The 213,494-nt window shown below is 43.7% G+C and overlaps 5 protein-coding genes across 9 annotated transcripts; 1 reads left to right on the top strand and 4 right to left on the bottom strand.

Annotated features, from left to right (window-relative positions):
- Positions 1-31,753: 31,753 nt before the first annotated feature.
- Positions 31,754-43,026, bottom strand: LOC132883439 (uncharacterized). Of its 2 annotated transcripts, none has more exons than XM_060917082.1 (6): positions 42,861-43,026; positions 36,827-36,942; positions 36,402-36,695; positions 36,037-36,318; positions 33,865-34,007; positions 31,754-33,200 (listed from the first exon to the last, which is right to left on the bottom strand). In XM_060917082.1, the coding sequence occupies exons 2-6, from the start codon at positions 36,873-36,875 to the stop codon at positions 32,913-32,915; spliced, it is 1,056 nt and encodes a 351-aa protein (XP_060773065.1). In that variant the 5' UTR covers positions 36,876-36,942; positions 42,861-43,026; the 3' UTR covers positions 31,754-32,912. The 2 variants fall into 2 exon arrangements, with proteins under 2 accessions (XP_060773065.1, XP_060773073.1); XM_060917090.1 differs by having other exon boundaries at positions 36,827-36,928.
- Positions 43,027-53,756: 10,730 nt separating this feature from the next.
- On the bottom strand, positions 53,757-105,625 carry dis3l2 (DIS3 like 3'-5' exoribonuclease 2). Its single transcript, XM_060916960.1, has 21 exons — positions 105,542-105,625; positions 103,604-104,121; positions 101,569-101,714; positions 99,936-99,989; positions 99,734-99,835; positions 99,454-99,604; positions 90,572-90,630; positions 83,698-83,927; positions 78,097-78,270; positions 77,904-77,983; positions 77,587-77,699; positions 77,377-77,484; positions 74,937-75,170; positions 74,238-74,317; positions 73,947-74,130; positions 61,790-61,876; positions 61,462-61,609; positions 56,457-56,587; positions 56,249-56,353; positions 55,970-56,074; positions 53,757-54,288 (listed from the first exon to the last, which is right to left on the bottom strand). The coding sequence occupies exons 2-21, from the start codon at positions 104,115-104,117 to the stop codon at positions 54,187-54,189; spliced, it is 2,907 nt and encodes a 968-aa protein (XP_060772943.1). The 5' UTR covers positions 104,118-104,121; positions 105,542-105,625; the 3' UTR covers positions 53,757-54,186.
- Positions 105,626-122,093: 16,468 nt separating this feature from the next.
- mier1b (mesoderm induction early response 1b, transcriptional regulator) lies at positions 122,094-158,198 on the top strand. Of its 3 annotated transcripts, none has more exons than XM_060916935.1 (13): positions 122,094-122,148; positions 147,328-147,352; positions 147,541-147,680; positions 147,768-147,953; positions 149,230-149,341; positions 155,661-155,725; positions 155,810-155,882; positions 155,963-156,114; positions 156,197-156,278; positions 156,388-156,479; positions 156,556-156,683; positions 157,039-157,151; positions 157,228-158,198. In XM_060916935.1, exons 1-13 carry the CDS (start codon positions 122,095-122,097, stop codon positions 157,458-157,460), a joined length of 1,455 nt encoding a protein of 484 aa, XP_060772918.1. In that variant the 5' UTR covers position 122,094; the 3' UTR covers positions 157,461-158,198. The 3 variants fall into 3 exon arrangements, with proteins under 3 accessions (XP_060772918.1, XP_060772929.1, XP_060772908.1); XM_060916946.1 differs by having other exon boundaries at positions 156,385-156,479; positions 157,261-158,198; XM_060916925.1 differs by having other exon boundaries at positions 156,385-156,479.
- Positions 158,199-174,134: 15,936 nt separating this feature from the next.
- LOC132883367 (nucleotide sugar transporter SLC35D2-like) lies at positions 174,135-180,009 on the bottom strand. The gene is made up of 13 exons (XM_060916912.1): positions 179,785-180,009; positions 176,834-176,867; positions 176,648-176,734; positions 176,352-176,419; positions 176,054-176,125; positions 175,906-175,974; positions 175,689-175,791; positions 175,436-175,528; positions 175,284-175,351; positions 175,089-175,167; positions 174,928-175,010; positions 174,801-174,853; positions 174,135-174,509 (listed from the first exon to the last, which is right to left on the bottom strand). Exons 1-13 carry the CDS (start codon positions 179,994-179,996, stop codon positions 174,499-174,501), a joined length of 1,032 nt encoding a protein of 343 aa, XP_060772895.1. The 5' UTR covers positions 179,997-180,009; the 3' UTR covers positions 174,135-174,498.
- Positions 180,010-183,772: 3,763 nt separating this feature from the next.
- On the bottom strand, positions 183,773-195,908 carry LOC132883362 (SERPINE1 mRNA-binding protein 1-like). Of its 2 annotated transcripts, XR_009654308.1 has the most exons (10): positions 195,507-195,908; positions 191,310-191,475; positions 191,064-191,204; positions 190,911-190,982; positions 190,756-190,833; positions 190,415-190,598; positions 188,814-188,870; positions 185,955-186,140; positions 184,094-185,817; positions 183,773-183,979 (listed from the first exon to the last, which is right to left on the bottom strand). XR_009654308.1 is itself a non-coding variant. In XM_060916895.1 (9 exons), the coding sequence occupies exons 1-9, from the start codon at positions 195,784-195,786 to the stop codon at positions 185,758-185,760; spliced, it is 1,224 nt and encodes a 407-aa protein (XP_060772878.1). In that variant the 5' UTR covers positions 195,787-195,908; the 3' UTR covers positions 183,773-185,757. The 2 variants fall into 2 exon arrangements, 1 of the variants encoding a protein (XP_060772878.1); XM_060916895.1 differs by having other exon boundaries at positions 183,773-185,817.
- Positions 195,909-213,494: the final 17,586 nt, after the last annotated feature.

The raw sequence follows: 213,494 nt of genomic DNA, 5'->3' as shown, positions 1-213,494 counted from the left end.
CAGTGCACAGGGAAAAGTTCATCCTCCCATCAGTGGACCAGACCTTGGGCATGCCATCAGGTGCAAAGAGCTTCACAAAGTTAGATGCCAACATGGGGTTTTGGCAGATCCCATTGACAAAAGACTGTGCCCACTACACTACCTTTATTACTCCATTCGGACGCTACTTCTTCAACTGCCTACCATTTGGCATAGCCTCCGCCCTGGAACACTTTCAGAACCGGATGGTGAAAGTAATGGAGGGGTTAGAAGGAGTCGTCTGTCACATGGATGACATCCTCATATGGGGTTCTACGCAGGCAGAGCACGATGCCCGGATGCATGCAGTTCTGCAGAGGGTGCAGGCGGCTGGCATCACACTGAACACAGCTAAGTGTGAGTTTAGCAAAACAACAGTGAAATTTCTTGGATACGTCTGTGGCAGCGGGGGCGTGGTCAAGCGCCGGTCTGTGACAGGAGGGTGGAGCCAGGGAAGGTGAGTGGCAGAATCGCTTCACCTGACTGTAATTAACCTGTGTTTGTGTGTGTTTTCCCAGTAACCGCTCCCTATTTAAGGAGGCAGAGAGAGAGGAGAAGGAGCGCAACCCGGGATCAGACGAGTGTGTGTGTGTGTGTGTGTGTGTGTGTGTGTGTGAATGACTGAGAGTATACTTACACTGAAAAGTTGTAAAAATAAATCACCTTGTCTGCCTCCAAACGTTGTCCTGCCATCCTCTGTGCTCCACCCACACTCGATACGCGCTACAGTGGTGCCGAAACCTGGGAATTAAGGTGGAGCACCAACACAGCAGCCCCATGGAATCCTCCCCATTCGCGGACTTGGTCCACGCCCTTTCCACAGCTCAGCAGAGCCAGCACCAGGCACTTGTCACGCTCCGAAAGGAGCAGGAGCGCCGCTTTGAAGCCCTGGTGCTGGCCCAGCAGGAAGATCGAGAGGCGTTCCGGCGTCTCCTCGCGTCGGCGGGGTCCACCAGCGCCCCGGCCGCGGGCCCATCTCCCCTCACCTTGACCAAGATGGGCCCGCAGGACGACCCCGAGGCTTTCATCACATTGTTTGAGCAGGTTGCCGACGCCTCGGGGTGGCCGATGGAGCAGCGCGCGGCGCGCCTCCTCCCCCTCCTGACGGGAGAGGCGCAGCTGGCCACGCTACAGCTCCCCGCCGACCGCAGGCTGGCCTATGCCGACCTTCGCAGGGCTGTCCTCCAGCGCGTGGGGCGCACGCCGGAGCAGCAGCGCACGCCGGAGCAGCAGCGCCAGCGCTTCCGCGCGCTGCGGATGGAGGAATTCGGCAGCCCGTTCGCATTCGGCCAGCAGCTCCGGGACACCTGCTGGCGGTGGCTGAGGGCCGAAGATCGTGACGCCGAGGGAATCATCGACCAGGTGGCGCTGGAACAGTTTATCACCCGCTTACCAGCTGGAACCGCGGAGTGGGTCCAGTGCCACCGCCCGGCGTCGCTGGATCAGGCCGTGGGACTGGCGGAGGATCATCTGGCGGCTGTTCCGGTGGCAGGACAGCGGACGACATCATCTTCTTTCTCCTCTTCTCTCTCTCTTTCTCCCCCCCTCCTCCCGTGTCCCGTCCTCGCCTCATTCCCCCACCGCGGAGGCGGGGGCCGGCTCCACCCCAGCTGGCCCGCCGCACCCGTGGTGCCCTCCCATTTCTTCCTTCTGTGTCTGTCTCTCCCCCCCCTCAGGTGAGTGAGCCCCAGAACACAGCTGCAGAGGGAAGGCCCGGGCCGGTTTGCTGGCGCTGCGGGGAACCGGGCCACCTGCAGCAACAGTGTGCAGCGATGGAAGTGGGGGCGGTGGTGCGGATCCACGACGTGCCAGAGGCTGCCCTCGATTGGGCCAGAGCGTATCGCATACCGGTAAGTGTACAAGGGGCTACATATCAGGCGTTGGTGGATTCAGGTTGCAATCAGACCTTGATCCGCCAAAGCCTGGTGCAAGATGAGGCATTGGGGGGAGCACAAGGGGTGAAGGTGTTGTGTGTGCACGGGGATATTCACAGCTACCCGTTGGTGTCGGTCCACATACATTTCAGAGGGGAAAAATCGATAGTGAAGGCGGCGGTTAATCCTCGCCTTACCCACTCTTTGATCTTGGGGACTGATTGGCTGGGATTTCGGGGTTTAATGGCACGCCTAGGAAAGAGTGGGTCCTGCCGGTTAACAGGGGAAGGTCCCGGTGTCGCTTTGGCTGGAGCTGCGGTCGCAGAGCCGTCTACGTCATCTCCGCGACAGAGTGAGGAGCCACCGGCCCCTCCTCTTTCTATTGGGGAATCCCTCGCGGATTTCCCACTGGAACAATCGCGAGACGAGACTCTGCGACACGCGTTTGACCAAGTGAGAGTAATCGATGGTCAGACGCTCCAGCCGGGCGCCACCCCGTCCTTCCCCTATTTTTCCATTTTGAAGGATAGGTTATACCAAGTGACACTCAGACGAAAGAGCGAGTCACCCAATTGTTAATTCCAAAGAGCCGCCAGGAATTGGTATTTCAGGCGGTTCACTTTAATCCCATGGCTGGACACCTCGGGCAGGATAAGACACTCGCCCGGATAATGGCCCGATTCTATTGGCCGGGGATTCGCGGCGACGTCCGTAAGTGGTGTACGGCGTGCCACGAATGCCAGTTAGTAAATCCAGCGGCCATTCCAAAAGCGTCCTTGCGCCCCCTACCATTAATCGAGACCCCGTTCGAAAGAATTGGGATGGATCTCGTCGGGCCATTAGATCGGTCAACACGAGGGTACCGCTTTATATTGGTTCTGGTGGACTATGCAACGCGATACCCGGAAGCGGTGCCTCTTCGCAATATCTCAGCACGCAGTATTGCGGAGGCCCTCTTCCACGTCATCTCCCGGGTTGGAATCCCCAAAGAGATTCTGACTGACCAAGGCACCTCGTTTATGTCACGAACACTGAGCGAACTGTATGGGCTACTGGGTATTAAGCCGATCCGCACCAGCATTTATCACCCACAGACGGACGGTTTAGTTGAACGGTTCAATCGCACCCTCAAGAATATTATCAAAAAATTCGTGAGGACGCACGTAACTGTGATAAGTGGCTCAAACCCTTGTTGTTTGCAGTGCGAGAGGTCCCCCAAGCCTCCATGGGGTTCTCCCCGTTTGAATTATTATATGGGCGTAAGCCGCGCGGCATCTTAGATGTACTGCGGGAAAATTGGGAGGAGGGACCTTCCCCAAGCAAAAACGAAATTCAGTACGTTATGGATCTGCACGCAAAACTCCACACGCTCACCCACCTAACTCAGGAGAATTTGCAGCAGGCCCAGGAACGGCAAGCCCGCCTGTACAACAAGGGCACGCGCCTTAGAGAGTTCACTCCGGGAGATAAGGTACTCGTCCTGTTGCCCACGTCGAGCTCCAAATTAATCGCCAGGTGGCAAGGACCCTTTGAGGTCACACGGCGAGTCGGGGACGTCGACTATGAGGTTAGGCGAACGGACAGGGAGGGGGCACTACAGATCTACCACCTCAATCTGCTGAAACTCTGGAACGAGGAGGTCCCCGTGGCATTGGTGTCGGTAGTTCCGGAGAAGGCGGAGCTGGGGCTGGAGGTCCAAAAAGGGTCATTGGCATCATGTACCTCTCCGGTCCCCTGTGGAGACCACCTCTCCCCGACCCAACTCACGGAGGTTGCCCAGTTGCAGGCCGAGTTTTCGGATGTGTTCTCGCCCCTGCCCGGTCGCACTAACCTCATAGAACACCACATAGAGACGCCCCCGGGGGTGGTAGTGCGTAGCCGCCCTTATAGACTACCCGAACACAAAAAAAAAAGGTGGGTCGGGAAGAACTTCAGGCCATGCTCGAAATGGGCATCGTCGAGGAGTCCCACAGTGACTGGAGCAGCCCGGTGGTCTTGGTTCCCAAGGCCGACGGCTCGGTCCAGTTCTGTGTGGACTATAGAAAAGTCAATGTGGTGTCTAAATTCGATGCGTACCCAATGCCTCGTATTGATGAGCTGCTCGATCGACTAGGCAAGGCTCGCTTTTACTCGACACTGGATTTGACGAAGGGATATTGGCAGATCCCCTTGACTCCATTGTCCCGGGAAAAAATGGCCTTTTCCACACCGTTCGGCTTACACCAGTTCGTCACACTTCCGTTTGGGCTGTTTGGGGCGCCCGCTACATTTCAGCGGCTGATGGACCGGGTCCTCCGGCCCCACGCCACCTATGCGGCCGCTTACCTAGACGATATCATCATTTATAGTAATGATTGGCAGCGGCACCTACAACACCTGAGGGCCGTCCTTAGGCCACTGAGGTGGGCGGGACTCACTGCCAACCCGAAGAAGTGTGCGATTGGGTGGGTGGAAGTACGGAATCTGGGCTTCCACTTGGGCAATGGGCAGGTGCGTCCCCAAATTAATAAGACAGCAGCGATTGCAGCCTGCCCGAGGCCCAAGACCAAAAAGGGGGTGAGACAGTTCCTGGGGCTGGCTGGCTACTATCGTAGGTTTATACCTAATTATTCGGACGTCACCAGCCCGCTGACTGACCTCACTAAAAAGGGGGCGCCAGATCCGGTCCAGTGGACGGAGCAGTGCCAGCGGGCTTTCTCTGAGGTAAAGGCTGCACTGTGTGGGGGGCCACTTTTACACTCCCCTGACTTCTCTCTCCCTTTTTTATTGCAGACCGATGCGTCGGACAGAGGGCTGGGGGCCGTTTTGTCCCAGCAGGTGGGGGGGGAGGACCGCCCAGTCTTATACATCAGCCAGAAGCTGTCAGTGCGTGAGGGGCGATACAGCACAATTGAGAAGGAGTGCCTGGCGATCAAGTGGGCGGTCCTCGCCCTCCGTTACTACCTGCTGGGGCGCTCTTTCACCCTCTGTTCGGACCACGCGCCCCTCCAGTGGCTCCACCGCATGAAGGATGCCAACGAGCGGATCACCCGTTGGTATCTGGCACTCCAACCCTTCAACTTCAAGGTGGTCCACAGGCCGGGGGCGCAGATGGTCGTGGCGGACTTCCTCTCCCATCAAGGGGGGGGGAGTCGGCTGCGGGCCGGACGGGCGCCCGGCCTGAGTCGGGCGGTGGGGGTATGTGGCAGCGGGGGCGTGGTCAAGCGCCGGTCTGTGACAGGAGGGTGGAGCCAGGGAAGGTGAGTGGCAGAATCGCTTCACCTGACTGTAATTAACCTGTGTTTGTGTGTGTTTTCCCAGTAACCGCTCCCTATTTAAGGAGGCAGAGAGACAGGAGAAGGAGCGCAACCCGGGATCAGACGAGTGTGTGTGTGTGAATGACTGAGAGTATACTTACACTGAAAAGTTGTAAAAATAAATCGCCTTGTCTGCCTCCAAACGTTGTCCTGCCGTCCTCTGTGCTCCACTCACACTCGATACGCGCTACAACGTCATATCAGCAGATGGGGTAAGCCCAGACCCAGAAGAGACACGTGCTGTGCTGGAGATGGATCCGCCACAGAACATCAGCGAGCTCAGGTGTTTTCTGGGCATGGTGAATCAACTAGGCAAGTTTGTGCCCAATCTAGCTGAAAAAGATAACGCTCTCAGGGACTTGTTGTCAAAGAAGAACCAGTGGTACTGGGGGCCAGATCAATGGAAATCACTCACCAGTCTCAAGCAGGAGTTGTCGTCCACGCCAGTGTTGCAGTTGTATGATCCAAACAAAAATCTGAAAATCTCTGCTGATGCCTCATCGTATGGGCTAGACGGGGTACTTCTGCAAGAACACCAGGGCATCTGGGCACGAGTGGCGTATGCGTCCAGAGCACTCACAAGCATAGAGCAGCGCTATGCTCAAGTGGAAAAAGAAGCGCTGGCCCTGACTTGGGCATGTGAAAGATTCAGTGACTTCATCATAGGTCTTCACTTCGAGCTAGAGACTGATCACAAACCCCTTGTGAGCCTGCTGGGTGGACAAGCGCTGGACACATTCCCACCTAGAATACAAAGATTCAGGATGAGACTCATGAGATACAGGTACACCATTACACACATGTCCCAGGGAAAAGCCTCACTACTGCAGACACTCTCACAGGCTCTGCTGAAGATCAGTGGAGTCACGGATGGTGACGGCTTGATGGAGGCGACAAACATATATGTGGACTCTGTGATGGCAAACCTGCCAGCAAGTGAGGCTTACCTGTCAGAGCTGCGAAAACAGCTGAGTGCAGATAGCATATGTGCTGAGGTCATGATGTACTGCACAGAGGGCTGGCCAGATCACAGCAGACTAGACGCGCTCATCAGACCCTACTGGGCCGAAAGGGCCATTCTTAGCACACATTTGCTGCTATTGCGAGGTAATAGACTAGTAATTCCACCTGTAATGAGGAATAGTGTGCTAGAGAAGATTCATGAGGGGCATCAGGGGATAGTTAAATGTCGTGAAAGAGCCAAGCAATCTGTGTGGTGGCCGGGGCTAAGTAGCCAAATTGGAGAGCTAGTGTTAAAATGCACTGCGTGTGTCAAAGAACGAACAAATGCGTTTGAGCCTCTTATGCCCATCAAGCTACCAGACAGGCCATGGCAGAAGCTAGGGGCCGATCTCTTTACACTGAAGAACACTAACTATCTGCTTGTTGTGGACTATTTCTCTAGGTACATTGAGATTGCACAGCTGAGCCTGACTAGGTGTGCAGATGTTATTGTGCACCTCAAGTCTATTTTTGCAAGGCACGGCATACCTGAGACTTTAGTCACCAATAATGGGCCACAGTTCTCAGGTGCCCAAATGTCAGCGTTTGCTGCCGAGTACGAGTTTGAACACATAACAAGCAGCCCGAGATACCCTCAAAGCAACAGTGAGGCCGAGCATGCTGTCCAAACCATTAAAAACCTCTTGAAGAAAGCAGCAGACCCCTACCGTGCGCTGCTGGCTTACAGGAGCACTCCTTTGAGCAACGGCTTCAGCTCTGCCCAGCTGCTCATGGGGCGCCGATTGCGCACCACAGTGCCAGCTTTTCCCGCAGTGCTTGAGCCAGCCATTCCAGACCTTCGGTCAGTGCAGCGTAAAGAAAGAGAGAGGAGGTGGATGGACGTGAGCAACTACGACCGCAGACACAGAGTGAGAAATCTCTCTGACCTGTGTCCAGGAGACCCTGTGTGGATCACAGATGTTAAGACACCAGGTACTGTGACATCTGCACATGAAACACCAAGATCCTACCTGGTCAGTGGACCCCAGGGCACTCATAGGAGGAATCGTCACCACCTTGTGCCCATGGCAACAGACAACTGCAGTAAGAATCAAGAACAAGCTGCTGGGGCAGACCTGCAGGACACTCCTACAGACACTGGTATGGTGTCCCCAGAGGGGTCGCATGGCTCTCCCCAAACCATTAGAACCAGGTCCAATAGAGCTGTCATCAAGCCAGATCGACTGGATTTGTGATGATTTTGTATGTTTGAGAACAGAACAATGTGAAAAAAAAGAAACAAATTTATGGAGTTATACTGTGTGATATAGTGATGTAATGTTAAATAAGGGTTAAGGGGAAACAGACCCTGTTGTATGTTGACTTCATGTTGTCTAAGGTGGTGTTTCTCAATCTATGGGCCATGGACCGGTACCGGTCTGTGAGAAAATTACCGTTGGTCCGCAAGCCTGCCTCTGCACTAGTAGTCAGTATTATAATTTCAAACTACTGGTCACTGTCAATCAGGTTATGTAGAAGAGCGATTGGCTGGCTCTGCTCTCAGTGCTTTTGTCACTGTGTGCCACGTAGCCTAAGTCCTGCCCCCCCATTCTAGAATGTTAAGCGTTCCCACCCACGTGAGGTTGCACACTTGTACTTATTCATTCATTCTCTCCCAAGTCCAGTCATTCGCGCACACATGCTTTATGAGAGCAATATCATGGCATGTTCAAAGCAAGCTACTCTTGACTCTTTCTTTGGAAAGCGCCCATCTGACAGTGCAGATACACAACATGAGCCAGAGGCAAAAAAATATTGCCCATTCACTCGCAATTACAACCCTTCATACATACAATTTGGCTTTATTTCAAGTGATAGTTGTCCCCTGAAACCAATCTGTGTTATCTGCCAAACCATGCTAAGCAACGAAGCTATGAAGCCATCCAAATTACACCGGCATTTGGAAACTAAACATTCGCATCTCAAGGATAAATCAGAGGATTTTTTTCAGAAGAAAACGTGATGAATTGGCCACCCAAACTAAAGTGTTGAAAAGTAATTTGACCGGGAATGAAAAACTAACAAAGGCATCATATATGATTTCACACCGCATTTCCAAATGTCAGGCACCCTTCACAACTGAGGAGAAGCTAATTATGCCTTCGATTGTTACTGCTTGTAGTGAGGTGTTGGGGCCGGCTGCTGCAGCCAAAGTAAAAGAGATTCCTCTGTCAAATGACACGGTCTGTCATCGAATTGATGATATGGCGGCAGACATCGAAATGCAAATTTTAGAAAGGGCGAAGTCATCTGACTGGTTTGCCATTCAATTGGATGAGCCCATGGATCTCTCTAACTTGGCTATGCTTCTGGTCTACATCAGATATGCTCATGAGGGCTGGTTTCATGAGGATTTTTTGTTTTGTAAGGTGCTTCCAGGGACCACAACCGCTGGAGAAATATTCTGTATGCTTGATGGGTACATCTCTGGGCATGGGTTGATATGGGGGCATTGCGTCAGTGTCTGCACAGATGGGGTAGCGGCTATGACCGGCAGGCACAACAGAGTTGTTGCTCGGGTCAAAGCCGTTTCACCATCAGTGCAGGCAACGCACTGATATTCATCGAGAGGTACTTGCCTCTAAACGCCTGTCCACAGAGCTTCATGAAGTTTTAAATCAAGTGGTCAAAATAGTGAACTTCCTTAAGGCCAATCCGACAAATTCCCGTCTATTTACAGCTCTGTGTGATGAGATGGGTGCAGATCATGTTCATCTGCTTTTGCACTCTGAGGTTCGTTGGCTGTCACGGGGTAAAGTGGTGAACAGAGTGTACAAGTTGAGGCATGAGGTTGAGACATTCTTGACAAATAAACAGTCCAATCTTGCCGTTTTTCTGGAAGAGTTTGGTGAACTGTTGTCAGTCATTTGCTTAGAGTTTGACTGTCTTATTATGTCTGAGGATTTTAACTTGCATGTAGATAATCCTGAAAACATTTATGCCAGAGAACTACTTGCACTTATTGACAACTTCAACCTAGTACAACATGTACAGGGGCCGACCCACTCTCGTGGTCATACCCTTGACCTCGTCATCACAAAGGGTCTTACTGTTTCTACTCCTGTTGTTGACCTGGCCTTATCTGATCATTTCTGTGTTTTCTCTGATGTTTCTATGTCTCCTCACATTCAGAACAGCTCAACGACTATGGGTAGGAGAGTCATAAACGACAACAAGTGTTCTCTTTGAGCAAGCTCTCTCTCTCAGAACTCAACCAAAATGTCAGACTCTGTAGATGATTTACTGGAAATTTTTAATTTAAATATGACCCAAATTATGGATGATATTGCTCCATTCAAAATCAAAAGAGTCAATGACAAGCAGAAAGCACCATGGAAGCAATACCCAGCTGTTAAATTGCTAAAGAGAAAATGTAGAAAGACTGAAAGAAAATGGCGCAAATCTAAACTTCACATCCATAAAGAGATGCTTTGTAAATATAATTATGAAATTCATAAAGCAAGACAGTCTTTCTTCTCCAACATCATCAACAGGAATATGAACAATGCCCGTGTGCTATTTTTAACAGTAGAGAAGCTAACAAATCCCCCACCACAATTAGCACCTGAACTTCTCTCAGTTAATAAATGCAATGAGTTTGCATCCTTCTTCAAAGGTAAAATTGATCAAATACGGCAGAATATTGCTCATAATATATCTCAGTTGCAAATAATTGAAAAACTGCAATCACCAGTGACACAGACAGACAACTTCAACACAATGTCAGAATTTTGTTTAATTGATTATGAGACTCTTGAAAAAACTGTACAAAATATCAGTTCCTCAACATCTGAATTGGACATTCTGCCCACCAACTTTTTTAAGTCTGTTCTTCATCGAGATCCTCCACAACCAGCTCTGATGCGTGTTTGGGTTCATTGCCCTGTTTTTTTTTTCTCCGGTTGTGAGTGAACGCCGGCGCGTTTGGCTGCCGCTACTCCCCGGGTCTGTTTGTGGTTGACCTCTGCCTATCTTCGTCTATTCTGCCTAGTATTTATTGTCATGTCAGTTTAGCCATCCGAATTCAATGAACTTTCTTACTAAACGTACGTCTGGGTCGCTTACCGTTTGATTATTTTATTGGATGCATGTTTGCTGGCCTGTTTACCTGTGCGCTAAGCATCAGGCTACCTGTTTGACCCACACCCCCGGATGTTTCAACTCTGCCTGGGGTTACACGAGTGAACTGTCGGAAGGCATAGGCTACCCCCCGCTATAACCTGTGGATTGAGTTGGCCAACTGGACCAAAACGGTCTCCCTAAACCCAACATTATAACTTGTGGACCCTACCTTCTCCATTGCTGTACGTGTATTACGCCACTGGTGAGCAAACGTTTTCGCTAACCTCAGGGCTACCTGTGATTCTACTCTACTACGAGTGGCCTTAACTGTTTGGATTACCTACGGATTGTATCTGACTTTGGATCATCTGCTGGGTGGAGTGTTGCGGACTACCTGTGGATTGTATTTGACTCCGGATCAACTGTCATCGTGGGATGGTCTGTTGGTGAGTGCCTGTTGTGCCACGTTTCTGTGCCCTCTCGGGGGTACTCTGCTGACATGGTAAGTGTCTTGCTTGCTATTTAGTGAGTAGGTCCTTTCTCCATGCCAGTGGTTACTCTGCCTGGCTAACGTACTAGATTCATGTAGGCTTATCTGTGCGAGCCCTCTCATCGGTAGCCCGGGACAACTTAGTAGGTGTCTTGCTTTCTGTTTCAGTGGGTAAGCCCCCTTACTTATGCTTGTCAGTGGCCGCTCTTGTTGGCTAACGCACTAGATTTCTCTAGGCCACCACTGCAGATTATGCCCCTGCCGTGAACTCGCGGCGATACGAGTCATTACATCTGCTTACCTCTGTCTCCCACTCCTCCCGATGTGACATATGGTGGTGCTGCTCTGGAGCCTTGTCCAGGGGTTCTGGCTGCTGTCACCAGTGCTTTGTCAATTCCCGCATGAACTGTTGCATTCAACGATGGCCTTAAAATATTCAGCGGCATTCCTGCACAGCCTACGCAAGGACTCGTATAAAATCCCTGACGCCCTTAAAATACACCAACACCTTGGCATTCTACGTTGTCGGCCGAAATACATCCATAGAGGCTCTCGTAGGTCGCTTTCCCGTTTCTCCCACTCCAATAACATTGATTCTATCTGGAGTCAGTATCGCAAATACACCGGTATTGCTGAGGAGCGCTCTGTAAATGTGGACAATTTATGTACTGCAAAATTATCTGAGCCATCTCTAAAACATGGATCTACCACACTGTCGTCATTTGTTCTTTTAAACGTGCGATCCCTTAATAACAAAGGGCCATTCATTAACGATTTAATAACAGATGAAGACTTGGACTTTATGTGTTTAACAGAGACTTGGCAACTTCCTAATGAGTATATGTCGCTAAATGAAGCTGCGCCTCCAGGTTATACTTTCCTTGATAAGCCCCGCCTGTCAGGGCATGGGGGGGGGGGGTATACATCGCTCTTGTTTTAAAGTTGTGTCTGTGCCCCTGCAGGTTTTTACATCTTTTGAGTGTCTTGCTTTAGGTTTTACTGGGAGCCTACCATTACTCATTTTACTGATATATATACCTCCAAAGGCATCCTCTGTTTTTTTTAACTGAATTTACTGAAATGCTCTCTTCTCTATGTCCCAAGTATTCCTCCATTCTTGTTCTGGGTGACTTTAACATACATGTTGACTCTTACCATTGTAATTTTGCCCACCAATTTTTAAACGTTTTAAACTGCTATGATTTTACTCAGCACATACATTTCCCTACACACTCAAAAGATCACACTCTTGATCTTGTATGCTCCAGTGGAACATCCCCACATGACATTGTCCCTAAAGACCTTGCTATCTCCGACCATATAGCCATTCTTTTCCATCTTGCTGTCCCTGTGTCTCAGTGCCGCCTCCGCCCCCCTCGCTCCATCACATATCGGAACACCAGAAACATCAACACGGCTGAGTTATCTGACCTACTACAATCTCGACTTTCAGTCCTACCACTCAGTCCGTCCTCTGATGACCTTGTAACATCCTATAACTCCAACCTCTCCTGTACACTCAACAAACTTGCCCCCCTGAAAACACGTACCGTCTCCTTTTCTCACTCAGCTCCGTGGTTTACACCTGAGCTGAGGGCAATGAAGGCAGCTGGCCGTAGGCTTGAGCGGCTCAGTAGAAAGACTGGGCTAACTGTCCACTTACAAGCTTATAAAGACCATGTTCTGGCCTATAAAGAAGCCCTAAACAAGGCTAAGTCCTGTTATTACAGCGCAATCATCAGCAAAGGTCAGAGCAACCCCAGAGCTCTCTTCTTCACTGTGAACAAAATCCTCCAACCTTCAAAACCCTTCCCACTTACACCATCAACAGATCTTTGCTGTGAGTTTCTGAACTATTTTGGAAACAAGATCAGTACCATCTATAACCAGCTACAGTCTCTCTCTTCTCCCACTTTGAATGATGGCCCATCTCTCCCCATAACCCCCCCCTCAACTGCTGTCCTTCTTCTCTGCTATTAGTGAAGAAACTGTCCACGATCTTGCCACCAAGGCCAGGCCTACCACCTGCCTTCTGGACCCCATGCCCACCCCTCTAGTCAAAGCCTGCCTGCCAACTCTCTGTCCCCTCCTTGCCAACATTATCAACACTTCTCTCCAGACAGGCGTTGTTCCTAATTCTTTAAATACTGCAGCCATCACGCCTGTAATAAAAAAATCTGGAGCTGCAGTGGATGATTTTAAAAACTACCGCCCTATTTCAAACCTTCCCTTCATCTCCAAGCTGCTAGAGCGTACTGTGGCCTCACAGCTCCAGGACCACTTGACGGCGTGTAGCCTGTGGGAGGAACTGCAGTCTGGCTTCAGGGCTAAACATAGCACAGAAACGGCCCTTGTGAAGGTTGTCAACGACCTACTGATAGCTGCTGACATAGGACACTTCAGCATCCTCCTGTTGCTCGACCTAACTGCTGCATTTGACACGGTTTGCCACAACACTCTACTTACACAGTTAGAAACTCTTCTGGGCATCACTGGCACTGCACTTTCCTGGTTTAGGTCTTATCTCACGGGTAGGGAGCAGTTTGTCTCCATTGGTGATTTCCGGTCCCCTAGTGCACCCCTCCTCCATGGTGTTCCCCAAGGTTCTGTTCTAGGCCCCCTGCTCTTCATCATCTACATTTTCCCCCTGGGTTACATCCTCCGCCAGCATGGCCTACACTTTCACTGCTATACTGATGACACACAAATTTACATTCACTCTAAACCCTCTCACTCACTTCCCCTTTCACAACTGTCCACCTGTCTCAACGATATAAGCAACTGGATGACACATAATTTTCTAAAACTCAACCATACCAAGACAGAAGCCATAGTCATCGCCACTCCGGCATTGCTGAAAAAGTTAAACACTACACAGTTTTCCATTCCTGGCTACTTCACCACTACCTCATCTGAAGTAAAAAACCTGGGTGTCATTATCGATTCTGTTCTCTCCTTTGACTCACATATAAAACATATCACTAAAACTGCATTTTTTCATCTTAAAACCATCTCCAAACTCCGCCCTTCTCTCAGCCTCACTACTGCAGAGACCCTCGTTCATGCTTTCATCACCTCTAGACTTGATTATTGCAATGCCCTGCTCATTGGTCTTCCGGCTAAATCTATCAACAGATTACAATACATCCAAAACTCTGCAGCTAGACTACTCACACACACCAGACCTTGGCATCACATAACACCCATCCTCCATCAATTACACTGGCTTCCTGTTCAATATCGCATCCAATTCAAAATTCTCCTGCTTGTCTACAAGGCCCAACACAACCTAGCACCCACATACCTCACTAGTCTCCTTAACCCATACCTACCCACTCACACTTTACGCTCCTCTGACACGCTTCTTTTGTCCATCCCCTCCACGAACCGCCGCTCCATGGGTGACAGGGCATTTAGTGTTGCCGGCCCTAAACTCTGGAACAACCTCCCACTTTCACTGAGACAATGCACTTCCCTTTTGTCATTCAAATCCATGCTCAAAACTCACCTCTTCAGCCTTGCTTTCCCTGCACAATGATATCTTATTGATTTTTATTATTTTATCCCATTTATTTTATTTTATTTGCTTCTTTCTCTGATTTTATTTTGTATCATGATACAATGCCTTTTACCATGTACTTATTGATTTTTATTTGTTTCTTTTCCTTTTACATATATTACTGACCTGTATTTTTTATTGTTTTATTACCCATCTTGCTATTTTTTTTAACATTCTAGTATTTTAACATTCTGTACTGTAAAGTGTCCTTGGGTACCTTGAAAGGCGCTACAAATAAAATTTATTATTATTATTATTATTATTATTATCTTATAATTACAGATGTGCTTCAGATCATAAATACATCCCTAGAGACTGGCATTGTTCCTGTGTCCCTGAAAAAAGCCGTTGTAAAGCCCCTACTTAAAAAGAATAATCTGGATGCTTCAGTATTAAACAACTACAGGCCAATATCAAATCTACCATTCATTGGGAAAATCCTTGAAAAAAATTGTCTTCAATCAATTAACTGCCTTCTTGATATCAAACAGCTGTTTTGATAATGTTCTGTCAGGATTTCGTGCCAATCATAGCACTGAAACAGCGCTGATTAAAGTTATAAATGACATACGTCTTAATACTGATGCAGGCAAAACATCGGTCCTGGTGTTACTGGACCTCAGTGCAGCTTTTGATACTGTTGATCACAACATACTGCTATATCAACTTGAACACTGGGTTGGGTTGACTGGTAAAGTTATCAATTGGTTAAAATCATACTTAAAAGATAGAAGCTTCTTTGTTACCATGGGAAATTGTACCTCAACATCAATGTCCTTGACCTGTGGTGTCCCCCAGGGATCGATTGTTGGACCATTACTATTCAACCTTTGTATGCTCCCACTTGGGCAAATTATCAAGAACAACTCAATTTTGTATCACTGCTATGCAGATGACACCCAGATTTATTTTGCTCTATCACCTAATGATTATGCCCCCCCTTGAATGTCTCTACCAGTGTATCGACCAAATCAACAACTGGATGTCACAAAATTTTCTTCAGCTGAACACAGATAAAACAGAAGTAATTCTATTGGGGAAAAAAGATGAAAGACTCAGGATTACCACTATTCTTGACACAAAGGGGATTAAAACAAAAGATATGGTTAAAAATCTTGGTGTTTTCATTGACAGCGAGCTAAACTTTGACAGTCACATGAAAGCAATCACTAAAATGGCATTTTATCACCTAAAAAACATTTCCAAACTAAGAGGACTTATGTCAAAAAATGATCTGGAAAAACTTATACATGCCTTCATCTCTACACTGTAAGCCCGGACTTTGTATTTAATTAAATGTTTTAATACAATGTACGTAAAAATTTAAGTTTGATTGCATTACTAAAAAATATTAAGTATATTCTACTAATTTGTACACATAGTCAAAAGTGTTAATAAGTTTAAGTTGAATGGCCTTAAAATTCTAAGTTTTAGTCATGACCACGCCTCTTTTTTAATCTGCGCAGAGTTGTGAAGCCGCCATTTTAACTTTCACAGATCAGCAGCAGTTCCGTGAGGTTTGGTAAAATTCAGAGTGAGCTTCAGCCAACGTTTCTTCTCTGAACTTAGTATTTTGGATCCTGACTGTCGGTGGGAATGTTTGTTTTAACTTTAAGAGCAGTGGAAATCGCGTGTTTTACAGTTACAGGTGGTATTTTACCAATTTCACGTCATTTTCATCTGTTGGCTAAGTTGCTTTTGTCACTGTGGAGAGCTCTCTGGATTTGGAATGGGACACTTTTGAAAACTTTTCGGATAATGTAAGTATACAGCACAACCATATCATAGGTTTAATCATTATATATTGTACGATTAAGTAGCTAACGTTAGAATTGACGTTCTTCCCCTATTAGCTAAGTGCTCACTAGCTGTTAGCTGCATTGAACACCCGACCGACAGCACAGAAAACGCGGTCTTCCCGCTGCGCAGCACAAGGCAGAAGGAGAGAGACAGGAAGGCGACGGTCCGTTGGTGTATCACTGTTTGGATTTATTTGGACATGTTATTTGGTTAAGTAGGTTTTTGGTGTGTCAGTTCATCACTATTGCTTACCTTTTCCATCCTCTCTCTCTCTGCCCTCCTGTCTCTCTCTCCCTCTCTCTCTCTGAAAGTAAATATTTCTGTCAGTGAAAATCTTATATAGTATATGCATATTTTCTCAGTCCTGCCATTAAGAAAGATGAACACCATGCTGTCAGTCTTGTGAATCCAGGATTTGATTGTTTTTTTTTCTGCTCCTTTTTTTTTTGTAAATGTGCTATCTACAGTAAAAGAGAAAAAGAATGTACATTTGTTTTCTTTTTTTGTTCATTAAAGTTAATATTGCTATTTATATTGCATTAAACCAACTTGGCATTTAGTGTAATGAACTTAATATGTTACATTTAATGATTATACAAAGCAATTGGTTTAGCAAAAGATTTTAAGTTAAATCAACTTGGTATTTAGTGTGTTGTACTTAAAATAGCAATTCCATTCCCATCAAGCATTTAAGTTTAATTCACTCAAGTTTTGATTATACATTACTTAATTTTTTTTAAGGCAACTGGTTTCCTCAAATTTTTTAAGTAAACTCAACTTATCCGGGCTTACAGTGAAGAGGATATTAAGATTTTAAATATTAAAGCAGGCGGCACAGTGGTGTAGTGGTTAGCGCTGTCGCCTCACAGCAAGAAGGTCCTGGGTTCGAGCCCCGGGGCCGGCGAGGGCCTTTCTGTGTGGAGTTTGCATGTTCTCCCCGTGTCCGCGTGGGTTTCCTCCGGGTGCTCCGGTTTCCCCCACAGTCCAAAGACATGCAGGTTAGGTTAACTGGTGACTCTAAATTGAGCGTAGGTGTGAATGTGAGTGTGAGTGGTTGTCTGTGTCTATGTGTCAGCCCTGTGATGACCTGGCGACTTGTCCAGTGTGTACCCCGCCTTTCGCCCGTAGTCAGCTGGGATAGGCTCCAGCTTGCCTGCGACCCTGTAGAAGGATAAAGCGGCTAGAGATAATGAGATGAGATGAGATATTAAAGCAGTTAAGTGAATTAGACTTATCTTATTAAGTTCTGAGCATTCTAGTCTTAAGTAGACTGCACAGTTTTTGTTTAGTTCATTAATTAAGTCGTTCAAGTTGATTGTACTTGACAAATTCATTTTCTCTACTCTTCATAACTTAAACCACTTAAGGCAATCGCTTTACTAAAGTCGTTTAAGTGTACTCAACTTATCCGGCTTTACAGTGTAGTAGGGTTGATTACTGCAATGGCCTTTTCACAGGCCTGCCAAAAAAGACCATCAAACGACTTCAGCTGGTTCAAAATGCAGCGGCGAGGGTTCTCACACGAACAAAAAGAACAGAGCACATTACTCCAATTCTAAGGTCCCTTCACTGGCTTCCAGTAAGCTACAGAATTGACTTTAAAGCATTGCTGCTGGTGTACAAATCTCTAAATGGTACAGGGCCCAATTACCTCTCTGATATGTTGCAGCGGCCTAACCCAATCAGATCTACCAGATCGCAGCAGCAAAATTTACTGGTAAAACCTGTTGTTAAAACAAAGTGTGGTGAAGCAGCTTTTAGCTACTATGCAGTACAGCTATGGAACCAACTGCCAGAGGACATCAAAAATGCTCCTGCTGTTGGCAGCTTCAAATCTAGATTAAAGACCAAGCTGTTCTCAGATGCTTTCTGCTAAATTATTAATATTGCCATCTCTACATGTTTTAAACTTTCTGAACTTTTACAGTCTCTGCATGTTTTAAACTTTACTTAACTTTTATTCTATTTTATTCTGCTGTTTTTTTTACTGAACTTTTACTTCATTTTATTATTTTATTTCTACTATTGTTTAATTCTTATTATTTTTCTTCCCCATTTATTTTATGTAATTTTATTTTCTATTGTTTACTGTTTTGCTTTTACTTCTGTAAAGCACATTGAACTGCCACTGTGTATGAAATGTGCTATATAAATAAACTTACCTTGCCTTGCCTTGCCGATCACCTGCAAGATCAGTCGTGGCTTATAAAGGTAGCTTATCTTTCTGACATCCTGGACCATTTCAGTATGCTAAACCTGTAGATCCAAGGCCAAGCGTGTGACATTTTTCAAGCCAATGATAAAATCATGGCTTTCAAAAAGAAGCTCTCAGTCTGGACCAACAGAGTTAATAGAGGTGTGTTTGACATGTTCGGCTGTCTGTCGTCTCTGGCTGATGAAGGTGTGGATTTGGGGCAGGTGCCAGCAGTGATCGCGCAACACCTTACCGAAACACTGTGTCATTTTGATTCATACTTCCCCTCAAAATCCCATCTCACGGAAAAGCAATGGGTAAGAGATCCGTTCACCAACGCAGAAACAAGTGCTCTGCCACCTGTGGTGCAGGATAAACTTCTGGAGCTTTCGTGCGATGCTGGTCTGCAGTCGAGATTTGGTCGACTTTCTCTGTCTGAATTCTGGCTGTCATGCTGCGATGAAGATCCCCAGCTGAGTGAGATGGCAGTGAAAACACTGACGCCTTTCCATTCAACATACCTCTGCGAGACCGCATTTTCACATTTGACAGCCACAAAGACAAAATACCGAAACAGGCTCAACTCAGAAAACACGCTCCGAGTGGCCTGGTCACCCTGTCTTCCTCGTTTCGACCTGTTAGTGGCGAGAAAGCAGGCACATCCTTCGCATTAGAATGCTGACTTTTCTTTTACCAAATCTCTGTGGGTGACTGGGCCTGTCATTTGAGGTTAAAAGTCAGCACGTAGCCTACGTTCAGTTCACCCTTCTTCATACTGGGACTGTGTAATCAGTCAGTATTAGGGCTACAGTGGGTCTTTAGGTTTCTCGGTTTGAGGTCCCATGTTTCTGGTAGACCTTTTTATAAGTGTGTGTATGTTATTGAGGCACTGTTTGGCAGTGCTTCAAGTTCAAAGGTGTAATTTAAAAAAAAAATCTAAAACACAAAAGTGAAAAAAAAAACCCCTTGGTTTAATGGTTCTTACACAAATGGTAATAATAGGTTAATAATAATAATAATAATAATAATAATAATAAGTCAAATTATTGGGCCTACATATCAGTATATTTATGTAATTTGGTAATAATCTCAAAGCCAAAGCACTTTTGTTAGTTTCCCTTGTTTAATAATCGTTTAGGCCTAAGCAATAATAATAATAATAATAATAATAACTAGACTGCAATTCCGCAGAGAAAATGCAAAGTGTGCTTGCTGAGCTGTAGCAGAACAGCTATCATGCTAGCATGCTAAAAGCTAGCATGCCAACATGCTAATGCCAACATGCTAACAACTAGCATGCTAACAGTTAGCATACTAACATGCTAAAAGCTAGCATGTTAACATGTTAATGATAACATGCTAATAGAGAACGTTAACAGCTAGCATTCTAACATGCTAATGATTAACATGCTATTTGTTAAAATTCTAACACTTTAAGGCTAATATGCTGACAGCTATCATGTTAACAGCTAATAGGCTAACATGCTAATGGCTAGTATGTATGCTAACATGCTGAGGGTGACATGCTAACAGTTAGCATGCTAACATGCTCAGGCGAACTTGCTAACAGCAAACATGCGAACTCTGCATGCTACCATGCTAATCCTAACATGTTAACAGCTCTCATGAGAACATGCTAATGGTGAACATGCTCACAACTCACGAGCTAACAGCAGGTATGATATCATAATGGGTAACATGCTAACAGCTAGCATGGTAACATGTGAATGCTTATATGCTAATTGCTATCATGTGTGTGCGTGTAAGTATTCCTAATAAAGTGGCCATTGAGTTGAAGTTGATTTGCTGTCAAAGTCTCAAGGCCAAGTTATGCTGACAACCCAGTCCTCACAGATGGCGTCGCAGATGGCGTCTGCGAAGCCCCCCCCCCTTCGCAGACGCTCTGCGCGCACCTCCCAAAAATTGTGACCACCGCAGACAGCCTCACAGACAGCGTCGCAGGTAAGAGGGCTCCAATTGGTCCACTCTACATCCGCTGTACACGCACTTCCGCTTCCCTACTTTCCCGGTTTGGTTTGTTTTCACGACCGCCATTTTTAAAAACACGAGCGAAGATGGAGCAGCACGAAGAGCGGTTGATCGAGGAAGTGAGGAAGTACGTACATCTATACGACTCCAGTTCTAGTCATTATAAGGACAGCGAGGATAAACACTCCACTAACCACACCCACCAACTACTCCTAACGATTTTGCGACTTCACGCCCCCTTGCGTTGTGGCAGTGAATAACATCGCACACGCCTATTACTCCCCGCTCAACGATAAATTACAACTGTCTGCGAAAAGCTATCTGCGAAAGCCTTGTCGCAAGAGCATGCAGAGCCCTTAAGATGAGCAGATCCTTGCCAAATGCATCATCACCTATGGGGGAAGGGAGGAATGACTCAGTGAAGCTTCCATTGATTAGCGGCAAAACGGAGAAAAACTGGATGGATGAAAGGCGAGAGAAAGGCGAGTGCAGGTCAGAACCGATATCATGTGTGTGATGGTGATTTTGCCTGAGGTACCGTATGAAGTTTGGTGGATGTGTGGTGAAGTGTTACTGAGCAAAACTCCATTCATTTGAATGGGGCCAAAAATCAATGGAAGCCTATGGAGGTAAAAAGAGATGCGTGAAAACCAAGGAAAAGACGAGTGCAGGTCTCAGATGAGGGGATGGATCTGTGCGGGGACTTGGCCTGAGGCATCAAGTGAAGTTTCTTGAGGTTTGGTCACTTGGTTAAAAAAAATTGATGGAGAGTGAAAGTTTTTCTCCTGAAACACCATTCATTTTCAATGGGGCCAAAAATCAATGCAAACCATTGGAGGAAAAAGGGATGAGCAAAAAGAAAGGAAAAATATGAGTGCGGGTCAGAACCGATTGCATGTATGTGTCGGGGGAGTTGGCCTGAAGTATCACATGAGGTTTGGTGCATCTGCGATGGAGCGTGTCCGAGTAGGACGATTCGATTCATGAGCCCTATTCATTCTCTATGGGAAAAAAACAAAAGAAAAACGACAAGAACAAGAGAACGGGCACGTTGATCCAAAAGCTGTATACAAGCGCACTACATCACTTTGGGCCAGACGTCTCAGAGTTGGAACGGTGTCTCTATCTCGAACGCCCTAGGAGGAGGAGTGGATCCAAAAAATGTGTCAGAATAAGGCAGAATAAGTAAACTTAAGTAGCACACTACTACTACTACTAATAATAATAATAATAATAATAGCATACCTTTGGACAGTTACTGGTCATTTGGCAATTTTCAACTATTCTGCCAATGCACTGCTGTTAGGTCTTATTTAGCCAAAATATTATGCTGGTATAAGTCTGCTACTTGTAACAAGTACTACTAACAAAAAAATAAAATAATAATAAACTATGTATGTATCTATCTGGGGCGGCACGGTGGTGTAGTGGTTAGCGCTGTCGCCTCACAGCAAGAAGGTCCTGGGTTCGAGCCCCGGGGCCGGCGAGGGCCTTTCTGTGTGGAGTTTGCATGTTCTCCCCGTGTCCGCGTGGGTTTCCTCCGGGTGCTCCGGTTTCCCCCCACAGTCCAAAGACATGCAGGTTAGGTTAACTGGTGACTCTAAATTGACCGTAGGTATGAATGTGAGTGTGAATGGTTGTCTGTGTCTATGTGTCAGCCCTGTGATGACCTGGCGACTTGTCCAGGGTGAACCCCGCCTTTCGCCCGTAGTCAGCTGGGATAGGCTCCAGCTTGCCTGCGACCCTGTAGAAGGATAAAGCGGCTAGAGATAATGAGATGAGATGTATCTATCTATCTATCTATCTCTGGAGGCACACACAATGTGTGTGTGTGTGGGGGGGGTTCAGGGGGGCGCACAGAGGAGTAGTCCTATGCAGGGCCTTGCAGCACCAAGGCCGAACATTACTGGGTCCTAGAGTAAAGAAGTTTGAGAAACCCTGGTCTAAGGTGTGTTCTTAGGTAGCCTAAAGAGGCCTAAATGAGTTAATATTCTTTTTGACTTTAAGAAAGGGTCCATATAGAAGTAACAGTGTTATGTAAGCTCTCTCAGGGAATTGTTGAGCAAAGCACAGCATGTGATAACAGTAAGGTTAACAGGTTCATGCAAATGGATTAAGTATAACGTGCTTCACAGTCTATCATTTCTCAGAAGGGGAGATGTGATGTGATCTGGATATGTGTCAACAATAGGCCAGTACACCAGGGGGCAGTCTAATAGGGAGCCTCAGTGTAATAGTGGACCAAGCACTGAGTTAAAGTTTTGTGTGATTTGGGAAGTAAAGCACTCAACGCGAAATCCAGGTCTCAGCATCTTTATTTATTGCTCCACAAAGAACCCAACACAACAACTGCGGCCTTCCTGAGACCTGACTGAATGAGCAGGTGGACAGATATTCCTAATAAATTGGTCAGCGGGTGGATGAATTTTAGTAGACACTGAGAAAGCAGTGCACTTCCTCCATCATCAGCCAAATCTCCTCGATCCACCGATACTGATGGTTTCTACTCTGAGTAATGACTGATGATAAACAGTAGCTGTATCTCCTCAGTGTGGTCCCACTGAATTCATCTCCTCAACTCCAGAAGAAAGAACTCAGCAGCAGGTCAATTACTCAACACTGACCTCTACTGGCTGACTGTGACATTACACACTGCAGGCATCAGGGCCACAGTTCCTGTAGGACTCGGTCATGGTTTCAATCTCTGAGAACCTGCTGGGTTTGGGCTCTTTAGAGGATCTCAGAGCTGTTCTGATGTTTCCCCTGGGCTGGGTGTGTTTTAGAGCCGCAATGCTGGACTGTATCAGTGCATCTACAAACATTACTGTGACAGCCATGAGCTTTTGAGTAATGATTGTTTTTTTTTCTGTTTAGTGCATCTCCCCAATCTGCCTTGAAGCGCAGGTGTGTGCAAGGGGCGGGCCGCTTCTAATGGACTATGGCTTCCACCGGCGCGCAGGCGGAGCCTCTCCTTCAAAACGAGCGTCACCCGCGACCGAGGGGGGCTTTTTTTCTTCTCACCCGCACTCTACAGACACACAGCACATTCCACTCCACTCCTGCATTTGCACACACTACTGATAGCCTACCATCCCTCCTTACACTGTTGACTTTGATCGCAATTTTTGTTGAAACTGAGATTTTGGGACTTTTAAAAAATAAATATGTTGGATTTTTCCCTGCAAACGTTGTGTCGTCTCCCCCATTCTTTTTGGTATTGTGGTGACTCCCCTAGGTCACAACAATATGGGGGCTCGTCTAATTTCTTTTTTTTTGCTGAGTTTTTCCCTCTCGCTTCTCCGCTTTGGTTTGCCACGCGATTATCTGTGTTTGTTTGCACTTCTGACATTTGTTTCGTCCCACTTCACTTCTTTTGTGGGGGGCGGCGTGCGTGCGTTTGCCTATTTTCACTTTTACCTTTCGGTAATTGTTTGATAGTCGCCTAGGTGGCGTTTGTAATCGTTGGGGTATTCCCCACTCGCGTGTTGGCTGTTAAGATAACCCGGTACTGCTGCTCTTTTGGTAGTCTCACCACCGCGTACCTTCCCTGATAGGCTGAGGGTGTGCTCTTGGGCGCACCATTTGTTTTAGTTTGTTTTTTTCACGGTGAAGGTGGGTAGTAGCAGTTGTCTCGGGTGCACCTGCGGGGTGCGCACCTCACGTGCCCACTGGTTTTGTGTGCTTAAAATCCCCCCATCGGTAACCGCAGAAGACCTAGGGTCTACTTAGTTTAGTTTTGAAAGTGTTTTAGTTGGGTAGATGGGGATGTAAGCGTGAGACTGCTGATAACAGTTGTGTGGTTATTTGGTTTTTCGGTACGCCTTGAATAAAGCAGGCTGGGGTTTTTTTGATATGTCGATCGTCGACGATTTCGTTGCCACTCCCTCTGTGGAGACGTTTAATTTATTAACTAAAATCCAGCTCTTGGACATTGCCGAGCGTTATAAGGTTCCTCTAACTAGTGAAGACAAACGTTCCAAGTCGCTCATGCAACTAGTTGTTAAAGCGGCGTTGATCACGGCAGCGGCGGCTGAAGTGACATACAAACAGCAAAAAGAGCTCCTTAGGCTTCAAATGGAGAAAAGTAGACTGGAGTATGATAAAGAAATAGAAGAACGACGCCTCGACCGGGAAGTGGAATTGTCTAAATTGTATGTCGAGCGCCAGCGTTTAGCTTTGATTGAGCGTGGCAAAATGCCTGCTGGTACTCCTGGGGAATTTGATGTGGCACGTAGTTTAAAGCTGGTGCCTAAATTTGATGAAGCCAAAGTGGAAACTTTTTTCACTCTGTTTGAGCGTGTCGCCAATGCGCATCACTGGCCCGATGTCGAGCGCATACTGCTACTGCAGTGCACCTTAACTGGCCGAGCCCAGGAGGCATATTCCGAGCTGGATGGCACCGAAAGCCTGAAATACGACTCTGTTAAACAAGCGGTGCTCAAAGCGTACGAGCTCGTTCCTGAGGCCTATCGCCAAAAGTTCCGTAGCATGCGAAAACGACCTACGCAAACCTATACCGACTTCGCCCGTGAGCTTGCCGTTCAGTTTAATCGTTGGTGTGTAGCGTCTGGCGCTGAAACACAAGCTGGCCTTACAAACCTAATTTTGGTCGAACAGCTAAAAAACACACTACCCGAAGCTATGGCCACTTTCCTTAGTGAACGTGAAGCGATCACATTGACTGCTGTAGCTGCGTTGGCCGATGACTATGCCCTCATTCATAAAAGTAGGTTCTCTGCTCCACCGAGCCGTGACATTCGCTGGTCACGGAACACCCGAACACCCCGCGATGCTGTACTTTCGAATAGGGGCGCTCCTCGCGCTCGTAATCAACCAGATCCAAGCAGCGTTTGTAATTACTGCTTGGGGAAAGGGCACTGGAAGTTTGAATGTCCCGTCTTACGGGGTAAAGAGAAATTTAAAATTCCCGTTAAGGACAATGCCTTGGCTGTGCCAGTTGGTCGTCTCGCTTGCATGGATGAAAGTTTTTCACCCTTTGTGTTTGATGGTTATGGGTCACTGCGTCGTGGCAGCGATAAAATCGCAGTGAAAATCCTGAGGGATACGGGCTCCGTAGAGTCTTTCATTTGTAGGTCCGCCTTGCCCTTTTCAACGTCTTCTGATACCGGCCAGTGTGTTTTTGTTCGTGGCATTAATTTGAATATCCTGACCGTGCCCTTACACAGCGTGTACCTAGAGTCCGTTTTAGTCAGTGGAGATGTTTCACTCGGTGTGCGCCCTATGCTCCCTGTCCGTGGGGTTTCTGTTATTCTTGGGAATGGGTTAGCTGGGGCTTGTGTATGGGCAAATGGGGTGATTGAATGTGGGGGTATCCAAAATTCAAGTAGTGCTCTCCCAGACCGTGAAGTTGCGCCTGTGTCCGTGGTAACGTGCTCGTCCAGTAAACGGACATCTGCGCTGGAGAACGATGATGCTCATTCTTTAACTGGTTTGCCAGCCTCGATCTCTCGCCAGCAGGTGATTGACGCGCAGCGGTCGGATGCTTCCCTGCAGACGCTGTTTCCCAAGGCTCGTGGCTGTGACGATGACGTATCTGAAGGTTACACACTGAAGGACGAGGTCTTGATGCGTAAACGCCCTCCAAGCAGCCCAGCTGACGAACATGCATGGCAGGTAGTGGTGCCAACCACCTTGCGTAGCCTGGTGTTAAAAACTGCCCATGATGACGCCGGGCACATGGGTGTCCGTAAAACCTACGACCGAGTCACACGCTACTGCTACTGGCCTAGGGTAAAACGTGACATTACGGAACATGTGCGAGCCTGCCATGTCTGTCAACAGACTGGCAAGCCTAATCAAATGCCAAAACCGGTTCCTCTGCGACCCATCACCCCTGCGCCAAAACCGTTCGAACACCTCGTCATTGATTGTGTCGGGCCACTTCCTCGGTCCAAAACTGGATGCAATTATTTGCTAACTGTCATCTGTCAAACCACCCGTTATCCTGCGGCGTACCCGCTTCGGTCCATTACAGCCAAACCCGTTGTCAAAGCGCTGTCTCAGTTCATGTCAGTGTTTGGTATCCCAAAAACCATACAGTCAGACCGCGGAACGAACTTTACCTCCAAAACCTTTGGCCAGGTGTTGCGCTTACTGAACATCCGTCACAACAAGGCGTCAGCGTACCACCCCCAAAGCCAAGGGGTCTTAGAACGGTTCCACCAAATGCTCAAGTCCATGTTGAGAGCGTACTGTGTGGAGCTGGGAAGCTCCTGGGATGAAGGACTGCCCTGGTTGCTGTTGGAGGCCAGAGAGGTGACCCAAGAAAGCACTGGCTTTAGCCCAAACGCGCTGGTGTTTGGCCATACAGTGCGAGGTCCGGTAGCAACGTTGATGGGCGATGTTGACTTGTCTAGCGGTCCTCTGCAAACTTTAACTGACTACATCAATGGGTTTCGCCGTAGATTGTATGAGGCGGGGAAAATCGCACGGGAAAAACTGCTCTCCACGCAAACCAAAATGAAAAAAGTATATGACAGAAAGACTGTACGTCGCGTGTTTAAAGTTGGCGATCAAGTAATGGCCCTTCTCCCAGTCGTGCATTCGCCTTTCCAGGCCAAATTCACTGGCCCTTACAGGGTTGTTCACGTAGAGCAAAATGACAATTATGTGGTGGCAACACCGGACCGGAAGACTAAAACCCAACTGTATCACGCCAACTTGCTGAAACAATATTTTGATCAGGCAAAGGTTGAACCTGCTACTGCTTTGGCTACCTCTGTCTGTCCTCTCTCTTGCTTGTCTGTGGCAGGGTCGGCTGGGGAGAACGACAGACGTCCATCCTCGGGTGAGATGACTCCTCCAGCGGTGGTAGCGCTGCAGGAGGTAGAGGTTCGTGAACCTGACGATGCGGTCTTGTTAGGAAGGCTCAAAAATTCTGAGTCATTGGCTAACCTTCCGATGCTGTTTAACCATCTTACCCCACAACAGTTGTCCGAATTGGAAGCTTTGATAAAGGAATTTCCATCCTTGTTCTCCGACACCCCCACCCAAACATCTGTGCTTACTCATGACATTGACATTGGGGACTCTCCCCCCATTAAACAGCGTTTTTACAGGGTTTCCGGGGAAAGACAAAAAATCCTGGAGGGGGAAGTGCAGTATTTGTTGAAACACGACCTGGCTGAGCAGTCGTACTCTAGCTGGGCTTCGCCTTGCATCTTGGTGAACAAACCCGACGGTACCTATCGATTCTGTACGGACTACCGTAAATTAAACGGCGTCACTAAACCTGACTCCTTTCCACTACCACGCGTAGACGACTGCGTTGATCAGGTGGGATCTGCCAAGTTCGTAAGCAAGTTTGACCTGCTCAAGGGATATTGGCAGATTCCCTTGACTGCCCGTGCACGAGAAGTCTCTACGTTTACAAGGTGATGAGTTTTGGATTGCGTAACGCGCCTGCCACCTTCCAGAGATTAATGAATAAAGTTGTCGCACATCTGGAAGGCGTTGCGGTGTTTCTGGATGATGTGGTCCTGTGTAGCGAAACATGGGAATCACATTTGCATCGCATCTGCCAGCTTTTCACACGGTTGGCCCAAGCCAACCTTACGATCAACCTGGCCAAATGCGAGTTCGCTAAAGCAACGGTTATCTATCTTGGTAAAGTGGTGGGGCAAGGTCTCGTGTGCCCTATTCATGCCAAAGTCTTGGCTATTGACGCATTTCCACAACCAACTTCAAAAAAGGAACTTATGAGGTTCCTGGGGATGATTGGCTATTACAGAGGGTTTTGCCAAAACTTTTCGTCTATCGTAACACCCCTCACTGATCTGCTCAAAAAGAGCAAACCGTTCGTTTGGAGTCCTGCTTGTCAAAACGCTTTTGACAAGATCAAAAGCATCCTCACCTCTGCGCCACTGAAATTGTATGAGCCTTTTAAATTGCAAGTTGACGTGAGCAGGGTAGGCGCTGGAGCTGTTCTACTGCAAGAGGATGATGAGGGTATTGAAAAACCAGTGTGTTACTTTTCGCGTAAATTCAACACTTATCAGTTGCACTATTCCACCATCGAAAAAGAAGCGCTCGCCTTGATTTGGGCCCTTCAACATTTCGATGTGTACCTGGGGGGTAGCGTAAGCCCAATTATGGTCTACTGCGACCATAACCCCCTTACCTTTCTCCACTCCCTTCAAAATCCCAACCAAAGACTAATGTGCTGGTGTATTTTCTTGCAACCTTTCCATCTAAACATCAAACACATCCCAGGGAAAGAGAATGTGGTAGCGGACGCGCTGTCACGCTCTCCAGCCCCATAGATCTACCCACTGTGTTTGTAATGGTGTTATATTGTGTCTTCTATTCCAGGGCCCGGAATTTGAAGGCACTGCTGGGTTGTCACCAGGCCAAGTCGGGTTGGTAATGTAGTATGAAAATGGTGAACATGGATTTGTGACTGTTTTGTGTGAATGCCTTTGGTGTATGGTGTTATATCCCCTTGATATTTGCAACTTAGAAACGCTGCTAAATGTGGACTAAAGTGGCTTGAGAAAGCAAGAACCAAATACGCTTGTATTGATTGATAACCATGGTTAGACTGTGAAATGTTTTGAGAATTCAGAAATTGTAAGTGCACTAACTATTTTGTGTTTTTGGAGGGCATTTATTTGCTGGAAACCCATGTGGTTTCTCTTAAAGGGGGAGGTGTGACGGCCATGAGCTTTTGAGTAATGATTGTTTTTTTTTCTGTTTAGTGCATCTCCCCAATCTGTCTTGAAGCGCAGGTGTGTGCAAGGGGCAGGCCGCTTCTAATGGACTATGGCTTCCACCGGCGCGCAGGCGGAGCCTCTCCTTCAAAACGAGCGTCACCCGCAACCGAGGGGGGCTTTTTTTCTTCTCACCCGCACTCTACAGACACACAGCACATTCCACTCCACTCCTGCATTTGCACACACTACTGATAGCCTACCATCCCTCCTTACACTATTGACTTTGATCGCAATTTTTGTTGAAACTGAGATTTTGGGACTTTTAAAAAATAAATAATATGTTGGATTTTTCCTTGCAAACGTCGTGTCGTCTCCCCCATTCTTTTTGGTATTGTGGTGACTCCCCTAGGTCACAACAATTACTAACTGCTGTTTGTTCTTCTTCACCTGATCCTCAACCTGTCCGCCACCTGCAGTTACATTTGTCCCACTCCTATTTCTCTAGAGTATTGTATCTTATAATAATTATTAAAATATATTTAATAAGCATCACTCTCCATCCAGCATCCAGTCACTAAAAGAGGTCATTGTTGAAGAATGGAAAAAGATTGATGTTTAAAAATGTCGCCAACTTGTTCATTCCATGCCTAGAAGACTTGGTGCTGTCATTAAAAATCATGGAGGCCATACAAAGTACTAGATGTAGTAGTTTTTATTGTGGGGTGTATTCATTTTTGCACCACCCTAATTTGAGTAAAACTGAAAAATGTGTAATCCAAGTTATATTATTAACCTTACTCTCACGTTATAAGTTAAGCAGATGTTATATTAAACTGTGTCTTTTCAACATTTTGGAAATTGTGTTCATTGAGATATTGTTAGGATGCAGTGATGCAGCACAGCAACCTATGGGCTCCCCTAGGGGAGCCCATAGGTTGCAGTGCAAAGCACTGCAACTATTGTTCTTCTATGTATTTAGGAAGCAGTGCTGCTGCACAGCAACCTATGGGCTCCCCTAGGGGAGCCCAAAGGTTGCAGTGCAAAGCACTGCAACTATTGTTCTTCTACGCGTTTCTTCTTCTTCTTCCGTATTCTTCTTCCTCCTACGCAAATTTTGATTTCGAATAACTCAATAACCATACGTCGCACACAGACAAACAATATATCAAAACGTGCGGCTCGATTGGACTCGCTATGCTATTACTTTTCTCTACAGAATACGATTTTTTTGCGACATAGTCGCGAAAAAATCGTCGAAAAACCCCCCATTCATTTCTATGGAATTAATTGAAAAAAAAGCACTTTTTCAACGTTTTTCAAACGTCCGCTGCTCTGGCATGCTTTAACCTAGAGATGTGATTCAAACTCTAAAACGTAGGAAAACTTCTCCTCTGTGGATCTGGCATTCAACTTTTCTGCTAGGTTCTACACTTTCGGATCAGTCCCGGCTCAAACGCCATGTGGGTTCTGGGAGAAAATCCGGCTTTTGAATGGGTGTCTATTGCGTTACACACCAGTGAAGCTCGTTAACTTAGAGTGGAGAGAGGTTGAAAAAAAAAGCTCAAACTTTCTCGCTTAAACTGTGTTTTCAGCCACAAATTTCACTCTACAGACATGATTTTCTCAAAAGTAGTAGTAAAACTTGTCCTGATTCACACAATGTGTCTACCTAAACGATAGGATTTAGAGTTTTTGAATGAGAAGCCTCAAACTCAGGAGACTGCAGCTGAAAGGTGTCATTGACACCCATTATAAACGTGAAAGAAAAGTCACTCATTTTTAACTTGTTCTAGTGTCGTCATTTTTAACACTACAGACAAAAAAATACATCATTTTATTCAGGAGACCCTTCTAGCACTCACTGTGAAAGAATTTTGTGAATAGCTGCTTCCGTTGTTGAGTTATTTGTCATTGTTCGAGGCCTGGTCATTCATGAAAAACAGCACAAAACTCCATACCTTGTGTGTCTTAGCTCATTGACACCCATTATAAACGTGACAGAAAAGTCTCTAATTTTTAACACTACAGACAAAAAATTACATCAGTCTATTCAAGAGACCCTTCTAGCGCTCACTGTGAAAGAATTTTGTGAATTTCTTTTTTTTGTGAAAAAAAAAAACAGCCTCGGTCGGCATGACACTTCACCTTAGCCGCCCACTTTATTAGGAACACTTCTGTTCGTACATACAAACACTCTTCTTAGAGTTTATTTTATTTTTAAAAGGGACAGTGCACAAATTAAACATAATCCTTGTGGTAAGGACAGATGTCTGTCCCAGGTTATAGCAGTACATGCTAATTTCCGCCTGTAGTCACTTTGTTCATGCTCTTGAATAGCTCTTCTTCATGACGCCTGCTGTCTCAAGCACACACACAATCATTGCATTGAAACATCATTGCGGGTCACGCATTCACGGCCAGCGAACATGCGTGACCGAATTGCTTCACGCACTGCATCCTCTCACAATTTCCCCCGGGGAATTGTCCGGTCTAGTTTAAAATGTTACTTTTCAAAGGAGGTGTACTGATTTACGCTCAGCACACACACACACACACACATATATATATATATATATATATATATATATATATATATATATATATATATATATATATATATATAAATAAAATATGTAAAATATAATAAATATATAAAATATAATTTATAAAATATAATAAATATATAATATTATAATATATATTATATATATATTAATATAATATATATATATATATAATTATATATTTTTACATATACACACACATATATATATATATGTGTGTGTATATATATACACACACACACACACACACACACACACACATATATATATATACACACATACAGTGGTGCTTGAAAGTTTGTGAACCCTTTAGAATTTTCTATATTTCTGCATAAATATGACCTAAAACATCATCAGATTTTCACACAAGTACTAAAAGTAGATAAAGAGAACCCAGTTAAACAAATGAGAAAAATATTTTACTTGGTCATTTATTTATTGAGGAAAATGATTTAATTACCCCTAAAACACCCCCAGCACAATGGACTGCCCCATAAAGAACCCGGGACACCCCTCTATCCCCCCCAGTGGAACAGTCCATCTGTTTCCCCAAACGAGACCCGGAAGAGCGTTTTGAATGCCTGGTGAGGGAATTGCTCCCGGAGTTGAAATAACAAAAGTTTTAACAGCCAGTGTGAATTATTTTAATTTTTGATACTCGACAAAGATTCAACAGTGCATACGGTGGTGGCAATGAGAACAGCGACAGGACAGCAGAGATTTAAAAATGGCGGCACATGGCTGCCTGCGCATGCGCTCTGTCAGCGTCGCGGCTCAGCCCGTCACACTCTCTCACAGCATTTTGAAGGGAGACGCTTCGCGCAGTGAAATCTCCTCTCCACCCTTTTATATGTTCTTCAATTTAATTCAGAGGTTTTACAGGGTTTAAAACATGGATTCTGGCTGTAAAATCGCAGTTTTAATTTTGTTTTTTCTGCTGCGCGCGCTCTAACGTCTAGAGTGGGGGCGCTCCTTATGACGTCATCACTCCCATTCATTTCAATGGCACGGAATTTTACCGAAAAATGGGAATACCGGACGAACGACAAGGGGTAGTGCAACCATTTTAACAAGCACACCATTCCAGATCGGGCCCTACGTTTCAGCATTGGAACGATGTCTATCTCAAAAGCCCTAGGAGGAGGAGTGGATCCAAAAAACGGGTGAAAATGAATAATAATAAAACTTAAGAACAATAGTGTGCTTTTTCAAGCACACTAATAATACATTTTATTTAAGGCGCCTTTCAGGGCAGAAAATTCTAAAGGGTTCACAAATTTTCAAGCACCACTGTATATACATACACACACACACCTGTTCCACCACTAAAATACTGATGTTGCTGTGCAGAGTTGTTCAGCTCTTTCATACAAGTCATTAGCTGTAGAATCTCTAAACTGTATAATGTACTTCATCTTTCCTATAGTTGCACCGTTTGCACTTAAATGACACTTTCACCCAGTTGTCCACACGCTGAACTGCTGTGGGGCTGTTTGATCTCTGCCCTCTCTCTGCTCTACTGTCCATTTGTGGGACATCAGCCAACTCTGCCAGTCCTATGGTTCCGTTTACAGCTGTAGACGTCTGCCTTCCTTCTACTCCATTATTAGCCTGCTGTATGAAATGATCTTCTAAAGTCCCCGTGTTTAGCCGTTCTGCCTCTGGTGAGCTGTTCGAATCCTATCAGATAACCAAATACACAGAGAACACAGATCAGGAAATACATTTACACAACTTACACAACACAAGAAGCAAACAGGCATGATAGATTGTTTCACTTGAAAATAAATTAAACAAATATCTAGGCCACTCCCATCTCTTTCAGAAGCACAGAAAGCTCGGGGAGAGGGGATAACTGCTCTGCATACTGAGGAATCAAAACCCAAAACTCCTTTCCCTCCAGCCAGAGCTTGTGCTTTAACCAGCAGGCTAGCATTAGCTGGAAAACATGCTTGACTGGCTCTGTGCCACGTTCAACGCTGCAGTAATGTCCACGTTATTCAGGAACAGGCGATAAGGTCAAATATACACACACATTCCTGCAGGTTAAGAACAGAGGTCACACCGCTAACAGAGGGAGCTCACCAGCTAACGCTAGCGAAAAGAAAAGTTATTTTTGAAGGAGAGAAAGGTTTGTCTTTTCCCCAAATCAGTAACCGTGACAGTCTCACTGATCTGCATCGACAAATAAACTGTTCAACACTAACAGACTGAGAAAATGGCAAGAACAGCAGCAGATTATTACACACTCAGACTGACAAACATCTACTGGTTACCCCACACACACTCATCTGAATGATCATCTCATGGGGCCGAATGACTCCGTTACACACACATTACTTACTGCTCTTCGTCGTCGTCGTCTTCGCTTCACATACAGCACAACACCAATCATCATCCCCAACACCATCCACGCCACCACCGCCGCCACCACCGCCACCACCACAAACACCCACACTGGTGTCCCACCACTCTCTGGTCCTGGAGCTGAAACACACAGAAAACATGTCACTAGAGTTCGTATCAGAGCTGCAACAACTAATCCAGTAAGCTGCCCATTTTTAAAGACATCATTCACATCACCAACAAAAATGTGTTAAAAGACACGGCACAGGTATCTGTTTGTGTGTGACATCACTGTGCAGTGATACAAGTGGGTTTTATAAAAACTGTCATTGTTTAGGTCTTCATGGTTCAGCATAAACCTGAAAACGAGAGCGAGTCATGCTTCCTGTGATGAAGTGGCATTGGCCATGTGGTGATGCTCTCCATCCCTGTGGTGGATTTGGGCAGGGCATCATCTTGTTGGGAGCGGCACGGGGCACCAACACAAAATAAATGAATAAAAAAAATCCAAGTATTGAGATTTGCACGGTCGGTTTTCAGTCGATCATTTGCACATCAGTGATATCCTGTCACCGTGTAGATCAATGAACCTTCCAGAGTGGCACCATGATTCTAGTTTGATCTGGGCAGCCAGAATACTTCCTGGTCTCCCACTCAGAAGTACGAGATGGGGAGGGGAGTTAGGTTGACCTTTGACCTCCGGTCTCCCCAATGGAAGCCCGAGGTAGGGGGACTGGGGGAATCTATTAAATAGTGCACAGTGTACTAATGCGGAGTAAAATCAGGTCACACTATGAAGTGCTACCAAAGAAACCACAAGTCATTCACTGTGACTTTATAGTTTCACTGACGGTGTTGCATTTTTTTTCCTGGTTTGTGTGAAATCGTTAAGAACAATATAAATCCAGTCTGTCCAGCACCAGGGTGAACTGGTTTAGTCCTGACTCAGTGTTGGGGGAGGGGCAACGTAGCGATGCTCGAGTGTGAAATCAACACAAATGGATAAGAACAGAATCAGGTGCCCAGTTTAGGAGAAAGAGGAAAGAAGAAGAGGAGAAACGTGTAAAAGTTTAAAAGGTATGCAGCGGTCATCACTTTATAAGTATAATATTATGCGTGTAATTAAATAGTCTAACACTTAGGCTTGTTAGCCTCAGTTGCTTACTGTGAGATGACAATATTCTGTTTTCTGTCCAGCTCGCTTACAGAAACATTTAATACAAGAAGACAGACTCCTCTATATCCCTCGCCCGATAGACCAACGATATGCCAAGTTTCAAGATATTATTTATCACATTTTTCAAGTTGTGCTGCAGGAAACCAACCCGACCTCTTTACACTGACCTCAGCAGCCCATGGCATAAACCCACCGCACCTTTGGTCCAGGGGAGCTAAAAATTAACATCTCTCACATTTCTTAGTCTCAAAAGACACACATACATTACTGAATCAACACATTCGTTCTGCTCTGCACTACTTGGTGTACGGTCTGAATAACAAAGTTGACTTTGATTTGAGTGGAGTGAGCCGGATTCCTCGCTTCCCAACTACAGTCAGGAAGACGAAACAGAAGGTGACGTACTGTAGTGGATTTTGCTGAGGGAGATTTCTCCAGGCTGGAAAAGTTCCCTTGAAAAGGAAGTCGGCTGTCTGCCCCAACAGAGCCAGCTATTTCATCACGTCTTTACTCGCTGTTCTATCGTAATCGTGGTGCTGAGCTCAACCCTGTGGTAGCCCTCCTATACTGCGGTACTGCAGTTATTGTTGCAGTCTACACCGTCAAGTGAGCGCCCACAACATGCCAAGAAGAAAGGACTGTGAGTGAGCAAAGGAGCTTCTTAGGGATGGTAGATCAGTTGGGGAAGTTCATCATGATGGTGTCTGAATCCATCAAACAAAGCTGAGCTGATTGAGTTTTTGTACCAGGAGTGGCATAAAGTCACTCAAGAGCAACGTGAAAGACTGGCGGGGAGCATGTTAACACACATGAAAGCAGTGATTAAATGTCAGGGTTATTCCATCAAATATTGATTTCTCAACTCATCCCATGTTCAAACATATAATGCCTCTGCTCTGTGCTCAGTGAGAGAGACTGATGGTAATAAAAATATCATTTAAAGGAAGACAGTATATTAACTATATGTTATAGACAGGACAGTAATCCCCCTACCTTCAACACTGACTGCGTAAATATGAAGGTCTTCCTCCTTCTCCGGATCTCGGACGATGTAAACTCCCCCATCAGTCGACCGGACTCCTCTCAGTGTGAGAACCGTGTTAGTGAGTGATGTTCTCGAGGTGTATTCAGCTGTACAGTGGAGTGAGCGTCTGTCCACACTGCAGATCTGTTCATCTGAATCTCTGTGGTAATAGATCACCTCCACTCGCTCTGATACGTGCAAATCCAGCAGCAGATCTTCACCAGGCTTCAGCTGAACTAATGAGCTCTGTCCTGAGAAGAATAAATTAATTGTATGTAAATGTGATCATTTCCATCAGCAGCAGTTGGTCTGTAGAGCAGGTAAAGACACTTACTGTCGATGCTGAGTCGCACATCATTAACGGCTTTTCCATCACACCGACACGTGTACAGTTTCCTCTGACTGAAATCAGCTGCAGGGATGGTGAGGGTGAGATTTCCCTTCAGGTACTCATCATGGGACATTTTAAATCCCTCCTCTGACCGGCAGGATGTCTGATTGCACTGAGCCACTACCTGATTGTTACTGAGCGAAGTCCATGTGGCCTCATAAGAACAGGTCCGTTCACATGGCAGAGCAGCAGCCTGATTAAACTTCACCCGTACTGTAGGAACAGCTGATACAGGTGCTGAAACAGAGAGAAAATACTTCACACTTAGTGTTTTTAACCCCACAACACGTACAGGTGAGAGACAACAGTGTAATACAGGAAGCTCACATCCAAATATTACTGTGATATACCGGAGTAAAGTCACTTACTAGTGATGGACGTGATCGTGATTACGAAGAGGACACAGGAGGACGTCATGTGTGAGACGGCACCACCAGCACTTCTTAAGGTTTAGTCAGCAGGGCAGTACTCTGCATATATCACACTGTACGGGTCAGAAACCAACCAGACATTCAGACTCAGCTTCTGCCCAGTCCACACTGGCATTTTTAGCCGTATGGCTAACAAAAATCAGAATAATTGTGTTATAAGGGCATGTATGTCACTAGAGGCACTCTCAGGCTATCACAGTTTCACTGATTAATCAGTTTTACAATTTACTAAATATCAGCTGATTTACAGTGGTGCTTGAAAGTTTGTGAACCCTTTAGAATTTTCTCTATTTCTGCATAAATATGACCGAAAACATCATCAGATTTTCACACAAGTCCTAAAAGTAGATAAAGAGAACCCAGTTAAATAAATGAGACAAAAATATTATACTTGGTCATTTATTTATTGAGGAAAATGATCCAATATTACATATCTGTCAATGGCAAAAGTATGTGACCCTTTGCTTTCAGTATCTGGTGTGACCCCCTTGTGCAGCAATAACTGCAACTAAATGTTTGCGGTAACTGTTGATCAGTCCTGCACACCGGCTTGGAGGAATTTTAGCCCGTTCCTCTGTACAGAACAGCTTCAACTCTGGGATGTTGGTGGGTTTCCTCACATGAACTGCTCGCTTCAGGTCCTTCCACAACATTTCCATTGGATTAAGGTCAGGACTTTGACTTGGCCATTCCAAAACATTCACTTTATTCTTCTTTAACCATTCTTTGACAGAATGGTCATTTCTTTTTCAGCTAGCGATCTTTTTAAAGTTTTTTTTTTTTCACATGACACAACCGTACCACAGTGGGTAAAAACATTGGATGATAACTCCGACTGGTTTTATTAAAGCCTTTTAGTCAGCAACAGCTTCACATGAGCTAATCTCAACAGGCTAATCCAGAGGTCTAGCATCTTAGAATCTTAACATGTAGCTCTGCGCTTACCAGAGTCCAACAGAGGGCTTACACGGTCGTAGCGGCTCCTCTCTCTTTTCCTCAACATTCACAAACTCTCTCCTAATAAACCAAAGGTTTATCAACACACTATGAAGATTAATTGTGAATTTATGAGTTTTACGTCACGTTTCATACCCAAGGTCCGTCAGCTCACTCAACAGGTGTGCTGCTCTCAGATCGGTGTGTGGGCGTGAGCAGGACGTGCTCAGCGACAGTTAAAAGGAATACAGGGCCGATTCGCCAACAACTGGTGGGACACGGGAACTACACTCAAATAACATATGGGTTTAGTAACCATATGGGTTACATTTATACTGAACGATGTTCATTATAAATCAGTCTGTGATACTTTTTAGTGGAAAACGCAGCAGTATCTCGCTGGTATGATTATGTCCTCCATCAGTCTGTTTCCTGCTCTGTTCGGATGGAACTGATGAGGACTTGTACAGACAAACTCCTGCTAGAATCCTGTGTGTTGATGGAGAAAATCCTCGGCTGAACCCGTCCAGAGCTGGGATCATCTCGGAAGGCAGGGTGGTGATGGATGAACTGACCGACCTGCCTCAGGCCTTCCGTCTCCTTTATGGAGTGATTTATTCCCGGCACCTGCACCACCCCAAGGGTATGAAAAACACTTTGACCTTTGTTCAGCGGGTAATGCTCGACCTCGGTAAAGTGAGCTGGCACCCAAAAATTTACTTTGTTAGGGGAGGGGACCCCACAATCAGTTTGCAATGTAAAATGGGGTTCCAAATAGTCACACAACTGCTCCAGATTATCAAGTGCTTTTGTTTTATGTTGGCAGGGCTCGACATTAACGGTTGTCCGCTTATCCGGGACAAGTGATCCTTTATGTCGGACAAGTTCATCGTCTCAGTTACTTGTCCGATGTGGTTCTCACATGTGGTCGTGGCGATTGAAATTGATCCTTGTAAACACATCGGCGGCATTAATGTATATCTTTATAAGTCTTTATAAATGTAACCCATATGGTTACTAAACCCATATGTTATTGACATCATTTTCAAAACTGTTGACTGTGCGAGACATTTTTTACCACTACCATAGTGAACACGGTAAAGGGGAAATCTTTCAAAGCAAGGCCTCCACAGATCCGGACATAAACTCGTCAACGAAATATTTTGATGTGGATCCTGGTCTTATAATTGGTGACCTTGTGGCCAATTTTGGCGTAAAAAAGTTAAAGTATACTTGTATCCCAGTGGACAACCCTTTGGAAACGGCTGCCAACGAAGCTACAGCGAAGACTATCGACGCTTTTCAGATTCTCATGGCAAGAGGACGTGAGTTTCCACCGAAGAAGACCAGTAGGTGCGTATAGATAAATCTGAAAATCGCTGAACATGTGTCCAAGTCAAAACGATGTGTCCAAGTCAAAACGAAGCATGATCTTGCAAGGGATTAGCCATGAAGCTATCCCCTAGATCTCCCAACCCACAAATATTTAACAAATTAAAGAAGAACCCTGAAATTATAAACAAATTTGTATTTGTAAAATCACATTTTAAAAAGTGCATGAACATTAAAAGCATTACATTAAATATATATCAAATATATCTGTACAATTATAAAAAGGGGATTGGTGAATTCGTAGACAAAGTGAATTCGTAGATAGAAATTCGTAGACACCTTTTTTTAAATGGTGCAATATCAGAAAGGAGGTGCATTGAATCAATAAATTATGAACATGACAATAATTATAAATATATGGCCAAAAGATCAAATTTCCAAATACTGTCCTAGTTTCATAGCAAAACTGTATGTAAAAGTATTTATCATGTTGCTATCAAAAGTGGATTCCTGTATATACTATTCTGTGAATCAATTTTGTGTAATTTGTTAAGAATGTTAAATAAATTAATTCTAAATATATTTAGGCATAGTTTCTTTTCTACTTCCAAATGTGTTGACTATTTTCAAATTTAAACCTCATTTTATTAATTTATAAATGAACATTTGATACTTTGAATATAGCCACTCGGACCATATTCCAAAAGCTATCTCAAATTTTCTTGTTTTTAAATATAGCATATGTATTAAATATCTGTAAATTTCAAGAGATTTAAAAAGGAGCATGATTTCCTATGCTCTCAAAATGGGTATCTGAACATATTTTTGTTGTATGGTTGGGAAAAGGTATCCCAAGAAATTCAATTAAAAATATATTAATCCATTTCAATGAAATTTACATCTAACCCATTTATACAGCTGGGTGGACTGAGTGCAATGTGGATGAGGCGTCTTGCCCAGGGACACTACACAGTTTGAGAAACCAGGTTACAAATTTTTGGTGTCTCCACTAGGATTCGAACCCAGGTCTCCACGGTGACAGGCCAGCATGCTAACCATTACACCACTGTGAATGCAGTAAGCTGTTGTTCTTCATCTTTATAACCATAGACCCTGAACTGAAACAAACATGGTGTATTGAGCTGTTATATTTACAGAAAAAGTCATGTTAAAAGGTGTCTCATGCTGCATCAGAAGGTGGTAACTCAGGTGACCTGCAAAGAAATTCATTATATTTTGTGAAATTATTCCTGTTTAAATATAGGTTATGGCAGCCATCTTGAAAAAAAAATTCAAAAAAATGCCTGCCTACCTACCCTAGTTTTGAAATCTACATAACCGGAAACACACTTTTTTTTTTGGCCTTACATATCAAATTTATCAGTTTATTCACATGATTTCCGAAGCATCTCACTCGACATGTTTTGATGAATCGCCGGATGTTTCTCTTTGGAAAGAGCGATGTGCGCATGTGCAATATTCCACTTGCGAAACCGGCCAATACCGCTTCGTGCATTTGAGCTGAAAAGTAAACGGTTGTTTACCAGACCCTCCAGGATTTCGCGATGTTGCGATTTGCAACTTCAACGCAAATTCAACCGGGCGGTGCTGCAATTATATCCAATCACCGCAACTTTCCCACAAATTTGACCAATCGTTGGTGTCGTCTTGAGGTGACATCGACAAACTACCTTCCGCGTCTACGTTCAAGAGAAGCAGCATGTGCGCAGTGTTGCCAGATTGGGTGGTTTTAAGTGCATTTTGGCAGGTTTTGAACATATTTTGGGCTGGAAAACGTCAGCAGTATCTGGCAACACTGCATGTGCGAGTCAGTGTTTATTGTAGGCTTAAATTCTGTTACTGAAAGTGTTATGTTTACAGTGAAGGACTGCTCACTTTACATTATTTACTTAATACAAGAAATTAATGGATGCCAACATTTTTGCCAAAATGGTATTTTATTTTCCATTGTTTAGGCAGCTTCAGCATCATACTGTGAGATTCTGTTCAAATTGTTTTTTTCTTCTCTGAAGCCTGAGCCATTTATTTTATTAGTTTATAATTATTGATTAATTTAGTCTTCAGGAGAGACTGCCTGCACACAGTACTAGTATTAATAATTTTTTTTTCTTACATGAAAGCTGAGGCATTTATATTATATTTTAAGGTAACTTCATGTTGTGCTGTGAGGTTCTCTGCACTTTAACTTTTGAACCAACAGGTGCATTTGGATAAGTAAAGCCTATTTTTCTGCATTTTTGTAGTCCTGGTAATCTTTTATATTGGTAAAGTTGTTTATAGGACCATTTCTCAGTGTCTGTTCTTTTAATCAATAGTTTTCCAGTAATAACTTAATATTTAACATATCACTCAATTTTAATCACAAAAAGAAAATCGCAACAATTTCTCGCAACTTTAACTTCCTCCCGCAATGTAATTGCAACAAAAACCTAAAAAACACCGCAACTTCAATTGCAACCATTAAATACCATACAGGAGCCACAATGAATGAATAATCAGTGGAGGATATATATTCAATGTTAATAATTTAAAAATGAAAATATACTGTATAATTTTAATTTTCTGGTTTTCAATTTCTCATTATAAATCTTAAATAAATGATTGATGGAGTCCATTTTTTTTCTGCAGTGAATAGATTGTGTTAAAATAATTCTGGTGAAATTAGTTTATTACAAATAGTTTCTGTGGTTTTTTTTCTCTCAAATTTTTCTTCGGACAAGTCAACTTCACATTCGGACAAGTAAATTTCCTTTCAACTTGCCTGACAGGACAAGCGGTTTCAAAAGTTAATGTAGAGCCCTGATATATAAAAACACATACACTTTATATATAAACAAACTGGACTCGAACCCAGAACCTTCTTGCTGTAGGGGACAGTGCTGACTACTACACCTATTTTCTTGTCTTCACACTTAAAACTCTTCGAGCGACTCACTGGAAGCTCAGATACAAATATTACTGTGATACACTCGGACCTGAATAAAATCACTTCCGAGTTATGGAGATGATCATGAAGATGACACCACGAAGACCACAGGAGAAGGTCATGTCAAACACCATCATCAGCCCTGTACAGGTGAGAAATCAACCAGACATTCAGACTCAGATTCTCACCGTGTTTTCATCACTGACTTCTAGAAGAGGAAGTAAAGCTGAAGCTAAAGAAAGCGGCCGCCACTTTTTCTTCAGTCCCGAGTCCACTGGATCACAACACAAACAGCCAAACCCCACCTGAGTAAAAAGTATTCTTGATATTTAACAGTAATTTACACCCGGGTGTGGTGTTTCTGCACCGCTTTCAGGCTTCAGGTGATTGTTCTTCTGGAGTTTGTGTAGAAAGTTCTGCTGAAGTTAGTTTCCGTTTTGTTTAAAACACAAAGCCGAAAATCTCAATCTAAAACCGACTTAAAACCCACCATCAGTTCCTGCTTAAAACCAATAACATTACGGTATTACTAAAATAATAAGATAATGTTTTAAAATAACTCTTCACACAGCTTCCTCAGGCAGAGATTCATCTCCACAGCGCCATTTCACACAACTATTTCCCCTCAGCGTTTTTACCACAGGGCCATTTTACACAACCATTTCCTCTCAGTGTTTTTACCACAGGGCCGTTTTACAGAACCTCTTTCTGAGGAGTTTATTAAAAGTGCAGCTCTGTATTAACACACAAACTCACCTCAGTCCTTTAATCTGCCTTATTATTATAATCACACTCAGCGGGAGAAGAAGTTTAATCTGCGCCGGAACATCTGCCTTATTATTATAATCACACTCAGCGGGAGAAGTTGTTTAATCTGCGCCGCCACTCGCTGCTGCAAAAACTCCCCAACATTCACTTTCCTCCCTGAACAGGGCGGGGCTTCAGCAAACTCTTACAGAGCTCGCGATCTATAATGACGTCATTCTGTCACGGGTGTTTAAGGTTGGGCGTTTCCCCCAGTCAGTTTAACTCTTGTTCCTCTCAGCTGTTCATATTTTATTCAGCTAAACACAAATTACATGAATTACAAATAGAGCGAACACATTTATTCACTTCCTGTTGTGCATAAATATTCGCACCCTTTAGAAATGCTGCTGCACTGAGACATGATAAGCAATCTGTGATATGAAACAGAGGCGGCCAGTAAAACAGGGCAGTTTAACATTTTAAGCTTTTGACCCAAAGGAGATTGTCAGTATTTCAGCATGAAGAGAGTTTGAGTTCCTGTTGGAGTTTTTGATTGATTGATTGATTGATTGATTGATTACTTTATTCTGAACAATAAAGAAGAAAGATATAAAAATAAAAATTTAAATAAAAAATACAATAATCAAAACATCATCATAAACAAACAGAATAGTGTAGCCACAAGGCAATAACAATGTTCAGAAAGGATTAGGAAGAAGTAGAGTTCATGATCTTATTTGTGTTGTTGTGGCTTCTGGAGGCTGCAGGACTCATGGTCTGGCTTAAATAGAAAAGGAATCAAGATTAAAGTTATAAAACAGGAGTTACTATTAGAACTGCAAACAAAGAATAAAAGGTATCACTCATAATAATAATAATAATAATAATAATAATAATAATAATAATCTTTTGAGATGCATTCACAAACCAAATTCTAAAACTGTGTTCTGGATGCTTTTCTGCTCACTACAGTTGTAAACATTATTTTATTAGAAATATTACACAATTCTTATTGCCATAATTTTACTACTTCTGTGCAACAGTTGTCCAGCATCTTGTGGGGTGTTCCCAGTATGCAGTGGGTAGTACCTACCAGAAGTGGTCCAAGGAAGGACAGCCAGTGAACTGGTGACAGGGTCATGGGTGTCGAAGGCTCATTGACTGACACAGGGCACGAAGGCTAGCCCATATGGTCCAATCCCACAGAAGAGCTACTGAAGCACAAACTGCTGAAAAAGTTAATGTTGGCTACAACAGAAAGGGGTCAGATCCTTACGCTCGCCCATTTTTCCTGCTTCCAATAGGGGTGGGCGATATGGGCAAAAAATAATATCTCGATATTTTTTAGGATTTTAACGATAACGATATTTTGACAATATTTAAAAAAAAAACACTTGCTTAAAGATTACAATAATTACAATGACTAAAAGAATAATTGCAGTGACAAGTATTTAAGGAAAAGCTACAGTTCATTCATTATTATCCGTGAGTACAGAAACACGAGTAATAATTTCTGGATCATTGCTATAAACGTGGACTAATATTTCTTGGGAACCAATGGGTTAATGTCATGGAATGAACCAACCGACCAATCGCATTTTTTCTTCAGATGGTATCTGGGTAAATCAGCAGCTGTCTCAGCCAATCATATTTTATTGCCGGACGGGATCATATCACGACATCTTCCGGTAGATACCCGAAATCAGCTTTGTGCGTTGTGAGGCCAGCGGAGCAAAAAAAAAAAAACTTTTAATATGCTGAGCAATGTTTGATACATTTTGGAAAGTTGTTTTGGTTGCTTTATAGGTTTCTTAGAATATTTAACTCGTCACGTCTGTGCTGCTCTCCTGGGTTGCTAGAAACAGTTGTGTTGCCCTGGCTTGGCGTATAAAATGTGTGCCCCCCAAAGCAATTCAAGGCCCGTCCGTCAGTCCGTGTCTGGCGCCGGGTCTGCTCCGCTCTGTATTGATTTTTGGCGGCTTAATTAAAAAAAACTCGATAATGCAAAATTACACATCGTCAAAACAACATTCACGATGACATCGCAGACGATACATATCGCCCACCCCTAGCTTCCAACACATCAACTTCAAGAACTGACTGTTCTCTCACTGCCTAATATATCCCACCCCTCGACAGGTGCCCCTGGAATGAGATAATCAGTGATATTCACTTCACCTCTCAGTGGGTTTAATGTTATGGCTGATCAGTGTATGCACTACATTGTTCTCTCTCTCCTCAAGCGAGTAGGACGCTTCTTTGCTTTGCTCCTGCTTTCTTAATCTTTATTTCTATACTTTACTTTCTCATTGAATTTCCACTTTTTTTTTCTCTTCTCTTTTCTTCATCTTTATAAGCTTTTAAATTTAATTTTAATTTCCACTTTTTTTTTTTAAATGCCAGGAAGCAAAAAATCCTGCAGAAAATGCATGGAATTAGAACAGAGGATTTCTATTCTGGAATCAAAGATTAATGCTCTGCCAAAAACGGACAAATTAAAAGCGATATCTCAGGAAAGGAGTACAGAAACAGTGGCTGAGAATGCAGAGATTGCGCTCCGACAGACTGAGGACATTGCAGACCAAGTGGAAGAATTCATAACTCCAGCTGTACAAAATGTGAGTACTGAAAACTGGCAAATGATGGGTGCTAAGCCTAAAAACAAAAACAGAAGAGTAATTACTTCAACACCAGCTCGTTCTACAAATTACAATAGGATCTACAATCCTATGGAAAATCCACAGCCCATAAAGCTTCAGAACAAATTTGAATGCCTCAGGGATGTGGAAGAGGATTTGTCAAGCGGACAAACACATAGTAAAAAGAGATCGCACCAAGATCGAAGAGCTGTGAGAAGAGGCAAAAAGCAGCTCGTAACACCACCTGATCCCACAACCCTTGTTCTTGGTGATTCCACTGTAAGACAATTAAAAGGTTATGAGATGATTATTTGTTGTCTTCCAAATGCATCCATCTCTGACACCAAAGACAGCATTTTGAAACTCATGTCCGAGCATAAAACGATTAAGCGTATCGTTGTACATGTGGGAGCAAACGATGTTTTCAGAGAACAGCTGTTTGTCCAAGATGATTTCAGAAAACTTTTTTCTGAGCTCTACAAGACTGGAATTCAATCTTTTATCAGTGGCCCACTCCCAGCGAGAGGAAGTTTTGCTTTTTCTCGACTCTTCAGTCTTAACACCTGGCTTGGAAAAACTTGTTCTTCATTTGGTATGAATTTCATAGACAATTTTAATCTTTTTTGGAATCGCAAAGAATTCTACAAGCCAAATAGCACTGAACTCAGCTGGATTGGAGCCAAAGTCTTAGCAGACCACTACAAACTTGCAATCTTTTCTCAGCCAGCACCGAGGAAAACAGTTGATAAGATGTCGCAGACTGACATAGTTACAAAGCCTAAACAATCATCTTTGCAAGTCGTCATCAAGGACACACAAACATCTGACTTGCAGGCCTCCCAACATTCAAGGACAGACGACTCCACTTCTCCTCGGATGGATTTCCCAAATAGCATGAAAAAACTGCTTCCTATGGCTACGCTCTCTTTTTCTAGTCCAAATTTGTCGCGACAAGCAGTGTACCCAGTTCATCAAAATTGTGTTCGTCCAGGACTTTCAGCTGGCTACAAATCTTTTTCACCATCCAAAAGATACATGTCATCTCCAGTCCTTTCACCCTCAAACCAAATGGAACATTTAGAAAGTCTTGTTTGATGTACTCTGGGTCCCTGCAAATGGATGTAGAAAAAAGCAGGGATCCGATGTTGACACTATTCCTGTGTTGATAAGTAACAGAAAACACAGAGCACATTTAACCCTGGGGGTGAACCAATCTAATCTCCTTCCTGTTTTAAAACAGCATCAGAGTGCACAACCAAATATTACTGTAAAACTAGCCCTTCTGAACATTAGATCACTTTTAAACAAGTCATTTTTAATTAATGATCTTATTTGTAAACACAATCTTGATTTTTTGCTTCTAACTGAAACCTGGCTGGATCAAGCAAATAGTGCTACCACCCTTATCGAAGCAGCTCCCCCAAATTTTAATTTTTTGAATGTTACCCGACAAGGGAAAGGTGGAGGGATCGCAAATATATTCAAAGTCTCTTTTCAATGTAGACAATCCTCACTTGGTGATTTTATGTCCTTTGAACACTTATGTGCACTTGTTACATGCTCTCCTAACATATTATTATTAACTATTTACAGGCCTCCGAGACATTCAGCCAAAGTCTTTCTTGAACAGTTTGGTGAATTGTTATCAGTCATTTGCTTAGAGTTTGATTGTCTTATTATATCTGGGGATTTTAACTTGCATGTAGATAATACTGATAACATTTATGCCAAAGAACTATTTGCAATTATTGATAACTTTAACCTAGTACAACATGTACCGACCCACTCTCGTGGTCATACTCTTGACCTCGTCATCACAAAGGGTCTTACTGTTTCTTATACTGTTGTTGACCTGGCCTTATCTGATCATTTCTGTGTTTTCTTTGAAGTTTCTATGTCTCCTCACATTCAGAATAGCTCAACGACTATAGGTAGGAGAGTCATAAACGACAACACGTGCTCTTTTTAAGCAAGCTCTCTCTCAGAACTCAACCAAAATGTCAGACTCCGTAGATGATTTACTGGAATTTTTTAATTTAAATATGACCCAAATTATGGATGATATTGCTCCATTCAAAATCAAAAGAATCAATGATAAGCAGAAAGCACCATGGAAGCAATACCCAGCTGTTAAACTGCTAAAGAGAGAATGTAGAAAGACTGAAAGAAAATGGCGCAAATCTAAACTTCACATCCATTATCAAATCCATAAAGAGATGCTTTGTAATTATAATTATGAAATTCGTAAAGCAAGACAGTCTTTCTTCTCCAATATCATCAGCAGGAATATGAACAATGCCCGTGTGCTATTTTCAACAGTAGAGAAGCTAACTAATCCCCCACCACAATTAGCACCTGAACTTCTCTCAGTTAATAAATGCAATGAGTTTGCATCCTTCTTCAAAGGTAAAATTGATAAAATACGGCAGAATATTTCTCATAATATATCTCAGTTGCAAAAAATTGAAAAACTGCAATCACCAATGACACAGATAGATAACTTTAACACAATGTCAGAATTTTGTTTAATTGATTATGAGACTCTTGAAAAAACTGTACAAAATCTCAGTTCCTCAACATCTGAACTGGACATTCTGCCCACCAACTTTTTTAAGTCTGTTCTTCATCTTATAATTACAGATGTGCTTCAAATTATAAATACATCCTTGGAGACTGGTGTTGTTCCTGTGTCCCTAAAAAAAGCTGTTGTAAAGCCCCTTCTTAAAAAAAATAATCTGGATCCTTCAGTGTTAAATAATTACAGGCCAATATCAAATCTACCATTCATCGGGAAAATCCTGGAAAAAATTGTCTTCAATCAATTAACTGCCTTCTTGATATCAAACAGCCGTTTTGATAATTTTCAGTCAGGATTTCGTGCCAATCATAGCACTGAAACAGCGCTGATTAAAGTTATAAATGACATACGTCTTAATACTGATGCAGGCAAAACATCGGTCCTGGTATTACTGGACCTCAGTGCAGCTTTTGATACTGTTGATCACAACATACTGCTATATCGACTTGAACACTGGGTTGGATTGACTGGTAAAGTTATCAATTGGTTAAAATCATACTTAAAAGATAGAAGCTTCTTTGTTACCCTGGGAAATTGTTCCTCAACGTCAATGCCCTTGACCTGTGGTGTCCCCCAGGGGTCGATTCTTGGACCATTACTTTTCAACCTTTATATGCTCCCACTTGGGCAAATTATCAATAAAAATTCAATTTTGTATCACTGCTATGCAGATGATACCCAAATTTATTTTGCTCTATCACCAAATGATTATGCCCCCCTTGAATGTCTCTACCAGTGTATCGATCAAATCAATAGCTGGATGTCACAAAATTTTCTTCAGCTGAACACAGATAAAACAGAAATAATTCTATTTGGAAAAAAAGATGAAAGACTCAGGATTACCACTATTCTTGACACAAAAGGGATTAAAACTAAAGATATGGTTAAAAATCTTGGTGTCTTCATTGACAGCGAGCTAAACTTTGACAGTCACATGAAAGCAATCACTAAAACGGCATTTTATCACCTAAAAAACATTTCCAAACTAAGAGGACTTATGTCAAAACATGATCTGGAAAAACTAATACATGCCTTCATCTCTAGTAGGGTTGATTACTGCAATGGCCTTTTCACAGGCCTGCCAAAAAAGACCATCAAACGACTTCAGCTGGTTCAAAATGCAGCGGCGAGGGTTCTCACACGAACAAAAAGAACAGAGCACATTACTCCAATTCTAAGGTCCCTTCACTGGCTTCCAGTAAGCTACAGAATTGACTTTAAAGCATTGCTGCTGGTGTACAAATCTCTAAATGGTACAGGGCCCAGTTACCTCTCTGATATGTTGCAGCGGCCTAACCCAATCAGATCTACCAGATCGCAACAGAAAAATTTACTATTAAAACCTGTTGTTAAAACAAAGTATGGTGAAGCAGCTTTTAGCTACTATGCAGTGCAGCTATGGAACCAACTGCCAGAGGACATCAAAAATGCTCCTGCTGTTGGCAGCTTCAAATCTAGGTTAAAGACCAAGCTGTTTTCAGATGCTTTCTGTTAAATAATTAATATTTTTTTTGTAATCTTTTTCTCTGCATGTTTTAAATTTATTTTAACTTTATTCTATTTTATTCTGCTAGGTTTTTTTTTCTCTTTCTCTTTCTTTTTCTCCTTTTTCTTTTTGGCATTTTAATATTTTATTTCTACTATTGTTTAATTCTTATTATTTTCTTTTAATTCTTTTAATTATTTTAATTAATTATTTTAGAATAAAGATAAAATTATTTTATGTAATTTTATTTCTCTATTGTTTACTGTTTTTGTTTTTACTTCTGTAAAGCACATTGAACTGCCATTGTGTATGAAATGTGCTATATAAATAAACTTGCCTTGCCTTACATTACTGTTTGAGAGAATTGTGTACGCAGGTCAAAACAGTGGTTATTTGAGTGACTGCGGCCTTCCTGAGACCTGAATGAATGAGCAGGTGGACAGATATTCCTAATAAATTGGTCAGTGGGTGGATGAATTTTAGTAGACACTGAGAAAGCAGTGCACTTCCTCCATCATCAGCCAAATCTCCTCGATCCACCGATACTGATGGTTTCTACTCTGAGTAATGACTGATGATAAACAGTAGCTGTATCTCCTCAGTGTGGTCCCACTGAATTCATCTCCTCAACTCCAGAAGAAAGAACTCAGCAGCAGGTAAATTACTCAACACTGACCTCTACTGGCTGACTGTGACATTACACACTGCAGGCATCAGGGCCACAGTTCCTGTAGGACTCGGTCATGGTTTCAATCTCTGAGAACCTGCTGGGTTTGGACTCTTTAGAGGATCTCAGAGCTGTTCTGATGTTTCCCCTGGGCTGGGTGTGTTTTAGAGCCGCAATTCTGGACTGTATCAGTGCATCTACAAACATTACTAACTGCTGTTTGTTCTTCTTCACCTGATCCTCAACCTATCCACCACCTGCAGTTACGTTTGTCCCACTCCTATTTCTCTAGAGTATTGTATCTTATAATAATTATTAAAATATATTTCTCTACATTTGTAAAAACCGACGGTAGGCTACGACCAGACACAGAATTAATACACTTTTTAGGAAATAAACTCAGAACAGCACCAATGTTTTCCTGAATGGAAATAATTTAATTCTCCTCAGTGACAGTGTGAGAATTCATCATCAAAACAAATTAAAACTTTTTTTAAACACCAAACCCATTTCCCTGAACCATGGAGTTAAAATGAAAAGGCACAGCGACAGTGAGGTTGGAATGAACACAGCAGAGACGCCACATGCAGGGAAAATAATCAACACACAAACCGCTTTTAAACAGTAAAAATAACCTCCTCCCACTGGGAGAACTGGATCAGGTCTCACACACACACTCAGGCTGGGATGCGGAGTGTGTGTTGCGATGATGTGCAGCTTTAGAATTTATTTTAAAAACTTAAAACTGTAGCTGAGGTTTATAATAGAAATGAAACATGCAGTGGGATTTGAAATAGAGTTAAATAAAATCACAGGTGATTAAAGTAAACAAACTGCACTGGGGGGTTGTGGGTAATCACCTGGGTAAAGTCCAATAATGAGGACTAACTTTTTTTTTTTAGTAAAAAAAAAAAAACACATACAGTGGATATAAAAAGTTTACACACCCCGTTAAAATGATCAGTTTTTCTGATATAAAAACATGAGACCACAAAAAATAATTTCAAAACTTTTCTCACCTTTAATGTGACCTATAACTTGTACAATTCAATTGGAAACAAACAAATCTGTTGAGGGGGAAATAAAAAATAAAAAGTACAATAAGCTGGTTGCATAAGTATACACACCCTTAAACTCTCTCCGTGCTTTCACGGAAGGCGGTCGCATTTTTCTCTGCTCTCCCTCCTTTTTTTCCCTGCTTGTGCTCCTTTGTCTCATCTGTCTATACTTTTGAGAGACTCTCCGCATTGCTCTCTAAACTAAAAAAAAAAAAATATATATATGGAATTGATAAACTGGTCTCCTAACGAAATTGACACAGTTTTCTTGACGAGAAGTTCTGGGTTCAGGCCTGTCCTGCCGGAACGTTCGCGGCTGGTTACACGATGGACTCGTGGGAGTGGTGGCGGGTCGTGTGCCTGGCGATACTTTCTGTGGAGGACACTGAAGACATCTACCTATTCAGAACCATGATTACAGGACTTTTGCTGATTGGATTAGGCATTGCCCTGGTTTATCGAGGAAGTCAGAAAACGGTGACAGCTGTTCAAAGCCCCACAAAGCTGCCCGATATGATTGAAGCAGTGGGTAGAGCTGTCGGCACTCAGACTATGGCTATTCAGAACTTGAACCACAACATGGATGTCATCATGGAGAAGCTTTCAGCTTTGCAAAGAAAAAGTATTTCGGAGACCAAATTGGACAAAATGGACAGATATGGACAAACAGAGTGGACATGCAAAAAATGCGTCTGCTCGCCCCAAGCCCAAACAATCCCAATCTTATCTACTTTCGGCTCCCTGAGACAGCACTGGCCTTGGCCGAGGCCGTTGCTGGGACAACATCTCCCCCTGAAGGTCACTGCTGTGAGACGCTCTCGCATTCCTTCCCCCACTTCCCACGGTCGCCACTTTCACCCCCAGTGTGACAAGCGGGTGCGTGACCAGCGCCCTCATGGCTGCAGGAGCGGACGGCTGCTTGTTTGCGCTGGGTTACGTTTACCTCCTCCCCTCCCCCCCTTACCCCCCACCCCTGATCACCCCCCTTTTCCCCCCTCAAGTCCTGTGTTTTCATGTTGTAAAGTGTACTTGTGTTTTTTGTGCTTATGTGCTGAGTTTTTTTTTTTTAATGTTCCCACACTGTACTCCTTGCAGGAGCATAGAGTAGGGGTTGCTTTTTTACTCCTCCTCTCTTTTCCTCATGTTCTCTGTAATTTCTTTTTTCCTCTGTCTTCCTGTCCTGTCTACTCCCCCTCTGTTAATTATGTGTATGTATGTATGTAAGGACAGGTTGATGGTCAATTTCACTGGTACAGTGACAATAAAGGGTTCATTCATTCAAACTAATACTTTGTTGAAGCACCTTTTGATTTAGTTACAGCATTCAGTCTTTTTGGGTTCACACCTGCCATCAATTAAAATGAGACTGATTAACCCCAAATAAAGTTCAGACATTTACTCAGTTCCATCCTCCAGCAAAAGCCAGGGTTCACAGAGAGCTTACAAAGCATCAGCGGGATCTCATTGTTGAAAGGTATCAGTCAGGAGAAGGGGACAAAAACATTTCCACAGCATTAGATATACCATGGAGCACAGCGAAGAGTCATCAAGAAGTGGAGAAAATATGGGACAACAGTGACATTACTGAGAACTGGACGTCCCTCCAAAACTGATGAAAAGACAAGACGAAAACTGGTCAGGGAGGCTGCCGAGAGGCCTACAGCAACACTGAAGGAGCTGCAGGAATTTCTGGCAAGTACTGGTTGTGTACGACATGTGACAACAATCTCCCGTATTCTCCATAGGTCTGGACTATGGGGTAGGGTCAAAGAAAAACATCCAGGCCCGGCTAAATTTTCTGCAAAATCAACTCTCCCAAAAGCTTGTGGGAAAACGTGTTCTGGTCTGATGAAACCAAGGTTGAACTTTTTGGCCACAATTCCAAAAGGTTGTTTGGCACAAAAACAACACTGCACATCACCAAAAGAACCCCATACCCACGGTGAAGCATGGTGGTGGCAGCATCATATTTTGGGGTTGTTTTTCTTCAGCTGGAACAGGGGCTTTAGTCAAGGTGGAGGGAATTATCAACAGTTCTAAATACCAGTCAATTTTGGCCCAAAAACTTCAGGTGTCTGCTAGAAAGCTGAAGATGAATTTCATCTTTCAGCATGACAACAACCCAGCCAGAGCCCAGACCTAAATCCAATTGAAAATCTGTGGGGTGACCTGAAGAGGGCTGTGCACAAGAGATGCTTTTACAAGGAAGAGTGGGCAAATATTGCCAAGTCTAGATGTGGCAGGCTGATAGACTCCGACCCAAAAAGACTGAATGCTGTAATTAAATCAAAAGGTGCTTCAACAAAGCATTAGTTTAAGGGTGTGCACACTTACGCAACCAGCTTATTTTACTTTTATTTTTTTTTTAATTCCCCCCCTAACAGATTTGTTTTTCAATTGAAATGTACAGGTTATAGGTCACATTAAAGGTGGGAAAAGTTTTGAAATTATTTATCGTGGTCTCGTGTTTTTTTTTTTTTACATCAGACAAACTAATTATTTTAATGGGGTGTGTAAACTTTTTATATCTACTGTATGTTTAAAAAAATGACGTGGTTAGCACTGGTTTAGGCTCAAACATGCAGTAAAAATCATTAGCAGCACTGCGTCACATGGCACACTTCAGAGTTTCCCAAATTTAACCCATATAATTATTTTAAAAATGTGTTTAAAGTAAAAATTAAATCATTAATGATGTATTAAATCACACTGCTAATTAGAGATATTATTAACCTCATGTTTACATGTTAAACACACACAATATATGTACTATAATAATCAGTAATGAGGTGTGTGTGAAGTATTTCCAGTTAAAATCTGACACAGCATTGTTACACTGACCTCAGAATGTCTGATCAACAGAACCACAGGAATATGAAATAAAATACAACCAAATAAAATGTGTGTTCAAGACTGGGTGTGTGTGGGACTCATCAGTACTGCAGTGTATCTGAGAGGACCTTCACCAGCAATCAGCTGCACATCCACCACGGAGAACAGGGAGATCTCCTACACACACACACACACACACACACACACACATACATACACATATATATATATATATATATATATATATATATATATATATATATTAAAACAGTGATAGACGGGGTCCAAGCACCGCACTGTATTCCTGCTCCAGGCCACAGCTTTAACTCTCGAGCTGCAGGAACAAGTTGCTCCCACTTTCCTTCGTGTTTCTACGCTCACTCTCTACTGGTGACAAACTGGAGATTAGACACGTAAACACAAATGTGCACATGCACTAATCAGTGATCAGAAGCTTGTTTCTAACTTGCTTTATTGTCCTCTCACTGCTCGGTTCTGTTTAAACACTGGGTGATTCAGCAGTAAACCCAACCTTCACTTCCAGAAAACTGATTCACTCTGAGTGAGTCGTTCAGGGAACGAATCGACTCTTTTGAGTCGGCTCTTTTAGATGAAGTTTAAATTGAAAAAGCAAGCAATGATCTGCATGTCCTCCAACTGGATGAGGGTAAGAACTTCTCTAGTCCAGTTATCACTGCGATTGGTTTGGGAATCGCTCAACTCCATCGCTTAAAGGTGGAGAAGTTTGACGAGGAAAAGCACTTGAGAAGAACTGACCATTGAATTTGCCGTAAAGCGGTTTTGTGTGGATTATAAATCACCTGTATGAATGCCACTGCGCATGCGTAAGCCCCTCCTACTTTCCACTGATTGTGTTAACAGTAAGCGGGAGCAAGTTGCAGCTTGTAAAGTGGAGTAAGTTTCACCCACTGGTGTCAAACTGCTCCAGAAAAAATCGTGTATCGGCGGGCAGTTGCGCCGGGGCAGCTTGTTCTAGGAAAAACTTGTTCTGGCACAAGTGCCTGTGTAAAAGCAGCTTCAGTGTCTGATTTCCTGTAGAACACATTCACAACGTTCTTCACACTCCAGGGACACTTACTCTGAACACACAGGCCTCATGGAACAAGTCTAATAACAAATACTTATGCTGTGCATTAGTATTCCCCCTCAATGCTTTTTCCATGTTGCCATATTACATCCTGGAACTGAAATAGACTTGATTTGGATTTTATGTTCTGGATCTACACAAAATATCCCTGAATATAATATTATTGGGAAATCAGTAATGTCTGAAAACTGATAAATGAATAAAAACAGTTGGTGCATAAATATTCATGACTGTAAAACCCCTAAACTAGCTTTGGGTGAATTTCTATCAGAAATCTCATAACGAGCTGAATGGAGTCGACCTGTGTGTAATTAAGGTGTGAGATAGAAAGAGTCTCTGTGGAGATGCAACTGTTCCTGGAGTTTGTTAGAGAACCTAAAACACAGATCTGATAAATTAATGGATCAGGTTTTGGTTTAACCCTCCCACTCAATCCCTTCACAGAATCGCTGCAGAGTGATGTTAAATCTGTTATTAAAGAATGTGACACGGCTGTGGCTCGGCCAAGAGGAGACCGTTCACCAAACATCAGTGAGCAGGTAAAGAGGGGATTCTTTCGTCCAAGAAACAACCAAGAGGACAAGGAGAACTCTGAGCATGATGCTACCACCACCGTGCTTCACTGTGAAGACGACGATGTTATTAGTCAGAGAAGTAACCATGAGCCCTGACTGAGACTTTTCCAGAAATCTGTCACAGACCTGTTCTTTTTTAAGTTCCCTGGCGCATGTTCAAAGGGTGATGTCATACCTGTGAAACTGTTTCATCTTCCAGTTCACTTGGAGCCCAAACCAGGGTCATCTCGGGCCGTTTACCGACTTTACGGAAATTAAATGACTGCAGACCCTCAATGCCCTGAAAAACAGAATTTATCATTTTCATCTTTACATAGAAAAACAATACACAAGTTATTATAACATGAAAATACTGAATAAAATATTGTTTAGTCCTGTTTATATTTAGTATTACAATTAAAATACAGGTATATTCCTCTTAGTTTGCAGGTGCGCGTGTGTGTGTGAGACTGACATTACAGTAGATCCTCTTCTGAACTCCGTAGTGCAGCACCAACACATCAAAGGATTTATCCAGCATCCCCATCACCATCGCCTTCGAGTCCAGAGGCCCACACTCCTATACACACACACACGCCAAATACAACAGAAATGCAGCTGAGGAAGTGTCCATATGTGATGTGTGATAACACCGTGTCCTGCTCTGTGTGTGCGTGTTTTACCCTGACAAAGACACTGAAGAACAACTCTGTGCTCATCTCCTGAACCCTCTTGGACGCCATCTTCTTATCGTTACAGTGAGAAGCCTGATTCTGCACTTCATCTTGGGAAAGATGCACACAAGGTCCACACTCTGTCTCACACACACACACACATATATATATATATATATATATATATATATATATATATATATATATAAGTGAATCACTCAATGATTCATTCACAAAAGTAAGTGATTCACTAAATGAGTCAAATCAAAACATATCTGATTCATCCAAGGAGTCAGTCATTTACAGTACAAATTTGAGTAAAATCACTCAGACATCCTTCTCCAAATTTAAGTAAAATCAATCAAGTAGGTTTTGTTGTTTTTTTTTTTTGACAAATCAAAGTGAACGAGTTTAGGAGTCACAGACAAATTGTCAGGAAATCAACAGTCACCAATTCTTGTAGTCAGCAGTCAGGTGTGTGTTATGTGCTAATTTGCTCATTAGTCTGAGCTAACTAGCTGGTTGTCTTACTACACTGGCTCTGTGTTGATCAGCAGTAAAATAACTGCAGCGTTTGGGGACTGAATCACTTGAAACTGTTGGACTGCACGAGTGACTGCTCAGGCTACGACACTCACCCTGGTGCACCAGTCAGAGCACATATGACAGGATCCCATGATTTAACTACTGCAGGTTACGCAAAGTTTCCGTTGAACACAAAGGCACAGTAAATGTGCTATGTGCATTGCTAAGATGCATGAAAGGGCATGATGATTAGGTGTGTGGGTGTATATACAGGAGTACGAGTGATTTTGTTGTAAAAAAAAAAAATGCACACAAATGAAAGGAACCCACACAGGAACACACATTAAATTAGGTCCACAGAGAGGAAAAGAAAGAAGAAACCTTTGTCACATGCACACTTCAAGCACAGTGAAATTCATCCTCTGCATTTAATCCATCTGAAGCAGTGAACACATGCACACACACTCGGAGCAGTGGGCAGCCACACCAGAGCACCCGGGGAGCAGTCAGGGGTTTGGTACCTTGCTCAAGGGCACTTCAGCCCAAGGCCACCCCATGTCAACCTAACTGCATGTCTTTGGATTGTGGGGGAAACCGGAGCACCCGGAGGAAACCCACGCAGACACGGGGAGAACATGCAAACTCCACGCAGAAAGGCCCTTGCCAGCCGCTGGGTTCGAACCCGGAACCTTCTTGCTGTGAGGCAACCGTGCTAACCACTACACCACCGTGCCGCCCAGAGACAGGTGTAACACAATAACTTGTGAAAAGCGTGGCTGATGCAATGTCATCATCTTCACATTTGACAGAACTCCAAGCATCCATTGTAGTTAGTGTCTCGTGTATCCACGCAAGGATGCTGCATAATTCAAAGGACCATTTGTCCAGCTGCCCCAAATATGCAGTGCATATTTGTTCCATAAATAGACCCATCTAACTGTGTCGAGGCTGCTGTGGAGTTGTTGGTTTCACCAGTGTTTGGGATCTCCAGAAGAGCCACCAGATGTGTAGATCTGGTCCTTGATTTCAACTTCAACGATCCTCACTAAGCCATCTGTGCCAGGGAATGTTTTGGCCACCCTACCAACAGGCCAGAGAGCTCTGGGGACTTGAGGATTCATCAACATAATGGCCTGTCATTTTTCAAGAGATAGAGATGACCTGTGACTCTTCAAACGGGGCTGCAAGCTGGGTAAGTAACTCCTTAAGAATCTTTACCAGAAGTGGATAACGATGAACTGGCTACGTCTCTGGTGACATCTTCTCAGTTGCTCACTGGCTGAATAGATGACTTGAAGGAGGGCTCCATCCCACCACCCCATTAACAGGAAGTTTGGGGTCACTGGGTCAGGGTCTGCAATGTTGGAGGACACATATCCTAGCTATTTGGGATTCAGCATGCCCTCAAACTCAATGAGGACTGTTCTGAGTGACTACTTCTTCCATTACATTTTGTTCTCCAATGACTGTAGAGAGAGCAGTTTTGACTGAGTGAATTTCTCCTTCCCATGTTCCTCCGAATTATGGAAATGGAAAATCTTCTGTTTGGCACGTTGCTCTAGAAGGGCTGGATTCCGGTCAGTGAAGGCTCTGCTTAGCTACTCTTCAGGTCCCTTGAAACTTGTGTCCTACTCAGTGTGCAGCTCTGCAGGGGTTCCTTGACAAACAATAAATTGCCTGAGGGCCATAAGTAACGAATTCACATCAGTGCCCACTAGGACCTCTAGGTGCACACTCTTAATTGTAAGGCACTTCAACAGCAGTCCCCTTTTTTAGTTGCTTCTCCCAGTTTTAACATGAAATGGACCCAAGCAGGCCATGCCAGTTGAGTAACATGGAGGTTTAAGGAAAAAAGGCCTGGCAGGTGGTCGATCAGCTCTTTTTGGAACTGCAGGTGAACCTTTCCATCTGCAGCATTCAACACTTGCATATTGGTGTTCCCTAACCACTTCCCTTGTTCATAAAACCCAGACTATTCTGCACATCATTGTGAAAACTCACTTTGGACCAGGGTGGCAGAGTCTGGGATCATGAGCTTGAATCAGGAGCAGTGTTACAGGATGGCTAAAATGTAGAATGACTGGGTGCACAGCAGATTGTTCTAGTTCTTCAGCTCTGTACAGCCAACACCCAACTCTGATTTCACCCTGACAGCCTGTAAGTTGCCAGCCTCTTACAAGGCTGTCTGCATCTATCTTGAGCACAGATCATCTACTGCCGACTTGCTAGACCTGTCGCAGCTAACCAACTATAATGAGCCCGGCAAACTCGTCATACTCAGTGGATAGGGCAAGTATGCAGCTGCCTGCAGGCACAGATTTACTTGAGTTACAGAAGCAGTATTCATTGGGGAAGCTGTCCTGTTTTGATTTCCTGAAAAGAAGCAGATCTGTATCATAAGCTGTAGCAGGCGGACTGCCACCCTGCCCCACCACTCCATGAATGGTCTATGCAGTGCCCTTAACAAGTTCTTCCCAAGTATTAAACTGACTCACATCAGGGACTGATGGGCTGGGGTCAACAGTGGTGATTCCACAGATGGGTTTTCAGGGCTGTGTGGCATCATCAGTGGGGGTGTGTGTGACTGGCTTGATATGCCACTCCTCTGGGGGCTGCAGGAGAGAGGAAGGACCCTGGCTTTTTGTGTTAGACCTGGCCAACTCTGGTAGTGATTTGCCTCTTGTAAGATCACCTGCTGGATTATGGGTAGAGTCCGAAAAGCACCACAGCTGGAGATCAGAGAATTCCTGAATCTCTGTGGCACATGTGCCAAAGACTTTGAAAGCCGCATGATTCAAGTTGAAGCCAGTTGAGTACAGTGGTGGAGTCAGTCCAGCAGATGGTCTGTCTAATCGGTAGTGATAGCTCTTCCATTATCAGCTTAGCAAGCTGTCCTCCAGTGACAGTGGCACAGAGCTTTAGACAGAAGATGGAGTGGGCTTTTGTTTTGTTTTTTTTAAAAGATGCAACCATGGATCTGGCCATGATGGAGATGTGAACAGTGGCATGGCTGGCCTCAGGCTGCAGGTAGGCAACTGAACCATATGCCATTCCAGAGGCATTGCAGAATATATGTAGGTCCTTTATCACATCTGGCTCTAACATGGCACCTGGGGAATATGATCTGAAGGAGACTTTGGATTTCACTTTCCCAAAAGCTCCACTCTTGGAGCAGCTCCTCCAGAAACAGTGGGTCATCCCATTCACACTACTTATTCCATAACAAAGATCTTTACATGGGTAGTGAATGAGAGGATGAATTCAAGAGGGTCGTACTCTGAGGCGAGGACTCCGTATACATTGCAAAGAGTGGGAGTACTATTGTACACACTGTGGTGTTTGTATCCAAGGGTATCAGCTGCACATTGCTATGTGAAACACAGTAGATTCCTGTGACTCAAGATCTTGCCTCCTTGGGTAGGTGTCCGACAACACTTGCTCACTTGCAAATTGTTTGGCCTTCTTTGTAGGTGGTAACCTTTGCAGGCAGTTGTCAATGAAAAAGCATCTCTTGACAGCAAACCTCACATTGTCAGCAGGCTGGCTATGATCAACTTCAGGCCATTAGAAGGCAAAATGTGGTGCAGCAGAGGCTTGCAGGTTATGCAAAATGGGAGAAACTGCCACTCACAGATGTCTGGAGACAGCTATTTTTCTGTTACACCACACAAATCTTAGGAGTGGCTTGTCTTCAGGCATGACACATACCTGATGGAACACCTGGGACAAGATGCTGGTGAGACCAAAAGGGCTCCAGTTCAGGGACCTGCAGGACAGACGGATGACCAATGGCTGGTGAGGTAGGACTATGTGGTAGCCTGGGTGCTGCTGGTTCCTGAAATCGGATGTAAAGGCTGAAGGACCATGGGCAGGAATGCAACATTGAGTGCAGCACCATGGGGAACATGATTGCTTTGGCTTGGCTGCACTGGATATTCACTTCAGCGGCTAGCCATCAGTGTTAGCTGGTGGAAATGTGGGAAATAGTTTTCAGGCACCTTGGTAGCTCTAGACTGATGTCTATTATTCTCATATAGGGGGGAGTCTCAGGCTGGTAATGACTATGTGGTGGAATGTATGGCTGTCAGGGGATATGAGCTGTGGTGCTGCTGGCAAAGCACCTGCTTCTTCAGTCATCAGTTGTAATTCACCCATCATTATTTCTAACAAGTCCATCGTTTTTTGCTGACGAATCGAAGAGTCTCGAGTGACCTGCAAGCCTAGGTTATGAGAAGACTCCTGAGGTGCTGGTTGGGCCAGTGCATTCTGCATAACAGGGGCAGGTGCAACTCTCAGCTGCTATCTGTAGTCTGACCATGGTGATTGAACTGGGGCTGAAGACTTTCAAAGGGCCTTTTCTACCCCTTTGGGACAGTGAAATTGCTAGCAATGCTAGTGTTATGTTTGTACTTCACTACAAGCACTCTTTAAACATGGAGTCAGGTTTTATATGCAGTGTCAGAAAAATATTGTGTTGTGCGTGTCTCACTGAGTGAGGAGGCCAGCAAGCGATGGACGATGACGTCTGCATAGCGGCGGATGGGAGAGGTGAAATGTGTGTAGAGCGGTACATTCAGAGCATAGTGCTGGAACAACTTCTCATCCTGCAGAACTCCAGTACAGAAATACACTGCCATCTACACACACACACACACACACACACACACACACACACACACACACACACCTTCAGTTAAAAAGCCACCAAAACTTCCCAGTAGCAGATTTGAAGACAATGCATGTACTGTATCATAAATTGGGTATGTGGACTGGGGAAACACCAATATTGAACCAATGAGATAAACATGCTTACGCACCTGCATGGGTCTGGCGCACAGGTGTGTGAGCACTGCCTTCCTAGCTGCGCTGTACTCATCACTTCCAACTGCTTCCTCCAGACTCCTCTGTGAGAAAAGAAGGGTGAAAATAACATTAACAAAAAGTGTTTTCGTATAGTTCTCCCAAAATCATTTCTTCCTGCTCTCTCCATAAATTAATCAGGATTGTGTCACGGTAAAGAGCTTGGTAAGGAAACGATAAAATTTAGCAGTTGTAACAACTGTAAAATTTTGCAACTTTGGGTCCTCTTGAACCCAAAGGTCATCCTGATGGACCTACAGATGTCTTGTGTGAACCACCAGAAGGACTGAAATCTCCATAGCAGGTATTTATCAGAGCGTGACAGGCAGAAACCACTACTCAGTAAGCAAGAGTGCTCTGAGAGCACAATGTCCCCTGCTGGCAACTGTGCCATAACTCTGGTAAATTGCAACTGAATTGAATGAAATTGCAATGTGTATTACCAACATATAACGAAGAATCCAGTCAAGTTTCATAAAATTCCTCCAAAAATTGAGAGAGGAGTTAATTTCGGAAGGTGAGTACCCTTTCCCAGGACAGACGGACGGAAAGATAGACGGAAATAGCCAGGACATAATCCCCCTTCGGGCCTTTCACCCAGCGGGGGATTTAAAAAAAAAAATTATATACATACATACATACATACACACACACACACACGCTGGGGAACATAAGTATTTGAGACACTGCCGATTTTGCAAGTTTTCCCACTTACAAAGAATGGAGAGGTCTGTAATTTTTATCGTAGGTACACTTCAACTGTGAGAGACAGAATCTAAAAAAAATCCAGAAAATCACACTGTATAATTTTTAAATAATTAATTTGCATTTTATTGCATGAAATAAGTATTTGATCACCTACCAACCAGCAAGAATTCTGGCTCTCACAGACCTATTAGTTTTTCTTTAAGAAGCCCTCCTATTCTCCACTCATTACCTGTATTAACTGCACCTGTTTGAACTCATTACCTGTATAAAAGACACCTGTCCACACACTCAGACTCCAACCTCTCCACCATGGGCAAGACCAAAGAGCTATCTAAGGACACCAGGAACAAAACTGTAGACCTGCACAAGGCTGGGATGAGCTACAGGGCAATAGGCAAGCAGCTTGGTGAGAAGGCAACAACTGTTGGCACAATTATTAGAAAATGGAAGAAACTCGAGATGACTGTCAATCTCCCTTGGTCTGGGGCTCCATGCAAGATCTTGCCTCATGGGGTATCAATGATCATGAGAAAGGTGAGGGATCAGCCCAGAACTACACAGGAGGGCCTGGTCAATGACCTGAAGAGAGCTGGGACCACAGTCTCAAAGATGACCATTAGTAACACACTACGCCGTCATGGATTAAAATCCTGCAGCGCGCGCAAGGTCCCCCTGCTCAAGCCAGCACATGTCCAGGCCCATCTGAAGTTTGCCAATGACCATCTGAATGATCCAGAGGAGGCATGGGAGAAGGTCATGTGGTCAGATGAGACCAAAATAGAGCTTTTTGGTATAAACTCCACTCGCCGTGTTTGAAGGAAGAAGAAGGAGTACAACCCCAAGAACACCATCCCAACCGTGAAGCATGGGGGTGGAAACATCATACTTTGGGGGTGCTTTTCTGCAAAGGGGATAGGACGACTGCACCATATTGAGGGGAGGATGGATGGGGCCATGTATCGCGATATTTTGGGCAACAACCCCTTTCCCTCAATAAGAGCGTTGAGGATGGGTCGTGGCTGGGTCTTCCAGAATGACAATGCCCCAAAACACACAGCTAGGGCAACTAAGGAGTGGCTCTGTAAGAAGCATTTCAAGTTCCTGGAGTGGCCTAGCCCGTCTCCAGACCTGAACCCAATAGAAAATCTTTGGAGGGAGCTGAAACTCCGTGTTGCCAGCGACAGCCCTGAAACCTGAAAGATCTGGAGAAGATCTGTATGGAGGAGTGGGCCAAAATCCCTGCTGCAGTGTGCGCAAACCTGGTCAAGAACAACAGGAAACATCTGACCTCTGTAATTGTAAACAAAGGTTTCTGTACCAAATATTAAGTTCTGTTTTTCTATTGTATCAAATACTTATTTCATGCAATAAAATGCAAATTAATTATTTAAAAATCATACAATGTGATTTTCTGGATTTTTTTTTAGATTGTGTCTCTCACAGTTGAAGTGTACCTACGATTAAAGTTACAGACCTCTCCATTCTTTGTAAGTGGGAAAACTTGCAAAATCGGCAGTGTATCAAATACTTATTTTCCCCCACGGTGTGTGTGTTTTATATATATAAAAACCCACATGATATGGTCAAAAGTATGTGGACACCTGACCATCACACTCGTATATGGCTCCTCCCCAAACTGATGCCACAATGTTGGAAGCACACAACTGTATACACACTCTTTGTATGCTCGAGCATTACAATTTCCCTTCACGGGATCCAACAGGCCCAAGCCCGTTTCAGCATAACAATGTGAGCTCAAAGTGAGCTCCATGAAGACAGGGTGTGTTAAAGTTGGAGTGGAAGAAGTCGAGTGTTCTGTACAGAGCCCTGACTGAGCTCAACCCCACTGAACACTTTTGGGATAAATTGAAACACCAACTGCACCCCTGACCTCTTCACTGCCTGATCCTCTTGGAGCTGAATGAACACAAGTCCCCACAGTTACACCCCAAAATCTAGCGGAAAGCCTTCCCAGAAGAGTGGAGCTTTGTATAACAGCAAAGAGAAAATAAATCTGGAATGGGATGTTCAACAAGTACATATGGGTGTGATGGTCAGGGGTCTGCAAACCAGTTCACTTACAAATTCCTTCAAAGCATTCCTGATGTATCGCATTCACAAGAACATCAAGTAACAGTGAACTTGACCTTTGACCACCAAATTCTAATCAGTTCATCTTTGACTCCAAGTGAAAGTTTGTACCAAATTTGCAGAAATTCCCTCAAGGTGTTCTTGAGATATCGTGTTCACAAGAACCGGATGGACGGACAGACAACCTGAAAACATAATGCCTCCAACCACGGCTGTCACTGGCACGGAGGCATAATGATACAGCAATGTTCCCCTTCCAATTTGACCCCTGGTTCTTGCTTAAGAGGTACAGCTGAGGGGAATGGAAGAAGAGCTCCTTGTCCTGGCCGGAGTGCCGAACTTGTGGCATTAAACCCAAGAAGAACGAAGGCTGTAATTCCTGCCAAGGTTTATGAATTGTGTACAAATGTTTCTGTGAATGCTCTCAGTCATCCAGGTCATCGTAAACTGTTGGTGCTAAAGAAGGCAACTGGAGTTGCTTGAAATTCTTTCCCTACATTTCTGGACTATCTGAGAAACTCAGGAGGATCTTCTACAAACACAACATCCCTGGACACTTCAGACCCAGTAACACTCGGAGGCAGAAATTGGTCCACCCTAAACACAAACAGGACAAATGTAGTGTACACAATTCAATGCACTGAGGAATGCACAGACCTGTACATTGGGGAAACGAAACAACCACTTCACAAGCACATGGCTCAACACAGGAGAGCCAGTTCCTCAGACCAGGACTCTGCAGTCTATCTTCATCTCGATAACAAAGGACACTCATTTCAGGACCACAATGTACGCATTTTAGCCAGAGAAAACCAGTGGTTTGAAAGAGGAGTAAAAGAAGCCATTTTCGTCAACCTGGAACGACCATCACTGAACAGAGGAGGTGGTCTGAGACACCACTTATCAGTCACCTACAATCAGTGCTTAATTTGTGAAGTGGGAGGTCCCAGGCTGGAACGCAGGAGGTGGGTGGGTCCGGCGACTCAAAAAAAAAGGCGGGGGGCGGTTTACTATAACTTTACGCACACACGCCTATTGCATGACATGTATTGCAACAGCACCAGTTATCAAATCCTGGACAACAATGGACAACTCTCAGAATGTTCTCCAAACAGGCACTCAAGTTCACTCTCGCTCTCCACACATACGTTAAGGCAGGGGTCGGGAACCTTTTGGCTGACAGAACCATGAAACCACATATTTTCAAATACATTTTCGTGAGAGCCATATATAAAAAGTGACGCTGAATACAACTAAAATGCATTTTTACGAATGACCAACAATTTGAGTGTAATATATTCTTTTTCATAACGAAGAGGCTCGACATGCCGTCTTCCTCCTGTCCCCCGCTGAATATTTTGACGCAAACGTAGCTTGGCGTGTTTCAAAGTGCCTCTTTATTTCATTGTTTCATCAATGCAATCTTGTCACTGTATAGACCAATTGGACACACAGCAGAACCCTCTCACCCCACAAAGGCGAATTCCTCTGTCCATTCCTGTTGAAATGTACGGTAGCCTACCAGTCACCTTTTTTCCCTTTTCGCCATGTTCTTTGTCAAAAGGCTTTGTTTTGCGGACAGCTAACTGACTTTTTGATTAAATGGAGGTGTACTTCTTGGTCTCAATGTGAGCTGATTAATCTGCGAGCCAGATGCAGTCACCAAAAGAGCCACATCTGGCTCCCGAGCCATTGCAGACCCCTGCGTTAAGGCAACAACTGGATCAACAGTTAACAAATCAAACACAGGTTACAATATACTGATGGCCATAATAAAACACAGCAGAGTAAAGATTTAATCTTGCTTGTGTATCTGACTGAGATTATAAAGAAAGTAAATAAATAAAACGGTCCTGGCACTTGCACCCACAACGCAGCCCCATAGACCGTAGAACGCATTTGAGCAATAGACCTACCACGTGTCGACCGACCCGGCAGTGGCCCCGCTTGGCAAAAAAAAAAAAATAATAATATCAGACATTATGATCTTAGAAAACGCTTTAGTGATGAACAGTTACAGACAGTAATATGTCGGAACACCGAATGAAATGAAAATAGCTGCCGGATCCGATGATGGAGGTTCCGGATCTTGTTCCGTCATGTTCCGGCTCAAATTAAGCCCTGCCTACAATGCAGTCATTGGGACACTACCCAGAAAACTGAAAAACACATCCACACCAAGACTCAGCTGACTTCAATGATTCACATGATGGCAGAGAGCACCAACGACCCACAGATCACCCGAACAACCCTCTACACTGCTAACACTGTTCACACCTGGCCTCCAGTGACCCTAACACAGGATGGCTGAGAGGGTCAATGACCCATGTGACCTCAACAACTCTAAGGAGAGTTGCTTTTGGTCCACTAGAGGATAAATACCTGGAACTCCCCACTAGTCATGGGGTGGCGCGTGAGCAACACGAGGCTCAGCGTCTCTCCAGATTCTGCGAATTAGCGGTGTTTTATCTGCTCCTTACTGGACTGTTCATTCAGTACGGCACTGCTTTAACATCTTACAGCAGATAGGAGCTCTTGGACATTGGATCACAAAATTCTGACAGTTTTATCGCCAATCTTCGACTCATCCTGGAGAGCTCCAGAACATCGGAGGCTGCTCATTCTTTCCAGCTAGGCGGAAGTGCTCGCAAACGGTGTCAGGACTGTAAACAAAGGCGGGGTAAGCGAGGGGGGCTACGAGCTAAGCTAAGGCTGACACCACATCGGCTCCCTTTACCCAGCATTTTCCTTGCTAATGTCCGGTCTCTGGCGAACAAAATGGATGAACTACGACTCTGCATCACCAACAATAAATGGGTTATGTACTGAAACGTCATGATCTTTACAGAATCGGCTAAACAGCAGTTTTCCAGACAGTGCTATTGAGTTAGCAGGACACCACACTCACCGTGCAGATAGGACTGTAGATGGCTCTGGCAAAACCAGAGGTGTTGGTTTGTGCATTTATATAAATCGAGCTTGGTGTACAAGCTCTGTTATCACTGAGAGACACTGCTCACCTAACGTGAAGTTTCTCATGTTTAAATGTAGACCTTTTTATCTCCCAAGAGAACTCACATCAGTTATAGTTACTGCTGTATGGAGCACTTGCATGTGACGTCACAGCCGATCCAGATTGTGACAGACGCCATCTTGTCGGTCAAACGCCATATTCTGCCTTCTACTTCTACCTTTTCTTCTGGAAAACCCTACTATATACAATTCTACTACAACGGCTGTGGCTACAAGCTCTCCCTACCTGTGCACGTTTATGTTTTTTGTGTGTATTTTTGCGTGTTGTTCGTCTGTACCGGACTTCAATATCCACTACAACCGTATGGACTTACTGGACATTGGTTTCCAGCAGAAAATGACGGTTTGTAGCGATTTCAATTGCATGCACAACATTCCGGACGAGATAGCGAGACCAGCGGGGTCTCCGTGGATTGTTATCGGAAGCAAAGCGAAGGAGGCGGCGCCGGGAGCGGAAGCAAAACCGAGGCTGCAGAGCTGGCCTGTTGACTAAGCTCAGAAAACAGCCACTCAAACCTCCACTGCTAAGCCTCTACCTCTCCAACGCCAGATCCATGTAAACAAGACGGACGATTTGGAATTACAGCTGGAATTACCTTATTCTATTCTATTATCGGCTGGTCAGTGCTATACTCAATACTTAAGTGACTTACCCGTCCAATGAGGATTCTTGTTTACAAGATGCCACATCTGAGTCGCTGACAAATCCTGAATTTCTGTAAAGATAACTGTCCAGAGATTTATAAGCACGCAGTGCTTCACCACTGAACAGCGAGGGAAAGTTAATGAGGTAATTATACACGTCCGGGTATTCCGCTGGCAGTTCAAAATCCGGTCGTGAAAACTCCGTCCGGTAAGCCATAAGGGTCACTAATCTGTAGATCATTTATTTTAGACATATATCTAGTTATCTGTTCATTAGAAAAATGAGCCGTGTAGTCTGTCGGTTGAAATTGATCCATTCTGTACACGAGTGCAGCAGTATTCAGCGGTGTTTTTGACCGACAAGATGGCGGTTGTGTACTTTCCGGTCACGTGACTGCAAGATCTCGATATACACCATCAGATGCTAATGCTAAGCTTGCAATGGGAGAATTGCATGCAGCCATTAGCAAACAGCAGGAAATGCACCCAGAGGCTGACTTTATTTTTGCGGGTGACTTTAATCACTCCAACTTGAAGACAATACTTCCCAGACTGCATCAACATGTTACCTGCCACACAAGAGGAAATAAAACACTGGACCATGTTTACTCCAACAGAGCTGGAGCTTACAAAATTACACCCCTCCCCCATATAGGACAGTCAGATCACCTTTCTCTGTTTTTCACCCCCAAGTACTCACCACTCATCCAACGTGTGCTGCAGGACCAGTTCAAACACACAGACTAGAATATGTTTGCCATTCAAGCAACCTGTCACTCCCACACAGACATCGAGAGCTACGCTTCTTCTGTACTGGACAACATCTCCACCACCATAGACAGCGTCACCACCCAGAAATTGATCACCTTGTACCCAAATCAGAAACCCTGGATGAACAGAGATGTCTGTCTACTGCTGAAAGCCCGCAACACTGCCTTCAGATCAGGAGCTGTACAAGCCTACAGTACAGCCAGAGCTGACCTGAAGCGTGGTATCAAGAAGGCCAAGCACTGCTACAAACAGAAGGTTGAGGAGCATTTCTCCAACTCCAACCCCCGACGTATGTGGCAAGGCATTCAGGTCATCAGCGACTACAAGTCCAACAACCCTTCCCTCCCATCCTCTGATATCTCCTTTCTCAATGAGCTCAACAATTTCTTTGCTCGGTTTGAGGAGGACAACCAGGAGTCTGCATCCAGGGCAAGGCTGACTGTAGACCACCAACCCCTAACACACTCCCCCACTGATGTCAAAGCAGTGCTGAGCAAGATCAATCTACACAAAGCTGCAGGCCCTGATGGCATCCCCGGACGTGTGCTCAGAACATGTTCTGGGGAGCTGGCAGGGGTCCTGATAGACTTATTCAACATGTCTTTGGCTCATGCTGTTGTTCTGACCTGCTTCAAGACCACCTCCATCGTGCCAGTACAAAAACACTCCATTCCAGCATGTCCCAACGATTACCGCCCAGGAGCACTCACCCCCATCATGACAAAGTGTTCAGAGCAGCTGGGCCTAACATATCTCAAATCCTGTCTTCCCCCCACCAATTTGGCTACCACAAGAACAGGAGCACAGAAGATGCAGTCTCCATAGCACTGCACTCTGTCCTCTCGAACCTGGACAATGGCAACACATACACCAGAATGCTGTTCATAGACTTCAGTTCAGCATTTAACACCGTCATCCCCTCTAAGCTCATCACCAAACTCACTTTTTGTTTCTGCAAAACCTGATGAGAGACACCAGCTTTATAGAATTGAGGAATGTGTGAAGGACATTAGACACTGGATGCTTATTAACTTCCTTCTGCTTAACTCTGACAAGACTGAAGTACTTGTACTCAGACCACATGCAGCTAGAAGTAAGTTTTCTGATTACACAGTAACTCTGGATGGCCTTTCTGTTTCTTCACATGCAGCAGTAAAAGACCTCGGAGTGATTATTGACCCCAGTCTTTCATTCAAAACTCACATTGATAACATTACCCGGATAGCTTTCTTTCATCTCAGAAATACTGCTAAGATAAGAAATTTAATGTTACTACATGATGCAGAAAAAATAGTTCATGCTTTCGTTCCCTCCAGGTTGGATTATTGTAATGCCTTACTGTCTGGATGTTCCAATAAGTGCATAAACAAGCTCCAGTTAGTTCAAAATGCAGTAGCAAGAGTCCTTACTAGAACTAGAAAATATGACCCCATCACCCCTGTCTTATCCACACTGCATTGGCTCCAAATCAAATTTTGTATTGATTATAAAATACTAATATTAACCTTTAAAGCACTGAATGGTCTCGCCCACAGTATCTGAGCGAACTTCTGCTCCTCTATGACCTGCCACGTCTACTTAGATCAAAAAGTGCAGGCTATCTGCTGGTACCTCGTATAGTGAAGGCTACATCAGGGGGCAGAGCCTTTTCTTACAAAGCCCCCCAGTTATGGAACAGCCTTCCAAGTAGTGCTCGGGAATCAGACACAGTCTCAGCGTTTAAGTCTAGGCTGAAAACATATCTGTTTAGTCAAGCCTTTTGTTAATGGTGTTTATGAGGTAAAGGAGTAGATCTGGAGGGTTCTCAGACAGAGTGCTTTGGTAAACTGGGATGTATGGATGCTGTCAGTCCCCACTCGCTTGCTCACTCGAGTTTGTTGACGATGTAGTGGCTGGCTGCTTTATGTCCCAGGGCTCCGTCATGCCTGTGTTACCTTCTGGCTCTCCCCTTTTAGTTATGCTGTCATAGTTAGTTGCCAGAGTCCCTGCTTGTACTCAGTGCAATATGTATACTGTTCCTACTTATTCAGGTGACATTGGGCATACCTGACAACCTGTGTTTTCTCTCTCTTCTCCCCCTCCAAATCTGTCCCTCTGAGTTACATGTCAGTCCTGGGATCGAGATACTGGTCTCTTCTGCTCCTCGGACCTGCCTGGTCCGCCCTGGTGCCCTGTGTCTGGTTGGAGTCTCATTGCATCGCTCCTGTGGAGGGTGGTCCCATGTGGACAGTTGGGGGTCATGCCTGGAGGACGCTCTGGACTCTTGCAGTGGTGCTTTTGTGGCTGGGGACTGCAGTTGACTTGCTGACTTTAGGACTACGGTTGTCGTGAATGGTTTCGCGCTTGGGTTTCCGTCGGTGGGGGGTTTATAGCATCAACGAAGCTGACTTTGTTAAGACTGTTAATGTTATAGTCATGTTGTCTGTTGTTGCCCAGATGGGGATGAGTTCCCTTTTGAGTCTGGTTCCTTTCGAGGTTTCTTCCTCATGTCGTCTGAGGGAGTTTTTCCTTGCCACCATCGCCACAGGCTTGCTCAGTGGGGATAGATTAGGGATAAAATTAGCTCATGTTTTAAGTCATTCAAATTCTGTAAAGCTGCTTTGCGACAATGTTTATTGTTAAAAGCGTTACACAAATAAACTTGACAGATCTGGGCATCAGTGCTCCCATCTGCAACTGGTTGTTGGATTTTCTAACCAACAGGCCCCAACATGTTTGTTTAGACCATCACTGCTCCTCCACCCTCATCCTAAACACCGGCGTACCACAAGCGTGTGTGATGAGCCCATTCCTCTACTCCCTTTTTACTCATGACTGCAGACCTGTACAGTACACTAACACCATCATGAAGTTTGCGGATGACACCACAGTGATAGGCCTCATCAAGGACAACGATGAGTCAGCCTACAGAGAAGAGGTGGACCACCTGGCTGTGTGGTGCAGCGAGAACAACCTGCTGCACAATACCAATAAGACCAAGGAGCTCATCGTGGACTTCAGGAGGAATGCTGACACACACACCCATCCACATCAACAGTGGAGCGTGTGACCAGCTTCAAATTCCTGGGGATCCACATCTCGCAGGACCTCACCTGGACAACCAACTGCTCCAACCTGGTCAAGAAGGCTCACCTTCTTGACCAGGTTGGAGGTCTTTTTCTTGAGGACGCTGAAGAAAAAACATCTCTCTTCAGACATCCTGGTGAACTTCTACCGTTGTACTATTGAGAGCATCCTAACCAACTGTATTACAGTCTGGTATGGGAACTGCTCTGTCTCAGACAGGGAAGCACTGCAGAGGGTGGTGAAAATCACCCAGCGTGTCGTGGGAGCCTCACTTCCTGAGGACATCTACAGGAAGTGATGTCTCAGGAGAGCCATAAACATCAAAGACTCCTGCCACCCAGCACACAAATTGTTCACTCTCTTGCCCTCTGGAAGGCGCTACAGGAGCCTTCGGACCAAAACCACCAAGTTCAGGAACACGTTTTTTTTCCTTCAGCTGTCTCACTGCTGAACTCTGCTGCACCCCCAACACACCAAACCCCCCCAAACAAACTGAATTTACTTCACTGCACTATCACCATTTGCACTACTGTTTATTCGTACTGCGTTTTGTATATACTGCAAATATCTATCATATCATTGCACTATAATACATTCATATTGCACATTTGTACATACTGTAAATATCTATCATATTATACCATTCCATACCCTGTAATTCCTGTACATTTATATTTGCATATTACGCTTATGTTATTTACTGCTATGCACTTCTGGTTCGATTCAATCTGCATTTCGTTGCCTTGTACCTGTGACATGTGCAATGACAAAGTTGAATCTAATCTAACCTAAACTAGTCAGACAGAACTGAAGAAGCCCTTCAGATAAGACGTGAAATGTCTTCAAGAATTTTAAGCAAGTCCAGTTGCTTTCTTTAGCACCTACAGTTTACACGTTTCAGATTTGAATACATATGGCTTTGTTCCTGGCCATGGGTACCCATGATGGTAATGTCCAGGAGCAAGTTCCAGTGAAAAATTTTGCAGTGGTTTACTTTTTTTTTCTCCAACTGCTAAAAACGTGGAATACCATTTCACCTCTCTATCTGCAAGCACTATGACAACAATCAAATTGTATCACGATCATTTTGAGGCTCCAAAAGATAACCTATTAAATGGGCAGTGAGGGTTAGATTCTGTTGACAGTTTTCGGAACTGATGTGGAAGGAGCCCTCATTCATGTTCTGCTCATCTGAGTAGGAGCAGCAGCTAGAATAGGTACCTTGAAGAAAAAACCTGACTGATTTGCAATTCATTAGAAGCTGAAATGTGCAAACTTTCATCAAATCTGACCAGTGGTCAACCAGGAAGACAAACCGCCTTTGTCGTAAAGGACTTTAAGGTTTCAGACATATATGGAAGGCAACTCTATAACCAGACTTGCACATGAACGGCAGTTGATAGAGGACAAATGTATATAGTCTGTATTCTTAAAAGGAAAAACAATAGAGGATACACTGTGTAGGGTACGCCAGTCAACTAGCTTACAGAACTCCTCTGATTATACACCAGTCCAGATGGAATGGTAAACATCTGTCCTAGGAATTTCCATCAAGCACCTGGAGGAAGCCGTTTAGTATGGAACATGGAGCAAGAAGCTTTGAAGAAACTACACATTCTGAAGTCTCCCAAAAGCCAGACCAAAAACCGACCAGCAAGAAAGGCCACCCAGTCCACACCACAAAGAGTATTTATTCATGATAACATTGGCATGGCCTGTTCCTTAGTGCAGGAAGAGCAACAATTTGGAGTGTACAATACATTTCGAATGTGCAGACTTGCAGGTGTTAATGTGGCTTACATGCAGCGCTCCAGCAGAACTCATGTCAATGTTGAGGCCGATGTGATCACACAGCTCCTGAAGCGCCTCCATCAGACGGCTCTGAGGGGCTGCGTGGCGCCGCAGAAGTGCGAGCTCGGGGTTTGAGCGGTAAATCTGATGAGCGACAGCCATGTTAGCCAACAACATGAATTCCTCCACCAACCTGTCAGACAGAAATATACACTGTTCAGGGTTCGAGTGGTCAGTCTGAAACATTCTGGCCACATTAGCAAACAACAAACTCCGCCACCAACCTGTCCACACACTCACTTGTTGCTGTCTCTGTACTGATAGATGTAGCAGCCCTGAGGCATTCCCGACCCAGAGTCCAGAGTAAACGCCAACTTCATCTAAAACAAAACATCCAATAAAAAACACGACAAAGGCCAATTAACAGTGACATCACGGTTCACAGGCCCTGTACAGCATTACTGTCCACAAATCTGCTGACTCATTCACAATGGAGCTGTTATGAGCAACAAAATTAATCAAAACCTCTGTCGCTTGTTCATCCCGATTTTTCCAAGCCTTCAGATTCCTGACCCTTTCTTGTCTAAATCTCATTTTCCAAATTCTTCAATGTCCCGATTCCTCACATTCAGGAAGCCACAGATCAGAGAAGCTCCAACACTGGTAAATTCCCGAGATTAAAGTAACACAGATTTCTGGATTCCCCGTGTTGCCAAACATCTGTAATCCTGAATTCTACATACTGTCACACTGCCACGTTCCTCAATTCCCCATGTTGCTGCTCCCCTATATTCCTTAAGTTTCTGAATTCCCAAAACCTTAATACCCAGAGTTTTTAATCCCTATTCACTCGCCCCGCTCCCCCATTCTTAACTTCCCAGGCTGCTGAATCCCCAAGATTATAGAATCCTGAACAACTAAATTTCATAACTGCCAAGTCTGCTGATTCCCAAGTAAGTGACCTTAGTTTTAGAATTTGGTGCAGCGTTGGTGGTTTACCTGGTCAAGCCGTAAGGCTCCGCCCCTGAAGCGTTGGGCACGCAGGTGAGTGGCGATGGTGTGCAGGTGCAGGACAGCCTGAAGAATGCTCTGCACCGAGTGTTCAGGAGACACTGGGGGGAGTTCATCAGCACCAAACTCTTTCTGGGGGGAGTCAATCATGCTCTGAGCGTGATCATAACTCAGCTTCACACACGAGCGGATCACAGAGCGGCCCATCCACTCACTCAGAATCTACACACACACACACACACACACACACACACACACACACACAAATTAGCATTTATCATTTCATTTATTTAAAACAGACCTGACGCCCTCATTACCAGCACAATACTTTGTCAGCAATTTGAGTGCCTTTTTCCCCCACAATAACCCACTTCAGTTTCAAACTTGGTATAATTTTCATATAACACCACGTTTATTTAAAAATGTATTTGCATTAGGGCATTTCCATTAAAAGGCACAAGAATCTACATGTGAAGGTTTAATAAACTAAATGTTCTACTTTTAGTTATGTCACGCAAATCTATTGATTTCACTTATTTTGGCAAAGTGACTTGTGTTTCCTGATGTACAAAGATAGTGGTGATTATATACTTTTAGCACATATATACACTTATATAATACTTCGTTTTAATTAGGAGTGTGATAATGCTTTGGACATTGGTGTAGAGTAGGGCTTTGACTTCGAACTTCGATATTCGAATACAATTCGAATGTTGTGAAAAAAAGTGATGTTCGAAGGAATATTAGGCAGCTCTAAATATTCGAACCTGTATATGGTATCATTAGGCATAATTCTTTTATTTTTGTGAATGTGGTTGTAAACGTTTTCAGTTCAGGTCGCAGGTTTTTTTTTTTTTTTTTTTAACGTCTGTGGAATTTATGTGAATCGCGAAGGTCATTGTCTTTTGTCTTATCTGGGCACCTGTAGACGTTAGCGTCAAGCTGGCACGCATTGAACAATGGAGTCAGATGCTAGCATGTTGGAGATTTGCACTCCGGAGAATTTAAAAAGTGATGCGTGGTGCTATTTTGGATTCGAAAAAAAAGATGGAGAATGTGATAAAAAAAAGGTTACCTGTAAAATATGTGGAAACAAATTGGCCTATCAATCAACAACTTCAAACTTGAGGGCCCACTTGAAGACATTGCACACGGGAGTGCTAGAAGGTGAGAGGGGGCTGCGAGAGGGGTCTGTGATACGCCGGCAGGTGAAGATAGACACTCTAATTCCTAATATTAACTCTAATATTTTTCATTTCCTCATCAGAAGTCAGTCATTTTTGCGAGACTGGACAGAGTCTGACTTTATTAAGTACAACATAGGCCTACAATAAATGAAGTGTAATGTAACTGCTGATGTGATTAAATGCAATATAAAATGTGACTTTTTCTTCTGAAAATATCGGTGTTTGTTTTTTTCTGCAGATATTTGGTTGGTTTTTGTACACCTGATGTTATAACATAAGAAATGAAATTACTAACGTAGACTATGCGACACTGCGCAGTAATGCTTTCATGTGCTGTTATTTTTGTCAACTTTGGATAGTTGCTAAAAAAAAAAATAAAAAAAAATTATTAGCTTACTTGCGCAAGTAGCCTATAGGCCTAAATTAATTTAGCCTACACATGGTGGAATTTACATACCATGAAGTTCATAAGTTAACGAAGTGAGCACGTAAAACTAATCTGTGATCTTATACCATATCGTGTCCGTGTTTGTTTGAATTGTGAATCAGAGACGCGAGCAGGAAGCAGTGACATGACAGCTGACACCGGTCTCATTCAAAACAAACATTCTCAAAAGCCAACACGAATGGGCTCGGAACGGCAGTGTTATAAACTCACAGATTAGGTGTAGGCCTAGCAGTACCTGCTCATTTTGTAAACGTTCCCCTTTGATTGTCAGTGAGGCTACAGTTTAGAGGCTTTCATCAGTACAAGCAACCAGGAAACCGAAGGAACAGCGTTTCACACAAAAAAGGCAACGGACAAACGACGAAGTTTGTGGATTATGTAACGTTAAAAGTGTCAGCCGGTATAATGCCAATTACTACGACACTGCACGTTTCATTAGTAGTGGTTGTAAAAACACGCCTGAATATTTCATATTTCCTGCACGTAATCTTATTGATATTGACTGAACACTGCCCCCTGGTGGACTGAATATCATATTTAATTTTGATGCCGAGGTGTTAGTGAGGCATTTAAGAATAATATAATTAATAAAAGTTCGAATACTATTCAAATGTCTAGATTAATTTCCAAACGAACTTCGAATATGATTTTTGGGCCAAGGTCAAAGCCCTAGTGTAGAGTCATTTAACGGGTCGAAGAACAAATAATTTTTACCCCACTCACACACAATATCTTCCATTCAGTATAATATGAGGTGTTTACAATCTTGTGCATGTGCAGGTGTGTGCACTACCTTCCCCTCGGGTGATAAGATCCAGATGACGGAGAATGTTAAACGATCAGTTTGAGGATTTAAACTGCACAACTCTTCACACAGGAGACGCGGCAACATCGGAATTACCTACACACACACACACACACTGAAATAATACTGCACTGTAGACAAACTTGCATCCTGCTGATGAGTGATCAGTGTCCCACCACACACACACTGTGAGAGTACCTTCTGGACGAGGTACACACTGGTGGCTCTCCTGCTCGCTGTGTAATCCAGAACACTTCCCTCCTCCACGAAGTAACTCACGTCCGCGATGTGCACGCCCACCTCAAAGTTACCTACACAAAGTATCACACGAATATTCATTAGCATTCATTAAAAATCACACGCTTGCTACATTCACATGGTGTCTATAATCTCGCACCTGCTACATAAATACACACAATAATTACACACAAATTTTTCCATGTTTAGTTTAATAATGTTTTAATCTGAAAGATGTGTGTGTGTTATATAAACAGTGAATAAACAAGTAAACTGACCATCAGGAAGTTGTTTACAGGACAGAGCATCATCCAGGTCTCGGGCTGTGGCTGGATCAATCGTAAATATACACTCCTTCCTAAACAACAACAATAATAAAAATAATAATAAATAACTTCTTATACATCCAACATGCAATAAATAATGAAACATGATGTGAATCTGCTCTTGGCGTGATGGTGGCGCTGATACCTGAGGTCTCGCCTCCTTCTCAGCTCATCAGGTGAGATGGTCCAGGGTCGACCCTGTGGTAGACATGCTAACACTTCGTCCGTAAACTCGGAAAAATCCACATCGTACTCCATCAACATGGCCTCTGTCTCCGGCTCGATGACTCCCGCCTGACCTAAGGACTTCATCAACTGCCTGCAGAGAGGGAAGGAAAATCAGAAGAGCAGACTGTTTAGAGATAAATAAATAAATAAATCTCTGTCTGTCTAAAGTATTAGAATATTATAAGGCATTGTGGAAAAAAAAATTAACACCATAAACTACAGAAATTAAAAATAAACGTGGAATATCTTTTGATGAATCAAGACCTTGTTGTATTGACGGGATTTGTTGTGTACTTTGGTGAAACTCAGGGTTTCATCACCAGGAGTCAAATGCTCCCAGGAGAGCCACCTTTGGTGAACAGATCTCCCAAGTCTAACAAAGAATGGTCCTGAGATACTAAATTCTTTGTCTAATTGAAACGGTTTTATCATGGGGTGTCAAGATGGGTGTTGGACACCATCAAAGGGCATGCTGACTCCACTCCTGTTTGGGGTTTTCATGATCAGGATATCAAGGCACAGCTGAGCAGATGTCTTGGTCTGAGGGTTTAAAGGCAACAGTGATTTTGAGCTCTTGGCTCCATATGAGCAGGACCTCCAACAGACACTGGAACATTTCACTGCCGAGTATGACCTTCTGGGATAAATATCAGCACTTCCAATAGCGAGGCCAAGGTTCTTCCCTGAAAAATGGCAGGATGTCCCTTTAGGTAAGAGGAGAGACATTAGCCCTGGGTTAAATAGGAGATCTTACTCATGAGTGCTAGAAGAACAGAGTGCTAGATTGACAGATCTGGTCAGTGTACCAGTCTGTGGTGGTCATGAGAGAGCTCGGTTTGTGGACTAACGTTAAGCTGTACACTCCACAGAGCAGACTTTATGGAAGAGTGGTCAGGGAAAAAAAAAAAAAGTAATTGCTGAAGAAAATACAGTACCATGCACCTCACCACGCTACTGTATTAAACGTACATTCACGTCAACTACTGCACAGAGCTTTATAAATGATATCCCAGAGTTGTCAACTCTGATTGGGTCACTGTCAGCCCCTGCAGAACTTGATCAGGCAACTGAATGCTTAGAGTCAACGTTCCGCCATACTTTAGATAATGTAGCTCCTCTTAAAAGGAAAATGGTCAGAGACAAAAAATTAGCACCCTGGTATAATGATGACACTCACACATTAAAACAGACCACTCGAAAATTGGAACGTAAATGGTGTCAAACAAAATTGGTAGTGTTCAAATTGGCGTGGAAGGAGAGCTTCCTGAAGTATAGAAAAGCTCTTAGTGCTGCGAGATCAACATATTTCTCCTCCCTAATAGAAGATAACAAAAATAATCCGAGATTCCTATTTAATACTGTAGCAAAATTAACCAGGAATAAGTCCACTATAGACACATGCACACCTGCAGTATGGAGTAGCAACGACTTCATGAATTTTTTTAATGACAAAATTGAGAATATCCGACAAAATATTCAAACTACTAATTTAAGGTCAGACAATGTAAGTGACCCTGTAGTTAACTATATAACTATCAGATCAGCAATTAGAATGTTTTACTCCCCTTAAAGAAACTGAATTACTTTCATTAATCTCAGCATCAAAAGCCTCAACTTGTGTACTAGATCCCTTACCAACACATCTATTCAAAGATAATACCTAAAGTAATTGAACCGCTTCTAAAAATAATAAATTCTTCTCTTACGATTGGCTATGTACCCAAATCCTTTAAACTAGCAGTTATCAAACCCCTGATTAAAAAACCTGACCTTGATCCCTGTCAGCTGTCCAATTATCGGCCAATATCAAACCTCCCCTTTATCTCCAAGATCCTTGAAAAAGCTGTGGCACAGCAGTTATGCTCATATTTACATAGGAATAACATCCATGAAATGTATCAGTCAGGATTTAGACCCCATCATAGCACAGAGACAGCACTGGTTAAAGTAGTAAACGACCTACTGTTGGCGTCTGATCAGGGCTGTGTCTCGCTGCTTGTGTTGCTTGACCTTAGTGCAGCATTTGATACCATTGATCATTCCATTCTTCTGGATAGACTAGAAAATGTTGTGGGAGTTAAGGGAACGGCCCTCTCCTGGCTCAGCTCTTATTTAACTGATCGCTATCAGTATGTTGATATAAATGGTGATATTTCTAGACGTACTGAGGTAAAGTTTGGTGTTCCGCAAGGTTCTGTCTTGGGTCCACTGCTTTTTTCTTTATATATGTTCCCTCTGGGTGATATTATTCGTAAACATTGTATTAGTTTCCACTGTTATGCTGATGACACAGTTGTATGTCTCTGCAAAACCTGATGAGAGACACCAGCTTAATAGAACTGAGGAATGTGTGAAGGACATTAGACACTGGATGCTTATTACGCTACGTTCACACTGCAAGGCTTAATGCTCAATTCCGATTTTTTTGTGAAATCCGATTTTTTTGTGAGGTCGTTCACATTAACAAATATATGCGACTTGTATGTGATCCTCAGTATGAACGAAAAGCAACCTAAAAGTGTTCCGCATGCGCATTGGAGGATACAACGACGTCACACGCAGTGAGCATGGCCAGTGTTTACGGAAGTAAAACCGCCCGGTTGCGGTATGACCCATCCAATCTAGCTTGAATAGCTGTATCCCCCCAAATGGAAATCAGCTCCCTAACCTCTGCGTCCTTCCATTGAGAAGATTCAGAACCTTCACAGCCCGAAGCGTCCCTCGCATTGATGTCATGCGCAGGGGCGCAGATACGTTTTTTGAACTGGGGGGGACAAAAAACTGTGGGGGGGGGACAAAGCTGCCAGCAAACCAACCCCAACCCCGATATGCCTGTCAAACTTGTTAGTAACCATAGCAACCAAGCTCGAGCTCACAACCTGTGCAGTCTGCGCAGCTCAACAAACCGAATATCAGTCTTTGTTTTATGTGAGTTGTTGCAACTATGTATACACTGCTGTGCACCTCAATAAACCGAATGGTAATTAGTCTTTTGATTTTTCTGTGAGGTTTGCCTTATGCAAAGAAAGACAGCATAGACATTTTTTCCTCCCTATAAGTGGGGGGGACCGAACGAGTTGAATTTAAATCCGGGTGGGACGAGTCCCCTCCCCATCTGCGCCCGTGATTATGCGCCATGTTGTTGTAACTTTTTTTGAGAGACCTGCCGCCTACTTCAGCGCAGAATAGTGACGTTTGTGGCTTGTTGATGACGTGTAAGTCGGATGAATGCGACCTGGCGGTTCAGACTGAAGTCGCATATGAAAAGAGCGGATAGGAATCGGAATTAGGACCACATATCCAAACGGCCTGGGTCGGATTTGAAAAAATCGGATCTGTGTCGTTCATATTGTCAATAAAAGATCGGATACAGGTCACATATGGGCGAAAAGATCGGATTTGAGTCACTTCAGCCTGCAGTGTGAACATAGCCTTAATTTCCTTCTGCTTAACTCTGACAAGACTGAAGTACTTGTACTCGGACCACATACAGCTAGAAGTAAGTTTTCTGATTCCACAGTAACTCTGGATGGCCTTTCTTTTTCTTCATGTGCAGCAGTAAAAGACCTCGGGGTGATTATTGACCCCAGTCTTTCATTCGAAACTCACATTGATAACATCACCCGGATAGCTTTCTTTCATCTCAGAAATATTGCAAAGATAAGAAACTTAATGTCATTGCATGATGCAGAAAAACTAGTTCATGCTTTCATTCCCTCCAGGTTGGATTATTGTAATGCCTTACTGTCTGGATGTTCCAATAAGTGCATAAACAAGCTCCAGTTAGTTCAAAATGCCGCAGCAAGAGTCCTTACTAGAACTAGAAAATATGACCACATCACCCCTGTCTTATCCACACTGCATTGGCTCCCAATCACATTTCATATTGATTATAAAATACTACTATTGACCTTTAAAGCACTAAATGATCTCGCACCACAGTACCTGAGTGAACTTCTGCTCCTCTTTGACCCGCCACGCCTACTTAGATCAAAAGGTGCAGGCTATCTGCTGGTACCTCGTATAGTGAAGGCTACATCAGGGGGCGGAGCCTTTTCTTACAAAGCCCCACTGTTATGGAACAGCCTTCCAAGTAATGTTCGGGAATCAGACACAGTCTCAGCGTTTAAGTCTAGGCTGAAAACATATCTGTTTAGTCGAGCCTTGTGTTAATGGTGTTTATGAGGTAAAGGAGTAGATCTGGAGGATCCTCAGACAGAGTGTTTTGGTAAACTGGGATGTATGGATGCTGTCAGTCCCCACTTGCTTGCTCACTCGAGTTTGTTGACGGTGTAGTGGCTGCTGCTTTATGTCCCGGGGCTCCCTCATGCCTGTGTTACCTTCTGTCTCTCCCCTTTTAGTGATGCTGTCATAGTTAGTTGCCGGAGTCCCTGCTTGTACTCAGTGCAATATGTATACTGTTCCTACTTATTCAGGTGACATTGGGCATACCTAACCACCTGTGTTTTCTCTCTCTTCCCCCCCCCCCAATCTGTCCCTCTGAGTTACATGTCGGTCCTGGGATCGAGATGCTGGTGCCCTGTGTCTGTTTGGAGTCTCATCGCATCGCTCCTGTGGAGGACGGCCCCATGTGGACAGTTGGGGGTCGCGCCTAGAGGACGCTCTGGACTCTTGCAGTTGACTTGCTGACTCTGGGACTGCAGTTGACTTGCTGACTTTGGGACTACGGTTGTCGTGGACGGTTTTGCGCTCGGGTTTCCATCGGTGTTTTTTTTTTTTTTTTTAGCATCAGCGAAGTTGATCATGTTAGGACTGTTAATGTTATAGTCATGTTGTCTCTTGTTGCCCAAATGAGGATGAGTTCCCTTTTGAGTCTGGTTCCTCTCGAGGTTTCTTCCTCATGTCGTCTGAGGGAGTTTTTCCTTGCCACCATCGCCACAGGCTTCATCATTGGGGATAGATTAGGGATAAAATTAGCTCATGTTTAAAGTCGTTCAAATTCTGTAAAGCTGCTTTGCGACAATGTTTATTGTTAAAAGCGCGATACAAATAAACTTGACTTGACGTCTGGAGTTTGCCCAACAGCATGTGGCACATTCCCCAAACACATGGAAGAAGATTCTCTGGTCAAATGAGACTAAAACTGATCTTTTGGTCGGCATGTTGTGTAAATCAAATGGCGCTAACCCTCCAAAAATCCATTTTAACTCCAGCTTGTAATGTGACAAAACAGGACAAACACCAAGGGGGATGAATACTTTTGCAAGACACTGTATATCTCAGCTGACCGGAACATCTGAGAATCCTCCAGGAGGGGCTGGAATCAGTGGTTTCATCTAGCCTGAAATATTTACCATCATCCTGAATCTTACTATACACCTAAGTGCTTCCACCACCCTGATGAGTTGATATCCCCACAGAAGCAACTACAGATTAACCATAGCGTGTGTGTGTGTGTGTGTGTGTGTGTGTGTGTGTGTGTGTGTGTGTGTGTGAGAGAGTGAGTGAGTGAGTGAGTGAGTGAGTGAGTGAGAGAGAGAGGAGTGTGAATACGTACCCTTGGGCAAAGGGGCTGTCTGGAGGCCAGTGTGTGATCCTGCAGATGAAGAGCGTGTTGGAATAGTCCACAGGGCGCGAGGTGAAGTCTGCAGGGCAGCCCGAGAGTGGGATGTTGATTCGAGGAACTCGGTGGTCCGATGGTGAGAACAAGGCGAAGGGCTTGTCAGGGATGAGCTTAATAAACCCGGACACTGCCCTCGAGTGTTTCTGCTCCATGATATACACCACCTGAACATTAAAATATAAACACAGACATACACAACACATTCCCAGTACAGACACCTCATCACTGCTCCCTCGGCCAGCAGTACGTTCAGGCACAGATAAAGTTCATCTTATCTGGAAGTAGTAGGGTCTTTTAATTTGAAAATAAACCCAAGTGTGTCCTTCTCAACAAAGGCAATTCCAGAATACTTTTAGCCAAAAATGAAAAACCATGTTTCCAGATGTGAGATTTGATTGACAGATGTCATTGCCATGGTTACATTTAGAGATCAAACATGATTAAAGGATATCCACAGAGCCATGGCCTCACTTTTTGTTCATAAATGCCTTGAGACGTCAAGAATGGCACAGGAATAGTTTTAAGCATTAACAATAAGTCTAATACAGTAATTTTTACGATTAAAGTGATTTATATAGGTAGTGGTCTGAGTGAATGACCTTGAAGTCCGTAACGTCACAGCAGGAAGTCTATCGGTCTCATCGCCATTTCCGCTATACTAAAACAAAGAGCTGACTGCAACGCCGATCCTCCATTTTGAGCTAATTTATCGCCATGCCACGTAGATGTGTTGCTGGCTGGTGCAGCAACACGACAGAAGGTGGATGTACGTTGCATTCACGGCCCAAGAATGTTCAAACTGCAAAGATTTGGATGCGTTTTGTGAGAATTTCACGGGCACATTGGGCGCCTACGAAGTGGTCTCTCCTCTGCTCTGCACATTTTACTGAAGACTCGTACGAGACCTCTGATCTGTTGAGGAGCGTTGGTTATAAGCCCGGATTGAAAGAGGGTGCAGTAACAACAATTAAAGAAAAATAAAACTATACGAAAAGGGAAAGTAAGTTCAGTTGCACCAGTTCTCCCGGAGTGTGAGCCAAGCGTTGTTGGTAAAACCCGGGACGGAACGGGACATATTATCGCTCGGGCAGGGACCTCCTCACGGTTGTTGCCAAAACCGGTGACGTCCCGTCTTTTAGGAATTGCCTGAGCCGAGCAGTCATGGTGGAGTACTCAGTATGGAGAAAATGGAGAATGAGTGGAGCAGCTCTCTGATTTCTCTGCTGGATTTGCTCGCCTCAGCAGCAATATCTCGCCCTTACGTGGAAGAAGCGAATGAACGGAGAACTGAACGAACAACTGAAAGTCAGATTGTTTCAAAACAATCGGCCACAAGGTCGGCCTTCAAGAAGCGAGAACACAGACGGGTAAGCTCCGACTCTCATTTGGATACAAAACAACAAAAACGCCACGTTGTTTACCTGCATTTAGATTAATCCATGTAACTTGTATTGTGTGTTTAAGTTAGCAGTATAAGATTATTTAATTTGCTTCAGAATGTGATTGTCTCAGTTCATCTGATTATTTAATGAGCCTTTTACGTTTTATCAGTGAAAATGCATGCATGTACATGTATGTTGCATAAGTTATAGCACCCATCCTGTTTTAATGAGAGTCAACCCACAATCAGTGAAGTCAAATCAGTCTTAGTTGAGCGAGTCGGTAACGCTATTTCTTACTTTCACCAGAAATTTTTTATTTATATGACTTTGGTCTATAGCTGTAAAAGGCCTCGGCCTTAAAACCGGTTCCCGCTGTGACGTCACGCACTCAGGGCTGGCTGGCTCAGCGGGGCAGCTCCAATCACAACTTTGCGGTCGATTTTAACTCTCAAAAATATATCTTTTTATTCCCATTTATGCAGCATACAAGAGTCAAGGATGGAGATACTATCCACTCAAATTTATTTAAAGGTTCTGCGTATCTCTAACTACCTGGCCATATCAGTTAACGAGCACAGTCAATAATTACCACAATAGAAGAAAAGCTATATTCCCAAGTCGCCATAAAGATATTACATTACAGATATGAAATTATTTATGAAATAAAAATTTAGTTTTTAACATTTAACATTTACCAATACAGTCACATTTTCTGTAATTAAATTTCTGTAATTTGTTTTTTTAATTCCTTTGTAATTCTGTTGAAATTTTTGCAACAATTGTAATTTTGGGGTTTGTAATTCTGTAATTATTTTCTGTAATTATTTTTTAATTAAATAGGAAATAGCTAACTGTGAGCTGATGGGGGGGAAACTAATTTTTTAAATTTGGAACATTACATTTTATTACTTTTAATAAAAACATTAATTAATGTACTGAATTTTATTCATTATTCAAAGAATTATATGTACATTACATTTTTTATTTTATTAATTAACCGAGGGCAGTGCAATCAAAAAGGAATAAATGAAAAAATAAAAGTAAGAGAACACATAATTAATTAATGTATTATATTTTACATATTTATTTATATGCTTAATTAAAGGTAGACTCCCTTTCAGATTTTTCAAATTTAGGCCATAAAAAGAACTTCCCCTGACCCTGTATTGTAAAGGAAAGGAAACACAGGACCAAACTAATAAATAGCGGCGATCGGATATATACACATACATTAAATCTCTGTGTGTGTGTGTAAACTTTAGAGATTTTTTCCTCTCCTCAGGCTCATGTCTGAAACAGGTGGGTTATACAGGAAATTCACGAGGTTATACTCAAGTCAAGTTTAGGAAAGTCTATTAGTGGCATTACAAAGATGGAGGAGGGTTCGTATTCCCAAAACTATTACTTCTGATCACTACGTTTGGCAAAAACATGAGCAAACACAACAATCAAAAAGATGAATGTAACGGTTTCCCTGATATAGTGGACACTGAAACAGGCAGGTGGGACCAAGCTCACTTTCGTTTTTATTTTTTAACGGTCACTTAACACAAAACACGCTTTTCAGTAGTTTCGAAATAAACTGTGTGCCACTGCACCAACGTGATTTCAGCCAGGGGAAGAGATGCTCAATCCCTGCTCCTTCTCACAGCGTGCACACACACACACACACACACACACACAGAGCACCTTCCTCCGCCTCGCTCTCCATTCACAAACCAGCGCTTGGCCACGCCCAGCTGCCACAGTGAAAAAGAACCGTATACTGTCTTGCTCAACGAAATAAACTGCACAGTATGATAGTGAATCGAGAGGTTGTTCACCAGAAGTTGTGCAATAGAAGTGTATAGTCTAATTACACACATTTTCACTCAGCGGTCTTCACCATCGCAATGATAAAAAAAGGACCTTCTACGTAAACTAATGCACAGGAATAATATTTACATTGTAAAATCAATACATTTTCGTTATGACTAAAGAATATTGGCTAGAATACGCTCAATGAAAAACGGACTTCAGTGAGATGAGTGACCCGGCTCAAGTTTGCCTCAAAAAGATCCATATTTGGGCTAATTGCAGCATGTTCTTCACTAATTACAATATTTACGAGAGGGAGAAACAGACTAACCAGCATTTGATGTGTAGGATCCATTGGCTACGTCATATTTTCTGTCACAACCTGAGTACTGAACTTGCAATGCGAATGTTATGATTAGCTCCTCATCTCGCAGCAAAATGGCATAACCGGGTCAGTGCACGCTCACTGAAAACCTGCACATGCACACACCGGACCTCCTCGGTCTGCTTGAAGCGTGCGAGTTCATGCACATTATTTGCTTTAATCCCCTCAAAATAAATAACTTCCCAGCCACAGAATGGCCTGGTTTTTCTCTCTTTTTTTTGAGAGATTACAAATAAACATCTCACAATGGCCAAATTTCAGAGGGAACTAAACTTCACCAATTTTATGAAATCGAAAGGGCGTCTTGCTTTAATAACATAGCATATTTACCAGCTACTAACAGGAGTACTAACGCTAAACAGGTTAAGTTATTAATTTTATTCCTTTTGACTAAACACAGTCTGTTTTTAGAGGGTTTATATGAACCCTCTAAATTATATATTATAACCCTCTAAATTATATTATATATTATGGATTAAAGGAATCTGTAACTGAGTGTGTCAGTATCTAACAGTCTGAAACTCACCACAGCCCCTTTGCTAATCACTCGGTGTAAAATAAGGTTTTACTCAGTGTAAAGTGGTGTTTTGCTCCATGTAAAGGAAGAGTAAAAAGGGGTTTTACTCCATGTAAAGTGGGGTTTTACTCAGTGTAAAGGAAGTGTAAAGTGGGGTTTTACTCAGTGTAAAGGAAGTGTAAAGTGGGGTTTTACTATGTGAAAAGGAAATGTAAAGTGGGGTTGTACTCAGTGTAAAGAAAGTGTAAAGTGTGGGTTTATTCCATGTAAAGGAAGTGTAAAGTGGGGTTTATTGAGTGTAAAGGAAGTGTAAAGTGGGGTTTTATTCCATGTAAAGGGAGTGTAACGTTGGGTTTTAGTCAATGTAAAGGAATTGTAAAGTGGGGTTTTACTCCATGTAAAGGAAGTGTAAAGTGGGGTTTTACTCCGTGTAAAGGAAGAGTAAAAAAGGGTTTTACTCCGTGTAAAGTGGGTTTTTGCTCAGTGTACAGGAAGTGTAAAGTGGAGTTTTACTCAGTATAAAGGAAGAGTAAAAAAGGGTTTTACTCAGTGTAAAGGAAGTGTAAAGTGGGGTTTTACTCAGTGTAAAGGAAGTGTAAAGTGGTGTTTTGCTCCATGTAAAGGAAGAGTAAAAAAGGGTTTTACTCCGTGTAAAGTGGGGTTTTACTCAGTGCAAAGGAAGTGTAACATGGGGTTTTACTCCATGTAAAGGAAGTGTAAAGTGAGGTTTTACTCCGTGTAATGTGGGGTTTTGCTCAGTGTAAAGGAAGTGTAACGTGGGGTTTTACGCTGTGTAAAGGAAGTGTAACGTGGGGTTTTGTTTAGTGTCAAGGAAGTGTAAAGTGGGGGTTTGCTCAGTTTAAAGGAAGTGTAACATGGAGTTTTACTCAGTGTAAAGTGGGGTTTTATTCTGTGTAAAGGAAGTGTAAAGTGGGGTTTTATTCTGTGTAAAGGAAGTGTAAAGTGGGGTTTTATTCAGTGTAAAGAAAATGTAAAGTGGTGTTTTACTCAGTGTAAAGGAAGTGTAAAGTGGGACTTTACTCAGTATAAAGGAAGAGTAAAAAAGGGTTTTACTCAGTGTAAAGGAAGTGTAAAGTGGTGTTTTGCCCCATGTAAAGGAAGAGTAAAAAATGGTTTTACTCAGTGTAAAGTGGGGTTTTACCAGTGCAAAGGAAGTGTAACATGGGGTTTTACTCCATGTAAAGGAAGTGTAAAGTGAGGTTTTACTCCGTGTAACGTGGGGTTTTGCTCAGTGTAAAGGAAGTGTAACGTGGGGTTTTACGCTGTGCAAAGGAAGTGTAACGTGGGGTTTTGCTTAGTGTCAAGGAAGTGTAATGTGCGGTTTTGCTCAGTGTAACATGGGGTTTTGCTCAGTGTAAAGGAAGTGTAAAGTAGGGTTTTACTCATTGTAAAGGAAGTGTAACATGTGGTTTTACGCTGTGTAAAGGAAGTGTAAAGTGGGGGTTTACTCCATGTAAAGAAAGTGTAAAGTGGGGTTTTACTCCATGTAAAGGAAGTGTAAAGTGGGGTTTTACTCCATGTAAAGGAAGTGTAAAGTGGGGTTTTACTCCATGTAAAGAAAGTGTAAAGTGGGGTTTTACTCCATGTAAAGGAAGTGTAAAGTGGGGTTTTACTCCATGTAAAGGAAGTGTAACGTAGGGTTTTGCTCAGTGTAGCATGGGGTTTTGCTCAGCGTAAAGGATTTTTTTTTGTTTGTTTACATTTATTGCCATTTAAGCATCTATGGCTATTTCATGGCCAATACAGGTAATAAATATCACATAAAATTAAAACCAATAATAAAATAAATAAATACATCAAATACGTTTGTACACATCAATGCACTTCAAAAAGTTTAAAACCTTTAACGGTGAAACCTTATTAAAAATATCTAGCATTGTGCTTTCTTTAAAAAACTTCTGCCTTTGTATTCTAAAAGCAGGGCAAGACAAAATGTGCTTAATTGATAAAAGATCACCACAAAGATCGCAAAGTGGAGGTTCACCTCCAGTTCAGCGTAAAGGAAGTGTTAATTGGGGTTTTACTCAGTGTAACGTGGGGTTTTGCTCAGTGTAAAGGAAGTGTCATGTGGGGTTTTGCTCAGTGTCACGTGGGGTTTTGCTCAGTGTCACGTGGGGTTTTGCTCAGTGTAACGTGGGGTTTTGCTCAGTGTAAAGGAAGTGTAACGTGGAGTTTTGCTCAGTGTAACGTGGGGTTTTGCTCAGTGTAAAGGAAGTGTAACGTGGAGTTTTGCTCAGTGTAACATGGGGTTTTGCTCAGTGTAAAGGAAGTGTAACGTGGAGTTTTGCTCAGTGTAACATGGGGTTTTGCTCAGTGTAAAGGAAGTGTAACGTGGAGTTTTGCTCAGTGTAACGTGGGGTTTTGCTCAGTGTAAAGGAAGTGTAACGTGGAGTTTTGCTCAGTGTAACGTGGGGTTTTGCTCAGTGTAAAGGAAGTGTAACGTGGAGTTTTGCTCAGTGTAACGTGGGGTTTTGCTCAGTGTAAAGGAAGTGTAACGTGGGGTTTTGCCCAGTGTAATGTGGGGTTTTGCTCCGTGTAAAGGAACGGTAACGTGGGGTTTTACTCAGTGTAAAGGAAGTGTTAATTGGGGTTTTACTCAGTGTAAAGGAAGTGTAACGTGGGGTTTTACTCAGTGTAAAATAAGTTTTACTCAGTGTAAAGTGGGGTTTTACTCAGTGTAAAGTGGGTTTTATCACAATGTTGTACCTTGGCGGTGCGCTGAAGGTTCCTGTCTGAAGCTCTGTGTGTATCTGCTGTGGGTGGGACTGAGTGAAATAAAAACAGAGAAACAGCTGGGTTTAAAATGCTTAGAAGGTGATGAGGAGTAGACTGAATAATGAAACACAATCACAGTGCTATGTAAACAGAAGCACATGTAATTAATTACTAGTAGATCCTGGAGAACCCCTCCCCCCACGGTGTTTCCCTACTTGTGATATTTAGCACCTTATTTGGCATTGCAGTGCATGGACAAACTGATGCTCCCCAACCTTTGTCTGTCGACATCATCACTGACTGAGTGAACAAAACTAACAGCAGTAATTAAGCCATAAAGTGATGCTAGTAAATGAGAGTCCTGAACTTCAGCACGTCCGATACTGCTGTTCCTGATGGAGGAGACTTTTCTAAAACCTTTGCTCATATGAGTCAGACTGCTGATGAGCTCATGAACAAACGTCTGCACTCTTCTTCCTGTCCTGAAGAAAGGAACATACATCCCATGTTTCCTGTGCTGGGAGAATGGCACCTCCAGCTGGGGAAAGGGGGAAAAAGGAATGGCGCCTCTCCTTTTGGTTGGTTAATTAATATTACCAGCAACACAGTAGTGGACATGGGAAGGGTACACCTGTCCTGGGACAGACTGCTGCTCAAGGACAGAAACAGCCTTTACAAAAGGGCTGCAGGTTAACGTCAGTCCTACTCAGAGGAAGGAAGGAAGTTTAATAGAGTTCGTCATAAATCCATACAGAACTGATTGACAGGCGAAAATTACAGAACGGATAGTCCCAATTGACAATTTTCCTTTGCACAAATACAAAAACAAAAATATAGATTGCTAATAAACTATAAAAATAAACAAACAAATTAAGTATAAATTAAAAAAAAATTTTTTAAGTTTCTAATGTCCTATAATTAATAAAATAGATAACTGACTATGGTTGCTGGTACATGGGTAACTTTACAAAATATACAATATGGAGTCGACTCTTCAATACAGTTAGACTGGTTGCATTCTTAATGTTTGCAGAAAAGCTGTTCCATAGTTTAACAGTTCCTGGGAAATAGGATTCCCCAAAATAGTTCTGTTTATGACTGGAAAGATGATGGTAGTTAGCAACATCAAAGTTCCAGGTGGAATAACAAGATGTAGCAGAAATGAGTAAGCTGGAAAAATTTGCAGTAGTAATGCCAGACCGAATCTTATAAAACAGTATCAAGTCACTAATCTCACACCTAAGTTCCAACGGTAAAAGTTTCAGAGATTTAAGTCTTTCTGTGTAGCAGACATCAGAAGGAGGGTAATTTAGAATAAACTTAGTTGCACGTCTCTGAATGTTCTCTATTAGAGCTTTGTGCTTTACTGTGTATGATGACCATAAATTACATGCATATTCAAGGCAGGGCCTCAGTAAAGTACAGTAGAGGAGCTGCCTTGTCGCAGTATCATGCATGTCCCAGCAGACACGCTTCACAAGCCCTCACAATTTGTTGGCCTTTGCGCACACGTGCTCGATGTGAGTTCCCCATGACAGATCCTTGGTCACAAGTACACCGAGGTCTGTTATCTGAGTTGCAGATTCAAGGACCTGCCCATCCAGGTGATATGTTTGCTTAATGGTCTTTTTCTTCTTAGACATTTGTAAAACTTTGCACTTTGAAGTACTGAATTTCATTCCATGGTCTAGACTCCAATTATGTAACGAGTCTATGTCCGCCTGCAGAGAGAGTGCTGATCTTGTAGAATCAATAGTATGATAAAGTTTAGAATCGTCTGCATAGAGTGCAAGGGTTGATCCATGAAGCACATAACTAGGTATATTGTTGACATAGATGAGGAAGAGCAGAGGCCCCAGAATTGACCCCTGCGGAACACCAGATGTTACAGGTAACCAGGAAGAGAAAGCACCATTAAGTACCACACGTTGCTGCCTATTCGTTAAGTAACTTCGAAACCATTCAAGCAGAGAACCTATAATACCATATTCCCTTAGCCTTGTTAACATGGGACCTTATCAAAGGTCTTTGACAGGTCTAAATAAACTACATCTCTCTCACCACCCCCTGCCATTTTATCCAAGATGTAGTTGTAGTTGGGATACGATGGAAAGTAGTGAAACAGGTCTTTCGTTCTCTGACAAAGATGGGTCACCTCTTTTGAATATTGGTGTCACGTTAGCACGTTTCCACAAAGCAGGAACTGAACCAAATGATAAGGACATGTTGAACAACTGACACAGGGATGGCACTATCTGGCTTGCAGTGTTCTTCAACAAGGCACCAAGGATATCGTCTGGACCGCATGCTTTATCTGGGTCAAGATTTTGAAGAACTTTCTCCACTTCAGCAGCATTGAGGTTAACATAACTCTTCGCCCACTCGGTTGGTAGACTGGACGCTAGGTGGTTGTACAGGTGTTGCCGGATTAAACACAGAATGAAAGAACTGGTTGAGGACATTTCTTCAGTTTTAGTTATGAAAGAGTGACCAAACCGCAGAAAAGTTAGAGATAAATTGTCAGTTGGGCGAGACTTAACATATTGCCAGAAACGTTTAGGGTTTTCCACAATAGAACTTTTAAGATTTTCAGCATACTCTCTTCTTTTGAATTAGTAATTTTTTCATAGAATGCCGGAGGTCATTGTACTTTTTCTGAGCCAAGGGCGAACCAGTTTTAATTGCCTTTTGTCTCTGTGCATCTTTCTTTTTAAGCATTGATCGAAGCTCATTGTCGATCCACGGATGATTGTTTACATTCTTTACTTTCAATTTAGGAAAGTGCTCATCAACAGCAGAAACAAACAAATCATTCCAATTAGCAAGCGATTAGTCAACATCACCAGGAACAAAGCACAAGTCCCATGAGATTCTCTTCAAAGATTCTTTAAGTCCCGTCCAATCAGCTCTTTTGAAATTGTAAACAACGCGTTTGGATTTTGGTCTTTTTGGAACTTTAAGGTCTAACTCCAAGCTTATTAATTTGTGGTCAGTAGAAATAATATCGTCAAAATCCATGAATATACTGAAACTTGGTGGGAATAGTCAGGCCCGCCGACAGGGGGGGACAAATGGGTATGTTGTCCCAGGCCCAGGAATTGGGGGGTGGGGGGTGGGGGGGTGGCAGAACTGGGCTCTCATGAAGTTGCAATTATTTTATTTCATTTCAAAATGTGTCGATTTGGGGGAGAAATGTGCTATATTTGCATACAATAAATGATTTCTAGATCTTTTGCCTTTATTGTCTTTGAAAAAGGCGTCAAGAACCCCCTACCACCCCTAATGCAAAAATGGTTTGGTCTGACTCTTTGATTAAGGGGAAAAATACGACATCGTTCGATCATAGTGCTTCGACAATCAGCGTGCGTGCTATTTGCCAACATGCACAAGTCAGAAGCACAGAAAAGAAAAGAAAAGAGAAAAAGAGAGGAAGAAACCAAGAGACTCAGGGGCTCACTGCATAAATATTTTAAAAAAGATTGGGATGATGCAGCAGGTACTAGCAAAGGCAGTGGGGCAGCTGAGCCAGGTAAGACCAGTGTTGGGCACGTTACTTTCAAAAAGTAATTAGTTATAGTTACTAGTTACTTTTCCCAAAAAGTAACTGAGTTAGTAACGAAGTTACTTTGTCATAAAAGTAACTAATTACCAGGGAAAGTAATTATTCCGTTACATTTTGTTCCCCCTCAAAAAAAATCAAATTCAATTAGTGTAATCATAATAAAAGTGAATGTTAAATGTGTTTAATGACTGAAATGGACACTTAACAGGACCAATTAGTCACGTCATCTACACTATATTAATATTTTTGTGGGACAATGTGAGATAAGACATCTATCAAATGTAATATATTTTTGTAGTTATTAAAATTGTTACTAATTACTGGCCACTGACGAGGACAAACGCTTTGTTCCTCGACATAATGTGCATTGCACGTAAACACTCTTGCCTTTTATTTCAAGTAATGAAAAGTAATGGCTGTATTTCCAGTGTGAAAGCGCAGTGCTGGGCTGACCGCTCGCCATCGCTGGCTCTTCCGATTGAAAGAGCGCGCAGTAGTGCAGTAGGCGTGGCCTACCTACGTATGTTGTCCAAATCTACTCTGATTGGCTTACTGTGCCGTTGTCTCGTGTCTCCCCGCCCCACACTAAAGCAGAGGAAAGAAAGGCTGAACGAGCAGCGTGCCAGATGAGAACAGCTTTAATAAAGTAACGCATAGTATTTTATTGTAAGTAACGGGAACGGCGTTATAACGATGTAAAAAGTAATTAGTTAAATTACTCGTTACTAAAAAAAGTAACGCCGTTAGTAACGCCGTTTATTTCTACCGCCGTTATTCCCATCACTGGGTAAGACACAGCCAACTTTTTCCAGCCCCGTAAAGTAACCCCAACCAAGGCACGCGCGGCACGCAGTTCATGTTACAAACGAGGGGAGAGCAAGTCACACTGAACACCATATCAAACGCACAGGGCATTGAATCATTTCATAACCACAACGGCTTAATAACATTGTGTTTCATATATCTGATTGAAGCTAAGAATATTCACATTAGCCCGCAATCATATCCCGCCGTTTCTCAAGCAGTGTGTTCTTCTCTGCTTTTCACACTGGACAGTACGCACGCACAACAAAAGTCCGGTGCATTGCATTTCGTACGGAAGTACAGAAGCGTATTGCTTTCACTTGGAAAAAAAAAAAGAATCCAAAAAAATAAATTACTCAGAAAAACCGGATTTGTTTTTTTCAAGTGAAAGCAATACGCTTCCGTAATTTCGCACCTGAATAGTTGCAGACTAAGGAAATGTTAAAATGTTAAAACTGTAAAAATGTTGAATGCTAAAATGAAATGGTTGTTGACCGGTTGAATGGTTGTTGAATACCTGTCATTTAAAGGTTGGAGTGAGTAGAGACTGGGATAAGAGAGGTGGGTGTGTGTGTGGGTTTGCCCGGGGGGGGGGGGGGGGGGGGGGGGGGGTGTTTGGGGTTGTTAGGGGGGGGCCCATTCAGAGCATTTTGTCCCGGGCCCAGCCAAAGCTGTCAGCAGCCCTGGGAATAGTAGTCAAAATTAAATCCACTATATTTTGTTCTCTAGTTGGGAAGCCTACTAGCTGCCACAAGTAATTGTCTTTAACAAGCTTGGTGAAATAATTATGCAAAGAATCATTAGATTTCACTGTTCCTGTGTTCCAATCTATTTCCGCCAAGTTGAAATCACCGACTAAAGTAATTTGATCAAACTCAGCTTTTGATGCCATGCACAGGGTTTTCTTGAGTTGTTTTAAAATAGTAAACGTCAGTGTGAGGAGGTCTGTAGAAGGCAATTAATAAACTCTTCCGTCTTGAATCGGGATGGAGTTCGCATACCAAAATTTCTGCATCCGCTTCAAGGTCACTTCGCCAACGGCTCAACATGTTGTTTCTGATGGCCAGAAATACTCCACCTACTTTTCAGTTTCCCCTGTCTCATCTGTGGATTGTGAATTCAGAGCAGGGAAGTAATTCACAGTTCAGATAGTTTGGGTTTAACCACGATTCAACACAGAAGATAAGATCTTTTCCTATCGATAGTGCTTGAAGCTCACTCGTCTTCTTAAGGATACTTCTGGAATTCGTATACAAGCCTTTTATGGTTGAGCAGGAGGAGCTTTTAATTGTAGTCGTAGGTCCGGGTTGGGTTGCGATATCTCCACACAAAAGCAAGAGACCGACTAAATAGAGACCGGGGGTGGCACGGTGGTGTAGTGGTTAGCACTGTTGCCTCACAGCAAGAAGGTTCTGGGTTCGAGCCCAGTGGCCAGCAGGGGCCTTTCTGTGTGGAGTTTTCATGTTCTCCCCGTTTCTGCGTGGGTTTCCTCCACAATCCAAAGACATGCAGTAGGTTAATGTGGGGCGGCCTTGGGCTGAGGTGCCCTTGAGCGAGGTACCGAACTCCTGACTGCTCCCTGGGCGCTGTAGTGTGGCTGCCCACTGCTCTGTGTGTGTGTGCGTGTGTTCACTGCTTCAGATGGGTTAAACGCAGAGGATGAATCTCACTGTGCTTGAAATGTGCATGTGACAAATAAAGGTTTCTTCTCTTCTATCCTCTCGACCTTGTAAAATTACGACATGAACATAAGTGATGATGATCTTGGGGAGTTGAATCAGTAGAAAAAGTCTTATCCACTGGGACTGTCTTGCATAATCTCCATAAATGGAAACGAAACTCATAAGGATTTCTGTATACGAGTTCTACCTTAACAAGAAGTAGCAAGAAATGTATTGCAACTAATAAAACTGAAAAATCTAAAAGAAACTGAATTACTTTCCTTAACCTCGGCATCAAAAGCCTCAACTTGCGTACTAGATCCCTTACCTACAAGTAATTGAACCGGCTCTAAAAATAATAAATTCTTCTCTTACGATTGGCTATGTACCCAAATCCTTAAACTAGCAGTTATCAAACCCCTGATTAAAAAACCTGACCTTGATCCCTGTCAGCTGTCCAATTATCGGCCAATATCAAACCTCCCCTTTATCTCCAAGATCCTTGAAAAAGCTGTGGCACAGCAGTTATGCTCATATTTACATAGGAATAACATCCATGAAATGTATCAGTCAGGATTTAGACCTCATCATAGCACAGAGACAGCACTGGTTAAAGTAGTAAACGACCTACTGTTGGCGTCTGATCAGGGCTGTGTCTCGCTGCTTGTGTTGCTTGACCTTAGTGCAGCATTTGATACCATTGATCATTCCATTCTTCTGGATAGACTAGAAAATGTTGTGGGAGTTAAGGGAACGGCCCTCTCCTGGCTCAGCTCTTATTTAACTGATCGCTATCAGTATATTGATATAAATGGTGATATTTCTAGACATACTGAGGTAAAGTTTGGTGTTCCACAAGGTTCTGTCTTGGGTCCACTGCTTTTTTCTCTATATATGTTACCTCTGGGTGATATTATTCATAAACATTGTATTAGTTTCCACTGTTATGCTGATGACACACAGTTGTATGTTTCTGCAAAACCTGATGAGAGACACCAGCTTAATAGAATTGAGGAATGTGTGAAGGACATTAGACACTGGATGCTTATTAACTTCCTTCTGCTTAACTCTGACAAGACTGAAGTACTTGTACTCGGACCACATGCAGCTAGAAGTAAGTTTTCTGATTCCACAGTAACTCTGGATGGCCTTTCTGTTTCTTCACGTGCAGCAGTAAAAGACCTCGGAGTGATTATTGACCCCAGTCTTTCATTCGAAACTCACATTGATAACATCACCCGGATAGCTTTCTTTCATCTCAGAAATATTGCTAAGATAAGAAATTTAATGTCACTTCGTGACACGGAAAAACTAGTTCATGCTTTTGTTCCCTCCAGGTTGGATTATTGTAATGCCTTACTGTCTGGATGTTCCAATAAGTGCATAAACAAGCTCCAGTTAGTTCAAAATTCAGCAACAAGAGTCCTTACTAGAACTAGAAAATATGACCACATCACCCGTCTTATCCACACTGCATTGGCTCCCAATCAAATTTCGTATTGATTAGAAAATACTACTATTGATCTTTAAAGCACTAAATGGTCTCGCACCACAGTACCTGAGTGAACTTCTGCTCCTCTATGACCCACCACACCTACTTAGATCAAAAGGTGCAGGCTATCTGCTGGTACCTCGTATAGTGAAGGCTACATCAGGGGGCGGAGCCTTTTCTTACAAAGCCCCACTGTTATGGAACAGCCTTCCAAGTAATGTTCGGGAATCAGACACAGTCTCAGTGTTTAAGTCTCGGCTGAAAACAGATCTGTTTAGTCAAGCCTTGTGTTAATGGTGTTTATGAGGTAAAGGAGTAGATCTGGAGGATCCTCAGACAGAGTGTGTTGGTAAACTGGGATGTATGGATGCTGTCAGTCCCCACTCGCTTGCTCACTCGAGTTTGTTGACGGTGTAGTGGCTGCTGCTTTATGTCCCGGGGCCCCTCATGCCTGTGTTACCTTCTGGCTCTCCCCTTTTAGTTATGCTGTCATAGTTAGTTGCCAGAGTCCCTGCTTGTACTCAGTGCAATATGTATACTGTTCCTACTTATTCAGGTGACATTGGGCATACCTAACAACCTGTGTTTTCTCTGTCTTCTCCCCCCCCAATCTATCACTCTGAGTTACATGTCGGTCCTGGGATCGAGATGCTGAACCTCTTCTGCTCCTCGGACCTGCCTGATCCATCCTGGTGCCCTGTGTCTGGCTGGAGTCTCATCGCATTGCTCCTGTGGAGGACGGCCCCATGTGGACAGTTGAAAGTCACACCTGGAGGACGCTCTGGACTCTTACAGTAATGCTTTTATGGCTGACGACTACAGTTGACTTGCTAACTTTAGGACTGCAGTTGTCATGAACAGTTTTGCACTCAAGTTTACATCAATGAAGAGTTTATAACATCAACGAAACTGACTTCATGTTAAAGCTGTTAATGTTATAGTCATGTTGTTGGCCAAATGAGGATGGGTTCCCTTTTGAGTCTGGTTCCTCTCGAGGTTTCTTCCTCATGTCGTCTGAGGGAGTTTTTCCTTGCCACCGTCGCCACAGGCTTCATCATTGGGGATAGATTAGGGATAAAATTAGCTCGTGTTTTAAGTCGTTCAAATTCTGTAAAGCTGCTTTGCGACAATGTTTATTGTTAAAAGTGCTATACAAATAAACTCGACGTGACTAATAAGATGACGGAGCTCAGTTGAGCGCGTCCAGCCGCCATCTTTTTTTTTTTTTTTTTTTTAGCTGTTTTACTAACTTCCTAGAGGAAGGAACAGCCACATCACTGGAATCTCACTGTTCTCACTCACATCAACATTATCATAACCTGCAGACTTACACACCTTCCATACACACACACACCTTTATCTTGCAGAGCAGCTGCCTCCATTTTCTTCCTGAGCTCCTCATTCTCGTCCTCACCATACTGAGCCTCCACTATAACGTCAGGGACGGCCTCGCTCTGTCGCTCCTTCTCCACACTCACCTGTTTGCTCTCGTCCCCGTTCAGCACCTGCAACACAACCAAACACACTCCAGGACTGGTCCACAATCTAATGGTGTTTCATCGTTTCCTTCCACAGCAGTGTGCACCAACACGCCCCGCTCAGTAGAGCAGCGTCCACACCTGCACATTTCTCACCTTCCACTGATCTGGAGGGAGGAGCTTCACCACCACCATGTCTCCGTTCAGAGCTCGGTTCCGTGCCACCACTCCGTCCAGGAAAATGTCCGCTGACCCGTCCTGAACCACAACACCAAAACATCAACCACAACACTGTATGAGGTGGGATACCAGTCGTCATGGCAACCAGGAAACAGCTACTAGCTAACACAGTACTTACAGGAGAAGGGATGAACGCTTCATGATATTTCTTTGGGTTTATCCTCAACACACCCTAATGACAAACAAACAATTATTATAACTACTTCATCCTTTTTGTTCAAAATTAATTTTGTCAAAAATTCAGGTTTTTATAAATGTCAGTGTTGAAAATGCCCTAGCAGAAGTGATGCATATGTTTCTTTAAGGCCTACAGTGTTCAGTATTGCTTTAGGTGATTGGTTTGATGTGTGTTCTGTTGACCAATCAGAGATCAGTACCCTCGAGGAATCATTTGGAGCGGTATTCAGTGAAGGATGGCTACAAGAAGCGGAAGCAGAAGCGGAAGCGAAGAGGGAAGATAGAATTGAGCGCTGCACAGTACACATTCCAAATTCTGGAAACCACCAATAGAAGGTGGTTCAGAACTGGTTAGATGATGACCCAGTATTACTGGATTTGTCGAGATGAAAACAAAAAATAATCACACTCAATGACTAAAGGAGATTAAAGGCTGCAAACAAACTTCTACTGTCTCCTTCATCCTTGACCGGATGCCCATGGTGGCTGTAATTCTCCATTAAAGAACTTCACGAGTTCAAATCTCTGGAATATTTAAATGGTCCTTTGAGCTGGATTTACAGTTGCCATGTTTAAGGATGTCTTGGACCTTCCCTCATATAAAAATGGAGGATGATGAACAGGTTGTGAGGCCTAAGCGTTTCATGCGTCATCCACCTTACTTTGAAGACCCCCCTGCATTTGTTGTTGAAGGTGGGAAGAGGAAAAGCATTCCTATTACTCCAGCAAGGGATAAAGATGAGGTCCTTGATGCAATACAGGAGATAAGAAAACTCCAAATGCGGAAGCAGAAGCGGAAAGGGAAGATATAATTGAGCGCTACACGTTCACAACATTTGGAAACCACCAACAGAATAAGGTTCAAAACTGGTTAGAAGATGCCTTCAGAAGAACGACTCAGTATTATTGGATTTGTCAAAATAAAACAAATAACCACACTCCATCAATGACTAAAGGAGATTAAACTTCTACTGTCTCCTTCATCCTTGACCGGATGGCCATGGTGGCTGTAATTCTGCATGAAAGAACTTTACGAGATCAAACCTTTGGAACGGTCAGACTTTTCGAATAAGATATGTTTCGATAATTAAAGTAAAAGGCGGCAAAAAAGATCACACACATTAAATGAAAACAGACTATTATTTAAAATAATAATAAACAGTTAACCACTAAATTCTTAATTTCCCTGAGGGAACCCGCCCAAAGGGATCAATAAAGTTTTATCTAATCTAAACTCTAATCTAAAATAATGTACAAGGAAAGAAATAAAGATTTAATCTGTCAAACACCCGATTCACATCCTGATGGTTAATTACTATTAAACTATTTAAAAACAAAAACTTTTTTAATCTGTTACACTTTCAGTAGATAGAACTTACATTTCCAAAAAAAATTTTTTTAAAAATCACAAAGACTATCAAATACAACAAACAAAAAAACTGTGATGCAAAAAAAAAAAAAAAATCTACTCGTGTGGGGTTTAACGTAGCACAATGCTGATAATTCTGACATTAGTTAGTGTGTGTGTGTGTGTGTGTGTGTGTGTGTGTGTGTGTGTGTGTGTGTGTGTGTGCCTGTATGAGCTGTCCTCTCTTCAGTCCATCAGACACGTCTTTAACGGACATGTAGTCCTCGTACAGACGTCTCCTCCTCCCTCTGTTCCTCCGACTGGTCTCTTTATCCATCCTGTCTGTCTGTCCTGCTGGGCTCGGGATCATAACTACACACACACACACACACACACACAATCAGTTTTTAATCCTGTATTAAGTATCTGATGCTCCATCTGTTTATAAACTGGAACAAACCATTTCTGAACAGAAGGGTGGATCTGAAACGCCATCTTTGTTTATATCTTGGTTCAAATCCTATCTGTCTGAAAGATTCCACTTCATTGCTATTAACCATCACAAATCCTGCATCACCCCTGTTTCACATGGAGTCCCGCAAGGTTCAGTTCTTGGCCCCATTCTCTTCATCTTATACATGCTTCCACTCGGTTACATTATATGCCGCCATGGACTTCAATTCTACTGCTACGCCGATGACATCCAGCTCTAGATCACCACTAAAACCATCACTCCAGCTATCCTTTCCACCCTCACCAACTGCCTGACAGATATTAAAACCTGGATGAGCCACAACTTTCTCAAACTCAACAACAATAAAATTTAAATTATCATCTTTGGTCCAAAATCCATCCTCCCCACCTCCCAAGATTTCTCACTCTGCATCGATGGTCACTCTGTTACTCCCTCCCCCCTGGTCAGAAATCTTGGAATCTACATGGACCCTGCACTTTCCTTCAAGTCACACATTAACCATGTCACCAAAACATAGCACGTCTACGACCCATTCTCTCCTCCTCAGCTGCAGAAACACTAATCCACACCTTCATCACCTCCAGACTGGACTACTGTAACAGCATCCTGTATGGCCTCCCCTCCTCTGTTCTCCAAAAGCTGCAATATGTTCAAAACTCTGCTGCCCGACTGCTCACTCGATCCCCCTCCAGAGAACACATCACCCCCATCCTCTGTCAACTTCACTGGCTTCCCATTAAACAACGTATACATTTCAAGATCCTCCTCATCACCTATAAAGCTCTTAATAACCTCGCTCCCCCATACCTGACTGATCTCCTCCAACGCTACTCTCCTACTCGCCGACTACGCTCTGCTGACGCAAACCTTCTTACACCCACCACCAGGACCAAACATCGTACAATGGGAGACAGAGCCTTCACCATTGCTGCCCCAACTCTCTGGAACTCTCTCCCACAAGCCATCCAAAACTCTGATACACTGCTGTCCTTCAAAAACCAACTCAAAACTCATCTCTTCAATGCTACTTACAATACCTGACACATCATCTTCCATTATCATCCATCCTTTTCCCTCTGTGTGTGTGCTGTGTGCGTGTTGTCTCATCTCATTATCTGTAGCCGCTTTATCCTGTTCTACAGGGTCGCAGGCGAGCTGGAGCCTATCCCAGCTGACTACGGGCGAAAGGCGGGGTACACCCTGGACAAGTCGCCAGGTCATCACAGGGCTGACACATAGACACAGACAACCATTCACACTCACATTCACACCTACGCTCAATTTAGAGTCACCAGTTAACCTAACCTGCATGTCTTTGGACTGTGGGGGAAACCGGAGCACCCGGAGGAAACCCACGCGGACACGGGGAGAACATGCAAACTCCGCACAGAAAGGCCCTCGCCGGCCCCGGGGCTCGAACCCAGGACCTGCTTGCTGTGAGGCGACAGCGCTAACCACTACACCACCGTGCCGCCTGTGCGTGTTGTGTGTGTAATTTTTGTAAAGCGTCTTTGAGTGTTAAGAAAAGCGCTATATAAAACCAATGTGTTATCATTATTATTATTATTATTATCTGAAATGTGGAAGAAACCATTCTCGAAAAGAAAAGGGGGATCTGACACCAGACTGTACCATTTCTGAACCGAGGGGGATTATTATTTCTCTCCGCTTCTAAAACCAGATCTACATAATTGGACTAAACCGACTACCGTTCACTGATTCTCAGTTACGACCCAAACGAGGTTGATGACGTTACACAGGACGTAGTGAACTCTTGACACTGTACCTTGTGTTTGCGTGTTTTTCTGAAGAGTGCTGGGTTTCTCCACAGCTCCAGACTCACACGGCTTCACCGGTTTATCTTCTGTGTTCCCTCTGGACGATTTCTTCTTCCTCCTCTTCTTCTTCTTCTTCTGCTTCTCTCCTCCATCATCAGGAGCTGTGGAGTCGTCGATGAGCAGCGGCATGGCTGTGCCCGTGTTGCGTTTTTTCTGTTGCTCGTTTGGAGTGGCGTGTGTTCGATAATCAGTTCCCGTCTCCGCTCCTCCAGGAGCCTGCTTGTTCCTGCGGTGTTTATGGCGTTTAGTCGCATCAGCGTGGTGATTTTCCAACTCCGTCGTGTTCTGGTCTCGTCTCCTGGGCTTCACGTCAGGTTCAGGCTGGTTCTCATGTCCCGGTTCTGACCCAGACGGACTGTTCTGATAAGGGGTTCTCTGGGTTCTAGCAGCTTTAGGAGCTCTGGTCTGGTTCTTTTTCTCTGTAGCTTCACTTGGTTTACAGAACTCCATCATCTCATCCATAAGCCTAAAAATAAGATAAAACATTTTTCTTGTCAGATTATATGATGAAGCTCTTTTCACAGAACACGATGAGGTTCTGCTCACGTCATCAATCAGACATTCAGAATAATCCAATCGGACAGATTAATGTCAGACATTGCAGGGGGATAAACATAATTCTGGATTAAATCACACACACATATCGCTCATCTTTATCTTAAACTGTACCAGTAACAATATTAAAGCACAACAACTGTAAGCTCCGCCCCTTCGCAATCACCTGTCCCTGAAAAGCTCACCTGCTGATTTACACCTTCGCCTTTATAAACCACACGAACTCACACAGAAACACAATCGACCATGACATTTCCTACAATCAGAATCCTTTCTAGAGACAGTCATAAAATCATACACATCCTTATTTCGAAAAATATTATAATAAATATATTATAATAGTGGCGGCACGGTGGTGTAGTGGTTAGCGCTGTCGCCTCACAGCAAGAAGGTCCTGGGTTCGAGTCCCGTGGCCGGCGAGGGCCTTTCTGTGTGGAGTTTGCATGTTCTGCCCGTGTCCGCGTGGGTTTCCTCCGGGTGCTCCGGTTTCCCCCACAGTCCAAAGACATGCAGGTTAGGTTAACTGGTGACTCTAAATTGAGCGTAGGTGTGAATGTGAGTGTGAATGGTTGTCTGTGTCTATGTGTCAGCCCTGTGATGACCTGGCGACTTGTCCAGGGTGAACCCCGCCTTTCACCTGTAGTCAAGTATCTATCTATCTATCTATCTATCTATCTATCTGACAGAAAATGTTGGATTTATGCCCAATTTTATACAAAAAAAAGCAGCATGACGTTTTATTGGTGAAACAATATAGAAATTATTTTCCAAGACACTTTTCATTCAACAATTTCATTTTATTTCTAATAAACATCTATAGTTTCAGTTTTATTAAGCATGCAAATATTTAATTACCTCATGGCTCATTATGACTAATTAAACAGATGTAATTTTGAAAATAATTTCAGATCTGTAATTTTTTTTGGGGGAAAATTTCCAATACTAAAAATGATTGTAATAAAATCATGAGCTGGAATTAGCTGATATACTGTATGTGCTGTTGTTGTTGTGTTTAGCTGAGCTGTTTCTCTTGAACCCTTTGCTCTCAGAATTACTTAATCCCGGGTTGAAACAGGTTTAAATCCTCTAATTATAGTTTTTAGTCCCATATTTACAGCCTCATGTCTGAATAAACCCGAACTGCAGTGCTACTGTGATTAATATGTTTAAAAATCCCCCTGAAGCTAACAGTGCTAACAGCACACAGCTAGCACGCAGTTAGCATGAGCCTGCACTCAGGAGGCTGGGATTAAACTCAAGCCCTTCCTGTGCTGAGTAAAACCCTCACACACCCTGCGCCTCTTCCCCTGGACCTGCGCTCACACACTCACCGGGACACTCGCTTTCAAACCTCAGCCTTCTGCTTCAACACGCACTAACAAAACAAATAACACTTTCACTTCCGGGTTTAAAAGTCAACTCGCACAGTTGCATTGTGGGAGTTGAAGTTCTGAGCGCTCGCTCACGTGGTTACCATGGACACGTAGCTGCAACTATGGGTCTTGTTTAGAGTTTTATATGAGACATGTTGCACAGTCTCGTGGTGTAGTGGTTAGCGCTGTCGCCTCACAGCAAGAAGGTCTGGGTTCGAGCCCCGTGGCAGACGAGGGCCTTTCTGTGTGGAGTTTGCATGTTCTCCCCGTGTCCGCGTGGGTTTCCTCCGGGTGCTCCGGTTTCCCCCACAGTCCAAAGACATGCAGGTTAGGTTAACTGGTGACTCTAAATTGAGCGTAGGTGTGAATGTGAATGGTTGTCTGTGTCTATTGCCCCTTTTCCAGGGCTGGTTCAGGGCCAGTGTTTTGTTTGGAACCAGGTTTTCTGTTTCTGAGGCCAGAAAAACCAGTTCCAGGCTAGCACCAGCTCTTTGCTGGGCCAGAGGAAAGAACCGCTTACGTCAGGGGGGCGGAGTTGTTAAGACCAACAACAATAGCAAGACTGCCAAAGCCGACATAACACCGGCTAACGTTAGCTCATAACAAAGGCTAACATAACCATCTAACATTCAATGTAAGTAAGAGTCAAAACGTTATTAGGTTATTACCTGTCTCTGAGAATATAATCGCCGTCCACTCAGAACCTGTCGACCAACACAAACGTATTGGATCTGCCGTATTCTGATCCCAATGAAGCACCGTAAAGCCAGAAGCAGCAGCTGTACAAACGCGTAGTCATCCATTATTGTTGTTGTTGTTGTTGCTTTGATGTTTGTGCCAAGGTTAATGCAAATGCAGCGACGTAACTGATGTATACAGTGACATAATGACATGGCTTCCCTTAGCACCCCGAACTATGGAAAAGCAAACTGGTTCTCAGCTGGCTCGCAAGTTGAACGAGTTGTAAACCAGCACCAGCACTGGCCACCAATAGGCCAGCCCCGAACCAGCCCTGGAACTGATTTGGTGGAAAAGGGGTATATGTGTCGGCCCTGTGATGACCTGGCAACTTGTCCAGGGTGTACCCCACCTTTCGCCCGTAGTCAGCTGGGATAGGCTCCAGGTTGCCTGCGACCCTGTAGAACAGGATAAAGCAGCTAGAGATAATAAGATGAGATGAGATGAATAATTAAACACGGGCGGCACGATAGTGTAGTGGTTAGCACCGTCGCCTCACAGCAAGAAGGTTCTGGGTTCAAGCCCAGCAGCCGGTGAGGGCCTTTCTGTGTGGAGTTTGTATGTCCTGTCTGTGTGGGTTTCGTCCAGGTGCTCCTGTTTCCCCCACAGTCCAAAGACATGCAGGTTAAGCCAGTATCTCACTGGGCTGCGACAGCTTGCGAACATCATTCGCGAGAGAGTTTCAAAAGTGTCTTGAAACATTTGTGGGGCTTCTCAATTTTGTCGCAAAGTGGCACTCCTTCGTTGCTGAAATTTTGAACATGTTCAAAAAATTAATGCGACAAAATTTCTCTCAAAATAGCCGCAAATGCGTCGCTGGTGTCACAAAGCTGTCGCAAACCCTTCTCAAGTCAGTTTCCATGAGGCTTCCTCTACTTCCCTACCTGCTGAGGGAAAGCCGGGCTGCGACAGGCTGCGACTAGTTGGAGACACAACAACTGCGGTAAAATATGCAAATATCAATTCAGTGTGATTCCAAGTGAAAATTGTCGCTAATTTGCATATTTTATCGCAATTGTTGCGTCTCCAACTAGTCACCGGCTGGTGCAGCCCAGTGAGATCCTACCCTTAGGATAATTGGTGGCTCTAAATTGACCGTAGGTGTGAATGTGAGTGTGGATGGTTGTTTGTCTCTGTGTGTCAGCCCTGTGATGACCTGGAGACTTGTCCAGGGTGTACCCTGCCTCTCACCCACAGTCACCTGGGATAGGCTCCAGCTTGCCTGCAACCCTGTAGAACAGGATAAGCGGCTACAGATAATGGATGGATAATTAAACCTAATACAATTTATTAGCAAGTGATAATTTGTTTATGATAGCTTATTGTTTATGGGCAGCACGGTAGTGTAGTGGTTATCACTGTCGCCTCACAGCAAAAAGGTTCTGAGTTTGAACCTCACAGTCAACGGGGGTCTTTCTGTGTGGAGTTTGCTCTTCTCATGTTCTGATGCCTGTGTGGGTTTCCTCCGGGTGCTCCGGTTTCCTCCCACAGTGCAAAGACATGTGGATTAGGACATATAATAGCCCATAGGTGGGTGTCTCTGTGACAGATTGTTGACCTGCCCAGAGTGAACCCTGCCTCTCGCCCAAAGTAAGCTTGGATTGGCTACAGCTTCCACCACAACCCTGATGGATAAGCAGTATGGATGGATATCGTTAGCAAATGCTCTTATCCAGATCAACCAAATACTTTGTAGATACAATCATCAGCAAATCAGCAAAAAGGTTCTGAGTTTGAACCTCACAGTCAGCGGGGGTCTTTCTGTGTGGGGTTTGCTCTTCTCATGTTCTGATGCCTGTGTGGGTTTCCTCCGGGTGCTCCGGTTTCCTCCCACAGTGCAAAGACATGTCTCTGAAGATAACACAACCACACTGGTAGTGGTATACAGTGGTGCTTGAAAGTTTGTGAACCCTTTAGAATTTTCTATAATTCTGCATAAATATGACCTAAAACATCGTGGACAGATCTTCCAAGGGCACTATGATATATGACCATGGATACCCCCTCCTGAGGGAGTATGCATTGTGAAAGCTGTGTGGAACAGCCATGCTGCAGAACCAAAGGCACTGTGATCTATGAGCGAAGATACATCCTGTATCCTGAGAGGGTATGCATGGTGCAGGCTGTGCTGCACCAACCATGCTGCAGAACTGGATGGAAGAAACTGAGGGTCCAGGTTCATTAGGAACCTCAGTATGCATACTGCTCCTTTGACTGCATTTCTCAAAGTTGCTCCACACAGACTTGTTCACCTCCCTCAAGAAACATGTTACATCTGCTCCTTTCCTACTTCATTGAGGTCCCTCATTGCTATTGGTGGTCAAGGTTGATACCTCTGAGGTGGGAGTGAAGCAGCTAAGACATTCAGTTAAACTCCACTTGATTGTCTCTGGCTCCAAAGAAACTCAAATAGAATGATGAGATCTGAAACCAGGAGCTTCTTGCAATTGACCTGGTTGTGGAGAGGTCAGTGCACCTTCACCATGTTCACAGACCATTAGAACCTGTTGTACATCAAGAGGGCTCAATTTCCCACTCATCACCACCCCCATCTACTTGACAAAACCCATCCTCTAAGGTAGGGGTCACCAAACTTTTTTCTCTGGGGGCCACATTGTCGTTCCTGACTGTGATGGGGGGCCGAGGTCGGGTCAGCTATATAACATAGAATTGTATGACCCAGACAAATATGACCACCAGCAGGCCTCATTGTGTAGTAGAGATTACTAGCCTGGCACAGCCATCCACACTACTATATCCCCACCACTATATCCACACTACTATATCCACACTACTATATCCACACTACTATATCAACACTTGATTCCTGGCACATACCGTATTTGTTTATCTTTACTAGTGGTTTGCAAAATTAGTAATCGAGTCTTCACACTTTGTTTTAATTTGAAATACCACAGATATTGCATTTATTTATTTTCTAATAAAAATAACATCAAAGCTGTCAAGGTAAGAAACATCTGCCTAGTTGAGGTGATTGACACTGGCAAAGGGGAGTGGAAAATTATAAATTGTAGGTAGGCCTGTTGATATTATTAATAATATTAATAATAATTGTGTGCAGCACTTAATAAAGGTCAAATAAATAGGCCTATAAAATAAATACATAAAAAACAGTGAAATTATAATAATATGAGCAATAGATCAATAGATCACAGCAGTTGTGCTGTGTCCTGCATGTCATTGCTCTCATCCATGGCCAAAGCAAAAAACTCGAATTCTGACGCTTTCTCATTCAGCTGGTCATACACGTCGTCCCCCAAATCTTCGGTTCACCTGGTCATAGTAGGTGCGGAGAGACTCACCGCATTGAGCGCATCCTTCTTGTCGGGACACACCTCCTCGGCCACAGCAGGCATGCATACTTTAACAAAGTCCCCATCAGTAAACGGCTTTCCATGGGTAGCTAGTAGGTGAGCTACCTTATAGCTAGCTCGGACAGCAGCCTGGTTGATTTGGGTTTGGCGAAGGAATACATTCTGTTGTGCAGCCAGTCCGCATTTCATCCTCCGAATCCTGTTTTCTCTTGTTTGCCCTCACAAACTAGCATACTCTTTGTGGCGGGTTTTGTAGTGACGACGCAGATTATATTCTCTGAAAACCGACACACTTTCTTTACATACAAGATAAACTGCACGGTCCTTACACTGAACGAAAAAATAATCGGTGGTCCACTGTTCTTTAAAAACTCTGCACTCTCTGTCAGCTTTTCGCTGACTGCTAGCCATTGCCATGACGAAAATTCGGAAAATATGAATAGTTCATTTTATAACTAAATATCAATTTTAATTGATAAAATCAACAAAATACAAAATGCAGACATGTTATTATTTGCCAAAAAGCAATTTAAAAAAATAGGCCATGACCACTTTTGGGGATTGCCTCATAGGGCCGGTTCAAGTGGTGGGGGGCAGAGGGGCTGGGGGGCCAGTCAAAGGGGGGTGGCGGGCCGGAGTCGGCCCGCGGGCCGTAGTTTGATGACCCCTGCTCTAAGGTATAGACATGGACTTTGAGGAAGCTGTAGTTGATAGGAAGGAACACCAGCTACCCTGGAGTCACTTGTACTTAACAACATTTGACCTCTGACAATTGGTGGCCCAACACAACACAATTTAACACCTCTAAAACACCTACTCATTTTATACTATGCTGCAATGCCCTTGATCAGCCCATCAATAGACCATGGGGACCATAGTGCAGACCTCCTAGTCTCTGAAGATAACACAACCACACTGGTAGTGGTATACAGTGGTGCTTGAAAGTTTGTGAACCCTTTAGAATTTTCTATAATTCTGCATAAATATGACCTAAAACAATAGATAAAGAGAACCCAGTTAAACAAATGAGACAAAAATATTATACTTGCTCATTTATTTATTGAGGAAAATGAGCCAATATTACATATCTGTGAGTGGCAAAAGTATGTGAACCTCTAGGATTAGCAGTTAATTTGAAGGTGAAATTAGAGTCAGGTGTTTTCAATCAATGGGATGACAATCAGGTGTGAGTGGGCACCCTGTTTTATTTAAAGAACAGGGATCTATCAAAGTCTGATCTTCACAACACATGTTTGTGGAAGTGTATCATGGCACGAACAAAGGAGATTTCTGGGCTAAAATTCCTTCAAGCTGGTGTGCAGGACTGATCAACAGTTACCGCAAACGTTTAGTTGCAGTTATTGCTGAACAAGGGGGTCACACCAGATACTGAAAGCAAAGGTTCACATACTTTTGCCACTCACAATTATGTAATATTGGATCATTTTCCTCAATAAATAAAAGACCAAGTATAATATTTTTGTCTCATTTGTTTAACTGGGTTCTCTTTATCTACTTTTAGGACTTGTGTGAAAATCTGATGGTTTTAGGTCATATTTATGCAGAAATATAGAAAATTCTAAAGGGTTCACAAACTTTCAAGCACCACCGTATCAGTTCTCAAAGGTCTGATGTCTTATTTCTATCCCAGATCTTCCAGCTGCATACCACCAAACTGTGGAAGCCAAAGGATGTTACATCAACTTTAAAAGGTATTTGAGGAGGATCTGAGAGCCAGTGGCAACCTCTGAGCCTGATCTAAGAACTTGATCAGTACCTCTGTGGTTTCTGTGAAGCTGAGAGTGATGCCTGTTTCTGCAATGAGATGAATATGCCCAAGTGCTCCTTTGATATCCACTTTCCCCTCTTTTACATCATACCCAGGAAAAGAGGAAAAGATATTCCAACAGTTCCACCTGAAGTAGGCCATGAGGAGAAAAATGGCCCAGGCTTATCACCAGAGAGACAATAAAATATACAACAACTATCACCTCAGTTTTGTTAATCACCAAGCTTCTACGGTATGTCTCTTTCCTGAGGACTGTGGCATATGGTCCTCCTTCAAGGCATTGACCCTCTCGACAGTGCTCCTAATTTGGCAAGATGGCCATCCTGGATTCTGGAGGATACTTAAGGCTCATCCTCTTGGTTGAAAAGTCCCAATACATTCAGCACAACTCATGGAAAGCTCGATCACAGATCTGTTCCTGGCAGCACATACCCAACTGACTGCCAACTTTAAATACTGACACCTGTTATTCATTTCCATAGGACTGCTGATAGTTAGTGTTCTGCCAGTCAGTTTTGTGTTCCATCCCTAGTTAGTCCTTTTTAGACATCCATCAAAGTGAATTTCAGGAACTGTAGCTCCATAACCTTACAGCATCCCATTTTTTGTACTTTACACATTCTACCCTTCTTCTCTATACCAAGAACCTATACTCTTAGAAAAAAGCTGATTTTAAAGGTTCCTTAAGGGTTCATTGAATAATTAAGTATTCTAAGTGTCCAAAATTATTCTACATGGAACCCTTTTTGGTCAGAAAACATTCTACTGTAGGAATCTACATATAACATTTTTGGGTTTCCCCATCTGCTGCTGTATTTGCAGCACATTGAAAGCAAATGTTGAGAAGACTAAAGAGATGGTTGTTGACTTCATGAAGAATTCTGCTGCTTGCTCCCCACTGCACGTCAACAGTCAGCAGTGTGAAGTTCCTGGGAGTGCACATGGAAGAAAACTTCTCCTGGACCCTGAACACCACCACCAACACCAAGAAAGCTCAACAGCATCTATACCTTCTGCCAAAGCTGAAGAAGGCCAGCCTCCCTCCTCCCATCCTTCTACCGAGGGACCATTGAGAGTGTTCTATGCTATTCAATCACTGTCTGGTTTGGGAACCGGAACGTCACTGAACAAAAGTCCCTGCAGCAGATAGTGAGGACAGCAGAGAGGATCATTGGGGTCTCTCTCCCACCCATCTCCCAACTCTATGTGAAGCACATCATCTGCAGTGCCAACAGCACAGTGTAGGACAAGCCCCACCCATCACATGCACTGTTCTCCCTCCTGCCATCTGGCAGAACGTACCGCAGCATGTGAACCGCCGTTACCAGACACTGCATCAGCTTCTTCCCTCAGGCAGTCAGAGTCCTCAATTCACTGTTACCCCAGAACAACTGACAGTTCAAACTGAAACTGCAGTTTCTCATCCACCTCTCACCCATTTGCACTACACTGCCCATTTACGCACACATGCACTATGCTCGCATTGTACTTGTCTCATTGTAAAATCCTGGAAAAACTTGAACTCTTCAAACTGAACTGCATTCTCCTGTATTTTCACGAAAATTAACATTTGCACGCACAAATGCACAATTACTACTTTTCACCTGTCTTTGTCTCGTCATCAATGTTGTTTATTGTACTTTGATAGCTATAGATAGAGCTATTTATATGCCTTCTGCCAGATTGAGGTCCCCCCATCTCTTCCCTCTGCCTGTCTCTCTCTGTTGAGTTACATGTTGATCCTGAGACACCAGTGGCACTGACCTCTTCTGCTCCTCAGACCTGCCTGATCCATCCTGATGCCCTACTTCTGGCTGGAGTCTCATCACATCGCTCCTGTGGAGGACGGCCCCATATGGACATTTGAAAGACGCGCTTTGAAGATGCTCTGGACACTTACAGTTTAATGACGATGGTTTAGGACGACAATCCCCATGATAACTTTAGGACTGCAGTTGTCATGAACAGTTTTACACTCAAGTCCCCATCAGTGAACAGTTTATAACTTCAACAAAACAGACTTCCTGTTAAACTATCATGAATTTCCTGGTTCCACAGTTGTACTTTGTGACTCTATAGGACACAGTTATAGAAGTGAGTTATTTAAAATCACATGATCTCAAGGTTTCTTCCTTGTGTCATCTGAGGGAGTTTTTCCTCACCACCATCACCGGTTTGTTCATCAGGGATAAATTAGGGATAAAATTAGCTCATGTTTAAAGTCTTTAATTTTCTGTGAAGCTGCTTTGCAACAATGTCTGTTGTTAAAAGTGTGATGCAAATAAACTGACTTGATTTGCAGGTCATGAACGCTGTAATACTCACCTCACACCACAACTCACAAAATGCCTGTGTGTCATATAATCATCAGGCGATAAGGAGGATAAGCTTGATGGTGGTGACATCATGGTAATAGCTGGGTTATAAATCTGAGTCTGTAGATCAGGTTGATTATTCCAGATGTTCTGGGGAGCAGGTGATGGCTATCGCACACTACACACTGGTGTACGGGGTCCTGATAATCAGCATGTTTTTGCAGTCCAGCACTAAACCATTGACATCACTCCAGCTCATGGTTAGTATCTCTACTCCGAGGTAGGAGTGTGTTTTGTCTGTTCTGTATATCACCTTTCTGTTAGTTTTGTTTGTTTATATGATTGTGAAGTATTTTGGGGTTTCAGTAGGTCACAGTAACTCACTGGGAAGGATGAGAGTGAGAGCTTCTTTATGCTTTGCGACACAAAATAATCAAAACCTCTTAAAATTATGAGAGGTCCTAATTGAGTTTCCTGCAATTAAATTAATTTAAATTTAAATTTTTTTTTTCAATTTTTGTTTTTATTCTTCAGCTTAAAATTCAAGCAGCATTTTCTGGAAAATATCTCCATTAACGCAAAAACGCAAAGGCAGTTTGAAAACTCTCACATCAGCACATTAGCACAGTGATAGCACATCATGAACTGTTACGGCTCAAGAATAACAACATTAAGAGCTGTAAAGAAGCAGGAAGGAAAAATACAGTGGTGCTTGAAAGTTTGTGAACCCTTTAGAATTTTCTATATTTCTGCATAAATATGACGTAAAACATCATCAGATTTTCACACAAGTCCTAAAAGTAGATAAAGAGAACCCAGTTAAACAAATGAGACAAAAATATTATACTTGGCCATTTATTTATTGAGGAAAATGATCCAATATTACATATCTGTGAATGGCAAAAGTATGTGAACCTTTGCTTTCAGTATCTGGTGTGACCCCCTTGTGCAGCAATAACTGCAACTAAACGTTTGCGGTAACTGTTGATCAGTCCTGCACACCGGCTTGGAGGAATTTTAGCCCGTTCCTCCATACAGAACAGCTTCAACTCTGGGATGTTGGTGGGTTTCCTCACATGAACTGCTCGCTTCAGGTCCTTCCACAACATTTCCATTGGATTAAGGTCAGGACTTTGACTTGGCCATTCCAAAACATTAACTTCATTCTTCTTTAACCATTCTTTGGTAGAACGACTTGTGTGCTTAGGGTCGTTGTCTTGCTGCATGAACCACCTTCTCTTGAGATTCAGTTCATGGACAGATGTCCTGACATTTTCCTTTAGAATCCGCTGGTATAATTCAGAATTAATTGTTCTATCAATGATGGCAAGCCGTCCTGGCCCAGATGCAGCAAAACAGGCCCAAACCATGACACTACCACCACCATGTTTCACAGATGGGATAAGGTTCTTATGCTGGAATGTAGTGTTTTACTTTCTCCAAACATAACTGTGGCAGCGGGGGTATGGTCAAGCGTCGGTCTGTGACCGGAGGGCGGAGTCAGGGAAAGGAAGTGGCAGAATCACTCCACCTGATGTCAATTAACCTGTGTTTGTGTGTCTTCCCAGCGACCGCGCCCTATATAAGGAGAGAGAGAACAGAGGAAGTGAGCTCTCTCCCCAACCAGATGACTTGTGTGTGTGTGTGTGTGCATGGCTGGGAGAGTGGATTTTGCATCTGAAAAGAGCAAAATAAAACAGTTTCTTGAACTTTATTCTGGCCTGCCATCTTTCTGTGCTCCTCCCCCTCCTACGAACTGCTACAATAACTCTTCTCATTTAAAGCAAGAAGTTCTATTTTGGCCTTATCTGTCCACAAAACATTTTTCCAATAGGCTTCTGGCTTGTCCACGTGATCTTTAGCAAACTGCAGATGAGCAGCAATGTTCTTTTTGGAGAGCAGTGGCTTTCTCCTTGCAACCCTGCCATGCACACCATTGTTGTTCAGTGTTCTCCTGATGGTAGACTCGTGTACATTAACATTAGCCAATGTGAGAGAGGCCTTCAGTTGCTTAGAAGTTACCCTGGGGTCCTTTGTGACCTCGCCGACTATTACATACCTTGCTCTTGGACTGATCTTTGTTGGTCGACCACTCCTGGGGAGGGTAACAATGGTCTTGAATTTCCTCCATTTGTACACAATCTGTCTGACTGTGGATTGGTGGAGTCCAAACTCTTTAGAGATGGTTTTGTGACCTTTTCCAGCCTGATGAGCATCAACAACGCTTTTTCTGAGATCCTCAGAAATCTCCTTTGTTCATGCCATGATACACTTCCACAAACATGTGTTGTGAAGATCAGACTTTGATAGATCCCTGTTCTTTAAATAAAACAGGGTGCCCACTCACACCTGATTGTCATCCCATTGATTGAAAACACCTGACTCTAATTTCACCTTCAAATTAACTGCTAATCCTAGAGGTTCACATACTTTTGCCACTCACAGATATGTAATATTGGATCATTTTCCTCAATAAATAAATGACCAAGTATAATATTTTTGTCTCATTTGTTTAACTGGGTTCTCTTTATCTACTTTTAGGACTTGTGTGAAAATCTGATGATGTTTTTGGTCATATTTATGCAGAAATATAGAAAATTCTAAAGGGTTCACAAACTTTCAAGCACCACTGTACCAACACAGCTGGAAGGTCTGAAAGGTAAACTCCAAACTTGAGGATTTATATGTGTGTGGAATGAAGATGAGATGGAGCTCCTGTGAAGGTTTTGCTGGAATACAGCATGTTCTCCTGGGTCTGATCTTAAGTCTCAGTGTGGACTGTAGAGCTGGAGTGGGGGATTCAGGAACAGGACAGCAGTGCCCAGATTCTGTCTCCTACACACACACACACACACCTCCATAAAAACACAAAGTAAAATTAAACTGTAAATATGTCATCAAAGAATTTACAGAGCAAATGATAAATCCAGTCTGAACACATTCTTAACACACACACACACACACACATCATTTTCAAAGACATATGTTTTCCGGACCACATGAAAACACTGAGAAAGTTTATCCTGTTTACATTTGGACAGGAAGCCAAAACACAAAGTTTTCACAAAATAGCCTTATATGATTGGACGGGGCCTCAGGGACTCCTGTCACTCTTATTCGATGATGAGCGTGTGGTCCTGCAGGCTTAGCCAGCTAACTAACATAGCTAATGTTACATATCAACAAATCACAGTTATTACTGCATGTGTGTGTAATGTGTGTGTTCAGAACCTGTACAATTTACAGATTCAAAATTTATTTCATCCTTTATTCTTTATAAAAGCATGTGCTACTTTTATTGCGAGTTTTATTTATCTCATCTCATCTCATTATCTGTAGCCGCTTTATCCTTCTACAGGGTCGCAGGCAAGCTGGAGCCTATCCCAGCTGACTACGGGCGAAAGGCGGGGTACACCCTGGACAAGTCGCCAGGTCATCACAGGGCTGACACATAGACACAGACAACCATTCACACTCACATTCACACCTACGCTCAATTTAGAGTCACCAGTTAACCTAACCTGCATGTCTTTGGACTGTGGGGGAAACCGGAGCACCCGGAGGAAACCCACGCGGACACGGGGAGAACATGCAAACTCCACACAGAAAGGCCCTCGCCGGCCCCGGGGCTCGAACCCAGGACCTTCTTGCTGTGAGGCGACAGCGCTAACCACTACACCACCGTGCCGCCCGAGTTTTATTTATAAGACGTTATTTTCCTGTAAACTTCCAGACTTCCAGAGGATTTTTTTTTGAAGGCCAGGAAACTTCACAGCGAAAACTACCGTAACACTTTGCATCACATGGAAGACCAGCTATTCTTTATTTAAAAAAAAAAAGTAATAAAAATTATACAAATACTTGAAATAAGCAGAAAATATCTGATCAGTAAAGTCAAGTCAAAGTGTGTGAAATCCCCACCCCGGTTTAATGTTTTTAAAAATTACATGTTTACGATGAATCAATCAAGATTTTGAAAAGAACAAAATGGGAAAAGGGCAGCACGGTGGTGTAGTGGTTAGTGCTGTCGCCTCACAGCAAGAAGGTCCGGGTTCGAGCCCCGTGGCCGGCGAGGGCCTTTCTGTGCGGAGTTTGCATGTTCTCTCCGTGTCCGCGTGGGTTTCCTCCGGGTGCTCCGGTTTCCCCCACAGTCCAAAGACATGCAGGTTAGGTTAACTGGTGACTCTAAATTGAGCGTAGGTGTGAATGTGAGTGTGAATGGTTGTCTGTGTCTATGTGTCAGCCCTGTGATGACCTGGCGACTTGTCCAGGGTGTACCCCGCCTTTCGCCTGTAGTCAGCTGGGATAGGATCCAGCTTGCCTGCGACCCTGTAGAACAGGATGAAGCGGCTACAGATAATGAGATGAGATGAGACAAAATGGCAAAAGCTTTGGGTTGTTTTTTTTTTCCATTTATATTAGTTTAATAACATTACAAATTTTTTCATTGTATAGCAACAATGACATTCAATGTGAAGCTCATATTAAATAAAAACAAACAAACAGAAACAAAAAAAAACCCTTTTGTATATTGAATTAAAAAGGAAAGTGGATATTTACAACATAATACAATACAGGACACATGTTTAATCTATATTTTTATATCTATTTGTCTGTATTTTTGTAATTTTATTTTGTTGCAGTTGTGCCTGGTTTCTGAAACGTTGGTGTTTGTTGTTTATATTCCGAATAATGATCATCATCCATGTCAATAAAATGTAAACCACAGCGCCATCTGGTGGCTCCAGAGCGCAGTACATACTCTCTGGCCACTTTAATAGGAACGTGTTCTTGATTCTTAGATCCCTGTTCTTGGCTGCAGGAGTGGAACCCAGTGTGTTCTTCTGTTCTGCTGTTGCATGCTGAGATGCTTTTCTGCTCACCACGGTTGTAAAGAGTGATTATATGAGTTACTATATCCTTCCTGGCAAAAAAGCTCGAACCACCTCAAATCTGTCCATTTCCCTCTGACCCTCTCTGATCAACAAGGCGTTTGTTTCCACCCACAGAACTGTCGCTCACTCACTTGATGGATGTTTTTTGTTTTCTGCACCATTCTGTGTAAACTCTAGAGACTGTTGTGTGTGAAAACCCCAGGAGATCAGCAGCTTCTGAAATACTCAAACCAGTCCATCTGGCTCAAACCAACACCCATACCACAGTGACAGAAAGTCACACAAAAATTCAGATCACAATGTTTCCCGTTCTGATGTTTGAACATTGTGAACATTAACTGAAGCTCTTGATTTGTATCTGTGGGATTTGATGCATCGTGCTGCTGTCGAGGGATCGGCTGATTACTGAACTGCAGGAAACAGCTGCAGGTGGATGTAGGGATGTTCCTAATAAAGTGGCCGGAGAGTGTATATTTCAGCTCTTTCAGTTTTAGTGCACTATAATAGTGAATACAGTTTTTGTGTGGTACTTTTGTGCTGTTCTGGACAAACCTTATACACTGTGTGTGTGTGTGTGTTTAGGAGGTGATGAATACGACTGCAGCAGGTAATGATTCTGGACTCCTGGTGATGAACAGAACCGAGTCAGATGTGAGTGTGAAGAAAAAGGTTTGGCCTGTGCTGTGGAGGAGAAGAGCGTCGAACAGAGACGCTCGTAAAAACTGCTTCGGCTTTAAAATAGACCGAATCAGTGACCTGAGTGGAATGGGCTGTTAATCTGTCAAAAAGGGAAAAATATAAACTGCCATGGTCTGGAGATGACTGGAGATCATAAACGACAATGTTAACGTCTATCTGAGGAATGAATGTCATTTGCTCAGGAATGGATGGATGTGAGTCAGACTCACAGAGCTTCAGAACATCTTGTTGGTATCGAAGTGCCTTTTAACATTTGATTTTCAAACATGACAATTACAAATATTAAATAAACTGTGAGTTTGTAAGGGGTGAGGTGTGCTCATGGGGCCAATTCCTTGCAAATTTCCATCTGTTTGTGTCAGATTTTTTTTTTTAAATATGGAAATGGAAATTGGATGAAAATGGATTTTTACATGAACAAGACCATATTTAACCCCCTGGGAAACAGGACATGGTTAAAGCCAGAACGGAGTTCCTGAGTGCTGAACAAGTTAAAAATAATATTGATTTTTATTATTTTATTGACAAAAACGACAATTTGTTTATATTTATTTTAAATATTGCTTAGCCGTGTCAGTACATACAAGAAAAATACTGTTACAAATCCTGCTGTAAGGGAAAAAAGGAAATAGTTTCTCGAGTGCAGTTTTTTTTTTGACATAATGTTTATTTTATTTTACACAATGTTTTTCTCCTTTTTATGAAGGGTGCCAATAATTCTAACATGGAGTGCACCGTGTCAGTGTATATGATGGTTTTATGAATAAAATACTAAACAATGAGATTTGTCTTTATAAGGATGTAACTTGTTCTTTAAGATGTACATCTTTAACTTCTTTATATGTACACTACCGTTCAAAAGTTTGGGGTCACCCAGACAATTTTGTGTTTTCCATGAAAAGTCACACTTTTATTTACCACCATAGCTTCTCTAAAGAGCTCAACTGTTTTCAGCTGTGCTAACATGATTGTACAAGGGTTTTCTAATCATCCATTAGCCTTCTGAGGCAATGAGCAAACACATTGTACCATTAGAACACTGGAGTGAGAGTTGCTGGAAATGGGCCTCTATACACCTATGGAGATATTGCACCAAAAACCAGACATTTGCAGCTAGAATAGTCATTTACCACATTAGCAATGTATAGAGTGCATTTCTGATTAGTTTAAAGTGATCTTCATTGAAAAGAACAGTGCTTTTCTTTCAAAAATAAGGACATTTCAAAGTGACCCCAAACTTTTGAACGGTAGTGTATATATGGATTAAAAATAACGAAATTAAATGTTTCAGCATTAAGAAATACTATAAACAGAAATCAGTGAGCCATAATAAATTAATATAACAAAGTCGATTTTTGGGCCCTTGGCTTTATATATATGTATGTATATATAGACGTCTCAGGTCCAGTAAGGAAATGATCTGTAGGTTTTCCTGAGCATCTTACAGAACCAGCCACAGTTCTTCTGGACACTTTGATTGTCACACTCACTTCTTCATTTTACACCAAAACCCAGCAGCCTTCATTATGGTTTCTTTTTTCATCTGAAAAGTGTCTCTCTTATGGAATACGCTGCGCAGATACAAACTTTTTTCTGTAGCATTTAATTTTGTGCTAACCCCCCCCCCCCCCCCCCCCCCCCCCGAATGTTTGGACTCTAAAATGTTTTTGTAATGTTTTGACTCGATAATGTAGAAGTCATAAAATAGAACTCTATAACAAAGTTTGGATAAAACAAATAGGGGGGCTAAGACTTTTGCACAGGGCTGTATATATACTGTAATTGTTTACATTGCTCTCTATAAATGAATATTAGTCCATTGTTTAATATTGTGGAGCAGCACGGTGGTGTAGTGGTTAGCGCTGTCGCCTCACAGCAAGAAGGTCCTGGGTTCGAGCCCCGTGGCCGGCGAGGGCCTTTCTGTGTGGAGTTTGCATGTTGTCCCCGTGTCCGCGTGGGTTTCCTCCGGGTGCTCCGGTTTCCCCCACAGTCCAAAGACATGCAGGTTAGGTTAACTGGTGACTCTAAATTGAGCGTAGGTGTGAATGTGAATGGTTGTCTGTGTCTATGTGTCAGCCCTGTGATGACCTGGCGACTTGTCCAGGGTGAACCCCGCCTTTCGCCCGTAGTCAGCTGGGATAGGATCCAGCTCGCCTGCGACCCTGTAGAACAGGATAAAGCGGCTACAGATAATGAGATGAGATGAGACTAGCTGCTGATTTTGACATTTGATATGGTTTAATAAAGAATGTGATTTAAAACTCTGTTCATAACTCATCTCTGATTCTTTTTGTTCATGGATATTTCACACTGGGTCATTTGTGCCTCAATAATATTATTAAAAAGGGGAAATATTTATGAAATATGAACTCTACATGAAAATCTGCAGAGTGACAAAAATAAATCAGTCAATAAAATGTCAAAACGAACAAAGAGATAAATAAAATTATTATACAATTAAAATGACCATTTAAAATTAATTTGTAAAAAAAATCATTATTAATTTTTGATTTATAGAAATGTAAAATTTCCAGATGTAATCAGGGTTGTGAAAACATGCTCTTTTACATGTAGAATAACTCATTTCACTACAAATAGTGTCATTAGTTGATTTTGAAATGAAGAAGCTGTGCTGGAGGATCCAGTGGTGGTGTTTGTTGGGGCTCTGCTCTCCGCTCTGGGTTTAAAACGCTTTAGTATTTACTCACTCTGCCCCTCAGGAGGCAGCCAGGTGCTGCGCATGCGCAGCTACATCCGGGAACTGCGGCCGGGCAGAAGAGCCAATATGGCGGAGGTAAGAAAGGAAATTCTCAATGATTTTTCCTCTTAAAACAGAAACAAACTAAAAGCGGATATGTAAATGGTGTTAGTGTGCGCAGCCTGTGGGAGATGGACATCAGCGCTGTAGGCTGTGCGGGTTTTATTCCGCAGCGCTGTTTAAGTCTGATGGCTTTAGTTCTTAAAACTTGTTGGATTTGACTGTTTTGGTGGTGTAAACTTGTAGCCAGCTCGCGCCGCTGCCGGGGTTAGTGGCGGAGTTATCCCGGGGTTAGTGGTGGCGCTATCCTTGGGCTAGTGATTGAGTTATCCCGGGGTTAGTTGTGGAGTTATCACGGGTTTAGTGGTGACGCCATCCAGGGGTTAGTGGCGGAGTTATCCTGGGGTTAATTGGTGTAGTTATCCCGGGGTTAGTGGTGGAGCTATCCCAGTGTGATTGTGAATCTATCACGGGGTTAGTGGTGTAGTTATCATGTGATAATAGTGGAGCTATCCCGGGATTGGTGGTGTGGTTATCCCAGGGTAATTGTGAATATATCCAGGGGTTAGTGGTGTAGTTATCCCGGGATTGGTGGTGTGGTTATCCCAGGGTAATTGTGAATCTATCCCGGGGTTAGTGGTGTAGTTATCCCGGGATTGGTGGTGTGGTTATCCCAGGGTAATGGTGTAGTTATCCCAGGGCAGTGGTGGCGCTGTCCCGGGCTCAGTGTGGGCTGAGCTGTGGTGGAGGTAGAGCGGTGTTTTCCTGAGCAGAAGCTCTGTGCTGGAGTTGTGTGGAGTGATGCTGCTCAGTGCTAGCAGTGTTAGCAAAGCTAACTCTCTCTGTGGAGAATCAGCTGAGGTAAAAACTTCACACGCGGGAAAATAAACCCACATCATGTTGGAGTTTACGCTCAAATAGAGCCGTTTAGCTCGGGATAACAATCACAATAACAATAAGTGTGTGTGTGTTGGAGGAAGTTGAGGTGGTCACGTACACGCTTTGGCAAATTAAAATCCAAATGCAGAGATTTAATACACAATATTACACTTTACTCCTGGACTCCGACATCACTCCAACGTCACTCCGACATCACTCCAACGTCACTCCGACACACTAACAGTACTTTCATACTCACATTAACTAACTTATATTCCAACATTACTCTTATAGTGGACAGTCACTCCTTGTTTCTGCTGTTATTCTCTTATGTTCTCACAGAATCTTCCATGACCCTCCACTGCTCTCCTCTCACTCCACTCCTAACTCTCCACTCCTCTCACTCCACTCCTCTCCTCACACTTGTCCCCTCTCACTCCACTCCTCTCCTAACACTCCTCCTCTCCTAACACTCCTCCTCTCCTAACACTCCACTCCTCTCCTCACATTCCACTCCTCTCCTCACATTCCAATCCTCTCCTCACACTCCTCACATTCCACTCCTCCCCTAACTCTCCTCTCACTCCACTCCTCTCCTCACACTCCTCTCCTCACACTCGTCTCCACTCCTCTCACTCCACTCTTCTCACTCCACTCCACTCCTTCTCTCACTCCACTCCACTCCTCTCACTCGTCTCCACTCTCCTCTCACTCCACTCTTCTCACTCTCTTCTCACTCCACTCCTCTCACTCCACTCCCCTCCTCTTCTTTCACTCCTCTCCTCTCACTCCTCTCCACTCCTAACACTCCACTCCTCTCACTTGTCTCTGAACACTCGTCTCCTCTCACTCCACTCTCCTCTCACTCCACTCTTCTCTCTCTCTTCCCACTCCACTCCACTCCTCTCACTCCACTCCACTCCTCTCCTCTCCTTTCACTCCTCTCCACTCCTAACACTCTACTCCTCTCCTCTCACTCATCTCCTCTCACTCCACTCTCCTCTCCTAAGACTCCATTCCTCTCCTCATGCTCGTCTCCACTCCTCTCTCCTCACACTCCTCACACTCCACTCTCCTCTCACTCCACTCCTCTCCTCTCCACTCTTCTCACTCTTCTCTCTCTCCTCTCCTCACTCTACTCCTCACACTCCTCTCCTCTTCTAAGACTCCACTCCTCTCCTAATTTTCTTCTCCTCTCCTCACACTCCACTCCTCTCCTTCCACTCCACTCCTTCCACTCCACTCTGCTCCTCTCACTCCTCTCCTAACTCTCCTCTCCTCACACTCCTCTCCTCTCACTCCACTCCTCTCCTCGCTCTCCTCTCACTCCACTCTGCTCCTTCCACTCCACTCTGCTCCTAACACTCCTCACTCTCCTCTCCTCGCTCTCTTCTCCTTTCACTCCACTCTGCTCCTTTCTCCTCTCCTCACACCTTTCCTCTCCTAACTCTCCTCTCACTCCACTCCTCCTCTCACTCCACTCCTCTTCTCTCCTTGCTCTCCTTTCACTCCACTCCGCTCCTTCCACTCCTCTCCTAACACTCCACTCCTCTCTTCTCTCACTTTGCTCCTCTCACTCCACTCTGCTCCTCTCACTCCACTCCTCTCCTAACACTCCTCCTCGCTCTCCTCTCCCTCCACTCTACTCCTCTCCTAACACTCCTCCAGTCCTCTCACTCCACTCCTAACACTCCTCCTCACACTCGTCTCCACTCCACTCCTCTCCTAACTCTCCTCTTATTCCACTCCTCTCCTAACTCCTCCTCTTCTGTCACTCCTCTTCTCTCACTCCTCTCTACTCCTAACACTCCTCTTCTCACTCGTCTCCTCTCACTCGTCTCCTCTCACTCCACTCTCTTCTCACTCGTCTCCTCTCCTAATTCTCCTCTCCTCATACTCCACTCCTCTCCTCACACTTGTCTCCTCTCCTCTCACTCCACTCCTCTCTCTCCTCACTCCACTCTCCTCTCCACTCCTCATACTCCACTCCACTTTTCTCACTCTCTTCTCCTCTCCTCTCCTAACTCCTCTCATTCCACTCCTCTCCTAACTCCTCTCCTCTCACTCCTCTCCTCTTATTCCACTCCTCTCCTAACATTCTTCTCCTCTTCTCTCCTCTCACTCCACTCCTCTTCTCTCACTCCTCTCTACTCCTAACACTCCTCTCACTCGTCTCCGAACACTCGTCTCCTCTCACTCCACTCTCCTCTCACTCGTCTCCTCTCCTCTCCTAATTCTCCTCTCCACACTCCACTCCTCATACTCTACTCCACTCCTCTCCTAAGACTCCACTCCTCTCCTCACACTTGTCTCCTCTCCTCTCACTCCACTCCCCTCTCTCCTCACACTCCACTCTCCTCTCCACTCCTCATACTCCACTCCACTTTTCTCACTCTCTTCTCCTCTCTCGTCTCCACTCCTCTCCTCTCCTAACTCTCCTCTCATTCCACTCCTCTCCTCACTCCACTCCTCTTCTCTCACTCCTCTCCTCTCACTCCTCTCTACTCCTAACACTCCACTCTTCTCCTCTCACTCGTCTCCGAACACTCATCTCCTCTCACTTGTCTCCTCTCCTAATTCTCCTCTCCACACTCCTCTCCTCATACTCCACTCCTCTCCTAAGACTCCACTCCTCTCCTCACACTTGTCTCCTCTCCTCTCACTCCACTCCACTCTCCTCTCCACTCCTCATACTCCACTCCACTTTTCTCACTCTCTTCTCCTCTCCCCTCACACTCATCTCCACTCCTCTCCTAACTCTCCTCTCATTCCACTCCTCTCCTAACTCCTCCTCTTCTCTCACTCCTCTCCTCGCACTCCACTCCTCTCCTAACACTCCACTCCTCTTCTCTCACTCCTCTCCTCTCACTCCTCTCTACTCCTAACACTCCACTCTTCTCCTCTCACTCGTCTCCGAACACTCATCTCCTCTCACTTGTCTCCTCTCCTAATTCTCCTCTCCACACTCCTCTCCTCATACTCCACTCCTCTCCTAAGACTCCACTCCTCTCCTCACACTTGTCTCCTCTCACTCCACTCCTCACACTCCACTCTCCTCTCCACTCCTCATACTCCACTCCACTTTTCTCACTCTCTTCTCCTCTCCCCTCACACTCATCTCCACTCCTCTCCTAACTCTCCTCTCATTCCACTCCTCTCCTAACTCCTCCTCTTCTCTCACTCCTCTCCTCTCCTCGCACTCCACTCCTCTCCTAACACTCCACTCCTCTTCTCTCTCACTCTCCTCTCACTCCTCTCTCCTCCTCTCACTCGTCTCCGAACACTCATCTCCTCTCACGCCACTCTCCTCTCACTCGTCTCCTCTCCACACTCCATTCCTCTCCTCCTCATACTCCTCTCCTCTTCTAACTCTCCTCTCACTCCTCTCCTAAGTCTCCTCTCCACTCCTCATACTCCACTCCTCTCCTAATTTTCCTCTCCTCTCACTCCTCTCTACTCCTCACACTCCTCTCCTCTGACTCCACTCCACTCCTCTCTCTCCTCACACTCCACTCTCCACTCCTCTCCTCTCCTAACACTCCTCTTCTCTCACTTCTCTCCTCACACGCCTCTCACTTCTCTCCTCTCCTACCACTCCTCTCAGCTCTCTCCACTCCTCTCCTCATACTTGTTTCCTCTCCTCTCCTCTCACTCCACTCCTCTCCTCTCACTCCTCTCCTCTCCTAAGACGACTCCTCTCCTGTTCTACCGCTACTCTCCTACCACTCCTCTCCTGTTCTGATGCTGCTCTCCTAACATTACTCTCATATTCTCTCATCGCACTCCGATTATAATATTACTCCCCTATTTAAAAATTACTCCAAAAATTTCCCGTGACTACATTACGATTATACGATAACATGACACTGATTCTTCCATTACACTCCTGTTATAACATTGCTCTCCCATCATGACCTGACTCCCCCGTTATGATCAGGGGTGGATCCAGGAAAATGGGAAGGGGGGGTGCGTTAACCCAGTAAGGCGGGGAGTTCGGGGGGCCACCAGAGTCCCTTGGAAACTCTGCAGTTTTTAAATGCCTGGAGATGCATTGTGAGCTGTTAGAGACATGTTGTAAATTAAATCTCTGAAAGAGAATTACAGTATCAAACATGTTTTAATACTAGGAACTTTGAAAATCGTTTTATTAGTCACTGAAAATGATATTGTCAGAGTTGCAGGTTTATGTGTAGAACATAAAACTGATGGAAGGTAATATTTATGATAGTTGCATTACCACATGACACACTACAGTCTAGTCCACTGACCACAAAATACCTTCTATCAATAAATTTATTACTGTTTTAGTAACTGCAGTCTGAGCTCACTGGGGAATTTATTCAGACTGTCACAGGACAGAAAAGTCTGAAATGTTATCTGTCCATCCAAATTTCAGTCTGTCTGAATGATGGGCCAAAGGCTGGGAACAATGCGGCTGGGAGTCCGGGGCCCATCTTATGGCCCCAGAAGCTGAAGGGCTTTAGTTGCATGGAGACGGCTTCTCAGCTATTTCCAGGCACGTTTTGTGATCTTCAAAGGCCCAATGACCCTCAAGTTTCAAGTTTATTTGTATAATGCTGTGGCAGTTCGTAAGAGTGGGAGGAGCACAGAAGACGGCAGGACAGAACTGTTTTGAAATTCTTTTATTTTACACACTTTTCAGTGGTCTCCAAGAACACATAGACAGACACTTGCACATATACACATCTGGTGTCTGGTTCGGGAGAGAGCCCTCCTCTGCTCTCGCTCTCTCCTTAAATAGGGCACGGTCACTGGGGAAGACACACAAACATGTTAATTAACATCAGGTGCAGTGATTCTGCCACTCACCTTCCCTGACTCCGCCCTCCAGTCACAGACTGATGCTTGACCATGCCCCCGCTGCCACATACCCCCACTGCCTGACTCAGGCCATCCGGCCTGCAACCAACTCCCCCCATTAAAGGGCTGGAGTGCCAGATACCAACGGGTGATCCGCGCGTTGGCATCCTTCATGCGGTGGAGCCACTGGAGGGGCGCGTGGTCCGAACAGAGGGTGAAAGGGCGTCCCAGCAGGTAGTAACGGAGGGCGAGGACTGCCCACTTGATTGCCAGGCACTCCTTCTCAATAGTGCTGTAGCGCCCCTCCCGCACCGACAGCTTCCTACTGATATACAGCACGGGGTGGTCCTCCCCCTCCACCTCCTGGGACAAAACAGCCCCCAGCCCTCTGTCCGACGCATCCGTCTGTAACATAAAGGGGAGAGAAAAGTCAGGGGAGTGTAAAAGTGGCCCCCCGTACAGTGCAGCCTTCACCTCAGAAAAAGCCCGCTGGCATTGCTCCGTCCACTGGACCGGATCTGGTGCCCCCTTTTTAGTGAGATCAGTCAGCGGGCTGGTGATGTCCGAATAATTAGGTATAAACCTATGATAGTAGCCAGCCAGCCCCAGGCACTGTCTCACCCCCTTTTTGGTCTTGGGCCTCGGGCAGGCCGCAATTGCTGCTGTCTTGTTAATTTGGGGATGCACCTGCCCGTTGCCCAAGTGGAAGCCCAGATACCATACTTCCACCTGCCCAATCGCGCACTTCTTCGGGTTGGCTGTGAGACCCGCTCACCTCCGCGACCTAAGGACGGCCCTCAGGTGTTGTAGGTGTCGCGGCCAGTCATTACTATAAATAATGATGTCGTTGAGGTACGCGGCCGCATAGGTGGCGTGGGGGTGGAGGACCCTATCCATTAGCCACTGAAACGTAGCGGGCGCCCCAAACAGCTCAAAAGGAAGTGTGACAAATTGGTGTAAGCCGAATGGTGTGGAAAAGGCAGTTTTTTTTCTTGGGATAATGGAGTCAAGGGGATCTGCCAATAACCCTTTGTCAAATCCTGTGTTGAGTAAAAGCGAGCCGTGCCTAGTCAATCGAGCAACTCCATCAATACGAGGCATTGGGTATGCGTCGAATTTAGACACCGCGTTGACTTTTCTATAGTCTACACAGAACCGGACCGACCCGTCGACCTTGGGTACCAAGACCACTGGGCTGCTCCAGTCACTGTGGGACTCCTCGACAATGCCTATTTCGAGCATGGCCTCAAGTTCTTCCTGAACCACTTTTTTCTTGTGTTCGGGTAGCCTGTAAGGGCGGCTACACACTACCACCCCCGGGGGCGTCTCAATGTGGTGCTCTATGAGGTTGGTGCAGCCGGGCAGGGGTGAGAACACGTCTGAAAACTCAGACTGCAACTGGGCAACCTCCGCGAGTTGGGTCGGGGAGAGGTGGTCTCCACAGGGGACTGGAGAGGTACGTGATGCCAATGCTCCCTTTTGGACCTCCGGCCCCAGCTCCGCCTTCTCCGCAACCACCGACACCAATGCCACGGGGACCTCCTCGTTCCAGAGTTGGAGCAGATTGAGGTGGTAAATCTGTAGCGCCCCACCCCTGTCCGTTCGCCTCACCTCATAGTCAACGTCCCCAACTCGCCGTGTGACTTCAGAGAGTCCTTGCCACTTGGCGATCAATTTGGAGCTCGATTTGGGCAACAGTACGAGTACTTTATCTCCCGGTGCGAACTCCCTAAGGCACGTACCCCTGTCATACAGGCGGGTTTGCCGTTCTTGGGCCTGCCGCAAATTCTCCTGGGTTAGGTGTGTGAGTGTGTGGAGTTTTGTGTGCAGGTCAATAACGTATTGAATTTCATTTTTACTTGGTGAAGGTCCATCCTCCCAATTTTCTCGCAGCGCATCTAGAATGCCGCACGGCTTACGCTCATATAACAATTCAAAGGGGGAGAACCCCGTGGAGGTTTGGGGAACCTCTCGCACTGCAAATAACCAGGGTTCGAGACATTTATCCCGATTATGTGCGTCCTCACTTATGAATTTTTTAATTATATTCTTGAGGGTGCGATTGAACTGTTCAACTAAACCGTCCGTTTGTGGGTGATACATGCTGGTGCGGATCGGCTTAATACTCAACAACCCATACAGTTCGTTCAGTGTATGTGACATAAACGAGGTGCCTTGGTCAGTCAGAATCTCTTTCGGGATTCCAACTCGGGAGATGACGTGGAAGAGTGCTTCCGCAATACTGCGTGCTGAGATATTGCGAAGAGGCACTGCTTCCGGGTGTCGCGTTGCATAGTCCACCAGAACAAAAATAAAGCGGTACCCTCGTGTTGACCGATCTAATGGCCCGACGAGATCCATCCCAATTTTTTCGAACGGGGTCTCGATTAATGGGAGAGGGCGCAAAGGCGCTTTTGGAATGGCCGCTGGATTTACTAACTGGCGTTCGCGGCATGCTGTACACCACCTACGGACATTGCCGCGAATCCCTGGCCAATAGAGCCGGGCCATTATTCGGGCTAGTGTCTTATCCTGCCCTAAGTGTCTAGCCATGGGATTAAAGTGAGCCGCCTGGAATACCAATTCCCGGCGGCTCTTTGGAATCAAAAGCTGCGTGACTTGCTCTTTAGTCTGAGTGTCCTGTGCAGTGTTTCCGCTATGTACAATTGGCTGCGGCGGGCTGCCGCACCTTGATTTTTGCTGCCGCACCTTCAGGCATTGAATGCGCATTTCGACCACACAAGGCGGTAGCGCCGTAAGCGGCAGCGCTGCTAACAGTAGAAGAAGTGAACACACACACAACATGGACGAAGACGGGGAAGAGGAAATATTTTTGCCCCCAGACAAATTCAAGGCACGGATTTGGGAGCATTTTGGATTTACCAAACAGGTAAAGGCGGACCTGGACATGACACACACAGTATGCAAACACTGCCGAATGAAAGTTAAGTACTGTGGCAATACTACAAATCTGCACCTCCACATGACCCGACATCATGCTAGCATTTCGCAAGTAAAGAATGCTAGTGTAGCACCTCCGATTTTCCGCGATCGCGGACCAATTGATTCGACTCTGAATCGACTCGCGTGCAGGAAGCGACTCGAGCGTGCTGTGTGTTTCGGTTTGGTGGATGTAAGCCGCTACACTGAGCGGTCATGCTACAGAAATGCCGTATGTTCTGGATATTTGGACCACTGAACAAAAAAGGGAATGAACGATGTGTGAAACTAGTTATTTATATAATTACCTAATCACTTCCTAAGCGCCAGGTCTGTGTTCTCCATGCTCGGGGGAGTTTTGTGATTTGTCCGTGCACCTGCGAAGGGTGTTGGGTTTTTAAAAAAAAAACTTTTTCTCTGTCTGTGTATTTCAGACAAACGAATGAGTTTACGAGTATGTTTTCAGTCGTATACATCCCTCGGGCAATGGGTTTGTTATTTATTTAATTTCTCCCTCCTTACCCTCCTTTTTCCTCGTTTTTAAATCCATGCAGTGTGAAACCAAACCGAGCAGCAAACGAACCAACAAATCAATTTCTCTCTGATTCATTATAATGTGAAGGAGGATGATGATGATGATGATGATGATAATAACAACAACAATAATAATAATACATTTCTATTTGACGTGTGTAATACTTTACTAAGGCTATAATCCACAACACTCAGCTGTGTGTAAATTTTATATGTTGAAAATCTAAAAATGCCAATTTAGTTGTCATTTTGAGCATAACTGAAACAAATTGTCTGTCTGAAACGGATTTAGCCATTCTCTGAAACGGAATTTAATGTTTTTTTTGAAATGGAAAATAGGAGGCTCTACTAGTGGTAGCACAACGACACAAGCAAATCTGACGGCGGGGTTTCAGACGAAATTTCCCCCAACATCACCAAAGGCTCAAAAAAATCACTGCAGCACTATTATCCTCCATATGCAAAGACTTGCGTCCGTACAGCTCAGTTGAAAACGAAGGCTTCCGAGAACTAATTGAGGAATGTGAACCACGCTACACTACAGCCTTGTTAAGGCCATGTTTTAAGTTTACTTTTTTCAAAGGTAGCTTTATTTCTGCACTACAGCCTTGTTAAGGTCATGTTTTACATGCACTACAGTGTAACTGTTGCTCTACAGCAAAATAAAAAACATTTGGGTATACATATCTGTTTTCTTAAAAATGTATGTTAAGTAACATGAAATATCGGGATACGTATCGCCTTGAAGACTATGTATCGGGATGCACATGGATCGCAATACGTATCGTATCGTGATGTGTATCGTATCGCGAGGTTGTTGGCAATACCCACCCCTAGTTTCCTCCGGGTGCTCCGGTTTCCCCCATAATCATGTGTTGTGAGATTTATGTTCAGGGGGTGGGGTAAGGGCTCGCTCTGGGGTTAGGTGTGGGGGGAATTTAGTCTCCCTGACTGTTTTCTAAACTGCCTTGCTCTGCAGGTTATGCTTGTTCTTTCAAGACTAGGTTTATTCATCCCCTTACAAAGGGTCACCATTTTAGAGTGTGTTTTGTCAAAAAATCTCAGAATGCTCCCGTATCCTCGTACTGGGGTGGGACGTCTGAGCGCAGGTCTTGCCACCGCACCTTCAAACATTTTCTAGGGGAAACACTGCTGCGTCACTCGGTATAATCTATCCTTCATAATTGCGAAGTAGGGGAAGGACGGGGTGGCGTTTGGCTGGAGCGTTTGACCATCGATTACGCTCACTTGGTCAAACGCATGCCGCAGAGTCTCGTCTCGCGACTGCTCTAATGGAAAATCTGCAAGGGATTCCCCAATAGAAAGAGGAGGAGCCGGCGGCTCCTCACTCTGATGCGGAGATGACGTAGACGGCTCTGTGACAGCTGCTCCCGCCAATGCGACACCGGGACCTCCCCCTGCTAAACTACGGCAGGACCCACTCTTCTAGGGCCTCCGATTTTCCGCGATCGCGGAAAACGGATGGAAATCGCGGAAATTGGGGTCAGAAACAGAATTAGTGCTCAGAAACGGAATCTATGGAGCCCCTCTGGTGACATGGGTGAAAAAAAAAATTTCATGGCCACGAGTTAATAACGCGTGGGAACGAAATCCTATTCCGTGGCCATGACTTGCTTAATGCGTGGGAACGAGATGATTATTGGGTGGCCACGAATTAATAATGTGTGGCCACGAGATGATTCAAGTTCCAGCCTGATGGGATGATGTCCAGTTTTTGAGCGGCCGTCAATTGTGCAATAAATACAGGATTTATCCTGTATGATGAAATCTATAACTTCCCCGAGGTCAGCATATTGTCTACGTTTGAGCCTGTGCTTTTTGAGCAGCCGAATTAAGTGTCTCTTGCTCAGAGTTTCTCCATGTCTAACTGCAAGTGATTTAAAGATATCATTATAATTCATTCCTAGATTAAAATAAAACGAAATCGGATCAAGCTTGTCCATATTTGCGGCTGAAGCTACTGATGCCAGAAAGTCAACAGTCTAAGTAATGAAATGACTAACACTTCTCGTGGCCACGCGTTATTAATTCGTGGCCACCTAATAATCATCACCTCGTTCCCACACATTAAACAAGTTGTGGCCATGGAATAGGATCTCGTTCCCACGCGTTATTAATGTGTGGCCACGGAATATTTTCAAGCACAAAGGAACTCCTAATGCTGTATTATAATGGTGATCTTGAAGGCAGATTTTGAACAGTCAGATTTCCATTAGTAGTTTGCACCAAGGCTTTTCAGTTTAACATTATATAATAGCACCTGATTATTTTCATGATTTAATGGTTTATGTTCTTAAATAAGAAGTTATGTTCCAAAGAATGATTTTCTATATAAAGAGTTTGAAGACTTGTGCATTATTAAATTAATAATTTACAGGCAAAATGTAAATTATACTAATAATAGAGTTAACTGTTAAATAACTTGCATCATTTAAAGTATATATTAAATGGACACTGTCACACACTTCATGTTAGACCTGTCGTTGCACTGAAAACATTGTAAGCATAACGAATAAAAGTTTGAAAAACATGGATAAAATGATAACTGAGATTGTTTTATTTAAATGTACATGTATAAAGAGTAAGGATAACCATAAAAGTATTAATATACAATATAAAGTTTTTAAAGAAAATAGCAGGAGCCAGTCAACACTCAAGTTAACAGCACTAACTAACTAGTCTTAAATAAATGAAAGGAACACATTTTCAGTGAAGTGAAATTTAGTGTAGACTGTGTACAGAAAGTTTAAAGCTTTATATGAAGTTGTACGACAGCAGGCCAGTAAAGCAGGATTACAGGGATAGATGCGCAAGGACAACAAACATGCAGATGCCTCCCAACACCAGTTACCTGAAACATAAAATTTCATGCATTTATTACATGTACTTAAGAATTCTGATTCTGAATTATGTATTTTATATGTTTAAAATCTAAAAATGCCAATTTGGTTGTCATTTGAGCATATAACAAACAAATTGTCTGAAACAGAATTAGCCATTCTCTGAAACGGAATTTAATGTTTTTTGAAACGGAAAATAGGAGGCTCTACTCTTCACTAAATGAGTCATTAATTCCCCAAATCCCGGCCAATCAGTCCCCAAAATTATCGGGTGGGTAAAGCGAGGATTAACCGCCGCCTTTACTCTAAATTTTTCCCCTCGAAAAAGAATGTAGACCGACAAAGGGTAGTTGTGAACATGTGCACACACAACACCCTCACCAATTGTGCTCCCCCCAATGCCTCATCTTGCACCAGGCTTTGGTGGATTGAGGTCTGATTACAGCCAGAGTCCACCAACGCCTGATATCTATCCCCTTGGACACTCACCGGTATGCGATACGCTCCGGCCCGATCGAGGGCGGCTCCTGGCGTGTCGGGGATCCGAACCACCGCGCCCACCTCCATTGCCGAGCACTGCTGTTGCACATTTTCCATTTGGGCCAGTAACTTTTCAATTCCACTGGCCCAATGGGCCACCAGTGGTAAATGCTTAATGTCTAGGCCTGAAATGTGTCTCATACGGCATAATTTCAAAAAATAATCATTTTTGGCAATGTGATGTCACTGGGATCCATTTAACAAAAGGCGGCTCCGGATTATTCTTTTGTTAAAGGCTCACAGTGACATCACACTGCCAAATACGCTCATCATTATTATTCACAATTATGCTGCATTTGACACTTATTAACAAATTCCCCTCATGAAATGTGTTTAAAAGCACATAATCTTTCTGCAAACTTAAACTGTAGAAATTAAGTTTTCTTTTCCTTTAAATATGTTTTAATCTTAATCTAGTCCATTTAATAAAGTGCCAAAATGTAAACTATAATATGCAGTTGCCTTACTTTTCTTTTCAGTGCACCTTAGTTCTACATATATTACGGTAATTGCATCAGAAACATTCTAAATCATTACAGTTATAGTAATACAGCAACTTATTTTACGGTGGCAGGTCTTCGGTTCAGATTCCTTTGTGATCAACAGGAGGTCATGATGATCGATTCTCTTCATTGGATTGCATAAGATGGAGCAAACCACTGGTCATATTTTCATGCACACTTTTGTTACAGCGCTACTTGACCATAGGTAATTAAGGGATCCCCGTAGATTTTCAGTTGATCATAGACCTCAGTAATCTATAACAAAACAGTTTAACTTGCATGTTGAACTTTAAGGTGAAATTTCAAATGTGTTTACATTAATACTATTTAGGTCAGACATCACTGAAACACTGGTAAAATCTATCCTATAATCATGGATCTAAACCCTCTCAGAGACCCTGAAAATGCACCTAAGAGCATCTATTTTCTTGGGGAGCATGCCCCCAGACCCCTCCTAGTTCCGCTTTTGCACCTTTTGGCGCTTGCTTTCACACCAGTGGCACTCAATTGTTTGTGTATTATCATGCCAGAATTTAGGGCTTTAATTTTTTATGGGGAAAACACTGGCATAACAATGGAAACTAATACAATGTTTACGAATAATATCACCCAGAGGTAACATGTATAAAGAAAAAAGCAGTGGACCCAAGACAGAACCTTGTGGAACACCAAACTTTACCTCAGTATGTCTAGAAATATCACCATTTAGGCCCACTTTACACGGGGACGGTCTGAAACAAAAATGCAAAAGTCCGTTTTCATTCTCACTTTTTTCCACGTCTACACGACCGTTTTCAAGGAGGAAATCTGCGTCTATACGGTGACACATAAATGTGTGGAATTCAATTGGATGTGCATGCCAGGCGTCTTAGTGGTGCTGTGAAAGACCTCTGCTATGTCTGCATGCATGCGCAACGTCTTCCGTCTTGTCTGATCTGCACATCTGCGCCGCGAAAACTTTGACTACTCTGCCTATGGCTACTCGTGAGGTTGCCAGAGCAGCTTGAAGGTCTGTTGGATCGATGTAATCAGACATACTGTAGCCGTTCTATATGAGTGGGTGGAGAACAGAGGACGGCAGGACAGAGATCAGGTTTACAAATAGGCTTTATTGCCACACTTTTCAGTCTAACAATATTTTTAAACCAACAGACACACGCAACCGGCGTCTAGCTTGGGGATAAGCTTCTCTGCTCTCCTTCTTTAAATAGGGCGCAGTCACTGGGAAGATACACAAACACAGGTTAATTGACATCAGGTGTAGTGATTCTGCCACTTGCCTTCCCTGATTCACCCTCCTGTCACAGACCGGCGCTTGACCACACCCCCGCTGCCACACATGCTCTTACTATGACGTAAACGCGTACCCGACGTGAGCAGATCCGAGCAGAGTTTCGCGTATTGGGTAGTTTAGACGGATATGCAACGGGGGCTGTTTTTAACTTATCCATTCTGGAAGGCATTTTCAATTTTTTCCGTTTTTCAGCCTCGAAAACGCCGTCCCCGTGTAGACAAAAGGCACTTCCGATAAAATATTTAGTCGTTTTTACCCGACAGCGTCCTCGTGTAAACGGGCCCTTATATCAACATACTGATAGCGATCAGTTAAATAAGAGCTGAGCCAGGAGAGGGCCGTTCCCTTAACTCCCACAACATTTTTCTAGTCTATCCAGAAGAATGGAATGATCAATGGTATCAAATGCTTCACTAAGGTCAAGCAACACAAGCAGCGAGACACAGCCCTGATCAGACGCCAACAGTAGGTCGTTTACTACTTTAACCAGAGCTGTCTCTGTGCTATGATGAGGTCTAAATCCTGACTGATACATTTCATGGATGTTATTCCTATGTAAATATGAGCATAACTGCTGTGCCACAGCTTTTTCAAGGATCTTGGAGATAAAGGGGAGGTTTGATATTGGCCGATAATTGGACAGCTGACAGGGATCAAGGTCAGGTTTTTTAATCAGGGGTTTGATAACTGCTAGTTTAAAGGATTTGGGTACATAGCCAATCATAAGAGAAGAATTTATTATTTTTAGAAGTGGTTCAATTACTTCAGGTATTATCTGTTGGAATAGACGTGTCGGTAAGGGATCTAGTACACAAGTTGAGGCTTTTGATGCTGAGATTAATGAAAATAATTCAGTTTCTTTAAGAGGAGTAAAACATTCTAACTGATGATCTGATACAGTTATATTGTTAACTACAGGGTCACTTACATTGTCTGACCTTAAATTAGTAGTTTGAATTTTTTGTCGGATATTCTCAATTTTGTCATTAAAAAAATTCATGAAGTCGTTGCTACTACATACTGCAGGTGTGCATGTGTCTATAGTGGACTTATTCCTGGTTAATTTTGCTACAGTATTAAATAGGAATCTAGGATTATTTTTGTTATCTTCTATTAGGGAGGAGAGATATGTTGATCTCGCAGCACTAAGAGCTTTTCCATACTTCAGGAAGCTCTCCTTCCACGCTAATTTGAACACTACCAATTTTGTTTGACGCCATTTATGTTCCAATTTTCGAGTGGTCTGTTTTAAAGTGCGAGTGTCATCATTATACCAGGGTGCTAATTTTTTGTCTCTGACCATTTTCCTTTTAAGAGGAGCTACATTATCTAAGGTATGGCGGAACGTTGACTCTAAGCATTCAGTTGCCTGATCAAGTTCTGCAGGGGCTGACAGTGACCCAATCAAAGTTAATAACTCTGGGAGATCATTTATAAAGCTCTGTGCAGTAGTTGACGTGAATGTACGTTTAATACAGTAGCGTGGTGAGGTGCATATATTATTACTCAGATATATTTTGAATGAGATAATGATCTGAGATAACTTCAGACTGTGGAAGTGTGACTATATTTTCTACGTTTAATCTGAATGTTAGTATTAGATCGAGGGTGTGACCACCATTATGGGTCGGTCCTATGACATTCTGATTAACCCCTACTGAATCTAAAATGGACACAAACGCTGTTTTTAAAGGGTCTTCTGGGTTATCGAAGTGAATATTAAAATCTCCGACAACTAAAGCTTTGTCTCAGGAAATAACCAGATCTGAGATAAAATCTGCAAATTCAGAAAGAAACTCAGAATATGGCCCCGGGGGCCTGTAAATACTAGTGCATCTCAAAAAATTAGAATACCATGAAAAAGTTCCTTTTTTTCATAATTTAATTCAAAAAGCTAAACTTTCATATATTCTATATTCATTACATGTAAAGTGAAATATGTGAAGCCTTTTTTTGTTTTAATTTGATGATTATGGCTTATAGCTCATGAAAATCAGAAATCCAGTATCTCAAATTATTAGAATATTCCCTAAGATCAATCAAAAAAAGGATTTACAATACAGAAATATGTCCAACTTCTGAAAAGTATATTCATTTATACACTCAATACTTGATTGGGGCTCCTTTACCATGAATTACTGTATCAATGCGGTGTGGCATGGAGGTGATCAGTCTGTGGCACTGCTGAGGTGTTATTGAAGCCCAGGTTGCTTTGATAGTGGCCTTCAGCGTATCTGTATTTTTGGGTCGGGTGTTTCTCATCTTCCTCTTGACAATACCCCATAGATTCTCTATGGGGTTCAGGTCAGGCAAGTTGGCTGGCCAATCAAACACAGTAATATCATGGTCAGCAAACCATTTGGTAGTAGTTTTGGCACTGTGGGTAGGTGCTAAGTCCTGCTGGAAAAGGAAATCAGCATCTCCAAAAGCTTGTCAGCAGATGGAAGCATGAAGTGCTCTAAAATCTCCTGGTAGATGGCTGTGTTGACTTTGGACTTGATAAAATACAGTGGACCAACACCAGCAGATGACATGGCACCCCAAATCATCACAGACTGTGGAAACTTCACACTGGGCTTCAAACACCTTGGATTCTGTGCCTCTCCACTCTTCCTCCAGACTCTAGAAGCGTGACTTCCAAATTAAATGCAAAATGTACTTTCATCTGAAAAGAGGACTTTGGACCACTGAGCAACAGTCCATTTCTTTCTCTCCTGAGCCCAGATAAGACACTTCTGACATTGTCTCTGGCTCAGGAGTAGCTTGATATTAGGAATGCGAAAGTTGTATCCCCTTTCTTGAAGATGTCTGTTCATGATGGGTCTTGATACACTGACACCAGCCTCAGTCCACTCTTTGTGAAGCTCTCCCAAGTTCTTGAATCAACTTTTCTTGACGATCCTCTCAAGACTGCGGCCATCCCTGTCGCTTGTGCACCTTTTCCAGCCATCAGTGATCATCTTCTGGACAACAGTCAAGTCAGCAGTCTTCCCCATGATTGAGGTTGTGTGTACTGAACTAGACCGAGAGATACACCGTGTTCATACTGTTTTACTCAAACTCGAAATGAAATATTCTAATATTTTGAGATGGGTTTTTTTTTATGTTTTTGTACTGTATGCCATACTGATTAAAATTAAAATAGAAAAATGCTTGAAACATTTTAGTTTGTGTAATGAGTCTATAATATATAACATTTTCACTTTCTTAAATAACTGATGGAAAATATTGAACTTTTTCACAATATTCTAATTTTTTGAGATGCACTAGTAATAAGTAACGGAATTAACTGGGTAGACTTATTTTTCGAGGCTACATACATTATATGAGTATGAAGAACTTCAAATGTATTAAATTTATAACCAGGTTTTTGTGTTACACCTAGATAATCATTATAAATAACCGTGACGCCTCCTCCTCTGCCAGTTAGACGAGGCTGGTGTATATAACTGTATCCAGGAGGACTCGCTTCATTTAATGCTATATTCATTTGGCTTAATCCATGTTTCAGTTAAACACAGTACATTAAACTCCTGATCAGTAATGAGTTCATTAACCATTAGCGCTTTAGATGTAAGAGATCTAATATTTAATAGCCCCACCTTTAGATCAAAGGTGCTGGCAGCAGCTGTACAGTCAGTCTGATCTAATTTTATATTGATTAGGTTACTGGAACAAACTGTCTATTTCTACCTTTTTGTTGAGCTCGGGGAACAGACACAGTCTCGATGTAGTGGACCCTGAGTGACGACTCTGTGTAGCTAGCAGACAGTCGGTTTAGCCTGTTCGTCTGCTCCCTGGCCTTGGCTCTGGATTGTCAGAAATTAACTAGGCCTGTTCTGAGACTATGACCTATGCTGCAGGAAATGAGAGCAGCACCTTCCCGAGTGGGATGGATACTGTCCCGCCCTAACAGGCCAGCAGTGCCCTCAAAATTAGCCCAATTATCTATAAAGCCCACACTGTTTTCAGAGCACCACCTGGACAACCAGCAGTTCAGCGACCATAACCTGCTGTAAGCTACATCGCCACGCCGCATTGGGATGGGGCCAGAGCGTACTACAGCATCGGACATCACCTTCGCTAATTTAAACACCTCTACAAAGTTACTCTTAGTAACCTCAGACTGACGAAGGCGTATATCATTAGCTCCTGCATGTATAACTATCTTTGAGAACCTGTGCTTGCCTAGGACCCTAAGATTACCTGCTATGTCCGGCACCCTGGCTCCCGGTATACACCTGACTAAAGCTGCTGGTGCCCCTAAAGGCTGAGCTAATTTCACATGCCATATGATAGAGTCCCCTATAACCAGAGCTCTTTCAGGTTTCTCAGTGGGTGCATCACTAAGGAGAGCAAACCTGTTCGACACGTGACGCGGAGAGGAGTGGTGCTCACGTGGGTGAGCCTCAGCGGTAGCTTTGGCTCTACGCTTATGCCACCGAGTCGTCACCCATTCGCCCCGCTGTAAGGGCTCTAATGCCGGAGTTGGGGGATTACTAACTCCACCTAGGGCATCCAGACTTTCCCCTACAGAAACTACACTGTTCTCACGCTCACTGACCTTCTCTAAAGCCTGGACACGCGCTTCTAGCACTGTAATCTTCTCCGTCAGAGAGCTAACTAATCTGCACTTATCACAAATAAAGCTATCGCTAGTGACGGAGGAAGAATGACTAAACATCCTGCACTCAGCACACTGAACAGGCTGAAGGTGTGCCATGATGAAAGGATTCTCGTACCTTAATCGAAGATCTGTTGATATTAAAGCAGATCAGATGTGGATGGACTCTGCTTGTGGTCTTTACACAGGAGGAGAAAAAAAAAGTTTCTGGTCTCGGCGTTGTTCCAAAAAAAGAGAGAGGGAAAAAAAACGGAAAAAGGAAAGCGAAAGTACAATAAAAAATGAAGAGGACATTAGTTACTAATTTCAGTACAAACTGAATCTAATTTACAAGAAAATGTCAGAAGATTCAGTAAAAACCAGTTTAAAGTTCTACCCAAGAAAACAGTAGCACACAGTGTTCTCCCCAGAAAAAAAAATTAAAGCCCTAAATTCTGGCATGATAATACAGACAGTTGAGCGCCAATGGTGTGAAAGCGAGCACTGAAGGCACGAAGCGAAACTAGGAGAGGTCTAGGGGCATGCCCTCCCAGAAAATTTATTGAAAATCGATGCTCTCAGGTGCATTTTCAGGGTCTTGGAGAGGTTTTAGATCCATGATTATAGGATAGATTTTACCAGTGTTTCAATGATGTCTGACCTAAATAGTATTAATGTAAACACATTTGAAATTTCACCTTAAAGTTCAACATGCAAGTTAAACTGTTTTGTTATAGATTACTGAGGTCTATGATCGACTGAAAATCTACGGGGATCCCTTAATTATCTATGATCAAGTCGTCTTGTAACAAAAATGTGCATGAAAATATGACCAGTGGTTTGCTCCATCTTATGCAACCCAATGAAGAGAATCGATCATCATGACCTCCTGTTGATCACAAAGGGATCTGAACCGAAGACCTGCCACCTTAAAATAAGTTGCTGTAGTACTATAACTGTAATGATTTAGAATGTTTCTGATGCAATTACCGTAATATATGTATAACTAAGATGCACTGAAAAGAAAAGTAAGGCAACTGCATATTATAAAGTTTACATTTTGGCACTTTTATTAAATGGACTAGATTAAGATTAAAACATATTTAAAGGAAAAGAAAACTTAATTCATACATTTAAGTTTGCAGAAAGATTATGTATTTATAAACACATTCATGAAGAGAATTTGTTAATAAGTGTCAAATGCAGCATAATTGTGAATAATAACGATGAGCGTATTTGGCAGTGTGATGTCACTGTGAGCCTTTAACAAAAGAATAATCCGGAGCCGCCTTTTGTTAAATGGATCCCAGTGACATCACACTGCCAAAACTGCTTATGATTATTATTTGAAATGATGCTGTATTTGACACATTTGGACAACTTCACTTCGTGAGAGTGTTTATAAGTACAGAATCTTTCTGCAAACCCAAACTAATGAATTAAGTTTTCTACTCCTTTAAAGCAGATTAATTCTCCTTGGCTTTTGCTTGGCCCAATGTTGGGCAGCCCTCTCATAGTCCATCTCGCGGTTATCCATGCTGATGTGGATTAATTTGTCCAGCGAGTGCTTTTTGAGTCAGTCACTGTGATCAGAATTGATGACGTTTTCATTGTCGTGACAGTTGTCTGGTTTTGTGCGCCATCGCTCACGTGGGTTTGTCAACGTTTAGTCAACCAGTCTTTGATCGAAGCCATAATGCAGGTTAGGTTAACTGGTGACTCTAAATTGAGCGTAGGTGTGAAATGTGAGTGTGAATGGTTGTCTGTGTCTGTGTGTCAGCCCTGTGATGACCTGGCGACTTGTCCAGGGTGTACCCCGCCTTTCACCCGTAGTCAGCTGGGATAGGATCCTGCTTGCTTGCGACCCTGTAGAACAGGATAAAGCGGCTACAGATAATGAGATGAGAAACTATATTATTATTTGTCAGTGGGCACAGAGGAAAGTGTCAAGTTTCTGTCAATATGTTTATCATGCTGGTATGATGATAACTCAGAGATTTATCTAAATCCATGACCTACTCATTCTAAACCTGCCGAGCTTCGCCAGAGAAGTTCTTGACCCCAGAAGGTTAAAATACGATGGAAAAAACACTTTATCAGGGTCCAGAACCTGTATTCTTTTAGCGTTAGTGGTAAACCTGCCCAGCTGATAAGAGCGTGGCATGGTGTCAGGCCAGAATGTGCTCCTCCTCACTGATGAGAGGCGACTTGTCATTCATTGAGAGTGTCTGCGATCGGCCAATCACAGGCCAAGTTATGACATGCAGTAATGCATTCACTCAGTGTAACCTTTGGAAGAAAATGAGAAGTAGATTAGACCTGTATCTTTACTATTTTTCATGGGTCATCCGGTCCGATGCTTTTGAAATCCAAATGGACAAACATGAAAATTACCGGTTGATGTCTGCCGGTCCGGCCTTATTTCCCACACTGTTATGATGTCGATGCACAAAGTTCCCGCGCCCTGTTAGAATCCAACCGGACTCTCTCAGCTTGCGTTTCACTGCATTTGTGTCACATCGCGAAAAAAAACTCAGCTGGAACCAAATATTAAATACGAATTTCTACCATAAACTCTTTGGCTCAATCCCGCATAACCATTTTTAAAAATTTATTTATTTATTTATTTTAAAAAAACTCATTAATTAAATAAAAAGTGGCAGGCACATCTCGGTATCTGTAAGACTAAAACTTTTCTTTTTTGGACGAGGGGCACACACCGGCTGTGCCCCCCCCCCTTTTAAATCCACGCCAGATGATGTTACTCCCCAGTTCTAAACGTTACTCTCCTTCCTGTCATTACTTTCCTGCTCTATCGTTACTCGTGTTGCTCCTATATTCTTCTCCGTGCTCTCACGGAAGGCAGTCGCATTTGTTCTCCTCTCCCTTATCTTCCCTGCTTATGCTCCTCTTGTCTCGTCTCATCTGTCTATACCTTTGAGAGACTCTCTCCGCACTGCTCTCCAAACTAAAAAATCATGGAATTGATAAACTGGTCACTTAACGAAATTGACACAGTTTTCTCGATGAGAAGCCTGGGTTCGGGGAAACCAGCCTGTCCTGCCGGAACGTTTGCAGCTGGCTACACGATGGACGCGTGGGAGAAGTGGCGGGTCGTGTGCCTGGCGATTCTTTCTGTAGAGGACATTGGAGACCTCTACCTATTCGGAACCATGATTACAGGTCTTTTGCTGACTGGATTAGGCATTGCCCTGGTTTATCGAGGAAATCAGAAAACGGTGACAGCTGTCCAAAGCCCCATCACGCTGCCCGACATGATTGAAGCAGTGGGCAGAGCTGTCGGCACTCAGACTGTGACTATTCAGAACTTGAACCGCAACATGGATAACATCATGGAGAAGCTTTCGGCTTTGGAAAGGAAATGGATTGATTCGGAGACCAGGATGGACAAACGGAGTAGTCGTGTAAAAGAATGTGTCTCAGAGACTCAGATTGTTGGCGCGTCCGCGTCTAAGACGCACTATTTTGAATAATGAACGCATTGTCGAGAGGGGCAGGGGCCAATATGGACGTGAGCATTTTATACCCTATTTGGAACATTTCATGGCGTATTACAGACCCTCCAGGATTTCGCGATGTTGCGATTTGCAACTTCAACGCAAATTCAACCAATCCCCGTGAATTCAGGGCGGTGTTGCAATTATATCCAATCACCACAACTTTCCTGCAAATTTGACCAATCGTTGGCATCGTCTTGAGGTGATGTCGACAAACTACCTTCCGCCTCACTTCCGTGTTTCCGTTCAAGAGAAGCAGCATGTGCGAGTCAGTGTTTATATAGGCTTAAATTCTGTTACTGAAAGTGTGTTATGTTTACAGTGAAGGACTGTGTGCACTTTACATTATTTTTTTTACTTAATACAAGAAATTAATGGATGCCAACATTTTTGCCAAAATGGTATTTTATTTTCCATTGCTTAGGCAGCTTCAGCATCATAATGAGGTTCTGTTAATTTTTTTTTCTTCTATGAAGCCTGAGCCATTTATTTTATTAGTTTATAATTATTGTTTAATTTAGTCTTCAGGAGAGACTGCCTGCACACAGTACTAGTATTAATAGTTTTTTCTTACATGAAAGCTGAGGCATTTATATTATATTTTAAGGTAACTTCATGCTGTGCTGTGAGGTTCTATGCACTTTAACTTTTGAACCAACAGGTGCATTTGGTTCAAAATTTGGTAAAGCCTATTTTTCTGCATTTTTGTAGTCCTGGTGAGCTTTTATATTGGTAAAGTTGTTTATCGGACCATTTCTCAGTGTCTTTTTTTTTTTTTTTAATCAATAGTTTTTCAGTAATAACTTAATATTTAACATATCACTCAATTTTAATTACAAAAAGAGAAAATCGCAACAATTTCTCGCAACTTTCACTTCCTCCCGCAATGTAATCGCAACAAAAACCTAAACACCGCAACTTTCATCACAATTTTTTGGAAAACCCCCGCAACATCAGACATTTTAGCCCGCAACAATCACAAAAAAGGCCCGCGAAATCCTGGGGGGACTGGTATTACTTGACTTTATGGTCTCAATATCGAAAATCTTGCACAAAAATGCTACTTCCAACATAATTATCTGGATATTCAACAGATTTCAGCATTGGATGAATTTGTTTTGACCGCCGCCATATTGAATATACATCGGACCCGTTCGTGTATTTACGCCGCCCTGTTTGTAGCGTCCCAAGCGAGTAAAACCTGATCCAAGTCTTTCGCTAGGTGGCGTCTTACGGTCTATGTACGAATATTCGAAAGAGACAAGAAAACATGGATAAGAAAAAAAAAAGAAAAATACATCTATTTTGTCATTCTTCGGCAGAATGAGAGTACATTCACCTGAAAAAACTGATACCCCTGATACCCAAGGTAATTAGTCATACTAGATTTACAACAACTACTACTGCAACATCAACCACTACTACTAAGGAGGAGATAATATAGATGTGATATATAGTGGCCTGTGGTTGAATTCCAAAATATTGTCACTGATTAAACAATATTTCAATATATTTGGTTGAAACATTGATTTTTGTCATCTACATTGCTTCATATGGCTTCTAATACCAAAAAAAACAGAATTGAGAAGAAAAAAACAGCCCTTGGGCTGCCCCAGCTGTTCATTGGGCTCGCTTCGCTCACTAGGTTCGCTTCAACTGAAGGATAATCACTGGGCCCCCCATTGTAGAAATGGGCCCCTGTTTTTTCCCAGGAGGGGCCCTGTGGACCCCTTGACCTGCAAAACAATCTGAGTCTCTGGTGTCTACTCGCCCCAAGACCAAACAATCCCAATCTTATCTGCTTTCGGCTCCCTCAGACAGCACTGGCCTCGGCCAAGGCCGTTGCTGGGACAACAGCTCCCCCTGAAGATCACTGCAGCGAGACGCTCTCGCATCCCTTCCCCCACTTCCCAAGGTCGCCGCTTTTACCCCCAGTTTGAGAAGCGGGTGCGCGACCAGCGCCATCATGGCTGCAGGAACGGACGGCTGCTTGCTTGCGCTGGGTTACCTCTACCTCCTCCCCTCACCCCCTCAAGTCCCGAGTTTTCATGTTGTAAAGTGTACTGTGTTTTGTGCTTATGTGCTGAGGTGGGGTTTTTTAATGTTCCCACACTGCACTCCTCACAGGAGCATAGTGTGGGGGTTGCTTTTTTCTCCTCATGTTACTCTGTATTTTTTTCTTTTCATCCCTGTCTTCCTGTCCTGTCTACTCCCCCTCTGTCAATTGTGTGTATGTAAGGACCGGCTAATGGTCAATTTCGCTGGTACTTGTGACTAGTGACAATAAAGGGTTCATTCATCATCATTCATCATATTCTAACATTAATCCCACATTGTAACGTCAGTCCTGTGTTCTAGCATTACTTTGATATTTAGTGTGTTCCACAGCGCTCTGTGTTTCTCACATCATCTCCCTACGTGTGAATTTATTCAATCTGTGTGTCCATTAAATCTGAAACTGAGGAATCTTTCGGGTTTCTGTCTTTGGCTTTTTTTTTTTTTGCCTTTAGGATTTTAAAGAACCTTCATCCTTGAAGGAGAAATGGTTCTGCTTAGAAGTGTTCCGTTCAGAGAACCCTTATCTCATATCTTTCATATGAGATAATGAACCTGTTCCATATAACACAAAACTGAAGTTCTGAAATGTTCTTGCTCTTTGATCATGTCATAAAACGGCATTTCCTGTGATTTTAACGTTGAGTGCATTTCTGTTCTGTTCCAGTCCTCCTTGGGGAATTCAAGCCCAGGTGAGTGTCTGATCCGGACATTATATAATCTGAATTATACTTTATAATGGGAGAGCATAGTGAAGTAATAAACACTGTGACTACTGTACACATCCCTGTGAATGAGTTGTTACTATGGAAACAACAATGTATTAGAATGAGCGCATTTAATATAGATCTGTCCTGGTGACCCGTGTGTGTGTGTACAGGAGTGTCCGTGGGATCAGACAGTGTGGATTTGGACCCGTCTGTTGAGAGAGTGAATGAGTTTGAGGACGAGCGAACAGGAGAGGACGAGGATCTGACCAGAGACACCACCTTCACCACAGAGATAGAGGAGCTCACACGGGTAACTCACACGCTCACACCGTACACACACACACTACACACCCCGGAGTGTGCATCGTGAACGGTGTTTGGGTTTCCTCCTGAGCAGGAGGGCGAGATGCCGATCCAGGAGCTGCGCAGTCTGTACGGCTACGAGGCCTCCGGCTCTCCCGAGGAAGAGGAAGAGGAGGAGGAGGAGGAAGAGGACGGCGAGGAGGAGGATGAAGATGATGAAGTGGAGGAGGTGGATAATGATGAGAGCAGCAGGAGCACTGGGGAGCTCAAGAGGAACAAGGTGAACCTCTCAGCATCGTGGAGTTTAACTTCCTCTCAGCACTAATCACATTACTGTAAATTTCAGTATTTCTACTTCACTGTCTTCTGGTTTTATCATCAATCCATCTGTAATTATTTTATTTCTATATTACGAATGAATGCAATTCATTTTCAGGACAAATAATTTTATAGCTTTTTATTTTTTAATCTTTTTTTTTAGTTATTTTTTATCATTAACTTTTTTATTTAATAATGTTTTAGTTTAGACTTTTTATGAGTATTAATCATGATTAAGTCTTGTGTAATTTTATGGTACTTTATTATATCTTTTTTTATAGCTTTTTATAGTTTATATCAATATATTAAATATTTTGTTGTTCATATGTTTAGCAGTTCCATTTATTGTTTTATATTTTTATTTGGTGTGTTTTATTCTTTCTTATTTCATAATTTAATATACTGGTTTTTTTAAAATATTTTATTAGCTCGTTTATTTAGTTAGATCAGGCACTGGTTTGCCTGCTACTGGTAACCGTTGTAACCTGGGACTACCTGCTGCACGGGTCGGGCTGCCGGCGACTGAACCAGCAACTCTGTCTAGGCTACACTCTAGGTGTGGAGGGTAAGACTGGACATCCTGGTGGAATGAAATAAAATATCCGTCTTTAGGTCTGTGGTGGACCATCGCCAGTCGGTGCACGCTGACGGGCACCTCCCCAAGAGCGGTGATAAACATACCTATCTTCCGGTCAGTCGCTGCTACAGGAATTGGCTCCAGTCTGTCTCGGCCTGCTCTTGCCACTGGATATGTCAATTACTGTCATGAATGTGCTGTTAGTCTGCACAAAAGCTAGCAGTCATGTAAATGTTTGCAAGCAGTTTCATGAAATGGTTGAAAGGAGAGATTATCGTACTGGCTCAGACGTCGCCTGGGTTATCGAGGTCCGCGCTGGCTCGCTCGCACACTGGCGGCCAGTGAAAAGTAAGCTCGGAGACAGGTGCAAAGGATAGACTGAAATGGAGGCGTATGATACAAACCTAGAGACTACATGAAACAGTCATTGTCAACTCGACAGACTGCACGCACGCGCGCACACACACACACACACGCACACACACAGAGAGCTCTTTTATCTTCTAAAATATTTTGTATTTATATCATGCAGATTCTACTGCAATATTTTATGTATAGATGTATATTTAGATTTGTCGTTTTTATATTTTATATTTTTCTTTGAGTTGTAATTAAGAGTTGTGTTTAATTGATAAAATTATTAAATGTGTGTGTTTTCCAGGACGAGTGTGTGAAAGGTGTGTCTCAGGGTGTGGACTGTCAAAGTGGAGGTGAAGGTCGTTCTCTCTCTGCGAAAGAACTCATTCGCTCTCAGAACTGCAGATACTTCAACAGTGAGTACTGTTCTCATACCGTACAGTACACTAATACTCACCCGTACCCTGCGCTCACCACGCTCACCCGTACCCTGCGCTCACCCGTACCCTGCGCTCACCCGTACCCTGCGCTCACCCGTACCCCGTGCTCGCTTGTACCCCGCGCTCACCCGTACCCTGCGCTCAACTGTACCCTGCACTCACCGCGCTCGCTCGTACCCCACGCTCACTTGTACCCTGCGTTGGCACGCCCCCGTACACTGCGCTCACTCGTACCCTGCGCTGGCGCTCACCCGCACCCTGCGCTCACCCGCACCCTGCGCTCACCACGCTCACCTGTACCCTGCGCTCACCCGTACCCCGTGCTCGCTTGTACCCTGCGCTCACCTGTACCCCGTGCTCACCTGTACCCTGCGCTCGCTCGTACCCCACGCTCGCTCGTACCCCGCGCTCACCTGTACACTGCACTGGCGCTCACTCATACACTGTGCTCACGCATACACTCGCTCACTTGTACCCTGCGTTGGCAGGCCCCCGTACACTGCGCTCACTCGTACCCTGCGCTGGCGCTCACCTGTACACCGCGCTCACCCGTACACCGTGCTGACGCTCACCGGTACACCGTGCTCACCAGTACACCGCACTGACGCTCACCCGTACCCCTACACTCACCGGTACACCGTGCTCACCAGTACACCGCACTGACGCTCACCCGTACCCCTACGCTCACCGGTACACCGCGCTCACCCGTACCCTGCGCTGATGCTCACCCGTACCCCTACGCTCACCGGTACACCACGCTCACCCGTACCCTGCGCTGATGCTCACCCGTACCCCTACGCTCACCGGTACACCGCGCTCACCCGTACCCTGCGCTGATGCTCACCCGTACCCCTACGCTCACCGGTACACCACGCTCACCCGTACCCTGCGCTGATGCTCACCCGTACCCCTAGGCTCACCGGTACACCGCGCTCACCAGTACACCGCACTGACGCTCACCCGTACCCCTACGCTCACCGGTACACCGCGCTCACCAGTACACCGCACTGACGCTCACCGGTACACCGCGCTCACCCGTACCCCTACGCTCACCGGTACACCGCGCTCACCGGTACACCGCGCTCACCAGTACACCGCACTGACGCTCACCCATACCCCTACGCTCACCGGTACACCGCGCTCACCCATACCCTGCGCTGACGCTCACCCGTACCCCTACACTCACCGGTACACCGTGCTCACCAGTACACCGCACTGACGCTCACCCGTACCCCTACGCTCACCGGTACACCGCGCTCACCGGTACACCGCGCTCACCAGTACACCGCACTGACACTCACCCGTACCCCTACGCTCACCGGTACACCGTACTGACGCTCACCCGTACCCTGCGCTGACGCTCACCCATACCCCTACGCTCACCGGTACACCGCGCTCACCCGTACCCTGCGCTGACGCTCACCTGTACCCCTACGCTTACCGGTACACGGCGCTCACCCGTACCCCGCGCTGACGCTCACCCGTACCCCTATGCTCACCCGTACCCCTACACTCACCGGTACACAGCGCTCACCCGTACCCCTACGCTCACCGGTACACCGCGCTCATCCGTACCCCGCGCTGACGCTCACCCGTACCCCTACGCTCACCGGTACACCGCGCTCATCCGTACCCCGCGCTGACGCTCACCTGTACCCCTACGCTTACCGGTACACCGCGCGCACCCATACCCTGCGCTGATGCTCACCTGTACCCCTACGCTCACCCGTACCCCTACACTCACCGGTACACAGCGCTCACCCGTACCCCTACGCTCACCGGTACACCGCGCTCACCCGTACCCTGCGCTGACGCTCACCTGTACCCCTACGCTTACCGGTACACCGCGCTCACCCGTACCCCGCGCTGACGCTCACCCGTACCCCTATGCTCACCCGTACCCCTACACTCACCGGTACACAGCGCTCACCCGTACCCCTACGCTCACCGGTACACCGCGCTCATCCGTACCCCGTGCTGATGCTCACCCGTACCCCTACGCTCACCGGTACACCGCGCTCATCCGTACCCCGCGCTGACGCTCACCTGTACCCCTACGCTCACCGGTACACCGCGCGCACCCATACCCTGCGCTGATGCTCACCCGTACCCCTACGCTCACCCGTACCCCTACACTCACCGGTACACAGCGCTCACCCGTACCCCTACGCTCACCGGTACACCGCGCTCACCCGCACCCTGCGCTGGGCTCACCTGTACACTGCACTGATGACACACCTGTTCTTCTGTAAACTGTGCCAATACTCGACACACCTGTACGCTGCCCTAAAGCTCACCCATACACTGCACTCGCACTCAAGTTACTGCAGTGTACAGGTGTATGACTGCACCAATACTCACCCGTACACTGTAGTAACACTGCAGCTACCTATACTCACCCGCACACTGCATCTACATATACTCACCTGCACACTGCAATAACACTCACCGATTCCCCCATACACTGCAGTAACACCCACCCTTACCCCCGTACACTGCACCAGTACTCACCTGTACACTGCAGTAACACTCAGCTATACTCACCCGTACACTGCACCAGTACTCACCTGTACACTGCAGTAACACTCACCCTTACCCCATACACTGCACCAGTACTCACCTGTACACTGCAGTAACACTCAGCTATACTCACCTGTACACTACACCAATACTCACCCTTACCCCCGTACACTGCACCAATACTCACCCTTACCCCCGTACACTGCACCAATACTCACCCTTACCCCCGTACACTGCACCAATACACTGCAGTAACACTCAGCTATACTCACCTGTACACTACACCAATACTCACCCTTACCCCCGTACGCTGCACCAATACTCACCCTTACCCCCGTACACTGCACCAATACTCACCCTTACCCCCGTACACTGCACCAATACACTGCAGTAACACTCAGCTATACTCACCCGTACACTGCACCAGTACTCACCTGTACACTGCAGTAACACTCAGCTATACTCACCTGTACACTACACCAATACTCACCCTTACCCCCGTACACTGCACCAATACTCACCCTTACCCCCGTACACTGCACCAATACTCACCCTTACCCCCGTACACTGCACCAATACACTGCAGTAACACTCAGCTATACTCACCCGTACACTGCACCAGTACTCACCTGTACACTGCAGTAACACTCAGCTATACTCACCTGTACACTACACCAATACTCACCCTTACCCCCGTACACTGCACCAATACTCACCCTTACCCCCGTACACTGCACCAATACTCACCTGTACACTGCACCAATACACTGCAGTAACACTCAGCTATACTCACCCGTACACTGCACCAGTACTCACCTGTACACTGCAGTAACACTCAGCTATACTCACCTGTACACTACACCAATACTCACCCTTACCCCCGTACACTGCACCAATACTCACCCTTACCCCCGTACACTGCACCAATACTCACCTGTACACTGCACCAATACACTGCAGTAACACTCAGCTATACTCACCCGTACACTGCACCAGTACTCACCTGTACACTGCAGTAACACTCAGCTATACTCACCTGTACACTACACCAATACTCACCCTTACCCCCGTACACTGCACCAATACTCACCCTTACCCCCGTACACTGCACCAATACTCACCTGTACACTGCACCAATACACTGCAGTAACACTCAGCTATACTCACCTGTACACTGCACCAGTACTCACCCTTGCCCCCGTACACTGCACCAGTACTCGCCCGTACACTGCACCAGTACTCGCCCGTACACTGCACCAGTACTCGCCCGTACTGTTCGGTTATCCCACTGAAAGGGGGCATCAAGACGCAGTAGATCGTAATAACTCTTTGTGGTTCTTTATTCCTTTTCAATTCAAGTTTAGTTCCACGTTTTCTTTAGTGGTTTCACACTTTCATAAGCTGAATTCATGTTCATTTCCACATTTCTTTAGTTGAATTCAAGGTTTAGTTCCACAATGTTTAGTTGAATTCAAGGTTTAGTTCCACAATGTTTAGTTGAATTCAAGGTTTACTTTCACAATCTTTAGGTTATTAACCTATAAACACAAGAGGCCATAAGGCCATGATGTAAGTGAAAGCCAAGTCCACTAAACAACATCAGAGTACACAAACATATATAGCAATAGGCTAAAGATGAAAATATGTACCCAGAATTATAAATAATTACACTTAAATGTAGATCGCATTTTACTACGTCAACATATTAATCAGTAAATGCACATTTAACTGAATAAGGAAAAGGCCACAATACAACAACAGCCTTGCTCTTTAACTCTAGCCACACAAGTTTAGCATTGCAAATAAACCACATAGCATAGCAGAGTTAGCACAGCATAGCAGTTAGCAATGTAAATAAACAGCATAGCACAGTTAGCACAACATAGCAGTTAGCAACATAACACATAGCCATAACATTCAACATTGCATTAAACCGTTTGTGTTACTAAACATCATAGCCATTACCAGTAAGTTTAACACTATATTTACACACTACATTTACACAAGACAAGCCCACAAATAATACTTATCCACGCAACCAAGAGCACAAAGCCATAAATGCAATTATCAGTAAACTAATTCATTGTCAACGCAAACGTCGGATCAAATCAGATACCGCGACCAGCGCCAAACTTACAAACAGTGGATTTCACCCAGTGGACTAAAGCAGTGTACAAAAGTACAATTTAAAACCGCAGCTTGAATGAATGAAGGAGAGATGATTTACCAGTGGTGTACTGCTGTCTCGATGGAACTCCATACTACAACTTCGGATCTCGCGCTGGTTTAAAGCGCATGTGCAGCTCCAATTGGATGCCAAATCGGCAGCTTCAGATCGCATTGTCTCGCGTCACAACAGTTAAATTTGCCCTGTACACCAACCAGGTAAGACATCCCTCTCGCTCATTTGCTTGCGTTGCGTTGTTTTCAATTTCATTTGCCGCGTGCAACCTAGTGAACCCCACCCACTATCTTGGCCACGCACCGTGAGCAAAACAAAACAAAACACGTACACTGCACCAACACACTGCACCAATACTCACCCGTACACTGCAGGAACACTCACCCGTACACTGCAGGAACACTCACCCGTACACTGCAGGAACACTCACCCGTACACTGCAGGAACACTCACCCGTACACTGCAGGAACACTCACCCGTACACTGCAGGAACACTCACCCGTACACTGCAGGAACACTCACCCGTACACTGCAGGAACACTCACCCGTACACTGCAGGAACACTCACCCGTGCACTGCAGGAACACTCACCCGTACACTGCAGGAACACTCACCCGTACACTGCAGGAACACTCACCCGTACACTGCAGGAACACTCACCCGTACACTGCAGGAACACTCACCCGTGCACTGCAGGAACACTCACCCGTGCACTGCAGGAACACTCACCCGTGCACTGCAGGAACACTCACCCGTGCACTGCAGGAACACTCACCCGTGCACTGCAGGAACACTCACCCGTGCACTGCAGGAACACTCACCCGTGCACTGCAGGAACACTCACCCGTGCACTGCAGGAACACTCACCCGTGCACTGCAGGAACACTCACCCGTGCACTGCAGGAACACTCACCCGTGCACTGCAGGAACACTCACCCGTGCACTGCAGGAACACTCAGCAATACTCACCTGTAACTTCAGACTGTGGAAGTATGACTATATTGTCTACGTTTAATCTGAATGTTAGTATTAGATCGAGGGTGTGGCCACCATTATGGGTCGGTCCTATGACATTCTGATTAATCCCTACTGAACCTAAAATGGACACAAACGCTGTTTTTAAAGGGTCTTCTGGGTTATCGAAGTGAATATTAAAATCTCCGACAACTAAAGCTTTGTCTAAGGAAATAACCAGATCTGAGATAAAATCTGCAAATTCAGAAAGAAACTCAGAATATGGCCCCGGGGGCCTGTAAATAATGAGTAACGGAATTAACTGGGTAGACTTATTTTTTTCGAGGCTACATACATTATATGAGTATGAAGAACTTCAAATGTGTAATACTCCCTTGTGCACCTGTACAGTAATATTCATTTATGCACCTGTGTACTATTAGTGCTCACTTGTACACTACGTTCCTGCTTACCCGGACTCTGTACACGTTTTACCCCCTCCTCCTCTCTACACCTGGATACGTGCTCTCCATGTCACTGGCTGTCCTCAGAAATGTCTCACCACCCAAATACCTTTTATCTCAGTTGTGTAAATGTGTGTCAGATGGTTGTGTAAATGGAAACCGTGCCTTTTTCCAGATAACGAAGTGGATGAGGAGTCTGAAGAGGATGAGGACTATGTTCCCTCAGAGGACTGGAAAAAAGTAAACTCCTCTCTGTTTTATGTTCCTTCCGACTCTGTAGTGTGGCGTGAGTGATGGCTGATCATGTTCTGTGTGTGTTTGCAGGAGATCATGGTGGGGTCGATGTATCAGGCTGAAACTCCTGCAGGACTCTGTAAATATAAAGAGAATGAGCGAGGTACCCTTCATCCACATGTCACCTAGTCACACACACAGGGTCGAGTGTATGTTTTATAACATTCTCCTGTCGGTGTTCAGTGTACGAGAACGACGATCAGCTGCTCTGGAACCCAGAGTTCCTCCCTGAGCACACGGTGGTGGAGTTTCTAACAGAGGCGTGCAAACGTACCGGGGACGAGACCGGGGTGGACGCCATACCCGAGGGCTCACACATCAAAGATAACGAACAGGTAATCACACATTAAAGGGAATGAACGTGTAAGGTGCGCTTTGAAGTGGGTTGTTAATGCAGATGGAAATCTGTGTGTACAGGCATTGTATGAACTGGTAAAGTGTGACTTTGACACAGAAGAAGCTCTGAGGAGACTGAGGTTTAACGTTAAAGCAGCCCGAGGTGAGCGAGCGTCTGGAACTCTCCACCCTGACGCTAACACTTGTTTACAGTGAATGTTTAGCGTTCTGAGTGTCCCGTTGTATGATCGTGGGTTTCTTCTCCACAGAAGAGCTGTCCGTGTGGACGGAGGAGGAATGTAGACATTTTGAACAAGGCCTGAAAGCTTACGGCAAAGATTTTCACCTCATCCAGGCGAACAAGGTAACGATGCTGCGTGTCGTATTTTTGTCGATCCAGCATGCGGTGATGCTGATGATGACGCTGTGACACGTTTCAGGTCAGGACGCGGTCGGTGGGAGAGTGCGTCGCGTTCTATTACATGTGGAAGAAATCTGAGAGATACGACTTCTTCGCTCAGCAAACACGACTCGGAAAGAGGAAGTACAACCTTCACCCGGGAGTGACGTACGTGCTTCTGATGAAACATAGACCTCCTGATTACTATCCAAGCTTGTTTATTAAACTGATGATGCAGCACTCACTGACCAATCACAATCGTTTACGAATGCATTACTGCGGTATCATTGTTGCTATGGTTACAGCTGTATCTTTGTGTTTTTGTTTCTTTGCTGTATGACCACCACTTTCCAAGTAATTAAAATCATCAGATATTGTTGATTGTGATGGTGTAAAATTGTAAGAATTTGGCCCACCTCTTCCAGCCAATCAGAAGCCAGTATTCTGTCGTCCTGTTATAACGGCGTAGACGATGTTATGGTGTGATTATAAGCAGGCATGCAGTGATAGACCTGTTTTTTAGGGATTATATGGATCGACTGTTGGATGAGACCGAGAGTGCAGCATCGAGCCGAGCGGCCACGCCCCCAGGCACCATCAACCAATCAGAAAGGGAAGATGGCTCCGCCCACAATGGTGAGCATGAGCGTTTATTCTAAAGTGTTAATACGATATTGAAGGAAATTAATGCAGAAGTTACTCTGTGCTGCAGGTCTGAGTGTACACGGCTCTGTCCCAAACGCAGACTCTGCCGACCTGAAACGCGAGAACCTGCAGTCGGATGGAACCGACCCAACCCGCGATTCCAACGGCTGCGAGCGAAACGGATCGCTAAAGCGTCATCAGGACAGCCACAGTGAAGAACGGCCGAGTAAAAAATGCAGGACAGAATCGGACGCCCCCGTGCACGCTGAAATGGACTCGTCCGAGCTGAAAGAGAACTAAACTGCTGGTGCAGGACACATCCAGAACCGTTGTCCACTCTGAAACGGACTCTTCCGAGGTTAGAGAGCTGAACCGCTGAAGCAGGACAGAGAGAGAGAGAGACCCCCTGTCCACGCTGAAATCATCTCTTCCAAGGTTGATTTGCTGAAGCAGGACACACTCGGATTCCCCCGTCTCTGCCATAACGGACTCTTCCGAGATCGCAGGGCTCCTGCGTCTGGGCTGAAACGGACTTTCCTGGGGTGTGAAGAACACGGAAGCAGAACTGCTGGTGGAGCAGAAACCAAAGGCCATACCAAATCCAAATAAGACGGGGGCGGGGTTTATGATCCAGATCCTGATTGTAGGATTTTGTCCCAATCCAAAGTTGCCGTGGACGAGATGCTTGTTAGTGTCGTCTGGTTTTACACAGAACACGTCTATTCTATTTGTACCGGAATTTGCCTGATTATTTTTTTACCACTGAGATATATTTATATTTTGTAAGTGAAACACTCTGCAGGTGAGCGACCGGACCGCGAGACACATGACGGAGCGAGACGGGCGTCTCTCTCGACATGGCGTCGCTGCGCCGGGTTTGTACAGATTTGTACAGAAATCACACTTTTGATAATCACTCTGTTCCTGTTTCTGTCCCTCCACTTCCTCTAAAGACAGAAACTTCAGTCTGTGATTTTTGATCTGCACAAAAACGACCTCGAGATGAAAATGAAATTAATTTCAGTCTTCTGACTCAAACCTGTCGTGTGTTCTTTTCTTTTCTCATGTTAAATGAAGTTTTATTGGTTTTACTGTTACAAACACAACAAAGCTCACACTCCGCAGTGTCGGGGTTTATCTTCACCTTCTGCTCACAGTAACGTACGAGTCGCACCGTTCTGACACATGGTCCCCAGTTTAATTTCATGTTTGTGTTGTTTACGTCTTTAGGGTCGCGTTTATTTCCTTTTCCGTATTCGTCCATTTGAGTCTGAATCTGAAGCAGAAATCGGTGCGTTTTGTTTTTATTTGCTCCTATTCAGTTACGATGGAAGCCTGTTTCTGCCACACAATGTTTAATTGCAACTTTATTTCTCAAATTCTGACCTTTTTTTTTCTCACAATTCCAACTTTATTTCTCAGAATTTTGACTTGTATCTCAAAATTCCAACTTTTTTCTCAAATATTTGATTTAAAGTCAGAATCCTGAAAATAAGTTGGAAGTGTGTGTGTGTGTGGTGTGTGAGAGAGTGTCAGAATTTTGAGAAATAAATCTGCAATTGTGAAAAGTAAAGTCAGAATTATGAGAAATAAAGTCGGAACTGCAAGAAAAAGTTGGAATTTTGAGAAATAAACCTGCAATTGCAAGATAGTCAGAATTCTGAGAAATAATTTTTCATAATTCCGACTTTTTTTTTTCTCAAAGTCAGAATTCTGAGAAATAATTTTTCATAATTCCGACTTTTTTTTTTTTTCTCAAAGTCAGAATTCTGAGAAATAATTTTTCATAATTCCGACTTTTTTTTTTTCTCAAAGTCAGAATCCTGAGAAATAAAGTCAGAAATTTGAGAAAAAAGTTGGAATTGTGAGTGAGTCAAAATTTGAGAAATAAATCTGCAATTGCAAGAAATAAAGTTGGAATTTTGAGAAATAAACCTGCAATTGTAAGATATAAAGTCAGAATTCTGAGAAATAATTTCATGGAATTGCAGCTTAATTTCTCAAAATCATACTTTATCTCTTGCAATTCCAACTTTTTCCTGAAAATTCCGTTATTTCTCAGAATTCCGATTTTATTTCTTGAAATTGCAGCTTTATTTCTCAAAATCCTGACTTTTTCTCGCAATTCTGACTATATTTCTCGTAATTGCAGCATTATTTCTACTTTGTTTCTAATGTCCTTTGACATTGTACACTGCTAGGAATTTTTGCCCCAGAATACTGCAAAAGAGCGGACTTGTTCTTTTCCAAATAAAAACAGCTGAGCCAATCAGGATGTGAATCTGGAGTGATTGGCAGTTGCGTACGCCTTTTGACTGCTCCAGTGTTACACGGTCATGTCCATGCGTTATTCTCTTTATTAGGGACGTCATCATCAGGGCTCCACACTTTCCACACGTTGAGCTCGTTAAAATCAGTCCTGTGAGAAAATCTTGATATGGCACCGAGTTCTCAGTGGCGTGTGAAGAAGAGCCCGGTGTGAGCAGTGAGGGAACTCACTCAGCAGTGCTGAATGACCTGGACGCAGTGAGGGCTGCTGCAGCGTCTCAGGTCTGAGAACACGACCTCATCGTCAGCACCGCACAGGTGAGGACAGGTGAGTGGACAGGGTTCCGCATCGGAGCAGAAACCATCACGTCCCTGGACTAAATTAAAATACCGTACACACCAATATATTGCTCTTCATTTGTCACATGCAGAAAAGCAAAACCTTCACTGGAACATTTACATCCAGGAGAATTTAGAATGGTGGAGTGCAGTTTCGGAGAATAATTTGAGAAACGGCACGATTCTGTTATTCCGCTGGGGGTAAAGTAGAGCCGTAAACACAGACCCCGACACACTCTGCTACGGATTTAAATTTCCATTAGGGAGACTTTTTTTTTTCCCCCCTTTGGTTTTTACCGTACCCCTTTCCAAAAGAACTAATTTAGGGATTTCACACCAGTGAGGGTGTAATCCCATCTTTTACATTTCTATTTGTAAATAATTTTGCAAACTCTATTCACTGTTCCATGTTTATGTGCTGCTGATCTCCTGGGACTTTCTCACACGCAACAATCTCGAGAGAGTTTTTACAGAATGGTGCAAAAAACCACCCACTGAGCTTACATGACGGGTCTGAGCTGACAGGAAGGCCTTGGTAACTCAAATACAGTTAGGTCCATAAATATTTGGACAGAGGCAACATTTTTCTAATTTTGGTTCTGTACATTACCACAATGAATTTTGAACAAAACAATTCAGATGCAGTTGAAGTTCAGACTTTCAGCTTGAATTCAGTGGGTTGAACAAAATGATTGCATAAAAATGTGAGGAACTAAAGCATTTTTTCAACACAATCCCTTCATTTCAGGGGCTCAAAAGTAATTGGACAAATTAAATAATTGTAAATAAAATGTTCATTTCTAATACTTGGTTGAAAACCCTTTGTTGGCAATGACTGCCTGAAGTCTTGAACTCATGGACATCACCAGACGCTGTGTTTCCTCCTTTTTAATGCTCTGCCAGGCCTTTACTGCAGCGGTTTCCAGTTGCTGTTTGTTTGTGGGCCTTTCTGTCTGAAGTTTAGTCTTTAACAAGTGAAATGCTGCTCAATTGGGTTGAGATCAGGTGACTGACTTGGCCATTCAAGAATATTCCACTTCTTTGCTTTAATAAACTCCTGGGTTGCTTTGGCTTTATGTTTTGGGTCATTGTCCATCTGTATTATGAAATGCTGACCAATCAGTTTGGCTGGATTTGAGCACACAGTATGTCTCTGAACACCTCAGAATTCATCCGGCTGCTTCTGTCCTGTGTCACATCATCAATAAACACTAGTAACCTAGTGCCACTGGCAGCCATGCATGCCCAAGCCATCACACTGCCTCCGCCGTGTTTTACAGTGTGCTTTGGATCATGAGCTGTACCACGCCTTCGCCATACTTTTTTCTTTCCATCATTCTGGTAGAGGTTGATCTTGGTTTCATCTGTCCAAAGAATGTTCTTCCAGAACTGTGCTGGCTTTTTTTTTTAGATGTTTTTTAGCAAAGTCCAATCTAGGCTTTTTATTCTTGAGGCTTATGAGTGGCTTGCGCCGTGCAGTGAACCCTCTGTATTTACTTTCATGCAGTCTTCTCTTTATGGTAGATTTGGATATTGATACGCCTACCTCCTGGAGAGTGTTGTTCACTTGGTTGGCTGTTGTGAAGGGGTTTCTCTTCACCATGGAAATTATTCTGCGATCATCCACTACTGTTGTCTTCTGTGGGCGTCCAGGTCTTTTTGCATTGATGAGTTCACCAGTGCTTTCTTTCTGTCTCAGGATGTACCAAACTGTAGATTTTGCCACTCCTAATATTGTAGCAATTTCTCGGATGGGTTTTTTCTGTTTTCGCAGCTTAAGGATGGCTTGTTTCACCTGCATGGAGAGCTCCTTTGACCCCATGTTTTCTTCACAGCAAAATCTTCCACATGCAAGCACCACACCTCAAATCAACTCCAGGCCTTTTATCTGCTTAATTGAGTGACATAACGAAGGAATTGCCCACACCTGCCCATGAAATAGCCTTTGAGTCAATTGTCCAATTACTTTTGGTCCCTTTAAAAACAGGGTGGCACATGTTAAGGAGCTGAAACTCCTAAACCCTTCATCCAATTTTAATGTGGATACCCTCAAATGAAAGCTGAAAGGCTGGACTTTATGTCCATGTCCATTATATAACTATAACTTGAATATGTTTCAGTAAACAGGTAAAAAAACTAAATTTGTGTCAGTGTCCAAATATATATGGACCCAACTGTAACTACTCCGTACAACCGTACTGAGCAGAAAAGCATCTCAGAACGCATGACAATGCACACAGTGTTGAACAACGAGATGGATGGACTACAGTAGCAGGACGACTTTCCCATTCTGGTCCTGTATCGGCTGAGAGAGTGAAGGTGAGGAATCCCAGCAATGTTCCAGCTGGTAGAACCTGGTTCTCAGGTGACAGACACGTGGTGTGACGTCTCTGCAGAAGGTGCACACACGACTCTGGGGGAACATTACAGCCTGCAGGTCGTGAGCAGTTACTGCATCATCCTGCAGTGTGTGTGGTTGAGTAAAAACTAAGTGATGGCAGACACCATGCGATACACAGGCCTGAATCCAGACTAATGTGGGATGAGAACAGAGTTTGTGTTGAAGTTGATTATGTGGGTTGCAATCAGTTAATTATTGAAATTAAGTGATCAATCTCATTAAATCAGTCTCATTAAATTTGAAGGTTAATAATTAAAATGAATCAATCCCATTGAATCGTTTACTTTGACTCATTTGAATTGAATCATACCATAGAATCAGTCTCATTTGAAGTGAATCATTTAGTGAATCATACCATTAATCCTGGATAAATTACCAAACAGCTAGATTGATATATTTCCAAATTATTATTGATCACTTAGTTACTTACATAAATCTGCACCTTTTTGAATTCTTTGCGATTGGGGACTTCAGATATTGTTCACACCAAAATGAATGCACACAGCTTTGATAATAAATGAATTTATTATACCAAGATAAAAATAATAAATCAATATATACAAGCAGTGAGGCGTGTGTGTGTGTGTGTATATATATATATATATATATATATATATATATATATATATATATATATATAATGTGTGTGTGTATGAGGGAGCTATAAAATTTGGAATGTTCTTATCTGATGTTTTGGTATGTTGAGTGTGGAGGAGGGGCTTGACCATGTGTTTAGACAAAAGGCTAGTTCTGTATTGAGGTATTTCACTCACGTGACCAAGTCATGTGATGCTGCCATTTTGGACGGCACGGCTCGAATCAGTTTGAATGCGAGGAAGGCGACAAACGAAAAACATAAAAGAAAAAGGAGCGAGATGCAGAAAACACCTTCACTATCCAGCGACGTAGGGCATTTACAGGGCGAGCAGAGGGAGAGGGATTTGCAAAAATTGAGGTTAGCAGGCTTATGGCCCTTTTCCACTACCCTTTTTCAGCTCACTTCAGCCCGACACGGCTCGCGTTTCGACTACCAAAAACCAGCACGACTCGGCTCGCTTCAGCCCTGCTTAGCCCCTAAAACTCGCACCGTTTTGGAGTGGGGCTGAAGCGAGCCAAACCGAGCCGAGTGAGGCTGGGGGCGTGAGCAGACACTCCCCTGTGCACTGATTGGTGAAGAGGAGTGTCCTCACATGCCCACACACGCCCCGCGAGCACGCTGGGATCTGTAAACACCGCAAACCCGGAAGGAGAAGAATTACGAGAATTTCTGAAGCCTTATGCGCCTCGCCTCATCTATACGCTCTTGCCAGTATCTGTTGGCGTTGTCGGTGACAACAAGCCACAGCACCAAGACCAGCAACACTAACGACTCCATGTCCTCCATGTTTATTGTTTACTATCCCTGTCGTGAGACTACCGCTTAAAAGCTCACTGATGTCACTGTTTGCGCTGCTTAACGACATCACGTGACGTCCACCCACTTTCGCTAACTCCACCCAATGTGTCCACCCACTTCCAGCCAGCACGGTTCAGCGCGGTTGTAGTCGAAATGCAACTCCAACAGCCCCGCTCAGCCCGACTCAGCACGGCACGGCTCAGCCCGACTCGGCCGCGTTTGTAGTGGAAAAGCGGCATTAGAGAACAATGTTTACCTGCTTCCACCAGGATTGTTCACTGACAGCTAAGGTTTGTTCACATTTTCATTTACTTTCGGTCCTCAGGATAAACAAAATGTTATTAAATGTCATTGAAATAACTTCTTAGTCTGTTGAGACATGGCTCGTTATAAGTTTTTCCTTTACTGTATTTACTAGTTTACTGAGCGCGCTCCGGGGCTGGCTGGCCGGCTAGCTAGCGCTCCGGGGCTCGCTGGCTCAGTAAACTAGTAAATCCAGTAAAGGAAAAACTTGAGACTGAAAGGTTTTAACAGTCATCCAAATGACTGAATGTAAACATTGCTACAGTAACATACTAGCTACTGTTGTTGACATTAGCTAGCTTGCCGTCCAAAATGGCGGACACCGGGGCGTCACGTGACCCTGTGACGTCAGGTGAAATACCTCAATAGCTAACCAAAATGTGTTTGAGCACGAGGTAGGCCCAGATTAGCTTCATGTTGCTAAGCTAAGACAAAAGGGAAGCTATCTAAAGTGTATCAGGCCTGGTCAGGCCTGTTGAGCATGTGTTTCTAAGTAACAAAGGATTCCACACTCATAACATTACCAAACTCACTGAACTCTTAATAAGATCAAAATGTGTGTTAAGAGAATTGTTAGTAAGAGATAAAAGAAACATGCACAGCCTATCAAAACAAATGAGATTAAACAAACAGAACAATTCAATTTGACATGCTGCGTGTCTAATAGTGTAATGAATAAACCTGGGTTTAAATTCACACTTTCAATAAAGCAACTTCCTAAAACTAGCTTAATTATTATGCCCAAATATATTTTACTCAATATCTTGCCTCTAGCAAAGTTCTGAGAAGATGTTCGCCGTTGCAGAGCTTCGCTGTTCATGAAGCACGTGAGTCGATTCCGTGGACAGAGAACTTCTCTTGATCCGACGCGTCGTTCGTGATGAAAGGAAAGTCTCTGATTAATGTGCACAGAACTTCAATCAGGAGGAATTCTGGTCGCTCCTAATTACAAATTAAAACTGCGGCATGATACCTACAATTATTTACGAATGAGTCTGGAATTTTAGATAAACAGGACATTTTTGATTCTACATTGGTCTGTAGTTATTTGAGCTGCAGTCGTGACGTCACTTCTAATACGAATAAACCGGTTGTAACTCAGGTTGAGTTTAAAGATCGCGCTATTCTGGACTTTTACCTTGGCCAGTGGTTAAGCACAGAATGCGCTGGATGGTGAATCTTGCAAGAAGGAGGTGTTTTCGGGTTTGAGAGCATCTCTTCTGTGCGTCTAGATTCCTTGGAATCCAGACATGAGAGACAAAGAGAGGAGCTTCCGCCTGGACTTATGTGCGCATGGCGGACTGACGTAGATGATCCCGCCCACGCGTGACGTAGGTCACGCGGAAGAGGACTGGGAGTTGTTCTTAGACACAGAATGGCGGCATGATACCTACAATTATTTACGAATGAGTCTGGAATTTTAGATAAACAGGACATTTTTGATTCTACATTGGTCTGTAGTTATTTGGATCACTCACTTCTCCATCCTTATACAAGGAAACAACACAAGCAGCTTTCCAAGTCCTAAGAAAAATACCAGTAGAAACAGGAAGGTTAGAAATATGAGTTATTTGCTCAGAAATTAGTAAAGCACAAATACAAAAGGAAAACTGATCCAAATTGTCCTCATCTTCCAAAATGTTGCAGGGTTTGAATAAGAGCTCGAGCCCTAGGGCAAGTGAGAGTCCAATAATAGTTCTCTTATGCATTTATTTCTAATCTTTCTAAATGAAGCCCACAGCAGTCTTTTAGAAAAGCTTGTTCATTAAAATTTCTTCCAGTTTTTTAAAAATGTTACACGTACCAGGGCGGCACGGTGGTGTAGTGGTTAGCGCTGTCGCCTCACAGCAAGAAGGTCTGGGTTCGAGCCCCGTGGCCGGCGAGGGCCTTTCTGGGTGGAGTTTGCATGTTCTCCCCGTGTCCGCGTGGGTTTCCTCCGGGTGCTCCGGTTTCCCCCACAGTCCAAAGACATGCAGGTTAGGTTAACTGGTGACTCTAAATTGAGCGTAGGTGTGAATGTGAGTGTGAATGGTTGTCTGTGTCTATGTGTCAGCCCTGTGATGACCTGGCGACTTGTCCAGGGTGTACCCCGCCTTTCACCCGTAGTCAGCTGGGATAGGATCCAGCTCGCCTGCGACCCTGTAGAACAGGATAAAGTGGCTACAGATAATGAGATGAGATGAGATATTTAATGTGTTGCCCATGGTCAGTTGGGATGGGCTCCAGCTCGCCTGCGACCCCACACAGGATAAGTGGCTACAGATAATGGCTGGATGGATCTTATGTGTTCTTGTTGACCGTCTCACTCCAGATTTATTCCCCTTTCCTGTTCTAATGAGCTCCACCCATCCCTTCTGGGAAGGCTTTCCACAAGATTTTGGGGTGTGGCTGTGGGGATTTGTGTTCATTCAGCTCCAAGAGCATTAGTGAGATCAGACCCTCATGTTGGTGATGTTGAGGTTCCAGTTCATCCCAGAGGTGTTGAGTGGGGTTGAGTTCAGTCAGGGCTCTGTGCAGGACACTCGAGTTCTTCACTCCAACCTTCACACACCACGTCTTCATGGAGCTCTCTGTGTGCACAGGAGCATTATCATTCATACTGGAACAGGTTTGGGTTTCTTAGTTCCAGTGAAGGGAAACTGTAATGTTACAGCAAACAGAGATGCTCTATATAACTGTGTGTTACAGTTTGGGGAAGAACCACATACGGATGAGTTTAATGGCCACGTAGTGCAGCATAAAAAGTGAACATCTTTTATCTTACTTTTAATGAGCATTAATTTGTGCTGTAAGGGTGTAAGAGCACGTATAAACACATTGGTGGCCCTTTCATCCTGAACTTTGGCTTGTGTTATTTGTTCTCCCAGGTGAAGGGTTCTGAGTTGGATCCTCTGAACAGGTTATGATTTGTGCCGTCGTGCCGCTTCACTTGAGAGTAAAGCAGTGGACTCTGAACAGAAGCATGAATAAAACTCTGTCCATTCTGTTTTAAAGCATATATGCAGAGCCATGGCCTCACTTTCATTTATAAATGCCTCGAGACCTCAAGAATGGCACAGGAATAGTTTTAAGCATCAACAATAAATCTAATATAGTCATTTTTACGATTAAAGTGATTTATACAGGTAGCAGTCTGAGTGAATGACCTTGACGTCCGTAACGTCACAGCAGGAAGTCTATCGGTCTCATCGCCATTTCCGCTATACTAAAACACAGAGCTGACTGCAACGCCGATCCTCCATTTTGAGCTAATTTATCACCATGCCACGTAGATGTGTTGCTGGCCGGTGCAGCAACATGACAGAAGGTGGATTTACGTTGCATTCATGGCCCAAGAATGTTCAAACTGCAAAGATTTTTTGCGAGAAGTTCACGGGCACATTGGGCGCCAACGAAATGGTCTCTCCTCTGCTGTGCACATTTTACTGAGGACTCGTATGAGACCTCTGATCTGTTGAGGAGCGCTGGCTATAAGCCCGGATTGAAAGAGGGTGCAGTACCAACAATTAAAGAAAAATAAAACTACAAGAAAAGGAAAGTGAGTTGAGTTGTACCAGTTCTCCCAGAGTGAGCCAAGGGTGGTTGGTAAAACCCGGGACGGGACATATCGCTCGGGCAGTGACCTCCCTGCAGTTGTTGCTAAAACCGGTGACGTCCCGTTCCGTCCCGGGTTTTAGTAATTACCTGAGCCCAGGAGTAATGGCGGAATACACAGTGTGAAGAAAAGTGAATGAGTGGACCAGCTGTCTGATTTCTAAACTGGATATCGCTGCCATCTCGCCCTTACGTGGAAGAAGTGAATGAACGGAGAACTGAACGAACAACTGAGTCAGACTGTTTCAAAACAATCGGCTACAAGATCGGCCTTCAAGAAGCGAGAACACAGACGGGTAAGCTCCGACTCTCATTTGGATAAAAAAAAAAACCTCGTTCCCCTGCATTTAGATTAATCCATGTAACTTGTATTGTGTGTTTAAGTTAGCGGTATAAGATTATTTAATTTGCTTCAGAATGTGATTGTCTCAGTTCATCTGATTATTTAATGAGCCTTTTACGTTTTATCAGTGAAAATGCATGCATGTACGTGTATGTTGCGTAAGTTATAGCACCCATCCTGTTTTAATGAGAGTCAACCCACAATCAGTGAAGTTAAATCAGTCTTAGTTGAGCGAGTCGGTAACGCTATTTCTTATTTTCACCATACATTTATTTATATGACTTTGGTCTATAGCTGTAAAAGGCCTCGGCCTTAAAACCGGTTCCCGCTATGACGTCACGCACCCAGGGCTGGCTGGCTCAGCGGGGCGGCTCCAATCACAACTTTACGGTCGATTTTTAACTCTCAAAAATATATCTTTTTTATTCCCATTTATGCAGCATACAAGAGTCAAGGATGGAGATACTATCCACTCAGAAATTTATTTAAAAATAAAGGTTCTGTGCATCTCCTTTGAACATTCTTTTCTCATCATCAGTATTAATGGGGATTTAAATTTTCAGTGGAAAAAACCCCCCAACCTATGTTCTTTACAACAAAGAAACTCATGGAATGTAAGTTAAAACTACATGGAAATGAATTGGAGAAAGATGGAAATTTTAGTTTTTTGGGAGTTTATTTTGATCAGAGACTCACACAGAGGGAACATATCTGATATGTTGTTAATAAATGCAAGAAAGTTATAAATGTTATGAGGTGTCTTGCAGGATTCGAATGGGGAGCTGATTTTACATCTCTGAAATATATTTACTGCATGTCGCCTTAATTAGATCAAGATTAGACTACAGAAGTATCTCATATGGATCAGCAGCAAAGCCGTGATAGCGGAGTTGGACGTTATACGAGCTCAGGCTGTAAGGGTGTGTCTCAGGGCAGTTCGAACCTCCCCAGGGTGTGCACTCCAAGTTGAAGCAGGTGAAATGCCTTTAATATTACATTGGAAACAGCTAGCAGCCAACTACAGGGTCAATCTCAGGGGACAGGGAGATAGTCAGTATTTGGTGTGAGACGACCCTTTGCTTAAAAAAACGAACAAAAACCCGTCTCAGGTCCAGTGAGTGCAGTTTTATGCGGAAATGATCTGTAGGTTTTACTGAACCAGCCACAGTTCTTCTGGACACTTTTGGCCCTTTTCCACTACCCTTTTTCAGCTCACTTCAGCTCACTTCAGCCCGACACGGCTCGCGTTTCGACTATCTAAAAACAGCACGACTCAGCTCGCTTCAGCCCTGCTTAGCACCCAAAACTCGCACGGTTTTGGAGTGGGGCTGAAGCGAGCCAAACCGAGCTGAGTGAGGCTGGGGGCATGAGCAGACACTCCCCTGTGCACTGATTGGTGAGGAGGAGTGTCCTCACATGCCCACACACGCCCTGCGAGCACGCTGGGATCTGTAAACACCGTAAACCCGGAAGAAGGAGAATTACGAATTACGAGAATTATGAAGCCTTATGCGCCTCGCCTCATCTATACGCTCTTGCCAGTATCTGTTGGCGTTGTCAATGACAACAAGCCACAGCACCAAGACCAGCAACACTAACGACTCCATGTCCTCCATGTTTATTGTTTACTCTCCGGGTCGTGAGACTACCGCTTAAAAGATCACTGATGTCACTGTTTGCGCCGCCTAACGATATCAACTGATGTCCACCCACTTTCGCTAACTCCACCCAATGTGTCCACCCACTTCCAGCCAGCACGGTTGACAATAAGGCGCACACTGCGTAATGACGGCCTCTATGCCAGAACTCCCAGGCGCACTCCCTTGCTGACTCCAAAGAATAAGAAAAGTCGACTGCAGTATGCCAAAAGTCATGTGGACAAGCCACAAAAGTTTTGGGAAAGTGTTCTGTGGACTGATGAAACTAAATTAGAACTGTTTGGGCCCATGGACCAGCGCTATGTTTGGACCAGGCCTATGAAGAAAAGAACACCTTGCCTACTGTGAAGCATGGCGGGGGGTCAATTATGCTTTGGGGCTGTTTTGCTTCTAATGGTACAGGGAAGCTTCATCGTGTGCAGGGTACCATGAATTCTCTTCAGTACCAGGAAATCTTGGAAGAAAATGTGATGGAGTCTGTCACAAACCTGCGGCTTGGGAGACGTTGGACCTTTCAACAGGACAATGATCCCAAGTCCACTAGAGCATGGTTGAAGATGAAGGGCTGGAACATTCTGGAGTGGCCATCGCAGCCACCAGACTTAAATCCGATTGAGAACCTCTGGTGGGACCTAAAGAAGGCAGTTGCAGCCCGCAAGCCTAAGAATGTGACTGAACTGGAGGCTTTTGCCCATGAAGAATGGGCTAAGATACCCATTGGTCGCTGCAAGACACTTGTGTCAAGCTATGCTTCACGCTTGAAAGATGTTATAACTGGAAAAGGATGTTGTACTAAGAATGAATGTCACTTGGGGGTTGAATAAAACTGATGATGATGTGAGCACAGAAAAGACATTTGTGGTCATAAGACTACCGCTTAAAAGCTCACTGATGTCACTGTTTGCACTGCTTAACGACATCACGTGACGTCCACCCACTTCCAGCCAGCACGGTTCAGCGCGGTTGTAGTCGAAATGCAACTCCAACAGCCCCACTCAGCTCGACTCAGCCCGACTCAGCACGGCACGGCTCGGCTCAGCCGCGTTGGTAGTGGAAAAGCGGCATTTGACTGTCACACTCACTTCTTCATTTTACACCAAAACCCAGCAGCATTCATTGTTTTCTTTTTTCATCTGAAAAGTGCGCTCTTATGGAATACGCTGCTCAGATACAAACTTTTTTCTGTAGCATTTAATTTTGTGCTGGAAAAAATATGAACGTTTGGACTCTAAAATGTTTCTGTACTGACTTGACGTAGAAGTCATAAAATAGAAATCTATAACAAAGTTTGTATGGGAAAAAAATTGGGGGGGGGGGGCTAAGACTTTTGCACAGAACCAGATACTGTTTTTATTTATTGAATGTTGATTAACTGATTTTCATCAGGCGTTTGTATGTCATTAACATGCTACTGATATGTTTTTGTGCATTATGCTGGCAAGAGCTTGTTTGATTCAGTTAGATAATAAATCACATGATATTTTTAATCACAATGTCTGGTTTTGTTTTTCAGTGTCGACACTGCGAACTGTAAATGTGTCCTGAGTAGGACGGACCTGGAGAGCATCTGCAGCTTTATCCTGAGAAATATCGAGCAGATTTGAGTGTGTATGTGCTGTGAGCTAAAATGATGAGTTTAAACCAGGTTTGTTAAGTAACGGTCAGACTGGACCTTAAAAGGACTCTTCGTCCACGTCACTTGTCTGAAATGATTCATAAACAGCTCTTCAGTGAGTTCTGTCCCACATGGTTATTTCTGTTATACCCAACGAGCTTCATGTTAAAGATCGAAGTGATCTCCTACAGTTGGGTTCAAAATTATTCAACCCCCAATGCTGTAAAGGGTTTTAGGGAATTCAGTGTACATTTGTAATTGTGTTCATAATGACATCTTACAAGGACTTGTTAAAGAACCAAATGCAACTAAAATGACATCAATTGCTTTTGTAATAAAGTATTAAATGGCCTTTTTGTGATTTCTTCATTGACACAATTATTCAACCCCTTTAAGACTACCACTCTTAAGAACAGAGGTTCATTCAAGTGTTTTCAATCAGGTATTGAAAACACCTGTGGATGTCAACGAGCATCAATCAAGCATAATAAGCACCAATTAGGCAGATTTAAAAGGACTGTGATACTCAGCTCCTTCTAGACATTTACTGGTGTGTTGACAAACATGGTGAAGGCAAGAGAACGGTCCCAGAAGACAAGAGAAGAGGTTATTTCTCTTCACAAGAATGCCAATGGATATAAGAAGATTTCCAAAATGTTAAACATTCCAAGAGATACTATCGGAAGCATCATCTGTAAATTCAAGGCAAAGGGCACAGTGGAAACGCTACCTGGTCGTGGCAGAAAGAAGATCCTGACGGCGACTGCTGTGCGCTACCTGAAGTGCCAGGTGGATAAAAATCCCCGTGTGACTGGTGAGGAACTGAAAAAAGATCTGTCAGATGTGGGCATTGAGGTTTCAGCACAGACAATAAGGCGCACACTGCGTAATGACGGCCTCTATGCCAGAACTCCCAGGCGCACTCCCTTGCTGACTCCAAAGAATAAGAAAAGTCGACTGCAGTATGCCAAAAGTCATGTGGACAAGCCACAAAAGTTTTGGGAAAGTGTTCTGTGGACTGATGAAACTAAATTAGAACTGTTTGGGCCCATGGACCAGCACTATGTTTGGACCAGGCCTATGAAGAAAAGAACACCTTGCCTACTGTGAAGCATGGCGGGGGGTCAATTATGCTTTGGGGCTGTTTTGCTTCTAATGGTACAGGGAAGCTTCATCATGTGCAGGGTACCATGATGAAGTACCAGGAAATCTTGGAAGAAAATGTGATGGAGTCTGTCACAAACCTGCAGCTTGGGAGACGTTGGACCTTTCAACAGGACAATGATCCTAAGCACACATCCAAGTCCACTAGAGCATGGTTGAAGATGAAGGGCTGGAACATTCTGGAGTGGCCATCGCAGTCACCAGACTTAAATCCGATTGAGAACCTCTGGTGGGACCTAAAGAAGGCAGTTGCAGCGCGCAAGCCTAAGAATGTGACTGAACTGGAGGCTTTTGCCCATGAAGAATGGGCTAAGATACCCGTTGGTCGCTGCAAGACACTTGTGTCAAGCTATGCTTCACGCTTGAAAGATGTTATAACTGGAAAAGGATGTTGTACTAAGAATGAATGTCACTTGGGGGTTGAATAAAACTGATGATGATGTGAGCACAGAAAAGACATTTGTGGTCATTTTATTATAAATGTTATGTTATATTTGTCTAATTTACAAGTGCCTCTTTGATTTAATTGTAAATAAGATGACTGAAATTATCAAAATCAATGTCAAACTGGCCAAAACACTTAATTTCAGTGGGGGTTGAATAATTGTGAACACAACTGTAGATGTCATATATTTAAATAATATTGGCTGGCTTTATTTCATGGTCTATCAGATATATTCCATTCAGTGAGCACGATACTGAATGAGTCGAAGACAAGCAGGTGAATGGAATATATCTGATAGAGCATGAAAAAATGCCAGCCAAATGTTATTATACATACACAGTCTCAGCATATGAGCCTTCTTGAAGGCCAACGCTAGCTTACCTGCGAATCGGTGCCGTCAGTGCAGCAGTGAAGTCACCTTCCAGCCTGTGTAGCGTTCATCAGTAATGTTAGCAAATGCTAATAAAGCGGTCAAGCCAGTGCTAATGACCGAGAAATGAAGGTTTCTGTCTCCAGACTCTTCTTCCACGCTGCACGCTCGCTACAGTATTTTTCACTCAGACTTAAGGATTCATTTCTCTGTGTAATTTACTGAGTTACTTTTAAAATCAGCATCAACAGCTACACACAACGGAGCGACCTGGCGGCCATGTTTCTTTACAAACTGTCAGTTGCTCACTAGCGTGGAAGTTTTTTGATGTCCGTTGGTATGGTTTTTCTCTTGTAAATGTGTGTGAAGAATATCTATTGAAGTTTTGGGAGCTTTTCAGCTGTTATGCTTCTGTGCATGTGCAGCAGAAAACTCTCTCACTGGATATTCACATCAGCTCCGATAGTGATGTCATGTTGTCTTGACAATGTACAATATCGTACCAATATTGCATGCTTATTCTCCATTGGGTAGTGTGACATAATACACACAGGATTAGCAACACGTTTTTATTCCATTGAAAAAGTATCCAATGTCGCTAATGTCAGGTCAGCAGCGTTATCTCTTGTTAGCCTGATTAAACCAGTTGAAAACATTTTCCTCCTAGCGATGCAAGAATAATATTCTGTGTAAATGTCGGCAGGTTATTTTAAATAAAATCTAAACGTTACGCAGGTTTTTTTTTTTTTTTTTTTAATGTTCAGTGTCAATTTGCAAACAGCTTTTAGGTTCTTCATTTAACAAAAGATCCAGGAACTGAATTTAACTCTAACACGGCACTAAAGAGTTTAACGTTACTGATAATGGAGAGAATCTTCATTAGCTCGTCCTGTTGTCTGGCTAGTTGAAATCTTAAACTGCTTGTGTTTTTAATATTTAAAAAAAAAAAAAAGAGAACAATTTAATCCTGAACCAACATTCTGCAGTAACTGGAACCTGAGGGAACTAAACACACACTTGAGAGAAACTGGAACTACGTTGTGCTACACGTTCATCATCTGACACACTGTCCACGAGCTTCAATTTCAGTTTACTTTTATTGATACAGCACTTTTATCAATAGCCGCCGTCACGCACCAGGAAGAAACCGAGAGAGGAACCCATCCTCTTCTGGGCAACACTCGATAGTTACACACACACTCTGGTATCACAGGTGGAGTCTCAGACAAAGAGTTGTCAATCAAACTACTCATTAGAATACAGGCCACGCCCATTAGTACAGATCTCAGATCAGTCGAGGCGACGCCCTTCACTGCATTATTACTGAAAACAATCTGACAATCAGCATCTTCATCCATTTTACATCCTTTTTAAAATTAGTTTTTACATAATTAATGTATAAAACATGAACACACTCCTCCCAGGCTCATCCATCCTCTTCATCAGGAGCTCTCTGCCACACACACACACAGAAATAGTGAGTCATGTTCACAGTACCACCTCACTTTCACTATTCCCTACACCCTATCTAGTGCAGTAATTATGCCTAGAGGTCGTGACCCCACGGGGTGGTGGAAGTCACATCCCTGTGCGTTTTCACTTGTTTAAATAAACATGAGGAGACAGACAGACAGACGTCCTGTAGCCGTGTTCCAGAGCCTGTGAAAGCACAGGGCGTGGTCTGGGACACGCCCACGGTGTTGTGTGTTATGGAATAATAATGTTATGTGAAGTGCACACTCACTGGTGCCCTCCTGAGTGAAGGTGATGTAGGAGTAGGCCAGGCTCCCGGCGATGCTGATGGGAGACAAACATGGAACACACGTTAAAAACAAAACTGTGTGTGTGTGGGTGTGTGTGTTATTGTTTACCTTATGTTCAAGCCGATGAAGTTCAACCAGGTGAAGATGTAATCACCACCAAACACCATCCCGACATACGCTACCATGACGTTCTAACATCCCACACATACACACCAGTTATAATAAACAAACATGAGCAAACAAACAAACAAATAAACACACACACAAACCTTCACACAGCCGATGATGGAGGTGGTCAGGGCGGAGTTGTAGTGTGTGCACAACACAATGGAGTACATGAGGACAAACCTGACACACACACACACACACACACACACACACAGGGTTTATACTGATAGGAGATACAACAGGTGGAATATTAATTGTGTGTGTGTGTGTGTGTGTGTGTGTGTGTGTTTTCTCACCCCATCACACAGGAGAGAATAAACTGAGTGAGAAAGTATAAATCAGTCCAGCCATCAAAACCTGCAGCCTGCATTCACACACACACACATTATAAATCAGACACTTGCTCAAATAAAACACTGTGAAAGAGTGTGTGTGTGTGTGTGTGTACTTGTTGCAGGTCTCCAGTGTAGTAGGCTACACACACAGTGGGTATGATCATGAATAAAGCGTTATAATACAGCAGGCCGTACTGTCCCAGCTCCTGTATTCACACACACACACACACACACGGGAGATTAAATAAAACCGTTTCAGCACAGAGTACTACATTAGTATGGAAGGTTACGACGTTGCCATAGGTGACAGCCAGTTGTCATGGTAACCGGGTAACACCGGGATGGAAACGTCTCATGGTTCAGTACCTTGGAGTCGAGTTTCTTCTTCATGTAAGCGCCGTTAGCTGCAGTTAATATGTTATTGACTGTGATAGATGTGTAGCCTTGGAGGTCAAAGGACAAATCTGTACTGCAGCCACACACACACACACACACACAGCATGGAGTGTGTGAGTAAATAAAGGGGCGGGGTTACACACTTCATTACAGAGATGCATTTCTGTACACATTATTAAATCTTTACCTGGCAGCGATAAACGCTCCAAAGATCATAGTGAACACCGTCAGCTGTACGCTCCACGCAAACGCCCTCCTGCGTACACACACAAGAATGGAACTGGGAAACTGTTGAGTGTGTGTATCACCACTCGTGTGTGTGTGTGTGTGTATACCTGAGCAGGTAGCTCTCTGCTAGCATGGTGAATAAGATGGAGAATCTCCTGAGCACAGTGAACATTGGCAAACTGCAAAAACACCACACACACACAGAGCTCAGGTCAAAGGTCAGCATGACTTGCTTTAAATCCCTAACTACTGTGTTTACAGTGTGGCGCGTCTCCTGGGCTGTGGGTTTAGTCCCTGTTCCCGACTCCCTGTTCCTCGTTTCTTATTTCTGACTCCTTATTCCCTTTTTGGATATAAACACACATGTATAACTCGATATAAACTGGAGTGATGTCCAAGACTTACTTGACTTGTTTAGTTCCCAGGAGGCCAGTGAGCTGATTACCTGCATACAGGAGGGGGAGAGGGAACGTCTGAAACACACACACGGGTTTATATTAACGCACTCGTTCCAACACCTGATGGTAAGAGCTCATTCACAGGAGTGTGTACAGCAGGTGTGTAATTGTTGATGTGGTGAAGTTTTCCATGAGGGAAAGATTTATGTAACATCACTGGAAGGAGTCTCCAGTGTCAGTGCATTACTGTAACTTTAGCTTTGAATTCAGGACAGTCTAATTACAGCACCGAGTGTGTTTCACCTTGCGTGGAATGTTTCTGTCCATGTCTGGAAAGTGGATGAATCTCAGGGTTTTCCCTGCCCACAACACACACACAGTTGCCAACATCTGTAACTCACACACACACACACACACACAATAGTGTTATAGAGTGTAATCTGGATCATCATGTTTAATGTTTTGATGTAGGTCATTAACAACACTCACCTGTCCGATCCCCACACATAACGACGATGGAAATCTGACAGGACACACACACACACACGTCATTCCTGTCTCAATCTAGTTTTAAGCGCAAAGTAAACTGGCATTTATTGACCTGCCTTCAGACAGCGGAGAGGGGGGCAGGTTTAAATTATTCTGCTCAGTTTAATGGAACTGGGCTGTCGTTCGCCTTCTGCAGGTTCTACGTTAAGGTTCTTGATGTGATCCTTCCGTGGTGCTCAACGACACGGTGCTACTCTTGGGTGCATTATAATACGATTGTATCTTGCCTTTTATATCCATGTTTAACCAGCAATTTGGGGAAGTCATGGCCTAATGGTTAGAGAAACAGCTTTAGGACCAAAAGGTTGCTGGTTCGATTCCCCAGACTAGCAGGATTGACTTAAGTGCCCTTGAGCAAGGCACCTAACCCCCAACCGCTCTGGCAAGAGGGGTGGTGTACCTTGTGTCTGTTTGGGTATTGAACCCGACCAACTGAACTTAACCAGCAATTTAGTTTTTTTTTTATTTTTAATTTTACTTAGTACCATTTGTACAAATTTAATATTGAGAATCTATTTAATTCCATTATTAAAGTGTCAACACAGCGCCATCCTGAAACCTTTCTTATGACCACAATGAGAATAAGTGCTTTAGACTGTTGTGCTATTTTTGGTTTTAGTTTCATGTATTTAGTTCAATTGTATATTAGCATATTGTCCTACTTGCATGTAATTTTACCTGAATAAATCTAAGGCAACAGTGAGGTCGAGTTTATTTGTATAGCGCTTTTAACAATAAACATTGTCGCAAAGCAGCTTTACACAATTTGAACGACTTAAAACATGAGCTAATTTTATCCCTAATCTATCCCCAATGATGAAGCCTGTGGCGACGGTGGCAAGGAAAAACTCCCTCAGACGACATGAGGAAGAAACCTCGAGAGGAACCAGACTCAAAAGGGAACCCATCCTCATTTGGGCAACAACAGACAGCATGACTATAATATTAACAGTTTTAACATGAAGTCAGTTTCGTTGATGTTATAAACTCTTCACTGATGGAAACTTGAGTGCAAAACTGTTCATGACAACTGCAGTCCTAAAGTTAGCAAGTCAACTGTAGTCCTCAGCCATAAAAGCATTACTGTAAGAGTCCAGAGCGTCCTCCAGGTGTGACTTTCAACTGTCCTCATGGGGCCGTCCTCCACAGGAGCGATGTGATGAGACTCCAACCAGACACAGGGCACCAGGATGGATCAGGCAGGTCCGAGGAGCAGAAGAGGTTCAGCATCTTGATCCCAGGACCGACATGTAACTCAGAGGGACAGATTTTGGGGGGGGGGGACACAGGTTGTTAGGTATGCCCAATGTCACCTGAATAAGTAGGAACAGTATACATATTACACTGAGTACAAGCAGGGACCTGGTACCTTGGTGTGATCAACTGTCAGTGCACGCTCAAAGGGAAACCTGTAGATGGCAGTAATGCAACACTGTGGATGCCAGCTGCCGTAAAACCCAAAAGAAGAAGAAGAAGGTAAACCTGCGCATGCGCACACGGACTTCCTCTGTCTGCTTGACTGCGCCAAGCGAGCGATTTCATGCACATTATTTGCTTTAATCCCCTCAAATTAAATAACTTCCCAGCCACAGAATGGCCTGATATTTTGTGAGATATTACAGAAATAAACATATATCACAATCACCACATTTCAGACGGAACTAAATTTCACTGATTTTATGAAATCGAAAGGCCGTCTAGCTTTAAGCCTGATTCTCCATCACTACAGCTGCTGTATCTGTGGTGTAAAGATGTGAAGTGGCTGGAAACCAAAAGATTCATCAAACTCACATTCTTCAGGCACAGTCTCAGTGTTTAAGTCTAGGCTGAAAACATATCTGTTTAGTCAAGCCTTGTGTTAATGGTGTTTATGATGTAAAGGTGTAGATCTGGAGGATCCTCAGACAGAGTGTTTTGGTAAACTGGGATGTATGGATGCTGTCAGTCCCCACTCGCTTGCTCACTCGAGTTTGTTGACGGTGTAGTGGCTGCTGCTTTATGTCCCGGGGCTCCCTCATGCCTGTGTTACCTTCTGGCTCTCCCCTTTTAGTTATACTGTCAGAGTTAGTTGCCGGAGTCCCTGCTTGTACTCAGTGCAATATGTATACTGTTCCTACTTATTCAGGTGGCATTGGGCATACCTAACAACCTGTGTTTTCTCTCCCCCAATCTGTCCCTCTGAGTTACATGTCGGTCCTGGGATTGAGATGCTGAACCTCTTCTGCTCCTCGGACCTGCCTGATCCATCCTGGTGCCCTGTGCCTGGTTGGAGTCTCATCGCATCGCTCCTGTGGAGGACGGCCCCATGTGGACAGTTGAAAGTCACACCTGGAAGACGCTCTGGACTCTTACAGTAATGCTTTTATGGCTGAGGACTACAGTTGACTTGCTAACTTTAGGATTGCAGTTGTCATGAACAGTTTTGCACTCAAGTTTCCATCAATGAAGAGTTTATAACATCAACGAGTTAGTCAGGCTGTCTGTTGTTGCCCAAATGAGGATGGGTTCCCTTTTGAGTCTGGTTCCTCTCGAGGTTTCTTCCTCATGTCGTCTGAGGGAGTTTTTCCTTGCCACCGTCGCCACCGTCTTCATCATTGGGGATAGATTAGGGATAAAATTAGCTCATGTTTTAAGTCGTTCAAACTCTGTAAAGCTGCTTTGTGACAATGTCTATTGTTAAAAGCGCTATACAAATAAACTCGACTTATTATATATAATAAAAGAAGTGATTAATAAGGACCGATCCTGAGAGAAACACTGCTGTTTCCTACTGAAACTCAGGATTCAGAATATTAATTAGACAGAGATCAGTGGCCCCTCCCCCCGCTGGCTGTGTGAGCTGAGTGGCCCCTCCCCCCGTGTGGTGAGAGAGGTAAAGGGCGGAGTCTCACCTGGAGCCGCTCAGGACGCTTTTGTTGAGCACCACAGTGAGGAAGGAGCTGAAGCCGTACAGCGCCGCGCTCACCAACCGGAAGAAGAAAGGCGCACGGTGCGCGCGCTCCTGGGAGGAGGAGGAGGAGGGGGGAGGGGCGCGTCTCTCCTCACGGCTCACCTGGGCACGAGCTCGAGCGCTCACCTTCTCACGAGCCTCCGCCATGTTCATGCAGCGCCACTAAACCCCGCCCACTCTTAAAGGGAAACGCCACTAATATCCCCCAGTCCACCATCATCATCTCCACTGATCATTTAACATCCTCTTTACCCCTCATCATCATCATCATCATCATCTCCACTGATCATTTAACATCCTCTTTACCCCACATCATCATCATCATCATCATCATCTCCACTGATCATTTAGCATCCTCTTTACCCCTCATCATCATCATCATCATCATCTCCACTGATCATTTAGCATCCTCTTTACCCCTCATCATCATCATCATCATCTCCACTGATCATTTAGCATCCTCTTTACCCCTCATCATCATCATCATCTCCACTGATCATTTAGCATCCTCTTTACCCCTCATCATCATCATCTCCACTGATCATTTAGCATCCTCTTTACCCCTCATCATCATCATCATCATCATCTCCACTGATCATTTAACATCCTCTTTACCCCTCATCATCATCATCATCATCATCATCATCTCCACTGATCATTTAGCATCCTCTTTACCCCTCATCATCATCATCATCTCCACTGATCATTTAGCATCCTCTTTACCCCTCATCATCATCATCATCTCCACTGATCATTTAGCATCCTCTTTACCCCTCATCATCATCATCATCATCATCTCCACTGATCATTTAGCATCCTCTTTACCCCTCATCATCATCATCATCTCCACTGATCATTTAGCATCCTCTTTACCCCTCATCATCATCATCATCATCATCTCCACTGATCATTTAGCATCCTCTTTACCCCTCATCATCATCATCATCTCCACTGATCATTTAGCATCCTCTTTACCCCTCATCATCATCATCATCATCTCCACTGATCATTTAGCATCCTCTTTACCCCTCATCATCATCATCATCATCATCATCATCATCATCTCCACTGATCATTTAGCATCCTCTTTACCCCTCATCATCATCATCATCTCCACTGATCATTTAGCATCCTCTTTACCCCTCATCATCATCATCATCATCTCCACTGATCATTTAGCATCCTCTTTACCCATCATCATCATCATCATCATCATCATCATCTCCACTGATCATTTAGCATCCTCTTTACCCCTCATCATCATCATCATCATCTCCACTGATCATTTAGCATCCTCTTTACCCCTCATCATCATCATCATCATCATCTCCACTGATCATTTAGCATCCTCTTTACCTGTCATCATCATCATCATCATCTCCACTGATCATTTAGCATCCTCTTTACCCCTCATCATCATCATCTCCACTGATCATTTAGCATCCTCTTTACCCCTCATCATCATCATCTCCACTGATCATTTAGCATCCTCTTTACCCATCATCATCATCATCATCTCCACTGATCATTTAGCATCCTCTTTACCCATCATCATCATCATCATCATCATCATCTCCACTGATCATTTAGCATCCTCTTTACCTATCATCATCATCATCTCCACTGATCATTTAGCATCCTCTTTACCTGTCATCATCATCATCATCTCCACTGATCATTTAGCATCCTCTTTACCCCTCATCATCATCATCTCCACTGATCATTTAGCATCCTCTTTACCCCTCATCATCATCATCATCATCATCATCTCCACTGATCATTTAGCATCCTCTTTACCCCTCATCATCATCATCATCATCATCATCTCCACTGATCATTTAGCATCCTCTTTACCCCTCATCATCATCATCATCTCCACTGATCATTTAGCATCCTCTTTACCCCTCATCATCATCATCATCTCCACTGATCATTTAGCATCCTCTTTACCCCTCATCATCATCATCATCATCATCTCCACTGATCATTTAGCATCCTCTTTACCCCTCATCATCATCATCATCTCCACTGATCATTTAGCATCCTCTTTACCTATCATCATCATCATCATCATCTCCACTGATCATTTAGTGTCCTCTTTACCCCTCATCATCATCATCATCATCTCCAGGGCGGCACGGTGGTGTAGTGGTTAGCGTTGTCGCCTCACAGCAAGAAGGTCCTGGGTTCGAGCCCCGGGGGTGGCGAGGGCCTTTCTGCGTGGAGTTTGCATGTTCTCCCCGTGTCCGCGTGGGTTTCCTCCGGGTGCTCCGGTTTCCCCCACAGTCCAAAGACATGCAGGTTAGGTTAACTGGTGACTCTAAATTGAGCGTAGGTGTGAATGTGAGTGTGAATGGTTGTCTGTGTCTATGTGTCAGTCCTGTGATGACCTGGCGACTTGTCCAGGGTGAACCCTGCCTTTCGCCCGTAGTCAGCTGGGATGGGCTCCAGCTTGCCTGCGACCCTGTAGAAGGATAAAGCGGCTACAGATAATGAGATGAGATCATCATCTCCACTGATCATTTGGCATCCTCTTTACCCCACATGTGGCATGTTTCGGATCTGAGATTTGCTTCTGCAGCGTCATGAACTTCCAATAAAGGTTTTGGTGGTGAGTAATCTTAAAGAGCGCTGAAATCAAACAATCAAGTTTGACCCAATACCAGTTTCTGAGCGCAAGAAGTTCTCAGCAGAGACTGTATGTCGGCGTGTGTTCTTTGTCTCAGACTACACAATATTTATCCTTCACAGTGGTCACCATGTCAGATTAATCAACCATAGTGCCATAAATGATTGGTGTCTTGGTACAGAGACTGGCGACAGAGTTTTACCCTGTCCAATCATCATTCACATTCTTGAATGCCATCAGGAAGGAGGCTCAAGAAACGTGTTCTGACACAATAAAGACTTTTCATCAGGGTGTCTCCCGGAGACCACATCGTCACCAGTTCTTCCTTTACAATGTTCATATTCAGACCCGATCCTGGAACAGTTCCGACCCTAACAAAACCCAGCTGTTCCTGGTATAACAAGACCTGCGATTAAAGAACACAAACATTCTTCACAGTGAGTTTGAGGTAATGAGATTCTTTCCCACATCCATTAGCATGCTGCATTTATATTTCTCCATCGCTGCTACCGTATTTGTAGCCATCCTGCAAGTCTGCTGTCTCCTGGTGGTGGAGTTTAGACTTTAGACCAGACCTGGGCATTGTACGGCCCCAGGGCCACATCTGGCCCTTTGTCTGTCCCTGAGGTCAATGTGAAATTACAAATTAAACATAAATAAGTCTACATCATGCACATGCTGCGATGCTTTTATTTTGAAGGTTATTTATGTCCGTTCATACATTCATGTGCGTGCGTGTACGCATTGTCCTCATTACTGTTTACGTGAGATGCGAGTTAGCCGTTATCCCTCAAAAATGCGGTAACTGGACAACAACCAAATAGAAATAACACCTCGAACTTGTATAAAGTTGATTAAATGCTGCTCTTTTAAATACTGCAAAAAACCATGCACATTTTCAATACTGTAATGTTAAAAATAAAATAATGGCACAATATTTGGCCTGCTCTACATTTTCATAGCCTAATCAAAACCAGACAATTTACTGTTGTTTTAACAAAGTTAAGATGAGCAGAGTTAAGTTCGGCCCTCCACGACAGTCCACGTTTCTCCTGTGGCCCCTTGGGAAAATTAATGACCCAGCCCTGCTTTAGACACTCAGATTTAATCAGAAACCTCTCACACCTTACAAAACTGAACTAACAATCCTTTCATGGTTATTTTGCACATTTAACTTTTATCAGATCAATACCTGTTCAAACTGTCCTCTGGAAAGCAACAGCTGGAGATGAGAAGACGTGAAGAGACAGGCAGTAGATTTAAGAAATGTAAAAAATAAAATAAAATCGTGAGCAGTGAGTGACATTAACACCTGTGGGAAGTTTATTGAACAGGGACGTGTGAATGGAGAAACATCTGGAAAACAAAAAAGTCCTACAAAGAGTCCAGTTACAGAGTCTCTCACTGTCTGGGGAGTCCAACACGTCCTTCAGTTTACGGTCACGCCCAGGTTCAGGAAAAACCACACACACACTCAAGCATCGAGCATGTTCTTTGAGTAGTGCTGCTGTAAATATTAAAAAAAGGTAAAACAGGGACAGATCATGTGCTTGTTAGCTAAAAAATAAAATCATTTATCTAAGTGCAAAGACGTCAACAATCAGCGCTAGAGGATACAAACCTCAGAGTACTTCGTACAGAGATGACGCGACGGTTGGTTGGTTGGCTGGTTTCCACAAATGGAAGAAAAAAAAACAACCTCGAATTGTGAAGACTTCACTGATCACGTGGTGCAACATCAGTGGACGAACACGCTATTCGCCTGAGCGTGCCATGTGATTGGTTGTTCCAAGATGGATGCTGTTGAGGAGTGCTGCAGTCATGGAAACAGTCATTAAACTGTAACAGCACTACCGGAGCGTTCGTACTCCATATGAGAAAGAGCAGGGAGGACGCGAGTGTCGCAGGTTTGTGAAGGTGGATTTGTCTTTGCCCAACCCTCGCCAACGTCATCGCCACATGAAGCATGCTGAGGTGTTAATAATAATAATAATAATAAACAACAATAACAACAACGATAAAACCTCAGGTTTGAGAACTTTAGGTGACTTGTGAACAGGCCTGTGCGTGTGATAATTGGTTATACGATCACAAAAATGCGCGAGGACAGCTGTCTATTATATTAATCGTCCTTATGTTCAGACAAGCTGGAAGGCGTGTCCGTGACAGCCCGACGAGACGAGAGCTCAATGTCAAGATAATATCCCAAAAATGGTCATCGTCCGGTTACACAATTACCGTAGCACATGCCTGTTTTTGGAAAACACACACACGTCCTAATTCTGCCAAGGGTCGGCTAAAGCCAAAATCAATCAGCCAATCACCACCTGCTCTGATGTGGCGCTAATCACAGAAGAAGTGTTCAAATTTACACAAGTTAGCTAAGATACTGTACTTAAACACAGCACTGCATTATCGTTAGTATAAGTACGTAGCTTCAACTAACAATAACACTGTGTGGTGTTAAGCAGCGAGCAAAGTTCACCATCGGACTAAATATGATAAACCGGCTGATTGAACTCAGACTTCAGCTTCGCCCTCGTTAAATTAACAGACGCACAACGGTCACTTAGCAACATCAGGACAGACACACACACACAAAAAGTGTTCCCAATGTTTTTGTAAAAGGTGATGTTCAAGAGGACCAGCCTAAAAAAAAAAACCCACACAGAACGTTCACAATGAAAGAAATTAAATGAAAAAGGACGGGGGATGGGGAACTATATAACGAGGCATTCACATATTTACGGTTTTGCTACAGGCCAAGCAAAGAGCTTCATGGGAAAAAAAAACAAATACCAAGAAAACAAGCTTGACCTCAGAGCTTCGTTTAAAATATTTAAAGTGATACATTACTTCTGTACGTCAATAACAGTAAAATTAGCACTAGACCCACATTCTCCTTTCGCTCAAAAAAATATTAAAATACGCCAAAAAACCAGAAGGAGAACAAATGAAAGCTTCAACTCACTTCAAACGCTATGCTGAAGGAAAAAAAAAAAAAAAAAGCCTTACATTCAAACAGCAATCAAATCTGAAATAAAATACTGTAGGAACATCCCTGCTATCTATCAGGTCTCTAAATACAAAAGCTCTATCCAGAAGTAGCTTCAGTGTAACGAGAGAAGTCCGTTAACATGGGGGCGGGGTTTCAGTCCTCACTATGGTGAACATGACAGTCTCTCTTTTACACGATTTTTTTTTCTTTTTATGATATCTAGAGTCGAAGGATCCGTAAGCATGCAGGCCTCGTCGCGGAGGGGCTCGAGGGTCAAACGTCAGGGTTTAGGCCAAGGCGGGAAACGCCTCGGGGTCATCCACGTTAGGAACAGACACTCCGCCTCCCTGAAGGTATAAAATACACACAAACACACGATGCATGTGATACAATGGCCTTTCTCAAACAGGTTTCTTTATTAAGACTATGTTTTTATATATTTTAACAGCAGTAGCAGTAGGTGTGTGTGTATAAAGTTACTGACCTTCTCAGACCTGCCTCCACCACGCCCTGCCCGGTTTCCACCTCCCCGGCCCCCTCTGCCACCCCGGGAGCCCCCCCGGCCACGCCCAGGGCGTCCCAAATCTCCGAAGTTGATCTCCAGCTGGGAGGTGATGTCGTTAGCTGGTTTGCGGAAGTGGTGGTCGCTCGAGCTGTCTTCAGAGGCTCCCTAATAATACGAAAACAAAGGGCACTTGAAGTCCATCGATACTTTACAGCCGCAAATAAGTGCTTCTTTTTGGGTACTTTACAGCAACGGCTTGGGCTTAAACTGAAACTTTTTGGGTTGTGTATAAGATTGGTCACTTTACAGCGAGTGTGGATAAACTGTTGCTTTGAGCACAAAGTGTTAAGTTTACAGTGATCGTACAGATGAACAGCTACTTTACAGCGCCAGTGTGACGAAACACTTACTTTACAGCAATGGTGAGGATTAACGGTTACTTTACAAAGTGTTAAGTTTACGGCAACAGTACAGTTAGGTCCATATATATTTGGACACTGACACAAATTTTGTTTTTTTACCTGCTTACTGAAACATCTTGAAGTTATAGTTATATAATGGACATGGACATAAATTCCAGACTTTCAGCTTTCATTTGAGGGTATCCACATTAAAATTGGATGAAGGGTTTAGGAGTTTCAGCTCCTTAACATGTGCCACCCTGTTTTTAAAGGGACCAAAAGTAATTGGACAATTGACTCAAAGGCTATTTCATGGGCAGGTGTGGGAAATTCCTTCATTATGTCATTCTCAATTAAGCAGATAAAAGGCCTGGAGTTGATTTGAGGTGTGGTGCTTGCATTTGGAAGATTTTGCTGTGAAGAAAACATGCGGTCAAAGGAGCTCTCCATGCAGGTGAAACAAGCCATCCTTAAGCTGCGAAAACAGAAAAAACCCATCCAAGAAATTGCTACAATATTAGGAGTGGCAAAATCGACAGTTTGGTACATCCTGAGAAAGAAAGAAAGAAAGAAAAAGAAAGCACTGGTGAACTCATCAGTGCAAAAAGACCTGGACGCCCACAGAAGACAACAGTGGTGGATGATCGCAGAATAATTTCCACGGTGAAGAGAAACCCCTTCACAACAGCCAACCAAGTGAACAACACTCTCCAGGAGGTAGGCGTATCAATATCCAAATCTACCATAAAGAGAAGACTGCATGAAAGTAAATACAGAGGGTTCACTGCACGGTGCGAGCCACTCATAAGCCTCAAGAATAAAAAGGCTAGATTGGACTTTGATAAAAAAAAATCTAAAAAAGCCAGCACAGTTCTGGAAGAACATTCTTTGGACAGATGAAACCAAGATCAACCTCTACCAGAATGATGGAAAGAAAAACGTATGGCGTAGGCGTGGTACAGCTCATGATCCAAAGCATACCACATCATCTGTAAAACACGGCGGAGGCAGTGTGATGGCTTGGGCATGCATGGCTGCCAGTGGCACTGGGTCACTAGTGTTTATTGATGATGTGACACAGGACAGAAGCAGCCGGATGAATTCTGAGGTATTCAGAGACATACTGTGTGCTCAAATCCAGCCAAACTGATTGGTCGGCATTTCATAATACAGATGGACAATGACCCAAAACATAAAGCCAAAGCAACCCAGGAGTTTATTAAAGCAAAGAAGTGGAATATTCTTGAATGGCCAAGTCAGTCACCTGATCTCAACCCAATTGAGCAGCATTTCACTTGTTAAAGACTAAACTTCAGACAGAAAGGCCCACAAACAAACAGCAACTGAAAACTGCTGCAGTAAAGGCCTGGCAGAGCATTAAAAAGGAGGAAACACAGCGTCTGGTGATGCCCATGAGTTCAAGACTTCAGGCAGTCATTGCCAACAAAGGGTTTTCAACCAAGTATTAGAAATGAACATTTTATTTACAATTATTTCATTTGTCCAATTACTTTTCAGCCCCTGAAATGAAGGGGTTGTGTTTAAAAAATGCTTTAGTTCCTCACATTTTTATGCAATCATTTTGTTCAACCCACTGAATTAAAGCTGAAAGTCTGAACTTCAACTGCAGCTGAATTGTTTTGTTCAAAATTCATTGTGGTAATGTACAGAACCAAAATTAGAAAAATGCTGCCTCTGTCCAAATATTTATGGACCTAACTGTATGTATTAAGTTACTTTACAGATAAAGTGTCAAGTTTACGGCAATACTGAGGATGAAGAGTTACTTTTTAGAGACATGCTGTTAAGTTTATGGAAGTTGTGTTGATAAGCAGTTACTTTCAGTCAAGTTATGGATAAACAGTGTGTATGATCCCTGTGTAGCCTCAAACGAGCATTTCCAACGAAGCTTGGTATTAAGCAGGTATTGTGCAGCTAGCCACTTGTCCATTCAGTACTTTACACCTTAACACGGATTCCTAAAAATAACTTTACTGCCACAAACAGGTTTCCGACAGCTACAACTTGAGCTAAAGTAGGTATTTTCTGGTTATGATCAAGTATTTACTTTACAGTTAGCGCTTAACACTACACCTTTATTAAATCCATACTTTACACCGACAGCTTGATCCCAAATGGGCAATTCTCTGTAAATGTTTACATTACAGTGACGGCTTCATCTTAAAGTACTACTATTAAACTGTTACAGCAACACTGTGGTGTCAAATGGGTACTTTACAGCTTCTGTGTGGTATCCAACAGGTTATTTACATCCATGATCAGGACCTTTACAGGTAAATTGTTCTCAGACAGGTTTACACCCATACTGTAGTGGTCTTTACAGCTGACTTGTGGTCTCTGATGGACCCCAGACATGTCGTCTTTTTATTTCATATCAGATGTAACTGGTGGACTGTATGAAACTGAGGTTAGTTACCTTGTGGAGTGACTCAGCGTTAGCATCTCCAGTTTCAATCAGAGTTCCAGACGGCCTCTAGAGAACCAAACACAAAGAAACTAATGATGTGCACACCTAAAGAACCTTTCAGTGATGATCTGATTGGCCAGGGCTCGACATTAAGCACTGCCCGATTGCCCGGGGCAAGTGAAACATGCATTCTGGTAAGTGGGATATGTCCCTGACACGCCCAAGATGGAATGGGCATATATTACGAACTAGCACCACAAAAATTAGGCGCTCTCATCTTTTATTTCAGTTCCTGAAAGCGTCCCTCACTACGTATCCACCATTATGTCTTGGCTGTTTTCTTAGTCTCGGTTTCATTTACTGCTTTGCAAGTTATTTTATATCCCCCCCGCTGGTGTAGTATGGCACGTGTACTGTTTATAGACCCCTTGTGCATGATGTCACGCATCATGTGATAATTACAGCTGAGGCTTAATCTGTCTTTAGTACGGTTAATTTTTGCGCTGTTTTTGCTTCTTCAAACAGAGAAACAGATAAAAGGCATCACTGTCTCCCCGCTATCAAGAAAAATGTGAACAAATAGAAGCAAATGCTTCAAGAACAACGAGGAAATGAGCAGCTAAAGAACACGAGGAGAGGAGCTCAGCCTGAAAACTCCAGAGAAATTCACGATTGTATTTAAAATGTATTTTACAAAAACAGAAAGTCGGAAGTGAGGATGGAAGAGTTTGCTTAAGGATCTCGTTTTATTTTTTTTTCTGCTCGCATTTGAGTTAGCGCCTTCGTGAAAGTGTTTGATTTTCTTACAGGTGAAGCCGCTTCCTTATTCGACACGGAGGCATAAAAAACTCAACAAGGAGCGACATGCGCGATAAATCCTGAAAGAACAGAACAGATTCAGAGCAGAGAGAGCTGGAGCTTTGTTTCTGTTATCAGAGGAACACAGTCCTGGGCAAAATATTTATTTATCGGGGTCTGTTATATCATCCACCTCTAGGTTTATTTTAAAACAAACAAACAAACAAACAAAACCCTGCGCTGTGTCCAGACAGATCAGCTGCACTGGTTCAGTTACAGGTTGCCAGGTCTGTATAAAACACCCACTAAACAATTTTAAACTCAAACATTATCCTGTCTGTCATGACGCAGCACAGTTTTTTTTTTTAACCTAGAGATGGATGATATCACACACAAAAAAAAGATATATAAATATTCTCAAACACAGAGCTGTTCAAAAGTCTTGGCACCCTATTGCTTTCTTCATACAACAGCTGCGTGCATGTGAAATGGAAATAAATCGACTAAGGCAGGAAAAACTATTTTGGATAAAATTGTTATTGTCCGTTACAAGTAAAAAGTAACCAATAACCAAACTTCAACTCAATGTGTGATCTTTATTTTATGTTGCAATTCACAACTATTCTATGGTTTTCCTAAAAGAGTACTCGCAGAATAGGGGGCTAGTGATAATATTGGGGGGAAGGGCAAGTGGAAATTAACCCCCACTTGCCTTCCAGGGCAGACGGGTTTAAAAGTTATTGTCGAGCCCTGCTGGCTCAGGTCAGACTTTAAAGTTTATTAACGAACACCAGAAGCTCTGAGTCACTCACGGCCAGATCTTTGCTCTTTGACTTGTGCAGCACGTATCCTTTCTTCCACTGGCCCTCATCACCTTCATTTGGTTTACGGATGTTGAACTCCACCTTCGCCCGCTCTTTGTTCTGCATGGCCTTCCACTCGTCCAGGGTCATCTCCTTGGGGCCTTCATCCTTCACTTCCTCAACCTCATTCTCTCTGGAAATCAACCAACCACAATAACGATCGCACGTCGGATCACTCGGTTCCTCAAGGCTTGGACATCATCGAGCTTCTGCTCTGTTCGGGTCTTTGTCAGAAAGCAATTACACCAAACTCACTCATTGGCTTACAGGTACAAAGAGGTGGGACTTACTTGTTTTCTGAGTCAACAGGCGCAGCAGGCTCCTCCCCTTCCACAGGTGCTTCAGGTGCGGCTGATGGGTGCAGTTCACTGGAAGATCAAGAGGTACTGGTTACACCAGAGCCACTATGTACTTATTGTTATTATTCATTTTTATTCCCCCTCACCTGGCTTCTTCCTTGGTGTTGCCCCAGTTGTGAGATCCAGCTCCTCCTCGCTTTTCGTCAGCTTTCTGGCTACTGGAAAACAAAACATAAATTAAGCTAACTATTGCTAACGTACTAACCTGAGCAAAACATCCTAATGAGGAATTCACTGACGATTTGTCGTTTCCGCTGTGTCGGTCAAATTCACGCTTTCCTCGAGAGTCAAATCCATCAGACCGTCCGATTCCCCGCCCACGACCTCCACGACCCCCACGACCTCCACCACGACCTCTCGGTGGTCTGTCTCCCACTGGCCTAAGGGAATAAAGACCTGGATCATTAACACGTGTGAATATGTAAGAGCTCATTTCAGGAGCATGTCTGATACCATGTTATAAACCGTGATGAAGAGGGACTCACTTGTCCACGCTGGCTTCTCCTCCTTCATGTTTTTCCTCAGGTGGCTTTTCGAAGCGACGCTCTCGGTGGACTCGTCTCTCCGGTCTCCGTTCTCCTGGTGCCCCCTGCTGGTGAGGAGTGTTCTGGCCCTGCTGCTCCTGCTGCTTCCTTCCCATCCTCCTTACACCTGCAACATGCACAGGAAGTGGCATTAACATGTTACTCAGGCTCCTGTCCCAAGTTCCAGGTTTCCATGTCATATGAATTACTTTTGCAATTCTTCTGCAGAACCTGCTTTGATGTTAGGAAACATGAGTAAATATTTTATTCGTGTTTTACTTTCGACTCGGTTTTGTTTTGCTGATAAAATTGTCAAGTGTCATTTGAAGTGTTTTTTGCTTGCTTGTTTCGAGTCAAAACACAGTGAAAAGTCTGTAAAAAGAAAGGGTGTGGAGCTCCCATTTATGCAAATTAATCATATTTGAGTAAGGGTATCATGTTTCAGGAAAAGAACAGAGCTCAATGTGGTTCTTCGTCAAAAAACACCCACACCCAATGATGCAAACTATTTAAAAACAAGTCCTCGACTCGAGGTGGTAACCAAAGCAGAAGTAAATTCTCCATCCAGGACCTGATTAAGATCGGAGCCACGATGGGGAAAGAACATGGAAAAAAAAAAGAAAGAACATAAACAGGGCTAGAATATCACCACAAAATCACAGGGTTGTGGTAAGAATTACAACGTACAGCTACCTTAACCAGCCGATCCCTCGACAGCAGCACCATGCATCAAATCACGCAGAAACAAATCAAGAGCTTCAGTTAATGTTCAAACATCAGAACGGGGAAAAACTGTGATCTCACAGTGTGACTTTCTTTCACTGTGGTATGGGTGTTGGTTTGAGCCAGATGGACTGGTTTGAGTATTTCAGAAGCTGCTGATCTCCTGGGGTTTTCACACACAACAGTCTCTAGAGTTTACACAGAATGGTGCAGAAAACAAAAAACACTGAGTGAGTGAGCGACAGTTCTGTGGGTGGAAACAAACGCCTTGTTGATAAGAGAGGGTCAGAGGGAAATGGACAGATTCAAGGTGGTTCAAGCTAATCACTCTTTACAACCGTGGTGAGCAGAAAAGTATCTCAGCATGCAACAGCAGAAGAACACATTGGGTTCCACTCCTGCAGCCAAGAACAGGGATCTTGGAATCAACAACAAGTTCCTATTCAAGTGGACAGTGAGCGTATTTCCGAATTACAGTACATGTATATTATTTACCAGCTAGAAGGTCTGTATCGTGAAATGCAGTGACCGAGGTCTTGAAAGTAGAGGCCTCGGTCACAGTATTTCATGACACGGCCCGACCTTAAGCTGGTATTTTTCTTTACCAAATTCTAACAGAAAATGAGAGCAGCCGAAAGGGAAAACAAGTGCACTTCCATGGCAGGGAAAAAACAAAAACAAACTACATTTTTCCACCTATGTAGTCCCCTGTTTATACAAAATTGAGTCATTCAGGATTCAGCCATGTTTTTGCTCAGTGTTAGCAAGTGTTACAGGTTTTCGGCTTTCTCCTGAAATGTTTTCTTTTATTTCGTCTTCCTCAGGGTAGTAAAACTCGCTTTCGCTGTGAACACTGTCGTTATCGCCATCCATGCTGTAAAATTAATGCTATTATACTGAGAAATTTGAAAATAAATTGACAAAAATTGCTACTATGCATGTTGTTGTTGTGAATGAGCGAGTCGCCAAAGGTCCGTATCGTAGGATACCAGACTGCTCATGAGCCAATCAGAGCGCACGATCTGATGGAAACAGGACCGCGAAAAAAATAAATGATATTCGGTGTCTGATTTTGATCTCCTGGAACATGTTCCTTAGACAACGTAAGGAGAACGTACACGTGTTTGGAAATCTACATGTGACTTGTTACCTTCTGGCTCTCCCCTTTTAGTTATGCTGTCAGAGTTAGTTGCCGGAGTCCCTGCTTGTACTCAGTGCAATATGTATACTGTTCCTACTTATTCAGGTGACATTGGGCATACCTAACAACCTGTGTCCCCCCCCCCCCCAAATCTGTCCCTCTGAGTTACATGGAGTCAACAGGAAATCTTTTGGTGGAGAGGATGGAGACCTCGACTGGCTCTCGTAGCCTGCAGGGAATCGACCGTCAGACATTCTGTCGCATGTCCCAGACCCGGTGAAATGTAACTGAATTGTCTTGGCCAGGCCTAAGGGTCCCATCTGCATCCCATCATTGCTGAGGAGTGTGCTCCCATCACCCAATCAAGCATCCAGCCAGAGCAGGTCATGATATATTTTACCATATTAACATGCCATTGTTGTGTGTTATGCCTGATGTCAAGACTCTCGTCTCTGCGAGCCTACCACACAGACTTAATACTTGTCATTTTTAGGGCATACCTAACAATCTGTTTTCTCTCCCTCCCCCCCCAAATCTGTCCCTCCGAGTTACACGTCGGTCCTGGGCTCGAGATGCTGAACCTCTTCTGCTCCTCGGACCTGCTTGATCCATCCTGGTGCCCTGTGTCTGGTTGGAGTCTCATCACATCGCTCCTGTGGAGGACGGCCCCATGAGGACAGTTGAGGGTTATACCTGGAGGATGCTCTGGACTCTTACAGTAATGCTTTTATGGCTGAGGACTACAGTTGACTTGCTAACTTTAGGACTGCAGTTGTCATGAACAGTTTTGCTCTCAAGTTTCCATCAATGAAGAGTTTATAACATCAACGAAACTGACTTCATGTTAAAACTGTTAATGTTATAGTCATGCTGTCTGTTGTTGCCCAAATGAGGATGGGTTCCCTTTTGAGTCTGGTTCCTCTCGAGGTTTCTTCCTCATGTCGTCTGAGGGAGTTTTTCCTTGCCACCGTCGCCACAGGCTTCATCATTGGGGATAGATTAGGGATAAAATTAGCTCATGTTTTAAGTCGTTCAAATTCTGTAAAGCTGCTTTGCGACAATGTTTATTGTTAAAAGCGCTATACAAATAAACTCGACTTGTGTTTAGCGATGAAATATTTAAACGCAAACAAGAACTCGCAGCAGATTTACAAGTCTCATTAACGATGATTATCTTCGTACTTGCGTTAATTCCGAATCATGCCGATTCGTATTTAGGCGCCACACAAAACTCCATAGAAGGAAAAGAAAGCTCACGCTACTGAAAACGACAAAACGCAGACGGACACAGGGCTCCGTTACGTTCGTCCTCGTTGAACGCTTAATGAAGTTATCGTCCGTTATCGATATTGCTCTGGTTCTGGAACATATTATAGTTTTCTGGGCTTGAAAAAAGTAACGTACTGTAATTATCGCTTTCGAGGACCGTAGCTGGGTTTCACCAGGTCCATTCAGAACCTCTCTCAGGATTCATCATCGTAAAAACATAAACGGCGCAGTATCATCCGTCCGCCAGAGACACGGCGCAGTCCACTGTGGTTCCTCAGGAAATAAGCTGAAGATGAAGATGTTCTCACTCTTCTGCCCAACATGGCTGATTTTCATCTCCATAGCACACACACACACACACACACACCTCAGCATTACTGACCAAGTGCACAACAGCTGGACTGGGAATTTAAAAATCATTTAATGGAAAACAGATTTTACTTCAAGCCCAAGTGCACAACTGGCTTTAAAAACAACAACAACAACAACACCCCCCCATCAGTGTGGCTCGAGCTGAACAAAAACACGACGCAGTGACTAAAAACACAAGTTTCCCCACTAAAGTTACCACAGAAATTCATTATAATGCGTGTGTGAGTTTGATTTTGAAAGAATATCGTTGTGATCCGGATAAATAATTCTCTCTTTATATCACAGTAAGGCGAACGCTGCACTCTCCGCGTCCTCTAACCTCACAGCACTCACAAACCGTGGCGTCGTTCTCTTTTATCTACCCGTATTGAGCTAAGCCCCGCCTCTCCGAGCAAGGATTGGCTGATGGTTTCCCGCGTGCACGGGTAGAATTGGATAGTCACGAGCGGTATCCAGAGTGGACAGCGACGGCATCCAATCAGAACGCAGCTCGCGAGGTTGTGGTGTATATTAGCCAGTCACGCGGCGGAAGGCGGGAGTTGCGCGAATGTGAGTGGAGAGTAAAATAATAATAATAAAGCAGGAGTCTGAGACGGAACCATGTTGTGGAGTTAAAGGGAGCTGGTGTGTCTCTGTCTCTCTCTCCGCCATACCGTCCTTCCTGAGCGGCGGCGCGGCGGGCTGCTGCTGCTGCGGCTCCTCCTTCCGCTCCGCCGCCGGGTTCTTCCGCTCCTTCTGCGACTCCTTCTTGGGCTGCCTGGCGGCCTGAGCGGCGGCGGCGGCGGGTTTGGTGGCTGCAGCGGCCGCCGCCGCGTCTTTCCTCCGGTTCTCCGCCGCCTTTAAGATGTCGAACGGGTCGGACTCGTCATCCAGCAGCTGGTCGAAGCGGTTGGTGACGACGCAGCCGAAGCCGTCCTGCAGGTGTCCGGGCATGATGGCGCCCCGGCGGCGGGATTCTGCTCCGATTCGGCGCGGATGCGGAGCTCAGCGAACACCGCTGCGCCCAACTGCAGACACAAGATGGACGCGCGTGACGTCACCTTCTCTTCCGGCGCGCGCCACATCCGGGACATGCAGAGTTTCCCGCCACACGGGAGCAGCTCAGTAAACAAACAAACAAACAACAATCTAATACACATCACAACAAAACTCACTCAACAACAGGATACACATCTCACAAAACAACAACACACTATACACATCACAACATAACACATCTCACAAAACAACAACACACTATACACATCACAACAAAACACATCTCACAAAACATATAAAATATCTTGGTGAAATCATTGATAATTACGTTTCTGGCGAAGATATGGCCCAATCAGTTATTCAAAAGGTCAGCTCCAGGACCAAATATCCGGCTCGTAAATCAAAATACCTGGATGGCGAGACGATGAAGTTATTGGCTACCGCTCTGGCTCAGTGTCACTTCGACTATTCGTGTTCTTCTTGGTACAGTGGTCTTACTAAAAAAACTAAGCACAAACTTCAAACGTGTCAAAATAAGTTAATTCGTGTTGTATTAAAACTCCATCCTCGTACCCACATTACCCCTGCCCACTTTATTCAACTTAATTGGTTACCAATAGGGCGGCACGGTGGTGTAGTGGTTAGCGTTGTCGCCTCACAGCAAGAAGGTCCTGGGTTCGAGCCCCGGGGCCGGCGAGGGCCCTTCTGTGTGGAGTTTGCATGTTCTCCCCGTGTCCGCGTGGGTTTCCTCCGGGTGCTCCGGTTTCCCCCACAGTCCAAAGACATGCAGGTTAGGTTAACTGGTGACTCTAAATTGAGCGTAGGTGTGAATGTGAGTGTGAATGGTTGTCTGTGTCTGTGTGTCAGCCCTGTGATGACCTGGCGACTTGTCCAGGGTGTACCCCGCCTTTCACCCGTAGTCAGCTGGGATAGGCTCCAGCTTGCCTGCGACCCTGTAGAAGGATAAAGCGGCTACAGATAATGAGATGAGATGGTTACCAATAGAAAAACGTGTTGTCCAACTAAAGCTAAATCATGTTCATCAAATTGTAAATAACACCTCCCCTTCTTATCTCTCTTCGTTTTGTACCACTGTCAGACAAGTCCATAACATCCGAACTCGAGCAAGTGTCGGGTCACTGGCCTTACCCAGATTTAAGACCACACTGGGTAAGAGCACATTCAGGTACACGGGAGCTGCAGACTGGAACAGCCTACCCACAAGTGTTCAAACGCTCACCAACAAACAAACGTTTAAGAAACAAATCAAAAGGTTTTTATTAGAATCATTAAAAATGGACTCTCCCATGTACTTTTAATATGTTTGTAAATTGTTATTCAATTTCTGTGATAACAATTGTGATATTTTGTGATATATAAAATTTGTGATAGTTATATTTCTTAAATTTATTTATTAATAATATTATTAATGTTATTTTTATACACTTTGTTTACTTATACATTTTTGTAATTTTTGTCCTCTATCATATTGTCACCATTTTGTAATTTTTTTATGAGGACCACAATGGAAATAAGTCATTTTATTAGACTTTTTTGTGTCATCCTCGATTTTTTTACGTCTTTACAATAATTAAATGTGTATTTTATCGTAAATGTACATGTGGAAAACCTAAATAAAATCAAACAATAACACATCTCAAAACAATAATAACACATCTCACAAAGCAATAACAAAACAGTATACACATCACAACAACAACAACCTAACACATCTCACAAAACAATAACAACTATAAATACAACAACATATCAATAACATCTCAAAACAATAACAACAAAACAGTATACACATCACAATAACAACACACTGACCAATGATATATCACAATAATAACAGTATACACAACAATAATAATAGAATACATATCACAGCATAACACATCTCAAAACAATAACAACAAAACAGTATACATATCACAACAACAATAACAACATAACACATCTCACAAAACAATAACAACAAAACAGTATGCATACAACAACATAACACATCTCACAAAACTAACAACAATAAAACAGTATACACATCTCAACAGCACACTGAACAATGATATATCACAATAATAACATATCAACAACAACAGTATACACATAACAATAATAATAGTATACATATCACAACAAAACTCACTGAACAACAGGATACGTATCACAACAACATAACACATTTCAGAAAACAATAATAGTAACAACAACAAAACAGTATACATAGCACAACAACACCACCACTCCCTAAACAACAGCATACATATCACAACAACACATTGAACAATAATATATATCACAATAATAACAATATATCAACAAACTTCACAAAACAACAAAAGTATACATATCACAACAAAACTCACTGAACAACAGTATACACATCACAACAACAAAATTCACTAAACAACAATAACACTCCCTAAACAACAGTATACATAGCACAACATAACAATAATAACAACAGTACACAAAAACAACTCATTAAACAACAGTATACATATAACAACACAAATCTCATAAAATGACAGCATACATATCACAACAACAACAATGACAACACTCACTAAACAACAGGACACATCACAACAACTACAACAATAACACAAATCTCCCTAAACAACACAAATCTCCCTAAACAACAGTATACATATCACAACAACAAAAATCTCACTCAGTAACATAAATGTCACCAAAGGTAAAACTAACTAAAAGAACAACTGGTAACTCGTAGAAATTAGAAAAAGAATGAAGAAAATAAGATTTTTTAACATCAGCTTGGATCCCGCTTGGACATTTGAGTGATAGCATGATTATAAATAACTTGATTCTATAATGGTGTCCTATATAGTCACAAAGTACAATTTTGCAACAAGGAAATTCATTATAGTTTTAACATAAAGACTATTTTGTTGAAGTATACTTAGTTATAAATGGCATTCCCAAGTTGTGCCAACATACGGGCCATAAGTGAGTGTTATGAGAAAGCGAGTACAAAGATTACTATATGTATATGTGAAATGGTGAGATGAGAAGAGGTCCCCAAGGACTTCTTGATTGCTGAATCACTCCTGTCAAAGGTGAGACGAGAAGAGGTAGGGATGATGGAGGACACTTTCAGATGACTTGTGTGTATCCACTGTGGCTGGAAATCAATGAGGATGGCTGTTCTAGTCATCTGTTCTCATTCAGGCTGTGCACTAATACTCAATCACCTGGAAGTTGATTGAAGAAGAAATGTGTGAGTAGGCTTTTCTGTGGGCAGAGGGAGAGACATATAGAGACATCACCATGTATACTATTCAAATTTTTAATCAAAGCTGAAGTAATCGCCGACAATCATGGCCAGATTACCTGTAAATGGAACACCAGGGTTAGTTTTGGTCCAAGGGGTTGGAAATGGTCGGCCCATAATTACCTCAAAAGGAGACAATTTGGATCTCAAATTGGGAGTTATTCTAATTTCACAAAGAATGGGCAGTAGAAGGTCAAGCTGGCTTCAGTAGCCTGAGTTTGTAGAAAAGCTATGTCTAGTCTGTCATGAGACAAAGTAAAATAAGAAAACATTGAATAAATGGGTGATTCAGAAGCATTTGGGCAAGGTTTTCCCCCTTTGGCTGCCCGTTTAGTGACTTGATCTTCTAAGGCTACATCCACACGACAACGGCAACGAGATGTTATTTAAAAATATATCGCGTCCAAATGGGCAACGATCAGTAAAATATCAGGTCCATATGGCAACGCAACGCTTGCTGAAAACGATGCAATACACATGCCACACCTCTAGGGGCACTGTAAGACGGTCCCTTCGGAGACACCAGAACAATAGAAGAAGTAAGGACGCATGCGCATAAACTATTATGCGCGAGACTTCATATTAGCCACAAAGTCAGGAAAATCTGTTCGTAAAATTACATTATAATGACCAAATACAATGAAAAGTATTTTCCCAGTCTCACCTGTGAAAGGTAATCCCATATGATCTCGTTTGGACGGTAAACCTGTTGGTACAGTTAAACGCAGCACATGAATCTTTATTCTCCACTTTGACCTGTCCAATATGGCGGCGAGGATGACGTATGATTCTACGCAGAAGGCGGCGTCTTTAATGGTCCGGAATAAATTGAATGCTACACGTTGATGGAATTAATTTGTTGTTTCTCACCTGTGAAAGGTAATCCTATATGATCTCGTTTGGATGGTAAACCTGTTGGTACAGTTAAACGCAGCACATGAATCTTTATTCTCCGCTTTGACCTATCCAATATGGCGGCGAGGATGATGTATGATTCTACGCGGAAGGCGGCGTCTTTAATGGTCCGGAATAAATTGAATGATACACGTTGATGGATTAATTTGCTCTTTTACACCCTTTTTGAGGAATGTATTGTAGGACTTAAACCCACATCTGAAGAGGTGAGATCGCTCCTTTTTTTTCCCTATTTTTGCTGGCGGGATTGATTCTGCCCTAAGGGCAGAGTCTCTCTCTCTCTCTCTCTCTCTCTCTCTCTCTCTCTCTCTCACTTTGCACCATTACACAATAAATATTCACAGTGAAAATATTTTGTAAGCGCGTTTCATGAACCAAGTTATAGGATTTGTTGACAACTCGCATCGAGTTTGTTACACTTCTACCCGGCGTGAAGCACTCACAGTCATGTGGTTGTGACGTCATCGTAAACAAATCCGTTCTACTCATCCAGACGACTTCACAACGGCAACGTTGCCAGATCTTTCCACTCTGGAACCCGTTCTCAAAAAGATTGCGTTTTGGGCACCCAAAACGCCGGTGCCGTGTGGACGCCAGGCCTAAATGATAAGCAACTGTATCGGAGTCACCTGAATCCGTTGCCGTGTGGACAGGGCCTAATGGTGATGATACACGGGGCAACTTTTTGGGCAATGTTGCCGAGCAATGTTGCTGGCAACGGGCAACTAGGTGAGACACAGGGCAACTTTTCAGGGCAACTAACAATGGGCAACAATAGTTAGCAATGGCAGTTTACAGTTAGCTAAAAAAAATCGATGTCTTAATTTTTGCTGTGACCATTTAATCAAGCTGTCTGTTGTTTTTTAGAGCTTTGGTGAGGTAAATTCCTCCATATAGAATATTAAAATAACTTACCGGCGTAAAAACAGATGAGGAGTCTCTCCATCTCTTCACTCCACTGAGCGGCCGCCATATTTGTTTGAAATTTCTGATCCGAACCTCACCGGAGGTCACATGACTCGATACTCGCGTTCTGATTGGCTTATCTCAAAAAGTTGCCAGAGATGATCAAAACCATTCAGAAAGAAACAATGTTGCCCAATCTCAAGTGGTTCGCCCAGGCCTCAGATGAGTCAGCAGGGTCATGACCTTTAATTTTGATGATGGATAATTGTTTAGGCAGAGAACATGCTTCGAAAAGATCTGTGACAACAGAGGCATGTGATATAGGTTTACCATCAGCGGCCTTGAAGCTAGGTGAGTGCCAAATTTTTGAAAAAATCATAAGCTACCCCAAAGGCATAACAGGAATCTGTATAAATAGAATACCCAGACAGAAATTCTAAATCATTAGGTTTTGAACAAGAGTTGTCAACAAACATGTGCACACCATGCTCAAACGGAGTCTGAAATATCACACCTCAGTGATGAGGTGGAGGTCATTTCTTCTGTACAGTCAGGGCCAATTTATGCTGACAAACCAGTCCTTGCAGATGGCGTCTGCGAAGCCCCCCCCTTCGCAGATGCTCTGCGCGCACCTCCCAAAAATTGTGACCACCGCAGACAGCCTCGCAGACAGTGTCGCAGACAAGAGGGCTCTGATTGGTCCACTCTACATCCACTGTACACGCACTTCCACTTCCCTACTTTCCTGGTTTGGTTTGTTTTCACAACCGCCATTTTTAAAAACACGAGCGAAGATGGAGCAGCACGAAGAGCGGTTGATCGAGGAAGTGAGGAAGTACGTACATCTATACGACTCCAGTTCTAGTCATTATATCTCGATCAAAGTGCGGACTCGTCCAGTCACCATTGTTGTTGGTGTTGAATGACCTGTTGCTCAGTAACCGGAGGATAAACACTCCACTAACCACACCCACCAACTACTCCTAGCGATTTCGCAACTTCGCACCCCCTTGCGTTGTGGTGGTGAATAACATCGCGCACGCCTATACTCCCCGCTCAACGATAAATTACAACTGTCTGCGAAAGCCTTGTCGCAAGAGCATGCAGAGGCCATCATACTCCAACCATGCTGGATCTAGGCCAGACCTGCAGGAAGACAATAGACAGTGTAACAAAAGAGATGGGGCAATATCTGACGTGACAGATTTGATATACAAGTTCTGTGTGGCACACAGGATAGACTCATAACCAGAACATCACTGAGTGGTCATATATTGTGTCTGAATATTGCTTATAATTGAGCACACCTGATGTGATCCATGTAAAATCAGAGGGTGAGACAGTAACAGTTTTTCAGCATCAGTCACCATGAGAGCAGAGGCTGCAACAGCACATAAACATGCTGGCATGCCCTGGACCACTGGGTCCAGGGTCTTTGATAGATAAGCTACAGGATGATAACCTCCATCATGCTCTTGGGCTAGGACGCCCGCTGCGGTCACTCCTTCCGAGACATACAGGTAGAATGGCAGACTGTAGTCAGGCAGGCCCAAGCCTGGAGCTGATGTAAGAGATTGTTTCAGATAACAGAATGAGTGCATCATTTCAGAAGTCCATACAATGTCATTGAGCTGCTCTTTGAGGCAGGACTTTCTCAGGATCTTGTCATGATGAGAACAGTCTGGAATGTACTGACAACAATAGTTAATATGTCCAAGAAAAGACAACATGGCGGTAGAAATACTCAGAGAGTTTGTTCCAGTAACCTAATTGTGGCAGCGGGGGTGTGGTCAAGCGCCGGTCTGTGACAGGAGGGCGGAGCCAGGGAAGGTGAGTGGCAGAATCACTACACCTGACAGTAATTAGCCTGTGTTTTGTGTGTTTTCCCAGTAACCGCGCCCTATTTAAGGAGGCAGAGGGAGAGCTGAGGAGAGCTCATCCCGGGACAAGAATACAGTGTGTGTGTATGTGTGTGACGCTAACAGATTAAGAACTGGCGAGTAAACTGAAAAGTATGGAAATAAAAAGCCTTTTTCCATCTGAAGCGTTGTCCTGCCGTCCTCTGTGCTCCACCGAATTCTTTCTGAATTTGCAGATTTTATCTCAGATCTGGTTATTTCCTTAGACAAAGCTTTAGTTGTCGGAGATTTTAATATTCACTTCGATAACCCAGAAGACCCTTTGAAAACAGCATTTGTGTCCATTTTAGATTAAGTAGGAATTAATCAGAATGTCATCGGATCGACCCATAATGGTGGTCACACCCTCGATCTAATACTAACATTCAGGTTAAACGTAGACAATATAGTCACACTTCCACAGTCTGAAGTTATCTCAGATCATTATCTCATCTCATTCAAACTATGTCTGAGTAATAATATATGCACCTCACCATGCTACTGTATTAAACGTACATTCACGTCAACTACTGCAGAGAGCTTTATAAATGATCTCCCAGAGTTATCAACTTTGATTGGGTCACTGTCAGCCCCTGCAGAACTTGATCAGGCAACTGAATGCTTAGAGTTAACATTCCGCCATACCTTAGATAATGTAGCTCCTCTTAAAAGGAAAATGGTCAGAAACAAAAAAATTAGCACCCTGGTATAATGATGACACTCGCACTTTAAAACAGACCACTCGAAAATTGGAACGTAAATGGCGTCAAACAAAATTGGTAGTGTTCAAATTAGCGTGGAAGAAGAGCTTCCTGAAGTATAGAAAAGCTCTTAGTGCTGCGAGATCAACATATCTCTCCTCCCTAATAGAAGATAACAGAGACCCGTCTGTTAAACTCCTGAAATTTGCAGACGATACAACGGTCTTCGGCCTCATCCGGGACGGTGACGAGTCTGCATACAGACGGGAGGTTGAACGACTTGTCTGGTGGTGCGGTCAGAGCAATCTGGAGCTGAACACGCTCAAAACTGTGGAGATGACAGTGGACTTTAGGACGAGCCCCCCCCCCACTCTGCTGCCCATCACCATCACCAACAACACTGTGACTGCCGTTGAAAGCTTCAGGTTTCTGGGTTCCACAATCTCTCGGGACTTGAAGTGGGAGACAAACACAGTCACTATAAAGGCTCAACAGTTGTACTTTCTGCGCCAGCTCAGGAAGCTCAACCTGCCTAAGGAGCTGCTGACACAATTCTACACTGCCATCATTCAGTCTGTTCTTTGCTCTTCCATCACTGTTTGGTTTGGATCGGTCACCAAACAGGAGAAGAACAGACTGCAACGGACAATAAAGTCTGCAGAGAAAATTATTGGCGTCAACCTGCCCTCCATCCAAGACTTATACTTGTCCAGAGTCAGGAAATGGGCAGGTAACATCTCTGCGGACCCATCACACCCTGGTCACAATCTGTTTAATCTTCTCCCCTCAGGGAGGTGATATAGATCACTGTATGCAAAAACAACCAGACACAAGAACAGTTTCTTCCCTCAGGCTGTCTCTGTGATGAACAGCTAAAACACAGATTCATATATCAGTAATATCACTTGCAAAATATCTGCACACTCATACTGCCATTCTGTGCTCACTGTTACTTATATTATATTTATACTTATTTATATTTACAATTTCATCTTTGCACTATGCACCATGTTGCACCAAAAGGGAAATCCTGTGATGAACAGCTAAAATCCAGATACATATATCAGTAATATCACTTGTAAAATATCTGACCACTTATACCGTCATTCTGTGCACACTGTATACTATTTAACTATTCCATACTTGACTTACCTGGATTACTTTGCACTATGCACCTATTTTGTTGTTGTTTGTTTGTTTGTTTTGTGTATACGCTTTTTTATCTGTTTTGTACTATGAGAGCTAAGTGAACCGGAGTCAAATTCCTCGTGTGTGTCCACATACCTGGCAATTAAAGTGTTTCTGATTCTGAAAATAATGTTTCCTATTTAATACTGTAGCAAAATTAACCAGGAATAAGTCCACTATAGACACATGCACACCTGCAGTATTTATTATCAAAATTGTATTAGTATCAAAATTGAGAATATCCGACAAAAAATTTAAACTACTAATTTACGGTCAGACAATGTAAGTGACCCTGTAGTTAACAATATAACTGTATCAGATCAGCAATTAGAATGTTTTACTCCCCTTAGAGAAACTGAATTACTTTCATTAATCTCAGCATCAAAAGCCTCAACTTGTGTACTAGATCCCTTACCTACACATCTATTCAAACAGATAATACCTGAAGTAATTGAACCGCTTCTAAAAATAATAAATTCTTCTCTTACGATTGGCTATGTACCCAAATCCTTTAAACTAGCAGTTATCAAACCCCTGATTAAAAAACCTGACCTTGATCCCTGTCAGCTGTCCAATTATCGGCCAATATCAAACCTCCCCTTTATCTCCAAGATCCTTGAAAAAGCTGTGGCACAGCAGTTATGCTCATATTTACATAGGAATAACATTCATGAAATGTATCAGTCAGGATTTAGACCTAATCATAGCACAGAGACAGCACTGGTTAAAGTAGTAAACGACCTACTGTTGGCGTCTGATCAGGGCTGTGTCTCACTACTTGTGTTGCTTGACCTTAGTGCAGCATTTGATACCACTGATCATTCCATTCTTCTGGATAGACTAGAAAATGTTGTGGGAGTTAAGGGAACGGCCCTCTCCTGGCTCAGCTCTTATTTAACTGATTGCTATCAGTATATTGATATAAATGGTGATATTTCTAGACATACTGAGGTAAAGTTTGGTGTTCCACAAGGTTCTGTCTTGGGTCCACTGCTTTTTTCTTTATATATGTTCCCTTGGGGGGGGCGGCACGGTGGTGTAGTGGTTAGCGCTGTCGCCTCACAGCAAGAAGGTCCTGGTTCGAGCCCCATGGCCGGCGAGGGCCTTTCTGTGCAGAGTTTGCATGTTCTCCCTGTGTCCACGTGGGTTTCCTCCGGGTGCTCCGGTTTCCCCCACAGTCCAAAGACATGCAGGTTAGCTTAACTGGTGACTCTAAATTGACCATAGGTGTGAGTGTGAATGGTTGTCTGTGTCTATGTGTCAGCCCTGTGATGACCTGGCGACTTGTCCAGGGTGTACCCCGCCTTTCGCCCGTAGTCAGCTGGGATAGGCTCCAGCTTGCCTGCGACCCTGTAGAACAGGATAAAGCGGCTAGAGATAATGAGATGAGATGGGATGTTCCCTCTGGGTGATATTATTCGTAAACATTGTATTAGTTTCCACTGTTATGCTGAGGACACACAGTTGTACGTTTCTGCAAAACCTGATGAGAGACACCAGCTTAATAGAATTGAGGAATGTGTGAAGGACATTAGACACTGGATGCTTATTAATTTCCTTCTGCTTAACTCTGACAAGACTGAAGTACTTGTACTCGGACCACATGCAGCTTGAAGTAAATTTTCTGATTACACAGTAACTCTGGATGGCCTTTCTGTTTCTTCACGTGCAGCAGTAAAAGACCTCGGAGTGATTATTGACCCCAGTCTTTCATTCGAAACTCACATTGATAACATTACCCGGATAGCTTTCTTTCATCTCAGAAATATTGCTAAGATAAGAAATTTAATGTCACTACATGACGCAGAAAAACTAGTTCATGCTTTCGTTACCTCCAGGTTGGATTATTGTAATGCATTACTGTCTGGATGTTCCAATAAGTGCATAAACAAGCTCCAGTTAGTTCAAAATGCAGCAGCAAGAGTCCTTACTAGAACTAGAAAATATGACCACATCACCCCTGTCTTATCCACACTGCATTGGCTCCCAATCAAATTTCATAATGATTATAAAGTACTACTATTGACCTTTAAAGCACTGAATGGTCTCGCACCACAGTATCTGAGTGAACTTCTGCTCCTCTATGACCCGCCATGCCTACTTAGATCAAAAGGTGCAGGCTATCTGCTGGTACCTCGTATAGTGAAGGCTACATCAGGAGGCAGAGCCTTTTCTTACAAAGCCCCACAGTTATGGAACAGCCTTCCAAGTAGTGTTCAGGAATCAGACACAGTCTCAGTGTTTAAGTCTAGGCTGAAAACATATCTGTTTAGTCAAGCCTTTTGTTAATGGTGTTTATGAGGTAAAGGTGTAGATCTGGAGGATCCTCAGACAGAGTGTTTTGGTAAACTGGGATGTATGGATGCTGTCAGTCCCCACTCGCTTGCTCACTTGAGTTTGTTGATGGTGTAGTGGCTGGCTGCTTTATGTCCCGGGGCTCCCTCATGCCTGTGTTACCTTCTGGCTCTCCCCTTTTAGTTATGCTGTCATAGTTAGTTGCCGGAGTCCCTGCTTGTACTCAGTGCAATATGTATACTGTACCTACTTATTCAGGTGACCTTGGGCATACCTAACAACCTGTGTTTTCTCTCCCGCTCTCTCTCCCCCTCCCCCCAAATCCGTCCCTCTGAGTTACATGTTGGTCCTGGGATCGAGATGCTGACCTCTTCTGCTCCTCGGACCTGCTTGATGCATCCTGGTGCCCTGTGTCTGGTTGGAGTCTCATTGCATCGCTCCTGTGGAGGACGGCCCCATGAGGACAGTTGAAAGTCACACCTGGAGGACGCTCTGGACTCTTACAGTAATGCTTTTATGGCTGAGGACTACAGTTGACTTGCTAACTTTAGGACTGCAGTTGTCATGAACAGTTTTGCACTCAAGTTTCCATCAATGAAGAGTTTATAACATCAACGAAACTGACTTCATGTTAAAACTGTTAATGTTATAGTCATGTTGTCTGTTGTTGCCCAAATGAGGATGGGTTCCCTTTTGAGTCTGGTTCCTCTCGAGGTTTCTTCCTCATGTCGTCTGAGGGAGTATTTCCTTGCCACCGTTGCCACAGGCTTGCTCATTGGGAATAGATTAGGGATAAAATTAGCTCATGTTTTAAGTCGTTCAAATTCTGTAAAGCTGCTTTCCGACAATGTTTATTGTTAAAAGCGCTATACAAATAAACTTGACTTGACTTGACTTATTCGAGGGAGGACCCAACTCGAGTATCACAGAGAGTCTGTCAGATGATAGACGACGCTCACCTTGAGAGATGCCAAAGCTGAAGTACCACACCGATGGCTGACAAAACTGCAGCTTGGACTGTGAGGATTTATATCCACAATAGCCAGGTGTATGAGAAGAGCCAGAGAACCTTGTTCACACTTAGACTCATCTTCAGCTGAGAGTAGAATGTTGTCTGCTTATTGGAGCAATGTGCAGCCATCAGGGAAGGTCATGGAGTTCAGTGAGTCTCGAACAACAACAGAGAAGACCGTGGGGGAGTCAATGTGCCCTGGAGGTAGGTGGATCTATGTATATTGTTGCTTCTTAAAAGTAAAGATAAATATGGGTTGAGTCTCAACACTCACAGGGACAGTAAAAAAATGCACTGCAAAGATTAATGCCAGTAAAGTGGGTATACACACTGTGAGCTGGCTTAGTGGTTAGCATGTCTGCCTCTTGACCAGGGGAGCAGGAGTTCTACTCATGGTCAGGTTATACCAAAGACTGTTATCAAAATGCTACCTACTTCCATCTGGCAAGGCACTCTGTAATACAGATGCAAATAGTGGATCAAACTTTTGTGGTTATCAGAGACTGGCCTCCCACTGTAACTCCAGCTATGTAATAGGTGAGAGGCCAAAGGCTACTGAAACAGAGATCGGTGCTGCCCAATGTGCCTCAAGAGCCTGGTCAGTATCAGGACAGGAGACTGCTTGGGAAGATCAGGTCCAGGCATGGGAAGGGACTTTGAACTTTTGAAAGTGGGTATGTTGACTAGAATTTGATTAAAAAAAAATTGAAAACTATGTCTGGTACAGGAGGGCTGACAGATATAACCAATTGACCATTGCATACACAGGAATAGATAGATAGATAGATAGATAGATAGATAGATAGATAGATAGATAGATAGATAGATAGATAGATAGATAGATTTAATTTATTGATCCCAAGCTGGGAAATTGTTTTATTGCAGCAGCAATTTATCAGACATGCAGAAAAAGACAACATAAAATAGAATTTTATGAAAAAAAGATCCCAACAACAAGCTGACTATACAATAGACAGATAAAAAATGTAGCAATCAAAAATATCTATATATGTGCTTTGTGAATGTGCATTAATCGTGCTAAAAACAAGAATTGTGATTAATGAAGATAAAAACTGTGCAAGATTGGCAGTATTGAAGGGAAGATAAAAAAATAAATAAAAACAAATTCTATGTCATGACTTTGTGACTGCTATTCATTTTTTTGGCCATGTGGGGTTCTCAGTGTCTTTTGTTTGGTCTCATTATTGATATATTGTTTTCACCTGAGTCTTGTTTATGTGTCTGTAAGCCCCCTGCTTTCCTGAGTTCTTTGCTCAATCTTGAGTTGACATGCTGTGCAAACCCAGTGTCTCAGCCTGTTCCTGAGTTTATGCTCTGAGTTTTCTCCTGTTTGTTTTCTTGCCATTGACCCTTGCCTGCCTATAATGGACTTTGTTTTTGCCTGCCACTTTGGATTGTATGCTGATTATGCCTGACACTGGCTATTGACCCTTTGCCTGGACTGTACTTCTGGTTTATTGTCTACTTGCTGTTTGGATATTCCTGCCTTGCTTATCAAGTAAAAACCCTTCATCTGAATAACCTCATCTCGGTCTCTGCATCTGGGTCTTTTAGCACCACTCTGTGGCACGGGGTAGAGCTCCTGCTTGTTACACCAGAGACCCAGGTTCAGTCCCAGGTGAACTTCACACCAAGACTGAGCCATGGAATAAAACCATTAATGGTCAGCAGTGGTCAGTCATGAGGTTACCATAACTTGTCATGAACAACAGCTTCTCATGAAGTTGCATTTAGCCAACATGAGTAAGCTCTGCCAGATCCTGATCACCTTAGTTGTACATCAGTTTTAACACTTGCTGCTCCACTGGCTCCATCCCAGTCCTTATCTGATGATAATCCAAAATACTGTCAAGGTTTCTTGACCCAGTACTTTTTTTTAAATTTAATTTATTTATTTAGCTTTTGCCATAGGAAGATATATATATATATATATATATATATATATATATATATATATAAATTTGCATGTCTTTAAACTGTGGGGGAAACCAGAGCACCCGGAGGAAACCCACGCGGACACAGGGAGAACATGCAAACTCCACACAGAAAGGCCCCTGTCGGCCGTGAGGTTCGAACCCGGAACCTTCTTGCTGTGAGGCGACAGTGCTAACCACTACACCACCGTGCCACCCAAAAAAAACTCTTTTACCTTTGAGCTCCAGTCTTCCACCTTCCTTACCTACATCATCACCAGGCCTGAGCCACTACCATATGCCATAGGGTCCCTCTTGTAACAGCTACCAGAGCTTCACAGATGAGATGCGGTGAGTGTCTGGATGGTCAGTTGGGGTCAGAGAGGCTGTGCATTTCCACACCCTGGCAGCAGAAAGCAGGTGGAATATGGTTTTCCATCATGGCCTGTCTAATTGTATCAAAGATGAATTGGCGATGAGAGCCAGCCACTGACCTTGAATCCCCAATGGACCAGACGATCCAGCTCAACAACTGACTGCTTGAGAGGAGGCACGAGTGGCAGCCTGAGCTTTGTCCCAGTGATTCAGCCCTGAATCCTTTGCAGTGGTCACAGGACCTCCAGAGTTCGTCCCTTGAGGAATCTATGCAGCTAGGAGGAACCAGACTCTCTCAAGCTGAATGAAGCCAGAGAATGAGGGAGAAGTGCTTCCTCTATTGTGGGAAGCTGGACCAATTTCGCTCATCATATCCCGAGTTTTCAGGGAAAAGTGTACTCCTGTCCAGGAGGGGGAGTACTGTGACTGGAGCGACCTTTACCCCACAGCCTCTACTGCATGCCTACCGATACCAGTGATGATTTCCTGGGGACACCAGCAATACCACATTCTACAGGCCCTCGTAGACTCCGGTGCAGCTTTACCCCTTATGTCTTCAGCCATTGAGTTCCTTCAGGGATCAATAATCTTCACCAAGTTAGACCTTTGCAATACCTACCACCTGGTCTGGATCTGGGAGGGAGACGAGTGGAAGACTGCTTTCAACATACCAACAGGGCACTATGAGTACTTGGTTATGCCATTTGGGTTTACCAATGCCCCAGCAGTCTTCCAGGCACTCCTCAATAATGTCCTGAGGGATATGTTGTATATGGTCCATCTTTGTGGATCTGAATGATATTCTGGTATTCTCAAAGTCCCTTCATGAACATGTGCATCATGTCAGAGCTGTCCTCCAGTGCCTTCTTGATAACCATCTTTTCATGAAGCTCAGAAAGTGCGAATTTCATGATTCTGAGATTTCCTTTTTGGGAAAGGAAAATTTTCTTGTCTAAGGGAAACCTGTGCATGGACCCCAAGAAGACTTAAGTTGTCCATGACTGGCCTCAGCCCACCTTTGTTGAGGAGGTTCAACACTTCCTTGGTTTTGCAAATTTCTATAGGAAATTCATGAGAAATTTCAGCTCAGTGGCTGCACCACTGTCCAACCTAACCAAGTAGTGGTCTGGTCCTTTTGTCTGGTCTCTGGAGACTGAGAAGGCTTTTCAAGATCTTAAGGTGAGGTTTACTTCAGCCCTTAGCCTTACCTTACTTGACCCTTCATTCCCTTTTTTCGTTGAAGTACAGTGGTGCTTGAAAGTTTGTGAACCCTTTAGAATTTTCTATATTTCTGCATAAATATGACCTAAAACAACATCAGATTTTCACACAAGTCCTAAAAGTAGATAAAGAGAATCCAGTTAAACAAACAAGACAAAAATATTATATTTGGCCTTTTATTTATTGAGGAAAATGATCCAATATTACATATCTGTGAGTGGCAAAAGTATGTGAACCTTTGCTTTCAGTATCTGGTGTGACCCCCTTGTGCAGCAATAACTGCAACCAAACATTTCTGGTAACTGTTGATCAGACCTGCACAGTGGCTTGAAGGAATTTTAGCCCATTCCTCCATACAGAACAGCTTCAACTCTGGGATGTTGGTGGGTTTCCTCACAGGAACTGCTTGCTTCAGGTCCTTCCACAACATTTCGATTGGATTAAGGTCAGGACATTGACTTGATCATTCCAGAACATTAACTTTATTCTTCTTTAACCATTCTTTGGTAGAACGACTTGTGTGCTTAGGGTTGTTGTCTTGCTGCATGACCCACCTTTTCTTGAGATTCAGTTCATGGACAGATGTCCTGACATTTTCTTTTAGAATTCGCTGGTATAATTCAGAATTCATTGTTCCATCAATGATGGCAAGCCCAGATGCAGCAAAACAGGCCCAAATCATGATACTACCACCACCATGTTTCACAGATGGGATAAGGGTCTTATGCTGGAATGCAGTGTTTTCCTTTCTCCAAACATAACACTTCTCATTTAAACCAAAAAGTTCTATGTTGGTCTCATTTGTCCACAAAACATTTTTCCAGTAGCCTTCTGGCTTGTCCACATGATCTTTAGCAAACTGCAGATGAGCAGCAATGTTCTTTTTGGAGAGCAGTGGCTTTCTCCTTGCACCCCTGTCATGCACACCATTATTGTTCAGTGTTCTCCTTCTGGTGGACTCATGAACATTAACATTAGCCAATGTGAGAGGCGTTCAGTTGCTTAGAAGTTACCCTGGGTTCCTTTGTGACCTTGCCGACTATTACATGCCTTGGTCTTGGAGTGATCTTTGTTGGTCGACCACTCCTGGGGAGGGTAACAATGGTCTTGAATTTCCTCCATTTGTACACAATCTGTCTGACTGTGGATTGGTGGAGTCCAAACTCTTTAGAGATGGTTTTGTAACCTTTTCCAGCCTGATGAGCATCAACAATGCTTGTTCTGAGGTCCTCAGAAATCTCCTTTGTTCGTGCCATGATACACTTCCACAAACATGCATTGTGAAGCTCAGACTTTGATATATCCCTGTTCTTTAAATAAAATGGGGTGCCCACTCACACCTGATTGTCATCCCATTGATTGAAAACACCTGACTCGAATTTCACCTTCAAATTAACTGCTAATCCTAGAGGTTCACATACTTTTGCCACTCACAGATATGCAATATTGGATCATTTTCCTCAATAAATAAATGAGCAAGTATAATATTTTTGTCTCATTTGTTGAACTGGGTTCTCTTTATCTACTTTTAGGACTTGTGTGAAAATCTGATGTTTTAGGTCATATTTATGCAGAAATATAGAACATTCTAAAGGGTTCACAAACTTTCAAGCACCACTGTAGATGCCTTGGATGTGGCAGTGGGTGCAGTTCTCTCCCAGCATCAGGCAGATGGCAAGCTCCACCCTTGCACCTTCTTCTCCTTTTGCCTGTCTCCTGCTGAGAGAAACTATGATGTGGGTGATAGAGAACTCCTGGCAATCAAACTGGCCTTGGAGAAGTGGTGACATTGGCTTGAAGGAGCCCAGCATCCCTTCCTGGTGTGCATGGACCACAAAAATTTGGAGTGTGTGCAGAAAGCCAAATGTCTCAACCCTTGGCAGGCAAGGTGGGCTCTTTTTTAAAAAAAATGGTTTG

This window comes from Neoarius graeffei, chromosome 1 (genome assembly GCF_027579695.1).
Source record: "Neoarius graeffei isolate fNeoGra1 chromosome 1, fNeoGra1.pri, whole genome shotgun sequence".
NCBI classification, from domain to species: Eukaryota; Metazoa; Chordata; class Actinopteri; order Siluriformes; family Ariidae; genus Neoarius; species Neoarius graeffei.
Note: the sequence above shows the minus strand (reverse complement) of the source record. Positions and strands in the feature narration are given on the sequence as shown.

Bases quoted from the DNA above. Each gene is read 5' to 3' on its own strand.
- LOC132883439 (XM_060917082.1), bottom strand. From the start codon at position 36,875: ATGACGTCCTCCTGTGTCCTCTTCGTAATCACGATCACGTCCATCACT. The intron at 34,008-36,036 runs GTAGGGGGATTA...TGTGTGTTTCAG, and splicing joins TTACGCAGTCAGTGTTGAAG to CTCCAGGACCAGAGAGTGGT. The intron at 33,201-33,864 runs GTAAGTAATGTG...GTTATCTGATAG, and splicing joins GACGACGACGACGAAGAGCA to GATTCGAACAGCTCACCAGA.
- dis3l2 (XM_060916960.1), bottom strand. From the start codon at position 104,117: ATGGATGAGATGATGGAGTTCTGTAAACCAAGTGAAGCTACAGAGAAA. The intron at 75,171-77,376 runs GTAGTGCACACA...GTGTGTGTGTAG, and splicing joins TCTTATCACCCGAGGGGAAG to ATTCTGAGTGAGTGGATGGG. The intron at 56,075-56,248 runs GTCAGTCTCACA...TCTGTTTTTCAG, and splicing joins AGAAGAGGATCTACTGTAAT to GGCATTGAGGGTCTGCAGTC.
- mier1b (XM_060916925.1), top strand. From the start codon at position 122,095: ATGCGCAGCTACATCCGGGAACTGCGGCCGGGCAGAAGAGCCAATATG. The intron at 147,954-149,229 runs GTGAACCTCTCA...TGTGTTTTCCAG, and splicing joins GGGAGCTCAAGAGGAACAAG to GACGAGTGTGTGAAAGGTGT. The intron at 156,480-156,555 runs GTAACGATGCTG...GACACGTTTCAG, and splicing joins ACCTCATCCAGGCGAACAAG to GTCAGGACGCGGTCGGTGGG.
- LOC132883367 (XM_060916912.1), bottom strand. From the start codon at position 179,996: ATGAACATGGCGGAGGCTCGTGAGAAGGTGAGCGCTCGAGCTCGTGCC. The intron at 176,735-176,833 runs GTGAGTGTTGTT...TGTGAGTTACAG, and splicing joins TATGTGTGGGGATCGGACAG to ATGTTGGCAACTGTGTGTGT. The intron at 175,792-175,905 runs GTAAAGATTTAA...GTGTGGCTGCAG, and splicing joins GGAGCGTTTATCGCTGCCAG to TACAGATTTGTCCTTTGACC.
- LOC132883362 (XM_060916895.1), bottom strand. From the start codon at position 195,786: ATGCCCGGACACCTGCAGGACGGCTTCGGCTGCGTCGTCACCAACCGC. The intron at 188,871-190,414 runs GTGAGTGACTCA...TTGGTTCTCTAG, and splicing joins CAAAGAGCAAAGATCTGGCC to AGGCCGTCTGGAACTCTGAT. The intron at 186,141-188,813 runs GTAACTAACCTC...TCGTATTATTAG, and splicing joins ACGCTGAGTCACTCCACAAG to GGAGCCTCTGAAGACAGCTC.